The 286,010-nt window shown below is 47.9% G+C and overlaps 4 protein-coding genes and 3 non-coding genes across 14 annotated transcripts; 2 read left to right on the top strand and 5 right to left on the bottom strand.

The window, feature by feature from the left end:
• Positions 1 to 134,005: 134,005 nt before the first annotated feature.
• On the top strand, positions 134,006 to 163,567 carry IDH3B (isocitrate dehydrogenase (NAD(+)) 3 non-catalytic subunit beta). 4 transcript variants are annotated; one of them, XM_035139966.2, is made up of 12 exons: positions 134,006 to 134,107; positions 138,463 to 138,540; positions 145,602 to 145,700; positions 145,979 to 146,099; positions 146,360 to 146,420; positions 147,142 to 147,274; positions 148,117 to 148,250; positions 148,597 to 148,699; positions 148,931 to 149,077; positions 149,211 to 149,305; positions 149,428 to 149,488; positions 162,901 to 163,567. In XM_035139966.2, exons 1-12 carry the CDS (start codon positions 134,015 to 134,017, stop codon positions 162,976 to 162,978), a joined length of 1,203 nt encoding a protein of 400 aa, XP_034995857.2. In that variant the 5' UTR covers positions 134,006 to 134,014; the 3' UTR covers positions 162,979 to 163,567. The 4 variants fall into 4 exon arrangements, with proteins under 4 accessions (XP_034995857.2, XP_034995776.2, XP_034995930.2 ...); XM_035139885.2 differs by lacking the exon at positions 162,901 to 163,567 and adding an exon at positions 151,246 to 151,809; XM_035140119.2 differs by lacking the exons at positions 134,006 to 134,107; positions 162,901 to 163,567 and adding exons at positions 134,230 to 134,398; positions 151,246 to 151,809.
• A 53-nt stretch (positions 163,568 to 163,620) lies between these two features.
• On the bottom strand, positions 163,621 to 168,888 carry NOP56 (NOP56 ribonucleoprotein). Its single transcript, XM_035139757.2, has 12 exons — positions 168,781 to 168,888; positions 168,565 to 168,654; positions 167,878 to 167,992; positions 167,360 to 167,521; positions 167,043 to 167,241; positions 166,536 to 166,723; positions 166,107 to 166,258; positions 165,674 to 165,774; positions 165,031 to 165,179; positions 164,668 to 164,777; positions 164,320 to 164,457; positions 163,621 to 164,188 (listed from the first exon to the last, which is right to left on the bottom strand). The coding sequence occupies exons 1-12, from the start codon at positions 168,781 to 168,783 to the stop codon at positions 163,985 to 163,987; spliced, it is 1,611 nt and encodes a 536-aa protein (XP_034995648.1). The 5' UTR covers positions 168,784 to 168,888; the 3' UTR covers positions 163,621 to 163,984.
• On the bottom strand, positions 164,538 to 164,610 carry LOC118075659 (small nucleolar RNA SNORD57). Its single transcript, XR_004691417.1, has one exon. It is a non-coding gene; the product is annotated as a small nucleolar RNA SNORD57 (small nucleolar RNA).
• On the bottom strand, positions 164,902 to 164,972 carry LOC118075663 (small nucleolar RNA SNORD56). The gene has a single exon (XR_004691418.1). It is a non-coding gene; the product is annotated as a small nucleolar RNA SNORD56 (small nucleolar RNA).
• LOC118075704 (small nucleolar RNA SNORA51) lies at positions 166,844 to 166,984 on the bottom strand. The gene has a single exon (XR_004691437.1). It is a non-coding gene; the product is annotated as a small nucleolar RNA SNORA51 (small nucleolar RNA).
• A 1,073-nt stretch (positions 168,889 to 169,961) lies between the features above and the next one.
• Positions 169,962 to 229,753, bottom strand: DCTN1 (dynactin subunit 1). Of its 5 annotated transcripts, XM_035139187.2 has the most exons (31): positions 213,123 to 213,371; positions 210,149 to 210,227; positions 208,616 to 208,647; positions 204,759 to 204,779; positions 197,245 to 197,262; positions 191,884 to 191,904; positions 190,244 to 190,435; positions 188,080 to 188,277; positions 187,427 to 187,631; positions 187,019 to 187,097; positions 186,461 to 186,620; positions 186,010 to 186,114; positions 185,561 to 185,752; positions 184,754 to 184,870; positions 183,932 to 184,084; positions 182,991 to 183,151; positions 182,683 to 182,851; positions 181,904 to 181,972; positions 180,917 to 180,979; positions 180,663 to 180,812; positions 180,373 to 180,534; positions 177,036 to 177,167; positions 176,438 to 176,566; positions 176,048 to 176,190; positions 174,608 to 174,774; positions 173,527 to 173,541; positions 172,852 to 172,985; positions 171,638 to 171,827; positions 171,427 to 171,503; positions 171,026 to 171,115; positions 169,962 to 170,882 (listed from the first exon to the last, which is right to left on the bottom strand). In XM_035139187.2, the coding sequence occupies exons 1-31, from the start codon at positions 213,348 to 213,350 to the stop codon at positions 170,745 to 170,747; spliced, it is 3,789 nt and encodes a 1,262-aa protein (XP_034995078.2). In that variant the 5' UTR covers positions 213,351 to 213,371; the 3' UTR covers positions 169,962 to 170,744. The 5 variants fall into 5 exon arrangements, with proteins under 5 accessions (XP_034995078.2, XP_060134271.1, XP_034995437.2 ...); XM_060278288.1 differs by lacking the exons at positions 191,884 to 191,904; positions 197,245 to 197,262; positions 204,759 to 204,779 and adding an exon at positions 229,637 to 229,753; XM_035139546.2 differs by lacking the exons at positions 173,527 to 173,541; positions 191,884 to 191,904; positions 197,245 to 197,262; positions 204,759 to 204,779.
• Positions 229,754 to 229,969: 216 nt separating this feature from the next.
• LOC118096765 (uncharacterized) lies at positions 229,970 to 238,268 on the top strand. Its single transcript, XM_035138953.2, has 4 exons — positions 229,970 to 230,184; positions 230,990 to 231,147; positions 233,087 to 233,253; positions 234,683 to 238,268. Exons 2-4 carry the CDS (start codon positions 230,997 to 230,999, stop codon positions 236,000 to 236,002), a joined length of 1,638 nt encoding a protein of 545 aa, XP_034994844.1. The 5' UTR covers positions 229,970 to 230,184; positions 230,990 to 230,996; the 3' UTR covers positions 236,003 to 238,268.
• The last annotated feature ends 47,742 nt before the right edge of the window (positions 238,269 to 286,010 follow it).

Below are 286,010 nucleotides of genomic sequence, written 5' to 3'. Positions count from 1 at the left end.
CTCTTTGTTGACTGTTATGATTTTTTTAATGGATTCTTCCTGCTTTTGCATTTTAGTGTTTAAGTCTTTGACTGCTTTGTCAAGCTCATTGTTCTTTCCATATAGCTCTTTGATTTGCCCGGTCATCTCCATTATCATCTTTTAATTGCTTTCAATTTTCGTTTCTACAGCGTCTAATTTTTCACCTAGTGACTTGTTCATCTCGGTGATGAGCTCTTTTATATCAGACAGTGCATCACCGTCACATGAGGTGGATTGTCTCCTTGCTTTCGGATCCAGGTTCTTCTTACTTCCCATCCTTTCTTTATTTTAGGTTTCTTTTTTCCCCTCTTATGAGATTTGTTCTTCTCTTTGCCCCTGCTCAATCACTGGGAGTTTCCTTCTTTCTGAAATTAGAGGTTCATTAAATGTCCATAATTATTACTTTTAAAATGTCCAAACACAAGGGGGGGGGCAAGATCTTGGTTTCAAGGTTGCATTACTTTTTTTTTCGCTCTTGCACAATTTTTAGCTCACCAGCAGGGGTCGCTATTTTTAGACCCTTTTATTCTCCTTCCCCTCCTTTCGTTCCTTTTCTACCTCCGTGAAGAAGGCGGAAGTCGTGACTTGGCAATTTATGTGGTTCTTATTGAATCTCCTCCTCCATTTTTTCTTGCCTGGTTTTATCGTTTTACAGTCCCCAAGCACCTCCTTCCGTTGCTTTCCCTTGTGCCAAGTTTTACGTCCCCCCTCGCCTCCCTTCACCTCCTTTCTCTTCTTTTAAACGCTTTCTTTTATCGTTCACGGGATTCCCTTTTGGCGCTGTTATTTTTTATTTTCTCTCCCCTTCTGGAGTTTAGCCACGATACCTTAATTTCGCCTCCGTTTCTCTTTATTTTTGGCTTTTTAACCGTAACATACTCGCTCCCACTACGTATATAGTTGTTAAAAAGAGTTCCGTTAATAGCAGTATCCCTCCGTGGTTGTAAAATAGTTCACCAACCTTGCTTTCCGCCTGGAGTTTTCTTATTCAGCACGTTCAGATGTTCAGATGTTTTGTTGCTTTCTCACAGGTCGGTTTTCTCAATTTATCCTCTGGTTGGTGTGTCTTGGGTGCTTGCTATTGCGAGTCCTCGGGCGCCTTGTCGGGGCGTCCTCGTTCTATGGCGTCTGGCTCCTCTTCGTCTCCTCCACCCTCGGTGCCGGGACGAAGTTCTGCCTCTTTTCGCCTTTTTTTTGGTTTTTCTTTCAACTCGGTGAGAGACCCGTACTCTCCCCCTTCACTTGGGCGGGTTTGCGGCGCCAAAACCCCCCTCCGGACAGACCACCAACTCTATGATTCTTCCAACTCTATGATTCTATGATTTTTCTGATATTGCTTCTGTATTATTCTGTCTTTAAATCTCTTTGAATTAAAAAAAACATCAATCACCCAACAGATTTTTTGCTTTAGCATATCTAGATTTTACATGAAAAGATTTATCCACTGCCATTCTAACAGTTTCTTCATCCATTTCAATCAAATTGGCAAGTTCTTTTATTATTTTTTCACTTAATTACACTGCCGTATCTTCTGGTAAATCTCAAACTAAGAATCAAATATTTTAGATGTACTTCCAAAACTGTGATCTCATCCAGAGTCTGTTCATAAAGCAATTTTATTGCTTCAGTGTCCTCCCTCATTCTTTCTCGCTCCCTCTTTGTTTCTTTACCTCCCCTTCTACTTCCTTAAATGATTCCCCCAAGCTGGATGTTTTCAGCTTTAAATCCTGTACTGTTTTCTCTAATTCTGAAGTTTTATGTGACAGTTCTGTAATTTCTGCTGATAACTTTTGGATTGCTTGAGCATGAAAATCAGCCTTCTGTCCCAGTCTCTGTAAACCCTCCCCCATCTCTTTTCTCATTTCTAATGAAATTCTTGTCAAATCAGACTTTATGTTCCCTTCAACAATTGAACCTTTTCTCTGACTTGGTATCGTGGTTGGGCCTGGAGGTGGTTTCTTGCCTACATTAGAAATGCCATAGCATAATGTCACTAGATGGCAATCTTTCCTTTATTATAGGGAAATACTTAAAAAGGAAATAAAAAAGACCCTGCAATTATTTTTTGGGCTGCACTGTGCCACTATATCACTATGTTTCCACCCTTTGTCTCTAGTTAGTATCAATCCCCGTCAAATCCCAATAAAAAATTGTAAAAAGGCACACAGTCAATAAAAATAAAAAATTAATCCTTAGGTTATGTATGGTAATAATAATAATAATAATAATAAGCAATCCACGAAGTAATTCAGATGAGATTTGGTCTCACAGTGTCCATCTCCTTTGGGTTATCAAAAGGCAGCAAAGGAAATAATATATATATACAAAATACGCATTTTTAAAAGGAAAAAAAGGGGAAAGAAAGGAAAACACAGTCAAAGCCCCACTTTCCTCTCTTCACTTCCAGGACATTTAAAGATCTTTGCAATTTGCCCACTTGCTGGAAGATATTTAAAAAGTCACAAAAATTCTGCATCCAGAGCTTTAGACAGGGGTCCCAAACTTACCGCGCTTCGGGCCAGTGCCCGAAGCGCCAATCGTGCGGCGGGCCGGAGGGCGGAGGAGCATGCTGGAGCTATTTCCGGCGCTCCTCCGACCCGGAAGTGGGCAGCTGCACCACGCCAGTAAGAGCAGGTGGCAGCAGCGGGCAATGCTGCGGACTGGATAAATCGGTCCTTTGTATCCAGCCCGGGGGCCGTAGTCTGGTTTAGACAAATTACAAGTTAATCGTAATTCTTCGCCTGGAATGCTTGTAAAAATAATCACTACCCCATACTTCTCATTCTCATTCTTAATTCAGTCCCTGCATATTTTTCCCATGCAGATCAACACCTGCATCCCGGGGTGGTGGTGGACCTCCTCTTTTCCACCCTAGTATGGATCCAATTGTTTTATTGACACTACCTTCTTGCCTTGTAGAATTGGCCTGAATTCCTTTGTTTGGAGATGTCGCTGCTTCAATGGAGGCACACGAGGCAGCTTGCTGTGGGTCTTCAATTGTGCCGTGTGTCTGAGCTCAATCTGGGATCTTTCTCAGCTCCCTATGGAGCTTTGGGAGAATCTAGAGAGCGTATTTTGACACCACTGGACCCTTCAGAAACTGACATTTTCCTTCAGGCTCTTGTTGAGAAGGTGCTTTGCCTGAGCCCCATTCTTCGATCCTCACAGCAGTCAGGCTGCTCTGATCGAGCAGCCTCTGTTATCCTCCATTATCCGTATCCAACAGGAAGTTTTGGAGGAAACCTTTCTGATAACTCGCAAATAAAAATGCTAGCAGGATTAAAGTAAATTCAGCAGTATATAATTAAGTTGGGAGAAAGTGAGAAAGAATGACTTCCGGTCTACCGCCAGCGCTGCGCAGCAATGTCTCCCTCGAGCTCTGAGGGAACAGACTTCGAGAGGGGGAGGGGAGAGCTGCAAGAGCGACACCCCCATGAAAGAGCTCCAGATAGGGCTTTCTGGAGACGAAGACTCGGCAGAGCCCCCCCCAAAGCGACCCCTTTACTCCCCGGTACGCCCTGAGGAGCTCCGGTGCGAGTGGGGTGTCGCGGGCCATCGAGCGCCATTGTTACCCTCTCGAAGGGAAGCTCTGAGCCAGCAGCGGAGAGCGGTGGATTGTTCCCAAGAAAGAGAAAATTTTGCTGATTTTTTACATCGTGAGTAAAAAGCTTGATTGGCTAAATAATTTTAATGAATTGGTCACGGTGGGAGACTTTAAAAACGGAAGTCGGTCTCCCACATTGATTTGCTTTGATGCAGTAACCTGACCCCTAGGAGGAAAGGTGAAAGGAAGCAATCAATTTACCGGGAATTGGACTGTTAAAATGCTCCCCTGAAGCAGGCTTGGGGGAGAGAGGTCTGAACTGAGGTAAACTGCCTGCAAGACTTTTTAAGGAAGCTAAAAATTCCCCCAGGAGGCTGGATCTGGGTCCCTGGAGAGATCAGGGAATGGATTTATAATTTCGTTGCTATCAAGACTGGATTATTTTATTGCTAATTGGATTGGACTAATTTATAGAGAGATACTGAAGAGGTGCTTAAGACTGCGAATTAGAATTTGGAGCTATAATGTAATAATTAAAATGGAGTGGAATAGCCAGAACTGTACTTAAAATGGTGTCTATTTGGAAATTTGATTCCTGCCACTTTTGGATTTGTTATCTCCTGTTTTCCCATGGGATCTGAGAAGGCAAGACTGATGGCAGACTCAACATCATCACAAGACTTAGACTGGCAGCAGATCTATTGGGAACTTTTGGACATTAAAGATGAACTGGTCAAGAATAATAAGCAATGGCGACAAATTAATAAAAAATTAGGTGATGCATGGTGCAGCAAGGAAAATGAGGTGGAAAGAGAAGAGACCTGTTTAGAGGAATTAGAGACAAAATTACAAATGACAGACAGTATTAATAACTTGGAAGAGTTTAAAAGTTGTAAAGAAGAGGAGGAAGAAGGCTGGCAGAACGTCCCACAAGTGGGAGATGTGGAACAGAACTTGGATTTGAATAAAGAACTCCTCAAGGGAGAACCAGGGGGGACTATTGCACTCCCAGTGAGAGAGGGAGTGCAAGGAAATCTCTGGGAAAATGGGAAGAAAGAAAAAGGGTGTTGGGAAGCAGTAAGAGAAGTGGGAAAACAGCAGAGTTGCTACAAAAAATATTGGTGGAAACTTTTGGAAAGGGTGTGAGTGGGTTAAAAAGGTTAACTGCATGATTTTAGGCTGGATTGTTTGGAAAAGTCCGACACTGGTAGGAAATATGGAATTCGCTGAGACATCCGGGGAATCTGGGTCCAGGGGAAGGGGGGATGAATTGCTATTAGATTGTATATAAAGATTATGAGTGATGAGGAAATATTAAAATGGAGTTTCATTGCTGGTAAAATTTAAGCTAAGGGGAGATATAATTAATAGAATATAAGGATATAAAAAAAATTTTTTAGTTTATAGATAAATTGAGTGGTGATAATTAGAGAAGTCATTTTAATTAATAATTTTTTAATAGTGTGAATACTGCTTTTTGATTAATTGAAATAGGGAATCAATGAGGGGGGAACCGGGGAAGTCTAAAATGTTATGAAGTTTATATGAGATTATTAGATAAACATTTTTTTTGTCCTTTTTGTCCTTTCTTTTTTGTCCTTTTTTTTGGTTTTCTTTTTTCTTTTTTCTTCTTTTTTCTTTTTCTTTTTTTGTATTTTGTTACTTTTTTGATGTTGTTGCTTCAATGTATTGTTTTTTCATGTGTGCAAAACGAATAAAGATGAGTTTAAAAAAAGAAAGAAAGTGAGAAAGAATTACATGGAGTAAGTTTTACTTAAATGGAGTAACATATATGGAGTAATTAGAATATGCAGTAGCAGGAGGATAATAATTAGAAGGAACCGTGGAAGGGGGGAAGGAAGTTGATGAATAAATGTATTTGGGGTTTTTCTTTTTGTAAATGTGGAAATTTGTATAAGTGTGGCATAGGGCAGGGAGGAGGAGGAGGAGGAGGCAGAGCAAAGAAGGCGATCTTCGCCCTCGCTCATCCCAGATCCCTCCCGGCTCCCAGGATACCAGGCAGAGGCTAGGAGGAGTGAAGGCAAAGATCGTCCTCACATGTCCCAGGCCCCTCTCAACTCCTGGGCTGCTGGGGGTAGTTTGGGAAGAGAGAAGGTGAAGATCCCCTTGCATGTCCCAGCCCCCTCTTGGCTCCTGGTCTCCCGGGCAGGGGTGAGGGCACACATAGGGTGCCCAGTGATGGTTGGGGATGTTAGCCCCTCAATATTGCAGGGGCTGGGACCGCTGCCTCAACATATGGACATGCCTGAAGCCCCTTGCACCTCCTATACCCAACACCCCTGGACAAGATACTCCCTCCGTCCACATAATTCCACATACAGAAGCTTTCCTAGGCTGGCTATGGGCTCTGTTTTCAATGCTGCTGATGGGGCAGCAGACTAACTGAGGAGGTGCAGTGCCGCTTGTGTGGTCTACACATCTCTACCCACCCCAGCACCTGCTACCTGCACTTTTCCCTGACACATGTCTGGTTCCACTTTCTACCTGTCTCCCCATCAACTTCCCTTTCCCAAGCATTCCTCTGCTTTAAGAGAAACCTCATCCCACATTACTGTGCTGTATACAGACCATCACTTCCTGGTTGTTCTGCTCCCGCTGGAGCTGCAGGGGCTGCGGGCTTTGCGGGCGCTGCGGGCTTTGCGGGCTTTGCGGGGGCAGGCTTCCCCATTCTGTCAGTCTTATCTGTGAAACAACAAGCTAGAATAAGACAACAGCAAATGGAGAGTAAGACTATGAGCACATTAGGTACAGAGCAGTGACTGTCAGTATTAGACAATCCAACATAAAGACGTTGCTGAGTCGAATATACCGGTAACTGAAATGTCTTTCTTTTTCTTTTGCTGGATCAATATGGATTCCAAGGCATTTTAAAAAATTGATTTAGGTAATATTCTCATTTTACATCACATTCCTCTCTCTTAACTCCTGGACATCTAGTTTATAGGACCCCAGTAAGATGTTCACCAATTAATAATAATGTGGGATCTATGAAGTCTTCAGGTGTTCCTGGGTGTCAACTCCCTCCATCACAGGGCCACATGGTCCCCACCCTTAACGGAAGGTATGGTCATTTAATTATATAAGTACCTCCTGATCATCAGAAAAGTTGGAGTTCTAGATCCGGTCTCAGTTGCATGCATATAAATCCAATTGAATCTAACAAGACTTTGGAGACCCTGGGTTGGTCCTGGAAAAGAAGCAGAGGGAAGCTGTTACACAGGCCATTTTGTGCCAAGTGTGCCATTTTGTGTCTGTGTGTTTTGCAAAGACCCAGGGGCGTAGTAAGAGGGGGGCAAGGGAGTGCGCCGCCCCCTCGACGCAATCCCGGTACGGTGCCATCGCGGCTGTCCCTGCCCCCAAAACGTGCGCCACAACCCCAGAACGTGCACCACGCCCATGCGGGCGGCGCCCTCCGCCCCGGGACGTGTGCCAGTCCCGCCTCCGCCTGCTCTCCGCCACTGCAAAGACCCAGCCTGTCATTTAAAGAAAGAAGAGGACTGTTGTCTAATCCCGTTTCAAAGCCATCTGAGCTAGCAGCCCTTGATAAGCTAGTATATATGGGTTTTTTCTTTCTTTCAAGAATTGTATTTTCTGGATCATGATCTGGATCATAATCTGGATCTGGATTTACAACCTGGGACCATGAATCAGAGCAGGGCACCTGTACATAGCCCTAGAATATACCACCCCTCAGTTTCATTGGATGACCCTGGACCCTAGTATTCGAATGAGAAAAACTATCTGAAGTTTTATAAACCTGCTTATCATTTCCCCTCTTAGTGACCTTTTGGTCCTGGAATGAGACCCTGCAAATATCATCGCTTGTAAGGAAAGTATTTCACCCACCAGACTTCTTTCCGTTTGGTTACCTTGGTGTTGTCATGGAACAATCTTTCCTTTCCTTTCCTGTAATTTCTTCTTAAGGTGGATTCATCCTCCCACTGGCTAAGAGCCACCTCCCTTGTGATGTCAGGTATTCCAGAACTCCTCCCCATTTAGGCTATACCATTTCCTGATTGGCTGCTCATTATATCCAATCAGCAATCCAGATAAAGCATAAACCCAGGAAAATGTTCATTTCAGATCTGTTATACTACTTATTCCCCCCCCCAAAAAGGTTATTACAGTTTTATTTTTGAACCTTTTAAAACTTATCTAGAAGTACATCTGACGGTCTTTGTTTTATTCCATTTTTGGAAAGTGTATCTTTTTGTAATGCCCCTAATTCACCTCCCGTGTTTGGTGAGACACTCAAGCATTGCTGTATCCCAGTTATTATTTCCCCATATGTTCAGGGATATTTCTTTTGCAATTACAGTACAATCCAACAATAGCCTCATTATAACAATACCAATTTATGATACAATGATTAAAACCAATCGTTCAAATACCTAATTATATAATTTAGCTAAAATGGCCCCCATGTGCTAGAATTTGTCATGGACAGGACTTCCCAGTCAAGATGAGCCATCAGTCAGAAGAGGCAGAGAACTCTTGCATTTTTCACAGCTAGCCGAAAGCAGTGGGCTAAAACACCCCTTCTCAGGAGGAGGAGAGAATGTACCTGGTCAGCACAGCAAGAGCGGGCTGGATGGAGGTCACCTCTTTGAGGAACAGCTGCTAGTCACTTGGTAAGAGGAAGGGGTGGGAGCTGACCCTGAGAGTCCTACCGTAGGGCTCACAGAAGAACAAGGGTCCAAGAAAGATGCCAACCAAAGAAGAAGAGGGGGCCCTTTCGTGTTTCCTGTTGGCAATGCTTCAATGTCCTTTTGTTGTATGCCAAAAATGGCTTATCTTCTGAGTTAGCCAATAAAACTCTGAGACAAGAGGAGTTAGGAGTCCATTTTGTTTACTGCAAAGCAATAGGCTACAGTCGAATGTTTTTGGAAAACTGCAACCCCGCCCAATGTGGGGCAGAGGAATTTATAACATTTCAGACAAAGGATTTTGATTTAACCAATCACATAAAGCAGGCATGTCAAACATGCGGCCCTCCAGATGTTTTGGCCTACAATTCCCATGATCCCTAGCTAGCAGGACCAGTGGTTGGGGAAGATGGGAATTGTAGTCCAAAACATCTGGAGGGCCACAAGTTTGACATGCCTGACATAAAGCATTACATCATTTAATATTTAATATTCATCATTATCTCATTTCATATTTAAAATGCATGCGCAATAAGCACCGCTTACTAAACTTTTATTCTTACCGTGATCTGTTACATATTGTTAGTTTGCATGTATGGGAACCTGTGTGTTACGTGTGGATGTAACAATTTATGTTCTAGTTTATGAATTGCTTCTTTGTGATTGACGTATTAGCTGACCTTCTATCCCAGTAGGGACGGCTTCTTGCTGAATCATCAGTTTCTTTAAAGCAACAGGTTACCATAATTCACTAATATAAGCATATTCCAGGATTTGTAGGGATATACATTATCACCTTAATTGGGGCCCTTTGGGCCCCTGCTATATTCCTCCCTTTGACTTCAAGCTAAAGGTGCGAGACTATTCGCACCGATCAGCTTGACACTTATGTAACTCATTCAGCTTGAGCCTCAAGTAACTCAGTTAGACCCTCCTGCTTTTGGCAATTGGTGGTATTGCAAAAGTAACTGCTTTTGGGCCATGATTTTGGACTATGTTGGGAAGGATTCAAATACAGATTGTCATCAAAATTTGGTACTGGGTTGGCACCATTCCTTTTAGCCAATAAGACCAGTGCCAATCCCCCTACTAACATCCAAAAATGTATAGAATTGCCATTGCCCTATTTGGATGAGGGCGCTAAAAATAAGGGAGTCTTTTAGATTTGGAGATTAGGATCGAAGAATCCTCCAGCTTCCCCTTCTGCGTGGAGCAAAGCAGCTTCCGGAGTGTGACGTAGGGATCCTGTTGGTACAAAGTCAATTCTAAGTCAAAGTCTTGGTCCTAAGCACACGTCCCGGTGCTCACAGACAAAAGGTGAATCCAAGGAACAACCCCCCCAGCAATCGCAGTCTGTGGTCAGCAAAAACAGCAAACAGTCCTCGCCAGCGCGGTGTCAATGTCTCATTCATCCACAGATTCAGCCAGATGTGTACTGGTGCGCTGGTGCAAAGGCCATCGAAGGGGTATGCCCAAGGACGCACCTGGGGAGAAAAAGAAACAAAACACGGCAGAGAGAGACTGCACATGGTGATGTCATGCATGTCCCCCAACAACCACCAGCCCACTGTCGACCCACAGGAGAAAATTGGAGGGGGTCTAGGGAATATTTGCAAACAGGGCAATGGGGGCCTGCGAACAGGGCAATAGGGAGAAGCTCAGACAGAGCTAGGTTGCTGGACAGAGCCAAGCCATTGAATTAGGTTTAGAGCCATCGGTTGGCAACTCTCATTGTTCTACACTGCCGTGGCGGCCAGCTTGGCGTGTTTGCCAACTCCGCTCTACGGTGTTTTGCTTGGACAATGGAGTTAACCCTTCAATGTGCTCTTTTCAAAAGATGACTATTTCAGGGTTCCCTTTGGGTAACAACAAATTCTGGGCAATAGGGTAATAGGAAGTACCTCTGTCTATTTTATCACAGTCTATGCAGTGTTTGCTTTGTCCACTCCAATACCCCGAAACCAGAGCCACTTCAGGCTCCTCTCATTGTCCCATGCTTCTGCCATGACAGGCAGCCCAGCAGGCCGCCAACTCCTTGGCGGGCCGTCAACCCTGCTCCACAGCGTTCCGTTTGGACGACGGAGTCACCCCTCAGATGTGCTCTGAGTTTCAAAGGTACCCCACGTCCTCACAATGTCAGGTCCGCTACTGTAGTTGCTGCTGCCAAGAGCCCCACCTTGCCCACCCCCAACATCCCATTCTTCACTCACCACCCTCATTCTTCATCACATAAACCTTCATTTACATCCCCACACATATCAACAGTACTCTGCTCACATGTTCACTGATTATTGGGAGCTGTGAGGCCCCCTTTCGTTCCTCTTGCAAACTAACAGTAAGAATAAGAATAAACCAATAACCTCCCTCCATTCTTTTCCTAACCCATTTCAAAATTGATCCATTGCCTGCACACCACTCTCCCCCCCACAAAACGTGAAAATGTGTCAAAAAAATGAAATACAGGGTGCAGGAAAACTACAGTTCAGGCAGGTGTCAAAGGCAAGGTCAGAACCGCTGAAAACCTTAACAGAACGTGAAATTGTGTCAAAAAATGAAATACAGGGTGCAGGAAACTACAGGTCAGTCAGGTGCTAAAGCCAGGCCAGAACTGCAGAAAAACTTTTTAAAAAATGACTACTTGTGTTAAATAGTTCCAGCTGAACTATTTAAATTTTTAAAAGATGATGCTGTTAAGGTGCTACACCCAATATGCCAGCAAGTTTGGAAAACTCAGCAATGGCCAGAGGATTGGAGAAGATCAGTCTACATCCCAATTCCAAAGAAGGGCAGTGCCAAAGAATGCTCCAACTACCGCACAATTGCGCTCATTTCACACGCTAGCAAGGTTATGCTTAAAATTCTACAAGGCAGGCTTAGGCAGTATGTGGACCGAGAACTCCCAGAAGTGCAAGCTGGATTTCGAAAGGGCAGAGGAACCAGAGACCAAATAGCAAACATGCGCTGGATTATGGAGAAAGCTAGAGAGTTCCAGAAAAACGTCTACTTCTGCTTCATTGACTATGCAAAAGCCTTTGACTGTGTCGACCACAGCAAACTATGGCAAGTTCTTAAAGAAATGGGAGTGCCTGATCACCTCATCTGTCTCCTGAGAAATCTCTATGTGGGACAAGAAGCTACAGTTAGAACTGGATATGGAACAACTGATTGGTTCAAAATTGGGAAAGGAGTACGACAAGGTTGTATATTGTCTCCCTGCTTATTTAACTTAAATGCAGAATTCATCATGCGAAAGGCTGGACTAGATGAATCCCTAGCCGGAATTAAGATTGCCGGAAGAAATATCAACAACCTCAGATATGCAGATGACACAACCTTGATGGCAGAAAGCGAGGAGGAATTAAAGAACCTTTTAATGAGGGTGAAAGAGGAGAGCGCAAAATATGGTCTGAAGCTCAACATCAAAAAAACCAAGATCATGGCCACTGGTCCCATCACCTCCTGGCAAATAGAAGGGGAAGAAATGGAGGCAGTGAGAGATTTTACTTTCTTGGGCTCCTTGATCACTGCAGATGGTGACAGCAGTCACGAAATTAAAAGACGCCTGCTTCTTGGGAGAAAAGCAATGACAAACCTAGACAGCATCTTAAAAAGCAGAGACATCACCTTGCCGACAAAGGTCCGTGTAGTTAAAGCTATGGTTTTCCCAGTAGTGATGTATGGAAGTGAGAGCTGGACCATAAAGAAGGCTGATCGCCGAAGAATTGATGCTTTTGAATTATGGTGCTGGAGGAGACTCTTGAGAGTCCCATGGACTGCAAGAAGATCAAACCTATCCATTCTTAAGGAAATCAGCCCTGAGTGCTCCCTGGAAGGACAGATCGTGAAGCTGAGGCTCCAGTACTTTGGCCACCTCATGAGAAGAGAAGAATCCTTGGAAAAGACCCTGATGTTGGGAAAGATTGAGGGCACTAGGAGAAGGGGACGACAGAGGACAAGATGGTTGGACAGTGTTCTCGAAGCTACGAACATGAGTTTGACCAAACTGCGGGAGGCAGTGCAAGACAGGAGTGCCTGGCGTGCTATGGTCCATGGGGTCACGAAGAGTCGGACACGACTAAACGACTAAACAACAACACTTGTGTTAAAACAGTGGAGGAAACTACATGTCATTCTGAAACCTTTAAAAATGTGGAAAAGGTAAACAGGTAAACAACAATTCAGGTCTGCTGCTTAAAGCCAACACCATACAGATGAACAAAAGAAAATGAGGGAAGGGCCTGCCAGTAGGAGTAAATCAATAGCGTAGACCCAGCCGGGTGGGAGAGCTAGAGAATCAAGCTGCCCCCAGCCACCCCCTTCCCTCCAATGAAGGGGGCCTGGGAAAACAGTGGAAAGAGGACAGTGGGAAAAGAACAAAATATGAAGATACAATTCATATCTGGAGAACACACAGCTCAGTTCTCGCAGAAGGAATGCAAACGCCTGGGACTGCCCCCTGAACCCCCTTCCGAATGGAAAAAATACAAGCCTCAAACTGGAGAGGGAGAAAAAAGACTTCTAGAAAGGTAGGAAGTTTATTAGTCAAATGGATTTTGAATAGCCTGAACAGAAAACAATAGGCAGACCAAAATAATCATCGGGGCCCAGCCACAAAGTGGGCCGAAGCTGCAATGAGAATCCAGAAACCGATATAAACCAGTGAAAACAGGAGAGCAGAAATCAATGAGACAATTAGAGCAACCAGTGTAGACCAGTAAGAGCCAGTCAAGAGAGCAGGCCTTCAAGGGCACCTAAGCTGCAGTGGGAGGGAGGGAGGGAGGGAGGGTGGAAGGAGAAAAGAGAAGGGGAGAGAGAGAGAGAGAGAGAGAGAGAAGGGGAAGGTGTTGTCCTGCACCCCCTCTCTGCACACACACACACACACACACACACAGAGGACAAACCTATATTGTGTTAAAAGTAACTCAGAAGGACAGCAGAAAGAAATGCACTGATCTGCTATCGTTCGGGGGGGGGGGAATGATACAATTCGAAATGCTAGCTTAAGGAACACATAGTCCTTTACACACACACACACACACACAAACTTAATGCAAATGCCTGGGTGCAGGCCCCCCCCCCGAGATAGCTCTTGGCAGCCCCCCTCCGATCGGGTTGGAGACACAAGCCCCAATGCAAAAACACTCAAAAAGAGAAACAGCTACACAGTCAGGCATAAGGCCTACCCCCCCCTTCCCCCAGCCCTTTTGCTCGGGAGGAAGGGGGAGCCCATAAAAAACATACAAAGAGGGTACGTGGAGGTACTGCAGATGTTTCTACCTCCATGTTACACAGACAGAGAAAGAGTTTGTGGAATGAAAAGCCCCCCCCCCACACACCCACAGTACATAAGCCTACCATTGTGCAGCTATCATGGGTGCAGAATGTAGGCCTGTATACTGCAATACGCTTGGAGAAAGGTTCAACCAGGGATAGAGAGAGCTTTTATTTCGTTAAAAGTGACTTGAAAGGAGCAGAAAAATTTCCTGTAATTTTCTGCTTTCAGGGAACATTTCCTACCAACAATATAACTTCTATATGGTTAACCGGAAGGGAGGAAAACAAAGAAAGTCCCTTTTCCTTCCCGGGCATTAACACCCAGATAGGATAACAGGGGATAACTCAATAATCTCTCCCCACACAGACTCAGGCACACAGACAACCTAAAGAATTCAACAGCAACACCAATCCTAATGATTGATCCCTGGCAATTCACGTAAACACACAGACAAATTCACACAATCTATAGAATTCAACAACAACAGATACAGCTCCTCCTGGCCAATCGCTGCAGTCACAGGCAAGCACCCACACCCAGTCACACAACCCATAGAGGGAACCCATAGAACAGGGGTGTCAAACTCAAATTAATCGGGGGCCGCATCAGCAGTTTGGTCACCCTCAAAGGGCCGGTTGTGTCTGTAGGACTATGTGTCCACTCTTTATTATCATAAATTATTGTCACTGCATTCAATTATTACTGTTTTTTGTAATAATGTAAGCTCATTCCCGCCCCCACGCAGATCACATTCCTGCGTCGTGGCGCGTGTGTGGGAGGGGATGCAAACGAGGGAAATTTGAACAAAAGGTGGGGATCGACGGCTTCGGGGGTGGGGGCTCAACTAAACCTTCGGCAGGAAGGAGAAAGCCACTGCTGGGATTAAAAACCTGCAGATGGAAAGAGGGCTTCCCTCTCCCGCCCTGCGCACACCCAAACCCCGCTAGGCAGGATGCCACACGCTGCAACCCACCCCATGCTTTGGAGAGGGGCAGGAACATGCGGTGCAGCGCCAACTCCCTGCTTTGCTTCTGCATCCTCCCTCCTCAGCGCCAGAGTCCCTTCCCCTCACGCTGAGGGAGGGCAGCGGATTTCCCGAGAAGGAAGGTGGCGGCAGCCCCAGCGGACGTGCATCTTCGCCTCAGAGCTGCTCTTCCCCCCACCCGCTCAGTTGTCGTCTTTGCCGCCGCCTCTCCCTACCGGGACTGCAGGCAGAGGAGGCTTGAAAACCTCCCCCCCCCCCAAAAAAAATTCCCCTCCCACCTACTCAAACAGCGAGGCGACTCCATCTGGAGCCCTACATCACGAGGGGCTGAGAGGAGGCGGTGGCAGAGCGGGAAGAGCAGGAACCCGTGCCGTCGTCGCCGCCGCCTCCCTCCCAGCCGCCCCCCGGGGAGCAGCTCCGCCGGAACTGAGAAATCAAAGGGCGGCTCGGGGGTGGGGGGCAGAGCAAAAGCCAGGCACCCTCCCGAGTGTCTATGAGGAGAAAACGGGGGAAGAGAAACCCGGCTCCATCAAGAGAGCGACTGTTGTGCTTCGCCTACTTCCCCCTCAGGCTCACTCCGCGTCCCTTTCGCCCGCTCGCTCGCCCACCTCCCGGATGCAGCCGAGGAGAGGAAGGGAAGCGGTGGGCGGCGGCTCCCCAGTGCCACCTCACTCGCTCTCGGAGACAACAGCAAAGCCCGCCAAAATAAAATCCAGCGCTGCTCCGTCCCGGCACCAACTTTGCCGGCGGCGCCTGTAGGGCTTTCCTACCTCCTCGGCGGGCTTCCTCCTCCTCCTTCTGCATCTCACTTCCCCGTCTGGCTGCTGTGCCACCGCCTCCCTCAGCCTCATTCGAAATTGAAATTTCCTGGCCAAGGCCGTCAGCGCGGCTCCAGCGCCCCGGCCTCCGCCTGCAGCCCCGCCCCCGGTTTTGACCCTCGGCCAATCGCAGGCTCCAGAACTGCTGTCAGCGGCTATTGTCGGTGGCGGCTAAGCGGGCCACATGACAAGGTCTGGCGGGCCGGATTAGGCCCCCGGGCCTTGTGTTTGACACCCGTGCCATAGAAGGACCCTGTATCCATTCACACAACCCATGCAGAGACCCCCAAACAGAATCACACAAAGGCCAATTCTGTATGGACTCTAGGTTAATGTCAGTATACAATAAATCTTCTTGTAATTACAACCACTGCATGCTGATTACCTAAGCCGGCCGTCTGCCAGATCCTGACACAATTGATGGGTTGATTATTTGCTTTATTTCCGTGTTTCAAAACCTTTTAAATTTCCATTACATGGTCATAATAATAATCCCTTATACAACAACTGCAATATTAATAACTTCTAGTTGTGTTGACGCAGTAAATGATTTATAAAACGACAAGTGAGCAACTCAAACCATATCCTTGTTTTTCCTGTGTGTGGCAATTTTTCTGTCTCATGGAAGAATCTTTACACAAAGCTTAAAAAAATATACATTGAACAGTTGCCCTTTTTGTAATAATTTCTCCTGCATAGTTCAGTAATTTATTTTGCCAATCTTCTTCTTCAGGGGTCTCCAAACTAAGGCCCGGGGGCCGGAGGCGGCCCAATCGCCTTCTAAATCTGGCCCGTGGACGGTCCGGGAATCAGCATGTTTTTACATGACTAAACTGTGTCCTTTTATTTAAAATGCATCTCTGGGTTATTTGTGGGGCCTGCCTGATGATTTTACATGAGTAGAATGTGTGCTTTTATTTAAAATGCATCTCTGGGTTATTTGTGGGGCATAGGAATTCGTTCATATTTTTGAAGAGGACTTCCGGTTTGGTCGCTGCTGAGGCTGCGTCGGAATCACTGAGAGGAGACTCGAGGCGATTTATTATAGGAGGAGAAAAGGGGGTTTCCGAAGGCAGCGGTTCCCCAAAACCTCGGAGGAAAAGTTCGAGGTCCTTGGGCAAAAGCGGCGTCTGAAGAAGGGCGAAAATGAGGGGTTTTTCAACCAAAACAAAAAACAAAAACACGAGGCCCTGGCGCTTGGAATGGCCCGCTCCCCTATGAGCTGCCTCAAGACGGAGCACAGCTTAGCGGTAATACCTCAGCGCAAATGGAAGGACTAATGCGCTGTTTTGCTGCCGGAAAGCTCTGCTACACCCAGCAATTTTAATTTAGCAATGACAACTATTTAAAATACGACAAAGGAGCTCATCTCTACCCTCGGTGGACTTGCGAACTGCGTCTTAAAAAAGCAATACGAGAGAGCAAAGAACGCGCTTCAGAGACCCAGGCAGCTAAGAACTGAGCAACCAGCCTCTCCCCCCTGCCAGTGCCGAGTCTGGAGGTACCCAGATTGTTGGGGAAAGGACGAGGTGAATATCACTAAAACGTGAGTGACGTAAATAGTTCTTGAGAGAATGGGAGAGAGAGAGGTGGCTGTTTTTCATAGAAGAGACGCGTAAAGATATAAAGTAACAAAGCGGAGAGCAGAAGGGAACTGTGGATTGAGAAGGGGAAACGAAGAAGTAAAGCAACAAAAAGACTATAAAGTAGCAAAGAAAGTAGCAAAGAAAGAGCTACTAAAGTAGCGACAAGTCTGGAGAGTAAACTAGAAGGAAAGGAAAGACCCCTAAGATTCTGAGTACTTAAAGTAAAGGGGGAGAAGGACAAAAACTTTGCGGTTGGGGAAGTGAGAGCGAACTGGGGGTTTAATGGCGACAGTGGAATGCTGATTCATTGCAAGTAGGAAACTCAGTGAAACCCAGTGTTACAAAAAACAGGAAGAAGAAGTAGATGATAAGGAGGCGAAGAGAAAACAACTGGAGGGAGGGATAAAGGAGGACTTAAACAGCGACACCCAGTGGTGGCCCCCAGTAACGCTCATCAAAGAACTGGAATATATGTGTGTTAAACTTCTATCCACCAGCAGTGATAGTGATATGTGGACAAACTAAACAACACATGCCCCCCCCCGTTTGTTTTTTCTTTGAAGAATAATTAAGTGCTTTTTCCACCTCAAAAGAGAGGAAAAAAGGGACGTACAAACCAAACCTTGGAACAAAATTTGAAACTGAAAGAACTGTGCAAGATGACGGAAAACAAGAAATTTAAGACCCAATCTGCAACGTCCCCGGCCAGTACACAAAGGCGAGCATCTAATATGGAATCAGATGCATTGGATATCAAAGAACTAATTCTTGGATTGAAAACAGATTTAACTGAGAAAATGGACTCTTTGAATGAAAAATTAGACAAGATGGGGAATAGGATCGAAGAAAATTGGAAAAAAACCTGAACAGAACACCAAGGCAATTGGAAATCTTGAAAAACAAGTTGCAGAGCTGCAAGAGAGCAACAAAGAGGTGGAAAAAGACGTCCAGCGAGACTGACTAAACAGGAAGAAGTGGCAAAAAAACATGGAAAACTGTAAAGATTATAGGAGAAATCAAGAAAAACTGAAGGAGGAGATCCAAAAGCTAAGGGATAATCAAGAAGCCTTCTGGGACGCTCTTGCGATGCAGGAACAAAAGCAAAATGATTTGACGCTGAGATTTAGAGGGCTGAAAGAGAAGGCGGATGAAAACATAGAAAATATCATTATTAAAGAGCTGGCGGAATGGATGCAACTCCAGGAAGAAGATATATCAATATGCATTGACAGAGCATTTAAAATAAGATCAAAGCAAGCTCGAGCAAACAACTGGCCAGGAGACTGCTTAGTTTTTTTAAATTTGAGAATATTGAGGGACAAAATTATGCAACGCAAGAAAACCCAGAAGCTGAGGATAGATGACACGGAAATAGCCATCATGAGAGAGATCCCTCCAAGACTGTTGAAGAAAAGATCAAAATATAAGTTCTTGGCGGAGGCGCTAAGTAGGAACAACATCTACTACAAATGGGAGTTCCCGGAAGGGATCATTTTTACCTATAAACAGAGTAAGAAAAGACTGACCACTGAGTTAGAGGTTGAAAAATTCTGGAGGAAGTATGAAAAGTTTTTTGGGGGGGAGGGAGGAGTGGAGACAAGAAAGAAGTTAAGGGTGACAAACAAAGTTCAGAGAGTGAGGAAGATTAAGACACTTAAGCGAGCTAGCTACTTTGCTTTACTGTTTTAATAGAAGATAGAGGAATTTTAAAGTGTGCGTAAGAAATTTGATAATTGAAAGTGCCTGATGGTATTGACCGAGGGCTTTTCTTTTCTTTTCTTTTTTTTCTCTTCTGATGTTGATAATTAGGGGGCTTTTGCTTCTGTGGGTGGGTTTTCTTTTTTCTTTCTTCTTATTTTTTCTTTCAGTTATTTGACAGTTGGGTTGAAATCTCCCTTTTCCCGAAGAGGAAACAAAGCTTAAGAGCCATAATAAAGTAAACAAGATATTATAAACATGGATTTGAGAATTATTACTTGTAACGTGAATGGTCTTAACAATAAGGTGAAACGCAACAGAGTGGGTCACCTTCTAGGTAAAAAAAAACCAGACGACTGCTAGTGAACAAAAAATTAGGAGAGGAATTTATAACATCAGATGTCATAAAAAAAGAGGAGTGGTAATATATGTAAACCCAAAATGGAAACCGGAACAAGTATATAAAGATAATAATGGGAGAATAGTGATGGTCAGAATTCAAGGAAGACTTGAAAAAATTATTATAGTCTGAATTTATGCCCCTAATGAAGCGAAGGCAGAATTTTACCAAAAATTGGAAGATTTCTTATTGGATTTTTGTGATCAAAAAATTATTTTACTTGGGGATTTCAATGGGGTGGTATCACCAGAAATGGATAAATTGAGCGAGGGAAAAAAGAAAAAAGAGGGTAGGCTACCAAAAAGTTTTTTCCAATTGATAGAAAAATTTGATCTCCAGGATATCTGGAGACGTAAGTACCCCCAAAAAAATTTTTTGCGTATTATTCGCACCCCAATGACTCGGAAAGTAGGATTGACCAAATTTGGCCTTCAAGAGAGATATTAATGAGATGTAAGAGAATAGAAATTTTACCCAAGAGCATCTCAGACCACAACCCAATTATAATGGAAATAAAAGGGAAGGAATTGGTAAAAATAAGATCGAGATTAAATGAGTTATTACTGGAGGATGAAAACATTGTTAAAAAAGCGGAGGGCGTGTTAAAAGATTATTTTGAAATGAATTTAAATCAAGATACACCATTGAATGTGGTTTGGGATGCGGGGAAGGCTGTTCTGAGGGGTTTCTTTATTAGTCAAAGTAGCTGGAAGAGGAAGGAAAGGGAAAAGAAATTGGAAAATTTATTAAAGGAATTAAGGGAAAAGGAAATCAAATTAGGGAAATCAAAAGGTCAAAGGAAAGAGGAATTGAAAAGAGCTACAAACATTTTGCAGAACCAAGTTTCTTCCTTATTAGATAAAGAGATAGAAAAGAAGATAAGATATTTAAAACATTTTTTTTTAATTTTCCAATAAGGCAGGGAGATACTTAGCCTGGCAGCTGAAGAAAAAACAGAAAGAAAAAATCGTAGACAAATTAATGGAGGACGGCAAAGTGATAGAAGATCCAAGGGAAATTACGGAATCTTTTGTCCATTTTTATACCAACTTATACAGGGAGGAAATAGTAGATCAGGAAAAGATAGAAAAATATTTGGAAAATACAAAGATAAAAAAAATTGAGGAAGAGATCACTAAGTCGCTAAATGATCCATTCTCGATCTTGGAGATACAGAGGGTAATTAGGAAAGCAAAAAACGGAAAATCACCTGGAACTGATGGATTACCAGCCCTATTTTATAAAAAATTTGAAAAGAATTTAATTGAACCAATGAATAATTTAATGAATAAAATTACAGAAAGGAGAGATAGCAAAATCCTGGGAAGAGGCTTACATCACAGTGATCCCTAAGCAAGGCTCAGATACCAACCAAATTAAGAATTTCAGACCAATTTCTTTGCTTAATAACGATTATAAAATATTCGCGGACCTGCTAGCTATGAGAATGAAAAAAGTAATGGAAAATTTAATAAACAAAGATCAATCCGGCTTCCTCCCAAAAAGATTTATGCATAATAATTTGAGAAATATAATGAATTTATTAGAATATCTGAGCGTAAAGATAAATAAAAAAGCCGCATTTTTGCTACTAGATGCTGAAAAAGCATTTGATGAGGTATCATGGAATTTTATGAAGGAAAGTGTAAAACATCTAGGCTTTGGAGACAAAATTTGTAACGGAATTGATGCAATCTATAAAATTCAAAGAGCTAAACTTATAATAAACAACGAGATATCTGGAGAGATTACCATTCAGAGGGGCACCAGGCAGCATAGCTGCCAAGCTATCCCTTTTTTAAAGGGAAATTCTCTTATGCTAAATAGGCTTCCTCGTGAGAAAAGGGAAAACTTGGCAGCTATGCCAGGCAGGGGTGTCCCCTATCACCGTTATTATTCATCCTGAGCCTTGAATTTTTGTTAGAAAACATTAGGAAAGATGAGAAAATTAAAGGAGTCAGAATTGGGAAAGATGCTCATAAATTGAAAGCATTCGCAGACGATGTTATTATTACAACAGAGGAGCCGTTGGATACTATTCCTTATATCTTGAAAATAATAAAAGAATATGGCAGGCTGTCGGGATTTAATCTAAATATGAATAAAACTAATATGCTTACGAAAAATTTAACAAAGGAGGAAATTGGCCAATTGCAGGATAAAGCAGGACTAAGAGTAGTGGAGAAAGCAAAGTACCTTGGAATCTGGATTACTAATAACACAAACAATCTAGTAAAAAATAATTACGATAGAGCCTGGAAGGAAGTAAAAAAAGATCTGGATAATTGGGAGAGATTAAACTTATCACTACTAGGGAGAATTGCAGCGGTGAAGATGAACATACTCCCCGAAATGCTGTTCCTTTTTCAAATGATACCAATCCTGGGGACAGGGAATAATATCTTTAAAAATTGGAAAAAAGACATTAGCAAATTCATCTGGAACCACAAACCTGCAAGAATAAAGTACAAACTATTAATTGACGCTAAAGAAAGGGGAGGACTGGCTCTCCCAGATCTACACTTATATCATGATGCAGCAGGATTTGTGTGGCTAAGGGATTGGCTAACATTAGAAAACAGTGAACTCTTGGATTTGGAAGGCTCGGAAAATAAATTTGGATGGCACGCTTATCTAGTGGATGACAAGATGAAAGTACACAAAGGGTTTAATAACCATATTATCAAGCGATCTCTTATGGGTATTTGGAATAAACATAAGAGATTGCTGGAGCCAAAAACACCTAGATGGGCGTCCCCCCATGGAAATAATTACAGTAAAGAAGGTAAACTCAGAGAGGAAGTGGGGAAATTACTTGGATCTGCTAGAAGAAAAAGATGGAAATTTGAAAATAAAAGATTATGAGGAAATAAAGCAGCACCTGACGGGTTGGATACAATATCACCAGATCCATAGTAAGTTTAATGAACACAAACATAGACAAGGATTTTTGAATGAACCTTCTTTATTGGGAAAAAAAACTTAATTAAACCAGATACCAAAATAATTTCTAAAATGTATAACACACTACTCGAATGGGAGACCAAAGACGAGACGGTAAAGGAAGTGATGACAAAATGGGCCATAGATGCGAGGGAAAGCATAAATATGGAGGAATGGGAGAAATTATGGACAAAAACCTGGAAATTCACAGCCTCGGAGGGAATTAGGAAGAATATGATTAAGATATTTTATAGATGGCATCTAACCCCCGTAAAAATCCATAAAATGTATAAAACCAAAGATAATTTATGTTGGAAATGTAGAAAGGAAATGGGAACATTTATACACGCGTGGTGGCACTGCAGGGAAATAAAGAAATTCTGGAACCAAGTATTCGAAGAAATTTAAAAAAATGTTCAAATATAATATAAAAAAGACCCCAGAACTTTTCCTATTGGGGATTATGGATAATATAATAAACAAGATGAGACATTGTTCTTGTATGCGGTAACAGCGGCAAGAACTCTGATCGCAGCTTATTGGAAAAACAAAGAGATACCTAACATCGAGGAATGGTGGGAGAAATTGTTTGGATATTTAGATTTGGACAATCTGACAAACTCAATTAGAGGGCATTCGAATAAGAAATTACAGCTTAATTGGGACAAATTTGGAGATTACATGAAAAGACAGTGCCCCACAATAAAGTCCTGGGTTTATTTCTAGTTCTTGTATTGAATAGCTTAGATTTAATTTAAGTTGGGAAAGATGATAAATGTTGAATTTCTACTTATAAATTATTTTAGGGTATATATTGGTTGATATATGGGGAAGCAGTAATGTTATATAGTATTCAATGAACCTGAGAGAGAGATGAGGGGAAGTTAATTAGGAGGGGAGGAGATTAAGGAAAACGTGAACGTATGAATTTAATTTTCAATTTACATTTATTTTGTTGACATTGTTAATTTTAGATTTCTTATCTATTATGATTTTGTATTTTTTTCTTTCATTATTATTTCAAGTGTGTGAGTTTTTATGTATGTTCATTTTAACTAGAATCTCAATAAAGTTTATTTTTTTAAAAAAAATTAAAAAGGAATTCGTTCATATTTTTTTTCAAAATATAGTCTGGCCCCGACAAGGTCTGAGGGACAGTGGACCGGCCCCCTGCTGAAAAAGTTTGCTGACCCCTGTTCTTTATCTTCTTTGGCCAAGGCTTCTTCCTTCCATAGGGGTTGGCTCATCTTGGCCTGGCATCCAGTCTCGCATATCGGAGCCAAGTCTTTCGCTCAAACAGTCCATCAAATCCTGTACATCTCAATATCATAACTTCAATTTTTTAACAACAATCATTTCCCACATTATCTTCAAATCTTCATATGTCTTTTCCCAGGCCTTTTTAATAATTTTACTTTGCCACCACATAAGGTAGCCTCTTAAACCTCCCCCCCCCCTTCTTGTTTCTTCTCTAGCACAGTCAAAGCCCCCCAAATCATTTCACACATGGTACCATTCTTATCAGTCAGGACCTCCCAAATCATTTCACATGGATTCCCATTTTTGTCTTTGATTATTCTTACTTTCCCTTGTATTTTCCTCAGACCTCATTTGTCCACCATTCCCACCTTGGTGGTTCGTGCATTCACCTCTTTTAGTTGTCTCGCAGCCTCTGAAAGTGCATTAGTATTTTTAAGAATTTTAGAAGCTGTTTTGTTAACATCTTCCTTTATCTGCTCAAATTCTCTTTAAATGTATAAAAGCAAATCAAACAATTCATATTTTAAATTCTCTTGCATTGTGGTCTGGTTGGGTAGTTTTAACATTCAGCTTTTTCCTTTCGCCATTTCCAATTTAGAGTGAGGGGGGGGGCAATTCTCTCCTCTTTTCCCAGCTTATAGGGTTTAATTCCAAAAACACCAAGCCCTTTCCCACCACAGTGTTTATTATTTTTAGCTTTCTCAGTACTTTGTCAAGGTCATAAACTCAGCTGTGGAAGCCTACTTTTCCAACCAAATCCCTCCACCTCTGCTCACAAATATCTGTTTTTGACAATTGTATGTACAAATATTTGCATCCATTCACATCAATAGTTATAAGATCCAACATAGTAATATTGAATTGCTAAAAACTTTCCTTTCCACAACCATAAGCAGAAAATTTAAGACAGTGGTGTTGAGGCTCCCAGGAGTCTGGGACCAGCTTCCCTTTTCTTTCTTTCAACACTGCATTGTAGCCACTTTTAAAATCTCCTGATATTGACAATCAGTGAAGAGAATCCATATGATAAATCAATGTTAATAACTTTATTTTAGACAATGTTCACAGTGAGTGCTCTTGATTTTCCTTTTCTCTTGATTTTTAGCCAGCAAATACCTTTTTAGTAAAGTAAATACATAATTGTAAATCCATTAATTTGGATGTCTTCAGAGTAGATCCAAAAGTACTTTCCCAGAAGTAAAATAGTTTCCAGAGAGTTAATCTCATATTTCTTCCATAAAACAATTATAACATTGTTCCATCAACTAGCATTGTATTCTTTCTGAAGTTTATCCTCCATTTTAAATCCAGTTCAATTTCAGATTAAGTCCAAGTTCTTTTTAAAAGGTCTTGAGATTGGTATAAGCAGAAGCTGTGTGCGTTCTTTCAGTTCTAATTATTCGTTGGTTAAATTATCTCCCAAAGTAAGTTTCACCCACCCTTCACTTGCATATTATTTTGTCCTTGTAGCACCTGGAACATGAGCAGACTTCCTTTTATCACGCCAGTTTTTCTTGCCAGATTATCCAAATTAGTCAAATCTTTAATTCCTTTCTCACCTTCCAATCGTCACAATTGTTGGAATGGTACTCGCTCATGGCTGGATCAGTAGCTTCCTTCCGTAGAGCTGTGCTGGTGCTTAGTTCACTGGCTCCTTTGGCTTCCCCCCCCCCGTTCCTTTGGGGCAGAGGTCAGTAGATCCGTAGGCCTTCTGTGAGTCTGCAGGACCCCAAGACACCCCAATGCTCTTCTTGGGTTTGGGGGGGTGAGGCGTGTCACCCTTGGGCTCTTCCCCCCCAAAGAGCCAAATCTGATGGAGCCGTCAGATTCTCAGTCCGATCGCCGAGGGCTCGGAAGCCTTCTGAATGGAAAATTTAGCCCTTGAGGGAACTCCCAACGGAATTGAATGTTGTGTTTTCTCAAAGCATTTGCTACGAAGTTCACTTAAATATCCAGAGATCAAGGACTTTCTTGTTGAAGTTGAAGACTTAAGGGCAGCCCCACTCACACAAGTGCATTACAGTAATACAGCCTTGAGATTATTAACACATGGGCTGCAGTGATCAGGTTACCGCTGTCCAGGAATGGTCTCAGTTGGTGAAGGAGACAAAGTTGGTTTATTGGCCCTCATCCAGTCCACCACTGTATTGAGACACTGGATAGCTCCATTTGCCAGAGCACGGTGCTGATAATGCCAAGTATGTAAGTTCGAGGCCCGTAAGGAACAGCTGCACATTCCTGCATTGCAGGGGGTTGGACTAGATGATCCTCAGGGTCCCTTCCAACTATGATTCTATGATTCTACCACCTGGGATGAAAAGGTTAGTCTCCCCCAGCCTATGAACCCCTTTGATTGTCCTTATTGAGCTTGTAAGATAGTGACCATGGAGATCAGAAGGGGCAATGGGCACCAGGCACAAATATTGGTATGCATTGCAAAGAAATGCATTCAACAAAAAACAGGCTATGATCCGTCCCTTCCATTCTTTATTTTTATAGCCATCTACGTCTGTGCTACGTCTTTTCAAGGTGATTTTGAGGGCTGATGCCAGAGATGCCAAAATCTAGATGGCAGAGTGTGGATTGTGCATTAAAACAATGGGGTCGGTGATATTTTGGTTTTCTGTAGAGATCATGGGATCCAGTTTCGTTCATCTTAAAGGTTTCTTCTTAGAGCCAAGCATCATCAGGCACCTTCTTACAAATATACCGCATCTGCTTCCCACAGTGTAATGCTATCCAGCAATTGCTTCCACATTGAGTCTTCAATGCACCACAGTTTACTGGTTTTGGCTCATTGGCACTCCAGAACCTGAAAAGAAAAGAAACAACAGCACTGATCCATCAAGATTGGATGTCTACTTCCTCACCCACTCCTTGTGCCTTTGACCATTTAAAAGATGTTCAGGGGACTTCCGGTCTATCGCCATTATGGGATGGCGGGGATCTTTCGCGCTCCGAGAATCCCTGCATGGAAAAGGGGGTCGCGAGAGCACCGTGAACCCCTGTTTAAAGCCCCAGATCGAGCGTCCTTTGCCCCCCGGCAAGCCCCTTTTGGGGGCAACGAGAGCAGGTGAAGTGGAGACATGGGCTCAGGAATTGTCTGCTACCTTTCCTGTGTGCAGCCCTGTCACGGTCCAGTCGGCGGGCGTCAGGACCAGAGGCAAGATGGTGGGGTAGAAGCAGGAACAGGTGCAGGGCTGAGGGTCCAGCCGCAGGCAGTTGCAGGGTCAAGAAGCAAGGCAGAGACGAAGATCCAAGGAGCAAGAAGCGAGGCGAAGGCTCAAGGAACAAGAAGCAAGGTGAAGGTCCACGGGTCGAGAGCAAGGCGAAGGCAAAGCAAGGGTCCAAGGGTCGAGGATCCAGGCGTCAGCAAGGCAAGGGTTCAAGGAACAAGAAGCAAGGCAAGGGTCCACGGAGCAAGAATCAAGGCGCCGGCAAGGCAAGGGTCCACGGAGCAAGGATCACGACGTCGGCAAGGCAAGGGTCCACGGAGCAAGGATCAAGACGTCGGCAAGGCACGGGTCCACAGAGCAAGGATCAAGACGTAAGCAAACTGTCACGGTCCGGTCGGCGGGCTTCAGGACCAGAGGTAAGATGGTGGTGAAAAAGCAGGAACAGGTGCAGGGCTGAGGGTCCAGCAGCAGGCAGTTGCAGGGTCAAGGAGCAAGGTAGAGACGAACGTCCACGGGGCAAGAAGCAAGGCGAAGGCTCAAGGAACAAGAAGCAAGGCGAAGATCCAAGGGTCGAGGGGCAAGGCGAAGGCAAAGCAAGGGTCCAAGGAGCAAGAAGCAAGGCGAAGTCTCAAGGAACACGAAGCAAGGCGAAGGCTCATGGAACAAGAAGCAAGGCGAAGGTCCAAGGCGAAGGCAAAGCAAGGGTCCCAGGAGCAAGGAGCAAGGCGAAGGTCCAAGGAACAAGAAGCAAGGCGAAGGTCCAAGGAACAAGAAGCAAGGCGAAGGTCCAAGGGTCGAGGAGCAAGGCTACGACAAGGCGAGGGTCCAAGGAGCAGGAGGCCAGATGCAACCAGGCAGGGATAGCGTTGCTGTGGCAAAGAGCTGAAGGGAAAATGCTGGGCTTTTATCCCTCCCAGCTCCTGCCACCAGGTGCAGTGAGATCTCAAGTGGCCTCACCTGGGTGACTACTCCTTGCCTCTCCAGCACAAGCTGAGGTCTTCACCTGTGTGGCCACGCCTTGCTTCCTCAGCACAAGCTGAGGCAGGCCCCAGTCCTGCAAAGCACTACAAGCCCCAGAGCCTGACTCCTGCCCATACTCCTGACAGTACTCCCCCCATAGGGAAACGGGGTTCCACCCCCGGTCATGGCCCAGGCTATCTGGGAACCTCCGATGGAAGACCCAAACCTTATCCCCAACCTGGAACGCAGGTCCTTGCCACCGCCGTCGATCCGCTTGTACCTTATAGTCCGCTTTGGCCCTCGCTAGGTGCTGTACCAGGTCGGCTTGTGTGTCCTGGATGTGGGAACCCGATCATTGGCGGACGGCACCAGAAAAGCCACGGGGGGTGCAGGGATGATTGCATGGGTGGTACTCTTGGAGGGCCCCAAGTTCAGGGGCCGACAAGTTCATGAGCCGACGTCCAGTGCGGTGACGTTCCAGGAACAGCCAAACCTTATCCCCAACCTGGAACACAGGTCCTTGCCACCACCGTCGATCCGTTTGCACCTCATAGTCCGCTTTGGCCCTCTCTAGGTGCTGTGCCAGGTCGGCTTGTGTCCCCTGGATGTGGGAGACCCGATCATTGGTGGAAGGCATGAGAGAAACCGCGGGGGTGCAGGGATGATTGCGTGGGTGGTGCCCTCGGAGGGCCCCAAGTTCAGGGGCCAACAAGGCATAAATGCGGCCAAAGGGTATCTCCGCTCCCGGCTGCAGATCAATGGGGCAATCATAAGTCCGATGGGGGGGGCAAAGTCTCGGCCCCTTCCTTCTCAAACACGTCCACCAAGTCCCGGTAGGGCTCCGGGATTAACCGGACATCCGGAGATGCTATTCCGTCAGGGGCAGTCCCCTGTAAGGTGGAAGAACTAAGGGCCGGCTGGTGAGGCGTCCCCGGCGCTGGTGGCAATGGAGGTAACACTGGGGGTTGAGCGCAGACATCCTGGCAGAAGGATGATGAAAAAGACAGTGTCCGCTGCGCCCATGAAATGGCGGGGTCATGCCGGATCAACCAGGGACTACCCATGACCACAGCCTGTGGGGGGGGGTAGTGGCTGGAGGAGCCCCACGCCTCCCCCTGAATTTATGTGGCACTGGGACGGGGAGAGTCCGTTGGGCTGGGGCCGCAGCAGGGATTGCCCGAAGAGCTCACACCTCCCCCTGGAGCGTAGCTACCTGCATGTGGAGGTGCTTCAGCACAGTGGCGAGGTCCATAGGCTGGGCTCCGTCCATCTTGCACCCTGGCCGGGACGAGGTTTGGCCACAGCAAACTGTCACGGTCCGGTCGACGGGCGTCAGGACCAGAGGCAAGATGGTGGGGTAGAAGCAGGAACAGGTGCAGGGCTGAGGGTCCAGCCGCAGGCAGTTGCAGGGTCAAGGAGCAAGGCAGAGACGAAGGTCCGAGGAGCAAGAAGCAAGGTGAAGGCTCAAGGAACAAGAAGCGAGGTGAAGGCTCAAGGAACAAGAAGCAAGGTGAAGGTCCACAGGTCGAGGAGCAAGGCGAAGGCAAAGCAAGGGTCGAGGATCCAGACGTCGGCAAGGCAAGGGTCCAAGGAACAAGGAGCAAGGCGAAGGCTCAAGGAACAAGAAGCACGGCGAAGGTTCAAGGAACAAGAAGCAAGGCGAAGGTCCATGGAGCAAGGATCAAGACGTCGGCAAGGCAAGGGTCCACGGAGCAAGAATCAAGGCGCCGGCAAGGCAAGGGTCCACGGAGCAAGGATCAAGACGTCGGCAAGGCAAGGGTCCACGGAGCAAGGATCAAGACGTTGGCAAGGCACGGGTCCACGGAGCAGGAGGCCAGATGCAATCAGGCAGGGAAAGCGTTGCTGTGGCAAAGAGCTGAAGGGAAATGCTGGGCTTTTATCCCTCCCAGCTCCTGCCACCAGGTGCAGTGAGATCTCAAGTGGCCTCACCTGGGTGACTTACTCCTTGCCTCTCCAGCACAAGCTGATGTCTTCACCTGTGTGGCCACGCCTTGCTTCCCCAGCACAAGCTGAGGCAGGCCCCAGTCCTGCAAAGCACTACAGGCCCCAGAGCCTGATTCCTGCCCATACTCCTGACAAGCCCCAAGCCGGCCGTAATTTAAGCGGTGGATTCTTCCTAACCAAGACTGCAAAAATTGGACATTTTAACATATTGAAATTAAATTTGATTAAATTATTTGGACCACGTAAGGGATCTAAAACAAATAGGAAGTCCTTCCCTTCCACTGCGCTAAAAGTGAAAGTGCTGTAAGCGGCTGCAGCCAGAAACAAGCTTAAATAAAATAAATCTTCCAAACCTGAACTTTAAAAATCATCCCGAGGCAGGGCCAAGGGAGGAAAGACTTTTCTTTAATAAATGCCCTGGAAAATTGAGGAGAAAAGATTGTAAAAACACTGCAATTCGCCCTGAAAACGGAGACCTGGGGGCTCAGATAGGCATTGTGATGACATAATGGGGAACTGCTGAACTGCTGAACTGTTGAACTCTTGTTTCCTATTTGTTTCTTTGAAGTCTCCTATAGCAGTCTGAACTGCTGGAAAAAGACATTTGTGTGATCTAATTGTAGAGATATTTGTCCCCTTTTGTTCCTTGAGGATTTTAAGCATAAATTACTGCTGGAAAATTACAAAGACTGAACCATTTGTGAACTGTTCAGGAGTGCACTGCCCCTCTGCTGGCTGGAGAGATGTATTATTAAGTGACCTTGAATACAGCTGCAGACAGGATATTTTGACTATGACAAGCCACAGGAAACTTTCAGTGCCAAATATACAAACTATTTCAACCCTGCAAGAACATTCTAAAAAATCTGTACCCTCTGTATGAACTACAACACCACAACATCAAACAAGAAAAGTCTCAGTATCAACACCTCAGGAACCAACACCATCACATACAGAACAGATACTGGCTGCTTTGAGTGATTTCAAAGTATCAATCACACAATGATTGGACAAGGTAGACGCAACTGTTAATTCCAATGCAGCTGGAATAAAAGACATAAAACAGGAACTTAGTTCTTTGAGGCAGGACGTTAAGACTAATACGTTAGGACATGGACAATGTCAGAGGCGGAGTTAGCTGACTTACGGGAGTTCCTGAGAAAGAACTTGGAGAGGGGGTTTATAAGACCAACAAAAGCTCCAGGAGGAGCTCCTGTCTTCTTCGTAAACAAAAAGGGGACTTCTGAGAGGAGGCTCGTAGTGGATTATCACCGGACCAACCAGGGCATGATTCCTAGTCGTTATCTACTGCCAAGGATTGGGGATCTGCTGGAGAGGTTAAGATCGGTGAAGATTTTTACAAAACTAGACTTAAGAGGGGCTTATAATCTGATACGAGTGAGAAAGGGAGATGAATGGAAGACGGCCTTTAACACCAGGTATGGAACCTTTGAGTATCTTGTGATGCCGTTTGGATTGCAGTCGGGTACGGCCACCTTTCAGGCATTTATCAACTACTTGCTCTCCGATCTTGTTGACAGGTCGGTGGTGTGGCGTGCTTAGATGACCTCTTAATATACTCGGAGAGTCCGGAAGAGCATATACAACACGTGAAGGAGATGTTACAGCGATTGAGGGAACATCGACTGTACGCCAAATTAGAAAAGTGCCAGTTTCACGTGACGGAGATAGAGTTCTTGGGTTATAGGATCACCCCAGAAGGGATGCACATGGATCCAGAGAAGGTGCAGGCGGTGTTGTCGTGGCAGAGCTCAAAGTCTCGAAAGGATGTGCAGAGATTTTGGGGATTTGTTAATTATTACCGGCGGTTTATACATCAGTATTCGAGAATCACGGCACTGATAACAGAGTGCCTGAAGGGTAAAAAAGCATTCCGATGGACCGAAGAAGCCCAGAAAGCCTTCAAGAGGCTGAAGAGCATGTTTGTAGAGGAAAGGTATCTGGCTCATCCAGATCCTTATAAGCCAATCGTTGTGGAGACAGATGCATCGGATAAGGCGCTCGGGGCAGTGCTACTCTAGGCGGATGACAAGGGGGAACTGCGACCGTGCGCTTTTCACTCAAGGAAACTAAACTCGTCTGAACAAAACTATACCATATGGGAAAGAGAGCTGTTAGCCATTAAAGATGCCTTGCAGGCATGGCGACATTTCCTAGAAGGAGCACAACATCAGGTGGAGGTGCGTACTGATCATAAGAACTTACAGTACTGGCAACGGTACGTCACTTGAACCAATGTCAAATCAGGTGGGCACAGTTTTTCGCCAGATTAAATTTCAGGATAAAATACGTAACGAGTGCGCAGAACCAGGGAGCGGATGCCTTGTCCCGAAAGCCAGAATATTTCGGAGCAGAGACAGGAGGGGAGCAAAGATTGATTCTTAAACCTGAGCAACTGCAGCTGGCAGTGGGGACGGTAGCGGAACTGTCTGAGTTTCAGCAGCAGATGCGGAAGGATGTGTTTGCTCGCGAAAATAGAAAAGCGATACAAAAGAGGGAGGCCCGGGCAGAAGGTTTTTCAGAGATAGGAGGGTTGTTGTACAAGGGGGAAGCTCTGTATGTGCCAGAAGGTGAGTTCCAGGCCAGGGTGCTGAGACAATGCCATGGCAGCCCGACGGCATGTCACTTTGGGCAATGGAAGACAGAACGCTTAGTGTCCAGAGACTTCTGGTGGCCGCACATGCAGGAGGAGGTCAAAGAATACACCAGAGCCTGCGAGGTTTGCCAACGGGCAAAGAGGCCACGTGAGACCCCAGCGGGTCTGCTTCAACCATTACCTACACCACAGGGGCCGTGGGAAGCTATTTCCATGGACTTATTACGGACTTACCTGCTTCACAGAGACAAGCAGTGATCTGGGTGGTGGTAGACTTGTTTTCTAAGATGGCACATTTTGTGCCTTGTAAGAAACTGCCGTCAGCCCAGGAAACAGCTCAATTCTTTATGGAACACGTGTTCAAGTTGCACGGATTACCCCGGAAGGTGGTGTCAGATCGGAGAACGCAGTTCACCTCCCAGTTTTGGAGGCGGCTGATGCAACTATTGAAGGTGTGTCTCTCTTCGGCCCGCCACCCGCAGACGAATGGTGAGTCCAAGAGGACGAACGCCACCTTACAACAATACCTGCGATGTTATGTTATAATAATGCGGTACACACATCGACAAGACAGACTCCGTTTTCGCGTGTCAAGGGAGTGATAGTTTGGCAGTGCCCGCAGCTGAACAGCTTGCAGAAGCATTGCACAGTATTCTGCGGGACCATCTAGAAAAGGCGAAGGCCCAGTACAAGGCAGAAGCAGATAAGCATCAAAAGCTGGGCAAGCAGATACGTGTCGGAGATTTAGTCAGGCTGTCTACGAAAGACTAGCTGAGTAAGGGACATTGTTGAAAACTGCAACCACAGCGGGTAGGACCGTTTGAAGTGCTGGAACAAATCAACCCTGTGTCATACAAGTTGCGACTACCAGCATCAATGAAGATATATCCTGTTTTCCACTGGTCGTTGCTATCGCCGATAACGCCTAAACACCGGTACCAGGAGAGACAAGAGCCACCACCTTTGCCAATCTGGGTGGAAAGTGAACTGGAGTACGAGGTGGCCGAGCTCCTAGACTCTCGTAGAAGGGGTAGAGGGTTGCAGTATCTAGTGGCTTGGAGAGGGTATGGTCAGGAGGAGAACTCGTGGGAGAACGCGAGTAATATACATGCGTCCAGGCTGCACAGGGAGTTTCACCGCAGGTATCCCGATAAACCCAAACCCCTAGATTAGGTGGAGGAGCAGGTGGAGGGGGGGAGTAGAAACGAATGATGAACTCGATTGGGAGGAAGAGGTGGAGGAGCCACACCCGGGTTGTAGTTATTGGGAAGACGAGGATGAGGAATGGAGAGAAGTACCCCAGAGAGCTCCAAGGAAGGGAGTGGGGGAGGATGAGATAGTTGGACAGTGTTCTTGAAGCTATGAACATGAGTCTGACCAAACTGCGGGAGGCAGTGGAAGACAGGAGTGCCTGGCGTACTCTGGTCCATGGGGTCACGAAGAGTCAGACACGACTAAACGACTAAAGAACAACAATTCTCTATTATCTGTGGACTGAATGATTACTGCTAAAAGGACAAGAAGCTAAACAACCTGGGTTATCTCACAACTTTGACATATTTCGACTTGAAATATGGCAACCATACGTTAAATATACCACATACAAATCACCACTCAAATGAGAAATAATTCACACAGAAACAAAGTAGAGAGAGAACCAAGAAAGAAAAAGAGAGAATTAAACGAGGCTCCCTCTGGCCTGTTATTAAAAGACACCATGACCTTGGGAGAAAGATTACAGGACTAGTTCATTCTTCTTAAATTAGCTGCACCCAAGGAATCATAAAACAAACTGACAAATACCCCTTCCTTTTGGTCCATGTGGGAACCAATGACACTGCAAGCCATAGCCTCCAGAAGATCAAAAGTGATTATGAGGCTCTGGGCAGGAAGTCGAAGCAATTAAATGCACAAATTGTCATCTCATCTGTCCTCCCAGTGGAACAACATGGCCCTGGGAGAGAGGGAAAAATAGGGGAAGTGAACAACTGGCTTCGCAAATGGTGCAAACAGGAATGGTTTGGATTCTTAGATAACGGTCTGCAGTTTCTTGAAGATGGACTTCTGGCAATTGATGGGCTGCACCTCACAAAGGTTGGGAGGAATGTTTCTGCCACGAAACTCAAAAACCTCATCAGGAGGGCTTTAAACTGACTTATGTGGGGGAGGGAGACAGTGGTCCTGACAGTAGGAGTCTGTCAAGTGCTGAAGATGTTCATCCAAATGTCAAGGACCAAATGGAGCAAACAGCATGCAGACCTAGTGGTGGGAGGAAAATATCCTTCAATAAGAGACATGGGGGAATGATCAATAGTCTTCAATGTCTGTATACTAATGCACAGAGCATGGGAAATAAACAAGATGAACTTGAGCTCTTGGTACAGCAAACTAAATATGACATAATAGGCATTACTGAAACCTGGTGGGATGAGTCTCATGATTGGAATGTAGAAATAGAGGGATACAATCTATTTCAGAGAAATAGACCAAACAGGAAAGGAGGAGGAGTAGCGTTATATGTCAGGGATGTGTATACCTGTGAAGAGATCCAGGATTTAAAACTTCAAAGCCAAGTTGAGAGTATCTGGGTCAAAATAAAGGGAGAAAAAAAAACCAGTGATCTCATTGTGGGAGTTTACTATAGATTCCCAAGCCAAACTGAGGACACAGATGAGGCCTTCCTGGAACAGCTGACCAAGCATTCTAAAGGAAGTGAGATAGTAGTAATGGGGGATTTCAACTATCCTGATATTTGTTGGATGTCAAACTCAGCCGAAACCATACTTCACTGGCCTTGCAGACAATTTCATTGTCCAAAAAGTGGGAGAAGCAACAAGAGGATCAGCTATTTTAGATCTGGTAATAACCAATAGTGATGACCTGGTTAGTGGGGTAGAAGTGGCAGGAGCATTAGAGTGACCATGCTCTTCTGGAGTTTATTATTAAGAGGAAAGGAACAACCAAGCATACTAAGACTCAAATCCTAGACTTTAAGAAAGCCGACTTCAGAAAACTTAGGGAAATGCTGGGTGAGACCCCATGGACAGAAATACTAAAAGGGAAGGGAGTTCATGATGGTTGGGAATTTGTAAAAAGGGAGATATTAAAAGCACAACTTCAGGCAATACCAATGAGACGGAAACATGGAAGGTGCCTAAAGAAGCCAGGGTGGCTATCTAAAGAACTTTTAACTGAGTTAAGATTTAAAAGGGATATGTACAAAAATGGAAAAAGGGGGAAATCACCAGAGAGGAATTCAAACAAATAGCCAGCACGTGTAGAGTCAAAGTCAGAATAGCTAAAGCACAGAATGAACTCAGGCTTGCTAGAGAGGTTAAAAGGAACAAAAAGGGTTTTTATGGGTATGTCCGTAGCAAAAGGAAGAGCAAGGAAACAGTGGGGTCACTTAGAGGAGAAGATGGTGAAATGCGAACAGGGGATAGAGAAAGGGCAGAACTCCTCAACGCCTTCTTTGCCTCAGTCTTCTCCAAAAAAGAAAACAATGCTCGACCTGAAGAATACGGAGCCGATTATTCAGCAGGGGAAACACAGCCCAGAATAAGTAAGGAGGTAGTACAAGGTTAAACCACTGAGCCTAGGGCTTGCTGATCAGAAGGTCGGCGGTTCGAATCCCTGTGACGGGGTGAGCTCCCGTTGCTTGGTCCCAGCTCCTGCCAACCTAGCAGTTCGAAAGCACATCAAAATGCAAGTAGATATAGGAACCGCTACAGCGGGAAGGTAAAAGGCGTTTCCATGTGCTGCTCTGGTTTGCCAGAAGCGGCTTTGTCATGCTGGCCACATGACCTGGAAGCTGTACGCCGGCTCCCTCGGCCAATAATGCGAGATGAGCGCGCAACCCCAGAGTCGGTCACGACTGGACCTAATGGTCAGGGGTCCCTTTACCTTTAGTACAAGAATACTTGGCTAGTTTAGATGTATTCAAGTCTCCAGGGCCAGATGAACTACATCCAAGAGTATTAAAAGAACTGGAAGAGGTGATTTCAGAACCACTGGCAATAATCTTTGAAAATTCCTGGAGAACAGGCGAAGTTCCAGCAGACTGGAGGAGGGCAAATGTTGTCCCTATATTCAAAAGGGGGGGAAGAGAGGACCCAAACAATTACCGCCCAGTCAGCCTGACATCAATACCAGGAAAGATTCAAGAGCAGATCATTAAGCAAACGGTCTGTGAGCACCTAGAAAGAAACTCTGGGATCACTAAAAGTCAGCATGGGTTTCTGAAAAATAAGTCATTTCAGACTAATCTGATCTCATTTTTTGGAAGAATTACAAGCGTGGTAGATGAAGGGAATGCTGTGGATGTAGCCTATCTTGATTTCAGCAAGCCCTTTGACAAGGTGCCCCATGATATTCCTATAAAGAAGCTGCTAAAATGCGGGCTAGACAATGCTACCATTCAGTGGATTTTTAACTGGCTGACTGACCGAACCCAAAGGGTGCTCATAAATGGCTCCTCCTCATCCTGGAGAGTAGTGACTAGTGGGGTGCCACAGGGTTCTGTCTTGGGGCCAATCTTATTTAACATCTTTATCAATGACTTGGATGATGGGCTTGACGGCATCCTGAGCAAGTTTGCAGATGACACCAAATTGGGAGGGGTGGGTAATACCCCAGAGGACAGGATCACACTGCAAAATGACCTTAACAGATTAGACAACTGGGCCAAAGCAAACAAGATGCATTTTAACAAGGAGAAATGTAAAGTACTACACTTGGGCAAAAAAATTGAAAGACACAAATACAGGGTGGGTGACACCTGGCTTGAGAACAGTACATGTGAAAAGGATCTAGGAGTCTTGGTAGACCACAAACTTGACATGAGTCAGCAGTGTGATGCAGCAGCTAAAAAAGCCAATGCAATTCTGGGCTGCATCAATAGGAGTATAGCATCTAGATCAAGGGAAGTAATAGTACCACTGTATACTGCTCTGGTCAGACTTCACCTGGAGTACTGTGTCCAGTTCTGGGCACCACAGTTCAAGAAGGATACTGACGAACTGGAACGTGTCCAGAAGAGGGCAACCAAAATGGTCAAAGGCCTGGAAACGATGCCTTATGAGGAACGGCTTAGGGAGCTGGGTATGTTTAGCCTGGAGAAGAGAAAGTTAAGGGGTGATATGAAAGCCATGTTCAAATATATAAAAGGATGTCATATAGAGGAGGGGAAAAGGTTTTTTTCTGCTGCTCCAGAGAAGCGGACACGGAGCAATGGATTCAAACTACAAGAAAGAAGATTCCACCTAAACATTAGAAAGAACTTCCTGACAGTAAGAGCTGTTCGGCAGTGGAATTTGCTACCAAGGAGTGTGGTGGAGTCTCCTTTTTGGAGGTCTTTAAGCAGAGGCTTGACAGGCATATGTCAAGAATGCTTTGATGGTGTTTCCTGCTCGGCAGGGGGTTGGATTGGATGGCCCTTGTGGTCTCTTCCAACTCTACGATTCTATGATTCTAGGCATTCAAAAGGAAGTGAGATAGTAGTAATGGGGGATTTCAACTATCCTGACCTTTGTTGGATGTCAAACTCAGCCAAGAGCATAAGGTCGGACAGATTACTCACGGGCCTTGCAGACAATTTCATTGTCCAGAAAGTGGGAGAAGCAACAAGAGGATCAGCCATTTTAGATCTGGTCCTAACCAATAGTGATGACCTGGTTAGTGGGGTAGAAGTGGCAGGATCATTAGGTGGGAGTGACCATGCTCTTCTGGAGTTTATTATACAGCGGAAAGGAACAACCAAGCATAGTAAGACTCAAATCCTAGACTTCAGAAAACTTAGAGAAACGCTGGGTTAAATCCCATGGACAGTAATACTAAAAGGGAAGCGAGTTCATGATGGTTGGGAGTTTGTTAAAAGGGAGATATTAAAAGCACAACTTCAGGCAACACCAATGAGATGGAAACATTGAAGGTGCCTAAAGAAGCCAGGATGGCTATTTAAGGACTTTTAACTGAGTTAAGATTTAAAAGGGGTATGTACAAAAAATGGAAAAAGGGGGAAATCACCAGAGCGGAATTCAAACATATAGCCAGCACGTGTAGAGACAAAGTCAGAAAAGCTAAAGCACAGAATGAACTCAGGCTTGCTAGAGAGGTTAAAAGCAACAAAAAAGGCTTTCATGGGTATGTCTGTAGCACCTTGGGACCCAGGTGGCGCTGCGGGTTAAACCACTGAGCCTAGGGCTTGCTGATCAGAAGGTCGGCGGTTCGAATCCCTGTGACGGGGTGAGCTCCCGTTGCTTGGTCCCAGCTCCTGCCAACCTAGCAGTTCGAAAGCACATCAAAGTGCAAGTAAATAAATAGGAACCGCTACAGCGGGAAGGTAAACGACATTTCCGTGTGCTGCTCTGGTTTGCCAGAAGCGACTTTTTCATGCTGGCCACATGACCTGGAAGCTATACGCCGGCTCCCTCGGCCAATAATGCAAGATGAGCGTGCAACCCCAGAGTCGGTCACGACTGGACCTAATGGTTAGGGGTCCCTTTACCTTTACCTGCAGCACAAGGAAGAACAAGGAAACAGTGGGGTCACTTAGAGGAGAAGATGGTGAAATGTGAACAGGGGACAGAGAAAGGGCAGAACTCCTTAATACCTTCTTTGCCTCAGTCATCTCCAAAAAAGAAAACAATTCCCGACCTGAAGTATATGGAGCAGATGATTCAGCAGGGGAAACACAGCCCAGAATAAGTAAGGAGATAGTACAAGAATACTTGGCTAGTTTAGATGTTTTCAAGTCTCCAGGGCCAGATGAACTACATCCAAGAGTATTAAAAGAACTGGAAGAGGTGATTTCAGAACCACTGGCAATAATCTTTGAAAATTCCTGGAGAACAGGCGAAGTTCCAGCAGACTGGAGGAGGGCAAATGTTGTCCCTATATTCAAAAGGGGGGGAAGAGAGGACCCAAACAATTACCGCCCAGTCAGCCTGACATCAATACCAGGAAAGATTCAAGAGCAGATCATTAAGCAAACGGTCTGTGAGCACCTAGAAAGAAACTCTGGGATCACTAAAAGTCAGCATGGGTTTATGAAAAATAGGTCATGAAAGACTAATCTGATCTCATTTTTTGACAGAATTACAAGCCTGGTAGATGAAGGGAACGCTGTGGATGTAGCCTATCTTGATTTCAGCAAGGCCTTTGACAAGGTGCCCCATGATATTCTTGTAAAGAAGCTGGTAAAATGCGGGCTAGACAATGCTACCATTCAGTGGATTTGTAACTGGCTTACTGACCGAACCCAAAGGGTGCTCATAAATGGCTCCTCCTCATCCTGGAGAGTAGTGACTAGTGGTGTGCCACAGGGTTCTGTCTTGGGCCCAGTCTTATTCAACATCTTTATCAACAACTTGGATGATGGGCTTGAGGGCATCCTGAGCAAGTTTGCAGATGACACCAAATTGGGAGGGGTGGCTAACACCCCAGAGGACAGGATCACACTTCAAAATGACCTTAACAGATTGGACAACTGGGCCAAAGCAAACAAGATGAACTTTAACAAGGAGAAATGTAAAGTACTACACTTGGGCAAAAATAAAATGAAATGAAAGGCACAAATACAGGATGGGTGACACCTGGCTTGAGAGCAGTACAGGTGAAAAGGATCTAGGAGTCTTGGTAGACCACAAACTTGACATGAGTCAGCAGTGTGATGCAGCAGCTAAAAAAGCCAATGCAATTCTGGGCTGCATCAATAGGAGTATAGCATCTAGAATAGATCAAGGGAAGTAATAGTACCACTCTACTCTGCCTTGGTCAGACCACACCTGGAGTACTGTGTCCAGTTCTGGGCATCACAGTTCAAGAAGGATACTGACAAGCTGGAACGTGTCCAGAAGAGGGCAACCAAAATGGTCAAAGGCCTGGAAACGATGCCTTATGAGGAACGGCTTAGGGAGCTGGGCATGTTTATCCTAGAGAAGAGAAGGTTAAGGGGTGATATGATAGCCATGTTCAAATATATAAAAGGATGTCATATACAGGAGGGAGAAAGGTTGTTTTCTGCTGCTCCAGGGAAGCGGACACAGAGCAATGGATTCAAACTACAAGATAGAAGATTCCACCTAAACATTAGGAAGAACTTCCTGACAGTAAGAGCTGTTCGGCAGTGGAATTTGCTACCAAGGAGTGTGGTGGAATCTCCTTCTTTGGAGGTCTTTAAGCAGAGGCTTGACAGGTATATGTCAAGAATGCTTTGATGGTGTTTCCTGCTCGGCAGGGGGTTGGACTGGATGGCCCTTGTGGTCTCTTCCAACTCTACGATTCTATGATTCTAACTGTAGCTTCTTGTCCCACATAAAGATTTCTCAGGAGACAGATGAGGTGATCCGGCACTCCCATTTCTTCAAGAACTTGCCATAGTTTGCTGTGGTCTTTTGTCCATGGGGTTTTCTTGGCAGGGATACTGGAGTGGCTTGCCAGTTCCTTCTCCAGGTGGATCACGTTTAGTCAAAACTCTCCACTATGACCTGTCCATCTTGGGTGGCCCTGCATGGCATAGCTCATAGCTTCTCTGAGTTATTCAAGCCCCTTCACCACGACAAGGCATTGATCCATGAAGGGGGTGCTTAAATCTATCCTGCCTCAAAACAAGCAGCGGAAGGAAAAGGCTGCAAACTGTTAAATGGGAAAAACCCCAGGCACAGGGCAAACAAGTAAAATAGCAAGGGGAGGCAGGCGATTCAAAGCCAGCCGGCGCTTTTAAAAGCGGTGTGTAGCCAGCAACAGCTGCAGCAGCCTCAGCTAGCAAAGGTCTGTGCGTTCCCTCAACGGAGCAAGGAGGCTGCAGAGCAGGCATCCCCAAACTTCGGCCCTCCAGATGTTTTGGACTACAATTCCCACCTACCCGACCACTGGTCCTGTTAGCTAGGGATCATGGGAGTTGTAGTCCAAAACATCTGGAGGGCCGCAGTTTGGGGATGCCTGCTGCAGAGGGACGTCACGGCGCAAAGGAGGGGTTGGATTGGGAAGGATAAAATTTAAGCAACCAGCAGCAAAACAACCACCTCGAGCTCTGAGCCACGAGCGCAGTGAAAACCAGGAGGTAAAATAGGAAGGCTGCTGGGGACGGGAGGGCACGGAGGGGATGAGGGAGAGGGGGGAATTATGCAAATCCCCAGGCGTCTCAGCTGATCCGCTGGCTGACTCCTTGAGCATGCACACTAAACAAACATACAGCTCCTCTCACTCTCACTCTGCTATACCAGTAGTTTATCACATAGTTTAGTTGTATAACAACATTTGCTTCAGAATATTTTTTCCTGGTTTCCCCCCTGTAAAAACTGGGTGCATCCTATGGTCCTGTGCGTCCTCTGGAACAAAAAATACGGTAAGAAGGATGCTGACAAGCTGGAAGGTGTGCAGAGGAGGTCAACCAAGATGATCAAGGGGCTGGAAATCATTCCTTATGAGGACTGGCTGAGGGAATTGGGAATATTTAGCATGGGAAAGAGGAGCCATCTTCAAAAACCTCTGCAGTTGTCACATGGAAGGTGAGACCACTTCCAGAGGGAAGGACACAGTCTCATGGTTTCAAGCTCCAAGAAAGAAGATTCCAACTGAACATCTTTCTGACACTAGGAGCAGTTGGACAGTGGAACAGTCTCCCTCGGGCGGTTGTGGACTCCTTTAATGGAGCTTTTAAAGCAGAGGTTAGATGGAAATCTGTCATGGAGGCTTCAGTTTGAGATTTCTGCATTGCCGAGGGTTGGACTAGATGACCCTCTGAGTCCCTTCCAACTCTACAATCCTATGATTCTAACTATCATGCATGTGGTAAAGCCACATGACAGGATGGAATCCCAACAGAAGTTCTGAAAGCCGGCTTCAGTTCTTCCCTCATGAAACACCTCCACAACCTCCTCTCTCAGAGTTAGGAACTAGAATCCATGGCACAAGACACAAGTATCATACAAACCACCAAGATGATATGCTTTTGTCAATAAATGTCAGGAGTGGAGAACCCTCTCCTCCCCTGGTAGCATCAAAGACAAGAAGGACAAGAAAGTGTGTGTTCATTTATTTTATTCAGTCATCTGGTTGCAAGACAAAGAATCCAGGTCTCCGCACAAAGGAGATGTTGCCTACTCTGAAGATCACCTCTTCCATCCCCAACAACATCCTGAGCACCTACAAAAAGTCCCGGGAATCACATTCCTCTGCATTCTCTCTTCCTGACTGCAGAGTGACTGACAAGCCCTTGGAGAAGGAGGATCTCCCAAACTTCCCAGGGCGGTCTCTGCAGTCTGCTCTCTCACTCCCCCCTCCTCTACCACTATCTTGTAACTAGGCATTTCTTCATTCAGCTATAATTCAGCTCAGTCTTCTTCACCTCTTGAAATTGCTGGAGACAAGGGGGCAAACCTTCCCACTCTCCCTCCTCTTCTGAGAGGAGCAGAACAGACTGAGTGGAATTAAAATATCAGTTCTCCTTGGCTGGGTATACAGGACAGATTGAAGCAACCACAGCCACTTCCAGGCATCAATCATGCAAACGTGGCAGGAGAGGTCCGCCGGCTAGACTCCTGGGGTGCTAGTCCTCAACATAGAGCAAGCTATTCAAACTTTGCAAAGTTGTGGTTCAGGACAGCAGAGTCTAATAGGTTACTTAACTCAGTTGAGGGCCACTGTGCATACGGTAGGAGCCAACTCCTAGGGGTAGAAGCCCCAATAAAATATTTTAGGGAGCCACCTCTCCCCCAAGTTGATGGCCATTGCCATTCAAATGATATGTGCGCACTGTCTTGTGATCAATTATGCAGGGGGGAGCTTGCCTGCTCCACCCACAATATTTTATTCAAGTTGGCACCCCTGCCACCATGAATGCCATGAAAGCAGCAGCACATGCTGCCAGTGCTGTGCCCACACTGGTATGGGCACCAGCCTTGCCCCCTGCCAAGCCCTGAAGAAATGGAGAGCAGTTCAATGTAATGGCTTGGTTCTCCCCCACAGACAGGAGACGACTCCAGCGATAATTATCTCAGGTTTATTGCTCAAACTCATAAATCACTGCGGAGCTCAGTCTTCAACGTGTTCATCCCAGCTTGCGGTTGCCGAGTCTGAGCTCCACCCCTTCCTCCTCCAGCAACGAAGCCCCCGCTTTCTTTCTTTCTTTCTTTCTTCTCTCTCTCTCTCTCTCTCTCTCTCTCTCTCTCTCTCTCTCTTTCTTTCTTTCTTTCTTTTTTCCTCTTCTTGCAGATTCTCTTGAGCCTACGGTTTTTTAAACAGGCTATATTTCCAGGGTCTCTGCCTCAGAGTTCGAACTGGAACTAACAGTGTGCCCCCCCCCAGCTTTTCCTTATGTGGTTGTCCTTATGTGCCCTGTAAGGGAGCGACCATGGAGATCAGAAGGGGCAATGGGGCATCAACCACACAGAGTAAGGAAACAAATAGATACATTGAACAGAAAACAGGCTATGACTGGACCCTTCCATTCTTTATTTTTGTAGCCATCTACGTTTGAGCTTTCAGAATAAGGTCTTCTCAAGGTGTTTCTCAGGGCTGATGCCAGAGAGTCCCATAATCTAGATGGCAGAGAATGGGTTGTGCATTAAAACATTGGGGTGGGGTGATCTCTTGGTTTTGTTTTTGTGTAGTGATCATGAGATCCAGTTTCGTTCATCTTAAAGTGTCTTCTTAGAGCCAGTTATCATCAGGCATCTTTTTACAAATGTACCCTAAGCGGTCCTCACAGGGTAATGATATCCAGCAATGTGAGGTGCATTCATCGTGCCGTACTGCACCACAGGGGTTTCCGCCCTTAGGCTCGCCAGGGGTCCAGAATCTGAAAAGAAAAGAAAGAGCAGCAGTGATCCATCAAGATTGGATGTCAACTTCCTCACCCGCTCCCTGTGCCTTTTACCATTAAAAAGATGTTCAGCGCTTTCTCTCTTAACACCCACGTACAATTGTGATGGATTTTTCTCCCCAGGTTTTAGCATTTTAACCATGTAAGGAAAACAACAACAACAACTGTGGGTCAAGACTGTCTATTTTCTTTTCACGTGAAGTGAATTCTCACAGGAAACTACAAAAAGTGAGGGTGTCTCTTTGGAAGGCTCAGTGGTGCACACAAGAACTTACAGTCAATTTAGTTTGGGCAGTATCCAATGCAGTACTTCTGCTATTGCCAGGATCAGGGCCGGCCCTATGGCAAAGCTGGGTGGCACAGGGCGCAAGGGGGGTGTCATGCGGCTGCACCTGCGGCAGCCGCGCAACATGCACTGTAAAACGGGGCCGGGGGGGGAGGCACCAGAGGGATCTTCGCACCATGGCGCCAGGGCGCCAGATATGCTTAAAATGGCCCTGGCCAGGATTGCCATTTCTGCAACAGAACTGCCCCTCTCTCCTTTCCATATGCACTCACATCCTCTTCAGATCTCCTCTGTATCATTGTGGGTGTTGGAGAGAGTGTTGAAAGTGAGATCCTTTCTCTCTCATTGCAGGGTTAGCACAGGAAAAATAGCTATGTCCTCAAAATATAATCTATAACCACAAAGGCATTATAGGGTTGATTGAAATGATATGATATATCTTATCTAAATCTAACATGATGGCTCTAAGTTTACTTTAATCAATTATCCATAGTTGACAGAGGTATCACCCTAGCCTCACTCTTATTGGCACTTGCATTCTCCAGTGTCCACTGTATACTGGATCAAGTCCCACTACACAGCACTAAAATTCTGTGATAAATGTATTCTAGAACTCCCCCATTTTTAGCTCTCTGTGAATCTATTAAAGTGATATTACTAGTAATGGTGCAGTAGGTGTTTTTTTTTACCCCCATGAGATGTTTGGGTGAGATCTGCCCTTTGATCAAGTCTAAGATCACATTTAGCAGTGATTCCCAATTGGTGGTCCACGGACCACCCACCCAGGGGCTCCATGGTGTCATTCACATAAAAACCACCACAGAGATATCCAAATGTTCAAAGGTAGGGTGGCCCATGGCTTGGCTTTTGAAAAACAAGGGGTCTGCAGTACTTAGCTAACTGGGAACCACTGGCATTCAGGGCTTAAGTTCCCAGCTAGTATTATACAACCCCACGGCCCCTTTGTAATGTTTACACAATACCTTTGCCCAAAAGGAGAAGTGGTTGGTATTGGGTGCAACAATGGAGATGAATGTCATTGGATTTTGTTCCAGGAGACCTTGCAAAATTGAAAGCCTGTTAATCCAGTCTTAGTAATGAATGCCAGACCAGTTCTCTGTTCTACTACCAAGCTGTGATGAGTGAGATCTTACTCTGACCTTGTACATTCATCAACAAAAGCTGAAAAGAGTTGTTAGATACTTAAAGGAAACCGTGAACTGTCTTAACTGCCAGCTGACAGTGTTGCTCAGCTTTAGGTTCCTGCAAGTCCTTTTGAAGCTGAACTAAGCAGCACAAACCATTTAAAAGCATGCCTTCGGCCTCTTCAGCCTCAGTGCCTGGAGCTGGAGCTTTTCTTGGATGCAGCGGAGCACACTGTCTGAACCAAGGAGGAGACAGGGGACATCCCTGAGGAGGAGGTCAGTTCCCCAACACAGGAGCCAGATGTATGGAGGAACGTGACTCATAGAAGTAGTAAGTCCAGGGATCGCTCTGAGTGTTTAGAACAGGGTTCCCCAAACTCAGGCCTGGGGGCCGGATGCGGCCCAATCGCCTTCTAAATCTGGCCCACGGACGGTCTGGGAATCAGCATGTTTTTACATGAGTAGAATGTGTCCTTTTATTTAAAATGCATTTCTGGGTTATTTGTGGGGCCTCCCTGGTGTTTTTACATGAGTAGCATGTGTGCTTTTATTTAAAATGCATCTCTGGGTTATTTGTGGGGCATAGGAATTAGTTCATTTCCCCCCAAAAAATACAGTCCAGCCCCCCCCCCCACAAGGTCTGAGGGACAGTGGACCGGCCCCTTGCTGAAAAAGTTTGCTGACCCCTGGTTTAGAACTACACAATTGATTTGAAGTGCTCTCCCTTAACATGAAAGATGAAGAACAGACTCCATTTGAAGATCTCTCCCTCATCACAGTTGATCAGAAATATGAAGACGAGCAGCAAAGTCAGTCCTCCGGAAATACCGTATGCAGGTGACCTTGGAAGGGACAGCACATGGAAGAATCCCGACCAAGCCTATGAGGAGGTGTGTAGTGGTGATAGGGGATTCCCTACAGAGGGGCACAGAAGCAGTGATCTGTGGACCTGATAAGACGTCTCGAGAGGTGTGCTGTCTCCCTGGGGCCAAGATCCAAGATGGAACAGAACGGCTGCAAGGAATCATAAAACCCACTGATAAATACCCCTTCCTTTTGGTCCATATGGGAATCAATGACACTGCAAGCCATAGCCTTCAGAAGATCAAAAGTGATTATGAGGCTCTCGGCAGGAAGTTGAAGCAATTAAATGCACAAATCGTCATCTCATTTCTCCTCCCAGTGGAACAACATGGCCCAGGGAGAGAGGGAAAAATAGGGGAAGTGAACAACTGGCTTCATCAGGAGGTCTTTAAACTGACTTATGTGGGGGAGGGAGACAGTGGTCCTGAAGGTAGGAGTCTACCAAGTGCTGAAGATGATCATCCAAATGTCAAGGACCAAATGGAGCAAACAGCATGCAGACCTAGTGGTAGGAGGAAAAAGTCCTTAAATAAGAGACATAGCTGCCAAGTTATCCCTTATTTTAAGGGATTTTCCCTTATGCTGAATAGGCTTCCTCGCGAGAAAAGGGAAAACTTGGCAGCTATGGCTCTTGCTACAGCAAACTAAATACGACTTAATAGGCATCACTGAAACCTGGAGGGATGAGTCTCATGATTGGAATGTAGAAATAGAGGGATACAATCTATTTCAGAGAAATAGACCAAACAGGAAACGAATAGGAGTACCGTTATATGTCAGGGATGTGTATACCTGTGAAGAGATCCAGGATTTAAAATTTCAAAGCCAAATTGAGAGTATCTGGGTCAAAATTAAGCGAGAGAAAAATAATAGTGATTGGAATGTAGAAATAGAGGGATACAATCTATTTCAGAGAAATAGACCAAACAGGAGAGGAGGAGGAGGAGAGTTATATGTCAGGGATGTGTATACCTGTGAAGAGATCCAGGATTTAAAACTTCAAAGCCAAGTTGAGAGTATCTGGGTCAAAATTAAGGGAGAGAAAAATAACAGTGATCTCATTGTGGGAGTTTACTATAGACCCCCAAGCCAAACTGAGGACACAGATGATGCCTTCCTGGAACAGATGACCAGGCATTCAAAAGAAGGTGAGATAGTAGTAATGGGGGATTACACTTCAGTACATGTGAAAAGGATCTAGGAGTCTTGGTAGACTACCAACGTGACATGAGTCAACAGTGTGATGCAGCAGCTAAAAAAGCCAATGCAATTCTGGGCTGCATCAATAGGAGTATAGCATTTAGGAAGTAATAGTACCACTGTATTCTGTTCTGGTCAGACATGTCCAGAAGAGGGCAACCAAAATGGTCAAAGGCCTGGAAACGATGCCTTATGAGGAACGGCTTAGGGAGCTGGGTATGTTTAGCCTGGAGAAGAGAAGGTTAAGGGGTGATATGATAGCCATGTTCAAATATATAAAAGGATGTCATATAGAGGGTGAAAGGTTGTTTTCTGTTGCTCCAGAGAAGCGGACACGGAGCAATGGATTTGAACTACAAGAAAGAAGATTCCACCTAAACATTAGGAAGAACTTCCTGACAGTAAGAGCTGTTCGACAGTGGAATTTGCTGCCAAGGAATGTGGTGGAGTCTCCTTCTTTGGAGGTCTTTAAGCAGAGGCTTGACAGCCATATGTCAAGAATGCTTTGATGGTGTTTCCTGCTTGGCGGGGGGTTGGACTGGATGACCCTTGTGGTCTCTTCCAACTCTATGATTCTATGATTCAATCAGAGGTGGTAGTAAACATAAATTTCATCAAACCTGGGAGAAATTTGGAGATTACATGAAGAGGCATTGCCCCACACTAAAAACCTGGATCTGTTTCTAATATTCTGTATTGTTCACAATGAATTTCATAATTATGAAATTATATTCATAAGAGAAATTATGGAAGTATATTAAGATAATGGAAGCAATAATTAGCTTAATTTAGTTAACCCGGGATGAAGATAAGTGGAAGTCGTATGGGAGGAGAGGACAATTCTGTTTGCTTTGTACGTTATGTTTATTTAGCATATGATGGTTTAATTTGATTTAGCATGAACAAATGATTAGATAGGAAAGGATAATGGAGTGGTATTATAGAGTACTAGTGTCATTCAGCCCATTTAATAAACGGGCGCTAGAACATTTCGGTGGCAGCGGCCCGTGGGGGGCTTTTATTCCTTGTCTAATTGATTGTTCCTCCCCCCCTCCCTTTTATCCTTAATTTATCCCTAATTCCCCCCCCCCCGTTCCCAAACCCGAAGCCAAAGTCCCCCCCCCCTTTTACCTTTACAGCCCAGGCTCGGCTGGGGTGTGTGGGGGGGTATTTCTTCCTTTACCCCCCTCCGAAGCTTGTGTTTGGAGTGCGGATCCCTCCCCACCCTGTTTTCGCGCACTTTTTCGCCTGCCGTTTGGTTCCTAATTTCCGCCCGTCAATAGCGCTGCTGCTGCCAGGGCCCAGTGGCCGAATTCTGGCTCCTGGACGGCCCGGGCGGCTGCTCCGGGGTGTACACCCAGTTTTTCAGGGGGTGGGGTGGGGGGTGGCTTCCGCTACTTTTGTTGGCCTCCGTGGCTGTTTTTCAGTCGCCTGCTGCGTCCGGGAGGGAGCTTTGCCGTCCGGGGGGGGGGGGCTTGCGCCCGCCCCGGCACTTTCTGAGGGTCCCGCGGTTGGCGCTGAGCATTCGGTGGCCTCCCCGCACCTTTCCTGGCCGTTCCGCCCCAGCGGGGGTCTCCCGGTTGCTTGCGCTGTTTGGGCCTCAATTTCGGGCCTGTTAGTGAGGAGAAGCCGGGGCCTCGATTTTTTGGTCGTCCTGGCTTCCTCCTCAGGCCCTTGGGCACGTTGAGAGAGGGCCTGCCCTGCTTAGGGGCCTTGCTGCCTGCTCCTGCCTTCCACTGGTGGCCTGCTTTATCTTGCGCTGCTTGGGCCTCCATTTTGGGCCTGTTAGTGAGGAGAAGCCGGGGCCTCGATTTTTTGGTCGTCCTGGCTTCCTCCTCAGGCCCTTGGGCACGTTGAGAGAGGGCCTGCCCTGCTTAGGGGCCTTGCTGCCTGCTCCTGCCTTCCACCTGGTGGCCTCTGTTTTAACTGCTTATTGAGCCAGTGCAGGGCAGAGAGGTGGGGGGGTGGGGAGAGCGTGTGTGTGTGCGTGCATGCAGTCTCTGCGTCCAATCCCTGTGTCCTTGGGGCACATGCTCAGTCGCGCGGAAAACGGGACACACGGAATCTGAAAGCAGAGACACAGGGACTTTATTATATAGGATAATGGAGTTGTGTTATAGAGTATATTCATAATTTTACTTATTATTTGAAGTTTGTAAATTTATGATTTGTAAATTTTATGTATTTTATGTATTTTCAATAAAGGTTTTTTTTTTTTAAAGAGAATCAAGAATAGTAGCCTTCCTGCCTCTCCAACCTAGTGAGAAGCAGCAGTCACTCACCTGGACAATGAGGTGGAGGAGTACCGTGTTTCTCATATTATAAGACATGTCTTATATTTATTTTTTCTCAAAAATACACACTATGGCTTATTTTCAAGGGATGTCTTATTTTTTTCCTCCTCTTCCTGCCGCGGCCGGCATTGCTGCTGCGCCTATCACTATGTCTTATTTTCGGGGTATGGCTTATATTCCTTGAATGCTTAAAAATCCTGCTATGGCTTATTTTATGGGTATGTCTTAAAATATGAGAAACAGGGTACATATGTAGATCTTTGGTAGTAGAGAAAATTGCATGGCAAAATATATTTGAAAAGGGAAAGGAGCAATTATGTAAACAGAATCTGCAACTTTATGGAATGCATATCATTCACAAATGTTTCTGCAGAAACTTACGTAATAATGGCATTTATTCCAGACAGCCATTTCCACTGTTCCTTTACTTTATAGAGTCCAAACCAAAAATTTCTTTTGCGCGTTGCTACTTCCTTGATTAGAGTAGTCTAGGGCAGGGGGGGGGGTTAGAAGGAACAAATAAAATATTTTAAGACAGTGTCCCTTTCTCTGGGAGACTTATAGCCCTTTACAGAAATTCAACAGGCATAAAACAAACACATTTTAAAAGGAGCAAGTGTCACATTTTAAAACCCAATCCAAATTTTGGGGGGGAAGCAGAGATCTAATCTATACATTGTATTCCCATCACCAATAATAATTTCGTACAGTGGATGTGATATTGTCCCCCTGATCAAAGTTACGATGGTGATGGTGATGGATGATGACGATGATGGAATCAAGGAAGCACCCAAAGAGGATATATTGCAGTGAAGGGTAACTTCGCCTGCCCTCACCGAGACTGGCTGGATATGTGTTCCAGTCATGACACAGAGTTCCAATTTCCAGATACTGTAAATGACTGTGCCATAGAACAGTCGGTCTTGGAACCACCTAGCAGGACAGTGACCTGTGTGGAAAATACTCCAATTTCTGCATCCATGTTTGTTGGTTGGTTCCAGAGACACTGGAATCGGTCTGGTTGTGGTATGCTTGATGGCGTGATGATGAGGTCTTATACATGTCTGGGCCCTGCAGCACCCCACTAGCCCCTCTGCCAGGGCTAAGGGGCTGGGAGAGGGATATACCTTGCAAGCTTCTCTAGAGTCAACTCCATGATACTCTCCTGCCAGAAGGTTAGCGTGGTGAGGGAAGCCGTTTTTCTAAGCTCTCAATACATCTCAAAGAGTAGAGGAAGAATTTACAAAGAATCCAAGAGATAGATGCCTCTGAAGTATCATCTCCTTCTGCTCCTTCAAGACCTCCTTCCTGACTGACAGCTTCATTCTATTAGAGCTCAGCAGCTCCAAGAAACCTTATTGAGTTCCAGATGGTAGCAGCTGCTCCCCGCCCCTCCCGCCCCTTGGCTTGACCGAGGGAATTGCTGTCTTGGCTGCATACAAGTAGATGTAACATTCTTAAATGGATAGTGATTGTTGTGACGTGGGGTTTGTGATTTCAGCTCTCTTGACATAATATGCTGGAGACAGTTCTCTAGTACAGTGGGACCTCGGTTTATGAATTTTCGGTTTGTGAACGCCGCAGACCCATCTGGAACGGATTAATCCACTTTCCATTACTTTCAATGGGAAAGTTCGCTTCAGTTTATGAACGCTTCAGTTTATGAACAGACTTCCGGAACCAATTGTGTTCATAAACCGAGGTACCACTGTAACACTTCTTTATTAAAGTAAACAAGACTTAGGTCTGAGGAGAGCAAAGCTACATTTATAGGGACAGGGGACTAGATAGAAAGGGATACATTTTGGAGGCAATCACAGTGCTGCCTTTTGGAGGAAACCAAGAAGACAGAGTATCCAAATACAGCAGCTTAAATGAACCAATAGTAGCTGTCCCCTCTGGAACCAAAAGGCAGTTACTTTATCCTAAGGCAAATACAGACAATAATAATACAGATATAAAACCCTTTGACTCAATACACAACAGTGATGATAGGAGCCCTTTGGCTCAAGAAGATCCGCTACCTTTCCTATAACAGGTAGGTAGCCGTGTTGGTCTGAGTCGAAGCAAAATAAAAAAATTCCTTCAGTATACTTTCCTATACTTAGCTTTGGTGCCCACCTGTTCTTGAACTGTTTCTACAGACACGAGCTGGGCGCCTTCCTCCTGGCATCTTTTAACGGAATCCGACCATGAGGCTTGTTCACGAGAAAAGTAATACATTGCCCTTTCATATAGAACCCAAGCTTCGTTGTTCAAGTTTTCAATAAGGTGGTCTTTGAGTCAAGCCAGATATGGAGGAAGAAGAGAAAAAGAAAACAAGGTAGGGAATTTAAGGGGAACCACTTTGTATGTCTGTGCCAATTTCAACTATTTTTGTTAAGTTCATTTCTGTGGCCACATGATAACATATATCCATCTAGGAAGCTCAGAAAGATTAAAACAAGAACAACATTAACTCTTCAACCCCTTCATGATGCTGCAGGAAATACCGGGGGGGGGGGGGGACATAGCTGGAACAGGGAGCACAGTCAAGAACCTTTTATTTCAGGGAATAGATGCAAGTCCCTCACAGGCCTTATCTGAACCCCAGGGGCCTCACCCACTTGTTTCCACCTGGGTACTTAGGGCACAATTAGGGTAGACTTGAAGGTTGGGGAGGGGGAGTAGCTGTGGTTTATCAAAAAATTCTCTCTCTCTCTTCAGGCTCTCTGCTCAGCTGTGGAGGGAATCTAGAGTGTGTGTTGCTGGCATTGGGCAACTGGGACAGATGAGGGATTCTGCTGGTTTACCACCCGGTTTGCTGCCCAGCAGTCTCCCTGTCTGAGCTGACAGGATGGATCCAGTGGGCTTCCAAATGGCTCTGGGGGATTTTCTAGCTGATCTGACTGGTGCTCCTGCTGAGCTTTGGCTGACCTCTGGAACTACCGAACAACTACTACAATAATAATAATAATAATAATAATAATAATAATAATAATAATAATAAGTAGCAGTCGTAGTAGTAAGGTTCTTGAGTGGGTGGTTGTGGACCAGATCCAGGTGCTCTTGGAGGAAACTGATTTTCTAGATCCATGTCAATCAGGATTTAGACCTGGTTTTGGAACAATGTCTTTAAAGGCAATCTTATTCCCCAAGGTCAAAGAGAAAGAGGGGAAATGGCATTATACGACTCTCACAAAATGTGTGTTTTGGTGCTGAACATCTTTAGCTTGCTTTTTATGTACAAGTGATGTAATATGCATTCACTCCCATTCTTTGCTTTCACATATACAGCTTTATAGACTCTACAGTGGTTCCCAACAGGTGGTCCGGGGACCCCCAGGGGTCCGCGAGCTATGCCAGAGGGGTCCGCAAGATGCTATTAGAATAAAAAATATATTAAATATATTTCGTATGATAACAGATTTTTTGTTTTGGCCGCTTCCTGCATGAGCAGAGTCTAGCGCAAAACTAGAATTAGAATTAGTAGAATTAGCATTCTACTAACGCTCACCTCCCCAAGATGCTTTGCGCGCGTCGGCTTCATTTGTGCGCTACTGCGCAGGTACCCTGTCTTCTCCATTCCCCTCCCTCCTCCCTGGCGCGCGCTACCTCTTTGCAAAACAGTAGTGTTTGTAAACAAAGCGTTGTTTTTCGCGGAAGTTACAGTTCGCATAGTTAAAAATGGACCGTTGGTTAAAAAGTGGTTCGTTAAAACGACAAAGGCCTACAGATGAAGAGGAAGAATATGCATTTGATGTTCAAGCAAGTAAGTCAGTGACTCTCGAACCGATCTTGTCAGTGTCCATTGAACCTAAATTGTCGGCGTCCCTTGAACCTAACCCTTCCAAGATCAGTGTTAAGCTTACTGGAAAAATTAGATTAGGAATTAGGAATTAGATTTAGGATTAGGAATTAATGGGGGTCCTTGTCACTCATACACCCCAGGTAGTGTGGTTGCTGACCTTGAGCCAGACATCTTGGAGAGTGAAGTCAAATGGGCCTTAGAAAGCACTGCTAATAACAAGGCCAGTGGAAGTGATGATATTCCAGCTGAACTATTTAAAATTTTAAAAGATGATGCTGTTAAGGTGCTACACCCAATATGCCAGCAAGTTTGGAAAACTCAGCAATGGCCAGAGGATTGGAGAAGATCAGTCTACATCCCAATTCCAAAGAAGGGCAGTGCCAAAGAATGCTCCAACTACCGCACAATTGCGCTCATTTCACACGCTAGCAAGGTTATGCTTAAAATTCTACAAGGCAGGCTTAAGCAGTATGTGGACCGAGAACTCCCAGAAGTGCAAGCTGGATTTCGAAAGGGCAGAGGAACCAGAGACCAAATAGCAAACATGCGCTGGATTATGGAGAAAGCTAGAGAGTTCCAGAAAAACGTCTACTTCTGCTTCATTGACTATGCAAAAGCCTTCGACTGTGTCGACCACAGCAAACTATGGCAAGTTCTTAAAGAAATGGGAGTGCCTGATCACCTCATCTGTCTCCTGAGAAATCTCTATGTGGGACAAGAAGCTACAGTTAGAACTGGATATGGAACAACTGATTGGTTCAAAATTGGGAAAGGAGTACGACAAGGTTGTATATTGTCTCCCTGCTTATTTAACTTATATGCAGAATTCATCATGCGAAAGGCTGGACTAGATGAATCCCAAGCCGGAATTAAGATTGCCGGAAGAAATATCAACAACCTCAGATATGCAGATGACACAACCTTGATGGCAGAAAGTGAGGAGGAATTAAAGAACCTTTTAATGAGGGTGAAAGAGGAGAGCGCAAAATATGGTCTGAAGCTCAACATCAAAAAAACCAAGATCATGGCCACTGGTCCCATCACCTCCTGGCAAATAGAAGGGGAAGAAATGGAGGCAGTGAGAGATTTTACTTTCTTGGGCTCCTTGATCACTGCAGATGGTGACAGCAGTCACGAAATTAAAAGACGCCTGCTTCTTGGGAGAAAAGCAATGACAAACCTAGACAGCATCTTAAAAAGCAGAGACATCACTTTGCCGACAAAGGTCCGTATAGTTGAAGCTATGGTTTTCCCAGTAGTGATGTATGGAAGTGAGAGCTGGACCATAAAGAAGGCTGATCGCCGAAGAATTGATGCTTTTGAATTATGGTGCTGGAGGAGACTCTTGAGAGTCCCATGGACTGCTAGAAGATCAAACCTATCCATTCTTAAGGAAATCAGCCCTGAGTGCTCCCTGGAAGGACAGATCGTGAAGCTGAGGCTCCAATACTTTGGCCACCTCATGAGAAGAGAAGAATCCTTGGAAAAGACCCTGATGTTGGGAAAGATTGAGGGCACTAGGAGAAGGGGACGACAGAGGACAAGATGGTTGGACAGTGTTCTCGAAGCTACGAACATGAGTTTGACCAAACTGCGGGAGGCAGTGGAAGACAGGAGTGCCTGGAGTGCTATGGTCCATGGGGTCACGAAGAGTCGGACACGACTAAACGACTAAACAACAACAACAATTGTCACAATAGCGGCTCGATGAGGGGTCCTCGAGAAAATTTTGTTGGGAACCCCTTTTATAGACAATTTCATAATCACTTTACCTATCATGTCTTCAGTGGCTAAAGGGGCAATTCACTATGTGAGTGGGCTTGAGGGCTGCTTTCTGACGATGGGCTTGTGAAACAGGAGAGAGATTTTGCTGTTGCACCAATCACCCCACTGCCCAGCAGTCTCTCTGACCAAGTTGGCGGAAGTTGCCTTTGAAGTGCTGCTCAAGAATCTCTCTCTTTCAGGTGACCTCTTTTGATTGTCTCTGCAGAGGCGGGGCTCTCATGGGTGAAAATAATAAAGGACAGGTCTTTTAGCTGACCTGTTTTGATTGTCTCTGCTATAGCAAAGAATGGCAAAGTCTTTTCTTTCCTAACCATAGAGACTAAATCAATTCAAAAGTTCAGGAGATAGCAGAATATCAGAATATCTCTGATGTTTCTCTAGGGTGGCCCCATGCAAAGGAGGGCAGCACTCTGCTCTGGCTCTAAGAGTTTTCAGCTAGAGGAGGGCCTTTCAGCTGGTGCAGACTCAGGGCAGGTTCCCACTGCACTACAATTCTTCAGCATCGTAGGGTAGCTTACCAATTTCTCGTTGCAGTTCTTCATTTTTGTTGACAAGATACCGCATTTTCTGTGACATGTTGTAAGCTACAGCGAGTATACCGAAGTCTAAAAGATTTGAAATAGTTCAAGGCAAAAGAGTATCTGAAATAACAATCTGCAAATATTAAGAAAGCATTTCCAAACATTTTGGAACACTCAAGCCTGAAACAAGAAGCAGAGCTCAAGGACTGGGTTCTTATAAATATGAGGGCAGACTTGATTCTCTGTGGCTGAGATTACCAATGAAAAGCCTCAGAAGAATCCTGCAGCTGGATCAGACCAAAGACCCATGCAATCCACTATCCTATTCTCATATTAAAAGTGGCTCGTGAAGTATCTCCAATATTCCCTTCCTATGTCCTCCTTTTCTGCTGGGAATCACAGGGCCACAAACCAATGCCCCACTGAGTCACACAGTAAAGCCAAATATACAAAGAATACTTTAAAGTTTTCTATTACGTTTGTGAGATCTAAGAAAATAGAGGCGCCAAATCTCTTTTTCTGGTGAATACTGGGTTGCATTCCACATAATTCTAAGGAGGACATAATGTCAGTGCAGGAATTTCTCCATGTGCAATGCAATCTTCAGCCCCTTTCCCTCCAATCTGCCCCCCCCCCGGAACCCCCCCCCCCGGAGAGCAGCTTTGGTGCAATGCTGTCAACCTTCCCTTTTTTTACGGGAAATTCCCTTATTCCAGTGCCCTTATTTCCATATCCGAAAGTTGACAGCACAATAAGATCCCTTATTTTCAAATCCGAAGGTTGACAGCTATGCTTTGGGGATGGCATGCAGGGAGAAGTGGGGGCAAAGTTCCCTTGTGCTACGGCTAAGATCTTGCAGTGGCACAAATCTTGCACTAGCACAAACATTGTGAATTACAGTTTGATGGGGAAGGACAGCATTTCTAGTGGGGAGATGTGAGAATGGCGACCATCTGCTTTTCTTCCTGCTGAGCAATGAAACAGTGATAAACTCTATTGGGTGATGAGTTTCATTGAATATATGTATCGCTCACAAATATGAATCCCAAAGTGAACTACAGGAATTGAAGCATGTTTAAATTAAACAGGGCCCAGCAAAAGTGAGGATGTGCATTAAAAATGCTTACCATCCTTGTCTTCGTGGATTGAATCAATTGCAATAACAAAGGTCCGAATTGCATCCACTGCCTCTTTAAACTGTTGTCTTTTTGTCATTTCCTTATTATCTAAGGAGGAGGTAGGTAGAAAAGAAATGATTAAATTGTCTGATTATCTGGGGGAGGGGATACTTGGTTTCAAACTGCTTTTAATATTGAATTTAAATTGAATATTGAATTTAAATTTAAACGCAGATAAGAAATCAAATCAACAAAACCATGAAGATGACTTTTTAAAATATTTTCTGCTCTCAGCCCTTGATAGAGGCTGCCCTGCTGGTCTGAAGTCCTGTTTCAATTTGGCCTGTTACTCCTGCCTGTCATCAAATGGTTGGCCTTCCTTAGAGAGCTGTAAATTTTAGGGTGTCTCCTTACACCTGTCCTCTTTGTCCTATGGACTTACATTTTCCAGGCTGCCTCATGCTCTGCCACATGCTTAAAAGATGCAAATTTTTGGATCATTTGATCCCCTCCCCCCTCCCCGAGCTTTGTTTACTTTTGAGTGCCCTTTCAAAATGAATTAGGTGTGCAAATAGGTCAAGGGCTCATCGATCGAGTACTATTATTCTAGAAAAGGAGGTGCTGGAACTCAGCATGAATGTCTCCCTTGTTCTCTTACAATGGCACTGGCGCCCACCTGATAGGGGCCAGAACAGAGTCCTGATGAATTTCGGCTGAAAAAAGCCCTGCATATATCTCAATAGTTAGGTAGGCTGTGGACCCACCCACTTTGGCCATGGCCTTATCCTCTGCAGCCTGTTTCCCCCAAGCACTTTCTTTCCTTCAGGGGACTGGAGCCCTAGCAGAGGGCAGGGTGGCGAGGATCAGGAATGGGGGCTCTCCCACAGCAAATGGGGATTAGTTTGGAAAGGAGGAGAGAATTGCAAGCTGGGAAAGGGAATTGCCCAGGGAGTCCCAAGGACTTGTGTTAGCCTGTGCTTCAGTTCCAAGTGCTGGAACTCACTTATTAGGGAGAACAAAACAGTGCCATTGCTCTCAATGGGTGACAGCTGCAAGTCATCCTCGGAAATGAAAGGGGTAAACGGAAGTGGATCGAGCCGTCTCTTTTTGGAAATGCTATTGGCATTCAAGCAAAGCCCAAGACAGTAGTAGCAAAGTATGCCAATTATGTACTTACATAGCAGGAAAAGCAGCAGCGTCAACAGAGTAAGGATGACCATCCCAAATACGATAACATATTCACCCGTGGGAGATTTCATGAAGGCTACAAACTTCTTAAAACCAGATACTTGAAGAAAGAAAATTCTGCTTTAGCCATCAGTAGCCAACATATCATCGCCACCCCAGAAAACAGGATCCTCATACGCTGTGGCAGCCATCAGCCAGAGACATTCAGTGGTTCAGGGGGCGGGCCCTTGGGAAGGTAAGCCGATGGAGGAAGCAAGGCGAGATGGCCTGCTGCTTGAGGAAACTTTTCTATCTTTTTTCTTTTAAAAAAAGTTTTAATCTATACTTTTCAAGTTTATAGATTTCATTAGTTTTACAATCATTTTAACATTTCTAGGTTTGACTTCCTTCCCCCTCTTTCTGTGGTTCCTTGAATTTATATTTTAAATATCTTCTGCATATCCCAATTCATTTAACTTGCTCATTTAGTTATCTATTTTAAATATATACTCTTATGAAACTGCAGATTACAATAATCCTCCTAATGTTTTTATCTGGTTTCAACTTATCTGTAACTATTCAATAAACCATTTCCACTCCTTTATAAAAAGTTTGTTATCTCGATTTCTTATTCTTCCCGTAAGTTTTTGTAGCCGTTTTTCCTTTGCTGGGACTTCTGCTTCTTTCTGTAGTAGCATACATAAATAAATTTCCATACAATTTAGGTAGCTCTGTCCCTATAATTCCCAAAAGAAAAGCTTCTGGTGAAGCATTGCCACCTGATGTCTATATTATGACTGATAATCTGTTGCCCAGTGATCACTGAGGATTTTACTTGCTCATCCTTTTTACTTGCTCATCCAATCTGTTACCTCCGAGGATGTGGACAGGCTGCTTGGACGAGTGAAACCAACCACCTGTCTCCTTGATCCATGCCCATCCTGGCTCATAAAAGGGCTGGGCGATGGGCTCCGCGGGGTGGTGAATGCTTCTCTCTGTGAGGGAGCCTTTCCAGACCCGCTGAAAGAGATGGTTATTAAACCGCTTCTTAAAGAAAAACAATCTTTAGACTCCTTTACTTGCATCCCATACCACTTTCAAATTGTCTCCTGATTCAAATTGATTTCAAAATTATCTCTTAATACCTCCCCCTTTCTAATATCTATTGATCATTTAAGAAATTCTCATTTCGTCTGAATTGGCAATTTTGCTCTGTTCTTAATTCTATAATAATCAAGTTGTGATCCGATAATGTCCTGGGTAAAATTTCTACCTTCTTCACCTTGGTGTACTAATCTCTATTGGTCCATCCAGAGTCTGTTCGACTTGCTGATTTATTCTCAGACAAGTAAAATGTAAATTGTCTGTCCAATGGGTATTTCTTTCTCCAGACTTAGGTTTTCTTTCATCTGAAAAAGGCCTTAGGTAGCTTCCCTTCTTTTGGATTGCTTCTTCTTATAGTCCTGTCCCATTCAAGGGAAGCTACATCATTCATATCTACCCTCAAAATTATCTTTTCATTCATATATTCAAATAAGATTTCCTCGTCTCTAATAAAAGTCAGCTTTTTTCTCATTTGGTGCATCTACATCTATTAATATTCTTTTTTTCTCTGCTTGTGATGTTATCTGTATTTACAGTGTTCTTCCTTGTTGTTGTTTAGTCGTTTAGTCGTGTCCAACTCTTCGTGACCCCATGGACCATAGCACGCCAGGCACTCCTGTCTTCCACTGCCTCCCGCAGTTTGGTCAAACTCATGTTCGTAGCTTCGAGAACCCTGTCCAACCGTCTCGTCCTCTGTCATCCCCTTCTCCTTGTGCCCGCCATCTTTCCCAACATCAGGGTCTTTTCCAGGGAGTCTTCTCTTCTCATGAGGTGGCCAAAGTATTGGAGCCTCAGCTTCACAATCTGTCCTTCCAGTGAGCACTCAGGGCTGATTTCCTTAAGAATGGATAGGTTTGATCTTCTTGCAGTCCATGGGACTCTCAAGAGTCTCCTCCAGCACCATAATTCAAAAGCATCAATTCTTCGGTGATCAGCCTCCTTATGGTCCTGCTCTCACTTCCATACATCACTACTGGGAAAACCATAGCTGTAACTATACGGACCTTTGTAGGCAAGGTGATGTCTCTGCTTTTTAAGATGCTGTCTAGGTTTGTCATTGCTTTTCTCCCAAGAAGCAGGCGTCTTTTAATTTCGTGACTGCTGTCACCATCTGCAGTGATCAAGGAGCCCAAGAAAGTAAAATCTCTCACTGCCTCCATTTCTTCCCCTTCTATTTGCCAGGAGGTGATGGGACCAGTGGCCATGATCTTGGTTTTTTTGATGTTGAGCTTCAGACCATATTTTGCGCTCTCCTCTTTCACCCTCATTAAAAGGTTCTTTAATTCCTCCTCACTTTCTGCCATCAAGGTTGTGTCACCTGCATATCTGAGGTTGTTGATATTTCTTCCGGCAATCTTAATTCCGGCTTGGGATTCATCTAGTCCAGCCTTTCGCATGATGAATTCTGCATATAAGTTAAATAAGCAGGGAGACAATATACAACCTTGTCGTACTCCTTTCCCAATTTTGAACCAATCAGTTGTTCCATATCCAGTTCTAACTGTAGCTTCTTGTCCCACATAGAGATTTCTCAGGAGACAGATGAGGTGATCAGGCACTCCCATATCTTTAAGAACTTGCCATAGTTTTCTGTGGTCGACACAGTCAAAGGCTTTTGCATAGTCAATGAAGCAGAAGTAGACGTTTTTCTGGAACTCTCTAGCTTTCTCCATAATCCAACGCATGTTTGCTATTTGGTCTCTGGTTCCTCTGCCCCTTCGAAATCCAGCCTGCACTTCTGGGAGTTCTCGGTACACATACTGCCTAAGCCTGCCTTGTAGAATTTTGAGCATAACCTTGCTAGCGTGTGAAATGAGTGCAATTGTGCGGTAGTTGGAGCATTCTTTGGCACTGCCGTTCTTTGGGATTGGGATGTAGACTGATCTTCTCCAATCCTCTGGCCACTGCTGAGTTTCCCAAACTTGCTGGCATATTGGGTGTAGCACCTTAACAGCATCATCTTTTAAAATTTTAAATAGTTCAGCTGGAATATCATCACTTCCACTGGCCTTGTTATTAGCAGTGCTTTCTAAGGCCCATTTGACTTCACTCTCCAAGATGTCTGGCTCAAGGTCAGCAACCACACTATCTGGGTTGTACGAGACCTCCATATCTTTCTGGTATAATTCCTCTGTGTATTCTTGCCACCTCTTCTTGATATCTTCTGCTTCTGTTAGGTCCTTACCACTTTTGTCCTTGATTATGGTAATCTTTGTACGAAATGTTCCTTTCATATCTCCAATTTTCTTGAACAGATCTCTGGTTTTCCCCATTCTATTGTTTTCCTCTATTTCTTTGCATTGCTCATTTAAGAAGGCCCTCTTGTCTCTCCTTGCTATTTTTTGGAAATCTGCATTCAGTTTCCTGTATCTTTCCCTATCTCCCTTGCATTTTTCTTGCCTCCTCTCCCCCGCTATTTGTAAGGCCTCGTTGGACAGCCATTTTGCTTTCTTGCATTTCCTTTTCCTTGGGATGGTTTTCGTTGCTGCCTCCTGTATAATGTTACGAGCCTCCATTCATAGTTCTTCAGGCACTCTGTCCACCAATTCTAAATCCTTAAACCTGTTCCTCACTTCCACTGTGTATTCATAAGGGATTTGATTTAGGTTGTATCTTACTGGCCCAGTGGTTTTTCCTACTTTCTTCAGTTTAAGCTGGAATTTTGCTATAAGAAGCTGATGATCTGAGTTACAGTCAGCTCCAGGTCTTGTTTTTGCTGACTGTATAGAGCTTCTCCATCTTTGGCTGCAGAGAATATAATCAACCTGATTTCGATGCTGCCCATTTGGTGATATCCATGTGCAGAGTCGTCTCTTGTGTTGTTGGAAAAGAGTGTTTGTGATGACCAGCTTGTTCTCTTGACAGAACTCTGTTCTTCCTTACTCATCTTTAAATAATTGTTTTGGATCTAATTCTGGTTTTTGTATACATTACCACACCTCTTTTCTTTGTACAGTCAGAGGCCACAAAGTCCTTTCCTAACCTTTTATTGATCAGAATTCTTCTGTGTTTCATCACAATATGTGTACCCTGAAAGCAAATCACGTCCAAATTTATTATTACCACATGTTCAATCTCATTCCTTTTTGTTTCATTATTGAGTCCATTTACATTCCACATTAAGATTATCAATGCCATTTTGTCCTTTGTTTATTTATCTCTCTTCTCCCCCTCTGTTGATTCTTCTTCATGTTGTGGCTCCAAACCAAATGCTCTTTATCCTGCTAATTCTTTTCCATATTTTCTCCAGAATTTATCTGCTTCTGTGGGATCTCTACATCTCTGCTTTCTCCCTTTAAATGTAAAGGAGACTCCCTCAGGGTATTCCCAATGAAAATTGATTTTGTTTTATCGCAGTGTGTCCGTCAGATATTTGTAATTTGCTCCTTTCCATAGCAGTCTCATCGGGATTTCTTTCAAAATTATTATTCTCTGGTCATCAACCTGAGATTTTTCTGATATTGCTTCTGTATTTTTCTGTCTTTAAATCTCTTTGAATTAAAAAAAAACATCAATCACCCGACAGATTTTTTTGCTTTAGCATATCTAGATTTTACATGAAAAGATTTATCCACTGCCATTCTAAAAGTTTCTTCATCAATTTCAATCAAATTGGCAAGTTCTTTTATTATTTTTTCTCTTAATTCCACTGCCATATCTTCTGGTAAATCTCAAACTATATATCACTATATTTCCACCCTTTGTCTCTAGTTAGTATCTATCCCCGTCAGATCCCAATAATTTTTTTTAAAAAGGCACAGTGCCAATTAAAAAAATATTAATCCTTAGGTTATGTATTACAAATAATAATAATAATAATCAGCAATCCACGAAGTAATTCAGATGAGATTTGGTCTCACAGTGTCCATCTCCTTTGGGTTATCAAAAGGCAGCAAAGGAAATAAAAATATATACAAAATACACATTTTTATAAGGAAAAAAAGGGGAAAGAAAGGAAAACACAGTCAAAGCCCCACTTTCCTCTCTTCACTTCCAGGACATTTAAAGATCTTTGCAATTTGCCCACTTGCTGGAAGATATTTAAAAAGTCACAAAAATTCTGCATCCAGAGCTTTAGACAGGGGTCCCAAACTTACCGCGCTTCGGGCCAGTGCCCGAAGCGCCAATCGTGCGGCGGGCCGGAGGGCGGAGGAGCGTGCTGGAGCTATTTCTGGCACTCGTCTGACCCGGAAGTGGGCAGCTGTGCTGCGCCACGCCGGTAAGAGCAGATGGCAGCAGCTGGCGTTGCCGCGGACTGGATAAATCGGTCCTTTGTATCCAGCCCGGGGGCCGTAGTCTGGGGATGCCTGCTTTAGACAAATTACAAGTTAATCGTAATTCTTCGCCTGGAATGCTTGTAAAAATAATCACTACCCTGTACTTCTCATTCTTAATTCAGTCCCTGCATATTTTTCCCATGCAGATCAACACCTGCATCCCGGGGTGGTGGTGGACCTCCTCTTTTCCACCGCAGTATGGATCCAATTGTTTTATTGACACGACCTTCCTGCCTTGTTGAATTGGTCCAAATTCCTTTGTTTGGAGATGTCACAGCTTCAGTGGAGGCACACGAGGCAACTTGCTGTGGGTCCTCAATTGTGCCGTGTGTCTGAGCTCAATCTGGGATCTTTCTCAGCTCCCTATGGAGTGTTGGGAGAATTGAGAGAGCGTATTTTGACACGACTGGACCCTTCAGAAACTGAACTTTTCCTTCACGCTCTTGTTGAGAAGGTGCTTTGCCTGAGCCCCATTCTTCGATCCTCACAGCAATCAATGTTATCCTCCATTATCCGTATCCAACAGGAAGTTTTGGAGGAAACTTTTCTGATAACTAGCAAATAAAAATGCTAGCAGAATTAAAGTAAATTCAGCAGTATATAATTAAGTTGGGAGAAAGTGAGAAAGAATTACATGGAGTAAGTTATACTTAAATGGAGTAACATATATGGAGTAATTAGAATATGCAGTAGCAGGAGGATAATAATTAGAAGGAACCGTGGAAGGGGGGAAGGAAGTTGATGAATAAATGTATTTGGGGTTTTTCTTTTTGTAAATGTGGAAATTTGTATAAGTGTGGCATAGGGCAGGGAGGAGGAGGAGGAGGCAGAGCAAAGAAGGCGATCATCGCCCTCGCTCATCCCAGCCCCCTCCCGGCTCCCAGGATACCAGGCAGAGGCTAGGAGGAGTGAAGGCAAAGATCGTCCTCACATGTCCCAGGTCCCTCTCAACTCTTGGGCTTCTGGGTGGAGTTTGGGAAGAGAGAAGGTGAAGATTCCCTTGCATGTCCCAGCCCCCTCTTGGCTCCTGGTTTCCCGGGCAGGGGTGAGGGCACACATAGGGTGCCCAGTGATGGTTGGGGGTGTTAGCCCCTCAATGTTGCAGGGGCTGGGACCGCTGCCTCAACATATGGACATGCCTGAAGCCCCTTGCACCTCCTATACCCAACACCCCTGGACAAGATACTCCCTCCGTCCACATAATTCCACATACAGAAGCTTTCCTAGGCTGGCTATGGGCTCTGTTTTCAATGATGCTGATGGGGCAGCAGACTAACTGAGGAGGTGCAGTGCTGCTTGTGTGGTCTACACATCTCTACCCACCCCGGCACCTGCTACCTCCACTCTTCCCTGACACATGTCTGGTTCCACTTTCTACCTGTCTCCCCATCAACTTCCCTTTCCCGAGCATTCCTCTGCTTTAAGAGAAACCTCATCCCACATTACTGTGCTGTATACAGACCATCACTTCCTGGTTGTTCTGCTCCCGCTGGAGCTGCAGGGGCTGCGGGCTTTGCGGGCGCTGCGGGCTTTGCGGGCTTTGCGGGCTTTGCGGGGGCAGGCTTCCCCATTCTGTCAGTCTTATCTGTGAAACAACAAGCTAGAATAAGACAACAGCAAATGGAGAGTAAGACTATGAGCACATTAGGTACAGAGCAGTGACTGTCAGTATTAGACAATCCAACATAAAGACGTTGCTGAGTCGAATATACCGGTAACTGAAATGTCTTTCTTTTTCTTTTGCTGGATCAATATGGATTCCAAGGCATTTTAAAAAATTGATTTAGGTCATATTCTCATTTTACATCACATTCCTCTCTCTTAACTCCTGGACATCTAGTTTATAGGACCCCAGTAAGATGTTCACCAATTAATAATAATGTGGGATCTATGAAGTCTTCAGGTGTTCCTGGGTGTCAACTCCCTCCATCACAGGGCCACATGGTCCCCACCCTTAACGGAAGGTATGGTCATTTAATTATATAAGTACCTCCTGATCATCAGAAAAGTTGGAGTTCTAGATCCGGTCTCAGTTGCATGCATATAAATCCAATTGAATCTAACAAGACTTTGGAGACCCTGGGTTGGTCCTGGAAAAGAAGCAGAGGGAAGCTGTTACACAGGCCATTTTGTGCCAAGTGTGCCATTTTGTGTCTGTGTGTTTTGCAAAGACCCAGGGGCGTAGTAAGAGGGGGGCAAGGGAGTGCGCCGCCCCCTCGACGCAATCCCGGTACGGTGCCATCGCGGCTGTCCCTGCCCCCAAAACGTGCGCCACAACCCCAGAACGTGCACCACGCCCATGCGGGCGGCGCCCTCCGCCCCGGGACGTGTGCCAGTCCCGCCTCCGCCTGCTCTCCGCCACTGCAAAGACCCAGTCTGTCATTTAAAGAAAGAAGAGGACTGTTGTCTAATCCCGTTTCAAAGCCATCTGAGCTAGCAGCCCTTGATAAGCTAGTATATATGGGTTTTTTCTTTCTTTCAAGAATTGTATTTTCTGGATCATGATCTGGATCATAATCTGGATCTGGATTTACAACCTGGGACCATGAATCAGAGCAGGGCACCTGTACATAGCCCTAGAATATACCACCCCTCAGTTTCATTGGATGACCCTGGACCCTAGTATTCGAATGAGAAAAACTATCTGAAGTTTTATAAACCTGCTTATCATTTCCCCTCTTAGTGACCTTTTGGTCCTGGAATGAGACCCTGCAAATATCATCGCTTGTAAGGAAAGTATTTCACCCACCAGACTTCTTTCCATTTGGTTACCTTGGTGTTGTCATGGAACAATCTTTCCTTTCCTTTCCTGTAATTTCTTCTTAAGGTGGATTCATCCTCCCACTGGCTAAGAGCCACCTCCCTTGTGATGTCAGGTATTCCAGAACTCCTCCCCATTTCGGCTATACCATTTCCTGATTGGCTGCTCATTATATCCAATCAGCAATCCAGATAAAGCATAAACCCAGGAAAATGTTCATTTCAGATCTGTTATACTACTTATCCCCCCCCCAAAAAAAAGGTTATTACAGTTTTATTTTTGAACCTTTTAAAACTTATCTAGAAGTACATCTGACGGTCTTTGTTTTATTCCATTTTTGGAAAGTGTATCTTTTTGTAATGCCCCTAATTCACCTCCCGTGTTTGGTGAGACACTCAAGCATTGCTGTATCCCAGTTATTATTTCCCCATATGTTCAGGGATATTTCCTTTGCAATTACAGTACAACAATAGCCTCATTATAACAATACCAATTTATGATACAATGATTAAAACCAATCGTTCAAATACCTAATTATATAATTTAGCTAAAATGGCCCCCATGTGCTAGAATTTGTCATGGACAGGACTTCCCAGTCAAGATGAGCCGTCAGAAGAGGCAGAGAACTCTTGCATTTTTCACAGCTAGCCGAAAGCAGTGGGCTAAAACACCCCTTCTCAGGAGGAGGAGAGAATGTATCTGGTCAGCACAGCGAGAGCGGGCTGGATGGAGGTCACCTCTTTGAGGAACAGCTGCTAGTCACTTGGTAAGAGGAAGGGGTGGGAGCTGACCCTGAGAGTCCTACCGTAGGGCTCACAGAAGAACAAGGGTCCAAGAAAGATGCCAACCAAAGAAGAAGAGGGGGCCCTTTCGTGTTTCCTGTTGGCAATGCTTCAATGTCCTTTTGTTGTATGCCAAAAATGGCTTATCTTCTGAGTTAGCCAATAAAACTCGGAGACAAGAGGAGTTAGGAGTCCATTTTGTTTACTGCAAAGCAATAGGCTACAGTCGAATGTTTTTGGAAAACTGCAACCCCGCCCAATGTGGGGCAGAGGAATTTATAACATTTCAGACAAAGGATTTTGATTTAACCAATCACATAAAGCATTACATCATCTAATATTTAATATTCATAATCTCATTTCATATTTAATATGCATGCGCAATAAGCACCGCTTACCAAACTTTTATTCTTACCGTGATCTGTTACATATTGTTAGTTTGCATGTTTGGGAACCTGTGTGTTACGTGTGGATGTAACAATTTATGTTCTAGTTTATGAATTGCTTCTTTGTGATTGACATATTAGCTGACCTTCTACCCCAGTAGGGACGGCTTCTTGCTGAATCATCAGTTTATTTAAAGCAACAGGTTACCATAATTCACTAATATAAGCATATTCCAGGATTTGTAGGGATATACATTATCACCTTAATTGGGGCCCTTTGGGCCCCTGCTATATTCCTCCCTTTGACTTCAAGCTAAAGGTGCGAGACTATTCGCACCGATCAGCTTGACACTTATGTAACTCATTCAGCTTGAGCCTCAAGTAACTCAGTTAGACCCTCCTGCTTTTGGCAATTGGTGGTATTGCAAAAGTAACTGCTTTTGGGCCATGATTTTGGACTATGTTGGGAAGGATTCAAATACAGATTGTCATCAAAATTTGGTACTGGGTTGGCACCATTCCTTTTAGCCAATAAGACCAGTGCCAATCCCCCTACTAACATCCAAAAATGTATAGAATTGCCATTGCCCTATTTGGATGAGGGCGCTAAAAATAAGGGAGTCTTTTAGATTTGGAGATTAGGATCGAAGAATCCTCCAGCTTCCCCTTCTGCGTGGAGCAAAGCAGCTTCCGGAGTGTGACGTAGGGATCCTGTTGGTACAAAGTCAATTCTAAGTCAAAGTCTTGGTCCTAAGCACACGTCCCGGTGCTCACAGACCAAAGGTGAATCCAAGGAACAACCCCCCCAGCAATCGCAGTCTGTGGTCAGCAAAAACAGCAAACAGTCCTCGCCAGCGCGGTGTCAATGTCTCATTCATCCACAGATTCAGCCAGATGTGTACTGGTGCGCTGGTGCAGAGGCCATCGAAGGGGTATGCCCAAGGACGCACCTGGGGAGAAAAAGAAACAAAACACGGCAGAGAGAGACTGCACATGGTGATGTCATCCGTGGCGGCCAGCTTGGCGTGTTTGCCAACTCCGCTCTACGGTGTTTTGCTTGGACAATGGAGTTAACCCTTCAATGTGCTCTTTTCAAAAGATGACAATTTCAGGGTTCCTTTTGGGTAACAACAAATTCTGGGCAGGGTAATAGGGAGTACCACTGTCTATTTTATCACAGTCTATGAAGTGTTTGCTTTGTCCACTCCTCCAATACCCCGAAACCAGAGCCACCTTCAGGCTCCTCTCATCGTCCCATGCTTCTGCCATGACAGGCAGCCCAGCAGGCCGCCAACTCCTTGGCGGGCCGTCAACCCTGCTCCACAGAGTACCGTTTGGACGACGGAGTCACCCCTCAGATGTGCTCTGTAACATGGGCACGGAGGGTTGTGAAAGCACACTCCAAATCTGTGTAGAAGATAGACATCATCCTCAAAATGTGTACACATTTCTTTTCCATTCTTTTTTTTCTTCCAATTATTCCAAATTTCTGCCCCCCCATCTGTCCCCCAGTAGCATCCCACTCTCCCCCTTTTTCTCCTGAGGTTCAAAAGTACCCCACGTCCTCACAATGCCAGGTCCGCTACTGTAGTTGCTGCTGCCAAGAGCCCCACCTTGCCCACCCCCAACATCCCATTCTTCACTCGCCACCCTCATTCTTCATCACATAAACCTTCATTAACATTCCCACACATAACAACAGTACTCTGCTCACATGTTCACTGATTATTGGGAGCTGTGAGGCCCCCTTTCGTTCCTCTTGCAAACTAACAGTAAGAATAAGAATAAACCAATAACCTCCCTCCATTCTTTTCCTAACCCATTTCAAAATTCATCCACTGCCTGCACACCACTCTCCCCCCACAAAATGTGTCAAAAAATGAAATACAGGGTGCAGGAAAACTACAGTTCAGCCAGGTGTCAAAAGCAAGGGCTGAACTTGCAGAAGACTTAAAAAATGTGAAATTGTGTCAAAAAAAATGAAATACAGGGTGCAGGAAACTACAGGTCAGTCAGGTGCTAAAGCCAGGCCAGAACTTCAGAAAAAACTTTTTTTTAAATGACTACTTGTGTTAAAACAGTGGAGGAAACTACATGTCATTCTGAAACCTTTAAAAATGTGGAAAAGGTAAACAGGTAAACAACAATTCAGGTCTGCTGCTTAAAGCCAACACCATACAGATGAACAAAAGAAAATGAGGGAAGGGCCTGCCAGTAGGAGTAAATCAATAGCGTAGACCCAGCCGGGTGGGAGAGCTAGAGAATCAAGCTGCCCCCAGCCACCCCCTTCCCTCCAATGAAGGGGGCCTGGGAAAACAGTGGAAAGAGGACAGTGGGAAAAGAACAAAATATGAAGATACAATTCATATCTGGAGAACACACAGCTCAGTTCTCGCAGAAGGAATGCAAACGCCTGGGACTGCCCCCTGAACCCCCTTCCGAATGGAAAAAATACAAGCCTCAAACTGGAGAGGGAGAAAAAAGACTTCTAGAAAGGTAGGAAGTTTATTAGTCAAATGGATTTTGAATAGCCTGAACAGAAAACAATAGGCAGACCTAAATAATCATCGGGGCCCAGCCACAAAGTGGGCCGAAGCTGCAATGAGAATCCAGAAACCAATATAAACCAGGAGAGCAGAAATCAATGAGACAATTAGAGCAACCAGTGTAGACCAGTAAGAGCCAGTCAAGAGAGCAGGCCTTCAAGGGCACCTAAGCTGCAGTGGGAGGGAGGGAGGGAGGGAGGGTGGAAGGAGAAGAGAAGAGAAGGGGGGGGAGAGAGAGAGAGAGAGAAGGGGAAGGTGTTGTCCTGCACCCCCTCTCTGCACACACACACACACACACACACACACACACACACACAGAGGACAAACCTATATTGTGTTAAAAGTAACTCAGAAGGACAGCAGAAAGAAATGCACTGATCTGCTATCGTTCGGGGGGGGGGGAATGATACAATTCGAAATGCTAGTTTAAGGAACACATAGTCCTTTTCACACACACACACACACACACACACACAACTTAATGCAAATGCCTGGGTGCAGGCCCCCCCCCCGAGATAGCTCTTGGCAGCCCCCCTCCGATCGGGTTGGAGACACAAGCCCCAATGCAAAAACACTCAAAAAGAGAAACAGCTACACAGTCATGCAAAGGCCTACCCCCCCTTCCCCCAGCCCTTTTGCTCGGGAGGAAGGGGGGAGCCCATAAAAAACATACAAAGAGGGTACGTGGAGGTACTGCAGATGTTTCTACCTCCATGTTACTGATATAGGCAAAAATCTGCCTTTATTCCCTTATTGGGTTCTCCATCGGTTGGAGAATATAACAGGCCAACCAGAGAAGTTTGAGAAGCAAAGCCTTTATTTTCGCTGTTGCAACAGGGTCCTTCCCCTCACGCAGGAGAACAAGGAAGGAACCCCAAACAAAGGTGTCCTGCCCTTAAAAAGAAATTTGAAAATGGTTTCAGCCCACCCCCCAGAAGCATCACCCATACGTCACAGAAGGGGTGTAGCCCAAGACCGCCCTCCCTAGAATCATCATAGGTACATCATGAAAGGGGAGGTCTGGTGGCAATAATCTGAGCATCCTGGACCCTGCCCCCTGCCCCCAAAACCTAATCAACAAAAGAGAGAGATATTTACATTTCCCTGTTTCCCAGCCAAGTTAATCACACCCTTTTGTCTGGCACCCAGGTATCAGGATGCCAGGGATTATCACTTTAATTCCTGAGACAATGAGAAGGTTCCCCCCACCCCCCTTCTTCCTTGCAGAGGAACACCTGGTCAGAGAGAGAGAGTCAAAATGGTGTCAGTTAGGCCTGTCTTCCAGTGCTGCTTCAGACATGTTTCTGTACATTCATGTACATGTTTTATGAACAATTATTATATATATATATGACCTTAAAATTCTTATAACATTACACAGACAGAGAAAGAGTTTGTGGAAGGAAAAGCCCCCCCCCCCAGTACATAAGCCTATCAGTTGGAGGTGCGTACTGATCATAAGAACTTACAGTACTGGAAACGGTACGTCACTTGAACCAATGTCAAATCAGGTGGGCATAGTTTTTCGCCAGATTCAATTTCAGGATAAAATACGTAACGAGTGCGCAGAACCAGGGAGCGGATGCCTTGTCCCTAAAGCCAGAATATTTTGGAGCAGAGACAGGAGGGGAGCAAAGATTGATTCTTAAACCTGAGCAACTGCAGCTGGCAGCGGGGACAGTAGTGGAACTGTCTGAGTTTCAGCAGCAGACGCAGAAGGATGTGTTTGCTCGCAAAAAAAGAAAAGCCATACAAAAGGGGGAGGCCCGGGCAGAAGGTTTTTCAGAGAGAGGAGGGTTGTTGTACAAGGGGGAAGCTCTGTATGTGGCAGAAGGTGAGCTCCGGGCCAGGGTGCTGAGACAATGCCATGACAGCCCGACGGCAGGTCACTTTGGGCAATGGAAGACAGAACGCTTAGTGTCCAGGGACTTCTGGTGGCCGCACATGCAGGAGGAGGTCAAAGAATACATCAGAGCCTGCGAGGTTTGCCAACGGGCAAAGAGGCCGCGTGAGACCCCAGCGGGTCTGCTTCAACCATTACCTACACCACAGGGGCCATGGGAAGCTATTTCCATGGACTTCATTACGGACTTACCTGCATCACAGAGACAAGCAGTGATCTGGGTGGCGGTAGACTTGTTTTCTAAGATGGCACATTTTGTGCCTTGTAAGAAACTGCCGTCAGCCCAGGAAACAGCTCAATTCTTTATGGAACACGTGTTCAAGTTGCACGGATTACCCCGGAGGGTGGTGTCAGATCGGAGAACGCAGTTCACCTCCCAGTTTTGGAGGCGGCTGATGCAACTATTGAAGGTGTGTCTCTCTTCGGCCCGCCACCCGCAGATGAATGGTGAGTCCAAGCGGACGAACGCCACCTTACAACAATACATACGATGTTATGTTATAATAACGCGGTACACACATCGACAAGACAGACTCCGTTTTTCGCGTGTCAAGGGAGACACCCAATGGGGTTTCTGGGGCAGAGTGATAGTTTGGCAGTGCCCGCAGCTGAACAGCTTGAGGAAGAGATGGAAGCATTGCACAGTATTCTGCGGGACCATCTAGAAAAGGCGAAGGCCCAGTACAAGGCAGAAGCAGATAAGCATCAAAAGCTGGGCAAGCAGATATGGGTGGGAGATTTAGTCAGGCTGTCTACGAAAGACTGGCCGAGTAAGGGACATTGTCGAAAACTGCAACCACAGCGGGTAGGACCATTTGAAGTGCTGGAACAAATCAACCCTGTGTCATACAAGTTGCGACTACCAGCATCAATGAAGATATATCCTGTTTTCCACCGGTCGTTGCTATCATCGATAACGCCTAAACACCGGTACCAGGAGAGACAAGAGCCACCACCTTTGCCAATCTGGGTGGAAGGTGAACTGGAGTACGAGGTGGCCGAGCTCCTAGACTCTCGTAGAAGGGGTAGAGGGTTGCAGTATCTAGTGGCTTGGAGAGGGTATGGTCAGGAGGAGAACTCGTGGGAGAACGCGAGTAATATACATGCGTCCAGGCTGCAGAGGGAGTTTCACCGCAGGTATCCCGATAAACCCAAAGCCCTAGATTGGGTGGAGGAGCAGGCGGAGGGGGGGAGTAGAAACGAATGATGAACTTGATTGGGAGGAAGAGGTGGAGGAGCCACACCCGGGTTGTAGTTATTGGGAAGACGAGGATGAGGAATGGAGAGAAGTACCCCAGAGAGCTCCAAGGAAGGGAGTGGGGGAACCTGAAGGACGGGAGGATGAGATAGTTGGACAGTGTTCTCGAAGCTATGAACATGAGTCTGACCAAACTGCGGGAGGCAGTGGAAGACAGGAGTGCCTGGCTTGCTCTGGTCCATGGGGTCACGAAGAGTCAGACACGACTAAACGACTAAAGAACAACAATTCTCTATTATCTGTGGACTGAATGATTACTGCTAAAAGGACAAGAAGCTAAACAACCTGGGTTATCTCACAACTTTGACATATTTCGACTTGAAATATGGCAACCATACGTTAAATATACCACATACAAATCACCACTCAAATGAGAAATAATTCACACAGAAACAAAGTAGAGAGAGAACCAAGAAAGAAAAAGAGAGAATTAAACGAGGCTCCCTCTGGCCTGTTATTAAAAGACACCATGACCTTGGGAGAAAGATTACAGGACTAGTTCATTCTTCTTAAATTAGCTGCACCCAAGGAATCATAAAACCCACTAACAAATACCCCTTCCTTTTGGTCCATGTGGGAACCAATGACACTGCAAGCCATAGCCTCCAGAAGATCAAAAGTGATTATGAGGCTCTGGGCAGGAAGTTGAAGCAATTAAATGCACAAATTGTCATCTCATCTGTCCTCCCAGTTGAACGACATGGCCCAGGGAGAGAGGGGAAAATAGGGGAAGTGAACAACTGGCTTCGCAAATGGTGCAAACAGGAACGGTTTGGATTCTTAGATCACGGTCTGCAGTTTCTTGAAGATGGACTTCTGGCAAGTGATGGGCTGCACCTCACAAAGGTTGGGAGGAATGTTTCTGCCACGAAACTCAAAAACCTCATCAGGAGGTCTTTAAACTGACTTATGTGGGGGAGGGAGACAGTGGTCCTGACGGTAGGAGTCTGTCAAGTGCTGAAGATGTTCATCCAAATGTCAAGGACCAAATGGAGCAAACAGCATGCAGACCTAGTGGTGGGAGGAAAATATCCTTCAATAAGAGACATGGGGGAATGATCAATAGTCTTCAATGTCTGTATACTAATGCACAGAGCATGGGAAATAAACAAGATGAACCTGAGCTCTTGGTACAGCAAACTAAATATGACATAATAGGCATCACTGAAACCTGGTGGGATGAGTCTCATGATTGGAATGTAGAAATAGAGGGATACAATCTATTTCAGAGAAATAGACCAAACAGGAAAGGAGGAGGAGTAGCGTTATATGTCAGGGATGTGTATACCTGTGAAGAGATCCAGGATTTAAAACTTCAAAGCCAAGTTGAGAGTATCTGGGTCAAAATAAAGGGAGAAAAAAAAACCAGTGATCTCATTGTGGGAGTTTACTATAGATCCCCAAGCCAAACTGAGGACACAGATGAGGCCTTCCTGGAACAGCTGACCAAGCATTCTAAAGGAAGTGAGATAGTAGTAATGGGGGATTTCAACTATCCTGATATTTGTTGGATGTCAAACTCAGCCGAGACCATACTTCACTGGCCTTGCAGACAATTTCTTTGTCCAAAAAGTGGGAGAAGCAACAAGAGGATCAGCTATTTTAGATCTGGTAATAACCAATAGTGATGACCTGGTTAGTGGGGTAGAAGTGGCAGGAGCATTAGGTGGGAGTGACCATGCTCTTCTGGAGTTTATTATTAAGAGGAAAGGAACAACCAAGCATACTAAGACTCAAATCCTAGACTTTAAGAAAGCCGACTTCAGAAAACTTAGAGAAATGCTGGGTGAGACCCCATGGACAGAAATACTAAAAGGGAAGGGAGTTCATGATGGTTTGGAATTTGTAAAAAGGGAGATATTAAAAGCACAACTTCAGGCAATACCAATGAGACGGAAACATGGAAGGTGCCTAAAGAAGCCAGGGTGGGTATCTAAAGAACTTTTAACTGAGTTAAGATTTAAAAGGGATATGTACAAAAAATGGAAAAGGGGGGAAATCACCAGAGAGGAATTCAAACAAATAGCCAGTGTAGAGTCAAAGTCAGAAAAGCTAAAGCACAGAATGAACTCAGGCTTGCTAGACAGGTTAAAAGCAAGAAAAAGGGTTTTTATGGGTATGTCCGTAGCAAAAGGAAGAACAAGGAAACAGTGGGGTCACTCAGAGGAGAAGATGGTGAAACGCAAACAGGGGACAGAGAAAGGGCAGAACTCCTCAACGCCTTCTTTGCCTCAGTCTTCTCCAAAAAAGAAAACAATGCTCGACCTGAAGAATACGGAGCCGATCATTCAGCAGGGGAAACACAGCCCAGAATAAGTAAGGAGGTAGTACAAGAATAATTGGCTAGTTTAGATGTATTCAAGTCTCCAGGGCCAGATGAACTACATCCAAGAGTATTAAAAGAACTGGCAGAGGTGATTTCAGAACCACTGGCAATAATCTTTGAAATTTCCTGGAGAACAGGCGAAGTTCCAGCAGACTGGAGGAGGGCAAATGTTGTCCTTGTTTTCAAAAAGGGGGAAAGAGAGGACCCAAACAATTACCGCCCAGTCAGCCTGACATCAATACCAGGAAAGATTCAAGAGCAGATCATTAAGCAAACGGTCTGTGAGCACCTAGAAAGAAACTCTGTGATCACTAAAAGTCAGCATGGGTTTCTGAAAAATAAGTCATGTCAGACTAATCTGATCTCATTTTTTGGCAGAATTACAATCCTGGTAGATGAAGGGAACACTGTGGATGTAGCCTATCTTGATTTCAGCAAGGCCTTTGACAAGGTGCCCCATGATATTCCTATAAAGAAGCTGCTAAAATGCGGGCTAGACAATGCTACCTTTCAGTGGATTTTTAACTGGCTGACTGACCGAACCCAAAGGGTGCTCATAAATGGCTCCTCCTCATCCTGGAGAGTAGTGACTAGTGGGGTGCCACAGGGTTCTGTCTTGGGGCCAATCTTATTTAACATCTTTATCAATGACTTGGATGATGGGCTTGAGGGCATCCTGAGCAAGTTTGCAGATGACACCAAATTGGGAGGGGTGGGTAATACCCTAGAGGACAGGATCACACTGCAAAATGACCTTAACAGATTAGACAACTGGGCCAAAGGAAACAAGATGAATTTTAACAAGGAGAAATGTAAAGTACTACACTTGGGCAAAAAAATTGAAAGGCACAAATATAGGATGGGAGACACTTGGCTTGAGAGCAGTACAGGTGAAAAGGATCTAGGAGTCTTGGTAGACCACAAACTTGACATGAGTCAGCAGTGTGATGCAGCAGTTTAAAAAGCCAATGAAATTCTGGGCTGCATCAATAGGAGTATAGCATCTAGAATAGATCAAGGGAAGTAATAGTACCACTCTACTCTGCCTTGGTCAGACCACACCTGGAGTACTGTGTCCAGTTCTGGGCATCACAGTTCAAGAAGGATACTGACAAGCTGGAACGTGTCCAGAAGAGGGCAACCAAAATGGTCAAAGGCCTGGAAACGATGCCTTATGAGGAACGGCTTAGGGAGCTGGGTATGTTTAGCCTGGAGAAGTGAAGGGGGGATATGATAGCCATGTTCAAATATATAAAAGGATGTCATATAGAGGAGGGAGAAAGATTGTTTTCTGCTGCTCCATAGAAGCGGACACGGAGCAATGGATTCAAACTTCAAGAAAGAAGATTCCACCTAAACATTAGGAAGAACTTCCTGACAGTAAGAGCTGTTCGGCAGTGGAATTTGCTACCAAGGAGTGTGGTGGAATCTCCTTCTTTGGAGGTCTTTAAGCAGAGGCTTGACAGGTATATGTCAAGAATGCTTTGATGGTGTTTCCTGCTCGGCAGGGGGTTGGACTGGATGGCCCTTGTGGTCTCTTCCAACTCTACGATTCTATGATTCTAACTGTAGCTTCTTGTCCCACATAAAGATTTCTCAGGAGACAGATGAGGTGATCAGGCACTCCCATTTCTTTAAGAACTTGCCATAGTTTGCTGTGGTCTTTTGTCCATGGGGTTTTCTTGGCAGGGAGACTGGAGTGGCTTGCCAGTTCCTTCTCCAGGTGGATCACGTTTAGTCAAAACTCTCCACTATGACCTGTCCATCTTGGGTGGCCCTGCATGGCATAGCTCATAGCTTCTCTGGGTTATTCAAGCCCCTTCGCCACGACAAGGCATTGATCCATGAAGGGGGTGCTTAAATCTATCCTGCCTCAAAACAAGCAGCGGAAGGAAAAGGCTGCAAACTGTTAAATGGGAAAAACCCCAGGCACAGGGCAAACAAGTAAAATAGCAAGGGGAGGCAGGCGATTCAAAGCCAGCCGGCGCTTTTAAAAGCGGTGTGTAGCCAGCAACAGCTGCAGCAGCCTCAGCTAGCAAAGGTCCGTGCGTTCCCTCAACGGAGCAAGGAGGCTGCAGAGCAGGCATCCCCAAACTTCGGCCCTCCAGATGTTTTGGACTACAATTCCCACCTACCCGACCACTGGTCCTGTTAGCTAGGGATCATGGGAGTTGTAGTCCAAAACATCTGGAGGGCCGCAGTTTGGGGATGCCTGCTGCAGAGGGACGTCACGGCGCAAAGGAGGGGTTGGATTGGGAAGGATAAAATTTAAGCAACCAGCAGCAAAACAACCTCCTCGAGCTCTGAGCCACGAGCGCAGTGAAAACCAGGAGGTAAAATAGGAAGGCTGCTCGGGATGGGAGGGCAGGACAGATGAGGGAGAGGGGGGAATTATGCAAATCCCCCGGCGTCTCAGCTGATCCGCTGGCTGACTCCTTGAGCATGCACACTAAACAAACATACAGCTCCTCTCACTCTCACTCTGCTATACCAGTAGTTTATCACATAGTTTAGTTGTATAACAACATTTGCTTCAGAATATTTTTTCCTGGTTTCCCCCCTGTAAAAACTGGGTGCATCCTATGGTCCTGTGCGTCCTCTGGAACAAAAAATACGGTAAGAAGGATGCTGACAAGCTGGAAGGTGTGCAGAGGAGGTCAACCAAGATGATCAAGGGGCTGGAAATCATTCCTTATGAGGACTGGCTGAGGGAATTGGGAATATTTAGCATGGGAAAGAGGAGCCATCTTCAAAAACCTCTGCAGTTGTCACATGGAAGGTGAGACCACTTCCAGAGGGAAGGACACAGTCTCATGGTTTCAAGCTCCAAGAAAGAAGATTCCAACTGAACATCTTTCTGACACTAGGAGCAGTTGGACAGTGGAACAGTCTCCCTCGGGCGGTTGTGGACTCCTTTAATGGAGCTTTTAAAGCAGAGGTTAGATGGAAATCTGTCATGGAGGCTTCAGTTTGAGATTTCTGCATTGCCGAGGGTTGGACTAGATGACCCTCTGAGTCCCTTCCAACTCTACAATCCTATGATTCTAACTATCATGCATGTGGTAAAGCCACATGACAGGATGGAATCCCAACAGAAGTTCTGAAAGCCGGCTTCAGTTCTTCCCTCATGAAACACCTCCACAACCTCCTCTCTCAGAGTTAGGAACAAGAATCCATGGCACAAGACACAAGTATCATACATACCACCAAGATGATATCCTTTTGTCAATAAATGTCAGGAGTGGAGAACCCTCTCCTCCCCTGGTAGCATCAAAGACAAGAAGGACAAGCAAGTGCGTATTCATTTTATTTTATTCAGTCATCTGGTTGCAAGACAAAGAATCCAGGTCTCCGCACAAAGGAGATATTGCCTACTCTGAAGATCACCTCTTCCATCCCCAACAACATCCTGAGCACCTACAAAAAGTCCCAGGAATCACATTCCTCTGCATTCTCTGTTCCTGAATGCAGAGTGACTGACAAGCCCTTGGGGAAGGAGGATCTCCCAAACTTTCCAGGGAGGTCTCTGCAGTCTGCTCTCTCACTCCCCCCTCCTCTACCACTATCTTGTAACTAGGCATTTCTTCATTCAGCTATAATTCAGCTCAGTCTTCTTCACCTCTTGAAATTGCTGGAGACAAGGGGGCAAACCTTCCCACTCTCCCTCCTCTTCTGAGAGGAGCCAAACAGACTGAGTGGAATTAAAATTTCAGTTCTCCTTGGCTGGGTATACAGGACAGATTGAAGCAACCACAGCCACTTCCAGCCATCAATCATGCAAACGTGGCAGGAGGCCGGCTAGACTCCTGGGGTGCTAGTCCTCAACATAGAGCAAGCTATTCACACCTTGTAAAGTTGTGGTTCAGGACAGCAGTCTAATTGGTTACTTAACTCAGTTGAGGGCCACTGTGCATACGGTAGGAGCCAACTCCTAGGGGTAGAGGCCCCAATAAAAGATTTTAGGGAGCCACCTCTCCCCCAAGTTGATGGCCATTGCCATTCAAATGATATGTGTGCACTGTCTTGTGATCAATTATGCAGGGGGGAGCTTGCCTGCTCCACCCCCAATATTTTATTCAAGTTGGCACCCCTGCCACCATGAATGCCATGAAAGCAGCAGCACATGCTGCCAGTGCTGTGCCCACACTGGTATGGGCACCAGTCTTGCCCCCTGCCAAGCCCTGAAGAAATGGAGAGCAGTTCAATGTAATGGCTTGGTTCTCCCCCACAGACAGGAGACGACTCCAGCGATAATTATCTCAGGTTTATTGCTCAAACTCATAAATCACTGCGGAGCTCAGTCTTCAACGTGTTCATCCCAGCTTGCGGTTGCCGAGTCTGAGCTCCACCCCTTCCTCCTCCAGCAATGAAGCCCCCGCTTTCCCTTCCTTCCTTCCTTCCTTCCTTCCTTCCTTCCTTCCTTCCTTCCTTCCTTCCTTCCTTCCTTCCTTCCTCTTGCAGATTCTCTTGAGCCTACGGTTTTTTAAACAGGCTATATTTCCAGGGTCTCTGCCTCAGAGTTCGAACTGGAACTAACAGTGTGCCCCCCCCCCCAGCTTTTCCTTATGTGGTTGTCCTTATGTGCCCTGTAAGGGAGCGACCATGGAAATCAGAAGGGGCAATGGGGCAAACACACAGAGTAAGGAAACAAATAAATACATTGAACAGAAAACAGGCTATGACTGGACCCTTCCATTCTTTATTTTTGTAGCCATCTACGTTTGAGCTTTCAGAATAAGGTCTTCTCAAGGTGTTTCTCAGGGCTGATGCCAGAGAGTCCCATAATCTAGATGGCAGAGAATGGGTTGTGCATTAAAACATTGGGGTGGGGTGATCTCTTGGTTTTGGTTTTGTGTAGTGATCATGAGATCCAGTTTTGTTCATCTTAAAGTGTCTTCTTAGAGCCAGTTATCATCAGGCATCTTTTTACAAATGTACCCTAAGCGATCCTCACAGGGTAATGCTATCCAGCAATTTAAGCTGCATTCATCGTGCCGTACTGCACCACAGGGGTTTCCGTCCTTAGGCTCGCCTAAGCCAAAGTACCTGAAAAGAAAAGAAAGAGAAGCACTGATCCATCAAGATTGGATGTCAACTTCCTCACCCGCTCCTTGTGCCTTCTACCATTAAAAAGATGTCCAGCTCTTTCTCTCTTAACACCCACGTACAATTGTGATGGATTTTTCTCCCCAGATTTTAGCATTCTAACCATGTAAGGAAAACATCAACAACAACTGTGGGTCAAGATTGTCTATTTTCTTTTAACATGAAGTGATTTCTCATAGGAAACTACAAAAAAGTGAGGGTGTCTCTTTGGAAGGCTCAGTGGTACACACAAGAACTTTCAGTCAATTTAGTTTGGGCAGTATCCAATGCAGTACGTCTGCTATTGCCCGGATTGCCATTTCCCTCTCTCCTTTCCATATGCACCCACATCCTCCTCAGATCTCCTCTGTATCATTGTGGGTGTTGGAGAGAGAGTGTTGAAAGTGAGATCCTTACTCTCTCATTGCAGAGTTAGCACAGGAGTGATTGTTCTGAGCAAATTAAAACCTCCTTAGATTTGCATCCACCTTTATCCACCTCATCTCACATCCATCACCCACCGCATGCATGAGGATAGCAATGAAACTATTACAGAAAGAAAAATAGCTATGTCCTCAAATGAATTACAAAATATAATCTATAACCACAAAGCCATTATAGGGTTGATTGAAATGATATGCTATATCTTATCTAAATCTAACATGATGGCTCTAAGTTTACTTTAATCAATTATCCATAGTTGACAGAGGTATCACCCTAGCCTCACTCTTATTGGCACTTGCATTCTCCAGTGTCCACTGTATACTGAATCAAGTCCCACTACACAGCACTAAAATTCTGTGATAAATGTATTCTAGAATTCCCTCATTTTTAGCTCTCTGTGAATCTATTAAATTGATATTACTAGTAATGGTGCTGTGAGGGACAGGGGATATCGCGAAGTCCCTCCCCTCCTGAGTTCCAGCCCATCCCCGAGCGCAGGGGAAAGCAGGGAGTTCCGTCTCAAGTGGGGAAGCAGGAAGTGGGGTCCGAGGCTCAGACAGGGTAGCGGAGCCAGCGTCCCAGGTGGGACAGGAAGGGGGAAGCAAGGGGGGCAGACCTGTCCCCCCAACTCCGGAATTGCGCAGAAAACGTAGGGGGAAGAGGATGGGTCTCTCCAAGTTGTTATGTTGGAGAAAAACGCGCCAAACGCCATTCGGAGGTTCTGATTCAAGCGGATAAGATGTGTCTCTGTAAATAGCACTGCCTTTAGCACTGTAAATACGCAACACCAATAAAAAGATAAAATGCAGAGCTGTGTAGAGTCGTCACTCTGAAGTAGCCCACTCCGGCCACTGTGACAGGTGCAGTAGGTGTTTTTTTACTCCCATGAGATGTTTGGGTGAGATCTGCCCTTTGATCAAGTCTAAGATCACATTTAGCAGTGATTCCCAATTGGTGGTCCACGGACCACCCACCCAGGGGCTCCATGGTGTCATTCACATAACAAAAACCACCACAGAGATATCCAAATGTTCAAAGGTAGGGTGGCCCATGGCTTGGCTTTTGAAAAACAAGGGGTCTGCAGTACTTAGCTAACTGGGAACCACTGGCATTCAGGGCTTAAGTTCCCAGCTAGTATTATACAACCCCACAGCCCCTTTGTAAAGTTTACACAATACCTTTGCCCAAAAGGAGAAGTGGTTGGTATTGGGTGCAACAATGAAGATGAATGTCATTGGATTTTGTTCCAGGAGACCTTGCAAAATTGAAAGCCTGTTAATCCAGTCTTAGTAATGAATGCCAGACCAGTTCTCTGTTCTACTACCAAGCTGTGATGAGTGAGATCTTACTCTGACCTTGTACATTCATCAACAAAAGCTGAAAAGAGTTGTTAGATACTTAAAGGAAACCGTGAACTGTCTTAACTGCCAGCTGACAGTGTTGCTCAGCTTTAGGTTCCTGCAAGTCATTTTGAAGCTGAACTAAGCAGCACAAACCATTTAAAAGCATGCCTTCGGCCTCTTCAGCCTCAGTGCCTGGAGCTGGAGCTATTCTTGGATGCAGCGGAGCACACTGTCTGAACCAAGGAGGAGACAGGGGACATCCCTGAGGAGAAGGTCAGTTCCCCAACACAGGAGCCAGATGTATGGAGGAACGTGACTCATAGAAGTAGTAAGTCCAGGGATCGCTCTGAGTGTTTAGAACAGGGTTCCCCAAACTCAGGCCTGGGGGCCGGATGCGGCCCAATCGCCTTCTAAATCTGGCCCACGGACGGTCTGGGAATCAGCATGTTTTTACATGAGTAGAATGTGTCCTTTTATTTAAAATGCATATCTGGGTTATGTCCTTTGATCTAAAATGCATCTCTGGGTTATTTGTGGGGCATAGGAATTAGTTCATTTCCCCCAAAAAAATATAGTCCAGCCCCCCCCCCCACAAGGTCTCAGGGACAGTGGACCGGCCCCTTGCTGAAAAAGTTTGCTGACCCCTGGTTTAGAACTACACAATTGATTTGAAGTGCTCTCCCTTAACATGAAAGATGAAAGAGAGACTCCATTTGAAGATCTCTCCCTCATCACAGTTGGTCAGAAATATGAAGACGAGCAGCAAAGTCAGTCCTCCGGAAATACCGTATGCAGGTGACCTTGGAAGGGACAGCACATGGAAGAATCCTAACCAAGCCTACGAAGAGGCGTGTAGTGGTGATAGGGGATTCCCTACTGAGGGGTACAGAAGCAGTGATCTGTGGGCCTGATAAGACGTCTCAAGAGGTGTGCTGTCTCCCTGGGGCCAAGATCCAAGATGTAACAGAACGGCTGCAAGGAATCATAAAACCCACTGATAAATACCCCTTCCTTTTGGTCCATATGGGAATCAATGACACTGCAAGCCATAGACTTCAGAAGATCAAAAGTGATTATGAGGCTCTCGGCAGGAAGTTGAAGAAATTAAATGCACAAATCGTCATCTCATTTCTCCTACCAGTGGAACAACATGGCCCAGGGAGAGAGGGAAAAATAGGGGAAGTGAACAACTGGCTTCGCAAATGGTGCAAACAGGAAGGGTTTGGATTCTTAGATCACGGTCTGCAGTTTCTTGAAGATGGACTTCTGGCAAGTGATGGACTGCACCTCACAAATGTTGGGAGGAATGTGTTTGCCATGAAACTCAAAAACCTCATCAGGAGGTCTTTAAACTGACTTATGTGGGGGAGGGAGACAGTGGTCCTGAAGGTAGGAGTCTACCAAGTGCTGAAGATGATCACCCAAATGTCAAGGACCAAATGGAGCATACAGCATGCAGACCTAGTGGTGGGAGGAAAAAGTCCTTAAATAAGAGACATGGGGGAATGATCAATGGTCTTCAATTTCTGTATACTAATGCACAGAGCATGGGAAATAAACAAGATGAACCTGAGCTCTTGGTACAGCAAACTAAATACGACATAATAGGCATCACTGAAACCTGGTGGGATGAGTCTCATGATTGGAATGTAGAAATAGAGGGATACAATCTATTTCAGAGAAATAGACCAAACAGGAAAGGAGGAGGAGTAGCGTTATATGTCAGGGATGTGTATACCTGTGAAGAGATCCAGGATTTAAAACTTCAAAGCCAAATTGAGAGTATCTGGGTCAAAATTAAGGGAGAGAAAAATAACAGTGATCTCCTTGTGGGAGTTTACTATAGATCCCCAAGCCAAACTGAGGACACAGATGAAGCCTTCCTGGAACAGATGACCAGGCATTCAAAAGGAGGTGAGATAGTAGTAATGGGGGATTTCAACTATCCTGATATTTGTTGGATGTCAAACTCAGCCAAGAGCATAAGGTCGACCAGATTCTTCACTGGCCTTGCAGACAATTTCATTGTCTAGAAAGTGGGAGAAGCAACAAGAGGATCAGCCATTTTAGATCTGGTCCTAACCAATACTGATGACCTGGTTAGTGGGGTAGAAGTGGCAGGATCATTAGGTGGGAGTGATCATGCTCTTCTGGAGTTTATTGTTCAGCGGAAAGGAGCAACCAAGCATACTAAGACTCAAATCCTAGACTTCAGAAAACTTAGGGAAACGCTGGGTGAGATCCCATGGACAGAAATACTAAAAGGGAAGGGAGTTCATGATGGTTGGGAGTTTGTTAAAAGGGAGATATTAAAAGCACAACTTAAGGCAATACCAATGAGACGGAAACATGGAAGGTGCCTAAAGAAGCCAGGGTGGCTATCTAAATAACTTTTAACTGAGTTAAGATTTAAAAGGGATATGTACAAAAAATGGAAAAGGGGGGAAATCACCAGAGAGGAATTCAAACAAATAGCCAGCACGTGTAGAGTCAAAGTCAGAAAAGCTAAAGCACAGAATGAACTCAGGCTTGCTAGAGAGGTTAAAAGCAACAAAAAGGGCTTTTATGGGTATGTCCGTAGCAAAAGGAAGAACAAGGAAACAGTGGGGTCACTTAGAGGAGAAGATGGTGAAATGCAAACAGGGGACAGAGAAAGGGCAGAACTCCTCAATGCCTTCTTTGCCTCAGTCTTCTCCAAAAAGGAAAACAATGCCTGACCTGAAGAATATGGAGCAGATGATTCAGCAGGGGAAACACAGCCCAGAATAAGTAAGGAGGTAGTACAAGAATACTTGGCTAGTTTAGATGTATTCAAGTCTCCAGGGCCAGATGAATTACAACCAAGAGTATTAAAAGAACTGGCAGAGGTGATTTCAGAACCACTGGCAATAATCTTTGAAAATTCCTGGAAAACAGGCGAAGTTCCAGCAGACTGGAGGAGGTCAAATGTTGTCCCTATATTCAAAAGGGGGGGAAGAGAGGACCCAAACAATTACCGCCCAGTGGATGTAGCCTATCTTGATTTCAGCAAGGCCTTTGACAAGGTGCCCCATGATATTCTTGTAAAGAAGCTAGTAAAATGTGGGCTAGACAATGCTACCATTCAGTGGATTTGTAACTGGCTGACTGACCGACCCCAAAGGGTGCTCATCAATGGCTCCTCCTCATCCTGGAGAGAGGTGACTAGTGGGGTGCCACAGGGTTCTGTCTTGGGCCCAGTCTTATTCAACATCTTTATCAATGACTTGGTTGATGGGCTTGAGGGCATCCTGAGCAAGTTTGCAGACGACACCAAATTGGGAGCGGTGGCTAATACCCCAGAGGACAGGATCACACTTCAAAATGACCTTAACAGATTAGACAACTGGGCCAAAGGAAACAAGATGAATTTTAACAAGGAGAAATGTAAAATACTACACTTGGGCAAAAAATAAAATAAAATGAAAGGCACAAATACAGGATGGGAGGCACCTGGCTTGAGAGCAGTACATGTGAAAAGGATCTAGGAGTCTTGGTAGACCACAAACTTGACATGAGTCAACAGTGTGATGCAGCAGCTAAAAAAGCCAATGCAATTCTGGGCTGCATCAATAGGAGTATAGCATCTAGATCAAGGGAAGTAATAGTACCACTGTATTCTGCTCTGGTCAGACCTCACCTGGAGTACTGTGTCCAGTTCTGGGCACCACAGTTCAAGAAGGATATTGACAAGCTGGAACGTGTCCAGAAGAGGGCAACCAAAATGGTCAAAGGCCTGGAAACAATGCCTTATGAGGAACGGCTTAGGGAGCTGGGTATGTTTAGCCTGGAGAAGAGAAGGTTAAGGGGTGATATGATAGCCATGTTCAAATATATAAAAGGATGTCATATAGAGGAGGGTGAAAGGTTGTTTTCTGTTGCTCCAGAGAAGCGGACACGGAGCAATGGATTCAAACTACAAGAAAGAAGATTCCACCTAAACATTAGGAAGAACTTCCTGACAGTAAGAGCTGTTCAACAGTGGAATTTGCTGCCAAGGAGTGTGGTGGAGTCTCCTTCTTTGGAGGTCTTTAAGCAGAGGCTTGACAGGCATATGTCAAGAATGCTTTGATGGTGTTTCCTGCTTGGCAGGGGGTTGGAATGGATGGCCCTTGTGGTCTCTTCCAACTCTATGATTCTATGATTCAATCAGAGGTGGTAGTAAACATAAATTTCATCAAAGCTGGGAGAAATTTGGAGATTACATGAAGAGGCATTGCCCCACACTAAAAACCTGGATCTGTTTTTAATATTATGTATTGTTCACAATGAATTTCATAATTATGAAATTATGTTCATAAGAGAAATTATGGAAGTATATTAAGATAATGGAAGCAGTAATTAGCTTAATTTAGTTAACCCGGGATGAAGATAAGTGGAAGTCGTATGGGAGGAGAGGACAATTCTGTTTGCTTTGTACGTTATGTTTATTTAGCATATGATGGTTTAATTTGATTTAGCATGAACAAATGATTAGATAGGAAAGGATAATGGAGTGGTATAATAGAGTATAATGGAGTTGTGTTATAGAGTATATTCATAATTTTACTTATTATTTGAAGTTTGTAAATTCATGATTTGTAAATTTTATGTATTTTATGTATTTTCAATAAAGGTTTTGTTTTTTTTAAGAGAATCAAGAATAGTAGCCTTCCTGCCTCTCCAACCTAGTGAGAAGCAGCAGTCACTCACCTGGACAATGATGTGGAGGAGTACATATGTAGATCTTTGGTAGTAGAGAAAATTGCATGGCAAAATATATTTGGAAAGGGAAAGGATCAATTATGTAAACAGAATCTGCAACTTTATGGAATGCATATCATTAACAAATGTTTCTGCAGAAACTTACCTACTCCCGGCGGGTACTCCATTCACCCATTTCCAACCACCCTCTTTATAGACTCCAATCCAAAAATTTTTTTTGCGCGTTGCTACTTCCTTGTTTACAGCATACTAGGGCAGGGGGGGTTAGAAAGAACAAATAAAATATTTTAAGACAGTGTCCCTTTCTCTGGGAGACTTATAGCCCTTTACAGAAATTCAACAGGCATAAAACAAACACATTTTAAAAGGAGCAAGTGTCACATTTGAAGACCCAATCCAAATTTTGGGGGGAAGCAGAGATCAAATCTATACATTGTATTCCCATCACCAATAATAATTTCGTACAGTGGATGTGATATTGTCCCCCTGATCAAAGTTACGATGGTGATGGTGATGGATGATGACGATGATGGAATCAAGGAAGCACCCAAAGAGGATATATTGCAGTGAAGGGTAACTTCGCCTGCCCTCACCGAGACTGGCTGGATATGTGTTCCAGTCATGACACAGAGTTCACATTTCCAGATACTGTAAATGACTGTGCCATAGAACAGTCGGTCTTGGAACCACCTAGCAGGACAGTGACCTGTGTGGAAAATACTCCAATTTCTGCATCCATGTTTGTTGGTTGGTTCCAGAGACACTGGAATCGGTCTGGTTGTGGTATGCTTGATGGCATGATGATGAGGTCTCATACATGTCTGGGCCCTGCAGGACCCCAGTAGCCCCTCTGCCAGGGCTAAGGGGCTGGGAGAGGGATATACCTTGCAAGCTTCTCTAGAGTCAACTCCATGATACTCTCCTGCCAGAAGGTTAGCGTGGTGAGGGAAGCCGTTTTTCTAAGCTCTCAATACATCTCAAAGAGTAGAGGAAGAATTTACAAAGAATCCAAGAGATAGATGCCTCTGAAGTATCACCTCCTTCTGCTCCTTCAAGACCTCCTTCCTGACTGACAGCTTCATTCTATTAGAGCTCAGCAGCTCCAAGAAACCTTATTGAGTTCCAGATGGTAGCAGCTGCTCCCCGCCCCTCCCACCCCTTGGCTTGACCGAGGGAATTGCTGTCTTGGCTGCATACAAGTAGATGTAACATTCTTAAATGGATAGTGATTGTTGTGACGTGGGGTTTGTGATTTCAGCTCTCTTGACATAATATGCTGGAGACAGTTCTCTAGTACAGTGGGACCTCGGTTTATGAATTTTCGGTTTGTGAACGCCGCAGACCCATCTGGAACGGATTAATCCACTTTCCATTACTTTCAATGGGAAAGTTCGCTTCAGTTTATGAACGCTTCAGTTTATGAACAGACTTCCGGAACCAATTGTGTTCATAAACCGAGGTACCACTGTAACACTTCTTTATTAAAGTAAACAAGACTTAGGTCTGAGGAGAGCAAAGCTACATTTATAGGGACAGGGGACTAGATAGAAAGGGATACATTTTGGAGGCAATCACAGTGCTGCCTTTTGGAGGAAACCAAGAAGACAGAGGATCCAAATACAGCAGCTTAAATGAACCAATAGTAGCTGTCCCCTCTGGAACCAAAAGGCAGTTACTTTATCCTAAGGCAAATACAGACAATAATAATACAGATATAAAACTCTTTGACTCAATACACAACAGTGATGATAGGAGCCCTTTGGCTCAAGAAGATCCGCTACCTTTCCCTATACCTAGCTTTGGTGCCCACCTGTTCTTGAATTGTATTCACAGACACGAGCTGGGCGCCTTCCTCCTGGCATCTTTTAATGGAATCCGACCATGAGGCTTGTTCACGAGAATAGTAATACATTGCCCTTTCATATAGAACCCAAGCTTCGTTGTTCAAGTTTTCAATAAGGTGGTCTTTGAGTCAAGCCAGATATGGAGGAAGAAGAGAAAAAGAAAACAAGGTAGGGAATTTAAGGGGAACCACTTTGTATGTCTGTGCCAATTTCAACTATTTTTGTTAAGTTCATTTCTGTGGCCACATGATAACATATATCCATCTAGGAAGCTCAGAAAGATTAAAACAAGAACAACATTAACTCTTCAACCCCTTCATGATGCTGCAGGAAATACCTGGGGGGACATAGCTGGAACAGGGAGCACAGTCAAGAACCTTTTATTTCAGGGAATAGATGCAAGTCCCTCACAGGCCTTATCTGAACCCCAGGGGCCTCACCCACTTGTTTCCACCTGGATACTTAGGGCACAATTAGGGTAGACTTGAAGGTTGGGGAGGGGGAGTAGCTGTGGTTTATCAAAAAATTCTCTCTCTCTCTTCAGGCTCTCTGCTCAGCTGTGGAGGGAATCTAGAGTGTGTGTTGCTGGCATTGGGCAACTGGGACAGATGAGGGATTCTGCTGGTTTACCACCCGGTTTGCTGCCCAGCAGTCTCCCTGTCTGAGCTGACAGGATGGATCCAGTGGGCTTCCAAATGGCTCTTGGGGATTTTCTAGCTGATCTGACTGGTGCTCCTGCTGAGCTTTGGCTGACCTCTGGAACTACCGAACAACTACTACTACAACAACAACAATAATAATAATAAGTAGCAGTCGTAGTAGTAAGGTTCTTGAGTGGGTGGTTGTGGACCAGATCCAGGTGCTCTTGGAGGAAACTGATTTTCTAGATCCATGTCAATCAGGATTTAGACCTGGTTTTGGAACAATGTCTTTAAAGGCAATCTTATTCCCCAAGGTCAAAGAGAAAGAGGGGAAATGGCATTATACGACTCTCACAAAATGTGTGTTTTGGTGCTGAACATCTTTAGCTTGCTTTTTATGTACAAGTGATGTAATATGCATTCACTCCCATTCTTTGCTTTCACATATACAGCTTTATAGACTCTACAGTGGTTCCCAACAGGTGGTCCGGGGACCCCCAGGGGTCCGCGAGCTATGCCAGAGGGGTCCGCAAGATGCTATTAGAATAAAAAATATATTAAATATATTTCGTATGATAACAGATTTTTTGTTTTGGCCGCTTCCTGCATGAGCAGAGTCTAGCGCAAAACTAGAATTAGATAGAGGCAGTAGTTCTGCTGTATGCCGTTAGGTGGCGCTTTACAAACACTACTGTTTTGCAAAGAGGCAGCGCACGCATTCTACTAACGCTCACCTCCCCAAGATGCTTTGCGCGCGTCGGCTTCATTTGTGCGCTACTGCGCAGGTACCCTGTCTTCTCCATTCCCCTCCCTCCTCCCTGGCGCGCGCTGCCTCTTTGCAAAACAGTAGTGTTTGTAAACAAAGCGTTGTTTTTCGCGGAAGCTACAGTTCGCATAGTTAAAAATGGACCGTTGGTTAAAAAGTGGTTCATTAAAACGACAAAGGCCTACAGATGAAGAGGAAGATAATGCATTTGATGTTCAAGCAAGTAAGTCAGTGACTCTCGAACCGATCTTGTCAGTGTCCATTGAACCTAAATTGTCAGCATCCCTTGAACCTAACCCTTCCAAGATCAGTGTTAAGCTTACTGGAAAAATTAGATTAGGAATTAGGAATTAGATTTAGGATTAGGAATTAATGGGGGTCCTTGTCACAATAGCGGCTCAATGAGGGGTCCTCGAGAAAATTTTGTTGGGAACCCCTGTTATAGACAATTTCATAATCACTTTACCTATCATGTCTTCAGTGGCTAAAGGGGCAATTCACTATGTGAGTGGGCTTGAGGGCTGCTTTCTGACGATGGGCTTGTGAAACAGGAGAGAGATTTTGCTGTTGCACCAATCACCCTACTGCCCAGCAGTCTCTGACCAAGTTGGCGGAAGTTGCCTTTGAAGTGCTGCTCAAGAATCTCTCTCTTTCAGGTGACCTCTTTTGATTGTCTCTGCAGAGGCGGGGCTCTCATGGGTGAAAATAATAAAGGACAGGTCTTTTAGCTGACCTGTTTTGATTGTCTCTGCTATAGCAAAGAATGGCAAAGTCTTTTCTTTCCTAACCATAGAGGCTAAATCAATTCAAAAGTTCAGGAGATAGCAGAATATCAGAATATCTCTGATGTTTCTCTAGGGTGGCCCCATGCAAAGGAGGGCAGCACTCTGCTCTGGCTCTAAGAGTTTTCAGCTAGAGGAGGGCCTTTCAGCTGGTGCAGACTCGGGGCAGGTTCCCACTGCACTACAATTCTTCAGCATCGTAGGGTAGCTTACCAATTTCTCGTTGCAGTTCTTCATTTTTGTTGACAAGATACCGCATTTTCTGTGACATGTTGTGAGCTACAGCGATTATACCGAAGTCTAAAAGATTTGAAATAGTTCAAGGCAAAAGAGTATCTGAAATAACAATCTGCAAATATTAAGAAAGCATTTCCAAACATTTTGGAACACTCAAGCCTGAAACAAGAAGCAGAGCTCAAGGATCGGGTTCTTATAAATATGAGGGCAGACTTGATTCTCTGTGGCTGAGATTACCAATGAAAAGCCTCAGAAGAATCCTGCAGCTGGATCAGACCAAAGACCCATGCAATCCACTATCCTATTCTCATATTAAAAGTGGCTCGTGAAGTATCTCCAATATTCCCTTCCTATGTCCTCCTTTTCTGCTGGGAATCACAGGGTCACAAACCAATGCCCCACTGAGTCACACAGTAAAGCCAAACATACAAAGAATACTTTGAAGTTTTCTATTACGTTTGTGAGATCTAAGACAATAGAGGCGCCAAATCTCTTTTTCTGGTGAATACTGGGTTGCATTCCACATAATTCTAAGGAGGACATAATGTCAGTGCAGGAATTTCTCCGTGTGCAATGCCAATCTCCAGCCCCTTTCCCTCCAATCTGTCCCCCCCCCCCCGAGTCCCCCCCCCCCCGGAGAGCAGCTTTGGTGCAATGCTGTCAACCTTCCCTTTTTTTTACGGGAAATTCCCTTATTCCAGCGCCCTTATTTCCATATCCGAAAGTTGACAGCACAATAAGATCCATTATTTTCAAATCCGAAGGTTGACAGCTATGCTTTGGGGATGGCATGCAGGGAGAAGTGGGGGCAAAGTTCCCTTGTGCTACGGCTAAGATCTTGCAGTGGCACAAATCTTGCACTAGCACAAACATTGTGAATTACAGTTTGATGGGGAAGGACAGCATTTCTAGTGGGGAGATGTGAGAATGGCGACCATCTGCTTTTCTTCCTGCTGAGCAATGAAACAGTGATAAACTCTATTGGGTGATGAGTTTCATTGAATATATGTATCGCTCACAAATATGAATCCCAAAGTGAACTACAGGAATTGAAGCCTGTTTAAATTAAACAGGGCCCAGCAAAAGTGAGGATGTGCATTAAAAATGCTTACCATCCTTGTCTTCATGGATTGAATCAATTGCAATAACAAAGGTCCGAATTGCATCCACTGCCTCTTTAAACTGTTGTCTTTTTGTCATTTCCTTATTATCTAAGGAAGAGGTAGGTAGAAAAGAAATGATTAAATTGTCTGATTATCTGGGGGAGGGGATACTTGGTTTCAAACTGCTTTTAATATTGAATTTAAATTGAATATTGAATTTAAATTTAAATGTAAACGCAGATAAGAAATCAAATCAACAAAACCATGAAGATGACTTTTTAAAATATTTTCTGCTCTCAGCCCTTGATAGTGGCTGCCCTGCTGGTCTGAAGTCCTGTTTCAATTTGGCCTGTTACTCCTGCCTGTCATCAAATGGTTGGCCTTCATAGAATCATAGAATCATAGAGTTGGAAGAGACCACAAGGGCCACCCAGTCCAACCCCCTGCCAAGCAGGAAACACCATCAAAGCATTCCTGACAGATGGCTGTCAAGCCTCTGCTTAAAGACCTCCAAAGAAGGAGACTCCACCACACTCCTTGGCAGCAAATTCCACTGCCGAACAGCTCTTACTGTCAGGAAGTTCTTCCTAATGTTTAGGTGGAATTTTCTTTCTTGTAGTTTGAATCCGTTGCTCCGTGTCCGCTTCTCTGGAGCAGCAGAAAACAATCTTTCTCCCTCCTCTATATGACATCCTTTTATATATTTGAACATGGCTATCATATCACCCCTTAACCTTCTCTTCTCCAGGCTAAACATACCCAGCTCCCTAAGCCGTTCCTCATAAGGCATCGTTTCCAGGCGTTTGACCATTTTGGTTGCCCTCTTCTGGACACATTCCAGCTTGTCAATATCCTTCTTGAACTGTGGTGCCCAGAACTGGACACAGTACTCCAGGTGAGGTCTGACCAGAGCAGAATACAGTGGTACTATTACTTCCCTTGATCTAGATGCTATACTCCTATTGATGCAGCCCAGAATTGCATTGGCTTTTTTAGCTGCTGCATCACACTGCTGACTCATGTCAAGTTTGTGGTCAACCAAGACTCCTAGATCCTTTTCACATGTACTGCTCTCAAGCCAGGTGTCTCCCATCCTGTATTTGTGCCTTTCATTTTATTTTATTTTTTGCCCAAGTGTAGTACTTTACATTTCTCCTTGTTAAAATTCATCTTGTTTGCTTTGGCCCAGTTGTCTAATCTGTTAAGGTCATTCTGAAGTGTGATCCTGTCCTCTGGGGTGTTAGCCACCCCTCCCAATTTGGTGTCATCTGCAAACTTGCTCAGGATTCCCTCAAGCCCATCATCCAAGTCATTGATAAAGATGTTGAACAAGACTGGGCCCAAGACAGAACCCTGTGGCACCCCACTAGTCACTACTCTCCAGGATGAGGAGGAGCCATTGATGAGCACCCTTTGGGTTCGGTCAGTAAGCCAGTTACAAATCCACTGAATGGTAGCATTGTCTAGCCCACATTTTACCAGCTTCTTTACAAGAATATCATGGGGCACCTTGTCAAAGGCCTTGCTGAAATCAAGATAGGCTACATCACGGGTGTCAAACACAAGGCCCGGGGGCCTAATCCGGCCCGCCAGACCTCGTCATGTGGCCCGCGTAGCTGCCGCCGACAATAGCCGCTGACAGTAGTTCTGGAGCCTGTGATTGGCCGAGGGTCAAAACCGGGGGCGGGGCTGCAGGCGGAGGCCTTGGCCAGGGAATTTCAATTTCGAATGAGGCTGAGGGAGGCGGTGGCACAGCGGCCAGACGGGGAAGTGAGATGCAGGAGGAGGAGGAGGAAGCCCGCCGAGGAGGTAGGAAAGCCCTACAGGCACCGCCGGCAAAGTTGGTGCCGGGACGGAGCAGCGCTAGATTTTTTTTTGGCAGGCTTTGCTGTTGTCTCCGAGAGCGAGTGAGGCGGCACTGGGGAGCCGCCGCCCGCCGCTTCCCTTCCTCTCCTCGGCTGCATCCGGGAGGTGGGCGAGCGAGCGGGCGAAAGGGACGCGGAGTGAGCCTGAGGGGGAAGTAGGCGAAGCGCAACAGTCGCTCTCTTGATGGAGCCGGGTTTCTCTTCCCTCTTCCCCCGTTTTCTCCTCATAGACACTCGGGAGGGTGCCTGGCTTTTGCTCTGCCCCCCATCCCCGAGCCGCCCTTTGGCTTCTCAGTTCCGGCGGAGCTGCTCCCTGAGGGGCGGACGGGAGGGAGGCGGTGACGACGGCACGGGTTCCTGCTCTTCCCGCTCTGCCGCCGCCTCCTCTCAGCCCCTCGTGATGTAGGGCTCCAGATGGAGTCGCCTCGCGGTTTGAGTAGGTGGGAGGGGGATTTTTTTTGGGGGGGAGGTTTTCAAGCCTCCTCTGCCTGCAGTCCCGGTAGGGAGAGGCGGCGGCGAAGACGACAACAGCGCGGGTGGGGGGGAAGAGCAGCTCTGAGGCGAAGATGCACGTCCGCTGGGGCTGCCGCCGCCGCCTTCCTCCTCGGGAAATCCGCTGCCCTCCCTCAGCGCGAGGGGAAGGGACTCTGGCGCTGAGGAGGGAGGATGTAAAAGCAAAGCAGGGAGTTGCCGCTGCACCGCATGTTCCTGCCCCTCTCCAAAGCATGGGGTGGGTTGCAGCGTGTGGCATCCTGCCTAGCGGGATTTGGGTGTGCGCAGGGCGGGAGAGGGAAGCCCTCTTTCCATCTGCAGGTTTTTAATCCCAGCAGTGGCTTTCTCCTTCCTGCCGAAGGTTTAGTTGAGCCCCCACCCCCGAAGCCGTCGATCCCCACCTTTTGTTCAAATTTCCCTCGTTTACATCCCCTCCCACACACGCGCCATGACGCAGGAATGTGATCCGCGTGGGGGCGGGAATGAGCTTACATTATTACAAAAAAACAGTAATAATTGAATGCAGTGACAACAATTTATGATAATAAAGAGTGGACACATAGTCCTACAGACACAACCGGCCCTTTGAGGGTGACCAAACTGCTGATGCGGCCCCCGATGAATTTGAGTTTGACACCCCTGGGCTACATCCACAGTGTTCCCTTCATCTACCAGGCTTGTAATTCTGTCAAAAAATGAGATCAGATTAGTCTGACATGACTTATTTTTCAGGAACCCATGCTGACTTTTAGTGATCACAGAGTTTCTTTCTAGGTGCTCACAGACTGTTTGCTTAATGATCTGCTCTAGAATCTTTCCTGGTATTGATGTCAGGCTGACTGGGCGGTAATTGTTTGGGTCCTCTCTTTCCCCCGTTTTGAATATAGGGACAACATTTGCCCTCCTCCAGTCTGCTGGAACTTTGCCTGTTCTCCAGGAATTTTCAAAGATTATTGCTAGTGGTTCTGAAATCACCTCTGCCAGTTCTTTTAATACTCTTGGATGTAGTTCATCTGGCCCTGGAGACTTGAATACATCTAAACTAGCCAAGTATTCTTGTACTACCTCCTTACTTATTCTGGGCTGTGTTTCCCCTGCTGAATCATCTGCTCCATATTCTTCAGGTCGGGCGTTGTTTTCTTTCTTGGAGAAGACTGAGGCAAAGAAGGCATTGAGGAGTTCTGCCCTTTCTCTGTCCCCTGTTTGCATTTCACCATCTTCTCCTCTGAGTGACCCCACTGTTTCCTTGTTTTTCCTTTTGCTACGGACATACCCATAAAAGCCCTTTTTGTTGCTTTTAACCTCTCTAGCAAGCCTGAGTTCATTCTGTGCTTTAGCTTTTCTGACTTTGTCTCTACACGTGCTGGCTATATGTTTGAATTCCTCTCTGGAGATTTCCCCCCTTTTCCATTTTTTGTACATATCCCTTTTAAATCTTAACTCAGTCAAAAGTTCTTTAGATAGCCAGCCTGGCTTCTTTAGGCACCTTCCATGTTTCCGTCTCATTGGTATTGCCTGAAGTTGTGCTTTTAATATCTCCCTTTTAACAAACTCCCAACCATCATGAACTCCCTTCCCTTTTAGTATTACTGTCCATGGGATTTCACCCAGCGTTTCCCTAAGTTTTCTGAAGTCGGCTTTCTTAAAGTCTAGAATTTGGACCTTAGTATGCTTGGTTGCTCCTTTCCGCTGGATAATAAACTCCAGAAGAGCATGGTCACTCCCACCTAATGATCCTGCCACTTCTACCCCACTAACCAAGTCATCACTATTGGTTAGGACCAGATCTAAAATGGCTGATCCTCTTGTTGCTTCTCCCACTTTCTGGACAATGAAGTTGTCTGCAAGGCCAGTGAGGAATCTGTTCGACCTTATGCTCTTGGCTGAGTTTGACATCCAACAAATATCAGGATAGTTGAAATCCCCCATTACTACTATCTCACTTCCTTTAGAATGCTTGGCCATCTGTTCCAGGAAGGCATCATCTGTGTCCTCAGTTTGGCTTGGGGATCTATAGTAAACTCCCACAATGAGATCACTGTTGTTTTTCTCTCCCTTAATTTTGACCCAGATACTCTCAGTTTGGCTTTGAAGTTTTAAATCCTGGATCTCTTCACAGGTATACATATCCCTAACATATAAAGCTACTCCTCCTCCTTTCCTGTTTGGTCTATTTCTCTTAAATAGATTGTATTCCTCTATTACTACATTCCAGTCATGAGACTCATCCCACCAGGTTTCAGTGATGCCTATTATGTCATATTTAGTTTGCTGTACCAAGAGCTCAAGTTCATCTTGTTTATTTCCCATGCTCTGTGCATTAGTATACAGACACTGAAGACCGTTGATCATTCCCCCATGTCTCTTATTTAAGGATATTTTCGTCCCACCACTAGGTCTGCATGTCCTTGACATTTAGATGATCATCTTCAGCATTTGATAGACTCCTACCTTCAGGACCACTGTCTCCCTCCCCCATATAAGTCAGTTTAAAGCCCTCCTGATGAGGTTTTTGAGTTTCGTGGCAAAAACATTCCTCCCAACTTTTGTGAGGTGCAGTCCATCACTTGCCAGAAGTCCATCTTCAAGAAACTGCAGACCGTGATCTAGGAATCCAAACCGTTCCTGTTTGCACCATTTGCGAAGCCAGTTGTTCACTTCCCCTATTTTCCCCTCTCTCCCTGGGCCATGTAGTTCAACTGGGAGGACAGAAGAGATGACAATTTGTGCATCTAATTGCTTCAACTTCCTGCCCAGAGCCTCATAATCATTTTTGATCTTCTGTAAGCTATGGCTTGCAGTGTCATTGGTTCCCACATGCACCAAAAGGAAGGGGTATTTGTCGGTGGGTTTTATGATTCCTTGCAGCCGTTCTGTTACATCTTTGATCTTGGCCCCAGGTAGACAGCACACCTCTCGAGACATCTTGTCAGGCCCACAGATCACTGCTTCTGTACCCCTCAGTAGGGAATCCCCTATCACCACTACACGCCTCTTCATAGGCTTGGTCAGGATTCTTCCATGTGCTGTCCCTTCCAAGGTTACCTGCATATTCCCGGAGGACTGACTTTGCTGCTCGTCTTCATATTCCTCATCAACTGTGATGAGGGAGAGATCCTCAGGTGGAGTCTTTTCCTCGTCTTCCATGAGCACTTCAAAACGGCTGTGTAATTCTAAGCACTCAGAGCGATCCCTGGGCCTTCTACTTCTATGAGTCACGTTCCTCCATACATCTGGCTGCTGTGTTGGGGAACTGACCTCCTCCTCAGGGAGGTCCCCTGTCTCCTCCTTGGTGCAGACAGTGTGCTCTGCTGCATCCAAGAAAAGCTCCAGTTCTTTAATTCTCTGGAGCGTAGATACACGCCCCTGAAGCTGCTGCACCTTCTCTTCCAGAAGGGCAACCTTGTTTTCTAGTAGGGCAACCAACTTGCAATTGTTGCAGGTGTAGCTACCCACATCCTTTGGCAAGAAAACAAACATTGCACAGGAATTGCAGGTGACAACGGTTGTTCCCTCCACCTCCATCTTGAAAACCTTGAAGTCAAGGGGGAAAGAGGAAGAGGCCTAGGTCCCCCCTAACAAACGTGTGAGACTTGCTGCCCTAAATCAAAAAGATGGGTTAAACTGCGCGCGCCGCTAGGCGCGCACCGCTGCACTCCAAGCTCTGACTAGCTCCGCCCACAGCTAATCACCTGACCCTCCTGACTCACACTTCTAGGTGAAAGGTCACAGCCAGAAACAAACAAGGTCACAGCCAGAAACAAACACCCACACAAGCCTGGACAGTCACCCAAATCCAAGAGGCAGCAGCCCTTCTGCTCCTTCCTCAGTCGCTGCACTCCAAGCTCTGACTAGCTCCGCCCACAGCTAATCACCTTCCTTAGAGAGCTGTAAATTTTAGGGTGTCTCCTTACACCTGTCCTCTTTGTCCTATGGACTTACATTTTCCAGGCTGCCTCATGCTCTGCCACATGCTTAAAAGATGCAAATTTTTGGATCATTTGATTCCCCCCCCCTCCCCGAGCTTTGTTTACTTTTGAGTGCCCTTTCAAAATGAATTAGGTGTGCAAATAGGTCAAGGGCTCATCGATCCAGTACTATTATTCTAGAAAAGGAGGTGCTGGAACTCAGCATGAATGCCTCCCTTGTTCTCTTACAATGGCACTGGCGCCCACCTGATAGGGGCCAGAACAGAGTCCTGATGAATTTCGGCTGAAAAAAGCCCTGCATATATCTCAATAGTTAGATAGGCTGTGGACCCACCCACTTTGGCCATGGCCTTATCCTCTGCAGCCTGTTTCCCCCAAGCACTTTCTTTCCTTCAGGGGACTGGAGCCCTAGCAGAGGGCAGGGTGGCGAGGATCAGGAATGGGGGCTCTCCCACAGCAAATGGGGATTAGTTGGGAAAGGGGGAGAGAATTGCAAGCTGGGAAAGGGAATTGCCCAGGGAGTCCCAAGGACTTGTGTTAGCCTGTGCTTCAGTTCCAAGTGCTGGAACTCACTTATTAGGGAGAACAAAACAGTGCCATTGCTCTCAATGGGTGACAGCTGCAAGTCATCCTCGGAAATGAAAGGGGTAAACGGAAGTGGATCGAGCCGTCTCTTTTTGGAAATGCTATTGGCATTCAAGCAAAGCCCAAGACAGTAGTAGCAAAGTATGCCAATTATGTACTTACATAGCAGGAAAAGCAGCAGCGTCAAGGCAATAAGGGCGACTATCCCAAATACGATAACATATTCACCCGTGGGAGATTTCATGAAGGTTACAAACTTCTTAAAACCAGATACTTGAAGAAAGAAAATTCTGCTTTAGCCATCAGTAGCCAACATATCATCGCCACCCCAGAAAACAGGATCCTCATACGCTGTGGCAGCCATCAGCCAGAGACATTCAGTGGTTCAGGGGGCGGGCCCTTGGGAAGGTAAGCCGATGGAGGAAGCAAGGCGAGATGGCCTGCTGCTTGAGGAAACTTTTCTATCTTTTTTCTTTTAAAAAAAGTTTTAATCTATACTTTTCAAGTTTATAGATTTCATTAGTTTTACAATCATTTTAACATTTCTAGGTTTGACTTCCTTCCCCCTCTTTCTGTGGTTCCTTAAATTTATATTTTAAATATCTTCTGCATATCCCAATTCATTTAACTTGCTCATTTAATTATCTATTTTAAATATATACTCTTATGAAACTGCAGATTACAATAATCCTCCTAATGTTTTTATCTGGTTTCAATTTATCTGTAACTATTCAATAAACCATTTCCACTCCTTTATAAAAAGTTTGTTATCTCGATTTCTTATTCTTCCCGTAAGTTTTTGTAGCCGTTTTTCCTTTGCTGGGACTTCTGCTTCTTTCTGTAGTAGCATACATAAATAAATTTCCATACAATTTAGGTAGCTCTGTCCCTATAATTCCCAAAAGAAAAGCTTCTGGTGAAGCATTGCCACCTGATGTCTATATTATGACTGATATCTGTTGCCCAGTGATCACTGAGGATTTTACTCGCTCATCCTTTTTACTTGCTCATCCAATCTGTTACCTCCGAGGATGTGGACAGGCTGCTTGGACGAGTGAAACCAACCACCTGTCTCCTTGATCCATGCCCATCCTGGCTCATAAAAGTGAGCCAGGAAGGGCTGGGCGATGGGCTCCGCGGGGTGGTGAATGTTTCTCTCTGTGAGGGAGCCTTGCATCCCATACCACTTTCAAATTGTCCCATACCTTTACTTGCATCCCATACCACTTTCAAATTGTCTCCTGATTCAAATTGATTTCAAAATAATCTCTTAATATCTCCCCCTTTCTAATATCTATTGATCATTTAAGAAATTCTCATTTCGTCTGAATTGGCAATTTTGCTCTGTTCTTAATTCTATAATAATCAAGTTGTGATCCGATAATGTCCTGGGTAAAATTTCTACCTTCTTCACCTTGGTGTACAAATCTCTATTGGTCCATCCAGAGTTTGTTCGACTTGCTGAATTATTCTCAGACAAGTAAAATGTAAATTGTCTGTCCAATGGTGTTTCTTTCTCCAGACTTAGGTTTTCTTTCATCTGAAAAAGGCCTTAGGTAGCTTCCCTTCTTTTGGATTGCTTCTTCTTATAGTCCCGTCCCATTCAAGGGAAGCTACATCATTCATATCTACCCTCAAAATTATCTTTTCATTCATATATTCAAATGAGATTTCCTCGTCTCTTATAAAAGTCAGTTTTTTTCTCATTTGGTGCAGCTACATCTATTAATATTCTTTTTTTCTCTGCTTGTGATGTTATCTGTATTTACAGTGTTCTTCCTTGTTGTTGTTTAGTCGTTTAGTCGTGTCCGACTCTTCGTGACCCCATGGACCATAGCACGCCAGGCAATCCTGTCTTCCACTGCCTCCCGCAGTTTGGTCAGACTCATGTTCATAGCTTCGAGAACACTGTCCAACTATCTCATCCTCCCGTCCTTCAGGTTCCCCCACTCCCTTCTTGGAGCTTTCTGGGGTACTTCTCTCCATTCCTCATCCTCGTCTTCCCAATAACTACAACCCGGGTGTGGCTCCTCCACCATGGACCATAGCACGCCAGGCACTCCTGTCTTCCACTGCCTCCCGCAGTTTGGTCAAACTTATGTTCGTAGCTTCGAGAACACTGTCCAACCATCTCGTCCTCTGTCGTCCCCTTCTCCTAGTGCCCTCAATCTTTCCCAACATCAGGGTCTGTCCTTCCAGTGAGCACTCAGGGCTGACTTCCTTCAAAATGGATAGGTTTGATCTTCTTGCAGTCCATGGGACTCTCAAGAGTCTCCTCCAGCACCATAATTCAAAAGCATCAAATCTTCGGCGATCAGCCTTCTTTATGGTCCAGCTCTCACTTCCATACATCACTACTGGGAAAACCATAGCTTTAACTATACGGACCTTTGTCGGCAAGGTGATGTCTCTGCTTTTTAAGATGCTGTCTAGGTTTGTCATGGCTTTTCTCCCAAGAAGCAGGGGTCTTTTAATTTCGTGACTGCTGTCACCATCTGCAGTGATCAAGGAACCCGAGAAAGTAAAATCTCTCACTGCCTCCATTTCTTCCCTTTCTATTTGCCAGGAGGTGATGGGACCAGTGGCCATGATCTTGGTTTTTTTTATGTTGAGCTTCAGACCATATTTTGCGCTCTCCTCTTTCACCCTCATTAAAAGGTTCTTTAATTCCTCCTCACTTTCTGCCATCAAGGTTGTGTCATCTGCATATCTGAGGTTGTTGATATTTCTTCCGGCAATCTTAATTCCGGCTTGGGATTCATCTAGTCCAGCCTTTCGCATGATGAATTCTGCATATAAGTTACATAAGCAGGGAGACAATATACAACCTTGTCGTACTCCTTTCCCAATTTTGAACCAATCAGTTGTTCCATATCCAGTTCTAACTGTAGCTTCTTGTCCCACATAGAGATTTCTCAGGAGACAGATGAGGTGATCAGGCACTCCCATTTCTTTAAGAACTTGCCATAGTTTGCTGTGGTCGACACAGTCAAAGGCTTTTGCATAGTCAATGAAGCAGAAGCAGACATTTTTCTGGAACTCTCTAGCTTTCTCCATAATCCAGCGCATGTTTGTTATTTGGTCTCTGGTTCCTCTGCCCCTTCAAAATCCAGCTTGCACTTCTGGGAGTTCTCGGTCCACATACGCCCTAAGCCTGCCTTGTAGAATTTTAAGCATGACCTTGCTAGCGTGTGAAATGAGTGCAATTGTGCGGTTAGTTGGAGCATTCTTCGGCACTGCCCTTCTTTGGAATTGGGATGTAGACTGATCTTCTCCAATCCTCTGGCCATTGCTGAGTTTTCCAAACTTGCTGGCATATTGGGTTTAGCACCTTAACAGCATCATCTTTTAAAATTTTAAATAGTTCAGCTGGAATATCATCACTTCCACTGGCCTTGTTATTAGCAGTGCTTTCTAAGGCCCATTTGACTTCACTCTCCAAGATGTCTGGCTCAAGGTCAGCAACCACACTACCTGGGGTGTACGAGACCTCCATATCTTTCTGGTATAATTCCTCTGTGTATTCTTGCCACCTCTTCTTGATGTATTCTGCTTCTGTTAGGTCCTTACCACTTTTGTCCTTTATTATGGTAATCTTTGTACGAAATGTTCCTTTCATATCTCCAATTTTCCTGAACAGATCTCTGGTTTTTCCCATTCTATTGTTTTCCTCTATTTCTTTGCATTGCTCGTTTAAGAAGGCCCTCTTTTCTCTCCTTGCTATTTTTTGGAAATCTGCATTCAGTTTCCTGTATCTTTCTCTATCTCCCTTGCACTTTGCTTGCCTCCTCTCCCCCGCTATTTGTAAGGCCTCGTTGGACAGCCATTTTGCTTTCTTGCATTTCCTTTTCCTTGGGATGGTTTTCGTTGCTGCCTCCTCTATAATGTTACAAGCCTCCATCCATAGTTCTTCAGGCACTCTGTCCACCAATTCTAAATCCTTAAACCTGTTCCTCACTTCCACTGTGTATTCATAAGGGGTTTGATTTAGATTGTATCTTACTGGCTCAGTGGTTTTTCCTACTTTCTTCAGTTTAAGCTGGAATTTTGCTATAAGAAACTGATGATCTGAGTTACAGTCAGCTCCAGGTCTTGTTTTTGCTGACTGTATAGAGCTTCTCCATCTTTGGCTGCAGAGAATATAATCAACCTGATTTCGATGCTGCCCATTTGGTGATATCCATGTGCAGAGTCGTCTCTTGTGTTGTTGGAAAAGAGTGTTTGTGATGACCAGCTTGTTCTCTTGACAGAACTCTGTTCTTCCTTACTCATCTTTAAATAATTGTTTTGGATCTAATACTGGCTTTTGTATACATTACCACGCCTCTTTTCTTTGTACGGTCAGAGGCCACAAAGTCCTTTCCTAACCTTTTATTGATCAGAATTCTTCTGTGTTTCATCACAATATATGTACCCTGAAAGCAAATCACGTCCAAATTTATTTATTTTTACCACATGTTCAATCTCATTCCTTTTTGTTTTATTATTGAGTCCATTTACATTCCACATTAAGATTATCAATGCCATTTTGTCCTTTGTTTATTCATCTCTCTTCTCCCCCTCTGTTGATTCTTCTTCATGTTGTGGCTCCAAACCAAATGCTCTTTATCCTGCTAATTCTTTTCCATATTTTCTCCAGAATTTATCTGCTTCTGTGGGATCTCTACATCTCTGCTTTCTCCCTTTAAATGTAAAGGAGACTCCCTCAGGGTATTCCCAATGAAAAATGATTTTGTTTTATCGCAGTGTGTCCGTCAGATATTTGTAATTTGCTCCTTTCCATAGCAGTCTCATCGGGATTTCTTTCAAAATTATTATTCTCTGGCCATCAACCTGAGATTTTTCTGATATTGCTTCTGTATTTTTCTGTCTTTAAATCTCTTTGAATTAAAAAAAAACATCAATCACCCGACAGAATTCTTTGCTTTAGCATATCTAGATTTTACATGAAAAGATTTATCCATTGCCATTCTAACAGTTTCTTCATCCATTTCAATCAAATTGGCAAGTACTTTTATTATTTTTTCTCTTAATTCCACTGCCATATCTTCTGGTAAATCTCAAACTATATATCACTATATTTCCACCCTTTGTCTCTAGTTAGTATCTATCCCCGTCAGATCCCAATAATTTTTTAAAAAAAGGCACAGTGCCAATTAAAAAAAATATCCTTAGGTTATGTATTACAATAATAATAATAATAATCAGCAATCCACGAAGTAATTCAGATGAGATTTGGTCTCACAGTGTCCATCTCCTTTGGGTTATCAAAAGGCAGCAAAGGAAATAAAAATATATACAAAATACGCATTTTTTAAAGGAAAAAAGGGGAAAGAAAGGAAAACACAGTCAAAGCCCCACTTTCCTCTCTTCACCTCCCGGACATTTAAAGATCTTTGCAATTTGCCCACTTGCTGGAAGATATTTAAAAAGTCACAAAAATTCTGCATCCAGAGCTTTAGACAGGGGTCCCAAACTTACCGCGCTTCGGGCCAGTGCCCGAAGCGCCAATCGTGCGGCGGGCCGGAGGGCGGAGGAGCGTGCTGGAGCTATTTCTGGCACTCGTCTGACCCGGAAGTGGGCAGCTGTGCTGCGCCACGCCGGTAAGAGCAGATGGCAGCAGCTGGCGTTGCCACGGACTGGATAAATCGGTCCTTTGTATCCAGCCCGGGGGCCGTAGTCTGGGGATGCCTGCTTTAGACAAATTACAAGTTAATCGTAATTCTTCGCCTGGAATGCTTGTAAAAATAATCACTACCCTGTACTTCTCATTCTTAATTCAGTCCCTGCATATTTTTCCCATGCAGATCAACACCTGCATCCCGGGGTGGTGGTGGACCTCCTCTTTTCCACCCCAGTATGGATCCAATTGTTTTATTGACACGACCTTCTTGCCTTGTTGAATTGGTCCAAATTCCTTTGTTTGGAGATGTCACAGCTTCAGTGGAGGCACACGTGTCTGAGCTCAATCTGGGATCTTTCTCAGCTCCCTATGGAGCGTTGGGAGAATCGAGAGAGCGTATTTTGACACCACTGGACCCTTCAGAAACTGAACTTTTCCTTCAGGCTCTTGTTGAGAAGGTGCTTTGCCTGAGCCCCATTCTTTGATCCTCACAGCAATCAGGCTGCTCAGAGCGAGCAGCCTCTGTTATCCTCCATTATCCGTATCCAACAGGAAGTTTTGGAGGAAACTTTTCTGATATCTAGCAAATAAAAATGCTAGCAGAATTAAAGTAAATTCAGCAGTATATAATTAAGTTGGGAGAAAGTGAGAAAGAATTACATGGAGTAAGTTATACTTAAATGGAGTAACTTATATGGAGTAATTAGAATATGCAGTAGCAGGAGGATAATAATTAGAAGGAACCCTGGAAGGGGGAAAAGGAAGTTGATGAATAAATGTATTTGGTTTTTTTTCTTTTTTTAAATGTGGAAATTTGTATAAGTGTGGCATAGGGCAGGGAGGAGGAGGAGGCAGAGCAAAGAAGGCGATCTTCGCCCTCGCTCATCCCAGCCCCCTCCCGGCTCCCAGGATACCAGGCACAGGCTGGGAGGTGTGAAGGCAAATAGCGTCCTCACATGTCCCAGGCCCCACGCAACTCCTGGGCTGCTGGGGGTAGTTTGGGAAGAGAGAAGGTGAAGATCCCCTTGCTTGTCCCAGCCCCCTCTTGGCTCCTGGTCTCCCGGGCAGGGGTGAGGGCACACATAGGGTGCCCAGTGATGGTTGGGGGTGTTAGCCCCTCAATGTTGCAGGGGCTGGGACCGCTGCCTCAACATATGGACATGCCTGAAGCCCCTTGCACCTCCTATACCCAACACCCCTGGACAAGATACTCCCTCCGTCCACATAATTCCACATACAGAAGCTTTCCTAGGCTGGCTATGGGCTCTGTTTTCAATGATGCTGATGGGGCAGCAGACTAACTGAGGAGGTGCAGTGCTGCTTGTGTGGTGTACACATCTCTACCCACCCCGGCACCTGCTACCTCCACTCTTCCCTGACACATGTCTGGTTCCACTTTCTACCTGTCTCCCCATCAACTTCCCTTTCCCGAGCATTCCTCTGCTTTAAGAGAAACCTCATCCCACATTACTGTGCTGTATACAGACCATCACTTCCTGGTTGTTCTGCTCCCGCTGGAGCTGCAGGGGCTGCGGGCGCTGCGGGCGCTGCGGGCTTTGCGGGCTTTGCGGGGGCAGGCTTCCCCATTCTGTCAGTCTTATCTGTGAAACAACAAGCTAGAATAAGACAACAGCAAATGGAGAGTAAGACTATGAGCACATTAGGTACAGAGCAGTGACTGTCAGTATTAGACAATCCAACATAAAGACGTTGCTGAGTCGAATATACCGGTAACTGAAATGTCTTTCTTTTTCTTTTGCTGGATCAATATGGATTCCAAGGCATTTTAAAAAATTGATTTAGGTAATATTCTCATTTTACATCACATTCCTCTCTCTTAACTCCTGGACATCTAGTTTATAGGACCCCAGTAAGATGTTCACCAATTAATAATAATGTGGGATCTATGAAGTCTTCAGGTGTTCTTGGGTGTCAACTCCCTCCATCACAGGGCCACATGGTCCCCACCCTTAACGGAAGGTATGGTCATTTAATTATATAAGTACCTCCTGATCATCAGAAAAGTTGGAGTTCTAGATCCGGTCTCAGTTGCATGCATATAAATCCAATTGAATCTAACAAGACTTTGGAGACCCTGGGTTGGTCCTGGAAAAGAAGCAGAGGGAAGCTGTTACACAGGCCATTTTGTGCCAAGTGTGCCATTTTGTGTCTGTGTGTTTTGCAAAGACCCAGGGGCGTAGTAAGAGGGGGGCAAGGGAGTGCGCCGCCCCCTCGACGCAATCCCGGTACGGTGCCATCGCGGCTGTCCCTGCCCCCAAAACGTGCGCCACAACCCCAGAACGTGCACCACGCCCATGCGGGCGGCGCCCTCCGCCCCGGGACGTGTGCCAGTCCCGCCTCCGCCTGCTCTCCGCCACTGCAAAGACCCAGTCTGTCATTTAAAGAAAGAAGAGGACTGTTGTCTAATCCCGTTTCAAAGCCATCTGAGCTAGCAGCCCTTGATAAGCTAGTATATATGGGTTTTTTCTTTCTTTCAAGAATTGTATTTTCTGGATCATGATCTGGATCATAATCTGGATCTGGATTTACAACCTGGGACCATGAATCAGAGCAGGGCACCTGTACATAGCCCTAGAATATACCACCCCTCAGTTTCATTGGATGACCCTGGACCCTAGTATTCGAATGAGAAAAACTATCTGAAGTTTTATAAACCTGCTTATCATTTCCCCTCTTAGTGACCTTTTGGTCCTGGAATGAGACCCTGCAAATATCATCGCTTGTAAGGAAAGTATTTCACCCACCAGACTTCTTTCCGTTTGGTTACCTTGGTGTTGTCATGGAACAATCTTTCCTTTCCTTTCCTGTAATTTCTTCTTAAGGGTGTTTCATCCTCCCACTGGCTAAGAGCCACCTCCCTTGTGATGTCAGGTATTCCAGAACTCCTCCCCATTTAGGCTATACCATTTCCTGATTGGCTGCTCATTATATCCAATCAGCAATCCAGATAAAGCATAAACCCAGGAAAATGTTCATTTCAGATCTGTTATACTACTTATTCCCCCCCCCCAAAAGGTTATTACAGTTTTATTTTTGAACCTTTTAAAACTTATCTAGAAGTACATCTGACGGTCTTTGTTTTATTCCATTTTTGGAAAGTGTATCTTTTTGTAATGCCCCTAATTCACCTCCCGTGTTTGGTGAGACACTCAAGCATTGCTGTATCCCAGTTATTATTTCCCCATATGTTCAGGGATATTTCTTTTGCAATTACAGTACAACAATAGCCTCATTATTACAATACCAATTTATGATACAATGATTAAAACCAATCGTTCAAATACCTAATTATATAATTTAGCTAAAATGGCCCCCATGTGCTAGAATTTGTCATGGACAGGACTTCCCAGTCAAGATGAGCCGTCAGAAGAGGCAGAGAACTCTTGCATTTTTCACAGCTAGCCGAAAGCAGTGGGCTAAAACACCCCTTCTCAGGAGGAGGAGAGAATGTACCTGGTCAGCACAGCGAGAGCGGGCTGGATGGAGGTCACCTCTTTGAGGAGCAGCCGCTAGTCACTTGGTAAGAGGAAGGGGTGGGAGCTGACCCTGAGAGTCCTACCGTAGGGCTCACAGAAGAACAAGGGTCCAAGAAAGATGCCAATCAAAGAAGAAGAATATTGTTCCATCAACTAGCATTGTATTCTTTCTGAAGTTTATCCTCCATTTTAAATCCAGTTCAATTTCAGATTAAGTCCAAGTTCTTTTTAAAAGGTCTTGAGATTGGTATAAGCAGAAGCTGTGCGCGTTCTTTCAGTTCTAATTATTCATTGGTTAAATTATCTCCCAAAGTAAGTTTCACCCACCCTTCACTTGCATATTATTTTGTCCTTGTAGCACCTGGAACATGAGCAGACTTCCTTTCATCACTCCAGTTTTTCTTGCCAGATTATCCAAAATAGTCGAATCTTTAATTCCTTTCTCACCTTCCAATCGGCACAATTGTTGGAATGGTACTCACTCATGACTGGATCAGTAGCTTCCTTCCGTAGAGCTGTGCTGGTGCTTAGCTCACTGGCTCCTTTGGCTCCCCCCCCCTGTTCCTTTGGGGCAGAGGCAGAGGTCGGTAGATCCATGGGCCTTCTGTGAGTCTGCAGGACCCCAAGACACCCCAATGCTCTTCTTGGGTTGGGGGGGGGGTGAGGCGTGTCACCCTTGGGCTCTTTCACTCCTTCAGATCGCCATTTTGCGAGGGCTTGGAAGCCTGCTAAATGGAAAATTTAGCCCTTGAGGGAACTCCCAACGGAATTGAATGTTGTGTTTTCTCAAAGCATCTGCTATGAAGTTCACTTAAATATCCAGAGATCAAGGACTTTCTTGTTGAAGTTGAAGACTTAAGGGCAGCCCCACCCACACAAGTGCATTACAGTAATACAGCCTTGAGATTATTAACACATGGGTTGCAGTGATCAGGTTACCGCTGTCCAGGAATGGTCTCAGTTGGTGAAGGAGACAAAGTTGGTTTATTGGCCCTCATCCAGTCCACCACTGTATTGAGACACTGGATAGCTCCATTTGCCAGAGCACGGTGCTGATAATGCCAAGTATGTAAGTTCGAGGCCCGTAAGGAACAGCTGCACATTCCTGCATTGCAGGGGGTTGGACTAGATGATCCTCAGGGTCCCTTCCAACTATGATTCTATGATTCTACCACCTGGGATGAAAAGGTTAGTCTCCCCCAGCCTATGAACCCCTTTGATTGTCCTTATTGAGCTTGTAAGATAGTGACCATGGAGATCAGAAGGGGCAATGGGCACCAGGCACAAATATTGGTATGCATTGCAAAGAAATGCATTCAACAAAAAACAGGCTATGATCCGTCCCTTCCATTCTTTATTTTTATAGCCATCTACGTCTGTGCTACGTCTTTTCAAGGTGATTTTGCGGGCTGATGCCAGAGATGCCAAAATCTAGATGGCAGAGTGTGGATTGTGCATTAAAACAATGGGGTTGGTGATTTCTTGGTTTTGTTTTTTTAATTAATTTATTATTATTAATTTATTATTTATACCCCGCCCATCTGGCTGGGTTTCCCCAGCCACTCTGGGTGGATTCCAACAGAAAAATGAAATAAAATAATCTATTAAACATTAAAAGCCTCCCTAAAAAGGGCTGCCTTCAGATGTCTTCTAAAAATCTGGTAGCTGTTTTTCTCTTTGACATCTGATGGGTGGGCGTTCCACAGGGCGGGCGCCACTACCGAGAAGGCCCTCTGCCTGGTTCCCTGCAACTTGGCTTCTCGCAGCGAGGGAACTGCCAGAAGGCCCTCGGCACTGGACCTCAGTGTCTGGTCAGAATGATGGGGGTGGAGACGCTCCTTCAGGTATACTGGACCAAGGCTGTTTAGGGCTTTAAAGGTCAGCACCAACACTTTGAATTGTGCTCAGAAACGTACTGGGAGCCAATGTAGATATTTCAAGACCGGTGTTATGTGGTCTTGGCGGCCGCTCCCAGTCACCAGTCTAGCTGCCGCATTCTGGATTAGTTGTAGTTTCCGGGTCACCTTTAAAGGTAGCGCCATGGAGAGAGCATTGTAGTAGTCCAAGCGGGAGATAACTAGAGCATGCACCACTGTGGCGAGACAGTCTGCAGGCAGGTAGGGTCTCAGCCTGCGTACCAGATGGAGCTGATAAACAACTGCCCTGGACACAGAATTGACCTGCGCCTCCATGGACAGCTGTGAGTCCAGAATGACTCCCAGGCTGCGCACCTGGTCCTTCAGGGGCACAGTTACCCCATTCAGGACCAGGGAGTCCTCCACACCTGCCCGCCTCCTGTCCCCCACGAACAGTACTTCTGTCTTGTCAGGATTCAATCTCAATCTGTTAGCCGCCATCCATCCTCCAACCGTCTCCAGACACACATGACCTTCACCGCCTTCACTGCCTCTGATTTGAAAGAGAGGTAGAGCTGGGTATCGTCCGCATACTGATGGACACCCAGCCCAAACCCCCTGATGATCTCTCCCAGCGGCTGCATATAGATGTTAAAAAGCATGGGGGAGAGGACAGAACCCTGAGGCACCCCACAAGTGAGAGCCCAGGGGTCTGAACACTCATCCCCCACCACCACTTTCTGAACACGGCCCAGGTGGAAGGAGCGGAACCACTGTATGACAGTGCCCCCAGCTCCCAACCCCTCTAGACGGTCCAGAAGGATATTATGGTCGATGGTGTCAAAAGCCGCTGAGAGATCCAGCAGAACTAGGAAACAACTCTCACCTTTGTCCCTAGCCCACCGGAGATCATCAACCAGTGCGACCAAGGCAGTTTCAGCCCCATGATCAGGCCTGAATCCCGACTGGAAGGGATCCAAATGGTCCGCTTCTTCCAGGCGTGCTTGGAGTTGTTCAGCAACCACTCGCTCAATCACCTTGCCCAAGAATGGAAGATTTAAGACTGGGCGATAGTTGGCCATATTGACCGCATCTAAAGATGGTTTTTTAAGAAGCGGTTTAATAACTGCCTCTTTCAGTGGGTCTGGGAAGGCTCCCTCACCAAGAGAAGCATTTACCAACCTGCGAAGCCCATCGCCCAGCCCTTCCCGGCTCGCTTTTATTAGCCAGGATGGGCAAGGATCAAGGAGACAGGTGGTTGGTTTCACTCGTCCAAGCAGCCTGTCCACATCCTCGGAGGTAACAGATTGGAATTGATCCCACGCACCTGGACTAGACAGGACTCTAGCACTCTCCCGCCCCGGCCCTGCTCCCACGGTAGAGTCTACCTCTTCCCGAATCTGAGCAACTTTATCTGCAAAAATCTTTGCAAAATCGTTGCAGGAGATCATGCGGCCCGTACTGGGCCCCGATGGAGCAGGTGGTTCCACTAAACTGCGAACCACCTGAAAAAGTCTCCTGCTGCTGTTTTCTACAGATGCAATAGAGGCGTCGCTACCACCACTTGGTAGTAGTAGTAGTAGTAGTAATAATAATAATTATTATTATTATTTATTTATACCCCGCACATTTGGCTGGGTTTCCCCAGCCACTCTGGGCGGCTTCCAACAGAAATATTAAAATACACTAATTTCTTAAAGAATAGGCTCGACATTGAGCTCTAACCCGTGTCCGGTCAGCTTCAGAATGAGTTATCCGCCACCGGCACTCTAGCCGTCTCAGCGATTGTTTCATTGCCCTCAGATCCGTGGAAAACCACGGGGCTGTCCAGGCTCCATGCAACCGGAGAGGGCACTTCAGAGACAAACAGTCAATAGCACTGGTTATTCCAGCGGGCCACCAGGGAATCGGCTGAAAGGCCATCAACATGGGATAAAGCATCCCCTACCACTCTCTGGAAACCATTTGGATCCATTAAGTGGTGGGGGCAGACCATCCGAATCGGTCCCACCTCCCTGCAGAGGGGAAGGGTCATGGAGAAGTCCAGTTGCACCAGGTAGTGATCTGACCATGGCACTTCTTTAGTTTCGCTTTTACTTAGTGTCAGATCACCAACATCCATAGAGGTAAACACCAGGTCCAAGGCATGTCCGCGGCTATGAGTTGGGCCAGACTTATTCAGAGACAGCCCCATGGAGGCCATGCTTTCCACGAAGTCCCGAGCGGCCCCTTGTAAGGTCGTAGGTTTTTCTGTAGAGATCATGTTTCGTTCATCTTAAAGGTCCCAGGATCCAGTTTTGTTCATCTTAAAGGTTTCTTCTTAGAGCCAAGCATCATCAGGCACCTTCTTACAAATATGCCGCATCTGCTTCCCACAGTGTAATGCTATCCAGCAATTGCTTCCACATTGAGTCTTCAATGCACCACAGTTTCCCAGTTTTGGCTCATTGGCTCTCCAGAACCTGAAAAGAAATAAAACAGCAGCACTGATCCATCAAGATTGGATGTCTGCTTCCTCACCCGCTCCCTGTGCCTTTGACCATTAAAAAGAATCATAGAATCATAGAATCATAGAGTTGGAAGAGACCACGAGGGCCATCCAGTCCAACCCCCTGCCAAGCAGGAAACACCATCAAAGCATTCTTGACATATGCCTGTCAAGCCTCTGCTTAAAGACTTCCAAAGAAGGACACTCCACCACACTCCTTGGCAGCAAATTTCACTGCCGAACAGCTCTTAGTGTCAGGAAGTTCTTCCTAATGTTTAGGTGGAATCTTCTTTCTTGAAGTTTGAATCCATTGCTCCGTGTCTGCTTCTCTGGAGCAGCAGAAAACAATCTTTCTCCCTCCTCCATGTGACATCCTTTCATATATTTGAACATGGCTATCATATCACCCCTTAACCTTCTCTTCTCCAGGCTAAACATACCCAGCTCCCTAAGCCGTTCCTCATAAGGCATCGTTTCCAGGCCTTTGACCATTTTGGTTGCCCTCTTCTGGACACGTTCCAGCTTGTCAATATCCTTCTTGAACTGTGGTGCCCAGAACTGGACACAGTACTCCAGGTGAGGTCTGACCAGAGCAGAATACAGTGGTACTATTACTTCCCTTGATCTAGATGCTATACTCCTATTGATGCAGCCCAGAATTGCATTGGCTTTTTTAGCTGCTGCATCACACTGCTGACTCATGTCAAGTTTGTGGTCAACCAAGACTCCTAGATCCTTTTCACATGTACTGCTCTCAAGCCAGGTGCCTCCCATCCTGTATTTGTGCCTTTCATTTTATTTTATTTTTTGCCCAAGTGTAGTATTTTACATTTCTCCTTGTTAAAATTCATCTTGTTTGCTTTGGCCCAGTTGTCCAATCTGTTAAGGTCATTTTGAAGTGTGATCCTGTCCTCTGGGGTATTAGCCACCGCTCCCAATTTGGTGTCGTCTGCAAACTTGCTCAGGATGCCCTCAAGCCCATCAACCAAGTCATTGATAAAGATGTTGAATAAGACTGGGCCCAAGACAGAACCCTGTGGCACCCCACTAGTCACCTCTCTCCAGGATGAGGAGGAGCCATTGATGAGCACCCTTTGGGGTCGGTCAGTCAGCCAGTTACAAATCCACTGAATGGTAGCATTGTCTAGCCCACATTTTACTAGCTTCTTTACAAGAATATCATGGGGCACCTTGTCAAAGGCCTTGCTGAAATCAAGATAGGCTACATCCACAGTGTTCCCTTCATCTACCAGGATTGTAATTCTGCCAAAAAATGAGATCAGATTAGTCTGACATGACTTATTTTTCAGAAACCCATGCTGACTTTTAGTGATCACAGAGTTTCTTTCTAGGTGCTCACAGACCGTTTGCTTAATGATCTGCTCTTGAATCTTTCCTGGTATTGATGTCAGGCTGACTGGGCGGTAATTGTTTGGGTCCTCTCTTTCCCCCCTTTTGAATATAGGGACAACACTTGCCCTCCTCCAGTCTGCTGGGACTTCGCCTGTTCTCCAGGAATTTTCAAAGATTATTGCCAGTGGTTCTGAAATCACCTCTGCCAGTTCTTTTAATACTCTTGGTTGTAATTCATCTGGCCCTGGAGACTTGAATACATCTAAACTAGCCAAGTATTCTTGTACTACCTCCTTACTTATTCTGAGCTGTGTTTCCCCTGCTGAATCATCTGCTCCATATTCTTCAGATCAGGCATTGTTTTCCTTTTTGGAAAAGACTGAGGCAAAGAAGGCATTGAGGAGTTCTGCCCTTTCTCTGTCCCCTGTTTGCATTTCACCATCTTCTCCTCTAAGTGACCCTACTGTTTCCTTGTTCTTCCTTTTGCTACGGACATACCCATAAAAGCCCTTTTTGTTGCTTTTAACCTCTCTAGCAAGCCTGAGTTCATTCTGTGCTTTAGCTTTTCTGACTTTGACTCTACACGTGCTGGCTATTTGTTTGAATTCCTCTCTGGTGATTTCCCCTCTTTTCCATTTTTTGTACATATCCCTTTTAAATCTTAACTCAGTTAAAAGTTATTTAGATAGCCACCCTGGCTTCTTTAGGCACCTTCCATGTTTCCGTCTCATTGGTATTGCATGAAATTGTGCTTTTAATATCTCTCTTTTAACAAACTCCCAACCATCATGAACTCCCTTCCCTTTTAGTATTTCTGTCCATGGGATCTCACCCAGCGTTTCCCTAAGTTTTCTGAAGTCTAGGATTTGAGTCTTAGTATGCTTGGTTGCTCCTTTCCGCTGAACAATAAACTCCAGAAGAGCATAGTCACTCCCACCTAATGATCCTGCCACTTCTACCCCACTAACCAGGTCATCAGTATTGGTTAGGACCAGATCTAAAATGGCTGATCCTCTTGTTGCTTCTCCCACTTTCTAGACAATGAAATTGTCTGCAAGGCCAGTGAGGAATCTGTTCGACCTTATGCTCTTGGCTGAGTTTGACATCCAACAAATATCAGGATAGTTGAAATCCCCCATTACTACTATCTCACCTCCTTTTGAATGCCTGGTCATCTGTTCCAGGAAGGCATCATCTGTGTCCTCAGTTTGGCTTGGGGGTCTATAATAAACTCCCACAATGAGATCACTGTTATTTTTCTCTCCCTTAATTTTGACCCAGATACTCTCAACTTGGCTTTGAAGTTTTAAATCCTGGATCTCTTCACAGGTATACACATCCCTGACATATAACGCTACTCCTCCTCCTTTCCTGTTTGGTCTATTTCTCTGAAATAGATTGTATCCCTCTATTTCTACATTCCAATCATGAGACTCATCCCACCAGGTTTCAGTGATGCCTATTATGTCGTATTTAGTTTGCTGTACCAAGAGCTCAAGTTCATCTTGTTTATTTCCCATGCTCTGTGCATTAGTATACAGACATTGAAGACCATTGATCATTCCCCCATGTCTCTTATTTAAGGATATTTTCCTCCCACCACTAGGTCTGCATGCTGTTTGCTCCATTTGGTCCTTGACATTTGGATAATCATCTTCAGCACTTGGTAGACTCCTACCTTCAGGACCACTGTCTCCCTCCCCCACATAAGTCAGTTTAAAGACGTCCTGATGAGGTTTTTGAGTTTCATAGCAAAAACATTCCTCCCAACATTTGTGAGGTGCAGCCCATCACTTGCCAGAAGTCCATCTTCAAGAAACTGCAGACCGTGATCTAAGAATGCAAACCGTTCCTGTTTGCACCATTTGCGAAGCCAGTTGTTCACTTCCCCTATTTTTCCCTCTCTCCCAGGGCCATGTCGTTCCACTGGGAGGACAGATGAGATGACAATTTGTGCATTTAATTGCTTCAACTTCCTGCCCAGAGCCTCATAATCACTTTTGATCTTCTGTAGGCTATGGCTTGCAGTGTCATTGGTTCCCACGTGGACCAAAAGGAAAGGGTATTTATCAGTGGGTTTTATGATTCCCTGCAGCCATTCTGTTACATCTTTGATCCTGGCCCCGGGGAGACAGCACACCTCTCGAGACATCTTGTCAGGCCCACAGATCACTGCTTCTGTACCCCTCAGTAGGGAATCCCCTATCACCACTACACGCCTCTTCATAGGCTTGGTTAGGATTCTTCCATGTGCTGTCCCTTCCAAGGTTACCTGCATATTCCCGGAGGACTGACTTTGCTGCTCGTCTTCATATTCCTGATCAACTGTGATGAGGGAGAGATCTTCAAATGGAGTCTGTTCCTCGTCTTCCGTGTTAAGGGAGAGCACTTCAAATCAATTGTGTAGTTCTAAACACCCAGAGCGATCCCTGGGCCTTCTGCTTCTATGAGTCACGTTCCTGCAAACATCTGGGTCCTGTGTTGGGGAACTGACCTCCTCAGGGATTTCCCCTGTCTCCTCCTTGGTGCAGACAGTGCGCTCTGCTGCATCCAAGGAAGGCTCCAGCTTTTTAATTCCCTGGAGCATGGGTACATGGGCCTGAAGCTGCTGGACCTTGCCTTCCAGTAGGGCAACCTTGTCTTCTAGTAGGGCAACTAACTTGCAATTGCTGCAGGTTTAGCTGCCTACATCCTTTGGCAAGAACACAAACATTGCACAGGAATTGCAAGTGACTACAGTTGTTGCCTCCCCCTCCATCGTGAAAAGCTTGAAGTCAAGGTGAAATGAAGAGGAGGCCTACCCCCCCCCCAATAAATGTGTGAGACTTGCTACTCTAAATTAAAAGATGGGACAAACTGCCGCTGCCTTCCAAACACTGACTAGCTCCGCCCACAGCTAGTTAACTGACTCACCAGAAGCCCCGCCCCTCACTTCCAAGGTCACCTACAGGTCACCAGCCAGAAACAAACACACACACAAAATCCAAGAGGCAGAGCCCTAGAAAACAAGCACAAGCACACAAATAAGGAAACAAATAAGCACACAAACTTTCTCTCACACAGCCCCCCAAAAACCTTCTCTCACACAGCCCCAAAAAGACAAACCCACAAAACCTACAGAGTGTCTCCCAAGCTCAGCTCCCCTTGTGCTCCCTCCTCAGCCGCTGCCTTCCAAACACTCAAGATGTCCAGCTCTTTCTCACTTAACATCCATCCATAATTGTGATGGATTTTTCTCCACAGATTTTAGAACTCTAACCTCAGATCTGCTCTGTACCATTGTGGGTGTTGGCGAGATAGTTTTGGAAGAGAGATCCATACTCTCTTGTAGGAGAGATAACACAGTAGTGATTGTTGTGAGGATATAAAAACTTTGTTAGATTTGCATCTGCCTTCATCCACCTCTTCTCACATCCATCACCCATGATAGCAATGGCAGTATACAGAAACAAAAATAGCTACGTCCTCAAATGAAATACAAAATATAATCTATAACCACAAAGCCATTATAGAGATGATTGAAATGATATCTCTCTCACATATATATCTTATCAAAATCTTACATGATGGTTCTAAGTTTACTCTAATCAATCATCCATAGTTGATAAAGATATCATCCTAGCCCCACACTTATTGTCACTTCTGGTAAGGCTTTGCATTCTCCAGTGTCCATTGTTATTGAATCAAGCCCCACTACATAGCTCTAAAATTATGTGGTAAATGTAAATCTATAACGCCCTCATTTTAAGCTCTCCGGGAATCTATTAAATTGATATTAGTAACTAGTGTATTTCAGCCCGTTCAGTAAACGGGTGCTAGCCGGGCGGGAACAGAGGGGAAGCCCTGAGGAGAAGGAAGAGGCCTCTGCCGCCGGCTGCCGCAAGCGCGGCCGCTTGCAACAACAGAGAGCCCTGCAGCGCCGGCGGCCCCGCCAGGAAGCCCGGGGCGGAAGCAGCCGTGCTCTCTCCCAGCTCCTGCCGAGCTCCCAAGGAGCGCGGCAGAGTCGGCGGCGCACCTGGCGACCGCGGGATGGAGGGAGGTCGAGGGCAGGTGCTCAGGAGCGCGGCCGCTGGCAACAACAGAGAGTGCCACAGCGCCGGCGGCCCCGCCAGCAAGCCCGGGGCGGAAGCAGCCGCGCTCCCTTCCAGCTCCTGCCGGAGCTCGGCAGAGGCTGGGAGGGAGCACGGCTGCTTCCGCCCCGGGCTTGCTGGCGGGGCCACCGGCGCTGCGGCGCTCTCTGATGTTGCCAGCAGCCGCGCTCCATTGTATGTATGTCCCGCGGCCACCAGGCGTGCCATCGACGACGACGCGATCTTTAGCGATCCTTGGTGGGGGAAGCATGCAGTCGGTGGGAGGAGGAAGAAGAAGAGGATGACGGGGGAAGTATGGAGGATGGGGGAGGGAGGGAGGACTCCAGTCCCCGAGGCTCCGTTCGCAAACAGGCCCTTTTGTAGGAAGCGGACGTCCCCCTCCACACGCTTCTGTGGCTTTCAGCGCTCTCTCTGCCCTCTCATGAAAGGTAGCGCTGAGGGCTGGGAAGGGAGGGAGAAGCTTGAGCGGATCCGGCTGCCGCCTGCACCTGAGCCGGGTGGCAATGCGAGAGGGGAGTGTGAGGGCGAGCGGCGGTTGGCAGAGGGGTGGGGTGGGGGTGGGGAGTGTGTGTGTGTGTGCGTCCTGTCTCTCTGTCCAATCCCTGTGTCCCTGGGGCACATGCGCAGTAACCCAGGGACACATGGGAAAACCTGGACACAGAGACACTTGGACTTTATTATATAGGATAATGGAGTAATAGGTGTTTCATAATCCCATGAGGATGAGATGGTTGGACAGTGTTCTCGAAGCTACGAATATGAGTCTGACCAAACTGCTGGAGGCAGTGGAAGACAGGAGTGCCTGGCGTGCTATGGTCCAGGGGGTCACGAAGAGTCGGACACGACTAAACAACAACAACAACAATCCCATGAGATGTTGTGGATGGATCCGCCCTTTGATCAACTCTGAGATCGCATACAGCAGTGGTTCCCAATTGGTGGTCCATGGATCACCCACCCAGGGGCTCCATGGCACCATTCACATAACAAAAACTGCCACAAACATATCAGGATGTTCAAAAGTAGAGGAGTCATGGCTCTTCGGTTTTCAAAAACAAGGGGTCTGCAGTACTTAGCTAACTGGGAACCTCTGGCATTCAGGGTTTTAAGTTCCTAGCTAGTATTATACAACCCCACTGCCCGTTTGTAAAGTTTACTCGATACCTTTGCCAAAAAAGGATTAGTGGTTGGTATTAGGTGCATCAATAGAGATAAATGCCAGTGGATTCTGTACCAGGAGACCTTGCAGAAATAGAAAGCGACCCTCTGTTAATCCAGACTTGGAAATAAATACCAGACCAGCTCGCTGTTCTACTACCAAGCTGTGGGTGAGTGAGGTCTGGGTTGAAAAGAGTTGTTAGAGACTTAAGGGGAACCATGAAGTGTCTTAAACTGCCAGCTGACAACAACCCAAAGTATTAGAAATCTGTCAAGGATTCTTCAGTTGTGATTCCTGCTTTGCAGGGGGTTGGACTAAATGACCCTTGGTGTTTCATACAACTCTAAATTTCTATGTGTCTATGATTCTATTCAAGAGAGTGAGATTCATCCACCCTCTCTCACACATTTACCCTTACCTGTTGCTATTATTTTAGGTTAGAGTTTGCTGGGTATTCAGATTGTTTAGCAGATAACTGTAGAAAAATTTTCCTAAGGATAGTGTTGCTCAGCTTTAGGTTCTTGCAAGTCCTTTTGAAGCTGAGCTAATAAGCACACACCATTTAAAAGGATGCCTTCACCCTCTTCCAAATCACAGCATTCACTAGGTTAGAGAAGCAAAAAGTGTAGCCCTCCTGCTTCTCCAACCTAGTGAGAAGCAGCAGTCATTCACCTGGACAATGATATGGAGGAGTACATACAGGTGAAACTCGAAAAATTAGAATATCATCAAAAAGTTCATTTATTTCAGTAATTCAACTTTAAAAAGTGAAACCAATATAGAAGATTTTATTTGTTGTAATTGTGGTGATTATGGTGTACAGCTGAAGAAAACCCCAAATTCACAATCTCAGAAAATTAGAATATTAAATGAAATTAATAAAATTAATAAAACAAGTTACAGGTAGGTAGCTGTATTGGTCTACAAAAAATAAAACAATTCCTTCCAGTAGCACCTTAGAGACCAACTAAGTTTGTCATAGGTATGAGCTTTCATGTGCATGCACACTTCTTCAGTGTAACAGAAGTCACCAGACCCTTATTTATAGTCAGAGGGTGGGGAGGGGTATTACTCAGAAGAATGGTGGGAATGGGTGATTGGCTGATAGGAGTGGTAAACCTGTTGACGACTGTTAACGACTGCAATTGGTCTTGCAGGAAAAAGCAATGGGTGAGATGGCATAAGAAAGCTTTATCATGTATAATGAGATAAGAATCCAATGTCCTTATTCAGACCGGGTCTCTCCATGGTTTTAAGCTTGGTAATGAGTAGCATTTTTTAAAAAATTGCATTTTTAAAAATTTTGCATTTTAATTTTTTTTAAAAAGATGATCCTGTTAAGGTGCTACACCCAATATGCCAGCAAGTTTGGAAAACTCAGCAATCGCCAGAGGATTGGAGGAGATCAGTCTACATCCCAATCCCAAAGAAGGGCAGTGCCAAAGAATACTCCAACTACCACACAATTGTGCTCATTTCACACGCTAGCAAGGTTATGCTCAAAATTCTACAAGGCAGGCTTAGGCAGTATGTGGACCGAGAACTCCCAGAAGTGCAAGCTGGATTTCGAAGGGGCAGAGGAACCAGAGACCAAATAGCAAATATGCGCTGGATTATGGAGAAAGCTAGAGAGTTCCAGAAAAACGTCTGCTTCTGCTTCATTGACTATGCAAAAGCCTTTGACTGTGTCGACCACAGCAAACTATGGCAAGTTCTTAAAGAAATGGGAGTGCCTGATCACCTGTCAGGGTTGAGACAGATGACTAGGAAGAGTGGTGGCTAGCCCCCCCTGACGAGCCCCCACAGAGGCAAGCCCCCACAGAGGAATCTAAGGAATTCACACCTGGGGAAGACTGGTGGAGGCACTCCTCGGAAGAAGAGCAATCTGACAGGGAGGAGGGAGGATCAGAACTGCAGCAACAAGTCGATCCAGAACCAGGCCCCAGTCAGGCAGGTTATCAGATGACCCCTTCCCCCCCTCCCTTCTCTGCAAAGGAACGCAGAGCTGAAAAACGCCGGCTGCAATTGGAAACAGCTGCAGCTCATAAAAAGAGGGGGAGGGAACCTGCTACTTAAGAGAGAGGTCAGCTGGCCACTCCTCAGCGTCTGCAACGTCGTACTGAAGTGCCTAGCTCATCTTGTCTTTGGTTCCTGTGATCTTGATCTGGCTTCCCTGACCTCGGCTTTTGGACTTCTGGCTTCCTTGACCTCGGCTTTTGGACTTCTGGCTTGACTGACTTTGGCTACACTTGACTCCAAGTAAGACTTCTGGCTTGGACTGACCTTCTCTACTCTTGACTCCTATGTAACTGCCTGACTTCAACTGACTCTGACCAGTCTATTGACCTTGGCTTGTCCGACCCCGTCTGCTGCTCTTCAGTGTGCCTACTTGCTGGCACCTTAACATCACCTCATCTGTCTCCTGAGAAATTTCTTTGTGGGACAAGAAGCTACAGTTAGAACTGGATATGGAACAACTGATTGGTACGGCAAGGTTGTATATTGTCTCCCTGATAAAGGCTGGAGGTTGAAACCTTATGAAGAAATTAAAGGGGTGCTAACAGGATGGATACAGTATCACCAAATAAACGATGTACTCAGAGAAGATAGGAAAATAGGATTTGAGGATAAAAGGTCCAAATTTCAAATAGAAGTGTTAGATGGTAAAACAAAGCTTCTGTCAAAAATGTATGATTTGTTGTTAGAATGGTATACAAAAGATGAGTTGACAAAAGAGGTGATGATTAAATGGGCAAAGGATTTTGGGCATAATATTGAATATGACGAGTGGTTGAAATTATGGAATCAAACTTTAAGATTCTCAGCATGTACTGCCCTGAAGGAAAATGTATATAAGATGATGTATAGATGGTATTTAACACCAGCAAAATTAGCCAAAATGTATAGAATGAGTGGTAAAGCATGCTGGAAGTGTAAAGAGAAAGATGGTGAATTTTATCATATGTGGTGGACATGCGATAAAGTTAAAAGATTTTGGGAGATGATCATGGATCAATGCCTTGTCGTGGCGAAGGGGCTTGAATAACTCAGAGAAGCTATGAGCTATGCCATGCAGGGCCACCCAAGATGGACAGGTCATAGTGGAGAGTTTTGACTAAACGTGATCCACCTGGAGAAGGAACTGGCAAGCCACTCCAGTATCCCTGCCAAGAAAACTCCATGGACAAAGACAACAGGCATATAAAAGTTATGACGCTGGAAGATGAGCCCCTCAGGTCGGAAGGCGTCCAACATGCTACTGAGGAAGAGCGGAGGACAAGTAGATTCAGAGCTGATGAAGCGGCTGGGCCAAAGCCGAAAGGACGCTCAGTTGCGGATATGCCTGGAAGCGAAAGGAAAGTCCGATGCTGTAAAGAAAAATATTGCATAGGAACCTGGAATGTAAGAACCATGAATGGAGGTAAGCTGGATGTGGTCAAAAATGAGATGACAAGAATAAATATCGACATCCTGGGCATCAGTGAACTAAAATGGAAGGGAATGGGCAAATTCAGTTCGGGTGACTATCATATCTACTACTGTGGGCAAGAATCCCGTAAAAGAAATGGAGTGGCCCTCATAGTCAACAAGAGAGTGGCAAAAGCTGTAATGGGATGCAATCTCAAAAATGACAGAATGATCTCGATACGAATCCAAGGCAGACCTTTTAACATCACAGTAATCCAAGTTTATGCACCAACTACTGGTGCTGAAGAAAGTGAAATTGACCAATTCTAAGAGACCTACAACACCTTCTAGAAATGACACCAAAGAAGGATGTTCTTCTCATTACAGGGGATTGGAATGCTAAAGTAGGGAATCAAGAGATAAAAGGAACAACTGGCAAGTTTGGCCTTGGAGTTCAAAATGAAGCAGGGCAAAGGCTAATAGAGTTCTGTCAAGAGAACAAGCTGGTCATCACAAACACTCTCTTCCAACAACACAAGAGACGACTCTACACATGGATATCACCAAATGGGCAGCATCGAAATCAGATTGATTATATTCTCTGCAGCCAAAGATGGAGAAGCTCTATACAGTCAGCAAAAACAAGACCTGGAGCTGACTGTAACTCAGATCATCAGTTTCTTATAGCAAAATTCCAGCTTAAACTGAAGAAAGTAGGAAAAACCACTGGCCCGTAAGATACAATCTGAATCAAATCCCTTATGAATACACAGTGGAAGTGAGGAACAGGTTTAAGGATTTAGATTTGGTGGACAGAGTGCCTGAAGAACTATGGATGGAGGCTCGTAACATTATCCATGCTTCTCCATCTTTGGCTGCAGAGAATATAATCAATCTGATTTCGATGCTGCCCATTTGGTGATATCCATGTGTAGAGTCGTCTCTTGTGTTGTTGGAAAAGAGTGTTTGTGATGACCAGCTTGTTCTCTTGACAGAACTCTTTGCCCTGCTTCATTTTGAACTCCAAGGCCAAACTTGCCAGTTGTTCCTTTTATCTCTTGATTCCCTACTTTAGCTTTCCAATCCCCTGTAATGAGAAGAACATCCTTCTTTGGTGTCATTTATAGAAGGTGTTGTAAGTCTTCATAGAACTGGTCAATTTCACTTTCTTCAGCACCAGTAGTTGGTGCATAAACTTGGATTACTGTGATGTTAAAAGGTCTGCCTTGGATTCGTATCGAGATCATTCTGTCATTTTTGAGATTGCATCCCATTACAGCTTTTGCCACTCTCTTGTTGACTATGAGGGCCACTCCATTTCTTTTACGGGATTCTTGCCCACAGTAGTAGATATGATAGTCACCCGAACTGAATTCGCCCATTCCCTTCCATTTTAGTTCACTGATGCCCAGGATGTCAATATTTATTCTTGTCATCTCATTTTTGACCACATCCAGCTTACCTCCATTCATGGTTCTTACATTCCAGGTTCCTATGCAATATTTTTCTTTACAGCATCGGACTTTCCTTTCGCTTCCAGGCATATCCGCAACTGAGCGACCTTTCAGCTTTGGCCCAACCGCTTCATCAGCTCTGAATCTACTTGTACTTGTCCTCCGCTCTTCCTCAGTAGCATGTTGGACGCCTTCCGACCTGAGGGGCTCATCTTCCAGCGTCATAACTTTTATATGCCTGTTGTCTTTGTCCATAGAGTTTTCTTGGCAGGGATACTGGAGTGGCTTGCCAATTCCTTCTCCAGGTGGATCACGTTTGGTCAAAACATAACTTCTCTAAGTTATTTAAGCCCCTTCGCCACGACAAGGCAGTGATCCATGAAGGGGTTAAGCTTGCTAATGAGTTGCAATTCAGCAACTTCTCTTTCCAGTCTGTTTCTGATTTTTTCTGTAATAAAACGGCTGCTTTGAGATCTTGTATAGAATGGCCTGGGAGATTGAAGTGTTCTCCTACTGGTTTCTCTGTCTTGTGATTCCTGATGTCAGATTTATGTCCATTTATCCTTTGGCGTAGGGTTTGGCCTGTTTGTCCAATATAGAGAGCTGAATGGCACTGTTGGCATTTGATGGCATACATAATGTTATAAGATGAGCAATTAAATAGTCCTGAGATGGTATGTTGGATGCTGTTTTGGGCCAGTAATGATGTTGTCCAGGTGTATGTGGCAGCAAAGTTGACATCTGGGTTTATTGCAGGCTCTGGTACCAGTGTCCATGTTAAGTCTGGTGGCTGTATTATTGTGGGTGAGGAGTTGTTTAAGATTGGGTGGCTGTCAGTAGGCAATGAAAGGTCTTCCTCCCAGAGCTTGAGAAAGGGAGCTGACGTTGTTTCTTGTTCAGGAGTGGCTTGACAAGAAGAATATGACATTTGAAGCCCATCTCCGGGATCCGTCTGTGTGTGGTGGCTCTTGATGCACTAATTCCAGCCTCAGTCCACTCCTTTGTGAAAGTCCCCAACATGTTTGAATGGCCTTTTCCTGACAATCCTCTGCAGGCTGCGGTCATCCCTGCTGCTTGTGCACCTTTTTCTTCCACACTTTCCCCTTTACATAACTTTCCATTAATGTGCTTTCATACAGCACATTGGGAACATCCAACTTCTTTTGCAATTACCTTTTGAGGCTATCCCTCCTTTCTGCACAACTGTCAGGTCAGCAGCCTTTCCCATGATTGTGATTCCTACTGAAGCAGAGTGAGAGACCATTTAAAGCAGGGTCCCCAGACTACGGCCCAGGGGCCGGATGCGGCCCAATTGGCCTGCCAATCCGGCCCGCGACGACCACCGCCGCCCGCCGCCAACCCCCACTCTTACAGCGCGCAGGGCGGCAGCGCTCTTCCGGGTCGGGAAAAAAGCGCCGAAAATCCTTTGTGCGCATGCGTATGGGCCTCTCCCAACCCGGAAGAGGTCATTTCTGGTGCACTTCCGGGTCGGGGGAGGCCCATACACATGCGCACCACGGATTTTCGGCGCTTTTTCCACCCTGGAAGCGCGCCGCCGCGCCAGTAAACGCCCGGGCGCATGCGCCCAGGCGCGCACTCCCCCGCCCGCCGGCCCGCACAGGCGCGTGCTCCCCCATCCTCCGGCCCGCCGCGCAATCAGCGCGGTGGGAACCGGCCCAAATGCCGGTAAGTCTGGGGACCGCTGATTTAAAGTCTCAGGAACCCTTTGCAGGTGTTATGGATTGAGTAGCTAAACACTATTCAAATTTTCTGAGATTGTGAATTTGGGGTTTTCTTCAACTGTATGAGAAGAGAAGAATCCTTGGAAAAGACCCTGATGTTGGGAAAGATTGAGGGCACTAGGAGAAGGGGACGTCAGAGGACAAGATGGTTGAACAGTGTTCTCGAAGCTACCAACATGAGTTTGACCAAACTGCGGGAGGCAGTGGAAGACAGGAGTGCCTGGCGTGCTATGGTCCATGGGGTCACGAAGAGTCGGACACGACTAAACGACTAAACAACAAAATGTCATAATCAGCACAATTACAACAAATAAAGGCTTGACATATCTCGCTTTGCATGTCATGAGTCTATCTCCTATATTGGTTTCACCTTTTAAGTTGAATTACTGAAATAAATGAACTTTTCGACGATATTCTAATTTTTCAAGTTTCACCTGTATGTAGATCCTTGGTAGTAGAGAAAAATGCATGCAAAAATACATTTGAAGAAGGAAAGAATTAATTATGTAAACTGAATCTGAAACTTTTTGGAAGTCATACCGTTAACAAATGCATAGTTGCCAAGTTATCCCTTTTTTTAAGGGATTTTCCCTTATGCTGAATAGGCTTCCTCGCGAGAAAAGGGAAAACTTGGCAGCTATGAACAAATGTTTCTTCAAAAACTTACGTGAATGAAGCTATAATCCCTGACAGGCATGTCCATGTCACTCCCTTGTCTTTAAAGAGTCCAATCCAAAACCACCTTTTACGGTTTTTTACTTCCTTGATCACAAATTGCTGGGGTGGGGTGGAGAGAAGGAACAAACAGAACATCATTCTAGACGTTGTCCTTTCTCTTGGAGACTATATCCTTTTACAGACATTCAACCCCTTTAATGGAATTTTTGGTCTGAGATGGATGAGGTAAAAAAGTGAGGTAAAAGAGGTACTGTGATATAAATCCATTCTCAGATTTGTCTCCCATTGGGAATGGGTCCCTCATATCTCTAGATACCAACTGTATAGGAAGGATATAGGTAAAGGTAAAGGGACCCCTGGCCGTTAGGTCCAGTCGTGACCGACTCTGGGTTTGTGGCACTCATCTCGCGTTATTGGCCGAGGGAGCCGGCATACAGCTTCCAGGTCATGTGGCCAGCATGACAAAGCCACTTCTGGCGAACCAGGGCAGCACACGAAATGCCGTTTACCTTCCCGCTGTAGCGGTTCCTATTTATCTACTTGCACTTTGAGGTGCTTTCGAACTGCTAGGTTGGCAGGAGCTGGGACCAAGCAATGGGAGCTCACCCCGTTGCGGGGATTCGCACCACTGACTTTCTGATCAGCAAGCCCTAGGCTCAGTGGTTTAACCCACAGCGCCAGCCGCGTATAGGAAGGACATACTGTACGTCAAATGGGGTCTTGAGTTGAGCAAGCTACAAATCCCTATATTCATTCAAAGTGATTTACGTAAGGGGCAGAGCCTTCCACAGAATCATTATGGTTGGTGACCCTAAGCACCAATAATAATTTTGAGTGACAGATTCTACCTTGTTGGACATGCAAGAGCAAAGGCGCTCATGAATTGGTACCCACATAAATTTTCTGTACAGCACCGCTGAGGGCATTGCCTCAAAGCGGGCTCTAGAGAAGGCCCATCTATAAGCTTTGTTAGAGATGTTAGATAAGTAAGGGGCAGCTGTAAAATTAGGCCACGATTTTAGACATCTATAATTCTCCGGGAGTAAGGCATCTTCTTGTAATTCGACATCGTAAAGTCTCTGAGTAATAATTATTTTTGCCTTAGAATAGAATCATAGAATCATAGAGTTGGAAGAGACCACAAGGGCCATCCAGTCCAACCCCCTGCCAAGCAGGAAACACCATCAAAGCATGCTTGACATAAGACTGGGCCCAAGACAAAACCCTAGCTTCAGCTGAGCAGGCGGAGGCAGCACAGCCCGGCGGAGCACGAGTTAGGCGTTCCGCCTGCTGCGCCGTGCCCTCACTCCAGCTCCCCGTCGTGCCCTCCGGCAAGGCCAAGCACAGCGGGCAGCCAGAGGGCGCGGCAGGAAGCTGGAGGGCGCAACGCGGCGGGCGGGAACGGCGAACTCGCGCTCCGCCAGGCTGTGCCGCCTCCGCCGGCTCAGCCCCGCTGCTTTGGGGCGAACAGCGAGGGAGGGCCTTGTTCAGAGTTCCATTAAAAAGATCTTCAGGATTTAGGCAAATTTGTTTGAACTTGTTAGTTATTTGCATAAGCCAGGGTGGATAGGGAACTGCGGCCAGGAAATGAGGTAACATTCCCTTTGGATTGTAATGGACTTTCAACCAGAGGGATATTGCTTGCTCCCAGACTTTTAATTCCACTCTGGGAAGTCCTGCCTCTTGCCTTAGCACTGTATTAGGTGTGCTCTTTGGGGTACCGAATAGTGATCTTAAAAATATTGATTGTACTGTTTCATGGGTCTTAAGATTGGCAGAAGGTCCGATTTGAGAGCCATACAGGAGCCGGGCTAAAGATTTTGCCTGAAAGATTTTAAGGCCATAGGAAGGAAGCCGGAGCCTTTTCTTCTGAATAATCTAAGGGTGGCATTTGCACTTCTTCCTGCTGAAGTAGCTGATGCGGTCAAGTGTGTTGACAATTTGGCATTGTAGGAGAAGGTTATGCCTAAATATTGGAAGATCTTAGTTTGTTCTATGGCATTTCCCTTTATACTCCAATTGTCTTTCTTGAAGGAACGGTTGAAATGTACAAAATTGGCAAAATTAATTGTTAAGAATTTGGTGTTGCATTGGACGCTAAACTTCCCTAAGGCACGTTTCAAACCAACTTTAGTTTGAGAGAGAAGAACAGCGTCATCCGCACACATTAGAACTGGTACTTTTTTACCACTAGAAAACACGGGGGCGGGGGTATCAATTTCATGACAGCATGTGATCAGAGAATTAACATAGATGTTGAATAAAAAAGGAGCTAGTAAACATCCTTGTCTAACCCTCTCTTTGAACTGGGATTCCTCTAGAAAGTCTGCCGTCCTGTGCAAATCTTATCTGAAGGGTATTATTTTCATGAAGCTTAATCATCAGAAGTAATAGCCTTCTGTTAATACCCATGTTGGCCCAAAGCCTACCCCTAGACACAGAATCAAATGCTGCCTTTAGGTCCACAAAGGCACATACAATGACTTTTTCCAATGTTTCATGTATTTATAAATAAAATAATCTAACACTAAGCAGTGATCAATAGTGGAACGTCCAGATGTAAAGCCTGCTTGTTCAATTTCTAGTAAATCATTATGGTCCAACCATTCACACAATTTTAGGCACAGATGTTTTGTATATAGTTTTCAGACCACATTCAGAAGACTAATTGGTCTATAGTTAGATCAGAGGGATTGGCCTTTTTAAGTATAGGAACAATTATGGCCAGTCCCCAGTCTTTAGGAATTTGAGCTGTCATATCTATACAGTATATGAAAATAGATTTGCGAGAACCGGGGCCCACCAATTTATTTGCACTTTCAGAAGTTCAACAACAATGAAATCACTTCCTGGGGCTTTACCAGGTTTCATTTGTAGAATTAACGAAGTGATTTCCGATTCAGATATTGGGGGCCATGGTGCAGCATTATCTAAATAAATCTCAAGAGGCGCGGGATGCCATTTGTCCCTAAACAACACTTTATAATGCTCTTCCCATATATCTGCAGGGATTGTTGTGCCCTCATTATGTGATTTGGTTTGGGTGGAGATAATTTTCCAAAAACTGACATTGTCTTTTTCTATGGAGGCTTTAATGAGGGCCTGCCAGATAAGAGAATCTGTGGCTCTTTTTTTGGTTTTTAATAGCTCTTTGTAATTCTTTTTTTAAAGTTGTAATTCAAATTTAGTAATTGGATTAGGATTTTGCTGGAAGACCTTAAAGCATTCTCTGAGTATAGGTTTTGCCCGGATACATTCACAATCAAACCATTTTTTATTAGTAGAGTATTCATTATGCCAACCTAGCAGTTCGAAAGCACGCCCAAAAGTGCAAGTAGATAAATAGGAACCACTACAGCGGGAAGGTAAACGGCGTTTCTGTGCACTGCTCTGGTTCACCAGAAGTGGCTTTGTCATGCTGGCCACATGACCTGGAAGCTATACGCCGGCTCCCTCGGCAAATAATGCGAGATGAGCGCACAACCCCAGAGTCGGTCACGACTGGACCTAATGGTCAGGGGTCCCTTTACCTTTACCTATTCATTATGGTTAGAGCTTCTAGGTCTTGAAAGCAGCTATTGAAGTTTTCGGGTTAATAAGTTATATTGATCAATTGGGGAAGTCTCTTTGACGTTGTTGGAGGTCAAATTATCCCAGAAGAGCTGGCCTTCTGTCCAGAGGCTAAACCTGTTATTGACATGAGGGGACCATTTGATTCTGGCTCTGCCTCTTTGTTGTAAATCATAAAATACGAGTGCCTGTGGGGCAAGCCCACATCTGGTGGGTCCCCAAAATTCAGTCCTTTTGAGATTTCGGGGTAATTGGTCACTTTCGGTTCTTGTATCTACCATAAATTCAATATGTTCATCAAAAAGATCTTGAGAGATAAGAATATAGTCGATAACAGATTGCCTAAAGCCTGACCAATAAGTAAATTGACCTGGGCAGTCACCCGAAGAGAGGCCATTTAAAATAACAAGGTTTAACCTAAATGCCATTTGGAAAAGGCATGCACCAGCAAGGTTAGCAACTGGGTCAAGTGATCGGCGCCTGAAGAGAGGCCAAGATTCATCATTTGCATTTAAGACACCTATTCCCCTTTCATTGATCAGCTGTTCGGCCTAACCTTGCATTAAAGTCCCCACCAATAATTAAAGAGGCTGAAGGGAACTTGTCTGTGACAAAGAGGATGCAATCTTCCAGCTCCTTCCAAACATTTTTCAGATCAGATTGTTTCATAAGAGGGTGAATATATACATTGATGCTTATGATCTTAAAGTGGGCAGAGAATATCTTGACAGCCAAAATCCATTTTTTATCGATTTTCAATTGTCTAGGGTAAGTTCCTAAGTCTTTCGGCACGAAGGTGCTCAAGCCTCCAGCAGGTCTTCCCCCTTTTGGGCCGACTGAAGCACAGGAGTGGAAAGCAAAATAATTATGAAGTTCAAACGGATTTTGCATCCAGGTTTCTTGGAGCAGGATGATCTTAAACTGTGACACGTAGTTTAAAAAATCTTTGTCCATTGTTTTTGACTGCCATCCAGCAACATTCCAGGACAGTAAAAGAGGTGGGAGTCATTTCATCTCCTCAATAGTATCCAAAGCCCTCCGGGGTCATGGAAGATGCACCCATTAGATGGTGAGTTCTCTGCTAACGGGACGCCGCAGGGTTTTCAGCATGGACTTCAGTTGGGCAAGATAGGGGTACTGTATATATTCAGGTGCCACCAGAGGAATTTCATGTCCCGTTTTCCAATCAGGGTTCGATGGAATATTCATCTTATTTGTGAGCTTAAAATCTTCTGAATTACGAAGACAGAGTAATAGCTCATCCAGTCTGTCCGTTATCTCTGTTTGTTCGAATTTTGGCAACTGAGAGAAGGATACAAGTAATTCCTGCTCCATGGAGTTCTCTAGGTGGGTAGCCTTTGTTAGGAGGGGAATGGGGGTCCCTGTCCAGCTAATTAAATCTGAGGTCGGAGATGTAGAGCTCATAATAGATGGGGAGCCCTCATTTTTAGCTGCTTTCCCTTTAAATGAGGAGTAAGGTAGGAGAGGGCAAATCCTAGTGTCGATAAAAATTATTGTGATAAAATTTCCATAATTAATCAGAGTACTTCGTAGAGACATCAAAGAGGTTGGAAGCTTTTTGGATTCAAAGGAAAGCAGTACTCTCTGCGTTTGTGGCCTGCTGTAGATATGGGTAAAGGATTTCAAATCGATGGAGTGGGGGTTTACTCCTCCTTGCATCGTGCGTGGAAGACCAATTAACCACCTGGCCTCTGAAGGGGTGGACAATTAGACAGAGTTTAGTGGCTTGTGTGACGAACCTCCTCCTCTCTATTACTAAATGAGACACAGGAATCCAGAGGTGAAGCCACACACACTCTTTCCCCGCCGCCTCCCAAATAAACCACTTTATTCTTGGGAGTTTATAAGTAAAGAGACTCTCCCTCCAGCTCACGTGGCCTGGTATCAAAGGAAAACTCTAGGCTGTTTGTTAGAATAACCTCCTGTCGCCAGTAAAGGGTCCCTGTAGAAGTTTGCCCCTTTCCACACTGGCAACTTGTTGACACTCCAGGTTATCTTTCTAAGCCTCCTCAGCGTTACTCTAAGACACGGACTTTTGCCTCCTTTCCTGAGGTAAATTTGGTCCTCACCACTTCTGTGAGTCCTGATACCTTGCTGGAAAAATAATGACGATACTTCTTGGCACAAAAGAGAAGATTTTTTATTAACCTTAGAACATAGTTATTTAATTAACGTTTCATGAGTTTATAAGAAGCATTTCGGTTGTAGGTAATCTCTGTCAAACCCTTAACATCAAGCCTTCCTGAACCTCCTCTAGATTCCCACTCTCCTAGCCTCCCATCTATCCACTCCCTCCCCCTCTCCTCAACTGACAAAACCCGCTGCTCCCTCCTTTTAAACTGGGAAGAGTCCCGCCCCCATCAGAATGTTATGTCAGTCAGGCTGGAGGTGGATTAACTCTTTCCCAGCCAGGTAGGAATAAATATTTCAAAACCGTGTCAATCTGTTACAGCTTGCAGCGAGAGATTACTGTATAGGAAGATATGGAATGTAGTTCTTCCTGAATTTGTTCATTTTCGTATTTGCAGCCAATCTGTGAGATTGAGTGTGGTAAAATCGATGCTCTGGGCATTTGTTCGGCCCTGGCCTCCGGTAAAGCATCTGAGGGTCTGTCTTTACCATTTTGAGATACAAGAGAGACAATCTTCCACTGTGAGAAGCGAAGTTACAGGAAACCAGGAAGAGGGTTACCAGGAACAGTAAGAGCTGTTCGGCAGTGGAATTTGCTACCAAGGAGTGTGGTGGAGTCTCCTTCTTTGGACGTCTTTAAGCAGAGGCTTGACAGGCATATGTCAAGAATGCTTTGATGGTGTTTCCTGCTTGGCAGGGGGTTGGACTGGATGGCCCTTGTGGTCTCTTCCAACTCTATGATTCTATGATTCTAGGGCCTTTTGGGTAGTGGCACCCGTCCTGTGGAACGCCCTCCCAGCAGATGTCAAAGAAATAAACTGAAATATCTGACTTTTAGAAGACATCTGGAGGCAGCCCTGTTTAGGGAAGCTTTTAATATTTGATTAATTATTGTCTTCTAATATTTAGAAGCCATGGGGCATCCAAGGCCGGCTTTGTTGGGGGGAAACTTCAAGCAGGATCTGAGCCCAAGAGCAGCCTTCTCCCCTCCTGTGGGTTCCTGCCACTGGCACCTGGCCCCGAACTTCATCTCTCTTATTATTACTATTTTATTTATGATTTTCAGTTTTATGCATTTCAATAATTTTACTATCATGTCAACATTTGAAAACTCGACTTTCTTCCCCCTCTTTCAGCGGTTCCTTCAATTTATTTTTTAATATTTTCTGCATATCCAAATTAACTTAATTTGCTCCTTTATTCATCTACTGTACTTTAAATCTCTACTCTGCTAAAACTGCAGGTTATTACCGTGATCCTGCCCGTGTCCTTCTCTGTTTACAGTTTATCCATAACTTCCATCTCTCAGGTGGGGGGGGGGCACCCAGGAGGCCAAAGTGATGGGATGTCTCTGGAGGCCTCGCCCTCTGCCCTCCCTCCCTCCCTCCCGGCGGTGTGTGTGTGTGTGTGTGTGTGCCTTTTCAGTGGGGTGGGTGGGTGTGTCTGGCCCAGAGGAGCCCCAGAGCTCCCGGCTTCTTGGCCGCCCCAGTTGGAGAGCCCAGTGTCCAGTGGAACTCCCTGCCACTGGAGATTGGGCAGGGGGTGCCTGCCGGGCAGAAAACTTTCTTTTTATTCCAGGCCATCAAGAATTCGTCTTTCTACAGAGGCATTTGAACTTCGGATTTCAGCCTGTGTGGTAGGGATTTTACTGCAAGGCTTTATTGCTGCAGGAAGTACTGTAATAATGTGCATTTTTATGACACAGAGGCATAATAATAATAATAATAAACATACACACATATATATGTAGGGCACGGGGCGCACACGTGTGCGCATGCGCGGGATGTCAGGCTTCCATGACGGAGAGGGATTCCGGAAGCGGACCCTTGGCGCCGCTCTGCCCGCGCTCACTCGATGGTGGCAGCCTTTCCGAGCCTCCTTCCGGGCCGCGGAGCATTGTGGGGCGGCAAGATGGCGGCGCTGAGCGGTGTCCGGGCGGTTGCCAGGGTGAGTGAAGGGGAGACGGCGGCCCCGCGGGGAGGGGTCTCTGGGAGGTGCCTTTTGGCAGGAGGGCCCCCCCGGCTCCTCCTCTGTCAGCCCCTCCCGCCCCCTTGCAGGGCTTCTCGCTGCTTCTGGGACGTCCCCCCCCCTCCTTTGTCCTCTCCGGAGAGCTCCAGGGGCCCCGCGCAAATGAATTGAAACAAACAATGGAGCTATTATTGTCACGGATATGACCTCTGCTCTTTTTAAGCAGCATTTGAACACGGTTTGACATGGAGTCTAACTAGTTTCAAACAGGTAGGTAGCTGTGTTGGTTTGCCGTAGTCGAAACAAAATTTTAAAAAATGCCTTCCAGTAGCACCTTAAAGGTAAAGGGACCCCTGACCATCAGGTCCAGTCGTGACCGACTCTGGGGTTGCGCGCTCATCTCGCATTATTGGCCGAGGGAGCCGGCGTTTGTCCGAAGACAGCTTCCAGGTCATGTGGCCAGCATGACAAAGCTGCTTCTGGCGAACCAGAGCAGCACATGGAAACGCCGTTTACCTTCCCGCTGTAGCGGTTCCTATTTATCTACTTGCATTTTGACGTGCTTTCGAACTGCTAGGTTGGCAGGAGCTGGGACCAAGCAATGGGAGCTCACCCCATCACAGGGATTCGAACCGCCGACCTTCTGATCAGCAAGCCCTAGGCTCAGTGGTTTAACCACAGCGCCACCTGGTTTGACACCAACTAAGTTTGTCAAAGGTATGTGCATGCACACAAAAGCTCATACCAATGACAAACTTAGTTGGTCTCTAAGGTGCTGCTGGAAGGAATTGTTTTTATTTAGTTTCAAACAGTCCCTGTTGATTTTCAGATCCCCGTACCACACTTGAATCAGCACCTGAATGAGCTGCTCTGTAGTTGTACAGTCTACAGCATGGAGGTGACTTTAGCCTGCAAATTCTCAATGGGATTTACGCCCAGGGAATTCCCTGGCCATTCAACTACCTGTACAGTATTTGCTGCTCTGTCCTGAATTTCTCCCCCACTTTAAATGTGTGATGGGGGGCTAGGTCCTGCTGCAATATCCCAGTACCATTTGGAATAACTCTCTTTTGTAAAAATGTAGAAGGTAAAGGCCCCTTCGCCACGACAAGGCATTGATCCATGAAGGGGCCTTTACCTTCTACATTTTTACAAAAGAGAGTTATTCCAAATGGTACTGGGATATTGCATTATGGTGATATTTTGAATTATGGGATATTTTGAATTATGGTGCTGGAGGAGACTCTTGAGAGTCCCATGGACTGCAAGAAGATCAAACCTATCCATTCTGAAGGAAATCAGCCCTGAGTGCTCCCTGGAAGGACAGATCATGAAGCTGAGGCTCCAATACTTTGGCCACCTCATGAGAAGAGAAGAATCCTTGGAAAAGACCCTGATGTTGGGAAAGATGGAGGGCACTAGGAGAAGGAGGCGACAGAGGACAAGGTGGTTGGACAGTGTTCTCGAAGCTACGAACATGAGTTTGACCAAACTGCGGGAGGCAGTGCAAGACAGGCGTGCCTGGCGTGCTGTGGTCCATGGGGTCACGAAGAGTCGGACACGACTAAACGACTAAACAACAACAGAAGGTAAAGGATCCCTGACAGTTAACTCCATTCAAAGGGTGACTATGGAGTTCGGGTGCTCATCTCGCTTTACAGGCCAAGGGAGCCGGTGTTTGTCTGCAGACTATTTTTCCAGGTCATGTGGCCAGCAGGACTAAGCCGCTTTTGGCACAACGGAACACCAAAACCAGAGCAGTGCATGGAAACGCCATTTACCTTCCTGCCGGAGCGGTACCTGTTTATCTACTTGCACTTTTTGGCGTGCTTTTGAACTGCTAGGTTGGCAGCAGCAGGGACCAAGCAACGGGAGCTCACCCCATTGTGGGGATTCGAACTGCCAACCTTCTCATCGGCAAGCCCAAGAGGCTCAGTGGTTTAGACATACTCAATAGAAGCTCAGTATATTGTGGCGAGCGCATCATTCCTTCTATTTGCTGCAGTCTTCCAACACCAACAATGATTAACTGACTTTTCATGTTTGTTTTGAGTACAGGATTACGAGTAAGATAGAAAACATGCTTTGTTTCAATTAATTTGCACAAGGGTGTACAATGCCCACCACAACAGCCCTGCCAGATAGGGTCAGGCAGAGAGGCGGTGGCGGGCCCCCAAGGTTGCACCCAGTGGGCTTCGTGGACGTGTGGGGGCGGGATTTGAACCCTGGTCTCCCCAAATCCTGGAAGCCATTCAATGCCCACAACAGCCCTGCCAGGGAGGGTCAGGCTGAGAGGCAGCAACGGGCCCCCAAGGTCATCCCTTGGCTTAATGGCCAAGGGATTTGAACCCTGGTCTCCCCCAGGTCCTAGTTTGACACTCTAGCCCAGTGTTTCTCAAACATGGGTCCCCAGCTGCTGTTGGACTACAACCCCCAGCATCCCTCCCCACTGGTCCTGCAACCACTGGATGATGGGAGTTGTAGTCCAACAACAGCCAGGGCCCCCAAGTGAGACCCCCGCCTCAAGGAGTTTGCCTTCCGAGTCTTCCTGGGGAGGGAGGCCCCAGGGATGGCTGGCACATGAGGAGGTGCCTGGGCCCCAGCACTGCGTACCCCCAAAGAACTTGTGAAAACGGCAGCCTTTCAGGAAGAAGTTTGTCTCTAGAATTGTTTATTTCATAAAATGTATACGTGGCTTGATTGTAAGAAAAACACCTCAGGGTCGTTTGCGAAAAGATAAAAAAAATCAAGAAAAAATTACAATAGCTTAAAGCGTACAAGAAGCTGAAATACTGAGATGGGTTAAAATTCGCATCTGGGTAGGCTTGTCTAAAAAAGAATGATTTTAGCAGTGAAGGTGCCTGCTTGATATCAACAGGCAGGGAGTTCCAAAGTGCAGGTGCTGACACACTAGATGACTGAGTTCTTACAAGTACAGAATGGGTATTATGTGGCACTTGCAGTAGTGCTAATTCCACCAACTGATCTTCTAGGTCAACTAGTTCCCAGTTGCAAAGAGCTTTAAATACTAACAATAACACCTTGGACTCGGCCCAGTTGCAAATCTGCAATCCGTGCAAATCTAAAATAAGGCTTCCTGCCAGAGATTGAAAGATAGTTAGCATAATGACTGGGGCTGGTGGGAGTTGGGGGTGTCCAGCAACATCTGGAGGGCCAAAGGTTCCCCATTCTGACCTGCGGAATTCACTGTCACAGGATGGTTTTTTTTAATTTTTATAGTATTTTTATTAAATTTTCAGCAAAAATAAAAAGCAAGCAATAACAAACACAGAGAAACTTATACACAACAACAATATCAAATCCATAAAATGGGATTCTCTGAATCCCGCTATTTCCCCCCTTCCTTAAATTCCCTTTTCAACTGCATGCCATTTCTACTCCAAATTATTTTTTCTACCTCAAATTTCCTGTATTAATTGTAAAGTTACAGGTGTTCTTAAAATCCTGCCAATGTATTAACCTGTTTACAATACTTTTGCAAACACATAATAAACATTTCCCATTCTTTTTAAAATTTCTTACCATCTTGATTTCTGAGCTTCCCAGTTAGTTTTGTCATTTCAGCATAGTCCATTAACTCACTGTCTCAAGATGTATTGGTGGCCACTGACTTGGATGCTTTCGAATGCGTTTAATACAATGTTATGCATTAACCATGATAAACAAGAGAAACCTTGATGCCACTCTGAATGTGCCACTGGTTTGCTGGGGGGAAGAAATTGGGGGTGCTGTTTCCTACAGTGCCCTCTTGTGGGGTTTCTGGTGGGACACCGGGAAACTGGAAAGAAGAAGAGAGATTTCTGCCTTAGTAAAGTCTTAAGGAGTAAAGCTTGAGGTTGAGTCTTGCTTATATGGGACCAGCTCCTTATATCAGAAGCTAGAGCCCATTTAAAGCCCTAAATGGCCTTGACCCAGTGTACCTGAAGGAGCTTCTCCACCCCCATCGTCCAGCCCAGACACGGAGGTCCAGCTCCAAAGGCCTTCTGGCGGTTCCCTCCATGCGAGAAGTGAGGTTACAGGGAACCAGGCAGAAGGCCTTCTTGGTGGTGGCGCCCGCCCTGTGGAACGCCCTCTCATCAGATGTCAAGGAAATAAGCAACTGCCTGACATTTAGAAGACATCTGAAGGCAGCCCTGTTTAGGGAAATTTTTAATGACTGATGTTTTAATGTATTTTTAATCTTTTGTTGGAAGCTGCCCAGAGTGGCTGGGGAAACCCAGCCAGATGGGCGGGTAGAAATAAATTATCCTCATCCTCATCATTGAGAAAGGGCCCTTCTTTGACCCTCTGCCAGCATTCCCTTTCTCTTGCAGGGTCTTGTGCTCTCGCAGAGCTGTGGGGCATGGAGGGGCCTCGGCACCTCAGCTGCCGTTCTGCAGAAGCCAGCCAAGGTAAGGCACCTCCTCTCCCTTGGGGCGTGCGGAAATGCTCTCCCTCCAGCTCCAGGCTTCTTCTGTTTATTGATGACGTCTCTATGTCACAATTCTGTGTTGCAACCAACACCTGAAGCAGTATATGAAATTATAAGAGAGCTGTGATTCATCTGCAAAAGGAGGCTAAAAATACTGCCATCCCTTACAGGGTTGTTGTAAGGGCTACCAATGTATGTGTAATGCTTTCTTTGTTCTTTTTTTTTAAAAAAAAAATCATGTTATAATGTATATAAAACTGAAAGAACAATTGTAATGAACAGATGGAAATGAAAAAATGAAAAGCAAATCTGTGAAATAGGCAAGTAGAATGAGTACAGTTGCGCATGGGTTAAAATGACAAAAACCAAGTTGGGACTATGTTATCTGCTTATCAAGTATAGTTCCAGATTTGTCAGGCTGGTTATGAGGGTTGTGTGGTGCTTGATATCCTTTGGGAAAGCTCAATTTAAGTTTAGTTATAATTTTCTCACTTCAAGGAAAGGACCTTAAATTAGAGAGAGAGAGAGAGAGAGAGAGAGAGAGAGAGAGAGAGAGAGAGAGAGAGAGACTCACTTGCTTTGAATACCCAGAAGGAGGAGGAGGAGGGACCATTTTTATCTCATTTATTAAGTCCAGGATAAGAACACCCTCCCAGCAGTGGAACATCTTTGAGGAGGGAAGGGTCTGGGAGAGCACCTGCTCTCATTGCACAAGGTCCTAAGTTCAGTCCCCGGTGTCTCCAGTGAGGAGGATCAGGAATCTGAAAATGATGGGAGACCCTCCTCTGCCCAAAGCCCTGTGTCAGAGGGCCTGGTATGGCTACTCTAGAGTAACGACTCCAGCATGGTCTTTTAAGGTTTTTATTAAGTGCTGATTATTTACAGTGTTCAGAGCAGTAAAAATACATCCTTAAGGTGAGGTGTCTGAACTCCCGAATGGCGATTGGCGCGTTTTCTTCCAGCACCACAGCTTTGGCAGACCCAACCTCTTCCCCCTACGTTTGCGTCGCAATTCGGGAGTTGGGGGAATTGGCCTCCCCCCTGTGCGTCCAACTTCCTGTCCCACCTGCGGCCTGGGCTCCACAACCTTGCCTGAGCCTCGGACACCACTTCCTGACTCTCCGCTGGAGGCAGAGCTCTCCTTACTCTCTCCCGCGCTTGGGGATGGGCTGGAACTTAAGATGGGAGGGACTTCCCTGTATCCCTCGTCCCTCACATCCATCCCCCTCCCAGGCTCCTCTCCCCCCCTTCCTAGTGGCTCTCCGCTTGCTGGGGACGAGTGAAACCCCAAGAAGTCTGTGGCATCCGAGCCTGTGGGTGTAAAAATTTCCCCCCAATCCTGCGATCTTTCTCCTTCCCCCTGAGAAGACGGGAATCCCAAGAAGTCAGTGGCGTCAGAGCTGGTGGGAGTAAAAATGTTCTGCCAGTCCTCTCCTGCCTCTGACGTCGTTGACCTCGGTGAAACCCACACCTCTTCTTCCGTGTCCTCAAATTCCGCTTCCCATCTCCATGGAGAGCTGCTGCCTGCTATCCCTTCCTCCTGCCTCTCCCCCTCTCCCTCCCTTTCCATGTGCCAGGGCTTGGGCCTGTGGGGGAACAGGGCGTGGAACTCTTCCACTAAAAATTCCTCAGGTACTTCTGTGGCCGGTATCCACTCATTGTGGGACGGCGGAGTGTCCTCCCATGCTATCAGGTACTCCAGTCCTCTCACCCCTCTCCTTGAGTCTAAAATCTCAGTTGCCTCATTGAGCTGTCGGGCGTCTCCCGTCTCTCCCCCTCCCTCTGGAGGTTGATCGCTGTCCCTGAACCTGGTACTTTCCCTGTACGGCGACAGCAGCGATCTATGAAACACTGGGTGCACTCTCATGTCCTCCGGCAGTGCTAGCCTGAAGGCTACCGGGTTGACCTGTTGCGTGACCGTGAAGGGGCCCAGCCTCCTGGGTGCTAACTTCTTGCATCGCCCCCTGGTGGGAAGACCTTCCGAGGATAACCAAACCTTGTCCCCCACCCTGATGACCTCTCCCGGTCGCCTGTGGCGATCTGCCCCCTTCTTGTACGCTTCCTTGGCCCTCTCCAAGTGTTCTCTGAGCTGCTGGTGCACCGTCTCCAGGTCCTCTGCCCAATCCTCTGCCTGTGGGCCCTCTTCCTCCTCCTCCCCCTCCCTCTCCGGGAAAGATCTGAGGTCGCGCCCGTAGTTGGCCTTAAAGGGCGACACCCCTGTGGAGACGTGCACCGCATTGTTGTAGGCAAATTCTGCCAGTGGTAGGCGATCCACCCAGTCCGTTTGCCTCTGGCTGACGTAACATCTCAGGTACTGCTGCAGAATGGCGTTGACCCGCTCCGCCTGTCCATTGGTTTGCGGGTGCCTAGCCGTCGACAAGCTGACCTCCACCTGCAGGAGGTTCATGAGCCGCCGCCAGAACCTGGAAACAAATTGGCGGCCACGATCCGAAATAACCCTTAAAGGCAATCCATGCAGTCTGAATACGTGGTCAACAAACAGTTTGGCCGTCTCTTCTGCCGAGACCGCCCTGGCACACGGTATAAAATGGCACATTTTGGACATGAGGTCCACCACCACCAACACTGCGGTCTTGCCCCTGGACGACGGCAGGTCTGTGATGAAGTCCATGGACACTACTTCCCACGGCCTGTGCGGTGTGGCTAAGGGCTCCAGCAAACCTGCTGGTGGCGCTCTGACCACCTTTGCTCGCTGGCAGGTGTCACATCCCCTTACATACTCCCGAACATCCTCCCGCACCCCTGGCCACCAGAAGTGTCTCATGACTAGGTGAGTGGTTTTGTCCCTTCCAAAATGACCCGCCGTTGGGTTGTCGTGCATCTGCTTGAGGGCCTTACCTCTCAGCTGTTTGGTTGGCAGGTACAGGGCTCCCTTGTAAAAAAGCAAACCCCTCCTTTCCTCAAAGTCTTTGGCCTGCTCCCCCCCCCTCTCAGTTCTCTGAAGATGCGGGTGGCAAATTCATCAGCTGCTGTCAGTGCTGTGAGTTCTGCCTCGCTCACCACTGCTGCTCCGCAGGACCATGCTGATGGGGGGAAAATATGCCTGGGTGCCGGTGGCAACTCCTCCTCCATGTACTCTGGCTTGCGGGAGAGGGCATCCGCCCTGACATTCTGCTCTGCCGGGATGTAGTGGATGGAGAAGTTGAAGTTCGAGAAGAACTCTGCCCACCGTATCTGCCGCTGGTTGAGCACCCTGGCAGTTCTCCAGAACTCCAGGTTCTTGTGGTCTGTGCACACCTGGATGGGGTGCTTGGCGCCCACCAGGAAGTGTCGCCAGTGCTGGAACGCAGCGTGGATCGCGAGAAGTTCCCTGTCAAACACTGTGTAGTTGCGTTCCGGCTGGGTCAGCTTCCTGGAGAAGAAGGCACAGGGTCTCCACTCTCTGTTGGCGTCCAGTTGCAACAGAATCGCTCCCAGAGCCTTGTCCGAAGCATCTGTTTCCAGGCGTAGGGGCGCATCCTGCACCACGTGGAACAGGTGCTGGTCTGAAGCGAATACCCTCTTGAGGCTTTCGAACGCTGCTTGCGCCTCTGGTGTCCACCGGAACTTCTGCTTGCCTCTCAGGCAGTCGGTGATAGGAGCCGTGACGCGAGAGAAGTTCTTGATGAACTTCCTGTAAAAGTTCGCGAAGCCTAGTAGGCGTTGGGCATCTTTGCGCGTCCTGGGGCTGTGCCAGTCCAGGATGGCCTGCACCTTGTCCTTGTCCATCGCCAGCCCCTTGTCTGACAGCTTGTAGCCTAGGAAGTCCACTTCTTTGGTGTGAAACTTGCACTTCTCCAGCTTCACATACAGGTGGTTGTCCTTCAGGCGCTGCAACACCTCCCTGACATCCTTCACATGCTGCACTGGGTCATTGGAGTAGATAAGGATGTCATCCAGAAAGACCAAGCAGTTCTTGAAGAGGAGGGACCCCAGGACGTGGTGCATGAAGGCCTGGAAGCATGCTGAGCCCCCTTGCAACCCGAAGGGCATCACCAGATATTCAAAAGAGCCCAGAGGCGTGAACATCGTGGTTTTCCATTCATCACCCTCCCGGATCCTAATCAAGTTGTACGCCCCTCTTAGGTCGAGCTTGGTGAAGATCTTGCCCCTGCGTGCCGCTGTCAGGAGATCATCCACTCTGGGCATGGGGAAAGCCACTGGCTCTGTCACCGAATTCAGCCGTCTAAAATCCACCACCAGACGGCGCTGTTGCGTGTCTTTCTTGTCCACCCAGAAGACCGGGCTGCCCCCTGCTGCCTTGCTTTCTCTGATGAACCCCCGCTTGAGGTTCTTGTCGATGAAAGCGCGCAGATCCTCCAGTTCCTGATCTGACATGGCGTACAGCTTGGCTGGGGGTATAGTTGCCCCTGGCACCAGGTTGATCTGGCAGTCAAAAGGCCTGTGTGGGGGTAGGTGGTCGGACTCCGCTTCGCTGAAGACCTCCTGCAGGTCCCAGTACGGCTTGGGTATTGCCTCACCCCCCTTGACGTGCATGGTGGCCACCGTGGCTATCGGAGGCCCCTCCCCTGGTTGGTGCTGCATGCAATGTTCCAGACAAAAGTCCGATCCAAAAGTGATGCATCTCTGGTGCCAACTTATGGAGGGGTCGTGGCGCGTCAGCCAGCTCATGCCCAAGACGATGGGGGGGTCTGAGATGGTTGTGACGTTGAAAGCCAGTGTCTCTGAGTGCCTTCCCACCGTCATTCTCATGGGGGGGGTTTGATGCGTGATGGCCCCTCCCAGCAGCTCTCTGCCGTCAATGGTGGCCACGTGCAGGGGAAAATCCAGCTGCAGAAGTTGGATCTGGTGCTCTTCCGCAAAGTTTCTCGAGAAGAAGTTGGCTGAGGCACCACTGTCAATTAAGGCGAGGACTGTCAGGGGATAGCCATTTGGGAGCGTGAGCGTGACTTCTAGAACCACTCCTGCTCTGGGAGGGGTGGGCTGGCTGTGCTCCTCTCTGTGCGGGTGGGCGGGCGGGGGCTGTTGTCTGCTGACTGTGCCTGGCCGCTCCCCCTTGTCTCCTGCAGCCAGGCTGTCTCGTTTCCCTGCTGTGGTGCTGCGTCAGCTGGGGAAGGTACAACCGTTCCCGCCTTTCCTTGCCACTCTCTGCGATGAGGGCAGTCTCTGACGCGATGCCGGGGGGAGTTGCAGAGAAAGCAATTCCCGCCTCTTCCCTCCTTGCGTCTTGGCGCCGCCGGGGTTTGAAAAGCCCGCGCGCGCGCTCCTCCGATCTCCATCGGTTCCGGCTCTGGGCTTGGCCTGGGCGGGTGTGGGGGCGGGCCCTGGGGTGGGGTTTGGTGATGTGGTCTGTCCTGGGAGCGTGGGAACCAAGGTTTTGCTGCGCGCGTCGCTTGTTTGTCATTCCATCTGGATTCCTGTCTCACCCCCACCGCTAGCGCCGCTTTGCTTAACTCATCCATAGTTCGCGGTTTGGGACCTCTTGCCAGCTCATCCTTAACGTCTGCGTGCAAACCCATGTAGAAGGCTGATTTCACTGGCTCACTTTGCAGATCCCACCCCAGTTTGTGCACCAGCATGGTGAATCTCGCCCAGTAGTCCCTAACTGTCGATTTTCCTTGTGTTAAGTTATGAAGCTCCTCTTTAGTGGCCTCCATTTCACTGTCACTAGCGTACATTATTTTTAAAGCTTCTAGAAATAATTTTGCGTTCTTCATGCAAGGATTTTTTTGCGCGATGAGCGGTCTTACCCATTCTCGGGCGGCCCCCGTCAAATGCTCTATGATAAAGGAGACTCTGTGCGCGTCATCTGGGAATTCTGCTGCATGCAATTCCAGCGCATAATTTATTTCTGTCTCGAATCCTAGGTACTCCCTAGGGTCGCCGCTAAACTTGGTGACTAGGCTCTGTCCCCTTCTCACTTGGACTAGCTGCGGCTGGGGCACCCCCCCACCTCTAGCGGCTTTCTCCTCTTCCAACTTTTTCTGTAGGTCCAAAACCATCACCCTTAGCTGTTTCTCAGTCTCCTCTTTTGTCCTCACCTGGTCCACCAGCTTGTTCAGCTCCTCCTGCGCCCCTCGCGCTTCCTCCTGAGCGGCATGCAATTGCTGCTGTGCGTGCGCTGTGAGGTTCTGCAGCTCTTGCTTCGCTGCTTCGGCCTCCAGCCTCCAATGCTCAGCCTCTTGAGCGCTCATCGCTGCACTCCAAAGTAGCCAAAAAAAAGATTCGGGAGTTGCTGTCAGAGGGCCTGGTATGGCTACTCTAGAGTAACGACTCCAGCATGGTCTTTTAAGGTTTTTATTAAGTGCTGATTATTTACAGTGTTCAGAGCAGTAAAAATACATCCTTAAGGTGAGGTGTCTGAACTCCCGAATGGCGATTGGCGCGTTTTCTTCCAGCACCACAGCTTTGGCAGACCCAACCTCTTCCCCCTACGTTTGCGTCGCAATTCGGGAGTTGGGGGAATTGGCCTCCCCCCTGTGCGTCCAACTTCCTGTCCCACCTGCGGCCTGGGCTCCACAACCTTGCCTGAGCCTCGGACACCACTTCCTGACTCTCCGCTGGAGGCAGAGCTCTCCTTACTCTCTCCCGCGCTTGGGGATGGGCTGGAACTTAAGATGGGAGGGACTTCCCTGTATCCCTCGTCCCTCACATCCTGGAATGTTGCTTCCTGGCCAGAGAGGCTGGCCTGCTGAGGCCGCTTCCTATATTTGCTTGGAAGTTGCTTACTATCTTTGTTTACACCCTTCCTAAAAGTCTCCCTCATTGGAGGTTTTTTTAACAGAGGTTAGATGGCCCCCTCTCAGGGATGCTGTAGTTGTGATTCCTACATTGGGGGGGGGGCTGGACCAGATGACCCTTGGTGTGACAGTTTTATGACTTAAGTTTTTTAAAAAGAGAGATAAATCTGTGCCAGTCCTGCCAGGGTGCTCATTTAGCTGTAGATATGATTTGCATAATTTTCCCCAGCTTAGATGGTTGGTTTTTTTAACCCCTTCTAGAGGATGGGGAGTAAAAACCAGATCTGCTCTCCTTGCTATAAGGAAGAGGATGGGTGTGACTCTGCACTCTCTCTCCTAGGCGGAGAGCTTTACCTCAGAGGGGGTCTTCCCAGTCACCATGATCCCAGGGGATGGGGTGGGCCCCGAGCTCATGCACTCCGTCAAGGAAGTATTCAAGGTAAGAGCGCTTGCTTCGCTTGGTGATTTCTCAAGAGCTTGGCTTTGGGGATATCTCGCGTGGGCTGGGAGGAGGCAAAGGGCTGTCTGTCTGAAATGCTCCTAGTCTCTTGCGCTGAATGAAGCCATGGCAACTATGAGGCGGAGAGGGATGCCCCCGTACTACTTTCTTCTGCATGGGACGAAGTCAGAGATCTCCAGGGGCAGAAGGGGCCCACCCTGGCCATGTGACCCAGCAGGAGGGCACCCCACCTTCTCCTCTCCTGTGTGTTTCTGCAGGCAGCCGGTGTCCCTGTGCAGTTTGATGAGCACCACCTGAGTGAGGTGCAGAACATGGCTTCAGAAGAGATACTGGATCAGGTCCTTGGCTCCATGAACAAGAGCAAAGTGGCCCTCATTGGTACGGCGTGAGGGGAAGTTGATGGGCAAGGGCTTGGCCTGTTAGCTAGGGATGATGGGAATTGTAGTCCCAAACATCTGGAGGGCCAGGGTTTGCCCATGGCCGAGATTCTGGGCCATGCCTGATCTCCTCTTGCAAAGAGACGCTTTTCTCTGGGCTGCCCCTAGTGAGGTTTTGGAAACTCCCGGTTCACACCTTCAAGGGGGCTCCCATCCCCTTCTTACCTTGGGGTCTTTTCTCACTATCTCTTGCCATTGCAGGAAAGATCCACACCCCGATGGAATACAAAGGGGAACTGGCCTCTTACGACATGAGGCTCAGGTAGGTTTTGGCAGCCTCGTGCTGGGTAGACTAGATAAACTTCAAATGCCGCCACCATCCAGCTAAGGGCATCCAATTTGCTGTTGTCTGCAAGGATTGAAAGGTTGTGCTTACCTAAACGATGCTTTTACACAATGAGCTGTGCCCAAAACAGCAAACATTCAAAATATCAAAATGCAGAGCATGTCGGTAAATTAAAAAAAATGACAAAAATCAACAATTTAGCAAACAGAATAATATTACAAATTGCCAAAAAAACAACAACACAGCAACTGTCTAGCCTTAAATACATAAATACAAAGCGAAATGGGGGTTAATTAACAATAAAGTTTCTGGTACCAATCTTGCTGCACTCCAAGGAGTCTGGCTTAAATGCATTTCAGAGGGGAGAGGTATTGTAGATCGCGTAGAGGGAGCATACAGGCGAGGTGAAAGCCACGGCTCAGGTGCCTTTGCCTTATTCAAGGCAGCCCTGTATAGGGAAGTTTTTATTTAATGTGTGATGGTTTTAGATTTTGCTGGAAGCTGCCCAGAGTGGCTAGGGCAAGCCAGTCAGATAATGATAATAATAATAAATAATAATAATAATACAACAACAACAACAGCATTGGGCCAGCCCAGCATGGTGATTGAACAGACAGAGAATTGAATGAGCAGCCATGGGGGCGGGTTGAGTTGGAGGTGGTAGCTGGTCTCTGTAACTCTTGACTCCCTCTTCCAGGCGCAAGCTGGACCTCTTTGCCAACGTGGTCCGTGTGAACAGCCTGCCTGGCTACAAAACGCGGCACAACAACCTGGACTTGGTGATCATCCGTGAGCAGACGGAGGGAGAGTACAGCTCCCTGGAGCATGAGGTGAGTGCCACTAATAATAAAAATAAAAATATAATATATATGCCATCTTACTGGGTTACCCCAGCCACTCTGGGCAGCTCCCGACAAAAGATAGTAAGAACACAATACAACATCACACACTTAAAGCTTCCCTGAACAGGGCTGCCTTCAGGTGCCTTTTATAAAGCACATAGCTAATGTTTATCTGTTCCTGGCTGTGCTGGTCCTGCAGTTTGCCTAATGTTACGCAGTTGAGCAAGATGCAGAGAATGTGAGAGCCACTCTGTGAATGGGAAGGACATTTGTAACGTAACGTTTGGCGATGGGGTCGGGGGTGAAAGGCTGTGTACAGTGACAGCCCCCACAGTCAAATAGGGAGTGGGGAGGAGATGGAGCTTGTGTGACCCTTTGGGGTGGGGGGAGGGAGGGGAGTATGCAAAGTAGTTTTCTAGTAGACCAGGAGCCAGTATGCTTAACTGCACACCCCTCTGGCGTGGGGCTTCTTCCCTTGGCTCTGGAGGAGGCAGGCTCTGCTTGCCTCCAATTCATTCATTCATTCTAAGCAGGTTCATTTAGCTGTAAGGGCAGCTTGCCTAGGAACGCTGATGTACAAGACAACCCCCGTTTGCAGGCTTACATTCTGAAAGATGCAGCACAAAAGGAAATGGGGTGGGGTGGGGTGAGGAAAACAAGCAAACTCGCGCCCCAGTTCTTAAAGTTATAAAGTTTGAAAGGAAACAGTTCTTGGGCAGGAGGGGGCAGAGGAGGAGGAAGAGCCAGGGGGAGCCCAGGAGACCTGGTGTGCTTGAAAAGGGGGCCTTCCTTCACGTGGCTTGTGCTGCTTGTGCCCTCTCTGTGCTCAGAGCGCCAAGGGTGTCATCGAGTGCATGAAGATCATCACTCGGGCCAAGTCGCAGCGCATTGCCAAGTTTGCCTTTGACTTTGCCACCAAGAAAGGGCGCTCCAAGGTCACAGCTGTCCACAAAGCCAACATCATGTGAGTGAGGCGCATCAGGAGGGCGGGGGGGGGGCTGGCTGGGGGCTCCTTTTCCTTTTGCTGACCCCCAGTCCCCATCTCAACACCCAGGGGGTTCCAAAGTGTTTGTGCTGCCACACAAAGGGGTCAAGTCCTCACAAATGCTGGAAGGCTCTTCTGTGGCCCTTGTGACAGAGCCAATTCCATGGAGCAAAGTTGAAATGAATGGGCCTAACTTGGTCATGCTCCTTACTCTCAGTGGGTCAGCCTTAGTTGAATACCACCCTAGGCCTGTCTCCTGTTTCAACCTTACCCACTTGCCTTTGGACAGCGTCCATCATTTCAAACTGCCTTCTCTCTCTCTCAGGAAACTGGGCGATGGGCTTTTCCTGCGCTGCTGTAAAGAGGTGTCTGAGTTGTATCCCAAGATTAAATTTGACACCATGATCATAGACAACTGCTGCATGCAGGTAGGCCAGGCCAGGCCAGAGAGAAGACCCTTCAGCAGATGCATGGCATTCCCTTGGGGACCCTTGCCCCTCTGCCCAGGCCCGTTGTGGGTTGCCAGGCGAGTCTCCCAGCATTGGAGGTGTGCCCCTGCAAGGGTCGGTTGCAGGGCGGCCTCGCCCACTCCTGGCATGATGGGAGGGTGGTGCCTGCCGCGATTCCACGTGCGACGGGGTGCCGTGTCTTCCTTCCAGCTGGTGCAAAACCCTTACCAGTTTGACGTCTTGGTCATGCCCAACTTGTACGGCAACATCATCGACAACCTGGCAGCCGGCCTGGTGGGCGGAGCCGGCGTGGTTCCTGGAGAGAGCTACAGTGCTGAATATGCCGTCTTTGAGATGGTGAGGAGCTGAGTGGGGCCGGGTTCTCCCTCCGCCCGTCTCTCCGCCCCTGGGGCTTCAGGGGAAGCTGGGCGGCACAACAAGCCTGAGAGCGTTTCCCCCTTTCTTTCTTTCTTTCCTTCCTTCCTTCCAGGGCGCCCGTCACCCCTTTGCTCAGGCTGTGGGGAGAAACATCGCCAACCCCACTGCCATGCTGCTTTCCTCGGCCAACATGCTGCGACACCTCAAGTGAGTTCCCTGGGCTGAGTGGCAAGAGGGCGGGGAGCCTTCCAGCAGCCCCCCGGCTCAGCCCAGCTCCACAGGGTTATTACTCCTTGTGACGGCCTCCTCTTTCCTCCTCCCCTGGCTAGCTTGGAATACCACTCCACCATGATCTCAGACGCCGTGAGGAAGGTGATCAAAGTTGGCAAAGTGAGTCTTGAGCTGTCTGATTCCTGTCCTTTCCTTTCTGCTCTGTGCTGAGCCTGTCTCTGCTTCCCTCCTGTTGTGCCCAGTTCTGGCTGGCAGTTTCCTCCATTGGGGCAATGGGGGGGGGGGAGTTCAGGCCAAGGAAAGCAGGGGGTGGGCTCACAATTTGCCAGGGCAGCTCACTCACTCCCCAGGAGGAGGAGGCTATTGGGGTTCGTTTGTACTAAAATCCATACCCCTCATCCATTCCGTACCCCTTCATCAAATGGTGCCAGGGTGGATTACAAAAACATCTTAATTAAAATTATTTTTAAAATATTATATTTATTTATATCCCACCTTTTCCTCGGCGCAGGACTTAAGGCAGCTTACACAAATTAAGGCAGCAAAGATAAAATACAGAAAGCTAAAAACATATAAAAGTTTAAAAGTGATCAAACTATAATACAGTGGCATCTCTGGTTCAGTACTTAATTCGTTCTGGAGGTCCGTTCTTAACCTGAAACTGTTCTTAACCTGAAGTACCACTTTAGCTAATGGGGCCTCCTGCTGCCGCTGCGCCGCCGGAACACGATTTCTGTTCTTAACCCAAGGTACAGTTTCTGGGTTAGCAGAGTCTGTAACCTGAAGTGTTTGTAACCTGAAGCGTCTGTAACTCGAGGTACCACTGTAGAATTAAAACGGCATCAAATCAAATCCATTAAAATACAGATAGTAAAAACAGAACAGCACAATTAAAAGCCCTTGCTTAGAAAACAGTTCCCCAAGGCCTGTTGGAATAAAACAGGCTTCATTTGCCAGCAGAAGGACAGCAAGGAAGGAGGCAGCCCAGCTCCTGAGAAGGCCCCCTCTTGTGTCTCCACCAAAAACGCCTAAAATAAACCCCCCCAAATGACAAGAGTAACAAAGCAGCATCACAGAGCAGCAGGAGGAGGGGGGAGCCACCACAAAGGAGGCTCTGCCATTCTCCCCCAAGAGAGGGAGGCCTACCCTGCTGGTCTCGACACCTGGGCACCCAAGTCGCTCCCCCCACTCCGTTTGCACATCACACACCCCCTCATTCACCAGCACAACTGCAGCTCAGTGGACGCAGACGCAGCTCTCAGAGAGACGGTTTCTCTGTGGAAGTGGGAATAAAGATCAGAGTCCTGTAGGCAACACAGATTCCCTTGGCAGGGAACAGACTATTGAGCACATCTCCTGCCCCATTGGAAGAGAGTCACTCACAACCCTCTTTCCCCAACCCACCTCAGACTGCTCCCGCCCTGGGGCCTGGCCACAAACAGGGCCGCCTCTCTCTCACGCAGAACCCGGCCGGAGTTCTCTTTCGGAATTGTGTGTGTGGTTGTTCCATCCCTGTGACGACTCCTTTCCCAGCCCAGCCTCTCTCCTCTCCGTAGCTGCAAACAGTCAGCCATGTGTACTTGCTGGTATCCAGCAGGAAATGGGGCTGGGGGTCCTGGGTCTTCTGTCAGGCCCTCCCTGCTCCCTTCTTCCAGGTCTTGCCCTTGTGCTGTCGTCTCCCCTCTCCAGAGCCTTCTGTGGACTGATGTGCCGTCTTGTGGTCTGTAGCCTTGGCGGGGTGAGAGTGTCTCTGTGTCTCCTTCTGCCTCTCACTTTCTCTGGGTGCAGCTGCTTGGCTTGGGACTGTCCCCTTCCCTGTTTTTTTGGGGGGGGGGTGTTTTCCCCCTCCAACATCTCACTGCCACATGTCTGTCTCCCTCTCCCCCCCCTCCCTCCCTCCCTCTGTTGGATTGTAGGTGCGGACGCAGGACATGGGCGGTTACTCGACCACCTCTGACTTCGTCAAGTCTGTGATTGACCACTTGCACCCACACTACGGGGCCTAGGGCTGGCCTGGCCCTTGGCTGCTCCCCCCCCAGCCCCCCCCAGCACATGGGTGCCACAGACACCTCCTCCCTTGGGGATGCCTGTCTCGGAAGAGATATGGGCGTGCTCTCCCTTGCATCTCATATCTGAAGTTGGCCAGTTCCTACTGGGGAGGGGATGTTTTCTTCCTCCGCCTCCCCCTGTGCGTCCCACAGATGAACTGAGGAGACTCCTCGGTGCTTTGAGCCTTTGGGATCTGCTCCAGGCCTGGGGTCCCATGCAGGCCTCCCCCTGGAGCCCCCCCATAAAGACTTGCCCATAGCTATGAAAGCAAGCACCCCCCCACCAGGGGATTTGACCACCGGGGGGGGGGGGTTGTCTCATTTTGAGGAGTGGGACTGACTTTTGGGCAGAGAATCCCATGTGTGCTCAGCTGTCATCGTGCTCCGTATTAATTGTGAATAAAACTGTTGCGGATTTTCTGCACCAACCAGCTCTGCTCCCTCCTTGGGGCTGTGCGTGTCTGATTCCTGTAGACCCCAGAGGGAGACCACTGGGCCTGTGGACTCCAGACCAGGCCCCTGGAAAAGTCCCAGCCCTGGGTAACCTCTGCATTGTTAAGCGTTTGCTGAGCCCCAACTGGCCTGGCAGCCCTGGAGTGAGCAGGGTTGCAATGGGCAGGAACCAGAGGCTTTGCCTGGGCCTCCCTCCCTCCCTATTCTTGGCCCATCAAAGGCGCCCCAGGGATGCTCCCCTCTCCCTTTCCCTCTCCCTGTCAGACTTCCACTCCCCAGAAATAAGGTGACACTCCTTCTCCCTTCCTCCACATTCATTCACACAATGTCCATCCTGCCCCTTCAGCCTCATTGCAGGATCATACATCCCATTGCAAAGCAGCAGTCACTCAAATAGAAAGTCAGCATCACGCTTGCCATCAGCAATTCATTCAGGTACTTTTTCCGCAAGTTAGAACTATACACGTGAGTGGGTGGAGGGTGCCAGGCAGGCCTCCCTGGAGAGGGCAGAGGGCATTTCAATGGCAAAGGGCTCCAGTCACCCGGGGGGGGGGGTGCCAGTAGAAGGCCTCCTTATGGTAAGCAGGAGGGGGTGCACCTTTGTGAAAAGTCTCCCCCTCTGAAATAAGGCAAGTGCTGGCAGCAGTGTCATTTAAGCTCCGGCTCCAAGGATTTTGCTGGCTGGCCTGCCTGTTCATTTAGCCTCTTCCCTGATGGGCCAATTGTACTTTTAAGGTGTGCTTTGTGAAGCACCTTAAGATTTATGGAAGGTGACGTATCAATATTTTTAAATAAATGGGGATGCAGGAAGCTCGACATCAGCTTAACCCCCTCTGTTCCTGACAAATGCTGGAGTTGCCCTTCTAAGCACCTCGGTGAGCAGCACTTGCTGAGGAAGGAGCAGCCTGGCTTCTACAAGGATTGGGAAGATGCAGCAGACCAGGATTTCCCAGCAGCATTTGCCCAGTGGCTGGACAAAAGCACCTGAGTGAACAGCTGCTGAAGAAACAGGAAGCGCAGAGGGGCAAATGGAGAGAAGTGAAAAGTAGAGTGCCCTGATCTGGAGTGGTGAAACTCATGGGAAACAAGAGGTGGCTCTGAAGAGCTCCAAAGGGCGCCCTCCCAGGCATGCGAGAGGCCACAAAATGGCAAAGAAGTACAGTGGTCCCTTGCTTCTCAAACTTAATCCATTCCGGAAGGCCTTTCCAAAACCAAAGTGTTCCAAAACCAAGAAAGTAATGCAAAATGGATTAATCCGTTCCAGACTTGTAAAAAACAACCACTAAAACACCAATTTAACATGAATTTTACTATCTAACGAGACCACTGATCCCTAAAATGAAAGCAATAAACAATGTACTGCAGTCACACAATCATTCAGTAGCTGAACTGGGTTCCACACAGTCACAAAAAATAAAAATGCAGACTAAATAGCAAAAACAGACAGACCCCCAGCGTAACACTCTAAAGCAGGCATCCCCAAACTGCGGCTCTCCAGATGTTTTGGCCTCCCTAGCTAACAGGACCAGTGGTCGGGGAAGATGGGAATTGTAGTCCAAAACATCTGGAGGGCCGAAGTTTGGGGATGCCTGCTCTAAAGGGATCATGTTCGGCTTCCGAAAAACATCCACAAACTGGAACACTTACATCCAGGTTTGCAGTGCTTGAGTTCTAAGTTGTTTGAGTACCAAGGCGTTTGAGAACCAAGGTACCAGTGTGAACAGTTTGCTGAAAGTAAGTAGATTTGCTGTGCGTGGGGTGGGCGGGAAAGGTCCCCCCCCTCCACATCTGTGCTTATGGGGTCTGAGCTAGTGGGGAAGCTGTTGTAGACTGCAAGTAGGAAATGTTGACTCCCTGTGTTGCAACAGTGAGAAAGGCAAAAAGAGCTATAGGGTGGCGAAGGACCTTTGAGGTCTTTTAGCGCACCCTGCTGCCTGCACATTGCCTCCAGTGAAGGACAACCCAGCACCTCCCAAGGAAGAGGGCCCCACTTTTGTGCAGCTCCTGTCTCTTAGGAAGCTGTTGGTCCTCCTGTCCTTTAGCCAAGATCTGCCGCTTTGTCCTTTCCTTGCTTCTCTGGGTCGATGACAAGTGAGTCCACTCTGGCTTCTGTGTGACTGACAGCCCTTCAGATACTTTGCTCCTCACCCAGAACCCACATGCTCCTGCTTGACCTAAGCTTAAACTTCCCCCAGTACGACTAACAGTCTTGTAGAAACATGGGGGAACTTTACTATAATTGCAAAATAAATCCACAGTACCAGGCAAGGCTTTATAGCGCCCGAGGCGTCTGCTTGAGAGGAAGCCGTTTTTCCCCTCACACAATTGGAGATTCACCTGCACTTGCTGTTTAAGTGGTAGTTGCCAAAGGAATTTATAGGGATTACCTGATCTCAGACAAACCCACCACAGAAAAGAGAGATCCTGGTTTTTTGGGGGGGGGCAAAAATGGGAGATTCCAAAGACTACTCAGAAAGGACAGAAACTCTTTAGGACCCCAGGGATTCATACTTCATGGTGTCCAAACAACTTTCTACTCATTCACAGCTCTGACCACACGTTGGTTAAAAGCGCTGTCAGGTGAGAACCAAAATATTATTTCACAGACATGCTTAAAAAGGGTCCTTGCATGTTTTGCTTCATGGCTTTGTAGGAGGGCTAGACTTGCACACAAACACACATATAAAACAATGAGGGCCCTAGTGGGCAGCACATCGACAACTCCTCCTGCACTTAACACCATCGTGAGAATAGTAGTAGTTTATCACATAATGCCAGAAACCCTATCAAATGGATTACTAGTAAACTAAGGACTGGCCACAAAAATGATTTCCACAAGACTTTGTAATGTCTGCCAACTCCAGACAGCTTTAGAGAAGTCGTCTGAAGTCACTGAAAAAGAACCAGATCTTTGCTGGAGAATTTTGTGGGAGGAGGGGGGGGGAATAGCAAATTTTGGTAGAAATGGAGAATATGCAATAGTTGGTTAGCACTCTTTACACGTCAAAAGTCACTTTGTTCCTTTAGGAATAACGTGTTATGTGTAACTTGGTTTGCCATTAAATTATGTTTGATATATTAAAAGTTCAGTTTGTGTTCAAACAATAATTACAAATTTACTGTGCATTTTGAAATGTTTCCAGTCTTTGTTACAAGATTGTAAACTGCAAGCTGCTGAACTGTAAGGAGCCTCTTTGACCATACCAGTTTATGAGCAGGCAAAAGCAATCAAATGGGAGGACTCAGCAGCATTATAGTTTAAAAAAGAGGAAATTATTGTTCAAAACTCCCACTGTTCTAGTTGCATTTTGCGACAGGAAATTTCATTAGTGCAAGCAGTTTCTGAGCTCTGGGTGCAGTACTGCACCTAAGATTTCAGATTAAAACTGCAGAGCGGAAGGAAAGGAGGGCCTTTTTCTGCCTCCCCACTTCCAGCTACTCTCTGGAGAAGAGACCTTCTTAAAAATATTAGGAGGGGTGGGCAGGGGAAGGGCTAGACTATGTGAAGAATGAACATGTTTTAGCCGCAGTTGATTCATTTTCCTGTTATATAAAAAAGCATGCTCATCCATGGCTCCTCTTCATCCTAGAGAGAAGTGACTAGTGGGGTGCCACAGGGCTCTGTCTTGGGCCCAGTCTTATTCAACATCTTTATCAATGACTTGGATGATGGGCTTGAGGGCATCCTGAGCAAGTGTTAGGGTGCCAGCAAGTAGGCACACTGAAGAGCAGCAGATAGGGTTGGATAAGCCAAGGTCAACAGTCCAGTCAGAGCCAGTTGAAGTCAGACAGTTACGTGGGAGTCAAGAGTAGCCAAGGTCAGTTAAGCCAGAAGTCCAAAAGCCGGGGTCAGGGAAGCCAGAAGTCCAAAAGCCGGGGTCAGGGAAGCCAGAAGTCCAAAAGCCGGGGTCAGGGAAGCCAGAAGTCTTACGTGGAGTCAAGAGTAGCCAAAGTCAGTTCAAGCCAGAAGTCTGAAAGCCGGGGTCAGGAAGCCAGATCAAGATAACAGGAACCAAGGACAAGATGAGCAAGGCAACTAGGCACTTCAGTACGACGTTGCAGACGCTGAGGAGTGGCCAGCTGACCTCTCTTAAGTAGCAGGTTCCCTCCCCCGCTTTTTATGAGCTGCAGCTGTTTCTAATTCCAGCCGGCGTTTTTCAGCTCTGTGTTCCTTTGCAGAGAAGGGGGGGAGGGGCCATCTGATAGCCTGCCTGCCTGGGGCCTGGTTCTGGATCGACTTGTTGCTGCAGTTCTGATCCTCCCTCCTCCCTGTCAGACTGCTCTTCTTCTGAGTGCTGCCACCAGTCTTCCCCAGGTGTGAATTCCTCAAATTCCTCTGTGGGGGCTTGCCTCTGCGGGCGCTTGTCAGGGGGAGCTAGCCACCCACTCCCTCGTCTGTCTCAACCCTGACATCACCCTCCTCTCCAGTGCTGCTTCCCTCCTCCCAATCTGGTGGTTTGGGCCGGGTTGGGTGCTGTTCGTGGAAGGTTTTCTGCAGTGCTGGGGCATGGACAAACTGCATCTTCCCAGGAGTTTGCCTCCGGCCCGTACCCCTTCCAAGCAATAAGATATTGCAGCTTCCGTCGCCGCCACCGCGAGTCTAGGATCTGTTCCACTTCATACTCCGCCTCCCCATCCACCGTGATGGGCGGTGGTGCCTCCCTGACAGGTTGATAGCGGTGTGCCGGGACTGCCGGTGATAACAGCGAACGGTGGAACACCAGATGAATTCGCATTGTAGCCAGCAGACGGAGCCGGAAGGCCACAGGGTTAATCTGTTGCACTCGAAGGATCCCACCCTCTGTGGAGCTAGCTTCTTGCAGCGACCTTTCTGTGGCAGGTCTCGTGTAGATAGCCATACCTTATCCCCCACCTTGAGGTCTGGACCAGGTTGGTGGTGTGCATCTGCTGTTTTCTTATAGTCTTCTTTGGCCCGTTCTAGCTGATCGCGTAGAAGCCCTTGTATGGCTGATAATTCTTCCACAAATTCATCAGCGGCTGGAAGTGGCAGCAAGGTACCCGGAGACGGGAAGGCTCGTGGGTGGAACCCATAGTTGGCAAAGAACGGGGACTGTTGTGAGGAGACATGCAAGGCGTTGTTATACGCAAACTCCGCCAAGGGGAGTAGACTCACCCAGTCGTCCTGCCGATAGTTCACATAGCAGCGCAAGTATTGTTGCAGCGTGGCGTTGGTCCTTTCTGCCTCGCCATTGCTCTCAGGGTGCCGCGCGGACTTCAAGCACACCTCCACCTTTAGCAACTGCATGACCTTCCTCCAGAACTGGGAGGTGAACTGGGCTCCTCTATCCGACACGATTTGACGGGGCAGTCCATGCAGTCGGAAAACATGATTGATGAACAGCCGGGCTGTTTCTTGTGCGGTTGGCAGCGCCGTACAGGGTACGAAGTGGGCCATTTTGGTGAGAAGGTCTACAACCACCCAGATCACTGTCTGTTGTTGCGAGGCAGGGAGGTCTGTAATGAAATCCATAGCTATCGTTTCTCATGGTCCCTCGGGGGTGGATAGTGGTTGTAGCAGCCCCACCGGCGCTTCTCGGGGTCGCTTGGCATGCTGGCAAACATCGCAGGCCCTCACTCCCAGACATCCGTCCGCATTCGCGGCCACCAAAACTGACGCGTTACATGATACAGTGTCTTGTATCTTCCAAAGTGACCAGCTGTCGGACAGTCATGACACTGGTGTAGCACCCTGGCCCGTAGTTCTCCATCTGGCACAGTGCGTCTCTGCGATAGAGTAGCCCATTCTTCTCTTAAAACAGTTCCATCCCGGGATTGCCGTCCCTTAGTGCTGCTAGTTTGTCCCTGGCGAACGGGTCTGCGGCTGTGTGGCATTGGAACTCAGGGACAGCCACGACTGAGCCCGTGGCTAACTGCAGCTGGTGGGGTTGTAACACATGCCTCAGAACCGGGTCTTGGCCGACATCCCCATACTCGGGCTTTCGGGATAACGCGTCAGCTCCTTTATTCTGTTCGCTCGGCACATATACTACCTTCAAATGGAACCTGGAAAAGAACTGAGACCACTGGATTTGTCTCTGATTGAGGTGACGGGCCGTCTGCCAGTATTCTAGGTTGCGATGGTCGGTGCGGACCTCTACCAGGTGCTGTGCGCCCTCTAGGAAGTGTCTCCAGGCTGCGAAGGCATCTTTGATGGCCAACAACTCTTTCTCCCAGATTGTATAGTTCCTTTCAGAATCGCTCAGTTTCCGGGAATGGAAGGCGCAAGGTCGCAAGAGTCCTTCCTTGTCGGCTTGCAGCAACACTGCTCCAATGGCTCTGTCAGAGGCATCGGTCTCCACTATGAAAGGCCGTTGGGGGTCTGCGTGGGCCAGGTACGCCTCGGCTGAGAACAAGGCCTTGAGACGGACAAAGGCTTGTGCCTCTTCAGTCCACCTGAACGGTTTCTTACCCATCAAGCAGTCAGTGAGGGGTGTTGTGAGCGAGGAGTACTTGGGCAGGAACTTCCTATAATAATTGGAGAATCCTAAGAACCGTTGTAGGTCTTTCTTTGTTCGTGGGGCTTGCCAAGAACGCACACTCTCTACCTTGGCAGGGTCCATTTTTAGTCCCTCTGGGGTCAGACGATAACCCAAGAAGTCTACTGAGGAGACGTGAAACTGGCACTTTTCTAATTTCGCATACAAGCGATGTTCTCTCAGCCTTTGCAGCACGGTACGTACGTGTTGCACATGCTGTGACAGGTTCTTTGAATAGATTATAATATCGTCCAAATAAACCACCACGAACCTGTCCACCAGGCCCGCCAACACATGGTTTATGAAAGCCTGGAATGTCGCCGTTCCAGACTGTATCCCGAAGGGCATCAGCAGGTGCTCAAAGCTACCGTACCGGGTAATGAAAGTGGTTTTCCACTCATCCCCTTCTCATATGCGGATTAGATTGTAGGCACCTCGCAAGTCCAATTTTGTATACAATTGTGCATCACGCAACCTTTCTAACAACTCACCAATGAGTGGCAATGGGTAACGGACTGGGGCAATGATGCGGTTCAACTTCCTGTAGTCCATGCAAGGCCTCGGCTCCGAGGAGCCCTTTTTCTTTGCAAACAGGACAGGCGCACCCCCTGGTGCCTTTGAGGGCCTAATGAACCCTCGTGCCAGATTCTTGTCCAAGAATTCGCGCAATGCTGCCAGTTCTGTTTCAGACATTGGGTAAAGGAGACTCATAGGGAGTTGTGAGCCTGGGAGGAGGTCAATTTTGCAATCATATGGCCGATGGGGTGGTAACTGGTCTGCCTCCTTTTCACAAAACACATCTTGGAAGGCGTGGTACTCCGCCGGCAACTGACTCTCCATTCCCGTGAGGGTGCCTTCTTGAGCCCCCTGTGCTGCTGTTTCCCTCCCAACATTCCGCCTTTCCAGGCAGTGGTGTCGGCAGTACGCTGAAGCAAACACAAGTGAACGTTGCCCCCACGCGATGACCGGGTCATGTTGCGTCAGCCATGGCATTCCCAGCACCAGTGGAGCTGCAGACATCTTGGCTAGATACAGCACTATCTGTTCCCGGTGTCCCGGTAGCTCCATCATCAAGGGTGCCGTGGCATGGGTAACAGCACCGGAGAGCAAGGGGCGGCCGTCGATAGTGTGAACAGTCAACGGTACCTCCAGCTTCCGTGTCTCTAGCCCTAACTGCTGGGCTAGGCCCTCATCTAGAAAGTTATTGGAGGCGCCTGAGTCCACCAGGGCCAACACTTGCAATGGGTGCCCATCCGGGAATCGTAGCAGTGCGTTCAAAACCAGGCTTGGAATGGCTAACGGGGGAGGTGAAGGAGTAGGCCCTTGAGGATCAGAGATCCAAGTTCTTCCCAGTCCTGCGGCCTCTACCAGAGCTGGGAGTTGATGTTTCCCTGTGGCTGGGGATCAGTACCAGGTCCTTCCCTTGTACTGGCTACTGGGCAAGGCCTGGCAATGCCCTTTGCCGGACAATTGCGAGCAAAGTACCCCCCCTGCCACAGTACAAGCAAAGTCGCTCCTGGCGTCGCTGCTCCTTCTCAGTTCAGGTTAGCGGCCCCCGCACTCCCCCAAGCTGCATGGGCTCCTCCGCTGGCTGGTCGAGAGGACTTGCTCTCGCAGGGTGGGTAGAAATGAGTGGAAGAGGTTCCCCCTTCTCTGTTTGTCTGCGTGCCACCCACCTTTCCCACCTCCTTCCCTGCAGGCGTTCATCGATTTGGGCACTGAGCTGAATGGCGGCATCCAGAGAACTAGGGGGTCCGACCCTGGCCATCTCTCCTCCTCGTCTGTCTCAACCCTGACAGCAAGTTTGCAGATGACACCAAATTGGGATGGGTGGCTAATACCCCAGAGGGCAGGATCATACTTCAAAATGACCTGAACAGATTAGACAACTGGGCCAAAGCAAACAAGATGAACTTTAACAAGGAGAAATGTAGAGTGCTACACTTGGGCAAAAAAAATGAAAGGCACAAATACAGGATGGGGGGCACCTGGCTTGAGAGCAGTACATGTGAAAAGGATCTAGGAGTCTTGGTTGACCACAAACTTGACATGAGTCAACAGTGTGATGCAGCAGCTCAAAAAGCCAATGCAATTATGGGCTGCATCAATAGGAGTATAGCATCTAGATCAAGGGAAGTAATAGTACCACTGTATTCTGCTCTGGTCAGGCCTCTCCTGGAGTACTGTGTCCAGTTCTGGGCACCACAGTTCAAGAAGGATACTGACAAGCTGGAACGTGTCCAGAAGAGGGCAACCAAAATGGTCAAAGGCCCGGAAACGATGCCTTATGAGGAACAGCTTAGGGAGCTGGGTATGTTTAGCCTGGGGAAGAGAAGGTTAAGGGGTGATATGATACCGTGTTTCTTCAAAAATGAGACAGCGTCTTATATTTATGTTTTCTCAAAAACAAACAAACATGGTGGCTTATTTTCAGGGGATGTCTTATTCTCGGGGTATGGCTTATTTTCGGAGAAACACGGTAGCCATGTTCAAATATATAAAAGGATGTCATATAGAGGAGGGAGAAAGGTTGTTTTCTGCTGCTCCAGAGAAGCGGACACGGAGCAATGGATTCAAACTTCAAGAAAGAAGATTCCACCTCAACATTAGGAAGAACTTCCTGACAGTAAGAGCTGTTTGGCAGTGGAATTTGCTACCAAGGAGTGTGGTGGAGTCTCCTTCTTTAAGGGGGAGGTCTTTAAGCGGAGGCTTGACAGGCATATGTCAAGAATGCTTTGATGGTGTTTCCTGCTTGGCAGGGGGTTGGACTGGATGGCCCTTGTGGTCTCTTCCAACTCTATGATTCTATGATTCCGTTGTTGCGCCCATAACCTTGGTTTAACTTAAGGTGTCATTTAGCTCCTAGCTTTCCTATCTCTGTTTCTAAGAATGTCCACCATTGTGATGCAGTCACTTATTTCCATAAGAGCTGAGCAAAGCAAGATGGGAGAGAACCAAGACAAAATAAACACCAGATGAAATGTCACCAGTCTATTACTATCCGTCTCTGTTGCTTCTGATCATTCATATTTATCTTTAACTTCTTTGATGGTGTTCAACTTCTTCAACAACTTTGATGGTGTTTCCTGCTTGGCAGGGGGTTGGACTGGATGGCCCTTGTGGTCTCTTCCAACTCTGTTGTTGTTGTTTAGTCGTTTCCGACTCTTCGTGACCCCATGGACCATAGCACACCAGGCACTCCTGTCTACCACTGCCTCCCGCAGTTTGGTCAAACTCATGTTCGCAGCTTCGAGAACACTGTCCAACCATCTCATCCTCTGTCGCCCCCTTCTCCTAGTGCCCTCAATCTTTCCCAACATCAGGGTCTTTTCCAAGGATTCTTCTCTTCTCATGAGGTGGCCAAAGTATTGGAGCCTCAGCTTCACGATCTGTCCTTCCAGGGTGCACTCAGGGCTGATTTCCTTAAGAATGGATAGGTTTGATCTTCTTGCAGTCCATGGGACTGCCAAGAGTCTCATCCAGCACCATAATTCAAAAGCATTAATTCTTCGGCGATCAGCCTTCTTTATGGTCCAGCTCTATGATTCTAAAAACTGAAGTTTTGCCTAGATTGGAAAGAGCCTTTAACAACCCTTTGCACCACAGGCCAAAATAATTGGAGGCGAAGCAAGAGTTTGGAAAACCAAAAAGGGAGGGTGACTAGACAGCTTGAAAGGCTTGAAAGGCAGCAGTGGCCTCAAGAGGAAGGAGACCTCTGTGCTCTGCTCTTTCCTGCAGTGGTAATGCAGCAGATTCGTTGCCATTAGTGATCATTGGGCCCAGCTCTTGCTTTGGTTCCCTGCCTGCACAGCATTCCACTGAACTTCTATATAATAATAATGGGATCTGCAACAGAAATGAGGGCATGTGGCTTCAGGTCCCTTCTTAATACCCGCCCCCCCTTTGTTGCATTATCTTTTAAATTTGAAAAGCACATGGCAATCCTGAACAAGTCACTCCCCACTTCTAAGTCTGTTGGAAGATTTTTGCAGCAGCTCTTCCCTCTTGGCTTAGGATCCAGGGAAAACAAACCACGTTTTGCTAGGATTCTAATGTGATAAAGCAATTTTAAAATCTTTGAAGTTCTTTGCAATTATGTATTATGTGTAATCCACTGTTTTGGAAGTTAGCAGTAATTGCATAATTAACATTGGTACTGTTTGGCATATTCCTTTCCCTCGGAGTTTGCTTTTCACAATTCCACCCCGGGATAACACATAATCCATGTAACGCCGGGAACTGTAGCCCATAAAAGTTCCCACCATAATACAGTGGCTCCCAGTTGGTGGGTCACCCAGGGGACCTGTGGCACCAGTCACATAACAAAAACCACCAAGAATATCAAAATTGGGGTCCATGGCTTGGCTTTTTTTAAAAAAGGGGTCCACCACTGCCATAATAAATACGGAGGTTTTTAAATTCCTAGACACCAACACACATTGCTCCCTCCATGAATATATATTGTTCCTTTTGACTTTGTTTTGGAAGCGGTGTATCATTGATATTCTTGCACAAAGGGCTATTCTGGGGAAAGAAATGGCCTTTTTGCTAACCTCCCCATCTCTCTTCACAGGTGCGGACACCAGACATGGGTGGCTACTCCACATCCCATGACTTCACACGTGCCATTATCACAGCTCTGAGCGAGTAGGGCTTGCCAAGAAACGCATGGGAGAGGAATTCAGAGATTGTGACATTGCTTTCTGCTTCTGCCAATTAACTTATTGTGATCTTAACGCTGCTTTCTGCTTCTGCCAATTAAGTTATTGCGATCTTAGCTTAGTGTTGTACAAATAAAGTGAATGTAGCCACTCCCATGAGTTGTATGCATGAAATACTCCTAGCGGACCTTGGAGGACACTTCGGGGAAAGTGAGAAGCAGCTATAAGCAAGGAATTGAAGTCTGCAAATCTTGCAGTCAAGTCAGCGGAGCACGAGGGATGCAGTGTTTGCTACCTCAGTCTTAGGTGCAGGACCCCTGCTGTTACGAGAAGTCAGCCTAAAGTAAGAGAACAGGAAGCCAAGTCACGCTTCAGGAACAAGGTGTAAGGAAGACCTGCCTCCTTGAATGTGGAGTCTCGGCTTAGAAGCTGTCAGTAAAACCCACCAGCTGTCCATATACCTCCCTCATCAAACATCTTTATTCAAGCTGCATCTGCAATGGCTGCAAACCTTTATACACAACAGACATGGAATAAACAGAATGTGCCACACTACTTGGAAGGGCAAGCCTCATTTTGTTGTGCTCCACCACTTCCTGGGTCTCACCTAACAGAATACCCAGAGGAAAAGCTGCTATAAAAAGATTTTATTGTTAGCTGGTTAAGTACATGAAATGTCCAGGTGGAACTTGCTGAATGGACGTCTCCCGAGAGGGCCCTCGGCTGCAAGCCACAGGACACCCTCCCCTCCTCCCCCTTGCAGGAGAAGCCAGCCTGGCTCTCTCTCTTTCCTTCCCATTCAGAGCTCTAAGCCCTTGTGCCGCCAAGAAAAGGACAGGAAACGAATCCTGGGGCTGCCATTCTGCCCAAGGGAGGTCCAACTGTGGCTACATTCAGTTGTCACAAAAGTAGAGAGAGCAAAGAGTCCAGAAGCCAGTTTTTAAAGAAACCTTCGGTTGGCCATGTTGGACGGGATTTTGCCACTTCTCCTGCCCATTAGTCCTCCTCCTCGTCCTCTTCCATTCTGGCCTTTTTCTTCTTTGTCTTTTTCCCCTTCGGGTGGGGCGTCTCCACAAGGCCCAGCTTCTTCTTCTTTTTGGGGGAGGCCTCTTCCTCCTCCAGGCCGTTCTCAGACGGCTCCACATCCTCCTCTTCCTGGTGCTTTCGCTTTTTCTTTTTCTTGGGCGTGACATCGTTTTCCTGAGATTTATAGCGGAGGGGGAAGAGAGAAGAGAATGGAGGCTGCACATAGCTGTGTCTATCGCAGACCCTCAGCTCCAGCCATACCCAATCCCACAGCCAACCGCTGACTCCCCAAAGGGGCTTCTCACCTCTGCCGTCGTCTCGAGCGCAGAGTTCTCCATTTCCTCTGCAGCCTCCAGGGCTTCCAGCCGCTTCTTCTCTCGCTTCTTTTTCTTCTTCTCTTTCTTCTCCAGCTTCTTCTTCATTTCGGCAGCCACCTCTGTGGCCTGTGAATGTGGAGAGAGAGAATGTGGTGAGCACCAGCCCACCCTGTTCGCAGCAGCAGCAGCAGCACCAGCAACAGGCCGGATCAGACTCATTAAATCAGTTTTTGCCTCCACCAGTGGATAGGTCAGGCTCAGGTCATATCATCACATCCAGCACCTGCTGAGGGGCAGCCCCTCTGCCCCGCCCTGGCTGAACAGCCCATTGCCCACCTCCTTCATGACGTCAAGGTTCTTGCGTGGAGGCTCCCCTGTCTCATAGAAGGCCAGACGCTCCTCCACCTGCTCTCGAAGCTTGTCTCCAAAGATGCAGGTTGGGGTCTCTGCAAAAAAACAGACAGGAATGTGTGAGTCGGAGGACACCTGCTCTAAAAGGCCAGAACCCAGAGATGGGTGGCAGCACGCTCCCTACTCTCCCCTCCACCCCACGGCCACACGCAGCAAGCTTTGCTCAGCCTTGATGTATCACCATTCACTGGGTGAAATGCTGTTGACGAAAAATTTAACCATCATAGCAAAGCTGCTCAGCGGCTTGTCCAGCTCCCTACAGAGATTGGCCAGGCCCGGACTCCTCACCTGAGAAGCAGTCAATGCGGGATGCAATTGTGCACTTGTTGGCCAGGTAGCGGGAGATCCGGCCCTTGTTCTTGGCAGCTGCTCGGCCAATGAAAGTGGAGTGGAAGATCAAGCCGTATTTGGGGGTGTTTCCCCGAGTCTTCAAGGCCCTGCGGGAAGAGGGGGCAAGGTTCACCAAGACAATGCTTTCTGGCAGATAGGTAGCTGTGTTGGTCTGCTGTAGTCAAAACAACAAAAAACCCTCCCAGTAGCACCTTAGAGACCAACTAAGTCTGATGCAGTGTGCATGCACACAAAAGCTCATACCAATGACAAACTTAGTTGGTCTCTAAGGTGCTACTGGAAGGAATTTTTTTATTTTCTTTCTGGCAGAAGAAGAGAGCCACGCCGAGACCCACAAATTAAGCCCCCTACCACCACCACACCAAGCGTGGCTTCTCTCCCTCCTCCCAGCTGTGTCCCACCATCCCAGGCCAAGCCTGAAATAGCTAACCTACCAGATGGAGGGGAAAGGGAACGGGCCAGGTGACCACTCAGAGGCTGGGGGCCGGCCCATCACACATGCGGCCAACGGGACTTGACCAGCACATCAAGCCCAGCGCCCCAGGAGCCTGCCATCACTGCGGCCGCCCTGCAGCTGTACCTGAAGAGAGCCTTCTCTGCACCCAGGATCTGCACTGTGGAAGCTGGATACTTGGCCAGGTTGGTCAGGCTGCCAGCGTGGGAGATGAGGCGGGCGCCCACCTGCGGGGAAAGGAGGCAGGCAAAGCAATCATGCAACACAGCCGCCTCAGAGAGCAGCAGCCAGGCCCACAATTGTGCCCAGGAGACAAATTGCTTCCCAGACTTGCTCAGCAGCAGGCTAGAATTGCATATACGAAATGTTATGGTGCTTAAAGCTCCACTCTACAGATGGCTTCTGCACCCCCCCCTTTCCTCCGGCACAGATCAGCAGTGAGAGGGTGTCAGCACAAGACCTCAGTGGATTGACAGATTCACATTGTACATCATATCTGTAGCCATTGAGAATTGGGGGGGGCAGGGGGCTCCCCTCTACACACGCGCCAGCCACTTACCACTTCTCCAATCAGAGCTGAGAGGCTGGGAGCCACCTGGCTCATCTTGGAGCGGAGATACTCCTGCAGGCCTTTGCGGTACTCGGAGAGAGAGATGACGCGGCTGGAGAAGCTCTCAATGTTGATGAGGTCAATGGGAGAGATATCCATCCCTGCAGGGAGGAGAGGCACGTCAGGACACAGAGGCAAAAAGGTGAACCTGGCCACACACCTAACCCCCCTCCCCAGTGCAGCTTCTCTTAATAACTGTCACAAATTGTTGCATGATAAATCAATGGAACTGAAAACAGACATTAGCACCAGGCAGAGACAAACCAAGTAGATGAGCTGCTTGAAATCCAAGAACTGTGCAACAGCCGCGGTTCAGCACCTGTGCTCACCTGGCATACCCAAGGCCCCACCCTGCCCCTTCCCCACATTACTACTGACCCATGGATGAGCGGGAGGCCTCCAGGATAGCCTGAGCCTTGGCACTGTCCATGACGATTTCTTCCAAGACCTCCAGGCTCTCCTCACTCAGCTCCTTGCGGTTCCCAATGAGCTTGGTGAGGCGGCAGTATGTGTAGTTGTCACTGACGATTTTGATCAGCTCAGGGAAATGATATCCGTACCACTCTCTGTGAGGGGGAAGAGGAGGCACAGTCAGGACAGAGCACCCACAGCCTCTCCGAGTTTAGAAAAGGCTCAAGGAACACAAGGATCTTGTGTGTGTGTGTGTGTGTGTGTGTGTGTGTGTGTTTTGTACCCATACTAACAATACAGCTCAGGGGAAAGTTGGCCTGGCTGTGGTGTATACGCAGGGCTCTCAATTCTCTATCTCCCATTTCTATACAGTCAGCATCCGTGGTAAAGCTGCCTGTGGTAAGCATAGGGAGACTGGAAGGAAGAATCCACTTTGGCCAGAATGTCTCTCCAAAGCACCAGAGACCCACTCACCTGACCCGCATGGAGAAGGTATTAATGTCCTTGTCTAGCTGATCCAAGAGGCTGATGGACTGGATGATCATGTTATCCACCCTGTTCACGTTGAACTTCACTTTGGCCCGAGAGTAGCTATGCCCAAGTCCCAGCTGAGCCTTGGAGGCAGACTGTGCTGACAGACCTTTGATCAAACTGTGAAAATGCAACCGGATACCTGGGCGGGAGGAAGGGGGGAGAGAAAGTAGGTTCAGCCCTGTCAAGTGTTGGCAGAAAAACACTCATACTACAAAAAACAATTCTTCCCACTCCAGTTGCCCTTTTCACAGACTTACCTCGGGTGATCTCAGCCACAATGCCTCCAGCCTGGCACTGAAAGCCCAGCTCTTCCTGGATGGCAGCCCCAATTTTAGCATCACTGACCCCCACAATGACCTTCTTCTTTTTGGCTGGCAAGTTCGTCTCAAGGAGAAGACGGAGATCCTCATGGAGGATCCCTGGACCAGGCAAGAGAAAGAGAAGACTCTGTTGTAAACAAAACCTGCCCTTATTCCCATAGGGCATATACAAGAGCCCTTATAGAGTCCTTTGTAGGTTCTCCATCGGTAGGAGAAAATAACAGAGGCCAACCAGAGAATATTAAGAAGCTAAGCAGCTGGTAAGCCTGATCTTTATTGAACTGTTGCAACAAGGTGCTCCCCCCTCCCAGGCAGGAGAAAGGAGGAGGACAAAGAACAAAGGTGTGCCCGCCCTTATATAGACATTTTGAAATTCCCTGCCCTGGATCTCAAGACCACCCCTCCATACATCATACACAGAAGGGGTGTAGCCCAAGACCACCTTTGTTACTCACCTTCTGAGATAGCATTGATGTTTTCCAAGGCACTCTGGGCAGACTTGAACGGGGAAAAGGCTACGAGTTTGACCACGGTGAGGAATTTTCCTAGATTCAGGACGCTCTCCTCCACCTGCAGAACCGCCAACAGCACATGTCCCGATTTCGCTTAGAGTGTTTTGCCCTACACTAAATCAATCTACAATGCCTCCTCCCCCCAGAAGACCAAGATGGCGGGAGCAACCACATGCTTTGAGATGGTGGAATTTTGTTGTTGGGGGCGAGATCGCTCTAATCTCCTTCTGCACAAATCTATGCAAAACCCTACCGAATATTCCTCTTTACTGGCGCAACGAACCAAAAGGGGCCATGCACGCAGGTCGCATCTAACAAAGCGATATCGGGGGGAAAACGTATTGAAACCCACAGCCGCGTGGCCCTCCCTTTGATCCCAACGGGCCTGCTGGGGCCCTGGCGAGGCGCACGTGGTCCGGGCGCAGCACGTGTCTTTCCCCCGGGGAGGGCGCTCAGAATCCACACGTGGCATCATCCGAGTCAGAGGATTGACAGATTCCGACGAGGATCATCAGGGCGCCCAAGGGGATGCGGGCCAGCGAGGGCCCAGCCTGGCCCCCCGTGCGCCCCGCCCCCAGAAGGGGCAGAGTCCTTCCCTCCCCGCAGCGCCCTCGCCCCCTCGCCGCTCACCTGGGGCAGCAGCAGGGCCACCTCCTCCACCTGCCGGAGGGCGAAGAGCGCGTAGCCGGCCGCGTGCTCGAAGAGGACGTGAAGGAGGACCTGCGCGGGGGGGGGGGAGAGAGAAAGGAAGGGGGCGCGCGGTTAGCCAGCCAGCCAGGCCTTCCGCCCCGAGGGACCCCCTCGCCCCGAGGGACCCCCTCGCCCCTCGCCCCTCCCTCGCCTCACCATGGCGGCGGCGGCGGCGCCTCTACTCCTCGCGCCTCGCTCGCTCTCTCCCGACTGGGCCCTGCAGGCCTCGCGCTCAGGAAGGCCGTCGAGGGCGAACCGGAAGCGGTCCCCGCCCCCACGTCGCTCAGCCAACGGCAGGGAAGGATTCCGGCCCCGCCCCTTCCGCTTCTCCCCGCGAGGCCCGCGCTCACGGCGCCTCGCCAATGGGAAGGCGAGGCGGCGGCCGTTGTCGTACTCTCGGCCAATGGGAGGCGGTGGCAGCGGCAGCTCCCGCCCCTTCCTCTCAAGGGCGGCCTCCTTGACTTCCATCATTCCGAGCGGGGGGGGGGGGAGGAGGTTTGGAATCGGCGCAGGCGCGACAGAGGCTCCGACCGCAGGGCAGTCTGGGGGCGGGGCTTCGGCCTCCTGGGAGGCAACGTGGAAGGGTCCCCCAAAGGTCATCTAGCCCAACCCCCTCCCAAGGTGTGGGTCGCCCCGAAGCACGCGAAGGATCCCTCGATCCGGCGCCCCCTCCTCTCGCAGCCGGAGCCAAGGAAGCCGCCCAGCTGGCAGGCGGACTCGGCGCCCTTGCACGCCAAGCAGCCGGGAACGGCTCCCGAAGCCCAGGCGGACTCAGCGAAGCCTAGTCTCTCCTGTCCATGGGGCTGGATCGCCTTTGCCCCGGGAGCAGGGGCTCGGGCGGGAGGGGCCTGATCCCGGGGGCTCCTCCGAGGGACGCTCGTCCAGAGACGCATCATGCTTCGTGCCTGCAGTTAGTTGCCATCGCCGCCACCCTTTTCCATTAGCAAAGTCCTTGTTCTTTGCTGGGGCTCAGGTGCTTTGAAACGACATTCCTGTCCTAGGAGGGTTAATAGCCGGGCAACCCTCGTGCCCTTAGGGTGGCTAAGAGACGTCCGCTTGGAGCCTCTCACTGCCTTGGCTGCACCTGAAGCCATTTCATGCGGATACCTCTTTGGGCATCCGGGAGATTTATATCAATTACATGTTCAATGTAATATCTGTGCACCAATGGCCACTGGGTGGTTTACTGTTATTTAGTGCTATTTGTACATTATTATTACTCTTCTTTCCCCCTTTAATGTTATTTCCCCGTTTTTCATTGTTAAATTTGGAAATAAAGAAGTTATTTTTAAAGGCCCCTCTAACTCATGTGAGAAACAATGTCACACAGTGCAAGCTTGGTTTAAGAGTTCAGTTTATTTATCTCAAGAGCTCCAAGGAGTCAACGTGCAAGAAGGTTTCTGCCTCAAAGTGCTTGTGGATCTCCAGGCTCCAAATGGCTCCTCACCCCCAGTATCCCAACACCACAGAAGCCCCCACCTTGGAGGTCAGCAGAGGAAGAGAAGAGCACTTAGGGGCTGTGGCCAGAGGGGTGGAGCTGCAAGATGAAGTGCGCAGAGAGAGACCTCCGCCACCCTTAACCAAGTGCCCCAGAAAGGCCAGGGGAAGAGACACCCCCTGCCATGCTTGGGCCGTCTGGGGCTGCCTCCAAGCCAGAGACAGCAGGAAGGAAGCTGAAGGTGATGATGAAACAGGTAAAGGGCATGGATCTGGCGACAGCATTCCCTCCATCTTCCCCACCTGGCAGGTGGCAAGCAAGGTGCCTCCCCTTCTCCCTTGCTGGCAGGGGGGGGGGAGCTGCTTGGGAGGGAAAAACCACAGCACACAGAGAAGCTCTTGGGGCAGAACGGACTGTATCTGAAATGGGAGGAAAGCCTGGCCTGAACCGTGAATGGGCAGGTGCCAGTGGAGTGGGTGAGAGCTGGGAAGGAGGACAGTGGTCATTGCGGGCAGAGCTGCCTGCCCAGTTTGAGGAGGGAGGCACACAGAACAAACACAGGCCGTTCAGAGAGTCAGCAGTGCCAGGAGGGCCTTGCACAAACAAGAGTCTGCATATTTCGTGTGTATCTTGTAGGAGGAGAGGCAGCTGCAGAAGGGGGCAGGGTGGGGGAAAGACCCTCTTAGGAGATGAGGCGGGTGTGGAGTTTGTGCAGCTGCTCGGGTGTGAGGACCAGTTTGTGGACCTGGCCGTGGCCCGGCTGGCAAGGGAAGGTCACTTTGCCAATGTAGACGGTGTCGTCCTTCTGCTCCTCTTTGGCCTGGAGGGGAAAGCAGAGCAGGCGGGAGAGTCAGGGGTGTGGCAGCGGCAGCAGCAGCAGCCTCCATTGTGGCCAAGCCCGTCCCCGGAGGCGTGGCCCAAAAAGATGCCCTCCTGCTTCCCTGCCCAGGCCCAAGCGCTCACCTTGAGGAAGGGGGCTGATGGGAAGATGCCAAAGTCGGTCAGGACGTTGGCTCCGGGCTGCTGGAGGACTGTCTCCTTCATGACTTCGTCCTGTAAGAGGAGAAGCACAGTCAGGGCTGTCCAGCCAGAGCCCCCCTGTATTCCCATCCCAGGAGAGGAAGCCACACAGCCCTGGAACAGCTCTCATGTCCCCTCTCCCCTCTCGGAGCAACCTCTGTGGCCCCTTTCTTCCAGGGAACAGGGCCCAGATCAGCTTATTGCTGGCGAGAGAGACAGAGCCTGCTCTTGGGCACGTTGTCAATGGGCAGAGTCTCTGGTTTGGGGGCCCCGGTGCCACTCCCACCCCCTCCACCGTGAAGGGCTCTTGCCCAGGACAGGAGACGGCCAGAGGCCTAGCTTACCTTCAGTTTGTCGATGGTTTCGCTCAGTGATTTCAGGCGGGCCGTTTGCTCCAGGAGCTGGGCTGCTGGGCTGGTTGCTGCAGGGAGGAGAGAGAGACAGAAAAGGCATTGCTATTGCTGCCCCCTCCCCACACTCCAAGGGCATGCTCTGCAGGGATGGAGAGCCTGAGCTGTCCCGCTGCCCCCTCCTCCCAGCCCCTGCCAAGCGCACCTGTCCTCTGCCGCGTGATGTCCACCACCTTGGTGTTGGCGCTCATCTGGTGAAGGGTCTCCAGCAGCTGGCTGGTCTTGCGGTACAGGGAGCTGGAGACCACCTCCTCCCCTTGCCTATCCTTGGCGAGAGAGAGCTTGGGCACCCGCAGCGGGGTCAGCAAGGCCAGCTCCCGCCTCATCTGGGCTCCCTGAAGAGGGGAGGAGAAGAAGGAACAGCAGGGCTCAAGCCAGACACTTTACCACACACAAAAAATCAAACAAAAAGGGGCACAAGCAACCTCCAGCCACACTGGAGCACCCCCTACTCCAAAAAAGCAGTTGCTCTGGACAGCTTATTGTATTGATTATTGCATGTATTTATATCCTGCCTTTTTCCCAGCCCAGAACTCAAGGTGGCTTACACATAAAATAAAACAAGCTAAAAACACAGAAAATACATTCATTAAAATAGAACTAAAACACTGACAGAATTAAAATATTATTAAAAGATCCTTTAAAAACAAAGACAATAATAAAAATCTCATTGGATCTCCAGGAACAGTCAGAAAGAGTCCGTTCCTTGCACCCATGGCCCCCAAACCAGCCCAGGCATTCCTCGCATTCCCTCCACAACAAAGGAGGACAGAACCAGAGATGTGGCAGGTCAAGTTGTGCATGGAGGGGTCATGAAGCAACGTGTGTGTGGAATGGGAGCTAGGAAGGAAGGAAGGAAGGAAGGAAGGAAGGAAGGAAGGAAGGAAGGAAGGAAGGAAGGAAGGAAGGAAGGAAGGAAGGAAGGAAGGAAGGAAGGAAGGAAGTCTCCCTTTGACAAGCCTTGCTTGGTGCCTGGGATTCCTGCCTGCCATGACATGGGGGTGTTTTGTTTTTATACTGTATTTTGTGTTTCTATCTTGTATTTTTATGCTGCGAAGTGCCCAGAGCTCTACAGAGGAAGAGCGGTATACTAATAAACGACGACAACAACAACAATATAATGACCACAAAGGTGAGGATGGCTCAGGTGCCACAGCCTGCGGAGAGCAAGGAGTGTGGGGCAATGGGGCTCCATCCCAGAGCCTGCTGATTCTTCTGTCCATTTCAAAGCAGGCATCCGCCTTAGAGAACCACCTCCCTCCCTCCCTCCCTCCCCCTGCCTGCCTGCAGGGCTCCTTCCCTCCGACCAGGGAATGCTGGGCTGGAGCTGCAAGCAGGAAAGCCGCCTCCCCTGCTCACCTTGAGGCGGTTGTTCTCGTTCTTGAGGTGCTTGATGGACAGCTGCATAGCATCGATCTGCTGGAGGAGGAGAGGGGAGTCCTTCACCTGCACAGGGCCTGAGCCTGCCATCATCACCTGGCCAGCACCCACACCTGCAAAGAAAAGAGAAGAAGAGATTTCCAGAAGATGCTCCTGTGCTTCCCCCCTGCATTCTGGCACAGGAGGGAAAGGCAGGATGTGCCCACATCAGGGCACCACAAGGTGGAGAAGACTTTAGCTGAGTCCAGGAGGAGACAAGAGCTGAAGGCCCAGGAAAACACACGGGAACATGCAGCCAGGGGCAGAAAACGCCCCGGGGAGCAGTTTTGTACAAATAGATGCAACGGCATGCCAAACACTCTCCAGAAAGAGCCCCCACCTCATGCATGTGGGGGATCCAAGACAGGTCTCCAGCCTCACTGAGACATTTGCCCATGCTTTGCACCCTGACATGTGACCTTGCTGTATCCCTCCCCCCACCTTCCTTGGCACACAAAAAACCCACCTCATGCTGGGAATAGGGGGCAACAACTCTAGCAGCTGTCGCAGATTCCCCTCTGCCCCCAAAGGCAGCCTCAGGGTCTCCCTTGTGTCCTTGGGAGATTCCTGGCCCCAGGTGACCCCAGCAGCCCCATGGGGGACATGCCACTGTACCTCTCTGCTGTTCCTCTGCAGTGGAAGCATGGAAGAGACAAGGAGGAGCAGAAATTAGGAGAGGCGTCAGAGAGAAGGCAGGAAAGGCAGCAGCAGCAGCAGCTCCCCTCTGGGTTTGCTTTTCTAGACTACGAGACAAACCTGCTTTTGTGAGCCATGATGGGCCACCCAGGAGGGTGGGTGCCTCTTCTAAAGGGCACTGGGACACCATCTACCCAGAGCCCTGGCCCACGCATGCCAGGGGGGCTCCCTTGCTCTGCAACCCTTTAGGAAAAAACAATAGCCCCCCGGGCATGTGGGAGAAAAAAAGACCCAGAAGCAGCTAGTGTGAATCACTGAACAAAAAGAGGGCAGCACCAGCACGAGGCAAGCCCAGCACAGTTTGAGCAGATCAGCCCTCTTTGAATGGGTACAGATCTCTGAAAGGCAGTGCAGTATGTGAATGTGAGTCTGGTGGCCTCAGCTCAAAGCAAACCCTCCCTAGGACAGCCACTCCAGCCTGGAACATCCCCTGCAGCAGACTCAGAACTCTGAGATGCACGGTCTAAAGAACCCTGTTGGTCTCAATGAGTTTGGATTTGAGATTCATCATCCAAAAGTGCAGAATTTTGCAGCTCTGGGCAAAGGTGGCGAACGGATCCTCTGGGCATCACCTCTGCAGCACTCCAAGCAGGAGTCACGGCGGCTGTGAGCGCGCCAGCACTCAGCAGTGCAAGGCATAAGCCGAGAGCCTCCCTCTCCAAATCCCTGGCTCTTTTGGATCAGCAAGGGAAGGGAGAAAGAGGAGGGTGGGGAGATTCTCACTTGGAAATGGAGAAAATAAAGGGGGAGCAGGAACCAACTTAGCATTCTCTCAAGCAGGGCAGCCCCTGCACCCATCGCCCTGGCTGGAGCCTCAGCAACCTGCCCTGCCCAAGGAAGGAATAACAGGCAGGCAGGGAGTCCAGGAGGTTCCTCCAGCCCCTTCTCTGGAGCTGCTGGCCCTCCAGCACCCCAAGATTCTTGGAGCATCTCTTCCCTGCAGCCTCCCTGCCCCAAAGCATGCACACACACACACACACACACAATCCAGAGGGCTCACCTCCGGTGATGCCAGAGATGACGGAAGTGACTCCCGAAGGACCGACTCCGCGCAGGCCCTCAATGGTGCGCTTGGACTGGTTGCTGAGCCGCTGCTTCAGCTCCTGCTTCTCGGACTCCAGCTGGTCAATGTCCGCTTGGAGGGCATCCATCGTCTCCTCAAACTCCCTGCGGAGGTTAGGAGGGAGAAAGAGACAGAGGAACTCAAGCGGGGGCTTCAAGGGCATGCAGCAGCCCCCCGCCCAGTTTCAAGACCCTTCTTCATCTTGGTTGACCTCCTCCCCTGCACATGTTCCAGCTTGTCAATGTCCTTCTTAAATTGTGGTGCCCAGAACTAATAATTTTGAAACTAATTTTATTGTTTATACGCCACCTATCTGACTGGGTTGCCATTCTGGGTGGCTTTCAGCAACTAGACACAGCATTCCAGGCGGGGCCTGACTAGAGCAGAAGAGAGTGGAGCTCTTCCCTTGATCTGGACACTAGGCCCCTGTTGATGCAGCCTAGAAGAGCATGAGCTTATTTTGCTGCTGCTGCATCACACTGTGGTCTCATGTGAAGACCCTGAGATCCTTTTCACATGCACTGCTTTCAGGTGTCCCCCATGCATCTGATTATTCCTGCCTAAGCCCCAAACCTGACATTTGTGCCAACTGAAATTCATTTTGTTAGTTTTGGCCCAGTTCTCCAACCTGCTATGCTCCTGTTGAATCCTGTTTCTGCCTTCTGAGGTATTAGCTACCCCTCCCACTTTGGTGCCCCCTGCATCCCCTCCCTCCCTCCCTTCATCATTTCCTTTGCCATTTATAAAAGCATACAAAACTGCCTTATACTGGTCCAGCTGAGCATCACTACACTGACTGGCAGCTGCTCTCTGGGATTTCAGACAGTTCTCTCCCACCTGCCCTGCCTGGAGATGCCACTGGGGACTGAGGCTCCACCACTGAGCTATGGGACCCTCCCCACTCCTTGCCAGGAAACAACGCAAATCTGTCCCAAACATCTCTGGGTGTGAGCACACAGCCCTGTGTATCTCAAGGCCAGAGCTGAGCCAGCTGGGCCAGAAAGCAAACAGCCCCTGTTGACCTTTGGGCAAAAGAGCAGAGCGAAGGGAGCAGAGGACAAGAAGGGGATGGGGAAGCTGTCTGAAACCAAGCTCCACCATCACAAGGGATACAGAAAGCGATGGCCAAGGTCTCCAGGATGCCAGATGCTGTGCCAGGGAGCAGATCCAGTCTTGGGCTTGAAACACCCGGGCACACCGAACCCACAGAGCCCTGGCTATGCCTGTCAAGACCCAATGTGTGTAGGCCACATCAGAGGACACGAGAGGATGTGAGTTTGGCACAGAAGATGCCAGCCAGCGCCTCCTACAACTGTCAATCCTCAGAGGACACCCTTCTCCCTCCTCCTCCTCCTCCAGCCCCCGCCCCCCGCTTACTTCTCCTTCTTCTTCAGCAGAGCCTGGGTCTCGTCCAGCTTGGTCTGGATCTTCTCCACCCGGTCATCTGCATCCTTGGAGGAGCTGTCCAGTTTCTTCTCCAGGAGGCTCAGGCGCACATTCGCCTCGCTCAGCTCCTCGCCCTAGGCAGCGGGAGGAAGAGCACTTGTGGGAAGGAGGACGGCCAGGCCTCTGGTGACTGAGCCCCCGCAGGAGGACCCCAAGAGCCGGCTAGAGCTCTTCTCTGCTGATGCTCCATCTCCTCTGGAGCCCAGCAGCAGGAGCGTGGCCACCCCCCCTCTGGAGCAGCCCCTGGAAGACTGGGCCTTCCCAGCCCAACCTGCTCATGGGGAGAAGCAGCTCCTTAACCTGTTGGGGTGGGGGACTCACCTTGATTTTGAGGGACTTCTTCAGCTCCTTGATGACCGTCTCTCGGTCCTCCAGCTTCAGCCCCAGACCTTCAGCATCCGTGATCTCCGCCCGCAAGGCGGCTGCCCGCAGATCCACTGGAGGAGGAGACTGCAAGAGGAGTCCAAGTTGGCTTGCTGAGACATTGACCAGGTTCTGGGAGGCGTCTCGAGATACAGAGCATGCAACGAACCCCTCCCAAGCCCAGGGGAAGGCCCCACACCTTCATTCCTCAAATGATTCAACTGCAAGGAAGGCAGTCCGAGGAAGAGCCCTGAAGCAGCAACCAGACCAGACCAAGGGTGTCCCAGCACCCAGGCCAGTAGCTGCCCCCCCCTGCCTCTGAGGCTCCTGCAAGCAGAACCTGAATGCACAGCAGCACCCTCCCCCCACCTGAGAGCCCACCCAACAATTTAAAATGGGGCTGAAAAAGGAGTGGCTTTCATTGGGGCACAGACACCCTCCCCCAACCAATAGGCTGGCCCCGTTAGCCAAGCACCAGCCAGGGGGATCTGCCCACAAGTGCCTGGCTTGTTGCTGGTGGGTGAGGCCAGCTCCTGCCCTCTCTCCGGAGGCTCACCTTGGCCTGCGGCTTGTCTGCATCGTACTCGCCCTCCTGCATGGCCGTGGCCATCTTGTTCATGGTGGCAATGAGGATGTTGCAAGACTGTCGCAGGCACTCGTGGGGGTTGATGCCTTGCGTGCCGTAGATCTGGAAAAGAATTGGACAGGTCCAGAGGATGCCAACGCACGTCCCTCGGCAGCGCTGATCCCAGACTGAGGTCTGCAGAGAGCTCTCCAGCCCTCCAGCCCTAATTAGCAGCGATGGAAGAGGAAGGTGCCAGCCTCCCCAGTTGGGAGAGCAGGAGAAGCTTCCAAGATCTCTGTACTGAGGAGGCGGAGAGGGAGGTTCCTGAGCCTAACAGGCACCTGGTCACTGGTGCAACCCTCAGCCCCTGTAGTGCTGTCCAATTATATTATTATTATTATTATTATTATTATTAATTGAATTTACATATCACCCTATACCTGGAGGTCTCAGGGCAGTTCAGAGGACAAAATCAAAATATGAAACCACAAAATACATAATCAAAATAAAAACAATAACCCAATAACACACACACACCCCCAAAAAATAACACCACATTTTAAAAGACACCGGATGTCAATCAAATCAATCAAAGGCCTGGTAGAAGAGGAACGTTTTTGCCTGGTGCCTAAAGGTGTTTAATGAAGGTGCCAGACGAACTTCCCTGGGGAGAGCATTCCACAAGCGGGGAGCTATCTGCAGAAAAGGCCTGTTCTCGTGTTGCCACCCTTCGGACCTGTCGAGGAGGCACATGAAGAAGGGCCTGAGAAGATGATCTCAGGGTTCGGATAGGTTCATATGGGAAGAGGTGGTCCTTGAGGTATTGTGGTCCTGAGCAGTTTAAGGCTTCAGAGGTCAAAACCAGCACTTTGAATTGGGAAACTAATCGGTAGCCAGTGCAGTCGGACCAGGATCACTGTAAGATGCTCAAACTGTCTTGCTCCGGTGAGCAACCTGGCCGCTGAATTCTGCACCAGCTGAAGTTTCCGAACCATCTTCAGGGGCAGCCCTACATAGAACTCATTGCAGTAATCTAACCATAAAGTTACCAGAGCATAGACGGCAGTAGTTAGGCTGTCCCTGTCCATATAGGAGCGTAGCTGGGCCACCAGCCGAAGCTGATGGAAGGCACTCCAGGCCACTGAGGTCACCTGAGCCTCCAGCAACAGCAAAGGATCCAGGAGGACCCCCAAGCTACAAACCTGCTCCTTCAGAGGAAGTGTAACCCCATCAAGAACAAGTGACCTCTCAGCCATCCGGTCTAGGGAACCCCCCACTAACAAACCTCCGTCTTGAGACTTCCAGTCCACCGCCATTGCTGACTGGTGGGAAAATCTCGAGCTCCGAGATTCTCTAGCACTGTGAGGGAAGGGGGAGCCGTGAGAGCGCCGCGGACCCCCGAAAGAGCTCCAGATCGAGCGTTCTGGAGACGTGGGGACTCAGCTGCACCTTTTTCTGTCTCCTCCGCCGCCCGGTAGCCCTATTACGGGAGCCAAGAGTGAGCGGAGTGGAGACGTGGTGCCTTGAGTCAATCTGCTACCCTCGCAACATGAAGCTCTGAGCCAGCAGCCTGTGGAGCGGTGGATTTTTCCAGATTTAAAGGATTTGAAAACATTGGACACCGTGAGTAAAGGAAAAGGATTTTAAAATTTTTAATTGGACACGGAATTTGTTTACCTCTTTGAGGCTGAAAGCTGTCAACATTGAAGAGAGTATAAAATACAAGGTTGTAAATAAGAAGTTTGACAGCTGCTTTTTTCATAAATGGATATATGAGTTTTAAGATATGAAGAATTAAAAATGAGAGTTTGACACCAGATCGGGCATAATTTTTCTTTCTGAAATTTGGAAATACGAGCTGCGTCATTTCCTGCTGTAATCTGTGCTGTTCCCACAAAATTGGAGACGACCAGGATGTCAGTAGACACAACATCATCTGACTTTATTGACTTTGAAAAGGAACTTTTGGAATTGCTTTTGGATTTTAGGGATGAACTGCGTCAGAATGCTATACAGATTTAAAAAAATAAGACAGAACTGTGCGGAAAGTGAGAAAGGACTAATCTCAACAAAGTATGAAGAGAAGCAAGATGAACAATCATCAGCCATGGACAATGTAATTGAATTTAAAGATGATGAAGAAGCTGCATGGAACATTGTTCCCTCAGTGAGAGGGGGGAAACAGGACTCATGCTTGATTCAAAGAGCCTTCAAAGAAGAACCAGCATGTAATAATGCCCTCCCATGCTGGGGCCAGAACTTAAGGGGAACCAAAATTGAGACAGGGCTGAAAAGTGGAAATGTAGTTGGATGGTATTGTGCAACAGCTAGGAAATTGGGGAGGCAGCAGGGGACGAAGAAGGGAGAGTGGTAGATAGGTGGTGAAAGAGCAGGAGTGGGGTGAGAGAGTAATAATGGATGTTATTTTCTGACTGATCAAGATGGCCCGAAACTGGAACGACCTATGGAACTGGCTGATTCATCTGGGAGACCCTGAGTCCGGGGGGGGGGGGGCGCTGAATTAGATTTAAGTGTTTAAATGTTATTATGATAAAATAAATACTGTAATATTTGAATGTATGGAAAATTTTTGGGTATAAATATGAGGCTAAGGGGAGAAATAGAGGATGGGAAAATAAATTTAGATTTGGATTAAGATAAATTACGGGTGGAAGATAGTCGATACATTGAAGAATAGAAACAGTTGTGAGATAATGAAAAAATGTGTTAGAATGATTTAAGATAACAAATGAAAATTGCTTAATTTGGAGTTAAAAATGGACCCAGTGCGAGGGGAATCGAGGAAGTCTACAATGTTGATCAAAATGTTAGATGTGATGTTTTTTTTTATATTTTTATTCCTGTTTTTTTGTGTGTGAATTTTTTATAATTTGGAATGTTAGAAAATCAATAAATATTATGGGGGGGGGGGGGAACAGTGCCTCCGTCTTATCTGGATTGAGTTTCAGTTTGTTGGCTCTCATCCAGTCCACTACTGAGGCAACTGCTCAAGGGAACCAAGCAGCAATACTTTGGAGCTCTTACAAGAGCCAGTGGGGGTGAGCCTCCTGCTAGGGAGGCCAGCGAGCAAATCCCCGCTCAGCTAGGAAGCTCCCTGGGTGACTTCAGGCCAGTCACACACTCCCTCGGCCTACCTCACAGGATCCTTGTGGGGTGCAACAATCAATCAATCAATCAATCAGTAGCTGTGTGAGAGCCAGGATTTAACCCTGCCAACCCGCAGCAGCAGCCCCCCCCCCCGTGATGCTGCAGGGGATCCTGCTTTGCCCACTGATAGACGCAGCCAAATGCAGCGGAGGCCCCTTACCTGCTCGCTGGCCTTGAAGGCCAGGTCTTCCAGCTTCACAGCCTGGAGACCCTCGTTCTCCGTCAGAGGGGCAATCATCTGAGCCCCTGCAGCCGCCACCTCCTGCAGCACAGCCACCACCCACGTCAGGTGCTTGCGGCAATCCATCAGCGTGTCTGCCACCTGGGAGATCAGAGAGGATGCAGGGCAGGATCAAGAGGCAGCCATGCACTCAGCTTCTGAGAAAGGGACATGCTACCCCTGCAAGGGGGCTGGAGGCCCAGCTCTCCGTCCCGGGCCAGGCCACCCACCTGTTGCCCAAAGCCGAGCGCTGCAGGGATGCCAGGGGCGTCGGTGCCAGGCATGCGGCGCCGGATCTTCTTGCAGAACTGCCGGATGTCGCTACAGGAGGTCTCCAGGTCCTTCAGGAGGATGGCCAAGTCGGACACCTCCTGCCCGGTCTGAAAGCAGGAAGAAGGGCAACATCAGGACCCATGGCTGGTACAAGCAGCCTCGCCAAGGAGACCCACACCTGGCTGCCACCTCAGGGGGTGGATGGGCTTACCTGCAGGAAGGACCGCAGCCTGCCCACCTCCACGCTCATGCAGTCCAAGGCACTCTGGGTGAACTGCAAGCAAGCAAAGGCACTGTTACCTGGGCCTGTGCAGGACAGCCTGTTCCTGCTGCAGGCAAAGGCTGGGAAGGTGCTTTGGATGTGGCTCATGATGTCAAGCTCCCTGGGGAGGGGAGACTGATTTTGGGGGGCTCTGAAGACAGCAGGGTTTCACTCCATATTTTTTTTTGTGTGTGTGTTTGTTCTGAAACACACACACACACACACATTATGGGGAGGCCGGAATGATTAAAATTCACACAGGAGAACGAATATATGTGAAATCTCTTTTGATGCTTATCTCAGCAGCTGTGGAAAAAATTGAATGAAAGAAGAAAACATCTGAGTGACTGTAGGGGAAAGATCGGGATTATTACGGACTTTGAGTGACGATTTGGACATTAGAATAAAGACGGCAGTGTGGACAGTTGTTAGGAATCCCCAAATTTTAAAGCATGGGAACTCAATTTTTTTTTTTTATGATTTGGCATAACATTCGGTTTAATTGATTTGTATAATTTGAAATAATGGATGTGATATAATTGTGTTTTAATTGGAAAATTAATAAAAATAGATTATATATAAAAAAAGAAACACACACACACACACACAGGGAGAGAGAGTACCTTTTTCTGGGGGAACGCAAGGGAACGCATACCCCAAAACATTTTGTGAATTTAAGTTTGGCCTCATTGAGGGGCAGTATTTCAATGAGTAGGAAAATGAGAGTATCCCTAAATATTTTTAAAGAAAAAAGCAGTGTGTGTGTGTGTGTGTGTGTGTGTGAGAGAGAGAGAGAGAGAGAGAGAGAGACCTGGGAGAGACCAGGGTTCGAATCCCCCCACTCAGCCGTGAAGCTCACTGACGACCTTGGGGGCCAGTTGCTGCCTCTTTCAGCCTATGAAGCGATGGGGAGAGCCACGAATACCACATGCTCACCTTGATGTGGTCAGCCAGCTGCATAGTGCAGTCCTCCGCCTGGTCAGCCAGGTGGATGCTGTACAGGTGCTGGAAGGGAGAGAAGAAGAAGAGTTTGGATTTGATATCCCGCTTTATCACTACCCGAAGGAGTCTCAACGCGGCTAACATTCTCCCCCACAACAGACACCCTGTGAGGTGGGTGGGGCTGAGAGACTTCAGAGAAGTGTGACTAGCCCAAGGTCACCCAGCAGCTGCATGTGGAGGAGCGGAGACGCGAACCCGGTTCCCCAGATTACGAGTCTACCGCTCTTAACCACTACACCACACTGGCAGTGAGGGGGGCAGCTCCAGCTGGCTTTCAATCCACCTCAGCCAAAGCCACCAGCCAAGGCAGTGCCAGAGGGCCGTGCCCCCCCCCCCCCCAACATGCCAGCCTTGCCCTCTGTTGATCTTGCCACCACCAGGAGAGCTGCAGAAAACACAAGGGTGTCCACCCTTGAAAGAAACCAGAGCAGCAGCATGGCAGGACCGGATTCTGCAGACAACCTCCTGGGAACCAGGCCTGGAGACCCTGGGCTCGTAAGAGAGCCCCAGCCGCTCCATACTCGCAGTCTTTTCCTGGCACTGGGGGGAGGCGGAGCCAGGGCTTTAATTAGGGGAATGGGGAAGATCCCCCTTAGCTTTTGCGGGGAGTGCCTGGTCAAAATTGAGAGAGGGCAGCCAGGAGATGGGGCTAGAGGATTTCATGAAATCCTTTCCCTCCCCTTGCTGTGGTCCTGGGGGGCAGGGCCCCTCACCTGATAGTACTTGATGGCTTTGGTCAAGGGCTCGACGTTGACGGTCTCATCCAGCTGATCCTTGTGCAGCAGCTCAATCAGGAAGTCCAGGGACCTCTCATGCACACTCATTTCGGGATACAGGGTCCCCACTTTCTTGTAGATCTCCACGCTGCACTTGGTTAAGGCCCTGAGCAAGGGGGTGGGGTCAAGAGAGGCAGAGGCAGAAGCCATCAGGCTCAGCCAGGAGGAGGCACAGAAGCCACCCACTCAGGGGGCCCTGAGCCGTTTCAAGGGGACTCCTGGGACCCCCGGGCGGGAGGACTTACTGCTCATATTTGTGCAGAGTGGCTTGCAGGAGGCTGAGGGAATACACCAGCCCGGCAGCAAAGCTCAGCTGCTCCCCTGGCGCCCCCCGGAGGCCAGCGCGCTCGGCACAGTTCTCGTTCAGCTCAAATTTCTCCTGGGCCTGCTTGCTGATCAGCTCAGCCTGTTCCAGAGAGAGAGGGAGGGGAGATGTCAGAGATTCAGCGTGACCCACCCCATCCCACTGCATTGCTCCAGAATTATCCCGGGTAAAGGAAAACCCCTTTTCACACAGTGCAGACTTAAAACTGCAGAGCTCCCTCTCGCAGGAGGCAGTGATGGCCAACAACTTAGGAGAGGAGACCAAGCCTATTTTGATGTTAGATGATGTGGTAGGTAGTATTATTTTGCTTTGTAAAATCTATTGGGTTGCGGGGGGGTGGGTAGGAATAGAAATGCTAATTTATCTTTTCATAGCCCCGAGTTGTAACTTAGGGGGGGGGGAGTGAGCATCTGGTTGCTGAGAATTTGGGATGTGGTATGTATGGTAAAATTAATTCACCTATAAGGGAAGGAGGAGAATTAAATAATAATGTTCTTCTTAGCAAAACTGGTGTTGAAGTAAGTTTTATTCTGAATAGACCCTGGTCCTAACTTAAGTCATATTTACTAATTTCAGCAGGTCTATTCTGAGTAAAACTTAGTTTGAATACCACTTGATATATATATTTTTAATCTATTGTAATATGAAGGTTAAAGGTTTTCTTCAACCATATATATTACTGGGTAGTGTTTGAGGAATTTATAAAGTATAATAATGATTCAGGTTCAGGTTAGAAATTTCAGACAACATAGTTTTTTTCTGTAGGAAACATATTAGCAGAAACTTAATTATTTACTGACCTAAATCATTTGTGGTTGGCATGTTTCTGTTGAAAAGGAAGACATGGTCCCCCCCCCCTACCTTGCAGATGAGCCGTGGGATGAGCAGGAGCACCAGGACGCAGTCGTGGTCCCCGCCATGGCGCAGGAAGCTGTCTGGCATGAAGGAGGTGAGGAGAGAGACGTGCCGGTTGGCCTGCTGCACCTCCATCTGGCGCAGCTCCATCTCAATGGCCTGGAAGACGACGGGGGGGGGGAGAGAAGTCCATTGAACACCCCCGTTCTCTGGCTCTCAGGGCTGCAAGCGACACTTTGGGGGCAGCACCAGGAACACCTCCAGGCCCCCCGTGTGACCAGGCACAGGAGAGCTGGAACCCCACAAAACCCCACGACTCTCCAAGATGTCTCCCGCTGCTGCTGCTGCTGCTGCTCTACCGCTTGTGCCCCGTGGGGCTTTGCTCTTGATTCCACAAACCCGTATGGGATGAGCCTGAAGGTGTCCCAGGAGCCCTGACAGACTATCCTGAACCTGTATTTATTTGTTTTACTGATATCCTGCTGCAACCTAGTAAACTATTCTCGAAAATACAAGCATAATTCAAGGTTATTATTCTAATCAGAAACTAGTTTCTAAAAAATCACCTCTGAACTTTCAGGTTCACAGACTTCAGAAAGCAGGTCTGTCAGAACTGAAACTATCTGTAACGTTATTTTGAAGCACTGCTTTAAGAATAGCTCAAGAGTGTCTTCCTGGCCCCCGCTCTTCAATTTCTAACATGGGTTTGGTATGGAAAATGGGGCTCTCTCTCCCCCCCCCCAGTCACCCACAGCATGCCAAGTGAAGCGGATGGGATGAAGCAGGATTTGGCCCTGTCTATCCCTGCTGGTCTCCAGCTGAGCATACCTTGGCGTGAGCTTTGGTCTCCGCAAATTTAATCTTGAAGTCAAACATTTCAGGTGGAGGCTGCTGTTGCCTCTCCACAGAGGCCTCTTGCTGGTTCATCAATTCCCGGTTAACATCCTGGAACATGGAGAGCAGGAGTGAGGCATGCTGGGAAAACAGTGCCAGAGGAGGAGGAGGAGTGCATGGCTCAAGCGGGAACCAGGAGAAGCCCCCAAAACCCAAAAGGCACCTGAGGGGGCTAAACTGGAACCGAAGAGGAAGAGAGCACACAGCGCCGTCTTAAGCGCCCCTGTCGCCATGGTGTGCCGGATCTCTCCGGCGCCCTATGCCGCCCCGTTTCCCAGCGCGGTGGGCAGGTGGGCGCAGCGCGCAGCGTACCGGCCGGCCAGCGGGCGGGCGCAGCTCGCGGCACCCTCCTGGCGGGCCGGCGCCATGGTGCCCTGCGCCACCGGGGGTCTATGATGAGCCGGCCCTGAGAGCACATACTGTATAGGTGCATAGAGATTTTGTGGCACCTTATCGCCTCCTGGCCTCAATGCAGGAGATGTTGGGCCCGAGGGGCAGCCTGAAAAGAGGAGACCCACATGCGGCCTCTCCAGTTCCTGTTCCACACAAGGCTCCTTGCGCTGATGCTTGCCCATCCCTCTCATGCGCTTGGAAACAAAGCCCTTCCCATTGCACAGGCATTTTCACTGGGGGAGGAGGCCTGGCACTCTCCAAACGGGGCAGGAGCCCGCCATTCCCTCCCCAAGGCTGTGCAGAGGTCCTCCATCTCCCAAGCCTAGCCTGCTCTGAGCCCCACCTTACCTGCAGGTGCGCGGTCAGCTCCCGATACTTCGTGATGGTCTGCTGGTAGTCGGCCACCGTCTCCTGAGCCGCCTCCACGCGCTTCTCCGCCTCTCGCACCCGGGCAGTCGCCATGTCCAGCTGCTCTCGCAGTTCCAGCTCTGTCTCCCTGGCGTTCTCCTGCAGCTCATCGTTCATCTCGTTTATGGCTTCCTGGAAAGGGGAAAGGGCGTGGGGTGTGTGTGTGTGAACATGGAGGATGCAACAGCATCAGGCCCTTGGTGGCCAAAGACTGACCAAACATCAGCAGCGACAAGGATGCGGAGGGCACCCCACAGCCTGCCTGGGGGCCACGGCAGCATCTGGGGAGAGACACGCAAGAGGCCCCCACTTCCTCTCGCCACAAGGCAGATAGAACAAAAGCCAGCCTGCTCCCCCTCCCCTCCCCTCCCTGCTCCCCTCACTCTCACCAGGTCCGAAACAGTCTCACGAAGCTCCCGGACCTTCTCCTCCAGATCCAGGTTCCTCTCGGTCAGTGTCTCCACCATCTCCTCAGCCCCCAGAGCAGCATCCACCTGGGAGAACGGCACACAGGGTTGGGCCCAGGCCTGGAACAATCTGGGCACAGTCTCCCCATCCCAACGCCTGCCCCGGAGAGCAGAGGGAGCCCAGCCCCAGAAACCAAGGCTGAACCTCTGACCATTGTCATCGCGACTTCCTTATTATTGGTTGTGCTTGTTAGTTAACTTTTCTCACAGAGTACTCTACTTCCATGTTTGGGAAGGAGGGCTGGGATTCTGGCCAGGGGTGGAAGCTGCCCACCTGCCTCCAGGCCACGCACGGCCTCCAGCCCACCCACTTCTCCTCAGTGACCCCCAAGCACAGCTGAGCACATGGCTGCCTGGCCAGGGGCACACATGCCTGCTCCTTCAGCTCGTCAATGGTCCTCTCCGCCTGCTTCAGCTCCTCCTGAAGCTTCTCCTTCTGCTGCCGCAGGGTCTCCAGCTCCGTGTTCTTCTTCTCCATGTGCTTCTGGAGCTTGACGTGCTCCTGCTTCTCGGAGGCAGACAGGTCCCGCATCCTTCCGAGGCCAGGGGGAGAGAGAGGGCGGCTCAGAGTCACGCACCAGGCCCACCGGGATGGGAGGGCAGCAGAGCCATCTCCCAACTCAGGACGGAAGGCCCTCCCAAGCCAGACAGGGGAAGGAGGAGCATGACACTGGCATGGAGAAAGAGGGGAAGGCACGTACTAGAAAAAGGCTTCTCCCCACCCCTGAAATATCCTCAGGCAAGCCTGGGCCCAGTTCCAAAGAGAGAAGCTTCTCTGGGAGTGGGTCACCTTCCTTCTGCAACAGAAACAGCTGACGCCACAGACCCAGGAAGGGTGGGACAGGATCCTGCCTTAAGGGGCTGCAGGAACCAGGACACCAGGCGGTGTGGGCATCACATGGAGGTGTGTGTCGCATGCTTGTCTTCTTACCGCACCAGTGCCTCCTTCAGCCGGCCATTCTGCTCCTCCAGCTGCTTGACGTGGTAACTGGAGGCAGCACCGTCAGATCCTAGAGAGGTGGGCAGGAGCATGTGAAAGCCCTACCAGATGCAGGCAGCTGGCGCAACTGGCTCCCTGGCAAGCAACATGGTGCGTGGGAAGCCGGGCCAGCCTCTGGCTCAGCAGGCAGCCACCCCAGCCAGTCTATGGGAGGAGGGGCATCTCAGCTGCCTTCCTGCTAGTAGGGCACCCTGCTGCTGTGGGGGGTCCAGGCCTCTCCCAAGGATGCAGCCAGCCAGGTGAGGCCACGGGAGAAATCAACCCTTCCACTGCTTGGAGAGCTTTTTCTCCCTGAAAGAAAGGCCAGGGCCACCCTCCTGGAGACCCCGCCGCTCTCACCCTTCTCCTCGATCTCGTGCTTCAGGATCTCCAGGTCCATGGTGAGGTACTCCACCTTCTCCTTCATGGAGTCCACCTCCTGCTGCAGAGACTCTGCCCTCTCCTCGGCCATCTCCTTGTCCAGAGTGGCCATCTCGATGGCGTCCGCCGTGTCGGCCATCTCCTCCATGTAGCGCTCTTTGGCCTCCAAGGCCTCTTTGGCTTCCTGGGGGGAGAAGAGGCAGCTGGGCCTGATGGTCGTGCAGCTCCCACCCTGAAGCCACCCTGGGTGCCTGGCCCCCTCGAGAGACTTCTGCCTGGCAGCCCCCAGCGGCAACCAAGCCGGCATCTCAGGCTAACAGGCTACGTCCCTCTGAAGAGCAGCAGGGGAAGGACCAAGCAGAGCAGCCTTGGAGGAAGCCCAAATCTGAGGGATGCTGGGGGAACTAGGGTGTGTGGACTGTTTGGAAGGGCAAACTATTCTGATGGGATAGGAGGAAAAGGCTTCCCCTGAAAGGAGACCCTCTTAGCAGGAAACTTCCAAGGCCTGGCATGGACCAAGCCCTGCACTGGTGTATGCCCCACCCTGCCCCCAGGTAAATCTCCTCAGTTCCCAGCATGCTTTGCAGCCTGCCCAGCTGTGCTCACCGCCCCTCCCCCCCTGACTAGCTCACCTTTTTCGCCTCCTTCAGGCGCTTCTGGAGCTCAGCCTGCTGCTCCTGCATTTTGCTCTTCCACTCCTGGACTTGCTCCAGCTGGATCTTGTACTTCTCCAGCTCCTTCAGCTTGGCCTTGTCCTCGTTCCGCTTCATCTTGAGGGTCTCCAGCTTCTCCTCCAGGTCTCGCACCTGGCTACGCAAATTCTCCTCCTCCTGCAAGGCAAGGAGGGTCCCACCATGAGAAGCCGCTGGCTTCCAGGAGGCAGGCATGGCACACCCTGCGCAGCTGAGCCTGGGCCTCCAAGCAGGAAAGAGCCACCTGGCTGGCACCAGGGGAGACCTCCTGCCACAAGTTTAAAAAAAGAACCTGCGGTCTCCATCTTCATAACGTGACCTGGAGAGCTCGGCTGGTTAGAGTGTGGTGCTGGTAATGCCAAGGTTGCAGGTTTGATCCCCGTATGGGGCAGCTGCCTATTCCTGCACTGCAGTGGGTTGGACTAGATCAGGGATGTCCAACAGGTCGATCATGATCTACTGGAAGCTCCCCGCAATGTTTTGGTAGATCGCAGTCAACCTCTGGCTCCCTTTCCTCTGTGTCGGTAAATCTGACTCCCTCCATTGTTGTCTGAACTGAGGAAGGGAAGACGGAGCTCCCTCTGTGTGGCTGTTTCCACCCATAGTGATGTTTGGGCGAGTGACTTAACCCCAACTTCTCTTGCCTCCCCCCCCCCAAAAAAACCCCTGCACCTTTCAGATTTTAATTCTGAAAGTAGATCACAGTCTCTTGGGAGTTGGCCACCGCTGGACTAGATGAAGTCTGTGATTCTTTGCAGTTTAGCCCTAATGAGGCAATTCTCACGGAAGGGCTGCAATGCCACCTCCTCTCCACCAGGGGGCACTTCCTCCTGCCTCCAGGGTTTCTCACAGGCAGAGATTTTCCTGCTTTGATCACAATCCCTGCTGTAATACAGAAGCCCCAGACTCTCCGTGGAGCATGAAACACTCGCATAGCATTAGCACAATGAATGCGCTTTCTTTTGAAATGCGACGCTCCACCTTTCCTTTCCAGGCTTACAAATAGTTATCACTTTCAAAGTCTGTGTCAAGAACCGTCACATCTAGACAATGTCATGTGGTCCTGCAAATACATATTGCAGAGAAGCCACCCAGTTGTCAAAAAAGGAAGGAAGGGGAGGGTTGGTCCCCAGAGCAGGGAGGGGGGACTTGTAGCCTGGCCAAATCTGGAGAGCCACCATCATCATCCTCAGCAAACTTTTTCAGCAGGGGGCCGGTCCACTGTCCCTCAGAGCTTGTGGGGAGCCAGATTTTTTTGGGGGGGGAATGAATGAATTCCTATGCCCCACAAATAACCCAGAGATGCATTTTAAATAAAAAGCACACATTCTACTCAGGTAAAAACACGCTGATTCCCAGACCGTTCGCAGGACCGGATTGAGAAGGCGATGGGGCCGGATCCGGCCCCCGGGCCTTAGTTTCCCTACTCATGGAGACTCTCCACTTAGCTCAGCCTGGTGCTGATAATGCCAAGGATGCAGGTACAATCCCCCTAGGGGCCACCTGCCTATTCCTACATTGCAGGAGGTTGGACTAGATGACCCTTGGGATCCCTTCCAACTCTACAATTCTGTGGTTCTCCTTTTGAAATCTCCTTGGCTGAGGACCAGAGTAGACCATGAGAGAGAGAGAGAGAGAGAGAGAGAGAGAGAGAGAGAGAGAGAGAGAGAGAGAGAATGAACACATTCATTGCTTAGTCTCAGCTGTCCATCTGTTAAGTAGGAATAATATTTCTCCACGTCAGAGGGTTGCTGTGAGAGAGCACATCAAAACTGAACAGCACTTTCGATATCCATAACAGCGCACGAAAGCTTGGGAACTCTGAGGACAGGTTCTGGGCCCACCGGACACCTTTGTAATTTCCCGCTTTCAGGAGATGCCAACAAGAAGGGAGCTGCAGATTTCCACACTACGAGGGCTGCCTCTGATGAACTTGTGCACACAAGGAGGGCTGCCAAGGGGCTCTCAGCTTCGAGGCCAATGGGATCCTAAAGCTCACCCTCCCCGCTCATCCCACAAGCCGCAAGTTGTAAATGGAGGGAAAGCTCCGCAGAGCCCATGCAGCCTCCCCGGAAGCAAAGCAGAGGCCCAGGGGCCCATTTACCTTGGTGGGTGAGAGGATGGATGGCGGAGCCACGGGAGACGTCAGTGACGGAGTGGGCACCACGGGAGCAGCCAGAGGCGTCTGCGCAGGGGTGCTTGGCTCACTGCTGCTCATCTCGCCGGCCGAGGCAGAAGCTGAGCCCGAGAGCCCTGCTGTGCCGCTGGACGCTGCTGAGCTGGCCGTCCGGGTGGGCTGCAAGTCCGCCATTGGAGGGGGTGGAGAAGGAGGAGGAGGAGGAAGAAAAGCATGTTAGAAGGACACTGGCTTTGCTGAGCCCATGGGCTGTTCTCTGGGGCAATGCCATGGCACAACCAAAACGGCAGATCTCACACAGCTTCTGCAGGAAACACACAGGGACTGATGAATCCAGGAATTGGCAGGAGTTGGAGTAGATTCTGACACTTAAGGCCAATGCAGAGGAGAGGGTGTGTGTGTGTGTGTGTGTGTGTGTGTGAAGAAAAATGCTACTTTGACAGCAAACCTCCCAATGGGCCATTTTTTTCCCTGGAAGCCCTGCTTAACTCATAGAGACTGGCTGTGGTGAAGGTGAAAGCACTCTCTACCAGCTCTGGGGTACTCTCTTAGCCATTCCTATTTGTGTCCCAAGGATGAAACTTGGCCTTAAGATCAAGACACCACCCTGCTTCAAATCGAACCCTGACCCCATCAAGGGAAGGGTCATTCCAAGTGGCCCTTGGAGAAGGTGCTGGGATGCTCTCACCCCTGAGAGCTCTGCAGCCTGGAGTCTGGAGTCCTGCTCAGCCAGACTCCCCTGCAGTGGGATGCTGGCTTCACAGCCCATCTTTTACTTATTTTATTTATTTCATAAAACGGATAAACCACTTTATTGTTAAAAAAAGGGGGGGCTCAAAGAGGTTTACAAAAAGATAAAACAAGAAAATCAAGAAAAATATACTTTAAAAAACAAAACACCCCAAAGTTATGATACTTTCAACTTTTAAAATTACCCCAACTTTCTAAGCATCTGGGTAACTTGTCTAAACAAGAATGGTTTTAGCAGATGGCGAAAAGGGTACCGTGAGGGCACCTGCTTGAGCTCAACTGGTAGGACGTTCCAAAGTGCTTGTACTGCCACACTAAATAATCAAGTTCTGGGAAGTGCAGAACAGGCATTATGTGGCACCCGCTGTGGTGCCACTTCTGTCAATCAAAGTGGCCGAGGGGGCAGGTAGGGGGTTTTTTTTTTGTGGGATCTGCTCCCCCGTCTGCCTCCCAACAGGCCTGCTCTGCATTTGCCCAGACAGGCCCACATCAGAGGGAGGTGACAACAGGCAAGTTGAAAATGAACCAAGTCACTGTGTCCAGATAGCAAACACCAGAGAGCCCTCAAAATGTGAAATTATCTTCTATCAAATTATGCCTCTTGTCACTAAAATTGGCCTTCTTGCTGGAAACTAAAAAGACTCATGCCATGTCATGTATATTATTAATTTGCATTATCCCATGGTTCTCCTGCCCATTTAATCCCCACAGCTGAGATGTAGAGAGATGCTCTCCCTGCTCCGCAATCGCCCGGCACAGAGGAGAGAGGTTGTAGCAAGAGTCAGCTCAGAGGGGCCTCAGACCCTTCAGCAGCAGAGAATATTTGAAAGAGCTGCGCAAAGCCCACCGTTTCTCACCTTGGGCCTCCTGGTGGTGGTCTGGAGGCCAGCAGGAGCAGAAGGCAGAGGAGGAGACAGGCAGACAGGCAGGCAGGCAGGGGAAGACAGGAACAGGGAGACACAGAGACACAGCAGCAGCAGGACAGAACAGAGTGAGGGCGGAAGAAGAGAGACAGGAGAGTGGTTAGTGCGTGCGCCATCAGCTCGATGAGTCTGGCACCCCAAGACCCACGCACCCACCCGCCAGCCAAGCTCCTGCTCCTGCACAGTCCAGGTGGGGCTCCTCCCAACACTGCGAGGCTGGACGCCCGGAGCAGCCTGGACAAGGGACAGACCTCCCTGCCTTTGAAGTCAAGGGGGCGAGGGGGCCCTGACCACAGCAAAATAAAAATGCGGCTCCCTTCTATGATTGAAGACTTGTAGAAACTTGCAGCGTATGAACAACTTGCATATAAACACAGACTTGCCATGGACAAATTCAATGGTATTTGAAATCCATTCTTAAGATCTGGTGAAGTACAATAGCAACTTTGTAAAGTATAGTTGTACCTTGGAAGTTGAGCGGAATCCGTTCGGAAGACCGTTCGCCTTCCAAAATGTTCGGAAACCAGAGCGCGGCTTCTGACTGGCTGCAGGAAGCTCCTGCAGCCAATCGGAAGCCCCATCGGATGTTCGGCTTCCAAAATTAGTTTGCAAACTGGAACTCTCACTTCCAGGTTTGCGGCGTTCAGGAGCCAAAACATTCAAGAACTAAGCTGTTCAAAAACCAAGGTACAGTTTGGGGTTTCTCCCTCTCCCCCTCTTTATTTTCCCTTCTACACGGGTGCTGTTTCTCTTTTTATTTTTCTCTGTCTTGTTTGCATCTCATCACGTTTAGTGCACATATAATTACATACTTTTTGAACTTTCAATTAAAAAGAAAAGGTGGCAAACCAAAAACCAAGCCCCCCACCCTGGATATCCATTAAGTGACAGAGCACTGCAAGCACTCTGGGGGTCAAAGGCCAGAGGATAAGTGAGAGGGGGAAAGGGGACCGATCCTACAGAGGACTCAGCGCCTCCATCCACATGAAGGAGCTTCCTGACAGAGGGGAGTCCCTCCCAGCCCCAGCTGGAGATGCCAGGGCCGGAAGCTGGAAATCCCTGCTCTGCTATTAAGGTCTGGGTGGGCTGATGACACCGACAAGGCCCCGATCCAGGAGACGCTTCCAAGATTGAGGAGGAGGCAGCCCCCCTTCCCACCTTGCGGAAACTGTCAGCCACGGACAGCACATGGCAGTGCAGCACTATCCTCGGGGTGCAGGATGGTGCCCCCACTGCTCTGCCACCTGCAAAACACCCCTGGGGGCTTTCAGTTGCTCTCCTGGAGCTCCAGCCCCCACCTTGCCAGCCGCCTGTGCCCAGAGGCTTTGCTGACAGCCAACGCTGGCGCCTCTGGGCAAAAGAGGAAGCCGACAAAGTCTCCATTGTCAGGGGAGGGAGGCGGCTCCAGGCATTGTCCCTTCTCCCCTAATGTGAATATGGAGCATCCATGCCAAGCATGCAAAGGCCAGCCTCTGAAGCGCCCCTTGTTCTCCCTGCAGAACAAACTTCCCAAGAACAAAGTGCTTAGCTGGATCTTGTGGCTGGGGGGTGGGGGTGGGGGAGCAGGGGGGGACTGGTAGCCAACTTTCTGCCTTTGAGGTCTGGTGCACAGCTCAAGCTCTTTCCATTCCCAGCTCTAGCCTGTGTGCCTGCAGAGTCAGGCCAGGTGTGGTCTGTATCTCTGAGAGTGGCAAATCTGAATTTCAAGGCTGCTTTCTCCACAGTTGCCATCGCACACCCTTTGCCCTGCGCAGTTTGTGTAGGGTTTTTGGGACCATCTAGTGGACAGTCCCTGGGCTAAGTGTCCTTCTTGCTGGAGGGAGGCTTCCTAGGGGGAGAGCCTCCGCTTTAGCAGGATGTGGGCGAGATCCCTGAAGTGTGGTGAGACCAACCTAAGGAAGTGCCTTCTCAGGAGTCAGGCCACGGGTCCATCTAGCTCAGCACTGTGCCCAGCAACTGGCAGGAGCTCTCCACTTTCAGCCCCAGCCCAACCTGGAGAAGCAGGGCACTGAACCAGGGGCATTAGGCATGCAAAGCAGGTCCTCTGCCACTAAGCCACAGTCCTCCCTGGCTGGTGAACGCAGTCGGAGGGGGCTTGGCCAAGTGGGTAAGGAGAGCAGACCATGTCTCGGAGGGGAAGGTCTACTTCCACCCAACCCTAAGATGGCCATTGTGAGAACTTCCCTGGAATCCCACTGGGTTGTTTTCAACGGTTGCAATCCAGCCAGAATAAATGCACCAGGAGGGCAGAGCTTAAGTTCTGTTCATATACGGTTGGCATCCTTCTGTCTCGGGAGACAGCGGAGAAGGGAGCCTTTGGGAGTAAAGTCCAACCACGGGAGAGTTCCGGCACCTGCTGTGACTGGAGAGACATGTTTTCAGGCAGGTGAAAGCGTCTGGTTTTGCTGCTTCAGGTGCATCACGTTAATATAAATATATATAAAATACAAAACATGACCCCCCCTGAATGCGCCAGTGCCTTGCCCGCCTCATCGTGGCTTCGCAGCTCCTAAAGGACCAGGACCAAACAGCCTAACTGTGTGCCAAGGACAAGCCAAAGGTTGCAGCCAGCAGGAATGATGTGCAATATGCAAGGGGAGCGCCTGATGCTGTTGCGCAAACTCTCCTCCACCTAAAAGCCTCTCTGTCCCAGGCTTCAAGGGGGAAATGCCTCTTCGGAAGAGGGGATGCCCAGCAGCCACAGCAGAGCACCAGCAACAAGGCCTTTCCCTGCCCTGTCCCAGACTGGAGGCCAGGCTGATCAGGACAAGGCAGCCTCCCTGTCTGTCTCTCAGCCACAGCAACACACTCTCCAGCAACACACTCTCCCTAGGTAGGCGCTCTCCTCATCCAGAGCGGATGATTTCAGCCCACCTGTTTTTTTGTTATAGAAAGGCCAGCTGCAGCCAGGCTCCAACTCAAGGACAACAACAGCTTTGTGCCCTTTTCGCCCACCTCATCCTGCCCTCCACGAGGCATTCAACCCATGAACTATGAAGTCCATGAATATCAGTCACCCATTAAACCCAAGATGCAATCGTAGGCTCTCGTGGTTCATGTTCCTTGCATAGTGGGAAACGTTTGGGGGGCAAAACAGTCTTCTTCAAGGCACAAGAAGGAATAAACACATTTTAAAAGTGAGAGGTGGATGAAGGGATGCATTTCAATCTGAATGGGGCATGATTTGTCCACTTCTAGTTGCAGATGCTGCAAGTTCAACTATGATTCCCTCTGTTTAGTTTTCTTTCTTGACGACCCAGACCATGACGAGGTGATCCAGCCTAGGCAAGCGAGCCACCGCCCCCACAACTGGTCCCGTCCTCTGGCGGCCCAGGAGTGACTTCCCAAGCTTGTGCTCCAGGAAGGAGCCTGCCTTTCCTGAGATGCAGACTGGTTCGTTGTATCGGCTGGCTGGCTGGCATGCCAGGGTTAAGTTAGGATCTACACCAGCCATCTTCCCCTGCCACAAAAGCCGGCAAGGCCACCAACTGGCCTTCAGTCTCTATGGTCCTGCATTTGAGCAGAGTCCCAACACCACTCCCCCCAAAAAAGAATTGCCCAAGGAGCAACATGTCCCTTTTGCAGAAAGGCTAATTCAGGACTGCTTTCATGTACACAGCTTCAGGCTACTTCCTTAGACTGGGGGCGGGCGGAAATCCCAGCTGGGGTGCCAGGAACTCCAATTCAGTAGAGCAGACACCAAGAAGCCACGTGGGAACTCTGCCCCAGCCCCTTGTGCATTTCTCCCCCCCCCAATTCATACAGGGGAAGGGGCTGTCAAGAAAAGCCTCAGGGCAGAGATGGGTGACTGGCAACCTGGCTCTGCCTGGTTTCCTTGTCCAAGTGCCACAGGCTCCCAGGTCCAGGTGCAAGGTGTATCCTAGCACTTGCATGCGCTGGAAGCAAAGCTGATTGGGCTTCCCTGTGCCACCTGACAAGATCCTAACTACTTCCTTCCTTTCTTCCTGCAATATTACTGCCTCCCGTGGCTCCAGGACCACCCTCAAGTCAGCAACTGGCGACAGACCTGCTGGAATCAACTTTCTGCTGCTTTCCAACAGCTGAGCTGCATGCTTCCCCCTACAATGACCACTGTCCACCAAGCCTCCTGCCTAGTTCAATAGCCCTCCACTGAAGGACCAGGAGAAGAAGCCGAGGGAGCCTGAGGCATGGTCTCCCAGGGCGAGGTCATCACACCCCAAAAGGGCATTTGCCCGGGGGGGGGAAATCCTGCCACTGCAGCCGTGCACAGCCTCCTTATTCCAAAGCAGGACAGGGGCGGATTAAAGAGGCCCCCACAAATGCCAGGAGGGCATTGACTAATTGGGATCTACTGTATTTCTATACCGCCTTAAATAAGTAACATCTCTTGGCAGCGTAGCACAAGATGGATGAAAACCAAATCTAACCAAAATAGGGGAGAAGGGCAGGAGCAAGGGCATCAAAGCAGTGGCATCCTTGCCCCAAGGCCTGAACAGCCAGGCAGCTGGAAGCCAGAAGGACCCCAGGCATGACCAGGGGCACCCAGCAGGGAGGGCTTCAAGAGCTGGCCTTCTGCTGGATTTTAAAGGCACCTCTTCAAAATAGCCAACAGGCAGCATCACCTCACCACAGTCTGGCCAGGCAAATGGCCCAGAATCGGGCACTGGGCACCTTTCCCGTCACGTAAGCCAGGCTACGCAGCATCCCTGCTGCGGCAGGAAACTTGTACATTTGCCTCTAAACTGCTCACACGCTTAGCCTGGCATGCAGAAGACCCCAGCAATGGCATGGGCAAAACTGAGGGGACAGACTGTGCAGTCCCAAGAGCAAAATGCCCCTCAGAGAAGGAGGAGGGCAAGCTCCTAACAGTGAAGACTGTCAAATTAGCCAGAAGCCGAGGAAAATGGCTGATCCAGCGGAGAAGAAGACAAGAGAGAGCCGTTCACGGGCAACTTTCCCAGAGCAGGCAACCCCCTCTCCCCTCCCCTCCCAGCCCCGGGCAGCAGCAGCAACAACAACACTGGCTGCTTGGAGGTAAAAAAAATATGTATGCTGCATGCAACACCAAGGAGATGAAGAGGGGGGGGGGGACTCAAACTCAGGAAGACAGGTAATGAAATGCAAGCACATCGTGCCTTTGATCCAAACATGTGCCTTCTTCAACCCCCTTCCAGTGGCTCCACACTCCTCATCCCCATGGCCCGCATGAAGGAGACAAACTCAAAATGACACCCCCCCCAAAAAAAATCGTTTCAGCAAATAAAATGGTTTAAAAGCAGCAGCAGCAGCAGCAACATATCCATTAGACTGTACCTTCCGTGCAGTTGCGGCCTGCTTCATGGTTGCAGGAGATAAGAAGCAGAGACAGAGAAGAGGAAGGCAGAGACAGAGGGAGAGAGAAAGAGGCAGGCAGAATATTAGACCATTCAATCACAACAATGCAGCACAGCCTGTCCAGGAGATCTTGCAAATGGCTGCAGCTCTCTCGTCTTTCCTCCGCTGTCCTCCGACCCGGCAGTCCAGCCCCGGCGGCTCCTCTCAGACCTCGGGGCGGTTACAGGGGCTTGGGAGCCCAGGAGCACCCCAGCAGCCAGCACCGTGGGCCGCACATCCTTTCGCCACTGGCCTCCAACCACCGCCCCAGCTGCTCATTACATCACCACTCCTGGATCATCCCCTCCCTCCCCCGAGTTCCTAATAGGCAGGTCTCTGATCCAGACGCGCCGTTGCTGCGACTGCAGAACTAGAGACTGAGCGGGTGCCTTTTCTTCGGCAAAGTGAGAAGAGGAGGGAAGAGAAAGGGATGCGCCTCTCGGGGACAGGCGAGGGGCTCCTTGTCACTTAGCAACGCCTTCGGCTCAGCTGTCTCCCCAGCTAATTAAAAGGCTTCTTGGTGCTCCCCCCCTTCTCCCTGGGAAAGCAAAGGGGCTGGGCTTAGTCTCCGCGCCCAGCAGAGCCCAGGGAGCTCCCTCCTCCTCCGTTCCACAACTCGCTTAGCTCCTCGCTTCAGGGATCTCGCAGAGGACAGTATCTCATTCGCCAGGACTTGGGCACAACTGCACTCACCATCACAGGCAGAAAAACAAAGAGGGCACACGCACATGCAGCACAGGGACACAAAATCCAACGTTAAGAATGGATGGCTTTAGGAAGACGCTACATGACTTGAACCTGGACCTATGGAGGAGTCCTGTCTGCTTGTGAGGAAGGTCCCATGTCATGGGCAAGTTGACCATCAGGGTCTCTAGGACACAGGAGAAGACGGACGCAGCACAGGTGCCTCTGGAGGACTGTGGAATATGTATGAAATACTGCATTGGGTGCCAAGAAAGCCTAGCCCTGATTTCAGCAACTGTACCAACCTGAGCATCACAGAGTAGATCAGGCCTCCCCAAACTTTGGCCCTCCGGATGTTTTGGACTACAATTCCCATCTTCCCCGACCACTGGTCCTGTTAGCTAGGGATCATGGGAGTTGTAGGCCAAAACACCTGGAGGGCCGCAGTTTGGGGATGCTTGGAGTAGATGATCTCATGCTGAGAATGATTAAGGACCAAACTAAATGGCAGCTGTCACTCAGACACTTCACCACAGGCAGAAGGCCTGTGTTACTTGATGCTGCTCATGTCATAACGGGCTATAAGGCAAACCTCTAGTGTTTTCAGTACATTCCTCTCGGTTGCTTTTCTGGAAGCATCTCCAGGGCAGGCCAGAGAGAGGAACGCAGCCTCCTGAACCTCATGTTACTACTGCTCTCTGAACCTCTCTGAACCTCATGTTACTACGTCAAGCAGGCTGGAGGTTCTGTCCTCAGGAGGCTCAGAGTCTTGAGCATTTCCTTGCAGACTTAACCACCTTTCTGCCTGGCACCTGACAGTGGGCTGGAGGTTCCCCATACGGACTTTGGGATGTGTGAAAGGGACTGATGCTTTCCAGATCAACTATGGGATTAAAGGGGGCAAAAAGCAGCAAAAATGACCAGAAGCCCAAAGAATTGGGCAGAAGTCTGGACTTGTGAACTTTTTCAGTGGCACTGTAACAACACTATACAGGAGAGGAAGACCCTCTTTTGGTTTCAGGGATTTCCTTTGGTTCTCTCTCTCATACTTTCTCAAACTGGCATTTTGCATAAAATGGAAAGAGAACTCAGAATCCTTAATTTTGCTACCATGAATATAAATTCTTCACAAAACTTTAAGAGGCTTTTTTGGCAGCTATGAATAAAGACACTAAGCTCTTTCTTATTTGTCACTTGGTTTGCAAAGCGTCCATGTCGTCTTCCCAAAAGAAGCTCAGCTTCAGGACCAACCTCTCCATTCCTATCGTCACCTATCAGAGCCCACAATCACAGCGACTGGACTGAATGAGAACGGCAGCAGAAGCTTGTGAGCACTTGCCCCAAAGGTGAAATATGACAATGTGGTCAATAAGTCCAAACAATGCAAAAAGTGCCTACATTGGGAAGAAATGACATTCAGGATCTATCCTCTAGAAGAAGAATGCACATTTGCTGCAGTAGGAGATCTGCACTGGCTCATAGCTTGCCCTTGTGATCAGCCCAGAGGGGTTGGGCAAGGTGGCTAGAGAAGCTGTTTCTCATTCTCCCAGAGGAAGCAGAGCCAAGCCAGGATCCTGGTCACCCCCCGTGAGTTTTCACTGTTAAGAACCATGGTCAGCTATAGGCCAGCTCAGCCCCTCTTCCTTGGGGAGAGACAGCTGCAACTGGCACAAGGGGCTGGGGTGTATTTGTGGCAAGCTGGCAGGAAGACTTCATTGAAACTGCCTCCTCATCTATCAACTTCTGCTTGAAGAGCAGCTGCCCCAAAGACCGAACTTTGGGAGGACTGGAAGGGCTGCAGCTCAGTGCTGGAGCAACTGCTTGGTATGCAGAATGTCCCATGTTCAATCCCTAGCATTTCCTGGCACGACTGAGAGAAGCTACGGTATGGAGAAATCCTGGAGGGCCACTGCCAGTCAGTGTGGACGGTACTGAGCTAGATGGCTCAATGGCCTGACTTGGAGAAGAGCAGCTTCCCCTGGTCCTGTCTCCTTCACGGAAAAGGGTTGGGGCAGAGTGGGGGGCTTCCAAGTGGGCATAGACAAGGCAGAGTTGTGGACTGCCTTTACTGGCAAGGCAGCTGGCTGGGGAAAGGGGCCAGGCCACAGGATCCCCACACTCTGCAGAGAGCTGGGCTTGGTGACTTGGAGCCACGAGAATGCTCAGCAGCATCTTCCAGGTGTTTGGAAAAGGCTACTGTGGCGCCATGCAGATGTGGGACTTCCGCTGAAGCTCATAGTCTACGCCAGGAGCACCAGGAGAAACAGGACGCCACAATGAAGCCTTTTAATGTTTCACCTGGAATCTACTCCGGGCCAGGGATCACAATGCTGTAAGCATAAGCTAACAGAAAGACCACCTGCTATTCAATGAAGCTGCTCTGTTCACAGGACTTCCACTTACACAACGGAACTTTCCTTCCTTCTCATCTCCCTGTGTGTGCCCCCTGCCAAAAAATCTTTTCTTGGGTGTCCTCCCCACCCTCTGTAGTAGACCTGGGTGGGGAGGGGACAAGGAGAGGGAGGATGAGAAGTTCTGTTGCACGAATGAGACTCTGCTGGTTACAAGCCCCTGCCTTTCCTCTGCCCCACCAACTGCTGGGCAGAGCAGCTCCCCTGACAAGCAATGTCTCTGACTCAAGAGGGCGCTGTCAGCTCTGCCTCTTGCAGCGTGGCAATGAGGATGCCCTGGCAGAGCAGCCATTCAGATGCCGGGAAGCTGCAATCAGTGCTGACCTGGTAAAAGGAGCTCAGAAGAGCAAAGCTCTGCAAGATGACACCAAGTCCCAAAGGCCCACACAAGGGGCTGGAACAACAGCAGGAGAGCAGCCCAGAGAGGCCGCTGCTGGCTGCATGCATGGAGACAAGGCCCTTCGCTTTCAGCAGCCAACTGGGGACAAAGCGGGAAACAGTCTGTACCAGCAAACTAAGGGAACAAAGCGCCAGGCAGAAGAGAAGCACACACAAGGCTGCCTTAACACCAAGCCAGGCTATGTGTGTCCGTCCAGCGCAGGGCAGTCTGCTCTCATTGGCAGAGATAGCTCTCCAGGGTCTCTTGCAAAAAAAGTTTTCTTCCCTACTTCCTGAGACTTCTAACTGGGAGGTGCTGGGCACTGAGCCAGGGACCTTCTGTGTGCAGAGAATGGCCCATTGCCCACTGAGTCAGGATCCCTAAACCAAAAGGGCTATATGCATTCTGCACACCTGGCCCAACTCAATCTTAAAACCTGTATAGAGTTGCCTGTTTTATGTTTCATAATTCCATCCCCGCCCCTGCTGATCTTCGGTAAGAGCTAAGAGGTACACAAGGCACTGGGGCCCCATTCTCAAGACCCAACACAGCCCCTTCTGGCTTCCCCAAATAACAGGGTCAGGATGCAAACACCCTCCAGGTCAGCATCCCAGGGAACAGGCTCTCCTACCAAGGACAGCTACCACAGAGAGCTCATAGCTCACTGCCAGTCTGTTGGGGGGGGGGGGGAGTGAGCACAAGGGCCAGGTGATTGCTTGGATGCCAGAGTGCATTTCAGAGATACCCCAACGGGGGACAAGGATGGTGGAAAAGCTTTTGGGTGCATAACTGGCCTCCTGCAACTCCACCAACTTGCACCCATCATCCACTGACCACCATCTTGCCTAAGCAGGTGTTTCCCCAGTCCAGTTTGGCGCTTCCTGTCTGCCCCCCAGTGGGAAGGGGGGATGCATTTTGGGAATGGAAGCAGAACCGGAGAATGCCACTGTGGTCAGAGATCCACTCCTCCTCCCCAGGAGGAGAGAAGCGATGTAAAGTTGCTACTAGAAGGCCCGTGAGCCTGTCCAAATGCTCTTTCCAGCATTCACTCAGCAGTGCTTTCGCAGGTCCTTTACTGCCCAGGCCCCGCCCTGCCCCCCTTGGTCCTTCAGCCTCACCTCCCGAGCACAGGGCTGGAGAGGGCCCTGCTGTGCTAGCGACTAGGCAGCCTGCCCTGTTGCTCCCTGTCACCAGGGAGAGGCTTAGAAGGCAGACACTCCTTCCGGGTGGGGAGACAGATGGCAGGCCTGGGGGAGGGTTAATAGGTTGGGGCATGAAATGAGGGAGGGAGGGAAGGGGGCTCTCTGGGGGCTCTCCCACGGGGACCATCTGCCACTAAAAAAGCACAGCCAGAGGGAGCCAGTAACCCGATTAGCCACACAGAGCTGTGCTGCAAAGAGCCCCCTAATCTCATCAACTGGGATTTACCTGCTGCCACCTTCGGTTGTTCTGAACCCAGCTCTGTTTTTAAGAGAGCGACTTGAGTTTCCAAAAGGTCATGAGTGGGGGGTGCCAGCTGGATAAATAACCTCCTCCTCCCCGCCCCCAGGGCAAAGGGGCAAGGGGCTTCAGGGACAAGACACAACGCAGCCCCATCTTCTCGTTCTCTTCCCGGCTACTGAGCCGTTTCATCATGAGGAAGAGGAGTCCCCATGGGACAAGAGGAGTCCCCCGGCACTGCCTTCCGGCTCACAAGCAACCCAGGCAAGCTGAGACCTGCCGCCAGGAGCCCAAGAGAAAGGAGAGTCGCTCAGCTGGATGTCAGTTGCTCTCTGTGTGGTTTGAAGGATGGAAGGACAGGCAGAGCTGGGACCAGGCTGGGGCCTCATGCAAAGTGTCGGCAAAAAGGAGACGGTCCTGCAGGCAGCAGCAGCAAGAGCACAAGCGAGGGAGGGAGGACAGAGCCCATGCAGGGGTCAGGAAGCCTGAGGCACATGCAACAGCAACAGCAGCGGCGGTGGAGGAAGAAAGGGGCCCTCAAAGCCAGGCACTCAGAGGTCATTTCCACCACATCCTCTGGAGGCCAAGGACAACCCACCTCTACTGAGAAGCCAAAAGGTAGGACTTCTCCCTCTGGGGTGCAATGCTCAGAGTGCCTGCGGGCCAAGGCAGATCTGGGGATATGGCCATTCCATGATCAGATCTCATTCGCGACAATAATAACCGATAGCAGCAGGAGTACCTTAAAGCCGTGGGGATTCAGGTTTCGACTGCAACAGCCATTTGAGCCTGGGGCAGAGGGTGTTGACCCTCCCCTCCCCCCGTTCATTTTCCAAATCTGACCCCCCCCCCACCACCACAGAAGCTGCTACTGGACTAGGAAGAATCGTAGGAAGAATAAGCATGAAAAGCGGGAGCTTTGGGCTTTCTTGTTCTGATGTGTGTTTCTGCTGCACTTTCCTTGATTCTGCCTTGGGAAAAACTGGTGCTTGAAGGCCCAAGACCAAGACAAAGCCCCTCCCCATGTACAGTACCAGGAGGAGTGGGGTGGTCATTGTCCTTCTCTCCCAAAGGGCCCCAGGGGCAGCTTCTGTTAGGATAAGTCAGCTTTGTGCTCTTCTCAAAGGCACATGGCTGCTAGTTCTTGGCCAGACCTGCTCACCCAGGATGCCAGCGGTGTGTCTATGAGTTCAAGCTTTTCTGTGTCCTGCCAGAAACTAATAGGAAGGCAAGATTGAAAGGAAGCAATCAAGAGCAGCTGTGCTAGCATGAGAACCCCCAGCCAGGCTCACCCAGGCAAAAAGCAGCTGGCAGCAGCCTTTCGAAGCCCACCAAGTTTGTGACTTGGAGGTGAAGCTGGCAGGGGGCAAGGGAGCCCTGGAACAGCCTAGCTCTGGAGCCGCCAGCTGCCCAACACCCAAGTCTTAGCTGATGTTATACTGATGCTTCTTGCTGATTTCGTTCTTGTACATTGTATACAATATATTCTGATGAAAGTGTGGCTTATAAATATGTGAATTATGTAAACTAGTGGTTCACAATTTGCTAATTACTGAGGACCCCCTATTTTTCAAAAGCCAAGCCATGGACCCCCTATTTTGGAAAATGTTGATAACTCTGCAAAGCAATTTTTTGAACAAAATGTGGGGTAGCCCCTAATAAGCAAAGGATTTCAGGTATACTAAAAAACAGATTAGGGCTGCATGATATCTGGTTTTCAATACTGTGATCTATCAGTGGCTAAACATTGGGATATTCCAATAGATCATAATGTCTGAATTTGGAGGTCAGGCGTGGGGATGAGGGAAGGAGCAGTCACGGAAATCAGGCAGGTGGGGGGGGAGGAAGCAGAGTCACCCCCACTGCACAGTTTGAGTGGAAGGGGATGGGGGGCACATCAAGTCCCCGTCAGCAGAGCAGCCAGCAGTGGCAGCCAGAGAAGATGCGCGTCCCCTGTGACTGCTGCTGCTGCTTTCCTGCTGAGAAAAGCTGCTCCACCTCAGTGCCAGGGGGAAGGGAAAGTAGTGCCACGGTGCCTTGAAGTGAGGCCTATCAGCTGCCCTGGTCTCCTTCGGCATGAGGGAAGGCAGCTCAGATCAGCAGCGTTATTGGTTGAGATCATCGTGCGATATCGGCGGTGCCTTGAAATCAGCTGCCCAGCTCTCCCTTGTGTGAGGAGCAATATATTGCTGTGTATTGCCGGGTCAAAATCGTTATCGCGGTGTGATTTCAGAACCCATTTTGGCCAATATATTGAAAAATCACACGGCGCTAAAACAGACCATTACATTTGTGATATTGCCGTGCAAAAATGTCCCTTAAAAAGTTGGGGGGGACACCAAGGGATGAGGCTGCGGGCCCCTAACTGGGAACCACTGATGCAAAGCACTCAAAGCCAACTCATCCGGTGCCAGCCAAGGGAGCAGACATGCAAGGAGGGCACATGCACTTGTGCACAACGGAGGGGGGGGCACAGCAGCCCCTGCCGAAACGGTTTCATGCGCGGGTGGGACTCTGTCAAGAGAAAAAAGAGGCACCACCTTTTTAGGTTTCACTCCACGCTGCATGGAAAGAGGATAAAAGATTAGATGTTAGAAAGATACAGGCTGTTGTGCACCAAAGGCAAGGCGGGGGGGGGGGGGGACCAGACAGCAGCCTGGTTGCTGCCAGAGTGGGGAAAACCTCCCTCAGGGCAAGCATCTTGGTTAGCCTCCGTTCACCAGCACACACAACCCTCCTCTTCCTTCTCACAGCCTTGTTAGCCTCCAAGAGTTCAACCCAGGCAGAAAAGCAAGCTTGAGAAAAGAGGACGGGGCTGGCCTTCCCCTCCTCGCACCCAGCCAGGTCCTGGGACACCTTGGTGGTTCACACAGCAGTAGCGGGGGGGGGGGGGATTATATAATGCCACAACTCAGTCGGAGTGCTGATGCCTGGAAGCAGGACTTAACATTTCTATCCTGCCTTTCCATTAAAAGTAGTAAGGCAAGATGTGGAAAGTCTCAACAGCAGACCAAACACAGGATAGTCCAAACCATGTTGACTTTGAAGTAAGCAATGTGGAATTCATTGAGGAGCTCCTCAAGCTTGCAAGCCCATTGAGGATTGCAGCCAGTTTGCTTCATGGAGCAATTTTTGTATGCAAGGGCCCCACCTTAAAAGGAGAACAGGATTCTCCTGGCAGTTGGTTCCACTGGTGTCAGTTTGGAAACCCCAGAGAAAATGGTTGGGACACCCTGAACGACTGTTGAGCAAAAGACCATTCCCCTCAAAGAAAGAAAGAAACCAATTTCAAAATGGCCTCCTCTTCAGCCACGATTATCTACAAATAGAGAACTATTTGCAAGTCACTGAGATGAACATGATACTACAATGCAATCCAAGCAGATAATGTAGTCTGTATAACCCTCAAAGGAGATACTCTCTCCAAATACCGTCCTTCCTCCCATTAGACAGTCAAGGACTCTTTTGCAACAGCAGCTCCCAAGATCTCTGGCTCTGCTGACATCTAGTGGAGCAACAAAGAACTCCTGCCCACAGCTCCCAAACCCAGCTTGGAACAAGGGATGCAGGCAGACAGGGGAAAGCGGCCCTGAGAATCCAGTTCCTCATTCTTCTTAAAAAGAAGCCCTGCCTGGGCACAGTCTTAGGCTCAGGACTGAGAAGCAAAAAGAAGTCAAGGGAGGAGGCGACTCTCCAAAAGAGCAGAGGGTGGGCAAGTTTTTATGTAAATGAGGACGGAGATGAAGGCAGTGAGGCCAGAGCTTGGAAGCCTAAGGTACGACCTGTTCCCCTAATGAAGTTTTGAGCTGACATTATTAACATTATTGGCAGCTGACGTTATTACAGTGTCCGTACCCTTCCATAACGTTCGGGGCTTGTGGGTAAGAAAATGTCATTAAAGGGGACAGGATGAGCACCAGGACAAGGCCATAGTCCCCAGCTTGAGTCCCTGGGAGCATCTCCTGGTATAACTGGGAAAGAGCCTTCCACCCTGGGAGATCCTGGAGAGAGTAAGTCCCCTCTTCCTCACGTTTCCTCCAAACTAAAGAGTGGTGGGCGGATTTCATCAGCGGGCACAACCTGGCCAGAGTGGTGAGCAATGTTGGGGGCAGAGTTCTGGGTGGAGCTGAGGTGACCAAGCTGTGCTGGCAGGAGGCCAGCGAGGAAAAGGTTGCAGAAGTCAGGGGCGAAGATGAGTTGAGAGGAGAGGAAGGGTTGCATTTGAGGATGGACTGCATAGGCAGAATAAATGAGAAAGAAATTAAGAAATAAAGCCAGTTGTAGATGAGATGGCAGCACTGTGGATGACAATGGAGACTGAACAGAGAGAGAGAGAAATGAGAAATCCAGGATGTTAATCACATTTATTTGGTTGCATGTGAAAAGTGAGTGGGGTGGGGGTGGGGCAGTCAACTATGTTTTACTGAGGGTAGACCCACTGAAAATATGAATGAGCATGACTAACTGAGGTCCTTTAATTTCAGTGGGTGCACTCCAAGTAAAGCTTAGCTGAATATCACCAAGCAACTAAGTTGCTTGGATGTTAGGCTGCCTAACACAAGCTATTTTTGTGACTGCAGTGGGTATGTTAATGTTGGAAGGCACAATAGGATTATTCCATAATGTTTTTTATTTAAAAAGACTGATTAGCCTCAACTGGGCAACTTAGGCCAGCCACCCGGGGGCAAATCCCGGTAGGCCATCTTGGAAAGGTTGGGACTGGGATGAGCATCTTCCTCCCCAACCCTCCCATCTCTTCCCACCCAATGTTTTAAGAACTTGGAAACCAGGAAAGTGGGCACTGGAGGAAGAGCAGCCTCTGTTGCTGCTGCTGCCCAGCTGATGCCGTGTGAGAAGCGCCTGCAAAGCCCAGGACCGCAAACCATCCGCTTCACGCTCCACGCTGCCGGCATCTGTTGGGGCAGGGGGTGCCTTTGGAAACACTTTGTTCACTGGGCACGGTGGCCCCCCTTGCAAGGCTGGCAGTAGGAAAAGCCACACCTGGGGGGGGGAGCAGCACCAATTCATGAGAAAAGCCTGCCTCCCTCCTGAGTCAGTCACTGCCCCCCCCCCCTGGCAGAGCTGCTCCTTCGGCATAACTCTGACCTCCACCCTGCTCCTCTGCCTTCATCCTCCCTTGTTCCTGGGGCTCAACAAGGTGTGTGTGTGTGTGGGGGGGTAATCTTCCCACTGAACCACCACATAACTTAGAAACTGAATGGGAGGGCTTGCAAAACTGAGGGTGAAGCAAATGTTTTGTAACAGACACACTTCTGCCCCACATGAAGGGGAACCCAAGGAAACGCATCACCAGCCAGAGGGCTGCAGCTAACTACATATGTCCTCTCCATCGGCCTAGAGGGGAGGCAAGCAAGGGGCTGGACTTGGGCACTTCTGATCCCCACAGAGCGCAGGATCATGAGCGACATGAGTCAGCACTAGTTCACACCACCACAGCTCTTGGGTCTGTATCTCTGACTTCAGGCTGCTGTACTCCACTGTGGCCATGAGAACATCCTGGAGGAAAAGGAACCAGCCCCCCACCCCACCCCACCCCGCAGCTGCAAGTGCCGTGTCCTCCCTGATGCATTGCTCGGAACCAGCAACTCAGCAAGCAGCTTGAACCCACCTTGGACAGAGTCATTTGATCAGCCAATGTGGCAGCTGAGATGGGCGCATGGTTCTGTGTTGAAGCCAGGACAACACCCCAGCTCCCTGATCATGCAAGCCAACTCATCCCTGTGGCCTGGGCCAAGGCATGATACCGGAGGGTGCAGCCTGTAACACCTTCCCAGCAAGGCGCCCTGACCTGCAAACTGCATGAGCAGCTCCAAGTCCAGGGGTCAGAACTAAGAAGCACGCCTCAGCCTTTTGTGACCCAGTGTGAGGAAGCCAGGAAGCCCGGTGGCTGTGAGAGACCCCTCGATTTAGTGCACGTGCAATAAATAAGCAAACCTCTGGACACGCAGCGTCACAAGCTTTGGTGCCCCTGGCAGACAGAGCTGGTTTGCTCCAGCCCACACCCATTTCGGTCAGCGGTTGCAGGACTTTGCGCTGCCATCCCCCCTTCTTTTCCGTTCATAAAGCAATTGCTGCCTTTGCAATGGGTGTGATGTGTGCTCTGAGTCCCCCATCCCAGCCCTGCCCTTGCACACATAAGCCATACAACATTCAAGCAGAGCTTGGGTAGCCGTCTGTCATGTATGACCCAGGGGAGAATCCTGCACTGGAGGGGGATGGATGCAGCAGAAGGCCCTCAAGATCCATTCCAACGACAATTCTATGGTTCTATGAACCCCAGGTCTCATGCGTCTGGGCAACATTTCCCCCTCTTCAAACCAAAAGATAGACCTGGATGGAATGGACAGTTCGCACGTCCCAAGAACAAAGTACTCACCAGCTTGCTGGCTTTGGGACCTTCCGAAGAATCTGGAGGAGAAGAGAAAAGGAAAAGAAGCAAAGCACTCAGGAGAGGCTTTGGAAAGTGGATTATTCTCCCCCCCCCCACCTGTCAAGGCACCAGCAGCAAGTTCCTAAGGGAGGATCTGGATTCCTGAATTTCACCAAGAAGGCAGCTCCCATTTTATACCCTTCAGCTCATTTGTGAGGCAGAGGGGGAAACTCAGGTTCCAAGCACATGCAAACCAGGGTCCACTGAGGCAACGAAGGTAATAATAATAATAATAATGGCTGCTATTAAACTTAGTGAAAGCCACAATAACTAATAAAGCACACCCAGTATCCTTCACATGGTTTGTGATGCCCTCTCTCTGCACAGCAATGAACCTGGCAAGGCTCCTAGGAGTCCCCTTTCATTCCTGATACTGTCCTGTAATTAATGCTTGATCGGTCATTTGCCACTTGTCTTTACTGGATGTGTTCTGTGATACCGGCTGACTTACTGTGAATGTTAAAAGCTACTTTGGAGATGACACAATGCTTTAATGACGAACTCAGATGGCCCTCGCCAATCATTTTGAAGGCGAAACAGGGCCACCCACAAAGAAAACAAAAGGTTTTAGCCTACCAGGAAGAACCCCAAGATACAAATCAAGTGCCCCAAAGGAACAAAACAGAATACTTAAAAAAGAAGCAGGCTGCTTACTGCAGATGCACGCAGTGAAACCGATGTTAATGGTACTCTGGACTTGTGGAGAAGGGACACCAAGTTGGAGTGTAGGGTTTCTAGCAAATCAGCCAGCCAGCCCTGGCCTGCCCTCCCAGGGAGAGAGGGGTAGAGGGCGCTGCAAATCTCAGACCAATTTACCCAGCATGGGACACATCAGCCCATGTCCCTCCAGGGTTATAGGGAGCTTTGAGCTCTGTTGTAGCCTGAATGCTAAGGAAGGCAGAGGCTCCTGAAAAAAAGAGGGAGCTACAGCCAAGCAGAGCCCATGACGTCCTTTCCATCTGTTTCATGCCTGTGAAACTGAAAAGGCCTGCACCAAACATTGCAGCAGCCACCAGTTTCCATGGAAACCCTCTGGCAAAAAGCCATGCCGCCCAGAGTTCCATGGAGAAAACATGAAGGACAAGTCCAGAAACATTGACACCTTCTCACCTGCCAGCCTCACTCTTGGAGCCCAACCTTGTAAGATTAACCCGGCCACTTCCTACATCCCATGCCCTGGTCCTTAACCCGGGACAATCGTCACCTCCCTTTTCTGCCTGGTGAAGCTGGCTGCCTTCTCTTTCCCCTCTCATCTCCACCTGCCTATCTGGCTTCGCTGATCCAATGGGATCCTCTCTCCACGGAACTCCCTGCTCTTTAAGCTGCCTGCTGTTCAAATTCAGCTGCCAGGGAAAACAAGGTGCTCCAGCAGGAACCTCGCCAAATGCTGCTTGTCCCTACTATATTTACATGAACAGGCCAGTCAAGGATCCTGGAGCAGCCCTCCAGTACTGAGGCCAAAAGTCAGGAAGACCCTACCTCTCTTGGGGACCTTCGAAGCGGAAGACTCCGGCGTTTCCGGGGACGTTGTTTCTGCGCCATCGTCAAAAACCTGGATCTGGTCAGATTTAACATTTTATATAAATTATTTATTGAAATACTTTTAGGTCGTATTTCAGGGCAGGCACCCTCAGCGAGGGAGCTTGCAATATATTAAATGCAAAGTGACATACATAAAATAAAATCAAAATGCTGGTTTTAAAACATGGACTGGAAGCAGATAAAATCATATCATTACAGCTCAGCTTAAAATAATTGCAACAGCAGCAGCATCATAAATCCATAAAAAAGGAAGTTGAAATAGGTGGTTTGTTAAAAATCAGAACTGACGGGGCCTCTCACACTTCAGCAAGTGAAGAGTTTTATTGATTTTTATTTGAAGAGTAAATAACCTCAAGGTGGCGCCCAATATAAAAACACTAATAATACACACAGATATATATTAGCACAGATCAAACAAGCAGCTAGCTGAGCATTATATAAATACCACTGGTACTAAGAGCATCAAAGCCCCAAAAGTAAACCCCTTTGAAACAAAGCCAGCAGGAAACACTGATTTTTGAGATCTTTCTGAAAAGCCTGCAGAGCTTCCCTCACAACGTTCTTGTTCCCAAAGAGCCTGTATGTGATGCGTGGGTTCAAATCAAGTTATGGACTTGGTGAGTGGGCCCCTGGAACCCAGTTGCTGCTTTCTAAAACAAAACCAACATGCCTGGGTTTTATAGACATGCTCTTGGTCAGAAGATCTAAGTTCAGTTGGGGTTCTTCATCTAAAACACACACCGCTTTTAGCACCCCGGGACTGCATGTGGAAAAGGGCTTGAGAATAAGATAGCCACCATACCTGATGCAATAGCACAGCTTCCCCATCTCTCGGGGGCCCTTGTCTACTGGCAGCAGAGAGGAAACACCTCCCAGTTCACACCCATTGCGTCCCACTTCCTGGGCCGCTGAAAGTCTTTACCAGACCTCCAGGCCCAGGGGTTCCTTCCCTCGCATGCTAAGTACATCAAGCATACATGACTAGTGGATTCTCTTCTCTCGGTCAACACCAGCACCACTCCAGAATTTTACAAATATAAGAATGGGTATTATTATTCCTTCTGAAATTTGTCTACCGAGCCCTGAGTCTCGTAAGTAAGTTTAGGTTTTTCCTTTTCTACTGCTACATACAGTATCTGACTTCTCCCTTATCCCTAGTCTTAATAGTTTGGAACTTTGGGTTTGGCTATATAATTTGGGCATCCCAAAGACACTGGCGGAGGAAGGGGGTGCGGTGGGCACGGTCCGCCCTGGGTGTCGTCCCTGAGGGGTGTGACATCGCCGTGCGGCCCCTGGGACACTCGCCGCAGGCGACACCCCCTGGGACGCTTGCCCCGCCCCTGGGTGCTGGAGCAGCTAGCTCTGCCTCTGCCCAAAGATTCTCCTTTTGTGCGCCAGTCAGCTTTTTCTGTGCAGGCAACACCCTTTGAGCAAGGGGAATGGAAGGGAAAAAACTCCCTCCGTGATTACTGAGGAGTGAGCTGGCTATTTCCCCAAGTTTAATATTAACCCACCGCTCTTGGGAGACCCACTCATTCAGGAGCAAAGAGGCACGGAGAGGCGGAGGCAGCAATGAGGAAGAGGAAGTGTTTCAGGCTAGCCCCTCCCTTTGTTCAACCTGCTAGTGCTGACCCCCTCCTGCAAGTGCAGCAAGGGTAGAAAAGGGGGTACTTATCCAAGGACTGAAGACCTTGGATAAGTGGTGTAGTTCAGCCCTGCACATTGGGGCAAACTCCCTTCCCCCTCCCCACCTCTTGCCAAAACACACAGAGCAGGGAACACCGCAAAGGCCTGGCCAACTGCTCCTAGCCTTCCTGTTCCCCCTCACTGGTTAATTCGTGCCCAAGAGCATGTGCAGATGATGCCACACGAGGCAGCTTCCAAATAGATGCCCAGCATTTGGTTCACCCAGCGGAACCTGTCAACCTGACAACTAACAGGGGCACGGAGGAATGCGAAGGTGGGAGCAACCTAACCCGGCCAGAGCCACATCTTGCTGCATCTTCGCTTCCCATCACCAGGAAGAAGCTGGACCTGAAGCAGCAACAACAGCCAGCTCCAGCTGCCAACAAGATTGCCATAGCAACAGATCTGTCAAGCAACACCAGAAAATTCAGTGAGGAAATGGGAGAGGAAGCCCCAGCAGCCAGGCCTCCAAAAGGAAGGCCCAACGTTCAGCTGGAGGCTGCTCCAGGCAGAGGGTGTGGGCACAACTAAGGGCAGGAGATGGAGCACCATCTTCTGCACAACACACACCGAAATGGGCACGAGCTGCAATGGGGGGATTGTGCCCCACATCACTTGCCATCTGGGTTTCCCAGCTCAAGCATGAAACCATCTTGGGCCATCAGGCCTGAAGTCAACCAGGACCAGACGGCACTGGGACAGAATCGTTAACACATAAGCCAAGGCCAGCAGAAGAATAGAGGAGCCAGGATACCGCAAGCTCCCTAACTCCCCTATCTGACCTGTGGCTGCATCAGGACTTTGCAGCAAGTGCCATGGGCATGCCCCACTCTGCAGAATTAATCTGAGCTTGATAAGCACATGCCAATAAAATATAATTCTTCTAAGTTCTGCTCTGTATAACCACCCTTAGTGCCTCAGGACCAAGGGGGCAGTGAGTGGGGTGGGAAGGGGTGGGCCTTGGAGGCTTTGTGGGCACCAAGGGAAGACCTGAAGGCCACCAAGTTGGTGACTCCTATTTTAGGAGACACACAAGGGCACCAGAAAGGTTAAAACCACAGCTGCTGCTTGGAAACGGCTAGTGCACCTTAAGGGGGGTGGGGTGGGGAGAAACATTCTCCCTATCAAGTGTTGAGCAGAGCTTCTTTCCTAACCTACACTAGCACTGACTGAGATCGGTAAGACCCAGCCTTGCCACCAGGCGGCCACTGAAGAGGAAGCTTACCTGTGATTGTCGCACAAAGATGCCGTGGTTCTCCTCGCAGGTGAAGTACTTTCTGCCCTGCACCATGCCATCGTTCTTGCCTTTCGCTTCATCCAGGATGACGCCCACCCACTTCCCAGTGGCAAACAGCGTGGCACCCACATAGGCCACCGTCCCACGGTACCCTTTCCCGATGACTTCCACTCGAGAGCCCACTTTCAGGGGCTTGCCGCTCACTTCCACGCTCATCCTGGCGCTGGCGCTCGATGCCTGGGGAAACAAACAGGGAGAAGAAGCCAAGGGTCACTTGGTGCTTCTGACAACTGCAACGAAGCTCTTCTAGGCAAATCTGGACCCAAAGCATTGTTCAGTGCTGCAAAGGAGAAATCCTCCTCCTCTCTACACCGCAAAGACATGGCGGTGTTGAACAAAGGAGGCTAGTCAGAGTTTCTTCATAGATTTGAAATAAATGTTGAAGAGGGCAAAGGGCTGCTCAGTGGATTCTCTTACAATAGGACAAGAAACAGTGGAGATGAGCTGCTGGGAAACAGATTCCAGCAAATATGGGGGGGGGGGGGACTTCTGAAATCCTCCACAGTGGGATGTGCTGCAAAGGGGAGCTGCACAATCTGGCTCCTTGCGGGCTTTCAAGAGAAGACTGCATTGGACTATGACGCACAGGCCTGGACCCTCTTCCCCCCCCCATATTTTTTCTTTAAAAGCCTCAAGTAGAAGGGGGCCTGGCCACATGAGTCTCCTGAATGTTTCTGGTTCTATGGAAGCTGACTGGCAGCCCAAAAGAAAGCCAGAGGCATTAAATGGAAGCAATTGCAAGAATCTTTTTCAAGCCTCTTCAAATTGCTTCCAACTTCTGCCAGAGCAAAATGAAGATGGGAAGCAGCCTCTCAGCAATGCACGGTCCTTTTGCTCGAAATGCACAAAGTGGCAGTGTGTGGCCCAGCCCCTCTCTCTTTGGGACCCAGAGCATTCCAAGAACCGCTGCAAGCCACCCTCTGTCCGGGCTGGAGCTCTTACATATTTCAGAAAGCTTACACACCGCTTGATGGGAGAAAACCTCAAAACAATAAAATCATCAATAAAGAAATGCATGGCAATAATTTAAAGCACTGAAAAATTAAAATCTACAATATAAGGCTCAACTAAACAAAAATGTTTTCAGCAGGTGCTGAAAAGAGTACAGCAAAGGTGCCTTCCTGGTATCAATAGACAGGGAGTTCCAAAGTGCAGGTGCTGCCACCCTAAGAGATCCATTTCCTATGGTACAACTGAGGAATGGGCATTATGTGGCACCTATAAAAGGGCCAGTTCCGCATATCAAAGGCCGACTTGAACTGCACAGGAGGTAGGGAACTCAATTCGGGAACCCACACAATGCATCTAGAGAAAACACAAGGGTGCCACAAAGCACATGGCAGTGGATACAACAAGGTGCCCTCCAGCAGTGGGAATGAGAGAGGGGTTCAACAGAACTGCCAATCACAGGACCCGCCACCTACCACAGAATCAGAGCAGCATTCCTCAGATGTCTAAACAAATCTCCCCTTTTCTGTTGAGCCCGAGAACCCGTCACTAGCCTGCCGGTTCACAGCGGGGTGGGTGGAATTGAGAAAGGACCCTGGCTTGGGCTCTAGGTCCCCTCTACCTGGCAAGTCACACTCAGGTTTTCAAGGAACAGAGCCTTCTCACTGGTTGCCCTGGTTTAAAGGAATGAGCTCCTGGAGGAGGTCTGTTCACAGCTCTCCCTCCGGGGCTTTTTAGGCACCTCTCTCAGGCTCACTTGTTCACAACAGCCTTTGGGCAGATGGCAGAAAGCTATTTATTTGTTATTTAAATCATCTCTATGCCGCTTCAGTTTACAACCAGTTATTAATAAACAGGACATTGCAAGCACTATAGGTACAAATGCAATAATAAGCTATATTTAAAGCAGCATGATTAACAGAAAAACATTATAATCTCTCAAAGAAAAACAGGACAAATGAAAATCAGGTACAAAAATACAATAGAAATCCCATATATAAAGATCATTAACAAAAGAAATTCAGTACAACAGAAGTTGCACCAACAGCTCCCCCCCCCCCCAAAAAAAGTCCCCTATAACATGCGGGAGGCAGTGGAAGACAGGAGTGCCTGGCGTGCTCTGGTCCATGGGGTCACGAAGAGTCGGACACGACTAAACGACTAAACAACAACAACATCAAAACATGTTTTATGCTGCCATACTTGCTATTTAACTTTCAGAGGGATTTAAACTTCTTGCATTTTTATTATATATTTTTAATCTCACCCTAGCCTTTTCCACAAGTGTTCAAGGCAACTGAACACTTGTGAAAAAGACAGAAAATCCTTATATAAATACATAAAAATGAATGGGACCCCAGTGTTGCTCTGTGAAACTGAAATCTGGAAGATTCTGGCCTTCTCTTGGCAAAATCCTGATGCTTGACTCACAGTGAGTGCCTGTCCTTGGCTGCAGAAGCTCCCTGCCCTCTCCCCTTCAGAGCGGGGTTCATTCTCTTGGGCTGTCAATGCAGACACTTCCCCAAACATGCAAATCACATTCGTACTTCTGAAACACGCAGGCTCCAGTCTCTGCCACTGAAGTTCATTCTCACAGAAGACTGTGAAAAATACCGTAACTATCTTCCACACCAATTGAGCATTGCCTGCTTTGCTTGAAGGTAATGTGCTGCAGCTGCCATGTTGGTTCAAATTATCACAGGCTTCCTTCTTCCTCACTCCCAGAAACTGGAGTTAGTTTCTACTGACACCACAGCAGCTCAAACACCAGAGGAGAAGGCTATTTGTAGCCTCCTCCAAGAGTCTCTTTGAAGTACAAAGTCTGAGGAAGCCCCTCAGCTCTACAGCCTGCCCTGCCACCCACCCCTCCAATAAGAAGAGGCAAGGATGCAGGATTGAAGCATCTCCCGCCTCCAGTTTAAGTCATGGACAGACTCATCTGGAAGGAGGAGGAGGAGAAGAAGCAAAGCTCCCTTTGCACTAATCCTCATTATCAACAGCCATGTAATACCAGAGGGCTGCCATCTTCCCTCCTCACCAAAGGAGGAGATTACTCAAGTATTAATAACTGGCTTGTCACCCAGTGACAGAATGGGGATGGCTGCTGTCTCATCAAAGGCGATTGGAGCAGCACAACGAAAAACCAAAGCAGCCAGAGCTGGTGTCTGTGTGGGAGAAGCCCTCACTCTGCTCAAGGACCAGGCTGTCCCTGACATTCGCTTGGCCTGAGTTTTAGAAAAGGGGAGCAAGGCAGTGTGAAAGGAAGGACAAGGTGATGGGTGCAGGGAGGCTCCAAGGAGAGGAGCTCAAGAGCACGAAAAAAAGGGTGCCCAGCCCTCAAGGGAGGAGCGCAAAACTGAAAGCCCACAGGAAAACAATTTTCCAGGTCAGCCAAAGAATGCAGAAGAGCCAGAAAGTCTAAACTGCCCCTCCCCCCAATGTCCCAAAGTGCAGCCACCAATCCTGGTACAACTTAAACCAGAGAGCTGGTGCAGCACAGTGGAGAAGGAAACAGCAGCTACTGCTGCAGACCACTCGAGCCAACAAGCCAAGCCACATTCTACGACCACTAGCAAGGCACGTTCAATGCAGGACCAACGCAGGGAACTGAGTCAGGTCACGTGTCCATTGAGTTCAGCACCGTCTGCATGGAATGACAAAAGCTCTCCAGAATCTCAGGCAGGAGTCTGGAAATGCTGGGGATTGAACCCTGGCCCCCTGCCCTCAAACCTACGGTCTAGCACTGCACTAAGGCCCTTCCCCAACCAGCCAGCATCAAGCCCTTGCCAAAAGGAACACTCAAGTGAAGGCCTTTCCTTTCAACAGGCCCACAATGGACCTTGCCTCTGGCGAGAGACTGACCCAGTTTGGGCCTATGGGGTGGGAGGATTCCAAACCCGGAAGACTATAAAAACCACAGCCCAGGCAGCTGATACAGCCTCCAGAGGCTGTGCTTGAAAGAACGCAACAGACCCAGAGGCCTCCTAACTGACTGCCCTGCTCAGGAGGCAGCCAACATGAAACTCCAGTCCCTGCCAGCCCCTTTCAGAGATGGAAGAGGAAGGACAGGGGAAGGCAAGGAACAAACCCTTGCAGAACCAACCACAAGCTCACTTCTCAGACACCAGAGCCTGGAGGGCAAACATTTTGCACTCCCAACACTCAGATGAGCCCCAAAGACAACCCCTTCCACCTGCTTTGGGGCCTCCATGGAAACTAGCCAGGGTAACTGCAGAGAAGCCGAAGGACAAAGTGGCCTGGCCACCAGTGAAGGGCCACAGCTGAAAGGCTGAACACCTGCCTTGCATGCAGAAGGTCCCAGGCTCAATCTCCAAAGGCACTTCTCTGGGTAGGGCTGAAACCCTGGAAACTGAGCTCCTGCTGCCAGTCAGTGCTGCGGCTGACGGACCAATGGTCGGACTTGGTATAAGGCAGTTTCCTATGTTCCAACGAAGAACCAACGAGAAGCAGCGGCAAGAAAGGCCTCCCTGGGAATTGGTCTGGGAATTGCACATGCTTCCTTCCAGGGGAGCCACAGACGGCCTCCTCTCCTTCCAGGGCTTGCAAAGGTGAAGGAAGACACAAAGGTGGCCACTCAGCACCCCCTCAGCACCTTAAGCAATAACAAGCTCTTGGCCCAGCAGCAAGGATGCTCAAAACGCATTGCCTGACCAGCCCAACATCTTGTGTGTCACTTCAGCCCTCCCTGGGGGGGGGGGGGGTAGGACAGGGCAGGGTGGGTGCAGAAAGAGAACAAGAACAAAATGACAAAGGGGGGGAAACTCCAGAGAAAGGCCCCATTGTGAGGCTGGTTCCGAGTTCTGCTGCGGAGTCTGCAGCTGATGCCCAAACTGCAATATGGTGGAAGAGGGGGCTCTCAAAGACCATTTGGAAAGGAGTGAGGGGGGGATAAAGGAGGGGATGCAGGTGGGAGCAAGTGGCTGCTGGGGGGGGGGAGAGAAGGGGAAAGGAGACCAGAAGCTTTGCATTCGAGAGCCCTGGGAAAACTCACCATCACCAGAGGCTCAGCTGACACCTCCTTACAGTATCAGCAGCAATTACCAGGAAATAACAGTGGCCCATCTCCATCTAAAGGGCTTGGCTAGCAGGGAAATTCAGCCAACAACACAGCTTTCCTTAACATCCATGGCACGGAGGCACGATTCATGGCAGGAAACCGGCAAAGGAAACCCACTCTCAGTCTCTCACCTGCAGGCTCCCCTTGCAACAGATTGCATCTAGAGATCCTGTACCTCCAGGGGCACAGAGCGCAGCCCAGGCGTGGAGCGGCCAATGGCTGCCCATGTGTCACTTACCCGGCTGTACGTGTGCCTCTTGGTCTGGGCCATGCTGATGTTTTTCCTCCCAGCTTTAATTATCTCTGAAGAGGCTGGTCTCGGCTCATGGCAGGGGGCTCACCAAGGAGGATCCTGCTCCTATGTTGCAGAGGAGGCTTCCATGCCCACGCCCTGAGCCACCCTCTCCCTCCAGCCACACAGGGAGAAAAGAGCCCTTTTGCTGACAGAGAGGCGTCTTTAAGCCTCCAACACACAAAAATCCAGCCCAGCTGATGGAGACTCACTCTGCAGTGCTGCTCCAGACTTGTCACAGATTCTGTCAGCCCACTGGGTCCTAATGCTAGACCGTTTTGCTCCCAGAAAGGAAGAGCAAGATGCTTGGTGAGGCGGAGCGGAAACGTGAAGGTTGCAGAGCACACCAGAAGCACCCACCAGCCCAGATTCAAGTCGCAGGCTGAGCTCCACTTTGGTCCTCTCTGTCTGGAATAGTCTGGGGAACAGCCCTACGTGACACAAAACGCGCCCTCAGGTATGCCACTTGGAGCTCTGCCTGTCCTGATCACCCATGTGCACCCCCTTCCCATTGCTGGCTCCCAGAAGTGCACTTAGGCCACCTCTCCTGGGCCTTTTTTCCTGCTGCGAAGGAAAAAGAGGAACAGGAGGGAAAGCAGAGAAGAGTAGCCAGCAGCAGCAGCAGCAGCAGCAGCAGCCCTGCTAGCCAAGGCTCCCCATCAGATCTCAGGCAAGATGGCAACAAAGACCCATCTCAACTGCTCCATTGCCTGACACAGCCACACAGGGCAGGAGGTGAGGGGCAGGCAGCTCAAGAGTTAACCATGGCTTGCTCCGAAATCAATCAGTCTCCTTCTCCTAGACCATCTGCCTCATGACATCCAGAGCTACCTGGGGAAGGGAGGCAGCGACTGGAGATTCTGGCAGGACGAGATTCCATCTGCTGCTAACACCCTAAGGAGCCAGTGTCCTCTGAAACTGGTCCTGCAAAGCATCTCAAGGCTCCACTACGGTAGGTGAACCTAAACAGCAAACACATTCCACCAGGCCTGACTTCTGCCCTAGTGAGGGTCCTCTTTAAAATGTCCTGGTTAGAAGCAAGGGCTGGGATTCATTTTTGCCGATCAGAACACTAGGAGGTGCTTCCAAAAGTAGGCAGCAGTTTCTAAAAAAACCCACTACTCTATACTTAGGCGGCGGCTGCTGCTGCTGCTCCTCTTATCTCCTTTGCCACCTCCTCCTCTAGTTCCACCTCCAGGCCTTCTGCCATGCTGCTCCTGGTGCGTGGAAGAGTTTCTCACTGCCAGCTCGGCTCCTGAACCATCCCTGAGCAGTGCTCCTCTGCTACCACCTGACTCTTCCATACCTACTGCTGGCCAATAAATCCATAAACCAAACAATCCATTCCCTGCTCTCATCATAAATACAAGATCCCTCCCCAATCATTTTGCCTCTATTAAGACCTCTGCTTCCACTCCTTGCACTCCTTGGGCACTGATGGCACAAAACTGTTAAAACTAGTAGAAGAAGATCTGCAAGACCATCACAAACCTGAACTATCTCACGATTTGGGTGGGAACAACTTAAGAGAAAACCAACAGTGTCTCTCATGGCAGGAGATTCAGCACCACCTGAGGAACAGCTGAGAGTGGGGGGACAATTGTTGCTCAGTGGCAGAGCCCATGCTTTGGATGCCAGAAGGTCTCCGTTTCGATTCCTGATGTCTCCAGGAACTTAGACAGCTGCCTTATACTGCATCAGGAAATACACTACTTTGCTGACTGGCTCTCCAGGGTTTTGAATAGGATGCCCTTCCCAGCCCTACCTGGAGGTGCTCTGGGTGAAGCCTGGGACCTTCCGCCTGCCAAGCAGAAGCTCAGCCACCGAGCTAAAGCCCTGCAATTGCTGGGAAAGATTCCTGCTCAAAACACTGGAGAGCTGATGCTGTGAACAAGACGGGCACCTGGCGGGTGAACTCAGCTGACTTTCAGGTTTACTTTGCCCAGGAGTGAAGCCTATGGATTGATTAAATCTGCATATAATTATTACAAATTAATAGGCAACTGTTTTGTTTTTAAGATTATGGCCCTAAGTGTCAGCACCAGCACTACCTTAAGAAGACTCTCCCCTCTCATGTATGAGAGCAGGAGCGATGCCTCTTTCCGAGTGGTGCCAACATCGCCTGTTAAAAATAACCATTGTTGTTCTTGCGGCTGCTTTCAAACCTGCTGCCCAACTGACCATGTGAAGACTTATTTATCAATTAACCTGACTGATGACAGGAGTGACCTGCACCCCTGTTCAAAATGACAAACTTCAAAGAGTTGGCAGATCCAGAAGTAACCCCAAGGCCTCAGATTCATGCAATACCCCCTATAAGGGGGGAGGAAGAGGAGGGAAGAGGCACAGGGCATCCTTGGGACTTTGTGTGGGAAATGGGCACACTGGCAATTCCTCTTAATAGCTCATCAGCACACTTGACCAGGAAGCGCTTCCATAATCTTTTATGACACAAGGTGATATTTTAGAACACCTTGAGCTGATAAAATCAATGTGGTGGTTTCCCCTACAGTACTTAACGTAAGAATGCACCTGAGGTTACTCTGGGAGGCAACCGCAATGTGTACAGAAACTTCCATCCATCAGACATGCTCATAGAGTCTGACAATCAACTCATGTGATTTATTTCTCTTGCCACATGAAATGATTACATAAGCACAACAAATAAGAACTGTGAGGAGGGCCGGCCCATGCAGGGGCAAGGGGAGGTGATCACCTCAGGCAGCAGGATCCACAGGGGCAGAAGATCCTGATACGGATCTTCACTCGCCAATGGGGTTCACCTCAGGGGCCAAAATGTATTGGGTTGGACCTGACTGTGAGATCAGTATTGATGATGATGATGATGATGATGATAAATGGCTCATACTTTCTCTGGCACCACATTCCCCATCTCTTTACTCTCAACCCAGTCTTTGTCAAAATCTTGCAAACTCCATCCTTTCATCTACTGGGTATTTCTATAAAGTCTTGTCATTAATGTTCTAAAGGCTAGAGAGAGAAGAAAACACCAATGCATGCAATGCCATTAGACCTGGTTGCAACCAGAAACCCGCAAAGCACCCAAACGGTCTCCTTTGAATGTCTGCTACCTCACCCCCCCCCCAAACTCCATCTTAAAATTCTTACCCAATGGAGACAGGGATGGTTTGAACGTCAGTCTTTCTCTCCACAGCCGCCCTCCCCGCTTATCATCTATTCCAGCTTGATGAAGAGTTCTGGGGAACTCAAAAGCTTGCACATTATTTTGTGACATTTTGATAAACTTTATAAAGGTATTGCCCTGATACATACTTATGGGCCAACACGGTACCTTTATGACTCGACCATTAAAAAAAAATTCTGTTGTTTCGTACTAGCCTAGAAAGCTCTGCCTTATTTGACCATCTGGCTGCAGCTCTCTACGAGGGGGGTCTCAGGTAGAGAGGGAAAGCCTTCCCCATTACCTGCTGCTCTCTGATACTTTCTACTGGAGATGTCAAGGGCTGAACCTGGGGCCTTAATAATAATATCAAATTTTATTATTGATACCTTCTGCATGCAAAGCACCTGCTGTGTCACTGAGCTTCAGTCCCTCACCCCCACCCAAACATTCACATGTGCCACCAGTAGAACATAAGGGATGTTTTACAAGCGCAAAATGATGCATGCTGGGGTAAAATATATTAATTTCACATATACACTCATGGGGCCTGAACTGGCAGTGACTGACCAGGAACAAGAGCTTAGGGTTGTAGCAGAGCGCTGATTCAGCTTGAATCAACGGTTGTCATTGTCCGGCTTTCCCTTCTTTCCTTTGAACTGATTTGGGCACACACACAAAAATGGTTCTTCTTTCTACTTTAAACAGACAGGTGAATCTTAACTTCTACAAATAAAACAAATGATTTATTATTTAGAAAAGTTATAAACTGCATAATAACCCCTCAAGTAATGCGCAGATAGAATTATTGATAAAACATAGCTAAAATAAAGCCATAAAGCAAGAAAAAAACAAAGATACATAAAATCATCACCATTAGAAACAAAGATAACAATCAAGAAAACTTTATAATAAATGTAAGCAACTAAATCATGTCTTTGTTTCTGGTTTGCTGCAACAGAAAAGTTTTCAGCAGGAGCCATCTGAAACCACAAAGGGCACCTGCCTCATGTCAACAGGCAGCGAGTTCCGGAGTGCAAGTGCTGCCACACTGACAAATGCACAAGCAGACAGTCCTTCGCCTACAGAAAAATTAAACTCACTGCCCAACCCTCACAGAGACAAAGCAGTTAAGAAATTAAGAAGAGCTGGCTCAGCCCAAAGCCAGATCTGTTAGGCCAGGATCCTCTTTCCCACAGAGGCCAAGCAGATGCCTGGGTGGGAAGCCCACAAGCAGCACAGGAGCGCACCAGCTCTCGCACTCATGTTCCTCAACAGCTGGTATTCCCTGGCAGGCTGTCTCTGGTCCCCAAGGAAGTACACAATCCTCTGCAACCAGCAGCCACTGATAGCCCTGTCCTCCATGTTGTTGTGGGCATCTGTCCATCTTGGCAGGCAATGGAGGAGTATGCCTTTGAGAGTGAAGCTGAACTGTTGGCAGGTTGCAGCACTTGCTGTGGCTATAGAGACCGATACTGGAGAGACATGTGTTGTTGCAGCCGGGACAGAGAAAAGCATCCAGTTGTGCTGCTGCAGATGCGCCAGGGCGTTTCTTCTCTCTGAGCTCCTCCCAGCGGCCATTTCTCCTCTGGTCACTGCTGTGGATACAAGACCCGACTGTCTGTCTCCAGGCCCTGTGATTGTCTACAAGGGATTCCCACATGGCAGGGTTGATGTTGTCACCCTTCATGTCACACTTGCAGACATCTTTGTAATGCAGAGTTGGTCTTCCAATGGTGTCTGGTGCCTGGAACCAGCTCCCCGTAGATCATGTCCTTGGGGATCCTACCATCTTCCATTCTGTGGGCATGACCAAGCCAGTGTAGAGGTCGCTGAGGCAGGAGTGCGAACATGCTGGGAATGTGTGCTTGGGAGAGCACATCTTTGTTTGAGGTGTAAGTTGCAGGTGTAAGTTGCCACTGACTCACTTCCATACAGCAGTGTGCTCAATGCGCAAGCTTGGTAGACCTTCCCTTGGTATTGTCCTCCACGAATTTCGTCCAATCCCCATTAAAGCTGAGCTACACAGTTAAGCATCCAAGGAAGCAGGGATTCCTTGACTGGTGGCATTTACAACCTGCACACAGGAAAGGCATCTGCAGTCTCCAGATTGGAAGAGGACTTAGCTGCTGCCACACTAGGAACTGGGAGAGCAGAGTTCGAAACCCCATTCCGCCATGCAGCCCACTGGGTGGAAATGGGGAACAGAAATAGAATACTACTGCCTCAGAAGGCACGTGGGACATACATCAAAAAAGGTTGAAGGGACTGGTCCAAACGACTATCAGTCAGCTGCCTCTGAGGCTGGGAGATGCAGCTGCACAGAACTGGGATCACAAGGACAGCAATTTGATTTAGGAAAAAAGGCAGCCTTGCACAGGGTCATCTTATGGCCTAGGTGGACCTCAAGCAGCCCCTCATTTCCCTACTCTGTCATATTCACAGAAGGGCAACAAGGGAAGAGGTGGATATTAAGTGGCTCATAGGCTGTTCTCAGTACGTTTCCGAGCACAATTCAAAGTCTTGGTGCTGACCTTTAAAGCCCTAAATGGCCTCGGTCCTGTTTACCTGAAGGAGCGTCTCCACCCCCATCGTTCAGCCCGGACACTGAGGTCCAGCTCCGAGGGCCTTCTGGAGGTTCCCTCACTGTGAGAAGCAAAGCTACAGGGAACCAGGCAGAGGGCCTTCTCAGTAGTGGCACCAGCCCTGTGGAACGCCCTCCTAGCAGATGTCAAGGCAATAAGCAACTGTTTTACTTTTGAAAGACAAATGAAGGTGGCCCTGTTTAACGAAGTTTTTAATGTTTGATGCTGTATTGTTTTTAATATTCGGTTGGAAGCTGCCCAGAGTGGCTGGGGAAACCCAGCCAGATGGGCGGGGTATAAATAATAAATTATTATTATATATTATTATTAATATCATTATTATTATTCTCGTCTCTCCTGCTGCAGGTGCCTGGTTCCTCTTCCCCCTTGCTCCCTAGCCGGGTGGTGCTGTTACTGAATAACTTGACTGTTGAGGAAGGAACTGGCCAGGCATGCACTACTGAGAGTGGCATCCTACCCAGAATCTTGCAATGGGCTGATGTGGGACTGCCTTTATGTTTGATGGGGAAACTGCAGCTAGCACATGATGTGGCAGCAGGGCTTGGAGCAGAGGCTGCTGCCTGTCTATTCAGAATACCATTCCTCAGGTAAGTGCACTGGTCATCAATAGGCTACCAGGCCAAATTTAAGGTCTTAGTGCATGATGCCCTAAATGCTTGAGACAGGATATCCCAGAGATTCGCCTTGCCCCCTTTTTACCTGCTGGCTCACTGAACTCATCTTATGTCAGCCCAGTGGCACCTGCATTATGGAACATGCTGCCCACTGAAGTTAGGCTCCAGCACAGCACACATCTTGTCAGAGGGTTAAAAGAAAAAAAAGAAGGATGAATTGACTTGTTGGCAGTATCCAGTTTTTCTTTGGAAAAATTCTCTCTTTTTTCTCTCTTTTTATTTGTTGTATTTTTATTGTCGTTTTATACACTGTAATATTCAGTAATGTTTAGCTGCCTATAAATATTCATAATAACAATAACCACTGAAGTGTGAGTTTCCACCAGGTCATCCTCCCCCATTGCCCCCCTGCCACAGGAGCAGGGCTCCCTGCTTCTGGTCCAGGCTCCTCACCGAAGGAGAACCGTGATCCACTTGGCACTAGGACCCTGCTGAGTCAAGCTGTGCACATTTGCGCGCTGACAAACTGCACCATTTTACCATTTCAGCAGTAGCTGGAGCAGCTCTGCCAAGGGATTGGGGCTGCAGTGCCTTCAAGAGCACAGAAAAGGGGCTATTTGAACAGATGCCCCCTGACGCCCATCCAGATGCTTTCTCGTTTCTTTTTTCCTTTTTTCCTTTTTGCAGCTTAAACTGGAGCAACCAAAGCTGCAAATCAATATATCTGAAACACTTCATTGAAGGCGTAACCATAGCAACACACCAAGGATCTGAGGATGCTACTGTCTGGTAACAAGGAGGTTAGTCTATTTCGAGTTCAAGATCATATTCATATGAATGCGTCACCCACGACCCCATCATTCCATAGTCAACCCCTTTCACCTGACTAGTATCAGATAGCAGTGAAGCAGGTGAGACACGTGCCGGAAGAGAGGTCAAAAGCTGTTCTGTAAGTACTTGATCACACTACTTCTATTCTCCAGAGTTCAAAATCTCCTACTTAAACTGCTGCTCTCTTTGGTATTCTCATGAGATATAGTGGTTCTCTTGTTCTTCAGTATTAGGCTCATATATTGGAATTAAATTTCGGTTTCCTTCCATCTTGCTTTGCCTTCTAATGTTTGGCCCAAGCAGCTTAGGGAGCCAAAGGGAAAAATATTTTCCCCCATCTAATTTAACAAGCTGGCTCCATCGCCCTGTAAGCATGAGATGCTCAGGAGCAAATGTCGCAGCAATCTCTTCCCAGCAGTCACTGTATACGGTATTTCAGAGACGCTCAAGAGAAGAGCCTTTCTGAACCTGATCAAAGTTCCTTCTATTCCAAGATCCCGTTTCCAACAGAAGCCGGAAGGTTATTTCTTTATTACATTTATATCTCACCATTCCCTCAGGGAGTTCAATGTGGCATACATGGTTCTCCCCCTCCTCATTTAATGCCCGTAACAATGCCATGAGGTAGGTTAGCCTGAGAGCCAGTGACTGGTCCAATGTTGCCCAGGGAGCATCATGGCCGAGTGTGCATTCAAACTCTGGTCTCCCGGGTCCTAGTCCAGCGCACTAGCCACTACAGCCCCCTGGCTCTCAGATGCCCCAAGGAGAAGCCTGTCACAGAGCATGAAAGCAACCTCCCCAGATGTCAGCAGCAGCAGGCAGAGGGAGGGTGAGGAAGATGTGGTCCTCCAGACATGATTCCCATTAGGGAGCATTTTCTCCATTTTTGGTCCATATCTCACTAGAGGATCAGGACCAGCAGCAGAACCCAGCCAGCAGCGGCCCATGTTGCTGCCAGAAGGAAGCCACTCCAAGTGAGCTCTCCCAACCAGCAACTTCAAGCCGCCCACATCATGTCAGCTGCTCAGTGGCAGTTACGCCACGAAGGACCTAAGTGTTCAAAGAAGTCATCCTAGTCCACCGAAAGAAGCAGGCAGGTCCCAGCAAAGATGCAGCACTCTTGGCCAGCGCTGCGCAATTCCTGCAGGCGCCAGCAAGGAACAGACGAGCAGAGCAAAACAATACAGTTTCTGAGCACCTCCTTGTAGAGTTCTGCCCCCATGAGGTACAGGATGTATTTGGCATGCAGCTTCTCTTGTGTAGAAAAACTGGGTGGAGCTGCTGAAGGAAAACTTTAAAGCACACGGAACCGGCTTCCCTCTATCGCAAGAAGCAAGTCCTACAATTGCTGACTTGTCGCTGCACAGCTGATGCTAGCAGCCTCCCAGCGAAAGCTCAGTTGCCTGCGTCTTTGTCATACTAGCTGATTTGCTGCCAAAGAAAAGCCTTTGGCCCCAAAGGTCTGTTCACCGACATCAGCTACGTTTCCGAGCACAATTCAAAGTGTTGGTGCTGACCTTGAAAGCCCTAAACGGCCTTGGCCCAGTATACCTGAAGGAGCGTCTCCACCCCCATCATTCAGCCCGGACACTGAGGTCCAGTACCGAGGGCCTTCTGGAGGTTCCCTCACTGCGAGAAGCAAAGCTACAGGGAACCAGACAGAGGGCCTTCTCGGTAGTGGCACCCGCCCTGTGGAACGCCCTCCCACCAGATGTCAAAGAGATAAACATTTAGAAAACATCTGAAGCCTGTTTCCCTGTTTAGGGAAGTTTTTAATGTGTGACATTTTAATGTATTTTAATCTTTGTTGGAAGCCACCCAGAGTGGCTGGGGAAACCCAGACGGATGGACAGGGTACAAATAATAAATTGTTGTTGTTGTCACATCCATTCATCAAGAAAAAAGTTATCCTTAGTGGAATCTGCCTCTTTCCAACACCCCGTAATTTTGTAGACTCCCCATTTTTGAGTAGAGTCCCTTTAACAGGGTGTTTGAAGATTACCATGTGCTGACAAAATATGTGAGGAAAGAGTTTGCTTGACTGTTCAGTTAAAAATTGAGGGCAGGAAACTAGCACTTGGGGAGGGGGGGGTGCAACAAAACCTGCCATCCAAACAAATGCCCACCTTTAAAATGTTAGGAATAGAGCAAATGAGACATTACAGACACAAGTGGCAGTCTAAAAAAAAATCAGATTCCCCCCCGCCCCAGCAGGAGAGACGAGAATAATAATAATATTCTGTCATCACACTGAAGCATGGGAAGAAACACCCAATCCAGCCCACAATGCAAACATCTCCTGTTGGAGCCCAGACTGAAGGTCAAGGAGGAAATGGTGAGTGAAGCGAACCCTGCAGGCAGCACAAGATTTCCTCCCCACATAGCAAAATCCAGTGGGGGTTAAAAGGAAGAGGCTGCAGTGAAAAGTGTGCAGGAACCTCAGGAAAGAGAGGCAGTGGGAAACGGCCTCTGAATGCAGGTTAGATCCATTTGCTCCAGTGAGCCAGAATGACACCAAGAAGAAAGTTTGGGAATTTGTCCACCACTTCTAAGGCCAGCCAGATGGGCGGGGTATAAATAATAAATTATTATTATTATTATTACCCCTGCCAGGGCCGGATTTAGGTTTGATGAGGCCCTAATCTACTGAAGGTAATGGGGTCCTTTATATGTCCAGCTGTCCTGTCCACAACAAATTGCCACTGTTTTTTGTGTTGAATATATGCTATATGGTCATTTATGGACCTAAGAGGTATCTAAAGCTATTTGCACATCACAAAATATGTATTTTATCGAAGTAATTGTTGAACTGAAATATAATTAAGAAGAAGTATATTAATAGTGAAATACTTTTTTTTCCTTTAAATTTTTCTGGGGCCCCCACGAGAGTGGGGCCCTAAGCTGTAGCTTGTTTAGCTTATACCGTATGTACATAAATCCGGCACTGTGGCCCCTGCCTCTTGTGGGAGAGAGTTCCATAGCTCCACACTGCACTGCCTGAAGGATGACTTTCCCTCCCTGTCCTGAATCAGTTTGTTGGATGCCCTCGAGTTCGAGAGAAGGAAAGCTTTCCCTGCCGGTCCACTTTCTCCCTGCTCTGCATCCCTTCATAAATTTCTATTGCCCCCCCCCTCCCCGCATTTCCCTTAAACCAGGGGTCAGCAAACTTTTTCAGCAGGGGGCCGGCCCACTGTCCCTCAAACCTTGTGGGGGGCCGGACTATATTTTTGGGGAAAATATGAACAAATTCCTACGTATGCCCCACAAATAACCCAGAGATGCATTTTAAATAAAAGCACACATTCTACTCATGTCAAAACACGCTGATTCCCGGATTTAAAGGCGATTGGGCCAGATCCTTAGTTTGCCTACCCATGCCTCAAACCCCACGGAGATGCCTTGACGGCCCTGTTGAGTTGGGGTGTGTGTGTGTGTGTCGATTTTAAAAAATAATATATTTATTAAGTTTTCCATCTTATGATAGTAAATACATCCTTATAAAACTCTTTCCTTATTTGCTCACGCGAGCTGTCGACTTCATCCTGCCTCATGGTTTTTTATAATTCCAATTTTACCTCGTACCGTTTGTACCTTTCCCAATTTACGTTGCCCTCCTTCATTTTATCACATTAATTTTTTGGGGGGGGGGGGGAGGCGCGGTTAATTTCATTGGACACAGCTTGTACATTGACAAAAAAGTATTATTATTATGATCATCATCATCATGGGGGGGGGTTGAGCCCCGGTCCCTCCCCCCCCCGGCTTCCCGCCTCCCCTGAGACTCCTTGTCTGCTGCTTCTGGCGGACAGCCCTGCGAGGTAGGCCGGGGTCGCTCTCCCCCCCCCCCTCCCGTGACGCCCGGCGAGGGACTGTCGCCTCAGACTCCCGAGTCGGGACCCCCCTCCCTCCCTCCCTCCCCCCCCTCACTCACCGGCTCCCTCTCTCCGCCGCCCCGGCCGCCGCCCTGTCAGCCAGGCCCCCCTCCAGGCTGCCCTCTCGCCGCCGCTCGCCAAGCCCCACAAGCAACTCCCGGAACTTCCCACGACAGGCGCCGCGCAAGGCAGCTCCCCGCCGAGAAGGCCCCTGGTGCCCGCCAGACTCCGCGCAGGCGCATCCGGGGCCGGCGAAGCCAATGGGAGCCCGGGCGGAGCGCTTTCCGCCCGGGCCGGGGCGGGGCCTCGCTGCTCCGCGGCCGCGTGGGCTCCTCCCGGAGGCGGAGGCGGCTGGTTCTCGGGGCGGGACTCCTTCCTTGGGGCTCCCGGGAAGGAGGGCATCCAGCGCGAGGGTAGGAGCTGGCGGGGGCGGAGAGGGCGGGCCAGGTCGGATCGAGGCAGCAGCTCGGCAGAGGAGGCTCTCTTGCTCCCGGCCGCGATCGGCGCCCCCTTCCCCGCCCCACCCGGGCCAAGCCCACGAGGATCCCTCTTCTTCTGCCCCCACCCCAAAGCTGTCGTTTCTCTCCCACCAGGAGATCCTGCAATTGTAATTGATAAGTATAAACTGCTTATGATTTGCTAGGTTTAATGTTACTGTTTAATACTGTTTAATATTTAATACTGGTATCTGAAGAAGTGTGCATGCACACGAAAGCTCATACCAAAATAAAAACTTAGTTGGTCTTTAAGGTGCTACTGAAGGAATTTTTTTATTTTACTTCGATCCAGACCAACACGGCTACCTACCTGTAACCTGTTTAATATTGGATTCTAATGGATTGTTGAATATTGCTTCATTTGGTATGTTTATTTTAAAGTTTTTGTGGCTTTCCTATTGGATCAGATGGTTACTATTCATGTTTGATGTTTCCTTCTTCTTTTTATATGTGTTGGAAGCCACCCAGAGTGGCTGGGGTATAAATAAATAAAATGGTGATGATGATGATGATGGGGGGGGGGTTGGGGTCTGTATGGCGGTTTTGCACATCCCCGGCGGGAGAGAGAAGAGTCCAACTTCACCCACCACCGCCCAGGCTGCTCTCCGCCCTCCTACCCAGGCAAAACCAGAGATTCTGGCAGCCACTGTTCTGGGTTGGCCAATGATTCATAAAGGAGGAACTCATTCATGAAATCCCCCTCCCGCGCGCATGCGCAACTGTTGAAGGAGGGCACTGAGCGCGAGAATAAGGGAAGTGTCCCCGTGGACGAGGAGAGCCAAAGGGCAGGAGGGTGCGAGTGGCTCCTGCCAAGGGAGCAGCTCCACCCTGACTGGGAGCCGGGGGAGGGGAGGAACCGCCCACCTGGCCGCCCAGCGATCCCTTGCCAACACCTGCCTCCTGCTTTTCTTCCAGGAGCTCCATGCCCAGGAGGAAAGAGGTTCCACCACTGCAGAGGCTTTGCCTGGAGAATGTGGCCGGGAACATGAGCTGCCTCTGGCTCAAGGATTACGCCGACAAATACCTGGACGAATACCACTTCCGCTACATCATGGGGCCCTTCAGTGAGCTGGGTGAGTGGGTGGGTTGAATGCTTGAATATTGGCAGCCGGCCGGCGGTCCTTCAAGCAGCCCCCTTGGGCAGCCAGTGGTGCTGAATTGGGAGGGGCTTGGGCGTTAAATATGCCCGCCTTGCCTTTGGGGGCCCAGGGAAGCGAGTGGGTGCCAGCATCGCCTGTGTTGATGCTGCAAGGGCGCCAGGGTGCTTCTGTGGGGCCTGGAGAGGCTCCCCTACTTGCTTCCATGGCTTTAAAGGAAGTTTGGACAAATTCCTGGAGGAGGAGAGAGCTGTCGAAAGCTGCTAGATAGCCAGGAGGGCTCTGCTCTCTGCCTTCATGAACGGAGGCAGCAATGATTCTGAACCTCAGTTGCTGGAAGAGTATTTCTTGGGCTCAAATCCTGCTTGCGGGTTTCTCTCTAGAGCAGGGACATCCAGCTCCCAAGAGACTGCGATCTACTCCCATAAAATAAAAATGGGGGGGGGGGTTCAGAGTTGTCAAGCCTTTTTAGGGGTTCAGGCCAAAGTTGTTGAGCTTTTTTGGGGAGGTTCAGGGGTGGCTGCTTGTGCCAGAAGACTTCTTTGGAGGCTAATCCTGCCCTCCGCCCTGCAGGAAACAGGGAGAGAGAGCGCCTTTCACAGCTGGATACAAAGGGGGGGGGTTTCTCTTTCACACAACCTGTGGGATTATTTCCCCAGTTTTCCTGACAGCGGAAGACTAGAGTGAAGAAAGGCTTCCCTTTCTATATTTTTAAAGAAAAAGCGAGCTGTTTGCTGTAATAGTGAGAGCATTCAGGCAGCACACCTCAGAGGTCCCGAATCAGCGGCAGAGTTTCTGAACCTTGGGTCTCTGGCTGTTGTTGAACTACAGCTCTCATAATCCCTGACCACTGGTCCTGCTAGCCAGGGATGATAGGAGTTGTAGTCCAACAACAGCCAGAGATCCAGGTTTGAGAAACCCTGGCCTAAAAGGTGCCCCTGGCCCCCGTGGGGGCAGCCATGGTTCAAGTGGGGGGACAGGAGTTCAAATCCCTGCCCAGCCATGAAGCTCACAGGGTGACCTTGGGTCAGTTGATCTTTTCGCAGCCCAACCTGCCCACCGACTGTCTCACCGAGTGGTGCATGCTCTGGTCATCTCCTGTTTGGACTACAGTGGTACCTCGGTTTATGAACACAATTGGTTCCGGAAGTCTGTTCATAAACTGAAGTGAACTTTCCCATTGAAAGTAATGGAAAGTGAATTAATCCGTTCCAAATGGGTCTGCGGCGTTCGTAAACTGAAAATTTATAAACTGAGGTGTTCATAAACCGAGGTTCCACTGTACTGCAATGCGCTCTTTATGGGGCTACCTTTGAAGGTGACCCAGAAACTACAGCTAATCCAGAATGTGGCAGCTAGACTGGTGACTGGGAGTGGAGACCATATAACACCGGTCCCAAAAGAACTGCATTGGCTCCCAGTATGTTTCCGAGCACAATTCAAAGTGTTGGTGCTGACCTTTAAAGCCCTAAACCTGAAGGAACGTCTCCACCTCCATCGTTCTGCCCGGACACTGAGGTCCAGCACCGAGGGCCTTCTGGCGGTTCCCTCATTGCGAGAAGCCAAGTTGCAGGGAACTAGACAGAGGGCCTTCTTGGTAGTGGCACCTGCCCTGTGGAACACCCTCCCATCAGATGTCAAAGAGAAAAACAACTACCAGACTTTTAGAAGACATCTGAAGGCAGCTCTGTTTAGGGAAGTATTTAATGACTGATGTTTTAATGTATTTTTAATCTCCTGTTGGAAGCCGCCCAGAGTGGCTGGGGAAACCCAGCCAGATGGGCAGGCTATAAGTAATAAATTTTTGTTGTTGTTGTTGTGAGTGCACAGTAGGGTGAGGGATAAGCGCACTCAAGATCATTGGCTATTGGCCACACAGGTTAACATCCTGGGTCTCCCCCCCCCCTTTTCCCAGCTGGCTCTGTCGTACAGGAGCTGCTCCAGCTGATGGGGCAGAGTGGGCGCCTGACCCGCCCCATGCTGCACCTGCTCCTGGTGCCTCACCTGACGCAGCTGAGCCTCAGCACCTGCCCGAAGCTGGTCACCAAAGCCATCACAGACATCATCACTGTGCGCTGCAAGGTAAGGGGGGGCAGAGGGGGAGCTCTGCCAGGACAGAGATCCCTCGGGGAGGCACATCTTCTGAGACACTGCTTCCTGGCGTCCTGCCATGTGGCTTCGCTCAGGAGCTTGATGTGCTCGGATCTGGGCCATGGAACGCCCGATGTCAAGGAGACAAAGAAGTTTTAGGAGACCTCTGAAGGCAGTCCTGTATAGGGAAGCTTTAATGTTGCATGATTTATTATATTTTTACTCTGTTGGCAGCCACCCACAGTGGCTGGGTATTGTTGCTGTTGTTGCTTAGTCGTTTAGTCATGTCCGACTCTTCGTGACCCCATGGACCAGAGCACGCCAGGCACTTCTGTCTTGCACTGCCTTCCGCAGTTTGGTCAAACTCATGTTCGTAGCTTCGAGAACACTGTCCAACCATCTCGTCCTCTGTCGTCCCCTTCTCCTAGTGCCCTCAATCTTTCCCAACATCAGGGTCTTTTCCAGTGAGTCTTCTCTACTCATGAGGTGGCCAAAGTATTGGAGCCTCAGCTTCAGGATCTGTCCCTGTAGTGAGCACTCAGGGTTGGTTGTTGTTATTATTATTATTATTATTATTATTATTATTATTATTATTATTAATGTATTGGCCTGAATATAAGCCACACTTTTTTCCAAATTCCAACCGTGAAAAGTTAGTGCGGCTTAAATTCGTGAACTTACAAAAATAGACTTTTACGATATCGCTGCTGAAACAGACACACGGTAAAACAAAACGGGTGTGAGTGCCTGCGGAATTTTAAGGGAGCAGCTCATATTCGTGTATTGTCTTTTCTTCTTTTTCCCCCCTTGAATTTTAAAGTTGCTGCTTATATTCGTGCCAATACGGTAATAATAATTAATTTGCTCTGCTGGCAGCCTGGCCACGTAATTATGGTGTCCCAGGATCCTTTAAAAACAATATTTATGCTTTTCAGGTTTATACATTTCACTAATTTTACAATCATTCTAGCATTTCAAAACTTGACTTCCTTCCCCCTCTTTCTGTGGTTCCTTAAATTTATTTTTAATATTTTCCGCATATCTAAATTAACTTAATTTGCTCATTTATTCATCTACTTTACGTATATACTCTTATCAAACTGTAGGTTTTTACAATAATCCTGCAAATATTCTTATCTGTTTACAATTTATCTGAAAATGTTCAATAAACCATTTCCATTCTTTTGTAAAAAGTTTGTTGATTTCTTATTCTCCCGGTAAGTTTTGCCATTTCTGCATATCCCATAAGTTTTTGTATCGATTCTTCCTTTGCTGGGGCGAGTAACATTCTTGCCGCTGTAGTAGCATATAGGAATAAGTTTCTATATCGTTCCGGTAGTTCTGTCCCTTTAATTCCTGGGGTCCCAGGATCCTTTCCTCCCCCATCCTGTTCTCACTCTCGCTCCTTTCCCCGAGGCAGAACCTGTCCTTCCTGGATCTCCGTGGCTGCAGCCGGATCCCCGCCGACTCCCTGGTTGACCTGGCAGAACTCCTACCCGGCCTCCTGAAGCTGAACCTCTCAGGGACGCAGTGCAACACAGCCGTCCTGTCGGCTGTGGGCTCCTCCTGCCGGCGGCTGCGCGAGCTGGACATCTCTGCCTGTGCCCGGCTGTCCGGATCCTCCCTCCTGCACCTGGCCTACGACTCCACGGCGGGCGCCTTCTGCTGCCCGGCCTTGCAGGTGCTGGCAGCATCTGACCTTGAACCCAGCGCCTCCGGCCAGGACCTCCTCTGGGCCCTAGTGTTCCTGCTGCTGGCACTGCCCAGCCTGAAGTCGCTGGCCAGCAGCCTCGTTACGGACGCCGTGTGCTTGGTCCACCACCAGGATTTCCGCAGGGCCCAGATCCCTCTGCACTTTCCCTCCCTGGAGGAGCTGGCGCGGCGGCACAGGGCACCCTCCTTCACAGGCGAGGGGAGTGCCAAGCTCACGCTGCCCCTCCGGGAGATGCTTGAGGTGAGCGAGGAGTCCTTGCCTGCCATCTGTGCTGCGTGCCCCTACGTGGCGAGGGCCACGGTATTCCTCGCAGACCGCCCTGGCAAGGGCCAAAGCCCCCTGCTGTCCTGGCACCGTCTTGCCCACCTGACGTTGAGCTGCCAGGAGACCAGGCACCTGGGAGAGTTGTTGCCCCTGGCCTCCACCCAGGGCAGCCAGCTCCAGACCCTCTCGCTGGGGGGCTTCTCCCTCAAAGACCCTCTCTCCTTCCCCACCCTGCTGAGCCACTGCCCGAACCTCCGGGAGCTCAGTGCCTCCTTCTGCGCCCCACAGCTGCCCAGCTGCCACTGGGAGGCGGGTGCAAATGGGGACGGAGGCTTGGACTTGGACGTCGGCCTCCTTCCCCTCAGGAAATTCCCTCGACTCTGTGACTTTCGGCTCATCTTTTCTGCGCCTGACACGCCTTGGCCTTCTCTGCACGCTGCGGTGCTGAGCGCCACCCTCCTGCCTCTGCTTAGAAATTCCCCGTGCCTGGAAACCCTGGAGCTGATCCACATGTCTTTCCCCTTGGACGGGCTGTTTCAGAAGGTGCTGGAGACCCCCAGCACCCCCCTGGCCCACCTGCGCAAGCTCTCCCTGGCCCACAGCCAGGTGTCTGCCCAAACCGCTCACCTGCTGCTGTCTTCGGAGAGTCAGCTGGGGCAGCTGGACTTGCAAGGCTGCCCGGACGTTACCCGGGGGGACTATGACCAGCTGCTCAGGAGGGTCCGCCGCGAACGCCTGGACCTGCTCGTCCTGTGGAGGTGAAAGTCTCTGCCCCATTCAGCCTGCAATGGGGTGCCCCCCTTGTGCCGAGGTTCGGAGTGCAAAGCAAGTGTGTGTTTGCAGAATGCAAGCACCGTCTCTGCGCCCAGCAGAGCCAGGAGGGGTGGGGGAGACGAGGTCCCTTGCAAGGGGTCGGCAGCTTCAGCTGAGACGAAGCGAGGGCCAGAGTGAGGCCTCGGTGCTTGCAGGAAACAACACGGTGCTTGGCAAGAGGCTGTGGAGAGCAGGGCAGCCAGAAGAATCATGGAATTCTAGGGTTGGACGAACAGGGGGAACGTTCTTTCACATGTGGTGGACTTGTTAAAGGGTAAAAGAGTTTTGGGAAAGAATCCATAATGTTTAAAAGTACTTTCCCCCCAAAAAACAGAGTCCTTCCTGTTGGGGATAATTCAGACTGACATTCCCAGGTGTCAAAAAAGGTTATTTATGTATGCCACTACTGCAGCCCATGTTTGAGGTCCCAACCAAAGAAGAACGGCAGCTGAAGTTGTTAGAGTATGCACAACTCGCAGACTTAACATATAGAATAAGAGAACAAGAAGAACATACAACGATTGGAAAATGTTTATTGAATATATGGGAAATAATGATTGTATACAGCTGAAAACGCTAGCGGCATTAAGATAAATTCAGCAGTGTAAATGAGTTTGACGGATGCAGTAATGGAATACTGAATGGCATAGTTTGTGTAAAATATGCAGGGGTTTATATGTAAAATGAAACGTGGAAAGAGAAGAAGGGAAGTCATTGATATTTTGAGGATGTAAAATGAGTATTTTAAATTGTGAAACAGAAAATTTAATGAAAATTATATACGGAAGAGACTCCCGAGGGGCATCTAGTCCAACCCCCTGCAATGCAGGAATCTCGGCTCAAGGATCCCCGACAGGTGGACATCCAAGCTCTGCTTAAAAGACTCCCATGAGAAAGATTCTGATGTAACATCATGAAAGGAAGAATCCTGCTGCATTCTCATTCTCCGAGAAATTCTGAGCGCACACAGGGAGTTCCACTTCTAGGATCTGTCCCACGTTAATACATAACGGCCGCTGTGTGGAAAGGTCCTGCCCTCTGTGCCTTCCCCCTTTCCCCTTTCCCTTTGTGTTCATTTCTGGGGAGGCTCAGCCTTCCTGGGCTCCCCAGCTCCTTCCTATCCACATGCACTTTCAGGGACGGAGAGGCAGTGCGGTGTAGTGGTTAGAGCGTCAAACTAGGACCCCGGAGACTGGGGTTCCATTCACTACTCTGCCATGAACCTCGCTGGGTGACCTTGGGCCAGTCACCAACCCTCAGCCTGACCTACCTCACGGGGTTGCTGTAAATATAATATGGGGAGGGGAAGAGGACGCAGGCCGCCCTAAGCTCTGCGGAGGGAAGACTGGATATAAAATGCAATAAATATTTTTAAAAAATAACCCTTTGACCCACCATACCGGGGTAACAGCTGCAACTTAACACTGTGCAGTTAGAACCGAGGGGGGGGGGAGACTTGGTGTGCTTTTAAACTGAAGGAGATTTAATTCAGTTCTTTTGTCAATCCTCCTTTAAATATTGCTGCTGTTTTTGCATCTCCTTTGTACTGGTTCCTCTGTTGTTACTCTTGAATTCTTACTGCGTGGTTTATCCCACAGTGCTTCTTCGATGGGCCCCCATGACCTACAAGTTTTCACTCTCTGCTGCGTCCATATTTTGCATTGTTGTTGTTGTTTAGTCGTTTAGTCGTGTCCGACTCTTCGTGACCCCATGGACCATAGCACGCCAGGCACTCCTGTCTTCCACTGCCTCCCACAGTTTGGTCAAACTCATGTTCGTAGCTTCGAGAACACTGTCCAACCATCTCGTCCTCTGTCGTCCCCTTCCCCTTGCACGCGCCATGATCTTGGTTTTTTTGATGTTGAGCTTCAGACCATATTTTGCGCTCTCCTCTTTCACCCTCATTAAAAGGTTCTTTAATTCCTCCTCGCTTTCTGCCATCAAGGTTGTGTCATCTGCATATCTGAGGTTGTTGATATTTCTTCCAGCAATCTTAATTCCTGCTTGGGATTCATCTAGTCCAGCCTTTCGCATGATGAATTCTGCATATAAGTTAAATAAGCAGGGAGACAATATACAACCTTGTCGTACTCCTTTCCCAATTTTGAACCAATCAGTTGTTCCATATCCAGTTCTAACTGTAGCTTCTTGTCCCACATAGAGATTTTGCATTATCCTATATAATAAAGTCCCTGTCTCTCTGCATCCAGATTCCCTGTGTCCCGTTTTCCGCGCTACTGAGCATGTGCCCCAGGGACACAGGGATTGGACGCAGAGACTGCACACACACACACACACTCCCCACCCCACCCCCACCCCTCTGCCCTGCACTGGCTCAATAAGCAGTTAAAACAGAGGCCACCAGGTGGAAGGCAGGAGCAGGCAGCAAGGCCCCTAAGCAGGGCAGGCCCTCTCTCAACGTGCCCAAGGGCCTGAGGAGGAAGCCAGGACGACCAAAAAATCGAGGCCCCGGCTTCTCCTCACTAACAGGCCCAAAATGGAGGCCCAAGCAGTGCAAGATAAAGCAGGCCACCAGTGGAAGGCAGGAGCAGGCAGCAAGGCCCCTAAGCAGGGCAGGCCCTCTCTCAACGTGCCCAAGGGCCTGAGGAGGAAGCCAGGACGACCAAAAAATCGAGGCCCCGGCCTCTCCTCACCAACAGGCCCAAAATGGAGGCCCAAGCAGTGCAAGATAAAGCAGGCCACCAGTGGAAGGCAGGAGCAGGCAGCAAGGCCCCTAAGCAGGGCAGGCCCTCTCTCAACGTGCCCAAGGGCCTGAGGAGGAAGCCGGGACGACCAAAAATTGAGGCCCCGGCCTCTCCTCACCAACAGGCCCAAAATGGAGGCCCAAGCAGTGCAAGATAAAGCAGGCCACCAGTGGAAGGCAGGAGCAGGCAGCAAGGCCCCTAAGCAGGGCAGGCCCTCTCTCAACGTGCCCAAGGGCCTGAGGAGGAAGCCGGGACGACCAAAAAATCGAGGCCCCGGCCTCTCCTCACCAACAGGCCCAAAATGGAGGCCCAAGCAGCGCAAGATAAAGCAGGCCACCAGTGGAAGGCAGGAGTAGGCAGCAAGGCCCCTAAGCAGGGCAGGCCCTCTCTCAACGTGCCCAAGGGCCTGAGGAGGAAGCCAGGACGACCAAAAAATCGAGGCCCCGGCTTCTCCTCACCAACAGGCCCAAAATGGAGGCCCAAGCAGTGCAAGATAAAGCAGGCCACCAGTGGAAGGCAGGAGCAGGCAGCAAGGCCCCTAAGCAGGGCAGGCCCTCTCTCAACGTGCCCAAGGGCCTGAGGAGGAAGCCAGGACGACCAAAAAATCGAGGCCCCGGCCTCTCCTCACCAACAGGCCCAAAATGGAGGCCCAAGCAGTGCAAGATAAAGCAGGCCACCAGTGGAAGGCAGGAGCAGGCAGCAAGGCCCCTAAGCAGGGCAGGCCCTCTCTCAACGTGCCCAAGGGCCTGAGGAGGAAGCCGGGACGACCAAAAATTGAGGCCCCGGCCTCTCCTCACCAACAGGCCCAAAATGGAGGCCCAAGCAGTGCAAGATAAAGCAGGCCACCAGTGGAAGGCAGGAGCAGGCAGCAAGGCCCCTAAGCAGGGCAGGCCCTCTCTCAACGTGCCCAAGGGCCTGAGGAGGAAGCCGGGACGACCAAAAAATCGAGGCCCCGGCCTCTCCTCACCAACAGGCCCAAAATGGAGGCCCAAGCAGCGCAAGATAAAGCAGGCCACCAGTGGAAGGCAGGAGTAGGCAGCAAGGCCCCTAAGCAGGGCAGGCCCTCTCTCAACGTGCCCAAGGGCCTGAGGAGGAAGCCGGGACGACCAAAAATTGAGGCCCCGGCCTCTCCTCACCAACAGGCCCAAAATGGAGGCCCAAGCAGTGCAAGATAAAGCAGGCCACCAGTGGAAGGCAGGAGCAGGCAGCAAGGCCCCTAAGCAGGGCAGGCCCTCTCTCAACGTGCCCAAGGGCCTGAGGAGGAAGCCGGGACGACCAAAAAATCGAGGCCCCGGCCTCTCCTCACCAACAGGCCCAAAATGGAGGCCCAAGCAGCGCAAGATAAAGCAGGCCACCAGTGGAAGGCAGGAGTAGGCAGCAAGGCCCCTAAGCAGGGCAGGCCCTCTCTCAACGTGCCCAAGGGCCTGAGGAGGAAGCCGGGACGACCAAAAATCGAGGCCCCGGCCTCTCCTCACCAACAGGCCCAAAATGGAGGCCCAAGCAGTGCAAGATAAAGCAGGCCACCAGTGGAAGGCAGGAGCAGGCAGCAAGGCCCCTAAGCAGGGCAGGCCCTCTCTCAACGTGCCCAAGGGCCTGAGGAGGAAGCCGGGACGACCAAAAAATCGAGGCCCCGGCTTCTCCTCACTAACAGGCCCGAAATTGAGGCCCAAACAGCGCAAGCAACCGGGAGACCCCCGCTGGGCCGGAACGGCCAGGAAAGGTGCGGGGAGGCCACCGAATGCTCAGCGCCAACCGCGGGACCCTCAGAAAGAGCCAGGGCGGGCGCAAGCCCCCCGGACGGCAAAGCTCCCTCCCGGACGCAGCAGGCAACTGAAAAACAGCCGCGGAGGCCAACAAAAGTAGCGGAAGCCACCCCCACCCCACCCCCGGAAAACTGGGCGTACACCCTGGAGCAGCCGCCCGGGCCGTCCAGGAGCCAGAATTCGGCCACTGGGCCCTGGCAGCAGCAGCGCTATTGACGGGAAAATTAGGAACCAAACGGCAGGCGCAAAAAGTGCGCGAAAACAGGGTGGAGAGGGATCCGCACTCCAAACACAAGCTTCGGAGGGGGTAAAGGAAGAAATACCCCCCGCACCCCCCAGCTGAGCCCGGGTTGTAAAGGTAAAAAAGGGGGGACTTTGGCTTGGGGTTTGGGAACGGGGGGGGGGGAGAATTAGGGATAAATTAAGGATCAAAGGGAGGGGGGAGGAACAATCAATTAGACAAGGAATAAAAGCCCCCCACGCGCCGCTGCCACCGAAAAAGGCCGAATGTTCTAGCGCCCGTTTATTAAACGGGCTGAACCTGACACTAGTACCTCAATAAACCGTTTAGTTTTGCTTCCGTTGCCGCCTGGATCCATGCTCTCTGCATCTGCATTTAGGCTGCACTTTAGGCCATGCAAATCCAAGCCCAGGTTATCCCCGCTTTATACTGCAGCTGCCTTGGCCGTTGCTTGCTGGACTTTGGCGCCAGAAACCGGATAACAGCAGGCAGCTGCCGATCCTGAGTTCAGGCCCGGTGACGGCGTGTGGTGCTAAAACCCCAAAGAAGGAATGGTTCTGTTTCGGAAGAGGCAGTTGCTGTCAAAGAATGTGTGAATGCTCCTTGAAGAACAGGACCACAAACATTCCAGTGTGTTTGCCGTTAATCCTTATACCATGCTAATAACAGAGTTATAGCAGTGTTGTGTAGTGGTTAGAGCACCGGGCAAGCAGGATTCAAATCCCCGCTTGGCCTTGAAGTGCATTGGGCTGTCAGTCACTAACCCAACCTCACAGGGTTGTTGTGTAGTCTTATAAGGACATACGGAAGCTTATTGTGTCCATGCTTTATTGGTTTACATTTGTAATGCCAAATGTTGTCTGGAAAAGGTATATAAACCCAGAGCACTGATGCTCTGGGGCTCAGTTTTTAGGAAGTATCCTCTGAGTCACTGCTTGCTGTCAGCAAACAATAAATTACTTTACTTTTCTCTATTGCTGCGTGGTGAGGTTTCCTTCAGCCTGGGAGTCCGATTCTAGGCTGCTACATTTGGGGACTCGTCCGGGATTGGGGCCACACAGGCTGAGCACAGCCCCTTGCCCACCGAGCTAGGCACGACAGGGGACTGCCAGACCAGACCCCAGCGTGCAACGGAACTCTTCATTCCGTGGGGAACGAGAAGGCCTCCCAACGCCGTGCTGGCTCGCAGCGGGAAACGGATCCCGGTAGAGAAAAGTGAAAGTATCAAGGGACGCGTTACGCTGAAGGGGGTAAGTCTACTTATAAGGGAATTTAGGCCCTCCCAATAATGGGGAAGGAAGAAAGGTTTGATCGGCCTCTGCAGTTCACAATTACCCCAGGTGATAGTGGATCCCTATGGGGAACCTGAAACTGCCAGGAAAAGGGGGAAAAGGGTCGCCAGAATTTGTATGGTAAAACACTGTATGTCTGCAGGGGTCAGTCAAACTGTAGACCCTTCGTGGCTCTGGGTATGGGATTGTGTGTGTGTGTCTGCAGGAGCCAGTCAAGAGGGACTGGTTCATTGCTGACTCTCTGGATCCCTGTGTGATTTTGTGTGGGTCTCTGTGTGTTTTCTTTCCCTCCCCGCCTTAACACAATTGCTTTGTGTCGAAGCCAAGGCTTCGGGTTCCAGCAAGAGCTGGGGTAGGGGAGAGAAGCTTTCTTTGTTAAGCTTTGATTTGTTAAGCTTATGATTGAGAATTCCATGATTGTATGACTGTATTATTATTATTATTATTATTATTATTATTATTATTATTATTTAATAGTAATAATAATGGTATACTAATAATGATGATATAATAAACCATTAAACACTTAACTAGCAGTAAATGTATTTGTTCTATCCATTAATTTTAGACATAAGTTTACACATTCAGTGTACAAACCTATTACTTTATTCTTCACTGAGAAAATTGAATGGCTGCTATAACCAGGCCCGTCTTTCGCATATGCACTGCCGGGTGCGCAAAGATCCACCCAGTGCCCGCAAATTTAGATTAGCTCCCAAATTAAACATTATTATCTGGCAGTTGCCCGGCTCGATCTTCTTCCGGGGATGTCGCAAGATAAGAGAAAGTGACAGGGGGACACCAAACGGCGCGCACACACACACAGGGAGGAGATTGTGAGGGGGTCCTCTCTCTCCTGCTGCACCCCACAGGTTCTCCCCATGGGATGGCCTTGGCTGCTGCTCCTGCAGAGGCGGCTGGCGGCGTCCCTCTACGCCTCAAGCAGCCACCCTCTTAGCCACGAAAATGACTCACCCACTGGAGCACCACTTGCAATCATGCGCACTGCCATTGCCGCCTATCGTCTGTCTGATCAGCAGAAGCAGCCGCCTGTCACTCATAATTGACACAGCGGCAGCCAATACACAACCGACAATTGCTGCAGACACCATCCTACTCGTGGTAACACCTGTCCCAACGAGGCACATCCCATGTATAAGACAACCCCCCCCCCCATTTTATGTTCGATTTCTGATAATTGGTTCTCATGGGAAACTTACAGATTCGTGCTTCACACAATTAACTCAAGGCAATGTCAATTTACTCTTGGCAGAAAGCCAAGGTCGGCCTGGCAACAACTCTCTGATTGGTTAATGACCAGCACTGAACTCTGTTATCTAGGAATGCTAGCACAGTTGTTTCTTGTGGGTGTTAGGAGTAGGAGTGCTGCGTATGGTTGGAGAGAGAGAGAGAGAGCAAGGATTTATTTTGCTTTGCTTTATATGCAGAAACTCTGCTGGTTTTATTTTCTTGTAATAAATCCTGTAAATAGTTATTCTGCGTCTAGCCGACTAGTCATTTCCACCTCAACTAGCTTCTGCACTATGCAGGAAAACTCTGCTACGTTTGGGCTAAAGCCACTAGAGCTTTGCCTGACACTTCAAAATTCTAAGATTTGAGACCCACTGGAGGTGAATCAAATACCCCTTCCCCAAACAAACACTGAAAGTTAATGAGCTGCGGGTGAGACTCCCCTGAAACAGCCTTGGCTATTCTGCCTTCGCTATTGGGCACTGGTTGAAGCATCCAGTGCAGAGAAAGAGCTTCCTTAACCTCTCGGCTTGCAGCTGCTGGGAAACGTAGGAGGGCGGAAACATGAAACAAAAGATTGCAGCCGGCTGTGCTTCTGCCCTCGCTTGGTTCCCAGGTCCGCTCCAAGGGAGCCAATAGAGAGAGAGATGGTTCTGGCAGGGCTGTGGGATGGGGGCGCATTGGACTTGCCTTGCACATGCACACTCTCTGGGTGGGAAGGAAAGCTCCCAGACACACCGCTTCCTGGGACACAGCTGTTCTGCAGGCATGTCACAGTCCTGGAATGGCAGTTTGCAAGAATATGCTCCTTTGGGGCTTGTCTTGTCTAATTTTTCGAGTTTCACCTGTATACCACCAAGGTGATAACCTTTTGCCAATAAATGATTAAAGTATCAGTTCTCCTTGGTTGAGTATGCAGGACAGATTGAAGCAACCACAGCCACTTCCAGCCATCAATCATGCAAACGTGGCAGGAGAGGTCCCCTGGCTAGACTCCTGGGGTGCTAGTCCTCAACATAGAGCAAGCTATTCACACCTTGTAAAGTTGTGGTTCAGGACAGCAGTCTAATAGGTTACTTAACTCAGTTGAGGGCCACTGTGCATATGGTAGGAGCCAACTCCTAGGGGTAGAGGCCCCAATAAAATATTTTAGGGGGCCGCCTCCCCCAAGTTGATGGGCATTGCCATTCAAATGTGTGCACTGTCTTGTGATCGGTCATGCAGGGGGGAGCTTACCTGCTCCACCCCCAATATTTTATTCAAGTTGGCACCCCTGCCACCATGAATGCCATGAAAGCAGCAGCACATGCTGCCAGTGCTGTGCCCACACTGGTGTGGGCACCAGTCTTGCCCCCTGCCAAGCCCTGAAGAAATCGAGAGCCGTTGAATGTGTTTGTTGCCCAATGATTAGCTCTATATGAGAGCAAAGGTGCTGGAATTTCCTAGTGATGAAGCCAAAGTTGTATTTGTGATGAGTCTGCTAGAAGGGGACACCAGGCGCTGGGTGGCCCCCATTCTCCTTGCCTGGCATGCATGGTTGTGCTTCTGTGCCTTGTAAAGTAGCGACCATGGAGATCAGAAGGGGCAATGGGGCATGAAACACACAGAGTAAGGAAACAAATATTGGTATGCATTGCAAATAAATAAATAAATAAAACAGACTATGACTGGATTCTTCCATTCTCTATTTTTGTAGCCATCTACATTTGAGCTTGCAGAATAAGGTCTTTTCAAGATGATTTTGAGGGCTGATGTCAGAGAATCCCATAACCTAGATGGCAGAGTGTGGATTGTGCATTAAAACAGTGGGGTGGGGTGATCTCTTGGTTTCGCTTTTATGTAGAGATCATGGGATCCAATTTCATTCATCTTAAGGTGTCTTAATTGATCCAAGTATCATCAGCCACCTTCTTACAAATATACGGCGCTTGTAGATGACATTGTCCTGCTAGCCAGCATCTGTCGTCACAATCCCAGGTCATTCCACCGCATTCATAAAAAGGTAGTGAAACGAACCTGAAAAGAAAAGAAAAACCAGCACTGATCCATCAAGATTGGATGTCTACTTCCTCACCTGCTCCCTGTGCCTTCTACCATTAAAAAGAGGTTTATCTCTTTTTCTCTTAACATCCACCCAGAATAGGGATGGATTTTTCTCCCCACATTTTAGAATTCTAACCGTGTTAAAAAAATCTGTGGGTCAAGATTGTCTATTTTCTTTTAACATGAAGTGATTTCTGATAGGAAACTACAAAAAAGTGAGGGTGTCTCTTTGGAAGGCTCAGTGGTGCACACAAGAACTTTCAGTCAATTTAGTTTGGGCAGTATCCAATGCAGTACCTCTGCTATTGCCAGGATTGCCATTTCCCTCTCTCCTTTCCATATGCACCCACATCCTCCTCGGATCTCCTCTGATTCATTGTGGGTGTTGGAGAGAGAGTGTTGAAAGTGAGATCCTTACTCTCTCATTGCAGAGTTAGCACAGGAGTGATTGTTCTGAGCAAATTAAAACCTCCTTAGATTTGCATCCACCTTTATCCACCTCATCTCACATCCATCACCCACCGCATGCATGAGGATAGCAATGAAACTATTACAGAAAGAAAAATAGCTATGTCCTCAAATGAATTACAAAATATAATCTATAACCACAAAGCCATTATAGGGTTGATTGAAATGATATGCTATATCTTATCTAAATCTAACATGATGGCTCTAAGTTTACTTTAATCAATTATCCATAGTTGACAGAGGTATCACCCTAGCCTCACTCTTATTGGCACTTGCATTCTCCAGTGTCCACTTTATACTAAATCAAGTCCCACTACACAGCACTAAAATTCTGTGATAAATGTATTCTAGAACTCCCCCATTTTTAACGCTCTGTGAATCTATTAAATTGATATTACTAGTAATGGTGCAGTAGGTGTTTTTTTTTACTCCCATGAGATGTTTGGGTGAGATCTGCCCTTTGATCAAGTCTAAGATCACATGAACATGAATTTGACCAAACTGCGGGAGGCAGCGCAAGACAGGAGTGCCTGGCGTGCTATGGTCCATGGGGTCACGAAGAGTCGGACACGACTAAACGACTAAACAACAACAACAACAAGATCACATTTAGCAGTGATTCCCAATTGGTGGTCCACGGACCACCCACCCAGGGGCTCCATGGTGTCATTCACATAACAAATACTGCTGCAGAGATATCCAAATGTTGAAGGGTACGGTGGCCCATGGCTTGGTTTTTGAAAAACAAGGGATCTACAGTTCTTAGCTAACTGGGAACCACTGGCATAGAGGGTTTAAGTTCCCAGCTAGTATTACACAATCCCCCTACCCGTTTGTAAAGTTTACTCAATACCTTTGCCAAAAAGGATTAGTGGCTGGTATTGGGTGCAACCTTCTTCATGGATCACTGCCTTGTCGTGGCGAAGGGGCTTCAATAACTCAGAGAAACTTTTAGCTAGGCCATGCAGGGCCACCCAAGAGAGACAGGTCATTGTTGTTGTTTCGTTGTTTAGTCGTGCCTGACTCTTCGTGACCCCATGGACCATAGCACGCCAGGCACTCCTGTCTTCCACTGCCTCCCGCACTTTGGTCAGACTCATGTTGGTGGCTTCGAGAACACTGTCCAACCATCTCATCCTCTGTCGTCTCCTTCTCCTTATGCCCTCCATCTAGCCCAACATCAGGTTCTTTTCCAGGGAGTCTTCTCTTCTCATGAGGTGGCCATCCTTAAGAATGGATAGGTTTGATCTTCTTGCAGTCCATGGGACTCTCAAGTCTCCCCCAGCACCATAATTCAAAAGCATCAATTCTTCGGCGATCAGCCTTCTTTATGGTCCAGCTCTCACTTCCATACATCACTACTAGGAAAACCATAGCTTTAACTATGCAGACCTTTGTCGGCAAGGTGATGTCTCTGCTTTTTAAGATACTGTCTAGGTTTGTCATTGCTTTTCTCCCGAGAAGCAGGCGTCTTTTAATTTCATGAATGCTGTCACCATCTGCAGTGATCAAGTAGCCCAGGAAAGTAAAATCTCTCACTGCCTCCATTTCTGCCCCTTCTATTTGCCAGGAGGTGATGGGACCAGTGGCCATGATCTTGGTTTTTTTGATGTTGAGCTTCAGACCATATTTTGCGCTCTCCTCTTTCACCCTCATTAAAAGGTTCTTTAATTCCTCCTCACTTTCTGCCATCAAGGTTGTGTCATATGCATATCTGAGGTTGTTGATATTTCGTCCGGCAATCTTAATTCCAGTTTGGGATTCATCCAGTCCAGCCTTTCTCATGATGAATTCTGCATATAAGTTAAATAAGCAGGGAGACAATATACAGCCTTGTCGTACTCCTTTCCCAATTTTGAACCAATCAGTTGTTCCATATCCAGTTCTAACTGTAGCTTCTTGTCCCACATAGAGATTTCTCAGGAGACAGATGAGGTGATCAGGCACTCCCATTTCTTTAAGAACTTGCCATAGTTTGCTGTGGTCGACACAGTCAAAGGCTTTTGCATAGTCAATGAAGCAGAAGTAGATGTTTTTCTGGAACTCTCTAGCTTTCTCCATAAACCAGTGCATGTTTGCAATTTGGTCTCTGGTTCCTCTGCCCCTTCGAAATCCAGCTTGCACTTCTTGGAGTTCTCGGTCCACATACGGCCTAAGCCTGCCTTGTAGAATTTTAAGCATAACCTTGCTAGCGTGTGAAATGAGGGCAATTGTGCGGTAGTTGGAGCATTCTTTGGCACTGCCCTTCTTTGGAATTGGGATGTAGACTGATCTTCTCCAATCCTCTGGCCATTGATGAGTTTTCCAAATTTGCTGGCATATTGAGTGTAGCACATTAACAGCATCACCTTTTAAAATTTTATATAGTTCAGCTGGAATATCATCACTTCCACTGGCCTTGTTATTAGCAGTGCTTTCTAAGGCCCATTTGACTTCACTCTCCAGGATGTCTGGCTCAAAGTCAGCAACCACCCTACCTGGGGTGTACGAGACCTCCATATCTTTCTGGTATAATTCCTCTGTGTATTCTTGCCACCTCTTCTGATGTCTTCTGCTTCTGAAAGGTCCTTACCGCTTTTGTCCTTTATTATGGTAATCGTTGCACGAAATGTTCCTTTCATATCTCCAATTTTATTGAACAGGTATCTGGTTTTCCCCAGTCTATTTTTTCCTCTATTTCTTTGCATTGCTTGTTTAAGAAGGCCTCTTTTCTCTCCTTGCTATTGTTTGGAAATCTGCATTCAATTTCCTGTATCTTTCACTATCTCCCTCGCATTTTGCTTGCCTTCTCTCCCCCACTATTTGTAAGGTCTCATTGGACAGCCACTTTGCTTTCTTGCATTTCCTTTTCATTGGGATGGTTTTTGTTGCTGCCTCCTGTATAATGTTACGAGCCTCCATCCATAGTTCTTCAGGCACTCTGTCCACCAAATCTAAATCCTTAAACCTGTTCTTCAGGCACTCTGTGCACCAAATCTAAATCCTTAAACCTGTTCCTCACTTCCACTGTGCATCCATAAGGGATTTGATTTAGATTGTATCTTGCTGACGCAGTGGTTTTTATTACTTTCTTCAGTTTTAAGCTGGGATTTTGCTATAAGAAGCTGATGATCTGAGCCACTGTCAGCTCCAGGTCTGGTTTCAGCTGACTGTATAGAGCTTCTCCATCTTTGGCTGCAGAGAATATGATCAATCCGATTTCGATGCTTCCCATCTGGTGATGTCCATTTGTAGAGTCATCTCTTGTGTTGTTGGAAAAGAGTGTTTGTGATGACCAGCTTGTTCTTTTGACAGAACTCTATTAGCCTTTGCCCTGCTTCGTTTTGAACTCCAAGGCCAAACTTGCCAGTTGTTCCTTTTGTCTTTTGACTCCCTACTTTAGCATTCCAATCCCATATAATGAGAAGAACATCCTTCTTTGGTGTCATTTCTAGAAGGTGTTGTAAGTCTTCATAGATTTGGTCAATTTCAGTTTCTTCAGCACCGGTAGTTGGTGCATAAACTTGGATTACTGTGATGTTAAAAGGATGAGAAACGTGCATTCGAAAATACATTTGGAGAGGGAAATAATTATGTCAGCAGAATCTGCAACTTTTTGGAGCACACGCCATTAAGAAATGTTGCTTCAAAAACTTACTTCTCCTTTCCGCTTTCAATCTTCAAACCTGACAGCCATTTCCATCCCCGCTCCTGGTCGCTAAAGAGTCCAGTCCAAAACAACTTATGAAGGCGTTTTACATTCTCGTTTATAAATATCTACGGTAGGGGTGGAGAGAAAGAAAAACCAGAAAATCTTCAGTAGGAATAAGGAGCATCCCAAAACATTGCTATACAATTTCCCTTCCTTGGGGAGACTATAGCCCTTTTCAAACACTGAACAGATATAAAACAAAAACATTTCAAAAGGAGCAGGTGTCACTACTGAAGACCCAATCCATTTTTTTTTGGGGGGGGGGGAAGCAGTAATCAAAATTATACATATTATTCCATGTATGGTTGCATCAAGCACCAAGAACCAAGAATAATTGTGTGCTGAGGATATGCTATTCTCCCCCTGATCCAAATGGTGATGATGATTATGATGATGATGATGACGATGGGTGATGATTATGGAATCAAGGAAATATCCCAAAGAGGAAATATTGCTGTCACAGTGGCCGGAGCGGGCTACTTCAGAGTAACGACTCTACACAGCTCTGCATTTTATTGTTTTATTGGTGCTGCGTATTTACAGTGCTGAAGTCATTGCTATATACACGGAGCCATGTGTTCAGTCGGGTTCAGAACCTCCGAATGGCTTTTGGCGCGTCTTTCTCCAACACAAAAGCTTTGGCAGACCCATCCTCTTTCCCCTCCTCTTTCTGCGTAATTCCGGAGTTGGGGGGATGGGTCTCCCCCCCTTATTTGCCCCTTCCTGTCCCACCTGGGACCCTGGCTCCTCTACCTTGCCTGAGCCTCGGACACGACTTCCTGCTTCCCCACTGGAATCGGAACTCTCTCTGCTTTCCCCTGTGCTCGGGGATGGGCTTGAACTCAGGAGGGGAGGGACTTCGCGATATCCCCTGTCCCTCACAATTGCAAAGAAGGGTAACTTCACCTGCCCTCACAAAGGCTGGCTACATATGTGTTCCAGTCATGACACAGAGTTTAAATTTCCAGATACTATAAATGGCTTTGCCATAGAACAGTTGGTCTTGGAACCATCTAGGGCAGTGGTCCTCAACCTTGGGCCTCCAGATGATTTTGGCCTACAACTCCCATGATCCCTAGCTAGCAGGACCAGTGGTCAGGGATCATGGGAATTGTAGTCTCAAAACATCTGGAGGCCCAAGGTTGAGGACCACTGATCTAGGGGGACAGTGACCTGTGTGGCAAATGCTCCAATTTCTGTATCTATGCTTGTTTGTTGGTTACAGAGACACTGGAATCAGTCTGGTTGTGGTATGCTTGATGGGATGACGATGGGGTCTCACCCATGTCTGTGCCCTGTAGCACCCCTGTAGCCCCTCTACCTGGGCTATGGGGCTGGGAGAGGGATATACCTTGCAAGCTCCTCTAGAGTCATTTCCATGATACCCTCACCTGTTCTTCCTCTGTTTCAATAGAAACGAGCTTGGCGCCTTCCCTCTCACACGCTTTTTGGGAATCGATCCATGAACGTAGCTCAGTAGAAAACCAATAGTACGCATGTTCATCATAAATCCAACCATCCTTCTCGTTTTTATAAATGATGTCTTTGAGTCAAGCCAGATATGGAGGAAGAAGAGAAAAAGAAAACAAGATAGGGAATTTAAGGGGAACCACCTTGTATGTCTGTGCATTTCAAATATTTTTGTTAAGTTCATTTCTGCGGCCACATGATAACATATATCCATCTAGGAAGCTCAGAAAGATTAAAACAAGAACAACATTAACTCTTCAACCCCTTCACGATGCTGCAGGAAATACCTGGGGGGCATAGCTGGAAAAGGGAGTGCAGTCAAGAATCTTTTATTTGAGAGATGCTTAGTGCAGAATTAGGGCAGAATTAGGGCAGACATGGAGGTTGGAGAGGGGGAGTAGCTGTGGTTTATCAAAATTCTCTTTCTCCGGGCTCTCTGTTCAGTTAGGGAGGGGGAGGGAGGGGAATCTAGAGTGTGTGTTGCTGGCATTGGGCAACTGGGACAGATGAGGATTCTGCTGGTTTACCACCCAGTTTGCTGCCCAGCAGTCTCCCTGTCTGAGCTGACAGGATGAATCCAGTGGGCCTCCAAATGGCTCTGGGAGATTTTCCAGCTGGTCTGACTGGTGCTCCTGCTGAGCTTTGACCAAGCTCTGGCACAACCGCCTACTACTACTACTACTACTACTACTTCCTTCTTTGGCGATCACTAGTAGCCGAGTAAGATACTACTAATACTTTATTTATATGTTTTTCCCCCCTATCCACTCTGGGAGACTTCCAACAAATTAAAACACAATTGTACAAAAACCATTAAAAACTTCTCTGAACAAGGCTACCTTCAGATATCTTCTGAAAGTCAGAAAGTTTTTTCCCCCCCTTAACATCTGGTGGGAGGGAATGCCACAGTATAGGCGCAGCTACCCAGAATGCCCTCTGCCTTGGCTTGGGCCATTGACACAATTGGCCCTGAGCGCCCTCTCCCACTTCATGCATCCTGTTTGGTCCCCTGGTATACTGCAGAGGTGAGGGCGAAAGAAGAAGTGGGGAGATGGTTTGAACGTGTGTGGAGGATAAATCTGGTTGAATGCAATGAACTACTGGTGAGGGCTCATCCTCGAGCCGACCAAGTGGCAGTGAAGGATACAAAGAAGCCTTGCTTTGTTTCCTCCATTGTGCTATCCAGCAGAGCTTTCCTGGGTAGCGCAGGGCCTGCTACAGTCTGCCCCAAAGGAGGTGGTAGAACTGAAAGCAGCTTTCTGTGACTTGTTTGCAAAGCATTTGGAGGATAAAATTGCTTGCACCTTGACCCTATTACAGCAGATGAATTTCAAAGGGTGTCCAGAGCAGAGTCTGTTTCCGTTGCGTTGGGTGTGTTTCAATCAGAAAGGTTCAAGAATGCAGACAAGGTGCTTGGATCGGTCAGGAAAACCACTTGCGCCCTGGGCTCTTCCCCTTGTGGCTGAAACAAACTAGCAGGGAGGGGACAGCTTTTTAAAAGTCATTATCTTCTTGATTCCTGAGTCTCCCGGTCAGTTTTGCCATTTCAGCATAGTTTGCCATTCTTCTTTGCTCGGAAAGGTTCTTTTTTTTTAAAAAAAAAATCATTCTTATTAACTTTTCCACTTCAACAATCCAATCCAATCACATTAAATATTCCAAATTATGGAGTTTTCTTGGCAGGGATACTAGAGAAGTTTACCAGTTCCTGCTCCAGGTGGCTCACGTTTAGTCAAAACTCTCCACTATGACCTGTCTATCATGGGTGGCCCTGCACGGCATAGCTCATAGCTTCTCTGAGTTATTCAAGCCCCTTCGCCACGACAATCATTGATCCCAAGCCGGGCTTAAGATTGCCTGAAGAAATAACAGCAACCTCAGATATGCTAATGAAACAACCTTGATGGCAGAAAGTGAGGAGGAATTAAAGAACCTTTTAATGAAGGTGAAAGAGGAGAGCGCAAAATATGGTCTGAAGCTCAACATCAAAAAAACTAAGATCATGGCCACTGGTCCCATCACCTCCTGGGAAGAAATGGAGGCAGTGAAAGATTTTACTTTCTTGGTGTGAGGGACAAGGGATACAGGGAAGTCGCTCCCATCTTAAGTTCCAGCCCATCCCCAAGCGCTGGAGAGAGCAAGGAGAGCTCTGCCTCCAGCGGAGAGTCAGGAAGTAGTGTCCGAGGCTCAGGCAAGGTTGCGGAGCCCATGCCCCAGGTGGGACAGGAAGATGGGAGCAGGGGGGGAAGGCCAATTCCCCCAACTCCGGAATTGCGACGCAAACGTAGGGGGAAGAGGTTGGGTCTTCCAAAGCTTCTATGCTGGAGGAAAACGCGCCAATCGCCATTCGGAGGTTCTGACACCTCACCTTAAGGATGTATATTAACCGCTCTGACCACTGTAAATAATCAGCACTTAATAAAAGCCTAAAAAGACCATGCTGGAGTCGTTACTCTAGAGTAGCCACATCAGGCCCTCTGACACTTGGGTTCCATGATCACTGTAGATGGTGACAGCGGTCACAAAATTAAATGACGCCTGCTTCTTGGGAGAAAAGGAATGACAAACCTAGACAGCATCTTAAAAAGCAGAGACATCACCTTGCCGACAAAGGTCCGTATAGTTAAAACTATTGTTTTCCCAGTAGTGATATATGGAAGTGAGAGCTGGACCATAAAGAAGGCTGATTGCCGAAGAATTTATGTTTTAGAATTCTGGTGCTGGAGGAGACTCTTGAGAGTCCCATGGACTGCAAGAAGATCAAACCTATCCATTCTTAAGGAAATCAGCCCTGAGTGCTCACTGGAAGGACAGGTCGTGAAGCTGAGGCTCCAATACTTTGGCCACCTCATTAGAAGAGAAGACCCCCTGGAAAAGACCCTGATGTTGGGAAAGATTGAGGGCACTAGGAGAAGGGGAAGACAGAGGACGAGATGGTTGGACAGTGTTCTTGAAGCCACCAACATTCATATGGAAGAGGGTAGAAGGTTGTTTTCTGCTGCTTCAGAGAAGCGGACACGGAACAATGGATTCAAGCTACAAGAAAGAAGATTCCACCTAAACATTAGGAAAGACTTCCTGACAGTAAGGAAAGACTGTTCGACAGTGGAATTTGCTGCCAAGGTGTGGGGTGGAGTCTCCTTCTTTGGAGGTCTTTAAGCGGAGGCTTGACAACCATCTGTCAGGAATGCTTTGATGGTCTTTCCTGCTTGGCAGGGGGTTGGACTGGTCTCTTCCAACTCTATGATTCTATGATTCTAACGTGAGTGTGACCAAACTGCGGGAGGCAATGGAAGACAGGAGTGCCTGGCGTCCTCTGGTCCATGGGGTCACGAAGATTCAGACACGACTAAACAACTCAACAACAACAATTCCAAATTATACATATGCATCAAAATAATCCAAATATTCTGCCAAATTGTAAAAAAAAACAAAATTAAACTTCCCATGCTTCAAGTTCGGAAGGCTATGATTATCATTGCAATTCTACTGCATTTCATAATCATTCCCGATGGTTCCTCTTTATCTTTCTGTTGTTATCCTTCATTCTTTTGCACCCTCTGAGTTGTCCCCACAAGCGAGTTAAAACAAACAATGATCTGTTTCTGTTTCGATTTTATGTCTATGAATCCCTTCCATAAGTTCACAGTTTCTCCTCCCACGCTGGTGTTTCTGCTGAGTCAATCCAAGAGACTTTTCACTGCTGGCAGCTGCCATCTTTACATAGTAGCAATAAAATCAAGTCTAAGTGTCTGCTCAGTAATTTTCCAGAACCGGTTGCATCAAACATTAGCCTTTCCAGGGGAGCTTTACCAAATCAAACTGGAAATACAGATATAATGACATATTAAAGGCTCACTATTTATAATTTTGCAGCCAGGTCTTGCCTTCCAATATGGCGGATTTCCAAATGGTAACTGCGACACTACTCCAACAAAGATTCCAGGAAACCGTCCAAGGTTTTTTTTATGAAGACTTCAGTGGCTAATGAGATCCTGCTTCTGTCAGATGTCAACAAATTGGAGAATCTTTTATCCTCTTCCAAGCAAATCAAAGATCAAAAACCTAAATTATATAATATTTTCATTTCCACACAGTTTATAATTTTAAAGCCATATTATATCAATGAATACCAAACTTTCCAGTCTCGCTTTTATAAATATTGCAAACGGTTCTTCTGGGGTTTTTTACCGAGTGATATAATGAAGCAAAATACAATAATAAAATAGGCTCCCCCCCCCTTTCCATTCCGTTCCAACATACCAACTTGATGTTAGTCCATCTTCGATTCAGTCTTTTTTGGCACCTCAGTGGCTGGGTTGTTTAGCAGAGTAATTCCTCCCTCCTCTCTTGAAGCATGTCCAAAACTTAAATCCAATTTTTCATCTTAAGAAATGGAACTTGATTCGCTCGCAGAGACAGCGTCCAGGAGAGCCAGACTCTCTCCGGGGCCTTCCATCTGGTGCCCCCAGCCCCTCCTCCCTTCTGAATTTGGGGCTGGGTTGTTGAGCACCTGGAAGATTTTGGGAGGCTGATACTCCCATCTCAGCCTCTAATTACCCCGTGAGAGCCGGAGCGGTGGAATTTTCAGCCATCTTCCGTGGCACCTCAAGTGGAAGTCCCACTCGGAACTGTTGCTTCTTTCCATCTTTGGGCTAGTAGCATCCTTGCAGCAGTTGTTGCGTAGATAAACAGTTTTTTCTGGTCTTTTGGGATATCGGAACCTGTGCTTCCTAACAGAAATGCTTCTGGTTTTCTAACAAATGTAAGTTTACCCCCCCCCCCAATTTATTATATATCGGTTGCCAGAAAGACTTTGTTATCTTGCATGACCACCACATATGATAAAAGGTACACTCTTTTTCTTTACATTTTAGAGCTTGATCTATCCATTTTGGATAACTTAGTAGGAGGTGAGGTAAAGGTAAAGGTACCCCTGACCATTAAGTCCAGTCGCGAACGACTCTGGGGTTGTGGCACTCATCTCGCTCTATAGGCTGAGGGAGCCGCCTTTTGTCCACAGACAGCTTCCAGGTCATGTGGCCAGCATGACTAAGCCGCTTCTGGTGAACCAGAGCAGTTATATACCACCAATACATCATTTTCATATAATTTTCTTTCAGTGTACAACATGCTGTGATTTTCAAATCTGTTCTCCATAGCCTCTCCCAATCTGCCATTTGTATGTCATGTCCTAACTCCCTTGCCCAGATTATCATAACCGAATTAACCTGTTCGTCCTTTCTATGCCATTCTAGGAGCAGGTTATATACATTTTGTACAGTTTTAGTATTTTCTAAAAGTTCTTTTTGGATCTTGATATCTCGTGACTTATACCTTGCTTTTTGTCTTATCTTTTTGTCTATTACCAGTGTAATCCAGCATCCTGGATCCAGCAGAAACAGGATGCTTCATAGTAGAATTTCAGATCTGGCAGGGCGAAACCTCCTCTCTCTCTTGCATAGGGTAGAAATTTATATTTTATCCTTAGTTTCTTCCCCTGCCACATAAACCTGGAAATGTCTTTTTGCCATTGCTCGAAGTATCCGACACTGCCTATTTCTGGGGCTGATTGAAATAAGAATAACATTCTTGGTAGTACATTCATTTTTTCAATGATATTCTTCCCCAAAATGATAAGTTCATTCTTCCCCATATGTCTAAGTCTTTCTTTTATTTCTTTCCATACTTTCTCATGATTGACTTTATATAAATATTCTTAGCTGTTAACAAAACTTCTAGATATTTTCTTTTTTTATGTATAACTGAATCTGTTTTCTGTTGTAAATCTTCTTTTCTTCTTCCGTCATATTTTTAACCAAAAGTGTCACAGGCGTGTTGGTGGCTACTCTAGAGTAACGACTCCTCCAGGCGTTGTCTTTTCATGCTTTTATTTAGTGCTGATTATTTACAGTGCAGAGCAGTACTATGTACATGTTGTCCGTTAAGGGTCAGAACCTCCAAATGGAGATTCGCGCGTTTTCCTCCAGCAAAGTAGTCTCGGCATACTGAATCTCCGCCCCGTCGCTTCCTCCTCAGTTCCGGGGTCGGTGGGACTGGTCTTCTTCCTTTGCTTCCCACTTCCCTTCCCACACTGGGCATGGTCTCCACTACCTTGCCTGAGCCTCGGACACCACTTCCTGAATCTCCGCTGGAGATCTCTTCCTCCCCACTAGCGCTCCCATTGGGTGATGAGCTGCTGCTTAAGATGGGAGGGACCTGCCTGTACGTTCTGTCCCTCACAAAAAGCTTAGTTTTATTTAAATTTAATTTAAAACCTGTGACCTGACCAAAGTCCTGTATCTTTTCTAAAACTTTTGGTAGAGTATCTTTAAAGATACTTCCTGGGCAAGGTTCTTGAGTGGGTGGTCGTGGATCAGATCCAGGTGCTATTGAAGGAAACTGATCTTCTATATCCATTTCAATCAGGGTTTAGGCTTGGTTTTGTCATAATGTCCTTAAAGGCAATCATATTTCCCAGGGTCAGAGAGAAAGAGGGGAAATGGCATTATACAACTCTCACAAAATGTGTGTTTTGGTGCTTAACATCCTTCACTTGTTTTTATGTACAAGTGACGCAATCTGCATTCGTTCCCCTTCTCTGCTTTCACATCTAAAGCTTTATAAACTATTTTATAATCACTTTACCTATTATGTATTCAATGCTCTGTATTTGCCTGAATTCGAATATGAACTAAGGATTCTGACCCCGTGTTCAGATTCGATACATGATACCCAATCACGCCACTCCTTTCTTCCACACAAGGCTGCAATCATGGAGGACCTGCACTGGCTATTGGACAAGAAATCTCATTGGATCTGGGGCCATGCTCAGAATGCTGCTTTCAATGCTGTCAAACACCTGCACTCCTCTGAAAGCTTCCTTACCCATTTTGATGAGACCAAGCCCATTGTGCTTGCCTGTGATGCCTCTCAATGTGGAATTGGCGCAGTCCTTTTCCTTAGCCACCAGTTGCCAGATGGGTGAGAGACCCACATTGCATTCCACTCCAGGACTTTGTCATCTACAGAATGCAATTATGCCCAGATTGAAAATGAGGCCCTTGCTATTGTGGCAGAAGTGAAGAAGTTCCATGACTACATCTATGGCCACCACTTCATGACACATGACCACATGTCTCTGCTGGGCCTTTTGCTGTTGTTCGAAAGACGCCCCAGGTCCTGTGCCCGAGGGTGCTAAGGTGGTCCATCTTTCTCAATGTATATGAATACATGTTGCACAATGTTCCTGGCAAGAGCCTGGGCCACACAAATGCCCTAAGCTACCTGCCATTACCAGACATAGACGCTTATCCATCCGCAGCCCACAGTGTGATGCTGCTGGAGACTCTGCCCCAGCCGCCGCTCCATGCCACTGATGTCACCACACACTTGGTGAAGCATCGCACCATCTCCCGTGTCCTCAACTGGATGTGGAAGGGGTGGCTGGAGAGTTGCCTTGATGCAGAATTCTCCCCATTTGTCTCCCGGTAACATAAGCTGTCAATCCACAAGGGATTCCTTCTGTGGGGGAACCGCATAACGATCCCTGCTAAGCAGTGGACCAGAGTTCTGGAGGCTCCCCATGTGAGTCACCCAGGCATTGTCCATATGAAAGTTCTGGCCAGTAGCTACATCTGGCCAGGCAGTGATGCAACAGTAGAAGAGTGGGCCCAGCACTGCCAGACCAGACAAGAGTCCTGACCAGCCATGCCTCAGGCCCCAATACAAAGGTAGGAGATGACAGGCACACCATGGTCAAGACTCCACATTAATTTTGCTGGTTCGGGCCAAGGCCAGACATTCTTGATCATTATGGACTCCTTGTCAAAGTGGCTTGAGGTGGTGCCAGTCTCAGCAATGACCTCCAGGATCGTCATCTGGGCCCTGCTGTGGGTCTTTCTTAACCATACATGGCCTGCCAGACAGCATCATGTCTGATCATGGAGTACAGTTCATGTCAGCTGAGTTCCAAAAGTTCATGGCCGACAACCTAATCCGGCATGTCAGAGCAGCACCGTTTCAACCATCAACGAATTGACGGGCTTAGAGAATGGTGAGGACCACCAAGGAATCCCTCACCTGGATTGCCCATGGGGACTGGAACAAGTGCCTAGTGGATGTCCTGCAGCAGCAGCACATCAAACCCTGCATTGCCACAGGTTGAAGCCCAGCAGAGCTACTCATGAACCAAAAGCTGGAATTACTCCTGAATTGGCTGAACCCCAATCTTGCATCTGATTGACCTCTTGGCCGGGAGGCTCCGGCGGCACCCAAATCCTTCACCCCTGAGGACCCTGTCTACATCAAGGACTATGGGGATAGCCCTGCCTTGCTCTCCATTGCTGTTACCAGGGCACTGGGCCAGTCTCCTACAAGGCTGCCACAACAAATGTTCAGTTGGTCCACTGCTAGCATGTGGACCAAACCCGGCGCCACTACATGGCTGATGCCCCAGCTCCAGCCACTGCTACCACACCAGAACACAGGGACAAGGCGAATGATCAGCTTGGTTCACAGAGTGATGCACCTGGGGAGAACCCTGTGGCCCAGGGTAGGGCTGAGGAATGGGGCCCCAACACTGCACCACCAGACAGCGCAGAGTCAATGACACCAGTGACACCCACGACACCAGCTGCAGCTCCATCAGCATCCCCAAGGACCCAAGGCAAGGAACTTCAGCACTCCCAGAGGGTGAGGCACTGCCCTCTCCACTTTGATGGCTATGTGTGTTGACATGGATGCAGTTTCAAGCCTAAGAGGGAGGGATGTTATCTATTCAATGGTCTTTCGTTGCTTGAGCTTGGGTCTGCACTAAGGATTCTGAGCCCCTAGGTTCTGATTTGTTACATGGTATCCAATCACAGGACATTTCAGGATTTGGGCTATTGCCATTGGCCCTTAAACTCTTAAGATATGTGTGAGGGACAGGAACTATAGACTGCCCCCTCCCATTGTGACAACGAGTTCCTCTCCAAGCACCAGCGGGAGTGGGGAGGGAGATGATTCCAGCGGAGAAACAGGAAGCAGAGGGCAGGGGTCTGACAGGGTCACAGAGCCCCTGGGCCGACCAGGAGAGGAAGGAAGGGAAAGGGAAAGAGGGAGGTCGGAAAGCACGGCTAGGAGACCCATCCCTCCAGTTCCGGAGTTGCGCGTGAAGAAGAGGGGGAGGAGATTGGGGATTCCCAGACTACTTTGTTGGAGGAAAACGCGGGAATCCCCATTCCGGGGTACTGACCCAGACTGAGAACATGTACATTGTACATTCCGGGGTACTGACCCAGACTGAGAACATGTACATTGTAAATAGTCTGCACTTAATAAAAGCATGAAAAGGCAACGTGCCGGAGTCGTTACTCTAGAGTAGCCACCAGCGTTCCTGTGACAATATGGTTCTCAGCTTGGGAGTTTAGGCAAACAAGCACAATGAGAGTGGGAGTGGCCTAGGCCTTCAGAAATGTCTGTAAACATTTGCTTTGCCCATGTTGTCAAGTTCTGTTAGCTCAATAGAGGTCCTTGCTTCGTGGGAACCCACCTAAAATGCAATACCTATTTAGGAAGTGTTTCCAGTGAAGGAGAACCCACCTTAGAGACCTGTGCAGATAAATGGAGGACCCTATTGTGACCTAGCTTTGGCGGTCTGGGTACTTGCTGTGGCACCAGATCAGGCCCGTTGGTAGAGAGTGGGTTGCTATTGTCCACGGGTATTCTAACCCACATGCCAATGAGCCAGTTCACTATGTGAGTGGGCTTGAGGGCTTATTTTTGATCATGGGCTTGTGAAACAGGAGTGAGATTCTGCTTTTGCACCAATCACCCAGCAGTCTCTCTGACCAAGTTGGCAGAAGTTGCCCCGGGAGTGCTATTCAAGAATCTCTCTCTCATGGGTGAATATAATAAAGGACATGTCTCTTAGCTGACCTGTTTTGATTGTCCCTGCTATAGCAAAGAATGACAAAGTCTTTTCTTTCCTCACCATAGAAGCTAAATCTAAATTCAGCAGATCAGGAAAGCTAAATTGAATATCTCTGTTTCCCTAGGGTGGCCGAATGCAAAGGAGGGCAGCACTCTGCTCTGGCTTCAGAGTGCATTCAGCTGGTGCAGACTCAGGACAGGTTCCCACTGCAGGGCAATTCTTCAGCATCATAGGGTATCTTACCAATTGCCTTTTGCAGTTGGTTATTTCTGTTGGTACGAAACTGTAGTTCCCGTGTTAAGTTTTCAGCTGCAGCGAGTATTTGGAAGTCTAAAAGATTTGAAACAGTTTAAGGCAGGAATATCTGAAATAACAACCTGCAAACATTAAGAAACCATTTCCAAACATTTTGGAACACTCAAGCCTAAAACAAGAAGCAGAGTTCCAGGATGGGGTTCTTATAGATATGAGGGCAGATTTGATTCTCTGTGGCTGAGATCAACAATGAAAAGCCGCAGAAGAATCCTGCGGCTGGATCAGACCAAAGACCCATGCCATCCACTATCCTATTCTCATATTAAAAGTGGCTCACTCATCTTTTATGTTCCCCTTCTATGTCCTCCTTTTCTGCTGGGAATCACAGGGTCACAAAACAATTCTCGCCTCGAGTCCCACAGAAAAGCCAAATATACAAACAATACTTTGCATATTTAATTATGCTTTGTGAGATCTAAGAAAATAGAGGCACCCAAACTCTTTTTCTGATGAATACTGAGTTGCATTCCACATAGAGTTAAGCAGAACGTTATGTCACTGCAAGGATTTCTCCTTGTGCAATACAATCTTCAGCCCCTTTCCCTCCAATCTGTTCTAAAGTTTTCCCCCACCTTGGAGAGCAGCGTTGGTGATGGCATGCAGGGAGAAGTGGGGGCAACGTTCCCTTGTGCTAGTGCTAGAATCTTGCACTAGCACGAACATTGTGAAGCAGAGGCTTGATAGCCATCTGTCAGGAATGCTTTGATGGTGTTTCCTGCTCGGCAGGGGGTTGGACTGGATGGCCCTTGTGGTCTCTTCCAACTCTATGTTTCTATGTTTCTCTGAATTACAGTGTGATGGGGGAGGACAGCATTTCTAGTGGGAAGATGTGAGAATAGCAATCCCTTGCTTTTCTTCCTGCTGAGCAATGAAAAAGTGATAAACTCTGCTGGGTGATGAGTTTCATTGAATATATGTATTGCTCACTCAATATGAATCCCAAATTGAACTACAGGAATTGAAGTCTGTTTAAATTAAATTTTTGTTCTAGCAAAAATGAGGATTTGTATATAAAATGCTTACCATCCTTGTCCTTATACTTTGAATCAGTCCCAACAACAGTGCTTCGAATCATTTTCAATGCCATTTGAAAGTCTTCTCTTTTTTTCATTTCCTTCTGATCTAAGAAGGAGGTAGATAGAAAAAAAATGAAGAAATTGTGTTGTAGCACACTAGTCTGATGACCTGGGGGAGGGGATACTTGGTTTCAAACTGCTTTTAATATTGAATTTTAAATGCTGACTTGTAACATGTCCCAGGACCGTAGGGAGAAGGGTGAATAAAAAAATCAAATCAACAAAAACATGACTATTAATATTTTCTGCTCTCAGGCATTATATTTGCCTTGACTTTGGCTGCCCTGGGGGTCTGAAGTCCTGTTTCCATTTGGCCTGTTGCTTCTGTCATCAGGTGGTTGGCCTTCCTTAGAGAGCTGTAAATTTTTGGGTGTCTAGATACACCTGTCCTCTTTGTCCTACAAATTTGCTTTTGCCAAGCTGCCTCATGCTTAAAATATGCAGATTATTGGATCATTTGGTTCCCTCCCCCTGAGCTTTGCTTGCTTTGGAGTGTCCTTTAAAAATGTATTAGCTTGGCAAATACCGTATTTTTCGTTCCATAAGACGCACTTTTTTCCTCCTAAAAAGTAAGAGGAAGTGTCTGTGCGTCTTATGGAGTGAATGCTTGGTCCCTAGAGCCGAATTGCCCAGGGGCGAAAGGCAGATCGTCATATATATATATATATATATATATATATATATATATATATATATACACACACACACACACACACACACACACACACACACACACACACATATATAGGAAGGAACCCGCTCAGCAGCTGATTGCAAGAGATCGGGGAGGGAGATAAGAGAGCTAGCTCCCTTCCCGGCCCCTCCCTTGCCCAGGCCTCAATTGTTGTCTACAGACAGAGACATGTGACTGGCTGATTAGATTATCTCTCTGGAAACTGTAGAAATGGGTCCCTTTCCTTTCCTATAGAAGAAGCTGCAGAACTGTGAGTTGAACCCCATAAAAACAGGATTTTTCCCCGTTGCAAGGAAACAGCAACTTGGAGCTGATCCTCAAAAATGGAGCTTTCCCCCTTTGCAAAAGAAGCTTCCTCAAATATTTAAAGGGGGGGGCAAAGGCACCTAGGCCTCTAGGAGTTGGCTGCTATGCCTAGGACAATTAAAGAAAGCAAAATATTTTTTTTTCTTGTTTTCCTCCTCTAAAAACTAGGTGCATCCGATGGTCAAGTGCATCCTATGGAGCGGAAAATACGGTAGGTCATGTGTTCATTTATCCAGTGCTATTTTTCTAGAAAAAAGAGGTGCTGGAACTCAGCATGAATGCCTCTCTTGTTCTCTTAGATTGGCAACAGAGCCCACCTGAGAGGGGCTGGATCTGAGTCCTGATGAATTTCGGCTGAAAAAAGCCCTGCATATATCTCAATAGTTAGGTAGGCTGTGGACCCACCCACTTTGGCCATGGCCTTATCCTTTGCAGCCTGTTTCCCCCAAGCACTTTCTTTCCTTCAGGGGACTGGAGCCCTAGCAGAGGGCAGGGTGGCGAGGATCAGGAATGGGGGCTCTCCCACAGCAAATGGGGATTAGTTTGGAAAGGAGGAGAGAATTGCAAGCTGGGAAAGGGAATTGCCCAGGGAGTCCCAAGGACTTGTGTTAGCCTGCACTTCTGTTCCAAGTGCTGAAACTCACTTATTCAGGGAGAACAAAACAGTGCCATTGCTCTCAATGGGTGACAACTGTAACTCATCCTCGGAAATGAAAGGGGTAAATGGAAGGTGGATCCTGCCATCTCTTTTTGGAAATGATATTGGGATTTAACCAAAGCCTGTGACATTAGTTGCAAAGTATACTAATTATGTACTTACACAGAAGGAAAAGCAGTAGTGTCATGACAACAAGGATGAAAATCTCAAGTACGATAAATCTTTCACCCGTTGGAGATGTTAAGAAGGCAACCACGTTCTGAAAAGGAGATGCTTGAAGAAAGAAAATTCTGATTTAGCCATCAGTAGCCAACAGTGTTCTCAAAGCTACCAACATGAGTTTGACCAAACTGTGGGAGGCAGTGGAAGACAGGAGTGCCTGGCATGCTCTGGTCCATGGGGGTCACATGACTAAACGACTAAACAGCAACAAGCCAACATGCCATTGCCACTCCAGGAAAAGGGGTTTCCCTATGCTGTGGCAGCCATCAGCCAGAGACAGTCAACTGTTCAAGGGCTGGTAATCTGGGTGGGTAAGCAGGTGGAGGAAGCAAGGGGGGATACCTTGCTGCTTGAGGAAACCTTTCTGACCAACGTCTGGATCAGGATACAGTAGCCTTTGATACTAAAGGACTTTCTGCCCACCAGGCAAATGAGAAGATGCTCCCTTCAAACACATAATTCCACATACAGAAGCTGGGCTGGACTGGCCATTGGCTGATTTCGATGCTGCTGATGGGGCAGCAGACTAAGTGAGAAGGTGGAGTGCAGCTTGTGTGGTCTACACATCCCTACCCACCCCAGCACCTGCTACCTGAGGCAACTGCCTCATTCTGCCTAATGGTAGAGCCATTCCTGGCTGCACACAGTAAAGGAACACCACAGCCAGCAGCAAAGAGTGGACTGAATCCCGGCGTTTCTATGGGGCTTTGTGGACCTCTGGCACCCAAAGAGCTGTGTGTGCTTTTCTCTGCACTCCTTCCTGGCACAACATGACTGGTTCCACTTCCTGCCTGTCTCTCCATCAACTCCCCTTTCCCATGCATTCCTCTATTTTATGAGAAACCTCATCCCAGATAACTGTGCTGTATACAGACCATCAGTTTCATCTGCTGCTTCTGGTGGTGAATCCGGTACTTCTTTATTTATGGACTCTGCACGCTTTGCATCTGTTGGTATCTCTATCTTCTCTGTGAAACAAAAAGCCATTATAACATGGGGGATAAGAGTATGAACACATTGGCTGGAGTATAAATCTCTCATCAAGCATGAGAGTTCACAATGTTCACTTTTGTTGTCCTGCACTTAATCTCCCTATTACAAGAACATAATTTCTAAAATAGATGCATATCTACAAATGTCAAGGATTTTGACTTCCGCTTGAGGTGCCACAGAAGATGGCTGAACATTCCATTGCTCTGACTATCAAGGGCTAATGAGAGGCTGTTATACAATAATCTATTAAACATTAAAAGCTTCCCTAAACAGGGCTGCCTTCAGATGTCTTCTAAAAATCTGGTAGTTGTTTTTCTCTTTGACATCTGATGGGAGGCCATTCCACAGGGCAGGCGCCACTACCAAGAAGGCCCTCTGCCTGGTTCCCTGCAACTTGGCTTCTCGCAACGAGGGAACCGCCAGAAGGCCCTCAGTGCTGGACCTCAGTGTCTGGGCAGAACGATGGGGGTGGCGCTCCTTCAGATATACTGGACCGAGGCCATTTAGGGCTTTAAAAAGGTCAGCACCAACACTTTGAATTGTGCTCAGAAACATACTGGGAGCCAATGTAGATCTTTAAAGACTGGGTGTTATGTGGTCTCGGCAGCCGCTCCCAGTTACCAGTCTAGCTGCCACATTCTGGATTAGTTGTAGTTTCCGGATCACCTTTAAAGGTAGCCCCATGTAGAGCGCATTGCAGTAGTCCAAGTGGGAGATAACTAGAGCATGCACCACTCTGGCGAGACAGAGGTCTCAGCCTGCATACCAGATGGAGCTGATAGACAGCTGCCCTGGACACAGAATTGACCTGTGGCTCTATGGACAGCTGTGAGTTCAGAATGACCCCCAGGCTGCGCACCTGGTCCTTCAGGGGCACAGTAACCCCATTCAGGACCAGGGAGTCCTCCACACCTGCCCACCTCCTGTCCCCCACAAACAGTACTTCTGTCTTGTCAGGACAGGCCGCAGCTGGGAGTTCACTCTCTTTTCCGGCTTCCAGCTGCTCTGGTCCCCCTCCCCCCCGGACCTTTAAGGTTTTCTTTCCTTGACCTTGCTTTGGACTTTGGTTGGTCACCGTAGAGGGGCCTGGTAGGATTTTTTCCACCTGGAAAAGTTCACCAGCCACTTGGTTGTCACCTACCTTGTAGCAGATTGTCACAACTTTTTAGGGTATTGGCAGGAATTGGAATATTTCTGTAGATGGAAAGGGGGAGGTAGAGCCATCACCTGCCCCGCATATTGAAGGGTATTCTGTTAAAGGATTCTGGGAGGGGGGTGGGCCTGTCCGAAGCCTAGGGAGGTTAGGGTCTAAGGCACGCCCCGAATGGTGACCCCCACGGAGCTCCTAGTTGATGTTCATCAACAGGACTCCCCCTACCAGTGGTTAACCTTTCCCGGACACCCAGCAGATGGCCTGGAATCAGATATAGTTCGTTAAATCCAATGGCTAAGCCAATACTGCTCATCACCTGTAATCAATAAAGTTGTGGCCCATTAACCTTAAATACTTGTGTCATGTGTCATTATTCTACCTAAGGGGGGGTCGGGAACTTGCCATGCAATATTAAAGTTAAAGCATTTGCGGACGATGTGATTAGTACACAAAATCCAGAAGAAAGTATACAAGAAGCCTTAAAGAAAATGACTGATTATGGAGGAGTATTGGGTTGCAAGTTAAATAAAGAAAAATATAAATTATTAATGAAAATATTGGGGTAAAGAAACAGGAAGATTTGGAAAGGGTAACAGGCCTTAAAATTACCATGAAAACTAAGTATTTGGGGATCTGGAATACAAATAAAAACACCAATTTGTATAAGCATAATTATGTGAAGAAGTGGAAGTAAATCAAAGGATATTTTAAAAAATGGAATAAATTGAACTTGTCTCTATGGGGTAGTATATCCTTGATAAAAATGTCAATTCTCCCCAAAATACTCCCCCCCCCGATGGTCCCAATAATTATTGGGACAAAATGTTTTAAAGGTTGGCAAAGGGATATTTCTAATTTTATTTGGCAGGGTAAGAAGCCAATAGTAAGGTTGACAGACTTCCGATCTGCCGCCATTGCTGACTGGCGAGAGATTCCCGAGCTCCAGGATTCCCTAACATTACAAGGGAGGGGGAGCCATGAGAGCAACGTGGACCCCCCAAAAGAGCCCCAGATCGAACGTTATGGGGACGTGGGGACTCAGCCGCACTGTTTTTGGTCTCCTCCGCTCCCTGGTAGCCCTAATAAGGGCGCTGAGAGCAAACGGAGTGGAGACGGAATGCTTGAGTTAAACTGCTACCCCCACAACGCGAAACTCTGTGCCAGCAGCCTGGAGTGGTGGATTCCTCTAAATTAGCTGGATTTGAGAACATTGGACACCGTAAGTAAAGAAAAAGACTTTGAAATATTTTTAATTGGATACGGGAGGAGACTTAAAGAGGAAGTCGGTCTCCCCCATTGAGTGAATCGAGACGCATTTAATTTGCCCAAAGCCGGAAAGACTGATAGGAAGCATTCAATTATCAAAAATTGGAGCTAAAACCTTCCCCCTAAGGCAGGGTAAAGGGGAGAAGGATTGAACCTAGCAAAACCCCTGTAAAGATCTTCATTCTGGGCTGGGGAAAGTCCCCCTGAAAGCTGGAGTGGGTAATTAATGGAGCCGCCATTATGACATCATAATAGAAAGGAATTTGCTTGCCTCTTTGAGGCTGGAAACTGTCAATAGTGAAGAGAGCACAAAACATAAGGCTGTGTACATGAAGTTGGACAGTGCCCTTTTCATAAATGGACACAAGATTTTAAAGATTTGAAGAAGAATTGAAAATGAGAGTTTGTAACCAGATTGGACATAACTTTTGTTTCTGAACTTTGGAAATAAGAACTACACCATTTCCTGTCTAGTAACCTCTGCTTTCCCAGGAAATTTGAGACAAGCAGGATGTCAGTAGACAAAACATCATCTTACTTGGACTTTCAAAAACAACTTCTGGAACTTATTGAAGATTTAAGATGTGATGTCCCCTGACCCCATTATTGATTAGTTTTCAGTTTTAGAGACCTTGGCATTTGCAGATGACCTTCTGGTAACTGCAGAAGACCCTGTGGCTAGTATACAGAGGGTCTTGGATCAGATTCTCAAGTCTGGAGAAGTAGCAGGTTTCAAACTAAGTAAAATGGAAGTAGATTGGTGCCTCGCTAGACGAATTTAATTCGTTCCATGGGTCAATTCGTGTAACGAATTTTTTGTCTAACGAGTCCCAGTTTCCCATAGGAAACCTCCGAAGCTGCACCTCATGCCAGCTTTGCACGGCGAGAGGCGGCGGCGGGAGAAGAGCTTCTTCTGCTGCCGCCTCCTGCCTGCCTACCCCGGCATGGGCCACAGCTTTCGAGACCTCCGAAGCTGTGCCCCATGCCGGCTGTGCGCGATGAGAGGCGGTGGCGGGAGAAGAGCTTCTGCTGCCGCCTTCCGCCTGCCTTCCCCGGAATGGGGCGCAGCTTTGGAGACCTCCGAAGCTGCACCCCATGCAGGCTGTGCACGGCGAGAGGCTGCGGGAGACGCTCCTCTCCTCGCCGCCACCTCCCGCCTGCCTTCCCTGGCATGGGGAGCAGCTTCGAATGTCTCTGAAGCTGCGCCCCATGCTGGCTGTGTGAGAGGTGGTGGTGGAAGAAGCTCCTCTCCTCGCTGCCGCCTCCCGCCTGCCTTCCCCGGCATGGGGCGCGGCGAGAGGCGGCGGCGGGAGAAGCTCTTCTCCTCGCCACTGCCTCCCACCTGGATTGGACAGGCGGCGGGGGAAGACCTTTGCTTTCTTCCCGTGCTAGTGTTCCGCTGGTCTCTGCCGGTTGCCCCTCACTGGTCGCGGCAACCAGCAGAGACCTGCGGAACACAAAGGGGAACCAGCTGCAGCACGGAAAGAAGGCAAAGGAAGATCAGCTGAGAGGTGCTGACAGCCTTTCAGCTGATCTTCCTTTGCCTTCTTCCTTGCTACAGCTGGTTCCCCTTTCGCTAGACAAATGCCCCTTTCGCTAGGTTTTGTGATCGGAGGTTTTTATGGCCACGCTTCGCAAGATGAAGCGACGGCCATAGAAAACCTTGTCGTCTTGCGAGGCAACCTCCGATCGCAAAACCTATTCATTAAGCAAAAAATTCGTCTTACAGGGCATTCGTCTAGCGAGGCACCACTGTAATGGTGACAAATGTGACAGAGCAACATAAAAAAAACCTACAAAGAGTAACAGAACTGACTATTGAGAAGAAAGTTAAATATTTAGGAGTATGGATAACAGCTAAGAATAGAAATATTTTTAAGGATAATTACCGTATGTAAGAGTCTGAAGATAAATAAAGAAAAACTTAGATGTGGGGGGAAACATGATCTTATTGCTATAGGGAAGGATATCAGGAATCAAAATGAATGTATTGTCAAGAATGTTATTTTTATTTCAATCAACATGCCTGATCAGCAATGAAGGACATTTCAAAGAGTGGCAAAAATATTCTTGGCTTCTTCCCCTGCCAGATAAATCTAGTTATGATTTAACTGGCAGGGGAAGAAGCCAAGAATAAAATATAAATTGCTAATAGATTCTAAAGACAGAGGTGGATTCTCCCTACCAGCTTTAAGACTATACTCTGAGGCATCCTGTCTATGCTGGGTAAGGGAATGAATATTATTAAAAATCACAGATGTTTTAGACCTTGAAGGTTCGGACAGTAGATATGTTTGGCATGCATATCTTTGGTATGAGAAGGTTCAAGTACATAGAGCTTTCTGAAATCATGTTGTAAGAAAATCGGTTTATGAGGTATGGGGGAAATATAAAAATCTGCTAGAACAAAAAACACCATGGTTGCTCTCCCCACTTGAAGTGATACCCTTAAAAAAAATTGAATATGAGAAATGACTGGGGAACATATAAAGAGCTGTTAATGGAAGTAAAATTCCAATTCAAGATGTTTGAGGACATAAAAGAATTACTAACTGAATGATTTCAACATCATAAACTAAATTATATATTCAAGATGGGCAAAAAATGGCTTTTCTGATGAAAGCTCTAAATTTGAAAAAGAGCTGTTGGAGAACAAAACAAATTTACTTGAAAGAACGTAGAAATTAATACTAGAATGGTATACAAAAGATGAGCAGGTTAAGTCAGCAATAATACACTGGGTGAAAATTTTTGGGTATAATATACAATTTGCAGCATGGGAGAATTTAGGGAATTGGAATTTAAAATTCACAGCATGTTGTACGCTGAAAGAAAATCATATGAAAATGATTTCTTGTTGGTATTTAACTCCCCGTCAATTAGCAAAAATGTATAATCAGGGTCACATATGTTGGAAATGTAAGGAAAAAGAAGGCACCTTTTATCAAATGTGGTGGACATGTAAGGTAGTAAAAGAATTTTGGGAAATGAAATTTAATGAATTTGGGGGGAAAGGTTTAAATCCCCCCCCAAACCCCAAAGCCTTTCTTTTAGGAATTCTAGGTGCCAAAATCCCAAAGGAGCAGGAAATACCATGTACGTGACCACGGCTGCACGGATGTTATTGGCCCAGAGATGGAAAGAAGATAAAGTCCCTACCAGAGAAGAATGGCAGATCAAGTTGGTGGATTATGCCAAAATGGCAAAAATGAACGGAAGATGCAGGAGGAAATGACTAACAATCGGACCCACAAAGGGGAGGAGGGGAGGCCAGGAGATTCCCTGGAATCTTGCTTTTATATGGTATGTTAACATGTGTATTGTAAACTTTTAATTTGAAAAACCAAATAAATAAATGTACAAAAAAAACAAAAAGACTTTGGAGACAATGAGTTGGACCTGGAAAATAAGCCGATGGAAGCGGTGAATTTCCCGTGCATTCCTCTACTTTATGAGAAACCTCATCCCATATGACTGTTCAGTATACAGACCATCAGTTATAGGTGGTTGTGCCTCCGCTGGTGCTTCTGCTGGAGCTGCAGCCTTTGCGGCCTTTGCGGCCTTTGCGGCCTTTGCGGCCTTTGCGGGCACTGGCTTCCCCATCTTATCAGTTTTGTCTGTGAAACAACAAGATAGAATAAGACAACAACAAGAACAATGGAGAATAAGATTATGAGCACATTAGGCAGAAAGTGGCATCAGTATTAGACCGTCCTTTCTCGTAAAGACGTTGTTGAGTCCAATATAATCGGTACCAAAGGGTATTCTATAAATTGTGCTAAGAAACAATTGCTGGTAAATTTACAATGATTTTATAAATAATGAAATGTTATTGATTTAATCCTTGTATATCCCCCATCCCCAGGAATATAATTGAATCCAAATACACAAGTCATCAAAATTAGTTAACGGATTAACAGAAGGCTGGGACACAGCCTGACTCAGTGTGTATATAGTGAAATGGTTATGGCAGGTAACAAAAAAGGACAATCCCAATTGACAATCTCAACAGCAATGGCGCAAAGACAATCGATGATCGATGTAGACCCAGTGGCAGATATCAAAGAGCTAATTGTAAATATGGATAAATCGATCAACGACAAGTTAGATGATTTGGGACTTAAAATCGAACACAATTCTAAAATAATATGGGAACTGTCAGGACAACTAAAAGATCTAACAATAAAAAATATGAGAACTGAAAAAGCAGTCTCAGAATTAAAAACAAAAGTAGGCAAACAAAAAGATACGTTGAAATATACTACAAAAAAATTGCAAGGTGAAAATAAGGAAATCTAAGAAAAAATCAGGATGCAACAAATACGGAAATAAATGAGATCAAAAAGGCACAAGAAGATATATTGGACCAGCTAGCCACCCTAGAAATGTATCAAAGGGAATTAATTGTGAGATTTAGAGGCGCCCCATAAATTCAAGATAAAGACATCATGAATAAATTGCCAAAGGAAATAGCGGAATGGCTGGGGGTGAGACAAGAAGACCTGATAATGGACATCGACAAAATCTTTCAACTGAAACCAGATACCAACAGAAAATTTAGAAAGCCAGGTGACTGCCTGGTATATCTAAATTCAAGACTATTGGAGGACAAGATACTCCAAAAAAGACAACTGACAATAGATGGACACAACGTGTTAATCTACAAGGAAGTCCCAAAAAGGATTCTGAAGAAAAGAAACAAGTATAAGGTTTTGACAGACGTTTTGAAAGCTAAAGGAATCATGTTTAAATGGCTGATTCCGGAAGGGCTATCATTTACATTTAGGGATAGAAGAAACTTAAGATCGATTGATGAAATGGAAAAATTCAGAAGGACTTATAAAAAGAAACTGGGAGGTGAGGGGAACCAAGAGAGAGAAGAAGAAGCAATCAGACGTGAGAACTTAACAGGAGACACCTAAGAACCAGATGAATAGAAGACATAAAGGCTGCCAATTTTGTCCAAAATCATTACGCTTTTAACTCAAAAGTTAGAAAATAAAGTTGATGAACCTAAACATAATTTCATGGAATATAAATGGTTTAAATTGTATGAAAAATAGAAATAAGGTTGAGCATATATTGAGAAAGAATAAATGGGATGTGATCTGTTTGCAGGAGACACATAGCGAACAAACATGAGAGAGTGTTGCTAAATAAAAGATTGGGGGAAGAATTTATCGCAGCAGATAAAGTAAAAAAAAAAAAAAGAGGAATAGTTATATATATAAATCCAAAGCTGGAAGCTAAAGTATTATTCATAGAATCATAGTTGGAAGAGACCACAAGGGCCATCCAGTCCAACCCCCCTGTCAAGCAGGAAATGCCATCAAAGCATTCTTGACATATGCCTGTCAAGCGCCTGCTTAAAGACCTCTGCCAAGCAGGAAACGCCATCAAAGCATTCTTGAAATATGCCTGTCAAGCCTCTGCTTAAAGACCTCCAAAGAAGGAGACTCCACCACACTCCTTGGTAGCAAATTCCACTGCCGAACAGCTCTTACTGTCAGGAAGTTCTTCCTAGTGTTTAGGTGGAATCTTCTTTCTTGTAGTTTGAATCCATTCCTCCGTGTCCGCTTCTCTGGAGCAGCAGAAAACAACCTTTCTCCCTCCTCTATATGACATCCTTTTATATATTTCAACATGGCTATCATATCACCCCTTAACCTTCTCTTCTCCAGGCTAAACATACCCAGCTCCCTAAGCCGTTCCTCATAAGACATCGTTTCCAGGCCTCTGACCATTTTGGTTGCCCTCTTCTGGACACGTTCCAGCTTGTCTGTATCCTTCTTGAACTGTGGTACCCAGAACTGGACATAGTACTCCAGGTGAGGTCTGACCAGAGCAGAGTACAGTGGTACTATTACTTCCCTTGATCTAGATGCTATACTCCTATTGATGCAACCCATAATTGCATTGGCTTTTTTTAGCTGCTGCATCACACTGTTGACTCATGTCAAGTTTGTGGTCTACCAAGACTTCTAGATCCTTTTCGCATGTACTGCTCTCAAGCCAGGGGTCTCCCATCCTGTATTTGTGCCTTTCATTTTTTTTGCCCAAGTGTAGCACTGTACATTTCTCCTTGTTAAAGTTCATCTTGTTTGCTTTGGCCCAGTTGTCTAATCTGTTAAGGTCATTTTGAAGTGTGATCCTGTCCTCTGGGGTGTTAGCCACCCCTCCCAATTTGGTGTCATCTGCAAACTTGCTCAAGATGCCCTCAAGCCCACCATCCAAGTCATTGATAAAGATGATATTCAAAGATGATGAAGGAAGAATATTAGGCATTCAGATAAATAAAGATAAGATGAATTTGCTCCTAATAGGGATATATGCACCAAATGGAAATCAGACTCTTTTTTTAATTGCAAAAGAAATTAACAGAATATAATAATGGATATGATTGTAATGGGAGACATGAATGAGGTGGTATCAAGAGAATAGGATAGATCAGAAAGGATTAAAAAAAATGAAAACAGGGAGATTACCTACATCATTTTTTCAACTGATAGAGGATTTGAATCTAAAACCTATTTGGAGGGAGAAAAATGAGAGAACAAGACAATACACATTTTATTCAGATGCCAATAAATTGGCAAGCAGGATTGATGAAATATGGGTATCAAATAATCTAATGACAAATATAAAGAAAGTGGAAATAATGGCAAAATCGATATCTGATCACAACTCGGTGATGTTAGAGATGAGAGAAGGCAAAAAGAGAAATAAGGGATGGAAATTAAATGAGAGGTTACTAAATGATGATAAAATAGTAGAAAAGGCAAATAAATTGATGAAAGAATATTTTGAACTAAACATGACACAAGAAACGGATCTGAGAATAATGTGGGGTGCGAAAAGGCATATATACGGGGTTTTTATATACAGCAAAATATAATACAAAAAAGAAATAGAGAAGCTAAATTAAATAAGATAAAACAAGAGATTGCAGATAATGAAAAATTATTGGCTAAATCACCCAAGGATGCACAAGTAAACAAAAAATTTAAAATATTACAAGCTCATCTATCAACAATATTGTGTGAAGAGATGGAAAATAGAATAAAATGGATAAAACAGGGTCAAATATATGTTGGAAATGAAAGGAAATAGAAGGCACCTTTTATCAAATGTGGTGGACATTGTAAAATTTGAAGTTGAAGAACCAAATAAATAAATTTACCAAAAAAAAAAAAAGACTCTGGAGTTGGACCTGGAAAAGAAGCAGACAGAAGCTTTGCATTTCCTGTGCATTCCTCTCCTTTATGAGAAACTTCATCCCATATGACTTGCTGTATACAGACCATCAGTTATAGTTGCTGGTGTTTCTGCCTCCGCTGGTGCTTCTGTTGGTGCTTCCGCCGGTGCTGCAGGCTTTGCAGGCGCTGGATTCCCCATCTTATCAGTATTTTCTGTGAAACAACAATCTAGAAACAGACCAAAACAAATGGAGTATAAGACTATGAGCATATTAGGTAGTCAGTGGCGTCTGTCAGTATTAGACCATCGTTTCCCGTAAAGACATTGTTGAGTCCAATTTAACTGAAACGTCTCTTTCTTCCTTTTGCTGGATCAATCTCAGTTTAAAACCAAAAGAGATGTTCCATATGGGTTCCAAAGCATTATATATATATATATATATATATATATATATATATATATATATATATATAGTAATATAGCACATTCTTATTTTGCATCCTATTCGTCTCTAAACTCCTGGACATCTAGTTTACAAGGTTCCAGTAAGGTGTTCACCATTTAATAGATAACGTGGGATCTGTTAGGGAAGTTTTTAATGTGTGGTGTTTTATTCTGTTTTTAATCCATTGGCCAGATGGGCAGGGTATAAGAAATAAAACACTATTATTGTTGTTATCTATGAGGTCTTCAGGTGTTCCTGGGTGCCAACTCCCTCCATCACAGGCATCATGGTCAATGGTTGGGGATGACGGGGGTTGTAGATCAATAACATCTGGAGGGCCACATGCTCCCCATCCTTGATTTAATTGTATAACTACCTCCTGATCATCAGAAAAGATGGAGTACTAGATCTGGTCTCTGTTGGATGCACATAAATCCAACTGAATCTAACAAGACTTTGGAGACCATGAGTTGGACCTGGAAAAGAAGTAGAGGGGAAGCTGTAACACAGGCTCTCCAAGTGTGCTATTTTGTTTTCTTTTTGCAAAGTCCCAGCCTGACATCTGATGCTGTGGCAGAAGGAAGGAAGGAAGGAAGGAAGGAAGGAAGGAAGGAAGGAAGGAAGGAAGGAAGGAAGGAAGGAAGGAAGGAAGGGGGCTGTTATCTAATTCCGTTTCAAAGCCATCTGAGCTAGCAGCCCTTGATATGCTAGTTTCCCAAAGACCTGGATTTGCAAACTGGGCCCATGAATCAGAGCAGGGCACCTGTATTGCCAGGGAATAAAACAGAATGTGGTGCTTCTGGTTTGCAATGTAGCTAGAGCTTTAATAAAAGGAACATGGCTGTTTGAGAAGAAGTGAAAGCAACTTCATGGCTTGGCCAGCTATCAAACACCTGACTGCATGGGGGAAAGAAGGAGGAACCTGTTGTCTGGGAACACGGAAAGTAAGATTACTTTGACCGAACCACAGGGCTAAAGAATGCAGATGAAGGCTCATGCCCACATGTGTCGACTCCCAGGCTAGATCAAAGGATGGGAATGGAATTACATCATGAATTACGTCTGTTGCCAGCTTGGCATGAGACCTACTCTATAGTCTATATAAGGGCCAGCAACTGAAGGAGACAGGGAGATTGTGACACACTGTTCTATGCTCCATTCCATAGTGAGAAGAGAATGACCGCCGGCCAGTCTGAAGTTTCCCAGAAAAGCCTTCCAGATCTTCATCGGCTGGAGAGACATGAAGAACTGAACCTATCCAACCTATGTTGTTGTTGTTGTTGTTGTTGCCTAAGATCTTTTGCTTATTGGTTATATTGCTAGCTTTGCAGTTTATTCCACTTGCTGTTGGCTTTATATTAGACTCTATGTTGCTGGTCAATTTCTTTGCTAATGTTTACCAATTAATAAAAGTTTGTCTCTACCTAAGAGTCTGTCAGTGCTCCGTCCAGTGGAATCCAAAGAACCTCTTGCTTGCCTGGTGGTTGTTATTGGCCAAACAGCCAGTAGGGGACGCTGGCAAGACAGCACCTGTACACAGCCCTAGATTGCACCACCACTCAGAAAAACCATTTGTAGTTTATAAAAGCTCCTTATCATTTAGCCGCTTAGTGACCCTTTGGCGCTGGAATGAGACCTGCAAATATCATAGTGTGTAAGGAACGTGTTCCACCCATCAGACCTCTTCCTGTTTGGATACCTTGGTGTTGTCATGGAACAATCTTTTCTCTAATTTCTTCTTAAGCGTGTTTCATCCTTCCACTGGCTATGAACCACCTCCCTTGTGATGTCAGGCATTCCAGAACTCCTCCCATTTCAGCTATACCATTTCCTGATTGGCTGCTCATCATATCCAATCAGCATTCCACATAAAGCTTAAACCCAGGAAAATGTTGATTTCAAATCTTTACTCCTTACGCTATGCTGGTAATATTGGAAAGCTGCCTATCACAACACTTGTACCAGGAAATATGGCAAAGTGCATTAGTGCAAATCTCCATTTGAAAAGTTAAAGGAAAAGGAAAAGGAAAAGAAGCAGTCAAATTTCAACATTTCTGGTCTACATTTATTGAATGTATCATCATCAAAACGTACATGCCACCACTGCTATTTCTCCAGAAAAAAGGGTACCGGAATTACTGGTGGAGGAACGGGAGTGTGGAGGGAGCGGCCCGCCCCCTGCACCACTATTCTGGTCCAGTGCCATCTCAGTGCCACCCCAGACAGGTGGTGTGTCACACCCCAAGAACGCGCGCCAAGCCCTTACAGGCGGCATACCACACCACCGGGATGCGCGCCACACCCCCTGGGCGCACCCCCTCCCCACGGAGGGTGCCAGCCATGCCCCCGCCTGCTCTCCGCCCCCAGTAGCGGAGTATGCAGCTTCGCCACTGACCGGAACTAACCACAAACACCACAAACACTTCCCTTGCTCCTTTATAATGGTGTCCACCAGAGAGGTGTCAGAACTGAGTTCCAGTGAGTTCCAGATGCAAAAAAGCCCTACATGCAACTGACCTTCAACACAGGGTAACTCACAGAGAACTGTACTTGGATAGAACAATAGATCTGCACAAACTCTGAATTGGACACTGATAAACTTCATACTCTGAATTGGACACTGATAAGTGCTCCTTCATAGATCACTGCCTTGTCGTGGTGAAGGGGCTTGAATAACTCAGAGGAGCTATGGGCTATGCCATGCAGGGCCACCCAAGATGGACACTCCAGTATCCCTGCCAAGAAAACTCCATGGACAAAGACAACAGGCATATAAAAGTTATGATGCTGGAAGATGGGCCTCTCAGGTCGGAAGGCGTAAAACATGCTACTGAGGGAGATCAGAGGATAAGTACAAGTAGTTTTAGAGCAGATGAAGCGGCTGGGCAAAGGCAAAAGGTTGCTCAGTTGCAGACATGCCCGGAAGCAAAAGGAAAGTCCAATGCTGTAAAGAAAAATATTGCATAGGAACCTGGAATGTAAGATCTATGAATCTTGGTAAAACTGGATGTGGTCAAAAATGAGATGGCAACAATTAATATTGACATCCTGGGCATCAGTGAGCTAAAATGGACGGGAACGGGTAAAATCAGTTTGGATGACCATCATATCTACTACTGTGGGCAAGAATCGAGTAAAAGAAATGGAGTGGCCCTCATAGTCAACAAAAGAGTGGCGAAAGCTGTACTGCGATGTAATCTCAAAAATGATAGAATACGAATCCAAGGCAGACCTTTTAACATCACAGTAATCCAAGTTTATGCACCAACTACCGGTGCTGAAGAAAGTGAAATTGACCAGTTCTATGAAGACTTACAACACCTTCTAGAAATGACACCGAAGAAGGATGTTATTCTCATTTTGGGGGATTGGAATGCTAAAGTAGGGAATCAAGAGACAAAAGGAACAACTGGCAAGTTTGGCCTTGGAGTTCAAAATGAAGCAGGGCAAAGGCTAATAGAGTTCTGTCAAAAGAACAAGCTGGTCATCACAAACACTCTTTTCCAACAACACAAGAGACGATTCTACACATGGACATCACCAGATGGGCAGCATCGAAATCAGATTGATTATATTCTCTGCAGCCAAAGATGGAGAAGCTCTATACAGTCAGCAAAAACAAGATCTGGAGCTGACTGTGGCTCAGATCATCAGCTTCTTATAGCAAAATTCCAGCTTAAACTGAAGAAAGTAGGGAAAACCCCTGGGCCAGTAAGACACAATCTAAATCAAATCCCTTATGAATACACAGTGAAAGTGAGGAACAGGTTTAAGGATTTAGATTTGGTGGACAGAGTGCCTGAAGAACTATGGATGGAGGCTTGTAACATTATACAGGAGGGAGCAACGAAAACCATCCCAATGAATTTTGACAGAATTACAAGCCTGGTAGATGAAGGGAATGCTATGGATATAGCCTATCTTGATTTCAGCAAGGCATTTGACAAGGTGCCCATGATATTCTTGTAAAGAAGCTGGTAAAATTCAAGCTAGAGAATGCTACCATTCAGTGGATTTTTAACTGGCTGACTGACTGAACCCAAAGGGTGCTCATCAATGGCTCCTTCTCATCCTGGAGAGTAGTGACTAGTGGGGTGCCACAGGGTTCTGTCTTGGGCCCAGTTTTATTCAACATCTTTATCAATGACTTGGATGATGGGCTTGAGTGGGTGTACAAACCTATTACCTTATGTAACCTCTTCACTGAGAAAATTGAATGGCTGCTATAACCAGGCCCGTCTTTCGCATATTCGCTGCCAGGTGCGCAAATATCCACCCAGTGCCCACAAATTTAGATTAGCTCCCAAATTAAACATTATTATCTGGCAGTTGCCTGGCTCGATCTTCTTCCGGGGATGTTACAAGATAAGAGAGGAGATTGTGAGGGGGTCCTCTCTCTCCTGCTGCACCCCACAGGTTCTCCCATGGGACGGCCTTGGCTGCTGCTCCTGCAGAGGCGGCTGGCGGCGTCCCTCTATGCCTCAAGCAGCCACCCCCTTAGCCACGAAAATGACTCACCCACTGGAGCACCACTTGCAATCATGCACACTGCCATTGCCGCCTATCGTCTGTCTGATCAGCAGAAGCAGCCGCCTGTCACTCATGATTGAAACAGCGGCAGCCAATACACAGCGGACAATTGCTGCAGACACCATCCTACTCGTGGTAACACCTGTCCCAACGAGGCACATCCCATGTATAAGACGACCCCCACATTTTATGTTCGGTTTCTGATAATTGGTTCTCATGGGAAACTTACAGATTCGTGCTTCACACAATTAACTCAAGGCAGTGTCAATTTACTCATGGCAGAAAGCCAAGGTCTGCCTGGCAACAACTCTCTGATTGGTTAATGACCAGCACTGAACTCTGTTATCTAGGAATGCTAGCATAGTTGTTTCTTGTGGGTGTTAGGAGTAGGAGTGCTGCGTATGGTTGGAGAGAGAGAGAGAGAGCAAGGATTTATTTTGCTTTGCTTTGTATGCAGAAACTCTGCTGGTTTTATTTTCTTTTAATAAATCCCGTAAATAGTTATTCTGCGTCTAGCCGACTAGTCATTTCCACCTCAACTAGCTTCTGCACTATGCAGGAAAACTCTGCTACGTTTGGGCTAAAGCCACTAGAGCTATGCCTGACACTTCAAAATTCTAAGATTTGAGACCCACTGGAGGTGAATCAAATACCCCTTCCCCAAACAAACACTGAAAGTTAATGAGCTGCGGGTGAGACTCCCCTGAAACAGCCTTGGCTATTCTGCCTTCGCTATTGGGCACTGGTTGAAGCATCCAGTGCAGAGAAAGAGCTTCCTTAACCTCTCGGCTTGCAGCTGCTGGGAAACGTAGGAGGGTGGAAACATGAAACAAAAGATTGCAGCCGGCTGTGCTTCTGCCCTCGCTTGGTTCCCAGGTCCGCTCCAAGGGATCCAGTAGAGAGAGAGATGGTTCTGGCAGGGCTGTGGGACGGGGGCGCATTGGACTTGCCTTGCACACGCACACTCTCTAGGTGGGAAGGAAAGCTCCCAGACACACCACTTCCTGGGACACAGCTGTTCTGCAGGCATGTCACAGTCCTGGAATGGCAGTTTGCAAGAACAAATATGCTCCTTTGGGGCTTGTCTTCTCTAATTTTCCGAGTTTCACCTGTATACCACCTTTTGCAAATAAATGATTAAAGTATCAGTTCTCCTTGGTTGAGTATGCAGGACAGATTGAAGCAACCACAGCCACTTCCAGCCATCAATCATGCAAACGTGGCAGGAGAGGTCCCCTGGCTAGACTCCTGGGGTGCTAGTCCTCAACATAGAGCAAGCTATTCACACCTTGTAAAGTTGTGGTTCAGGACAGCAGAGTCTAATAGGTTACTTAACTCAGTTGAGGGCCACTGTGCATACGGTAGGAGCCAACTCCTAGGGGTAGAGGCCCCAATAAAATATTTTAGGGGGCCGCCTCCCCCAAGTTGATGGGCATTGCCATTCAAATGTGTGCACTGTCTTGTGTGTGCACTGTCTTGTATCGGTCATGCAGGGGGGAGCTTACCTGCTCCACCCCCAATATTTTATTCAAGTTGGCACCCCTGCCACCATGAATGCCATGAAAGCAGCAGTACTTGCTGCCAGTGCTGTGCCCACACTGGTATGGGCACCAGTCTTGCCCCCTGACAAGCCCTGAAGAAATCGAGAGTCGTTGAATGTGTTTGTTGCCCAATGATTAGCTCTATATGAGAGCAAAGGTGCTGGAATTTCCCAGTGATGAAGCCAAAGTTGTATTTGTGATGAGTCTGCTAGAAGGGGACACCAGGCGCTGGGTGGCCCCCCATTCTCCTTGCCTGGCATGCATGGTTGTGCTTCTGTGCCTTGTAAGGTAGCGACCATGGAGATCAGAAGGGGCAATGGGGCATGAAACACACAGAGTAAGGAAACAAATATTGGTATGCATTGCAAATAAATAAATAAAACAGGCTATGAATGGACTCTTCCATTCTCTATTTTTGTAGCCATCTACATTTGAGCTTGCAGAATAAGGTCTTTTCAACATGATTTTGAGGGCTGATGTCAGAGAGTCCCATAACCTAGATGGCAGAGTGTGGATTGTGCATTAAAACAGTGGGGTGGGGTGGGGTGATCTCTTGGTTTTGCTTTTATGTAGAGATCATGGGATCCAATTTCATTCATCTTAAGGTGTCTTAATTGATCCAAGTATCATCAGCCACCTTCTTACAAATATACGGCGCTTGTATATGACATTGTCCTGTTAGCCAGCATCTGTTGTTGCAATCCCAGGTCATTCCACCGCATTCATCAAAAGGTAGTGGAAGTACAACGAACCTGAAAAGAAAAGAAAGACCAGCACTGATCCATCAAGATTGGATGTCAACTTCCTCATCCGCTCCCTGTGCCTTTTACCATTAAAAAGAGGTTTATTTCTTTTTTTCTTAACATCCACCCAGAATAGGGATGGATTTTTCTCCCCACATTTTAGAATTCTAACCGTGTTAAAAAAAATCTGTGTGTCAAGACTGTCTATTTTCATTTAACATGAAGTGATTTCTCATAGGAAACTACAGAAAAGTGAGGGTGTCTCTTTGGAAGGCTCAGTGGTGCACACAAGAACTTTCAGTCAATTTAGTTTGGGCAGTATCCAATGCAGTACCTCTGCTATTGCCAGGATTGCCATTTCCCTCTCTCCTTTCCATATGCACCCACATCCTCCTCAGATCTCCTCTGTATCATTGTGGGTGTTGGAGAGAGAGTGTTGAAAGTGAGATCCTTACTCTCTCATAGCAGACTTAGCACAGGAGTGATTGTTCTGAGCAAATTAAAACCTCCTTAGATTTGCATCCACCTTTATCCACCTCATCTCACATCCATCACCCACCGCATGCATGAGGATAGCAATGAAACTATTACAGAAAGAAAAATAGCTATGTCCTCAAATGAATTACAAAATATAATCTATAACCACAAAGCCATTATAGGGTTGATTGAAATGATATGATCTCTCTCACATATATTGTTGTTGTGTTGTTGTTGTTTAGTCGTTTAGTCGTGTCCGACTCTTCGTGACCCCATGGACCATAGCACGCCAGGCACTCCTGTCTTGCACTGCCTCCCGCAGTTTGGTCAAACTCATGTTCGTAGCTTTGAGATATATATATATCTTATCTAAATCTCACATAGATATCGTATCTAAATCTAACATGATGGCTCTAAGTTTACTTTAATCAATTATCCATAGTTGACAGAGGTATCACCCTAGCCTCACTCTTATTGGCACTTGCATTCTCCAGTGTCCACTGTATACTGGATCAAGTCCCACTACACAGCACTAAAATTCTGTGATAAATGTATTCTAGAACTCCCTCATTTTTAGCTCTCTGTGAATCTATTAAATTGATATTACTAGTAATGGTGCAGTAGGTGTTTTTTTACTCCCATGAGCTGTTTGGGTGAGACCTGCTCTTTGATCAAGTCTAAGATCACATTTAGCAGTGATTCCTAAATGGTAGTCCACGGACCACCCACCCAGGGGCTCCATGGTGTCATTCACATAACAAAAACGGCTGCAGAGATATCCAAATGTTCAAGGGTATGGTGGCCCATGGCTTGGCTTTTGAAAAACAAGGGGTCTACAGTTCTTAGCTAACTGGGAACCACTGGCATAGAGGGTTTAAGTTCCCAGCTAGTATTACACAATCCCCCTACCCGTTTGTAAAGTTTACTCAATACCTTTGCCAAAAAGGATTAGTGGCTGGTATTGGGTGCAACCTTCTTCTTGGATCACTGCCTTGTCGTGGCGAAGGGGCTTCAATAACTCAAAGAAGCAATGAGCTATGCTAGGGGTCTCCAAACATACCTGGCATCAGGCCAGATGCCCGCCATGCCAATCGCATGGCGGGGAAGAGGGCGGGGGAGTGCACGTGCGGGCACGGGAGTGCATGGCTGTGTGTGCCCATGCACAAACGCTATTTCTGTCACACTCCCAACCTGGAAAGTGCCGGAAATAGATTGTGGACATGTGCAGAAGCCTCTTCCAACCTGGACGTACACCGGAAATGATGCTTGCGCGTGCGCACAAGCAATTTCCGGCACTTTTCCAGGTCAGAAGTGGGCAGCCGATCCGCACCAAGACAAGCCAGTAAGAGCGGGCGGCGGGGGTCCCTGGGGGCTGCATAAAAGAGCCTTGGGGGCCGTATGTGGCCCCCAGGCCGTAGTCTGGGGACCCCTGAGCTATTCCATGCAGGGCCACCCAAGACAGACAGGTCGTTGTTGTTTAGTCGTTGTTGTTGTTTAGTCTTCCACTGCCTCCCGCAGTTTGGTCAGACTCATGTTGGTAGCACATGTTGAGAACACTGTCCAACCATCTCGTCCTCTGTCGACCCCTTCTCCTTGTGCCCTCCATCTTTTCCAGGGAGTCTTCTCTTCTCATGAGGTGGCCAAAGTATTGGAGCCTCAGCTTCACGACCTGTCCTTCCAGTGAGCACTCAGGGCTGATTTCCTTCAGAATGGACAGGTTTGATCTTCTTGCAGTCCATGGGACTCTCAAGAATCTCCTCCAGCACCATAATTCAAAAGCATCAATTCTTTGGCGATCAGCCTTCTTTATAGTCCAGCTCTCACTTCCATACATCACTACTGGGAAAACCATAGGTTTAACTATACGGACCTTTGTAGGCAAGGTGATGTCTCTACTTTTTAAGATGCTGTCTAGGTTTGTCATTGCTTTTCTCCAAAGAAGCAGGAGTCTTTTAATTTCGTGACTGCTGCCACCATCTGCAGTGATCATGGAACCCAAGAAAGCAAAATCTCTCACTGCCTCCATTTCTTTCCCTTCTATTTGCCAGGAGGTGGGGGGACAAGTGGCCATGATCTTAGTTTTTTTGATGTTGAGGTTCAGACCATATTTTGCGCTCTCCTCTTTCACCCTCATTAAAAGGTTCTTTCATTCCTCCTCACTTTCTGCCATCAAGGTTGTGTCATCTGCATACCTGAGGCTGTTGATATTTCTTCCGGCAATCTTAATTCCGGTTTGGGATTCATCCAGTCCAGCCTTTCGCATGATGAATTCTGCATATAAGTTAAATAATGATTAAATAATGATGAATTCTGCATATAAGTTAAATAAGCAGGGAGACAAAATACAGCCTTGTTGTACTCCTTTCCCAATTTTGAACCAATCCATCCAGTTCTAACTGTAGCTTCTTGTCCCACATAGAGATTTCTCAGGGACAGATGAGGTGGGACAAGAAGCTACAGTTAGAACTGGATATGGAACAACTGATTGGTTCAAAATTGGGAAAGGAGTACGACAAGGTTGTATATTGTCTCCCTGCTTATTTAACTTATATGCAGAATTCATCCTGCGAAAGGCTGGACTAGATGAATCCCAAGCCGGAATTAAGACTGCCGGAAGAAAAATCAACAACCTCAGATATGCAGATGACACAACCTTGATGGCAGAAAGTGAGGAGGAATTAAAGAACCTTTTAATGAGGGTGAAAGAGGAGAGTCCCATGGACTGCAAGAAAATCAAACCTCTCCATTCTGAAGGAAATCAGCCCTGAGTGCTCACTGGAAGGACAGATCCTGAAGCTGAGGCTCCAATACTTTGGCCACCTCATGAGAAGAGAAGACTCCCTGGAAAAGACCCTGATGTTGGGAAAGATTGAGGGCACTAGGAGAAGGGGACGACAGAGGACGAGATGGCTGGACAGTGTTCTCGAAGCTACGAACATGAGTTTGACCAAACTGCGGGAGGCAGTGGAAGAAAGGAGTGCCTGGCGTGCTCTGGTCCATGGGGTCATGAAGAGTCGGACACGACTAAACAACAACAACAACAATTCTTTGGAAATCTGCATTAAATTTCCTGTATCTTTCACTATCTCCCTCGCATTTTGCTTGCCTTCTCTCCCCCGCTATTTGTAAGGCCTCGTTGGACAACCACTTTGCTTTCTTGCATTTCCTTTTCATTGGGATGGTTTTTGTTGCTGCCTCCTGTATAATGTTACAAGCATTATATCCATGGTTGTTCAGGCACTCTGTCTACCAAATCTAAATCCTTAATCCTCTTCCTCACTTCCACTGTGTATTCCTAAGGGATTTGATTTAGATTGTATCTTACTGACCCAGTGGTTTTTATTACTTTCTTCAGTTTAAGCTGGAATTTTGCTATAAGAAGCTGATGATCTGAGCCACTGTCAGCTCCAGGTCTGGTTTCGGCTGACTGTATAGAGCTTCTCCATCTTTGGCTGCAGAGAATACAGTGGTGCCTCGCTTAACGAATGCCCTGCTTAACGA

This window comes from Zootoca vivipara, chromosome 9, assembly GCF_963506605.1.
Source record: "Zootoca vivipara chromosome 9, rZooViv1.1, whole genome shotgun sequence".
NCBI lineage: Eukaryota > Metazoa > Chordata > Lepidosauria > Squamata > Lacertidae > Zootoca > Zootoca vivipara.
This window is presented reverse-complemented; position numbering and strand designations above follow the sequence as displayed.

What these genes read in the sequence shown, in the direction of transcription:
- DCTN1 (XM_035139187.2), bottom strand. Translation starts at nt 213,350, where the DNA reads ATGAGCGTGGAAGTGAGCGGCAAGCCCCTGAAAGTGGGCTCTCGAGTG. An exon ending in CAGACAAGCCGCAGGCCAAG is followed by an intron (nt 176,567 to 177,035) that starts GTGAGCCTCCGG and finishes CTCCTCTTGCAG; the next exon opens with TCTCCTCCTCCAGTGGATCT. An exon ending in CATCAGCCCCCTTCCTCAAG is followed by an intron (nt 170,883 to 171,025) that starts GTGAGCGCTTGG and finishes TTTCCCCTCCAG; the next exon opens with GCCAAAGAGGAGCAGAAGGA.
- NOP56 (XM_035139757.2), bottom strand. An exon ending in GGCCTCCCGCTCATCCATGG is followed by an intron (nt 166,259 to 166,535) that starts GTCAGTAGTAAT and finishes TCCTCCCTGCAG; the next exon opens with GGATGGATATCTCTCCCATT. An exon ending in CAGCTCTGATTGGAGAAGTG is followed by an intron (nt 165,775 to 166,106) that starts GTAAGTGGCTGG and finishes CTTTCCCCGCAG; the next exon opens with GTGGGCGCCCGCCTCATCTC.
- IDH3B (XM_035139885.2), top strand. Translation starts at nt 134,015, where the DNA reads ATGGTGGCAGCCTTTCCGAGCCTCCTTCCGGGCCGCGGAGCATTGTGG. An exon ending in TCTTACGACATGAGGCTCAG is followed by an intron (nt 146,421 to 147,141) that starts GTAGGTTTTGGC and finishes TCCCTCTTCCAG; the next exon opens with GCGCAAGCTGGACCTCTTTG. An exon ending in AACATGCTGCGACACCTCAA is followed by an intron (nt 149,306 to 149,427) that starts GTGAGTTCCCTG and finishes TCCCCTGGCTAG; the next exon opens with CTTGGAATACCACTCCACCA.
- LOC118096765 (XM_035138953.2), top strand. Translation starts at nt 230,997, where the DNA reads ATGCCCAGGAGGAAAGAGGTTCCACCACTGCAGAGGCTTTGCCTGGAG. An exon ending in GGGGCCCTTCAGTGAGCTGG is followed by an intron (nt 231,148 to 233,086) that starts GTGAGTGGGTGG and finishes CCCTTTTCCCAG; the next exon opens with CTGGCTCTGTCGTACAGGAG. An exon ending in TCATCACTGTGCGCTGCAAG is followed by an intron (nt 233,254 to 234,682) that starts GTAAGGGGGGGC and finishes TCCCCGAGGCAG; the next exon opens with AACCTGTCCTTCCTGGATCT.